The sequence below is a fragment of the Suncus etruscus genome, chromosome X (genome assembly GCF_024139225.1).
Source record: "Suncus etruscus isolate mSunEtr1 chromosome X, mSunEtr1.pri.cur, whole genome shotgun sequence".
Classification (NCBI taxonomy): Eukaryota; Metazoa; Chordata; class Mammalia; order Eulipotyphla; family Soricidae; genus Suncus; species Suncus etruscus.
In genome coordinates, this window is record NC_064868.1 from 62,996,817 (window position 1) to 63,250,372 (window position 253,556).

General features: G+C 39.3%; 2 protein-coding genes, 2 non-coding genes and 1 pseudogene across 4 annotated transcripts; 1 reads left to right on the forward strand and 4 right to left on the reverse strand.

Annotated features, from left to right (window-relative positions):
* Positions 1-223: 223 nt before the first annotated feature.
* Positions 224-355, reverse strand: LOC125999696 (small nucleolar RNA SNORA9). The gene has a single exon (XR_007492176.1). It is a non-coding gene; the product is annotated as a small nucleolar RNA SNORA9 (small nucleolar RNA).
* Positions 356-31,081: 30,726 nt separating this feature from the next.
* On the reverse strand, positions 31,082-36,424 carry CITED1 (Cbp/p300 interacting transactivator with Glu/Asp rich carboxy-terminal domain 1). Its single transcript, XM_049767363.1, has 3 exons — positions 36,268-36,424; positions 32,444-32,537; positions 31,082-31,675 (listed from the first exon to the last, which is right to left on the reverse strand). The coding sequence occupies exons 2-3, from the start codon at positions 32,501-32,503 to the stop codon at positions 31,169-31,171; spliced, it is 567 nt and encodes a 188-aa protein (XP_049623320.1). The 5' UTR covers positions 32,504-32,537; positions 36,268-36,424; the 3' UTR covers positions 31,082-31,168.
* Positions 36,425-71,391: 34,967 nt separating this feature from the next.
* On the reverse strand, positions 71,392-243,183 carry HDAC8 (histone deacetylase 8). Its single transcript, XM_049767414.1, has 11 exons — positions 243,011-243,183; positions 242,459-242,511; positions 237,883-238,013; positions 236,394-236,535; positions 202,113-202,225; positions 192,116-192,193; positions 191,123-191,231; positions 162,941-163,113; positions 160,112-160,206; positions 96,326-96,431; positions 71,392-71,785 (listed from the first exon to the last, which is right to left on the reverse strand). The coding sequence occupies exons 1-11, from the start codon at positions 243,119-243,121 to the stop codon at positions 71,763-71,765; spliced, it is 1,134 nt and encodes a 377-aa protein (XP_049623371.1). The 5' UTR covers positions 243,122-243,183; the 3' UTR covers positions 71,392-71,762.
* Positions 98,904-99,010, forward strand: LOC126000271 (U6 spliceosomal RNA). The gene has a single exon (XR_007492625.1). It is a non-coding gene; the product is annotated as a U6 spliceosomal RNA (small nuclear RNA).
* On the reverse strand, positions 130,402-136,488 carry LOC125999369 (kinesin-like protein KIF2C; annotated as a pseudogene).
* Positions 243,184-253,556: the final 10,373 nt, after the last annotated feature.

A 253,556-nucleotide genomic window follows, 5' to 3' on the forward strand; every position in this document is an offset into this window, starting at 1 on the left:
TATTTTTTTTATTTTTATTTTGACCATATTGGCTTACATATCTTTCATGGTAGAATAGTTTTTAAACCTAAGTCTTTTATGCTAAAGTATGTACTTTATTTCATATAAAATAAGTAAAATATATGTAATTAATGTGTATATTGACACTTTCAGTAAGCAAGAAAGTATAGTTCTATGTCTTTTAAGATCAGAATCTACTTTTATATCTTGGTTCATTTAAAAAATTTATCTAAAATTTCTATAATCTTGCTCTGAATGGAATAGGAAAAGGCTGCAAACTGTTTCATAATGTTCTTGCAAGCACTGAAGAAATGCACAGTGTCATCTTAGACTCAAGCATGCAGGAAGCTTGTAGATAGGTAATTTATTTTTAACCACTTACGTCATCGATAAATAAGTTCTCTATGTTAAATAAAAATCACTTAACCACTTTTATATTGAATTCCTTCAACATTCCTCATCAGGCAACATTGTATAAATATGAATTTGAAGTTGTGAAAGTATAATATATATAGCAGTATAATCATAAATATAATAGCATTATGTCTTAATTTATTTAGATAGGATCACTTTATGTGTCTAGCTTATTTGTTTGTTTGGGGGATACTTCTAATGGAACTTGGGGGCTACTTCCAGCTCTATGCTCACATATTGCTCCTGATGTTTCCTGGGGAGACCATGTGGTACCAGGCATGGGGACTCCAATCTCCTGCATGTAAAGCAGTGCTGAGCCCATTGAACTCTCTTTGGGCCCAATGGGTCAGATTTTATCCTTGTGTAACAAATAAAAAACAAAGACACAAAGAAGTTAAAAAAAAGTTAAAAATATCACAAAGTTGTTCAATAACTGGGCCAAGATTTAAACTCAATTTGAGTCAGAGTTGAGTATCTTAGGTTATAAAGCTTTGGCACTAAAAGTTTTCTTTAAGGGGCCGAAGAGAGAGCATGGAGGTAAAGCGTTTGCCTTGTATGCAGAAGGTCAGTGGTTCAAATCCCAGCATTCTATATGGTCCCCTGAGCCTGCCAGGAGCGATTTCTGAGCCTAGAGCCAGGAGGAACCCCTGAGCGCTGCCGGGTGTGACCCAAAAACAAAACCCAAAACAAATAAAAGGTTTTTTTTACACTAAAAATTAGCTTCCCCATTCTACTGTTGTGGTGATTAGTTTCACAAACTTGATCTTGTACTCATGCACTTGATTCTGGTTTTAGATTTTGAATTTTTTGATGACATCTAGTGATGCTGGGAAGGAAGTTACTCTTACCCCCTACAGGGAACCATGTGGTGCAAGGGAGTCAACTGAGACCTCCTGACATGGAAAATATTTGCTATATCCCTTTGATATATCTCCACAATGTCAAATACTCATATAATTGGCTGTGCTTTTAAACATTTGGTTGCAATGTATAACCGATCTTGAATTTTTTTTTTTGTTTTTTTGGGTCACACCTGGTGACGCTCAGGGGTTACTCCTGGCTATGCGCTCAGAAGTCCCTCCTGGCTTGGGGGACCATATGGGACACCGGGGGATCGAACCGCGGTCGGTCCAAGGCTAGCACAGGCAAGGCAGGCACCTTACCTCTAGCACCACCGCCCGGCCCCGAATTTTTTTAAGATTATATCTTGAGTCACATCTGGTGGTGCTCAGGGCTTGATCTTGCCTCTGCTCAGACATCACTCCTGGTGGAACTTAGGGAAATATATGTCATGCTGGAATTGAACCTTTGTTGACAAGATGTAAGGCTGATAAGTATTACCCCTGTACCTACAGATTCAGAGATTTTAAGGCTTTTGGTGGCACTTTGGCATATGGGATGATGCTAGGGATCAAACTTCTTACCTCACAGTTGCAAAGCAGTTACATCATCACTGAGCTATCGCTGGCCCAGATACACATTGACATAGAAATCAGTGTGTTCCTATAGGAATGGCAGTATTTAAAAAATAGGTTTTCCCGGAGAGATAGCACAGTGGCGTTTGCCTTGCAAGGACCAAAGGTGGTTGGTTCGAATCCCGGTGTCCCATATGGTCCCCCGTGCCTGCCAGGAGCTATTTCTGAGCAGACAGCCAGGAGTAACCCCTGAGCACCGCCGGGTGTGGCCCCCCCCCAAAAAAAATAGGTTTTGTAGAGTGGCTGAAAATTTGGCTATGTGGTCCAGGAATCCCATGCATTGTTGCTGATATAGGGGCTTTTGTGGAGTGTGTTTTTGGCTGCCAAGCCTTCTAGAAGTATAAGAAAAGTGAGGGAAAGTGACTACACTCAGTTTAACAAAGTCCTGGTGATGTCAGCCCAAATACTGGTATATCCAAAATTTTGGTCAGATTGGTGTCTTTGCTGAGAGCTGTAGATGATTGGTGAAGCTGAGTTATTGTCAATACAGTAGTTTGGGTGATGGGTGCAGCTGGCTTGGCTCTGGCAGGGCAGCTACTTGGCTCACATTCTCCTCTCGAGATTGCCTATTTTCAGCTGTGAGGCCAATGCATCCTTGATTTTTCATGGCTTCTTCGAGAAGAGTGAGTCTATGAAGCTGGCCAAATACAGATTGTGACTACATTTTGTGTAACTGATATATTTTTAAAAAGAAAGGAAATACAAGAGTAGTGGGAATGTCACACCATAGAAATTGAAGTCAATCAAAAGTTACAAACATGGATACTAATGAAAAGCACAATGGATAAAATGAGAATGTAAATTTAAAGCATAAAATAGTTTTAATCTTTAAAGAATAAGTGAATTCAAAGATAAATTTCCACCACCTCTTAAAGGAAACAAGAGAGAGCAAAGGATTTAGGAAAAATGAAGACAACATTTGACAAATATCAGACTCCCTTAGAAGAAATATTATTAGAATGCAGGGAATACCAAAGGTAAAATGGGGTGGAGAACAAAATTCTTTGTCAAAGAAATAATAGCTTAGACCTTCCTGTTTTGAGGAAAAAGATAATCATAGTTCAGGGAACTGTAAGTAAATCCAAATGTATAAATGCAAAAAGTTATACACTAAGACACATCATTTCTAAATGATCAAAAACCAACAATAAAGAAACATATTTGCGATTGCTTAGCTTAGCAAAAATAGTAGAAAAATAGTACAGTGGGTAGGGTACTTGCCCTGAACAAGGACAACCCAGGTTCCATGCCCAGTACAACATATGGTCCAACAGTCTTCCCTGAGTGACCCATAAACACAGTTCCAGTGTGGTACAAAGACAAACAAACAAAAAACAAGGAAAGAAAAACAAAAGGCGTCAAATCAAGCTGTCATCAGAATTCATAACAGAAATTTGCAGCTCAAGAATCACATTGTGGGGGCCGGGCGGTGGCGCTAGAGGTAAGGTGCCTGCCTTGCCTGCGCTAGCCTAGGACGGACCGCGGTTCGATCCCCCGGTGTCCCATATGGTCCCCCAAGCCAGGAGTGACTTCTGAGCGCATAGCCAGGAGTAACCGCTGAGCGTCAAATGGGTGTGGCCCAAAAACAAAAACAAAAACAAAAAAAAGAATCACATTGTGGGGCCGGAGAGATAGCATGGAGGTAACGTGTTTGCCTTTCATGCAGAAGGTCAGTGGTTCGAATCCCAGTGTCCCATATGGTCCCCTGAGCCTGCCAGGAGCTATTTCTGAGTGTGGAGCCAGGAGTAACCCCTGAGCACTGCCGGGTGTGACCCAAAACCAAACAAACAAAAAAGAATCACATTGTTTTTCAAAAAGATTGAACCAGTTAACTTTCCCAACAGCAGTGAAAGAGGATTTCTTTTATACCCACATTCACACACTGATTGTTTCATTTGTTGTGATGTGTACCTGTCTCACTAGTGTTAAGTGATAGCTCCTGATTGTTTTGATTTGCACTTCCCTAATGCTAATTGATGCACAACATCTTTTACTTTTCTCTTGGCCATATATATGTCTTCTTTAAGAAATTTTTGTAGGGGCCGGAGAGATAGCATGGAGGTAAGGCAATTGCCTTTCATGCAGAAGGACGGTGGTTCGAATTCTGGCATCCTATATGGTTCCCTGTGCCTGCCAGGAGCGATTTCTGAGAGTGGAGCCAGGAGGAACCCCTGAGCACTGCCAGGTGTGACCAAAAACCAAAAAAAAATTTTTTTTGTTTTTGTTCATCTCTTCGCCACATCTGGTGGCCCTAAAACTAACTGTAACCATGCCCATGAACATCTTCAATTTGGGCCTTCTTCCAGGAGGCCCTGCAGCTGCATATATGCCCCTAAAATTTGTACTATCATAGCTTTCAATTTGTGGATAACTTCATAAATGTAGTCTGAGGCCTTGACTTGGAGATCTACTATGGTTGGTGTGGGGATCTGATGGTGGGAGCTGTTTCCCATTCCAACAGCAATTTCTGCCAAAGTGTGCCTCCTTCAGAATCCAGACACAGCCTCAAATATAGGAAGACTGAGTGGGTCTTTTCTTCTTTTAGGGTTCCACTGTTGCCCTGGAGTTCTGTGTGCCTTCCATATTACTGTCTCTGCTTCCCTTTTGCTCTGCAATTATTACTGGGCACTGAGATAGTTTCCCCTTACTGTCATATTTTACTGCTATTGAGCTCATATAGTTATAATAGTGTTGATGCTTATGGTTTTCGGGCTTTTTCTACACTCAGCAATGTTCAGGGATCACTCCTGGGTCTATATTCAGTGATCACTCCTGCTGGTGATTTGAGCACCTTATGGGATACTGGTGAATAAACCCTCACCTAGATTGGATGTGTGCAAGGCAAGCTCTCTATCTGCTTCAGCCCCAGATGTTTATAATTTCTATGTTCATAGTTACTGAACCTTCACCTCCACTGAAGTGCCCAAAACCGTTCACCATTGTTCTGATGCATTATATGGGAGTTCTGTTCTTAAGTTATTTTAGTCATTGTGTTGTTACAAAGTTATTAATAATTAGATTTGAGGCATAAAATGCTTCAACACCAATCATTCACCAGTGTTCACTTCTCCTCTGCTAATGTCCACTCCCATCTATTATTTTTTATTATAATTTTTTATTTTGACCAAAGTGGCTTACATATCTTTCACAATAATATTTTAGGTACATATTAACATTGAATCAGAGGAATTCCCATCCCCAAAGTAGTACTCCCTCCACCCCCATTTCCATCCTGCATCCCATATCCCCAATTCTCTTCCCCCGGGCTGCCAGTACAAGTGGTCCCCTCTGTGTTTAGCTTACTACTTAGTGATCATACAACTGTTTGGGCCTGGTACGCTCCACCATCTCCCCCTCTATTTGAGAGGCAGGACTAGATAGTTAAAGTTATGTGGCTTTGTTTGAAGAAAAGAAAAGCAATAAAATGCACTCCCATCTATCCTTAAAATTACTCGGGGCCGGGCGGTGGCGCTGGAGGTAAGGTGCCTGCCTTGCCTGCGCTAGCCTAGGACGAACTGCGGTTCGATCCCCCGGCGTCCCATATGGTCCCCTAAGAAGCCAGGAGCAACTTCTGAGCGCATAGCCAGGAGTAACCCCTGAGCATCACAGGGTGTGGCCCAAAAACCAAAAAAAAAAAAAATTTACTATTTATTATTTATTGTCATGCATATTTGTTTTTATTTTTATTTTTATTTTATTGGTTTTTGGGCCACAGCCGCTGGTGCTCAGGGGTTACTCCTGGCTGTCTGCTCAGAAATAGCTCCTGGCAGGCACGGGGGACCATATGGGACACCGGGATTTGAACCAACCACCTTTGGTCCTGGATCGGCTGCTTGCAAGGCAAACGCCACTGTGCTATCTCTCTGGGTCCTATTTGTTTTTATAATATCTTTATTTATTTTTTTTTTTTTGGTTTTTGGGCCACACCCATTTGACGCTCAGGGGTTAATCCTGGCTATGCGCTCAGAAGTCGCTCCTGGCTTGGGGGACCATATGGGATGCTGGGGGATTGAACCGCGGTCCATCCTAGGCTAGCGCAGGCAAGGCAGGCACCTTACCTCTAGCGCCACCGCCTGGCCCCTATAATATCTTTATTAAAGTATCATGTTTACAAACATTTTGTAGTTGGATAACATTTATAGAAAAAACACCTCTTCACCAATGCAACCTTTCCATCACCAATGCCCCCATGTCTTTCGTCCCCCACCCCCTGCCTGTGTTAGAGATAGGCACTCTATCTCTCTCACAAAATATCATTGTCATGATAGTTGTTAGTGTTGGTATTTCTTTAACCGAACTCACCACTCTTTGTGGTAAGGTTTCTATCGTGGGCTCGTCCTTCCAGCCCTCATCAATATTGTCTCTGGGTGTTATTAAAATAATGTCTTTTCTTTTTCTTTCTTTTTCTTTTTGTTTTTTTTTGGCCACACCCGGCAGTGCTCAGGGGTTACTCCTGGCTGTCTGCTCAGAAATAGCTCCTGGAAGGCACGGGGGACCATATGGGACACCGGGATTCGAACCAACCACCTTTGGTCCTGCATCGGCTGCTTGCAAGGCAAACGCCGCTGTGCTATCTCTCCGGGACCTCTTTTATTTTTCTTAAATCCCACAGATGAGTGAAACTTATTTTGTGTCTATCACTCTCCCTCTTACTTATTTCACTCACCATAATAGTTTTCATGTCTGCCCATACAGAGGAAAATTTCATGACCACATTTTTCCTGAAAGCAGCATAGTACTCCATTGTGTACCACTGTTTCTTTATATTTCTTCTATTGCCTGGCATCTGGATTGTTTCCAGATTCACGGTATTGTAAATAGTGCTGCAATGAATATAGGTGTTCAGAGCCATTTTTGTACTGTGTCTTTGTGTTCTTAGGCTTTATCCCTAGGAGCGGTATAGTTTGATATATGGGAGCTAAGTTTTTTTGAGGAATCTACATATTGTTTTGCATAAAGACTGGAGTAGATGTCACTCTTACTAGCAGTGAATGAGAGCTCCTTTCTCTCCATATCCCTGCAAGCACTGATTTTACTTTTTTTTAATATATTTTATATATATTACATACATGATTGTGTTTGATTACATACATAATTGTGTTTGGGTTTCAGTCATGTAAAGAACACCACCCATCACCAGTGCAACATTCCCATCACCAATGTCCCAAATCTCCCTCCTCCCACCCAACCCCCGCCTGTACTCTAGACAGGCTTTCTATAACCCTCATAAGTTCTCATTATTAGGATAGTTCAAAATGTAGTTATTTCTCTAACTAAATTCATCCCTGTTTGTGGTGAGCCTCATGAGGTGAGTTGTAAATTCCAGCCCTTCTCTCTTTTGTGTATAAAAATTATTATTGCAAGAATGTCTTTCCTTTTTCTTAAAACCCATAGATGAGTGAGACCATTCTGCGTTTTTCTCTCTTTCTGACTTATTTCACTCAGCATAATAGATTCCATGTACATCCATGTATAGGAAAATTTCATGACTTCTTCTCTCCTGACAGCTGCATAATATTCTATTGTGTATATGTACCACAGTTTCTTTAGCCATTCGTCTGTGGAAGAGTATCTTGGTTGTTTCCAGAGTCTTGCTATAGTAAATAGTGCTGCAATGAATATAGGTGTAAGGAAGGGGTTTTTGTATTGTATTTTTGTGTTCCTAGGGTATATTCCTAGGAGTGGTATAGCTGGATCATATGAGAGCTTGATTTCCAGTTTTTGGAGGAATCTCCATATAGCTTTTCATAAAGGTTGAACTAGACGGCATTCCCACCAGCAGTGGATAAGAGTTCCTTTCTCTCCACATCCCCGCCAACACTGTTTGTTCTCATTCTTTGTGATGTGTGCCATTCTCTATGGTGTGAGGTGGTACCTCATAGTTGTTTTGATTTACATCTCCCTGATGATTAGTAATGTGGAGCATTCTTTCATGTGTCTTTTGGCCATTTGTATTTCTTCTTTGTCAAAGTGTCTGTCCATTTCTTCTCCCCATTTTTTGATGGGATTAGATGTTTTTTTCTTGTGAAGTTCTGTTAGTGCCTGTGCATTTTGGAGATTAGCTCCTTATCTGATGGGTATTGGATGAATAGTTTCTCCCACTCAGTGGGTGGCTCTTGTATCCTGGGCACTATTTCCTTTGAGGTGCAGAAGCTTCTCAGCTTAATAAATTCCCATCTGTTAATCTCTGCTTTCACTTGGTTGGAGAGTGCAGTTTCCTCCTTGAATATGCCCATAGTCTCAATGTCCTGGAGTGTTTTGCCTACGTGCTGTTTTATATATCTCTTGGTTTCAGGTCTGATATCGAGGTATTTAATCCATTTGGATTTTACCTTTGTACATGATGTTAACTGGGTGTCTAAGTTCAATATTTTGCAAGTGGCTAGCCAGTTGTGCCAACACAACTTGTTGAAGAGGCTTTCTTTGCTCCATTTAGGGTTTCTTGCTCCTTTATCAAAAATTGGGTGCTTGTATGTCTGGGGAACATTCTCTGAGTATTCAAGTCTATTCCACTGATTTGAGGGCCTGTCTTTATTCCAATGCCATGCTATTTTGATAACTATTGCTTTGTAGTAAAGTTTAAAGTTGGGGAAAGTAATTTCTCCCATATTCTTTTTCCCAATGATTGCTTTAGCTATTCTAGGGTTTTTATTATTCCAAATGAATTTCGAAAGTGCCTGATCCACTTCTTTGAAGAATGTCACGGGTATCTTTAGAGGGATTGCATTAAATCTGTATAATGCCTTGGGGAGCATTGCCATTTTGATTATGTTAATCCTGCCAATCCATGAGCAGGGTATGTGTTTCCATTTCCAGGTGTCATCTCTTATTTCTTGGAGCAGAGATTTATAGTTTTCTTTGTATAGGTCCTTCACATTATTAGTCAAGATGATTCCAAGATATTTGAGTTTGTGTGGCAATATTGCGAATGGGGTTGTTTTCTTTTTTTTTTTTTTTTGGTTTTTGGGCCACACCCGGTAATGCTCAGGTGTTACTCCTGGCTATGTGCTCAGAAGTTGCTCCTGGCTTGGGGGACCATATGGGACACCGGGGGATCGAACCGCGGTCCGTCCAAGGCTAGCGCAGGCAAGGCAGGCACCTTACCTTTAGCGCCACTGCCCAGCCCCGGGTTGTTTTCTTAATGTCCATTTTTTTCTTATTACTATTGGTGTATAGAAAAGCCATTGATTTTTGTGTGTTAATTTTGTAGCCTGCCACCTTGCTATATGAGTCTATTGTTTCTAGAAGCTTTTTGGTAGAATATTTAGGGTTTTCTAAGGAGAGTATGATGTCATCTGCAAACAGCGGGAGCTTGACTTCTTCCTTTCCTATCTGGATTCCCTTAATATCTTTTTCTTGCCTAATTGCTATAGAAAGTACTTCCAGTGCTATGTTGAATAGGAGTGTGGAGAGAGGACAGCCTTGTATTGTGCCAGAATTTAGAGGGAAGGCTTTGAGTTTTTCTCCATTGAGGATAATATTTGCCACTGGTTTGTGGTAGATGGCCTTAACTATATTGAGAAAGGTTCTTTTCATTCCCATCTTGCTGAGAGTTTTTATTAAGAATGGGTGTTGGACCTTATCAAATGCTTTCTCTGCATCTATTAATATTATCATGTGATTTTATTTTTCTTGTTGTTGATGTTGTGTATTATGTTGATAGATTTACGGATGTTAAGCCATCCTTGCATTCCTGGATGAAACCTACTTGATCGTAGTAGATGATCTTCTTAATGAGGCATTGAATCCTATTTGCCAGGATTTTGTTGAGGATTTTTGCATCTGCATTCATCAGCAATATTTATTTTGTAGCATCTCTGTCTGATTTAGGTATCAAGGTGATGTTGGCTTCATAGAAGGTATTTGGAAGTGTTCCCATTTTTTCAATTTTATGAAAGAGTCTTGCCAGGATTGGTAGTAGTTCCTCTTGGAAATTTTGAAAGAATTCATTAGTGAATCCATCTGGGCCTGGGCTTTTGTTCTTGGGCAGATATTTGATTACCGTTTTAATTTCATCAGTAGTGATGGGGGTGTTTAGATATGCTACTTCCTCTTCATTCAACCGTGGAAGACTATAAGAGTCCAAGAATTTATCCATTTCTTCCAGGTTCTCATTTTTAGTGGCATAGAGTTTCTCAAAGTAGTTTCTGATTACCCTTTGTGTCTCTGCCATATCAGTATTGATCTCTCCTTTTTCATTCCTAATAAGAGTTATCAAGTTTCTTTCTCTCTCATTCTTTGTGAGTTTTGCCAGTGGTCTATGAATCTTGTTTATTTTTTCGAAGAATCAACTTCTGCTTTTGTTGATCTTTCAGATTGTTATTTTAGTTTCCACTTCGTTGATTTCTGCTATCAGTTTTGTTATATCCTTCTGTCTCCCTATTTTTGGCTCCTTTTGTTGAGCACTTTCTAATTATATGAGCTGCGTCATTAAGCTAAGCCCCTTCTTCCTTCCTGATGTGTGCTTGCAAAGCTATCGATTTTCCTCTCAGTACTGCTTTTGCTGTGTTCCATAAGTTCTGATAGTTTGTTTCTTTATTATCATTTGTTTCCAGGAAGGTTTTTTTTTTTTTGGTATTTTTTGGTTTTTGGGTCACACCCAGCAGCACTCGGGTTACTCCTGGCTCTACGCTCAGAAATTGCTCCTGGCAGGCTTGGGGGACCATATGGGTGCCGGGATTCAAACCAATGACCTTCTGCATGAAAGGCAAACGCCTTACCTCCATGCTATCTCTCCGGCCCCATGATTCCAGGAAAGTTTTTATTTTCTCTTTGATTTCATCTGTGACCCACTGGTTATTCAGTATGAGGCTGTATAACTTCCAGGTGTTAAAGTTTTTCGTCTGCGTCCCTTTGGAATTCACAAATAATTTCAGAGCCTTGTGGTCATGAAAGTAGCCTGCAAAATTTCTATCTTCTTGATATTATGGAGGTATGTTTTATGTACCAGCATGTATTCTATCCTGGAGAAAGTCCCATGTACATTGGAGAAAATTGTGTATCCAGGTTTCTGGGGATGGAGTGTCCTATATATATCTACTAGGCCTCTTTCATTTCTCTTCTCAGGTCTAGTATATTCTTATTGGGTTTCAGTCTGGTTGATCTCTCCAGTATTGACAAAGCCATGTTGAGGTCCCTCATAGTTATTGTATTGCTATTGATATTATTTTTCAGATTTGTCAACAATTGTATTAAATATTTTGCTAGCCCCTCATTCGATGCATATATGCTTAGAAGAGTGATTTCTTTCAGCTCTACATACCCCTTGATTAATACAAAATTTCCATCTTTTTTTCCTTTACAACTTTCCTGAATAAAAAGCTTGTATCATATGATATTAGTATGGCCACTTCAGCTTTTTTATGGGTGTTGTTTGCTTGGATAATTTTCCTCCAGCCTTTTATTTTGAATTGATGTTTGTTCTGACTATTCAGGTGCGTTTCTTGTAGGCAGCAGAAGGTTGGATTGAGTTTTTTGATCCATTTAGCCACTCTGTGTTTCTTAACTGGTGCATTTAGTCCATTTACATTGACAGAAAGAATTGTTTTGGGATTTAATGTTATCTTTATATCAAAATTTGGTGTGTCTTTTGGGTAGTCTTGTCTTAAATTAGGTTTTTCAGTTTTTCTCTTAAGACTGGTTTTGAGTCTGTAAAGTTTCTGAGCTGTTGTTTTTCTGTGAAACCATGTATTTTTCCGTCAAACCTGAAAGTGAGTTTTGCTGGGTACAGTATTCTAGGCAAAGTATTTATTTCATTGAGTTTTGTCACTATGTCCCACCAATTCTTTCTTGTCTTCAGTGTTTCTGGTGACAGGTCTGCTGTAAATCTCAAGCATGTTCCCTTGAATGTAATTTCCCTTTTTGATCTTGCTGCTTTTAGAATTCTGTCTCTATCTGTAGAATTCGTCATTGTGACTAGGATGTGTCTTGGGGTATTTTTTCTGGGGTCTCTTTTGGTTGGTACTCTTCGGGAATGCAGGATTTGATCACATATATTCTTTAGCTCTGGAAGTTTCTCATTAATGATGTTCTTGACCATTGATTTTTCCTGGAAATTTTCTTCCTGGGTCTCTGGGACTCCAATGATTCTTAAGTTGTTTCTGTTGAGCTTATCATATACTTCTATTTTCATCTGTTCCCACTCTTTGACTAATTTTTCCATTGTCTGTTCATTTGCTTTAAGTTTTTTTTCCCAATCTCTCCGCTGTTTGGAGTTGTTGTATCATCTTCCACAGCACCAATTCTATTCTCAGCTTCTTTTAGCCTTTTGGAGAGCGCATCCATTTTGCCATTCAATTCGTTTACTGAGTTTTTCAGGCCTGTTATTTGACTTGTTATTTCAGTGTGGAGTTTTGTGATTTCTATCTTTATATTTTCTTAGTTCTTATTAGTGTTCTGTTCAACTCGATCCATGGTTTCTTTGAGTTCTTTGAGCATCTTTCATAATTCTTGTCTAAACTCCTTATCTGAGAGATTGATTAGTTGGTTGGCCATTTTCTGGTCATCAGAATTGTCATCTTCATTCTCTATGTCTGATGCTGGCCTGCATTGTTTCCCCATTGTCACACTTGTATTGTGGGTTTTTCTATGTGTTGTGGTGGTATTCATTGGCTAAATGATATGCACGGCCATGCTTCTCTGGCTCTGCCCTTTCTGGGTGGGTGGACTTGCCTCCAAGGAAGGGAAGCCCTCCGTGGATGAAGTCTCACACAGGATCAAATCTTAGGCCTGAGCACACAGCAGAGAAGACAGTCCGGGGATAGATGCTGAACTTCAGTGATCCAGCTCAGTTCTTAGTGTGGTTTTTTCTTCTTTTTGCGGTGGCGTTCTTTCCTTAGAAAGAGTGCACGGCCGTGTAGTGAAGTAGAGCTAAGTGCTCTTCTGGAGCCTCTGGGAGAGCGAATTTTCTGGGCCCTTTTTGGCCCACTCCCAAAAGGTTTAGGAGACAGGACAGGAGACAAACATACACAGGCAGCACTCACAGTTTCTCACAGTCGGGCCCCACTGGGCTGGTGTAGATTTTCCCAGGCTGATGTCACAAACAGGAGACCTGCCTTCTGTGAATTACTGTTTATAGCCGGTTTTCAATTTAGGAAGCAGTCCCTTGGCGTTCGGCCCATTGAATGAGCCTCTGGGAGAGCAAATTTTCTGGGCCCTTTTCGGCCCACTCCCAAGAGGTTTAGGAGACAGGACAGGAGACAAACATACACAGGCAGCACTCACAGTTTCTCACAGTTGGGCCCCACTGGGCCGGCGTAAATTTTCCCAGGCTGATATCACAAATAGGGGACCTGCTTTCTATGAAGTACTGCTTATAGCCTTTTTTTGTGATGTGTACCAGTTTCTTTGACATGAGATGGTACCTCATTATTATTTTTTGGGGGGGGTTTGGTTTTTGGGTCACACCCGGTGGCACTCAGGGTTACTTCCAGCTCTGCACTAAGAAATCGCTTGTGGCAGGATTGGGGGACCATATGGGATGCTGGGAATTGAACTGGTGTCCATCCTGTATTGGCCACATGCCAGGCAAACACCCTACTGCTGTGCTAATGCTCCAGCCCCATTACCTCATTATTGTTTTGATTTGCATCTCCCTGATTATTAGTGATGTGGCATTTTTCATGTGTCTCTTAGCTATCTATATTTTTTGAGGAAGTTTTTGTTCATTTCTTCTCCCCACTTTTTTTCCATGGCAAGTTTTATTCACTAGAGGGTTGAGTTCAGACAGCAAAGTTTTCTGGGAACATCAGCAGACAGTAGTGGTTTCACAAGACATTTTATAGGGCATTTCCGCAATTAATTCATGCTCAGTATTATGTGTTAGCATTATAGGGGTGCACGTCCATGATGGCATCGAGTACAGAAGGACATTGGCTATAGTAATGCAAAGATATCTTAGATAAGGAGTATATTATGGCTTTGTCAAGGGAAGTTGAGTGTTGCAAGGACATTACGGGGTAAATGCACATATCTTATCAGTATGACTGGTGGGAGTTCCCTAAAATCAATCATTTTTTACTTGGAAACTCATCCTATGTGCAGACAGTGTGGGTATTTTTTGGGGGGCTCTGCATTTAGGAATCACTACTGGTGGGCTTGGGGGACCTTGTGGGATGCTGGGGATGCTGCATCAGCTGTGTGCAAGACACGTGGGAATCACTTCTTTACAGCACATGTTGTAAATCATTATAAAATCAAGATACATATAATAAATTTCCATCATAACAATACAACAATTTTTAGGATTGTTTTTACCCATTTTTTTGTATAGTCCCATTAACTATTTTGTTGTAATGAGCAAAGTAGGAACCTCAGAGTAAGGTGGAACTGAAGCATCAGGGCCATGTGTAGTTTTAGATAAGTTACAGACTTCCTCCTCCCCCATGCCCTCCCACCCCTGCCTGCTCTTAGAATCCTAGGAAGTAAAAGACTGGAAAACAGTGATTGGGATTGAAATAGCTAAAGGTTTTCCTTCTGTAACTCAGAAAGGGAGAATTAGAAGGCGAAGCCAGAGCTGGAATGGTGGCGCAAGCAGTAAGGCATCTCTGCCTTGCCTGTGCTAGCCTAGGATGTACTGTGGTTAGATGCCCTGGCATCTCATATGGTTCCCCAAGCCAGCAGCAATTTCTGAGCATATAGCCCTGAGAGTCATTGGGTGTGGCCCAAAAATGGAAAAAAAAAAAGAAAGAAAAAAGGAGAAGCCAAGCAGGATTTTGAAGCTTCGGTGGTGGTCTGCCAGTTTTGTAACAAAACCCACTTGATCTGCATAACATGGAAACTAGTGCCTGTTACCAGACTTTTGTCCTCAAGATAAGGTGAAGTAAATCTCTTCAGTGGAAAGGAAAAGTCAGCACAAACACCACCAAGTTCTTCCTCATTTGAATTGTAGTTTAGGTGACCTGGCTACAATAGTGTTGATATTTATGTACAAAGTTACTGTGCCTTAACCACAACTAAAATGCACAAGACCCTCTACCATTGCCCTTATCTTATGTCATTTCTAATTCTCCCCATTTTTGATGCGGTTAGATGATTTTTTTCTTATTGATTCTGTCAGTACCTTGTATATCTTAGATATTAGACCCTTATTTGATGGGTCTTGGGTGAATAATTTCTTCCATTCTGTGGGTGGCCTTTGTATCCTAGTCACTATGTCCTTTGAGGTGTAGGCACTTTTCAGTTTAATGTAGTCCCATTTTTTGTCCCATTTTTAATCTCTGCTTCCACTTGTTTGGCCAGTGATGTTTCCTCCTTGAAGAAGCCTTTAGTCTCAATGACATGGAGTGTTTTACCTATGTGTTCTTCTATATACTTTATGATTCCAGGTCTGATATCAGGGTCTTTAATCCATTTGAATTTGACTATTTTGCAAGATGTTAGATGGAGGTAAGTTTTCTTTTTTGCATGTGGCTGACTGGTTGTTCCAACACCACTTGTTGAAGATGCTTTCCTTGCCTCATTTTGCATTTCTTGCTTTTTATCAAAGATTAGTTGATTGTATGTATGTAGAGCATTCTCTGAATACTCAAGTCTATTGCATTGATCTGAAGGCCTGTCTTTATTCCAATACCATGCTGCTTTAATGACTATTAATCCTGTCTTCAATCCTTTGTAATCCTGTATAAGTGGAAGAATGGGGCATTAGTGATGGGAATGTTGCACTGGTGAAGGGTGTGTTCTTTTTATGACTGAAACCCAACTACAATTATGTTTGTAAACATGGTGTTTAAATAAATATATTATTTATTAAAAAATAAATAAAATGGCAATTGCTTTGTAATAACATTTAAATTTGGCGAAAATGATGTCTCTCATCTTCTTTTTCCTAACTGTTGCTTTAGTTATTCATAGGTGAGTATTTTTCCAAATAAATTTCAGGAGTGTTTGAACCACTTCTTTGAAGCATGTCATGGGTATCCTTAGAGGAATTTCAATAAATCTCGGGCCCAGAGAGATAGCACAGCGGTGTTTGCCTTGCAAGCAGCTGATCCAGGACCAAAGGTGGTTGGTTCGAGTACTGGTATCCCATATGGCCCCCCATGCCAGGAGCTATTTCTGAGCACACAGCCAGGAGTAACCCCTGAGCACCACCAGGTGTGGCCCAAAAACAAAAACAAAAAAATAAATCTGTACAATGCATTGGGTAGTACTGCCATTTGAATAATGTTGATCCTCCCAATCTATGAAAAGGGAATGTTTCTCCATTTCCATGTGTCCTCTTTTTTTCTTTTTTCTTTTTTTGAATTTTGGGCCATATCTGGTGGCACTCAGGGGGTAACTCTTTGCTTTGTGCTCAGAAATCACTCCTTGTAGGCCCAGGGTACCATATGGGATACAGGGAATCCAATTCAGGTCTGTCCCTGGTTGGCCATGTACAAGGCAAATGCCCCAACACTGTGTTATTTCTCTGGCCTTTCTTTTATTTTTTGAAGCAGTGTTTTGTAGTTTTCTTTATAAAGGTCCTTCACCTCTTTAGTTAAGTTGGCTCCAATGTATTTAAATTTGTGTGGCACTAATATAAATGAGATTATTTTTTTAGCATGCATTTATACACTATCATTTCTGTATAAGAAAGCCATTGAGTTTTACATATTAATTTTGTAGCCTGTCACTTTGCTATAAAAATCTATTGGTCCAGGCCCGGAGAGATAGCACAGCGGCATTTGCCTTGCAAGCAGTCGATCCAGGACCAAAGGTGGTTGGTTCGAATCCCGGTGTCCCATATGGCCCCCCGTGCCTGCCAGGAGCTATTTCTGAGCAGACAGCCAGGAGTAACCCCTGAGCACCAGCGGCTGTGGCCCAAAAACCAAAAAAAAATCTATTGGTCCTAGAAGCTTTTTGGTAGAGTCTTTAGGGTTATTTTTTAAAATATAGTAACATGTCATCTGCAAACAGTGAGAGGTTGTCGTCTTCCTTTCCTATCTGAATACCCTTTATTTCTTTTTCTTGCCTAATTCCTATGGCAAGTACTTCCAATAGAATGGTAAGTAGGAGTGGTGAGAGGGGCAACATTGTCTTGTACCAGATTTACCAGGAAAGCCTTTTAGTTTATTTGCCATTGGCTTGTGGTAAATGGCCTTAACTATATTGAGAAATTTTTATTTCATTCCCATCTTGTTGAGCATTTTTATTATGAATGGATGTTGAAATTTATTGAATACTTTCTTTGCATCTATTGATATTTTCATATAGTTTTTATCTTTTCTTTTGTTGATATGGTGTATTGTTTTGAATTATTTACATATGTATGTATGTATGTATATATATATACATACATATATATATATTGGTTTTTGGGTCACACCCGGTGGTGCTCAGGGGTTACTCCTGGCTGTCTGCTCAAAAATAGCTCCTGGCAGGCACAGGGGACCAGATGGGACACCGGGATTTGAACCAACTACCTTAGGTTCTGTATCGGCTGCTTGCAAGGCAAATACCGCTGTGCTATCTCTCCGGGCCCTATTTACATATATTACCATCCTTGCATTAGTGGAATGAAACTTATTTGGTAATGATGTTTGACCTTCTTGATGAGGCATTGGATTCTATTTGCTAGGATTTTGTTGAGGATCTTTGCATCTGTTTTCATCAGGGATATTGGTCTTTAGTTTTCTTTCTTTTTTTTTTTAGCATTTATGTCAGGTTTTGGTATCAGGGTGATGTTGCTTCATGAAAACTATTTGGGAGATTTCTGTTTCTTCAATTACTTGAAATAGTCTGAAAAGATTTAGTAATAATTTCTCTTGAAAGATTGAAAGAATTTTTTTAGTGAATCCTTCTGGTCCTGGTATTTGGGAAGACTTTTGATTACCATTTTAATTTTCTCAAAAGTTGTGGGTCTTTTTAGATAGGCTAGCTCATCCTGATAAATGTGGAAGATTAGATAAAATTAGATTAGATAAGAGTCCAAGAATGTATCCATTTCTTACAGGTTCTCATGTTTTGTGGCATAGAGTTTCTCAAAGTAGTCTCTGATTACCCTTACAGATACTGTAGTATCTGTAGTGATTCCTCTGTTTTCATTTATAATCCAATTTATTAAGTTTCTCTTTCCCCCATTCTTGGTGAGTTTTGCTAGTGGTTTATCAATCTTGTTTATTTTTTTCAAAGAACCAACTTTTGCTTTCATTGGTATTCCGGTATGTTTATTAAATTTATACTTCATTGATTTATGCTGTAAGGTTTATTAATTTTTTCTGTCTACCTATTTTTGGTTCTTTTTGTTGAGCACTTTCCAATTTTAACAGCTGTGTCATAAATTTATTTTTATTGTGGTGCCTTCTTATTCCTGAAGTGTGCTTGCAAAGCTATAATTTTTTCTCTTAGTACTGCTTTTGTTGTGTTCCAAAAATTCTGATAATTTATGTCCTCATTTGCATTTGTTTACAGGAATATTTTGATTTCATCTTTGACTCACTGGTTGTTCAATAGTGAGCTGTTTAATTTCCAGGAGTTAATGTTTTTCTTCTGTGTCCTTTGTATTTTACTTCTAATTTCAGTACTGGTGATCTGAGAGTATAATCTGTACAATTTCTATCCTCTTTATTTTATGGAGGTATTTTTTTATGGGCCATCATGTGGTCTATTCTGGAGAATTACCCATGTGTATTGGAGATGAACATGTATCTAGTTTTCTGGGGTGGCATGCCCTATGTAAATCTATTAGGCCATTTTCTTCCATTTCTTCTTTCAGAGATAGTATATTCTTTTTTTTTTTTTTTTTTTGATTTTTGGGCTACACCCGGTGACGCTCAGGGGTTACTCCTGGCTATGTGCTCAGAAATCGCTCCTGGCTTGGGGAACCATATGGGACGTTGGGGAATCTAACTGCAGTCCCTCCTAAGCTAGCATGGGTAAGGCAAGTAAGGCATCTGCCTTACTACTTGCGCCACTGCTTTGGCCCCCAGAAAGAGTATATTCTTGTTGGTTTTCAGACTTATCAATGGGGGACAGGGCAGTATTGAGTTCTCCCATGTTTTTTATGTTATTGATGTCTTCTTTCAGATTTATCAACAATTGTATTAAATATTTCGCTGGAACCTCATTGGGTGTGATTTCGTCCTGTAATACATATCCCTTGATTATTACAAAATGTTCATCTTTGTCCCTTGTAACTTTTTATAAGTCTAAAAGTCTGTGCCATCTGATATTAATATGGCCACTCCAGTTTTTTTGTTGTTGTTTGTTTTTTTGGGTCACACCCTGTAGCGCTCAGGGGTTACTCCTTGCTCTACACTCAGAAATCACTCCTGACAGGCTCAGGGGACCATATGGGATGCCGGGATTCAAACCATGTTCTGCATGCAAGGCAAATGCCTTACCTCTATGCTATCTCTCCAACCCCACTCCAGCTTATTTTTTTGTTTTTTTGTTTTTTTTTTGTTTTTTTTTTTTTGGGCCACACCTGTTTGATGCTCAGGGGTTACTCCTGGCTAAGCACTCAGAAATTGCCCCTGGCTTGGGGGGACCATATGGGATGCCGGTAGATTGAACCGCGGTCCTTCCTTGGCTAGCATTTGCAAGGCTACCTTACCTCTAGTGCCACCTCACCGGCCCCCCACTCCAGCTTTATTAAGGGACTTGTTTGCTTGGATAACTGTCCTCCAACCTTTAATTTTGAGTCTATGTTATGACTATTTAGACGTGTTTCTTATAGGCAGCAGAATGTTGGATTCAGCGTTTTGATCCATTTTGCCTCTCTGTGTCTCTTAACTGGTGCATTTAGTCCATTGATGTTGAGAGAGATAATTGTCATTAGATTTAGTGTCATTTTTATTAAAGACTTTGGTGTGTCTCTTGGTCTGTCTTGTTTTAAAGTAGACCTTTCAGTTTTTATTATAAGGCTAGTTTTGTGTCTGTATAGTTTCCAAGCTTTTCTTTATCCATGAGGCTATCAATGCTTTCTTAAACGTGAACGTGAGTCTGGCTGGGTGCAGCATTCTAAGCAAAGCATTTATTTCTTTTTTTTTTTTTTTTTTGGTTTTTGGGCCACACCCTGTGACGCTCAGGGGTTACTTCTGGCTATGCGCTCAGAAGTTGCTCCTGGCTTCTTGGGGGACCATATGGGACTCCGGGGGATCGAACTGTGGTCCGTCCTAGGCTAGCGCAGGCAAGGCAGGTACCTTACCTCCAGCGCCACCGCCCGGCCCCGCAAAGCATTCATTTCACTGAGCTTTGTCACTGTATCCCACCACTGTCTTCAGGCCTTCAAGGTTACTTGTGATTGGTGTGCTGTAAATCTTCAGGATGTGGGGCCAGAGAGATAGCACAGTGGCGTATGCCTTGCAAGCAGCTAATCCAGGACCTAAGGTGGTTGGTTCAAATCCTGGAGTCCCATATGGCCCCCCGTGCCTGCCAGGAGCTATTTCTAAGCATATATCCAGGAGTAACCCCTGAGCGCCACTGGGTGTGGCCCAAAAACCAAAAAAAAATCTTCAGGATGTTCTGTTGAATGTAATTTCCCTTTTTGATCTTGCATCTTTCAGTATCATTGGGATTTGTCATTTTGACTAGGATGTGTCTTGGGGTGCTTCTCTTCAGGTCTCTTTAACCTGGTACTCTGGCCTTGCAAGATTTGTTTGCATGCAATCTTTTGATCTGGTAGTTTCTCTGCAATGATGTCCTTGACTGTTGATTCTTCCTAGGTCTCTGGGACTCTATTGATTCTTATATTGTTTTTGTTGAGTTTATCAAAGACTTCTATTTTCATCTGTTCACATTTGAGAATTATTTTCATTGATCGTTTACTTTAAGGCTCTTTTTCAATCTCTTCTGTTTATGGAGTTGTTTTGTATGTCATCTTCCAGATCACTGATTTGGTCCTAAGCTGGTGTTGCTCTGTTGAAGAGGCTTTCTAGTGATGTTTTCATTTTCCCTACTAAGTTTTTCAGTCTGGTCCTTTCATATTTGTGTTTTATTACTTATATTTTTATATCTCCTTGATTCTTATTTGTTGTTTGTTCAGCTTAATCCATGCTTTCTTTGAGTTCTATGAACATCCTCCATGTTCCTTCTCTAAACTCTTTATCTGAGAGGCTACATAATTGGTTGGGACTTTTTAGGCCATCAGAGTTGCCATCTTAATTCTCTATGCGTGGTGTTGGCCTGTATTATTCCTCCATTGTCACACTTTTTTTTGTGGTGTTTTCTGCATGTTTTGCTGTGGTACATTTGCTAGGAGATATGCACAGCTGTGAAATGAAGTGGAGTGGTCACATTCCTTAGCTCTGCTCTTCATTGGCTGGGATAGCTCACTTCTTATGACAAGTCCTCAGGTAATGTCCTGGGTGGGGTGGTTCATGGCCCAGTGCACAGCAGAGCAGAGGCAGTTCACAATGTCTCCCATGTGCCAAAGTACATGGCAGGAATCAGGCTCTACATTTCTTGGGCTGGATCAGCTCACCTCCAATGATGCTCCCTCAAGGAAAGTTCTGGTTTGGGTGGTTCATGGCCTAGAACACAGCAGAGCAGAGCTACTTCACAATGTTTCCTGTGTGTCAAAGCACACAGCAGAAATTTCACACAGAATATTTTAATTTGGTGTAATCCTATTTGTTTTTGTTTCTGTTGTCTTTGTCAATGGAGTCTTATTGTGAAAACTAGTTTGAGAGGGCTCCATCAAATATGTTTGAAAATTATCAATACTGGGGGTGCGGGACTTGGGTAACCCCAGCACCCCTCTACCGCCTTGCTCCAGATCTCCAGGGCTTCCCCAGGTCACATGCCTGGGCAAGCCCGTGAGTTGGGCCCCTTGGCGGAGCTTGAAGGTACCCTAGGCTTTCCCCCATTATCCATTCAACACCTTAGGGAGGGTCTGGGTGGGGCTCCCAACTTCTGGCCTTCCAGCTTCTTGACGCAGTCACTGGTTATCTCTTTCCAGTCTATATTTTCAAAATCGCGTGGGGACTAGCGCCCCCGCGCACACAAGATACATTAATAATACTCACTATCATTGAATTATGTTTTTATGTATGCAGAATATCCATTTTATACTCTGCCCTTTTGCACACCTCTACAAAAGATCATTTTTCTCTTTAACTTCCTAAACACCTACCATCAGTACTCCTCATTTACCCTTTTCAACTTATGTACTGTAGATTCCTAAGTCACAGAGCAAAGTGGAGTTAACACCCACCCAGTTATTCCAAAAGGCATAAAAAGGACACTTATGTCTTTTCAACATTTTATGGATGTTTTCTTTGACGGCTATAAATTTGCTGAATATTTTCTTATACAGTGACGATTCCCCCTCCCTTTTTTATCTTCTCTTTGTGAACTGCTCAATATGGAATTTGGTGTGAAAGAATCCCTCAGTTTAATGCTTATGTTTGAACCCAGTCATGGGCATTGTTAGACGTTTTCTTACGTCCCCATATACTCAGATAACATCACGTGGCTTTATTTCTTGTTTGCTTAGGCACACTAAAACGGGAAAATACTATACATAGTGATAATTTCTTATCTAATAGAGATGGGAACACACAAATCTTGTATTACAATGGGACCTTACACCCTGAACATTGACATAAAGACCTGGCACAGGCCTCAGAAGAATGGGCTTTCTCCATTCACCCCTGATCTAGAGAAGACATCTACAAAACATCCAAGGATGTCTATAACATCACCTGGAGTCAATCCTCTACCATGGAAGACCCCACAGCTGCTCTGACATCGATCTACTCAAAAGAGACTTCCCTTAACACTGAGAAGACTTAACAAGAACAATTACCTGCTTACTGGACAGGGCTTGCTGTATTGCCCCTTAATTGTGAGGTGAAACTAGAGGATACTTCACACCAGCCTGACTTCAATGTAGGATGTGCAGATTCCAGGATCTTTAATACAGAAACCTGATGAGAACAATAGAGACTGCGTGAAAAATAAAACAGTATTGGCACTACAGACAATGACTTGGATTGAATAAACTAGTTTGCCTGGAGCCTAGAGTTGGTCTTATGCCAGGAAACTTCAGGGGTAGTGCTCTCCTTGTATTTAGACCAAGGCTATTCCTTTCTATGACCCCCATATTTTGGTGGGCCTATGCAAACAATATTTGCCACTCTAACACTGTTTTTACTGTGCCCTTTTGACTAACCCTTAAAAAACCTCTTAAACTTTTGATGTTAACTTAAACTAATATGTATGTGCATGAATATATAAAAAATACAATGCCTTCAATGTTAAGGAGTCACATAAATTTCATGGCTTTAGGTTGCTTTGTGTACTGCTAAGAAATGTTATAATGTACTACAATCTGGGGGCTTATGGACAAAGTAATTGTACATGGGTTCTGCCCTTATTTTTCTTTTTGTTTTATTTAAACACCTTGATTACATACATGATTGTGTTTGGGTTTCAGTCATGTAAAGAACACCACCCATCACCAATGCAACATTCCCATCACCAATGTCCCAAGTCTCCCTCCTCCCCATCCGACCCCCGCCTGTACTCTAAACAGGCTCTCCATTTCCCTCATACATTCTCATTATTAGGACAGTTCAAAATGTAATTATTTCTCTAACTAAACTCATCACTCTTTGTGGTGAGCTTCCTGAGGTGAGCTGGAACTTCCAGCTCTTTTCTCTTTTGTGTCTGAAAATTATTATTGCCAGAATGTCTTTCATTTTTCTTAAAACCCATAGATGAGTGAGACTATTCTGTGTTTTTTTCTCTCTCTCTCTGACTTATTTCATTCAGCATAATAGATTCCGTGTACATCCATGTATAGGAAAATTTCATGACTTCATCTCTCCTGACAGCTGCATAATATTCCATTGTTTATATGTACCACAGTTTCTTTAGCCATTCGTCTGTGGAAGGGCATCTTGGTTGTTTCCAGAGTCTTGCTATGGTAAATAGTGCTGCAATGAATATAGGTGTAAGGAAGGGGTTTTTGTATTGTATTTTTGTGTTCCTAGGGTATATTCCTAGGAGTGGTATAGCTGGATCGTATGGAGCCCTTATTTTTCATAATGTTTTTTTTTACTGTAAGTTCAATATTTAGGCATCAGCAAGGGGATTTCTTCTGAGAACTCTGTTTATGGGCAATTGTTCTTTCACTGTAACTTTACCTTGTCCTCTTTGCATCATTGTTCTCATAATTAAAAATAAAAAATTAAAAAAAAAGGGTATTATCAATACTGTAAATTAGCAGGTTGCAAAATTAATGCAAAAATACATGGCATTCACATTAAAAAAACAATGAAATAAAAAGAAATTAAAAGGCGGGCCCGGAGAGATAGCACAGCAGTGTTTGCCTTGCAAGCAGCCGATACAGGACCAAAGGTGGTTGGTTCGAATCCCGGTGTCCCATATGGTCCCCCGTGCCTGCCAGGAGCTATTTCTGAGCAGACAGCCAGGAGTAACCCCTGAGCACTGCCGGGTGTGACCCAAAAACTAAAAAAAAAAAAAAAAAAAAAAAAAAAAAAGAAATTAAAAGGCACATCAAAATAGTGCCTGAAAACATTAAATACCCAGAAATTAACAAGAGAGATGAAAGACTTATGCAGTGAAAACTATAAATCACCGCTAAGAGAAATAAAAGAAACCAGAAAGTGGTAAGATTCCCTATTCCTGGATTGGAAGAATCAAAACTGTTAAAATGATAGTCCTACCCAAGTACTATACAGATTAAATGCAATATCTATTAAAATTCCAATGAGTTATTTTTTCAAAGACATAGGGCAAATTCTACTAATATTTGGTGAAACCATAACACTCTCAGTATAGCTAAATCAGGGGTCCTCAAACTTTTTAAACAGGGGGCCAGTTCACTGTCTCTCAGACCATTGGAGGGTCTGACTATAGTAAAAACAAAACTTATGAACGAATTCTTATGCACACTGCATATATCTTATTTTGCAATGAAGAAACAAAACAGGTACAAATACAATGTGTGGCCCGCGGGCCATAGTTTGAGGACCACTGATGCTAAATCATTAGGGGAAGAACAAGAAGATGGAAAGCATTGCATTTCCTTACTTTGAACTATAGTGCAAAGCTATCATAATAAAAGGTGCATGTTACTGGCTTAAAGACAAACCTGCAGAACTAAGAATCCTGAGTTAAACATTCAGATTTATTAACAGCTAATCTATGAGAAAATATCTAAGTACAGAAAGTGGGGTAAAGAAAATATATTTTCCTTTTTATTTTTTTATTGAGTTTCAGTCATGCAATGTCACAATACCCATCCCTTCACCTGTGTACACAATCCACTTCCAACGTCCCGATTTCCCTCTCTACCACCAGCCTTGCCTCTATGGCAGACAATTATTTCTTTCTCAAAAACAAACAAACAAAAAACAAATGAAAAAGAATTAGAACCTGAAGAAAATCTTTTCAACAAATGAAATGGTCTTGTGAAAACTGGATAGCCACATGTAAAAAAGTGAAATTAGCACACTACCTTACACTATTCACAAAAGTAAACTCAAAGTGGATTAAAGATCTCAAGATTAGTTCAGAATATATAAAATATACTGAAAAAAAAACATTAGCAGAACTCCAGGATATTGATAGCAGAAGAGCCTTCAATAAAATGACAGTGGCAAAGACAACAAAAACAAAAATAAAACAAATGGAACTACACCAAATTAAAAATAAAATTCACAGCAAAATAAACTCAACCTAAAAATGACACTCAACTGAATTAAAAATATTTGTGGGGCCTGGAGAGATAGCACAGTGGCGTTTGCCTTGCAAGCAGCCGATCCAGGACCAAAGGTGGTTGGGTTCGAATCCCGGTGTCCCATATGGTCCCCCGTGCCTGCCAGGAGCTATTTCTGAGCAGACAGCCAGGAGTAACCCCTGAGCAACACTGGGTGTGGCCCAAAAACAAAGCAAAATTTGTGTACAATCTATCAGATAAAATGTTTATATCAAAGATCTATAAAGCAGGGACTGGAGAGACAGCACAGCGGTAAGGTGTTTGCTTTGCATGCAGAAGGATGGTGGTTCAAATCCCAGTATCCCATATGGTCCCCCGAGCCTGCCGGGGGCGATTTCTCAGTGTAGCGCTAGGAGTAGTCCCTGAGTGCTGCCGGGTGTGACCCCCCCCCCCAAAAAAAAAAGATCTATAAAGCACTCACACACCTAACAATACAAAATTCTACATCCCAACAACTGGGATTAGAAGATAAAACAGGGGGCCAGAGAGATAGCATGGAGGTAGGGTGTTAGCCTTGCATGCAGAAGAAAGGTGGTTCGAATTCTGGCATCCCATATTGTCCCCCGAGCCTGCCAGAAGTGATTCCTGAGCTTAGAGCCAGGAGTAATCCCTGAGCGCTGCCGGGTGTGACCCAAAAAACAAAAACAAAAAAATAACAAAAAAAGATGAAATAGGAACTTCCCCAAACATAATACATTGGTGGCCAACAGGAATATTAAAATGTGCCCTTAATCACTCATTATTAGAGCAATTCAAATCCAAACAACATTCAAATAGCGTATCCTGTCATTGAGAGTGACATACATCAAAAAGCTTTGAAGCAGCCAGTGTTGAAAGATTGTGGTGAGAACTCATCCACTGTTAGTGGGAATGTCATCTGTTTCAGACTTTATAGAAAGATATATGGTGATATCTAAAAAATAGGACTAGGACTCATATGAAATCCAGCAATATCATTTCCTGGCATCTATTCCTAAAACACTATTAACTGTTACTTCTTGCCTAGAGCATTGTAGCAGTTTTCTAGCATCACCACCATTCCAATCTGCAGTGCATGCATCTATGGTCCATTATCCATCGTTGGGTGTTAGGATTGTACTAAGTGTTGCAATGAGCATAATTAAACACATATCCTTTTTGATTACTCCTGGCTGGCTCTTTGGGGATTAAACCAACTTTGTCAAGTTCTTTAACTCTGTAGCAGCTCTCTGGCTCTATTTAAATAGTTTTTTGAGCCCTACATTGGTGATAAGGTATAAATCTTGGCTTTGTGCTCAGGGATTATGCTGGGAGTGGCTAGGCTGACCATATGGGATTCTGGGAGTCAAATCTACATGAAAGAAAAACTTCCTACTCACTAAATTACCTCTCAGCCCCTCTCTAGCTCTATTTTTTGTTTTGTTTTGTTTTTTGGGTCACGCCCGGCAGCGCTCAGGGATTATTCTTGGCTCTATGCTCAGAAATCACTCCTGGCAGGCTCGGGGACCATATGGGATGTCGGGTTTCAAACCACCATCCTTCTGCATGCAAGGCAAACACTTTACCTCCATGCTATCTCTCTGGCCCATCTAGCTCTATTTTTTAAATATGGGGGGAAAGGGCACATCTGGCAGTGCTCATGCAAACAATATGTGGTGATGGAGATTTGAACCATGGTAGTGCATCTTGCATTATATAGAAGGATCCTCCTATATTATCCTTTGGTCCTCCTTGTCAAATTTTAAGCTTGTTGAGAATAAGGAAAAGGTGATCATATTCCTAGTACCTAACATATAACCTGGTACTTAGTAGGTACTCAATCCATGTTTGAGTAATAATAGGTTCCCCATCACTTGTGTCATAAAGTAGGTACATTTTTGAATGTATTTTTACAAATAAAGTTTGATTCCAACTGTCCACTAGGAAGTGGAACTACTGGGCTTCTCATCTTTCCCTGAAAATGGCCTGAGAAGATGAGCACAGCCATGTGTAGCCCTGGTAGCTCCCAGAAATTCCTGGGAGGTTTCTATAAAAGAAAAGATAAATATTAGAAGAAAGAAAAGAAATGAAAAGGAAAAAAGAGAAAATAAAAAGAAAGAGGGCTGGAGAAAGAGTACAACAGGTAGAGTGCTTGCCTTATATGAGGCCAATCTGTGTTTGACACTTGGCATCTCATATGGTGCAATTCTTGAATGCACAGCCAGGAGTAACTCCTGAGCATTGTTGGATGTCCCTTCAAAAAAGGAATACAAGACAAGTCTAAGACTCAGATTGACTTCCTAATGCATGATTCTAGCTTATACACCAATTGCTTTTAAAAAATTGATCTGTGTTTCAGTTGTTCCCTGTACCCTTCCTCCTTCAGCTGATGACATTGCTGCTTCATGGAATTCCAATGTATCTTCGGGACTATGATGATTTTCATTATCGAATTGTGAGCATCTTTAGAACATGAACAGGGTCCTTCTAATTTTTCTCCAGCAAGCAAATCCTGGTGTTTTGATTTTAGGCTACACCAGGTTGAGAAGCAAGTATCTGACTCCCTGGACCTGGTGATCCATTTTTGTTTTGTTTTGTTTGGGGGCCATTCCCAGAGGTACTCAAGGTTACTCCTGGTTCTGAACTCTGGAACCACTCCTGGCAGGCTAGAGGGAACTTATGGGTTTCCTGGGATCAATCCAGATAGGATGCATGCAAGGCAAGTACTTGCTGTACTATCTCTACCCACAGCATTGTTTCTTATCTGCATGTACCTGTGCACCTTTCCTCTTTGCCCTCAGAGCTTTGCCTGGGGCACACACTTGTTGCTTCAACAGTCACTTAATAACTTCACAGAGAAGCTTGGTTATGAAATAGCAGAGCATGGACCTCAACTGTTCTATGTAAAGTCTCCACACTCCTCTCCTCTGTGAATAATTTTCCACCTTATAGGAACCAGATAAATAGCACAGCAGGTTGTATCTGAACAACCTGGATTTGATTCCTGACATCTCATATGGTTCTCAGAGCAACACCCAGAGTGATCTCTGAGCTCATAGTGAGGAGTAAACAACTATGAACACTATGTGCGATGGCCCCAAAATGTAAATAAATAAATGAATAAATAAATGACTGCCTTATACTCTCTAATTCCTCACTTGATAAAAAGCCTTGGGTCTCCTTGTATACTGCTTCTGCTGCATTGTCCATCTGGTGAGGAGGATGTTCCTTGATACTTAGGCTTACAGGCACCATCATGCATAGTTCTTGTCTTTCCTCCTGATTCAGAAGCATGTTCCTGCTGGATGACCAGACCATACCCTGAAGCACTTGCTTCATGGGTGCACCTGATTGTCTAACTGGATCCACCCCCGTATATACATTGGACCCTGGATCAAGCATCTCCTCATGCCAAGTGACTCGTATTCTGAAGCTCCAGAATTCAGTGAATTCAGAGAAAACAAGTTGAGGACCCAATTTAAGTCAGATAAAAAGTCCTTTGTAAAAGTCCCAGGAGGGAAAGGATTCTGGAGCTCTCCAGTTTTTAGGATATAAGCACTTTCCAAACCAATGCTGTGTTTTTAGACCCTGAGCCCACACTATGCCCCATGTTTCTAGAGCTATGCAGATTTTGGCACAGCTTTTCTCTTCCCCTTCACTTTCTGACTCCCCAATTTGGTTCTGTTCTTTTCACATAGACCTTGAGGTATTGGAACTGGTCCTCTCAGATTCTGTTGTATTCATCTGATTTTCTTACTTTCCTTGCAAATTCAAGACTTTGTTCCCAGCTTTAGGTGGATTTACTTGTTTACCTTCTGTAGGCTCATTTTATAAACTGAAGTTTCTGAATTCTTTGTTTTCCCCACATACTTCCAGAGATTCTCCATAAATCACAGGACTAGTGGCACTAAGGATTAAAGGTTAATCTTCCACATGGCTTCCAAGGTCCCAGGCCCCTGTATCTTGCTAACCTCTTGACACCACATCTCCTACCACCCCTCTTTCTCCACTAGCCCTGTGATCCTGTCTGTAGAAATTTGGCATTTTTGTTTCTTGTCATTTCAGCCCTTTTCATGAGCCTGAACCTGCAAAACAGCTTTTTCCTTCTTTCATTCTTTCCTTGGCTGACAAATACAGTTTTAAAAATCCAGTTGATACTCTTGTGTAGATGTATGTTTGTATCATGGCACCAAGATATCACTTCAAACAAAAGCCCCCAAATATTGCGACTTTTGTGGCAGGTAAGAAATGACTGGTATTTGAGGTTGGTCAAAAAAGGAGGAGCTGTAAAATTTTAACTTTTCTCCAGGAGATTGAATAAGAACTTAGAACTGTGAGATAGAAAAGCAAAGAGCTCAACGAGTTCCATACTACAAAACCTTTCCTCATCTTTCCAGGCAGAAAGTCATTCCCTTTCCTCCTCCATGCAATGTTTCCTTGAGATTTGTCTCTTGATAGATTGAGAGCTCCATCATAGGTACACATTTCTTTTCTTTATTTTAAGGACTTTTGGGCCACTTCTATGTTCAGATTTTATTCTTTGGGATCTATGCTCAAGGATCACTTCTGGAGGTTTTGGAGGATCATATGTGGCACTGGGGATTGTCCTAGGGTTGACTGCATGCAAAACAAGAGGCTTACTCTTTGTGTTATCTTACTCATCCCACTCGGCATTATTTGGAGTGAGAACAGGTCTTATTTAGAGGTTTTGAGGAAGCAAAGGGAGAGGATAAGAAAAAGAGACAGTAACACCACCAAGAGACAATGTACCCCTACTACATAAATTCAGAGGGCATAAATAGCCTAAAATATATTATATATTATTTTTAAAAGAATAGAATAGTAGGGCCGGAGAGATAGCATGGAGATAAGGTGTTTGCCTTGCATGCAGAAGGTCGTGGTTTGAATCCCAGCATCCCATATGGTTCCCTGAGCCTGCCAGGAGCAATTTCTGAGCATAGAGCCAGGAGTAACCCCTGAGCGCTGCAGGGTGTGACCCAAAACAAACAAACAAACAAACAAAAAGAACAGAATAGTAGGTATAATGGGCCATTTGGATTGGAGCTGGAGAGTAAGAGGGTGTGTTTAGAGTCGAAAGATTAACCACATTGACAAGGGAACACTTTAGACTTAGATGTGTAAATGGTATGGAGATACAGATGTGTCTATCAGTTTTTCTTTCTGTAATGCTCCAAATTAACAAACACACACACCTACACACACCCTTCATCGCAATAGCACAGTATTCTGAGGTTTTAAGTGATGAGACTAACTTGGGATGAATTTTATTGACTTTATTAAAACATTTAAATTGGATGGACCATAATTTGTACTGTTAAGGGTGGAGTTTTGTGCATATGATATTCCAAACACCACATCTTACACCAATGCCCCCAAACCCTAAAATTGCTGAGCAGTTAATGTCAATGTCAGAGTCAGCAATAATTCACCACACAGCTTCCTATACTTGTTTCTCTGTCTCCCCCAAATCCACTATACTTGGAATAGCAGGAAGGAAATCAGCCCACACCACACACCTTTTAACTTCAAGGAAGAATACTACTACTTGGCCCATTTATTTGCATAACTTTTATTTTTATTTACATCATCAGTATGGATGATTTTATTCCTCTCTACTTAGGAGCAATTGTCATTAGCAGCAGGATGGAAAGTCTGTAGTAAAGTCAAACTCATTTTGACCCAGCCACAGCTCTGGAAGCTCATTGGCTTGGTCCAGTCCCAGTTCCACCACCAGTGACATCAGCACCTCCTCATCCACTGGGTCTGAATCAATGATGGCAGTGCTTGGGGCATCATCAGGAAGGAGTGATCCTGCTCCATCAGCTTGATCCCCAATGCCCCTCAGGGACTCTTCCTCCTCAGGTTGATCTGGAGTGGTGATAGTCACTCCATGATATTGATTATTAAACTTCTGCAGTTGCATACTGGCCAGCAAGTGAGGGGAAGGGAGCAGGTTGAAGGGTTGGTTTTTATTGGGAAAGTTGGTGCCAGAACTTATCAGTGATGGAGATGGAGAACCTGAAGAAGTGACAGGACCTCCACTGGTGGCTATCCCTGGGTAGTGCAGGATGGCCAATGCTCTGCGATCTTTTGCCTCCAAGTTAGAGTAGGCCAAAAAGTTCTTCTCTGGCTTGGCATCCTGGAAGACAGAGAAAGTCTGAGTTCAAGGACCCTAGTTCCTGGCTGTTTTTTCACCATTCACTGGACTCCAGAAAGTATTTATACTATGTCTTTTTCTTTTTGGTTTTTGGGCCACACCCAGCAGTGCTCAGGGGTTACTCCTGGCTATCTGCTCAGAAATAGCTCCTGGCAGGCATGGGGGATCATATGGGACACCGGGATTTGAACCAACCACCCTAGGTCCTGGATCGGCTGTTTGCAAGGCAAACACCGCTGTGCTATCTCTCCGGGCCCTATACTATGTCTTATTTGTGGAAGTGGTAAGGAGGTAACAAGAGGCCCCTGGAAAGTTACTCTGTAGGTTCTGCACTCAAAAGTTACTCTTGCTGATGCTCAGAGGACCATATGAGATGGTAAAGATCAAACCCATGTTAGCTGCAAGCAAGGCAAACACCCTTCCTTCTGTAAGGTATCTCCAGCTCAACCATGTCTTTCTTAAACACAGCATTCCACAGTATTTCTTCTCAAACTCAGACTAACCATTTCAATGGCATGCTTCCACTCCATTGTCCTTCCTTGTTTGCTGGAGTGGCATTTTTCAATACCCCAAAAGGGTTTGATGGGACTCCATGTAGAGAAAATCTATTCTCATTCTCCCCAAATAAAGCCCTGAGGATGCTTTTCTGCCAAAGGGGAGTAAATCCTATATCTGGGAAGAACTACACCATGACTCTAGGTTAGTTTATCTTGCCACGCCTCAGGATATATATGTAAGAGCCAACATTACCTCCTTGGCCGTTGAGGAGCTACCTTTGACATCATGCACAATTCTTGACATAGCTGGCATTTCAGAGGTTAAATAAACTGCTGCAGATGCTGACCTGTATGTGAGATAGAAGAGAGAACATAGAATAAGAGCAGAGGCTTTACTGAATAAAAAATATATATCAGGGCTGGAGAGATAGCACAGCAGTAGAGTGTTTGCCTTACACGTGACTGACCCAGGATGAACCCAGGTTCGATCCCTGGCATCCCATATGGTCCCCCGAGCCTGCCAGGAGCTATTTTGAGTGCAGAGCCAGGAGTAATCCATGAGCACCGGTGGGTGTGGTCCCCAAACCAAATATATATATAAACAGACTAGGTCCAAAGCAAGGCAAGTTACAAGGCAAGGATGCTGACCGATGGAAGACCAGAAACAGTCTGATCTAAGTAAGGCTGTCTATCATTTGGAAACTTTGGCATGAGTTAGAGAGATGCTAAATTCAGCCAGATACCACCTAGACACCTCACTATGATCTACCACTTAAGAAGCACTATTACAGTGATTCCCCATCATCCAGCTAGAAAGCTGGGATTTTTACTGAAACTATAAGACAGTGGAAAAAGAGTCAGAGCACCAAGGACCAAAGAAGCTGAAGGCACCAGCCCAGGGAAAGCAAATGGCATGAGCTTAGATGTAAGCTGAGCAAAGTAGTCTGGGGGTTCTGAGACAGTCAAAGGGAAATTGAGGAGTGTCTCAAGTTCTTCCTAGGCACATTCCCACTCTTTTGCAGTGCTCTCAAGACACTGCAAGTCTGCAGTGATAGGTAGGTATAATTTTACCTAGAGGAAAACTGAAGCACAATAGCTTTTTAATTAGGTGTCTGTGGTTCTGGAAGCAGCATCTAGCGGTCCTTTACCCACCTCTTTCTGCTGACCATTGGCCAAAAGTGGGGGTGATCAAATCTGCTCACCAAGATATATTTCTCTGGCTCAAGTGTCAAAGAAGTAAAGTATGAGAACCAAAGAATCTTTAAAGTAGAAGAAATGTTAGAAAAATAATTTGATAACTCTATTAATTTCTTTGCAAATTTGTTGTCAGTCTTTGTATAGGCTGGCCTATGGGATGAATTAGAGCTGTATCATTTTGTATTTATGGATAGTTCTTGGTTCTAAGAATCCCCAGGACCTTACCAAGGGTCTATCTAGGATCAGGGATGTGACACACTGGTAAAGCAGCCCTGGATTGTAATTCACACACACACACACACACACACACACACAGTCCTGGATTGTAATTCACACACACACAGCCCTGGATTGTAATTCACACACACACACACACACACACACACACACCCCTCTCAAAGTAAGAATTCTCCATGATAGCAACTGCTTTCCCAGCCTCCCTTTCCACACACACACACACACACACACACACACACACACACACACACACACACACACACACCCCTCTCTAATCTTTCTAACAAAGTAAGAATTCTCCATGATACCAACTGCTTTCCCAGCCTCCCTTTCCACAAGTGGTTATTAGGAATCTGCTCAATCACTTTTAGAAAGTGGCCACTTGCTGCCTCTTTTTATCTTCTTTGCACTACTTGCCCGGGAAGAGGCAAAAAAGAGAGAAATACAAGAGAGTGAAAAAAATCAGTTGCCACTCTGCTTAATTCTAAACTCTGTCCCTTGCTTCTAAACTCTGTCCCTTGCTTTTAGAGATTGAAAAAAATATTTCAAGGCACTGACCAATCCATGTGGTCTTCTAAGAGCCCAAACACCTCTGGTCCAAGGTAATTTTCATGTCCTCCCCAAATTAGGAGAAATTAGGGAGGTAGGGCGGCACAATCTCTTTCAGTTAACTATCCAGCCTCTCCTCTCCTTTATGCCACTTGCAACCCAAACGTTAAAAAAGAAAAAAAAAACATTTGATAGGGAAACAAAACAAAATTTGCAAAAATACAGAGTGAAGTGGGGTGAAAAAAAACAAAAACAAAAAAAGGAATAAATGGCGAGAATAAAAAAAAGTCTCGGGCCTGGAGAGATAGCGCAGCGGCGTTTGCCTTGCAAGCAGCCGATCCAGGACCTAAAGTGGTTGGTTCGAATCCCGGTGTCCCATATGGTCCCCCGTGCCTGCCAGGAGCTATTTCTGAGCAGACAGCCAGGAGTAACCCCTGAGCACCGCCGGGTGTGGCCCAAAAACCAAAAAAAAAAAAAAAAAAAAGTCTCAGTATCTCGGTTCCAATGTTTGTTCTTGGGGAAGATGATTTTTATATCTCCCTTTCAGACTTGCAGCTCCCATAATCAGTACCCTATTTCCTTTCAGCAACTCAATCCGCGTCCCAACACCCCTCTCAGAGTCTGAGCTCGGTAGGCGCTCAGGAAGTGAGATTTCTCTCAAAACGCAATCGCATTTCGACCGGAATCCTTGCCTTGCTTTCTGGATTTTCTCCCTTTCTCCCCTCGGCCATCAAGCCTGTTTGAACTCTTTTACTTGACAGCGAGGAAATCTCGCCCATTTCACAATTCAAGCTTCAGGAGGCGAGGCAGCTCTGGAGCAACAAGTGCCGCTTTGCCGCCACCGGTGCCTGGCGGCTCAGCTCCATCAACAGTTCCCGGTCGGAGAAGTAGGAAAATGGGAGCGGCAGGTTCAGAGGGGAGCGTCTTTGGCCAGTTGTGGGAAAAAAGAGTTACGATGGCATCAAATCTACCTGGATTGCCATTTTCTCACTCAGAAAGAAAAATGCTTAAAAAATGCAGCGAGTGAGTGACCGTGGCTTGGTTAGGACGCGCTTTAGCCAGGCGGGCCCGTTTTGCTACCTGAAAATGATAAAGACCCGTTGTTTCGGGACTGCCTTTCTCGCCGCATCCCAGGTGGAGCCACGGGAGCTGAGGGGGGCCCAAAGCATCCCAGCGCAGTGCGTTGCAAGCCCCGGACCTCCAGGGCCCTAACCATCTTTTCGCTCACGGAGAGATAAGAGAGATTCGAAACCCAGGAGCAGAGGGGGTGCTGAGTTTAGGCCGCCATGGCGAGTCTGCGGCCGGGTGGGATTTCAGTGCCCCGGGGCCGCATTCCTGGACCGCCCGCCGCCACTCTAGCAACACCCCAGAATCGACTGAACGCGCCCTCGGAGCACCGACACGACTACCGGCTGAGTTTCCCAGCCAGCCAAGCAGCCGATTGCCGGTCAGTATTAACGCACCTCTAAGAAAAAGAGAGAGAAGTTCGGTAACTTGCCCAAGGTCACAGTGCTAGAAAGTGGCGGAGCCGGGATTTGAAGCAGCGCCTGCCTGATTCCCAAGCATATGGCGTTCCTCGAAGCTGGGACTCTGCGCCGCCTGGCCGCGCCGCCTGTATTTATAGAGAGAGGGGTGTGGGCGTGTGTGTGGGCGTGCGTACAGAGTGGGGAGCCGAGGTCGATTGGATAGTAAATGCAACTTGGCCAAATTTGCTAATTTGCTCAACTCGGTTGAAAAACCCCGCTCACTTTCAGTCCCCGAAGGAAATCTGAGCTTTGCAACCCCCAGAGCCGAGCCAGATGCGGTTCCAGCGTTGAGAGAAGTCGATGGAAGCCAAACTTACGGTAAGAGCGCGAGCGCGGCGAGAATAGGTGCTCTGGTCTCCCCAGATGCAGCGGGAGCCCGGCACCTTTGGCCTGCTGGCGGGCGCCTGATGAGCTGAATGGATCGCTGACAAGCTAGCGGGCCATGGCACCTCCGCTTTCCAGAAGGACAGTTTTCAAATAGAAAACAAGTACCTCAGAGTGTCCCGGGCCCCCGATAATTCCTGGTGCCATCACCCAGCCCAGAGCCCTATCCGGCGGCGCGACTCACCTCTGCAAACCGCCTGCCCTGGAGAGAGAAGCTCCAAACTCACAGAACTGGGGACGAAGTGGAGGAGCCCCAGCCCTTGGCAGTACGTCGTTGACTAGAGCCTATTGCGCTCAGTGCTACACGATCCCGGGGCGCCAGAGCAAACAAACCCCACACAGCTGTGCGCCGCCGCCGCACCGAACCTTACGGAACTAGGCAGGATTGGGTCTCCTTGGTGCCCGCCTGCCAGGCAGCTTCAGCGCCTGACTCCTGGGCGGTGCGGTGACGACCACAGCGTTCTCCCCGGCTCTTAAACCCTCACTGTCGCCAGGAGAGTCTTGACGCACACACGGCAGATATGTGATAGGAATCCTACGAAGGACAGGTCCTCACCCTTTCACTTACCCTCTCTCCCCATTTCGACGTCTTTAGAACCCGTTTAGTGCATTTTTAGCATAGGTCCTGGATCGCGGGCGAGTTGATGGCAAAATATGAACTGGATGCTCACCGAGGGCCAGAGATGGTGCTGTTTTTTTTTTTTTTTCCCTTTTCCTTCGGCTCTCTCCCTCCTCTCTAATGATCCCTTGCGGGTTAACTGCGGGTGGTTGGCCGGGTCGATGGAGACTCCTCTTGGTGGCTCAATGGTCCCCTTCTGCAGCTGTGCCCCTGGGAACATTTTATAGCGGTGGGTGGCGTGTGTGGCCCTTTAAAACCGCTCAAGCTGGTGCAGTCATCGCGGGTTGTGAGAAAGCAAAGGGCCTGGTGGGGAACGGAGTCCGAATGGTCCCCTGGGCCCTGTGGCACCAGAGATGGGCTGCGGTTTTTTGGGCAGGACGGGCAGGCCCAGGCCATGGGCATCCCATGCTTACTTGGATCACTGGTCCTCGCTGCGCTTTTAATGCTGACACGGGGCTGGGGTGGGGGCTGGAGTCCTGGACACGGTTTCTCCCTACGGACCTGCATGGACTTGCCCAATAAATTCCACTTAGTGGGCCCGGAGAGATAGCACAGCGGCGTTTGCCTTGCAAGCAGCCGATCCAGGACCAAAGGTGGTTGGTTCGAATCCCGGTGTCCCATATGGTCCCCCGTGCCTGCCAGGAGCTATTTCTGAGCAGACAGCCAGGAGTAACCCCTGAGCACCGCCGGGTGTGACCCCCCAAAAAAAAACAAAAAAAAATCCACTTAGTAATTTTTCGGAGGAGAGCTGTTAGTGTCTGTTTTCTGAATTAAATCTAGCGGGTGGCCAAAGGGAGCTTCAGGTGTAGGGGAAAGAGTTAAAGGCTCAGTGAATGACCCTCAGGAGAGGGACGTTTGTTCGCTGGGCCACTCGGGGCATGATCGGTTAGGTTGTTTATTTTTGGTTTTGCGGGGCTTTCTGAGAGCTTGTCTGCCCCTTGAGGTTGCACCATCATCCTTGTTGAAGGACTGAGGCGGGGATTTCCTCTTTATCCCCTTAAAGTCTTCAGAGTCAGAACAGAAACTATCAGTCAGACAGCGCTGGGGTTGGGGGGAGGAATGAAAACGTTCTTAAGTGGTCATCAGGGCGGAAGGAGGCTGGTGGGATGCGACTAGAATTGTTGCATTCCAGGATTGTGCTGCCAGGTGCAGTTCACTAGGCTTGCTGAAAAGCCAGGAACAGAGGCAGCTGGGTTTCGGAGAACTTGCGCCGGTGCTTCAGGGGATTAGTCCTGCCTTTCCATGATGCCAGGTTATTTTATTATGGTTGTGTAATCATTTTCCATCTAGCAAGAATAATGTTTTGCATATGGAACACATCTTTCTTGAGCCAGTATTAGCTTAACTGGAAAGAGCTCATTGTCTCCTCCAACTCAAGTGTTTCTTGTGGCTAACAAGCTTCACCTCTTATGGAAGGTGATCAAGATTACCTCTTCATTAACCTTCCTTTTTATAACACGCCCCTCAGCAACAACTCACTTCATAAACACTTTGTATAAAGTCTTCTCTTTTATGGAGCTAGAGCAGTGGCTCAAGAGGTAGGGCATTTGCCTTGCCTGTGCTAACCTAGGAGGGACTGCAGTTCAATCCCTGGGCGTCCCATATGGTTCCCCCAAGCCTGGAGCGATATCTGAGCGCATAGCCAGGAATAACCCCTGAGCGTTACCGAGTGTGGCCCCAAAACCAAATAAAATAAAGTCTTCTCTTTTAGCAAAGTCTTGAGATAAGAAAAAGTTTGTGTGTGTACGTAGTGTGCAATGGAGGTGTGTGTTTGTCATGAAGTTATTTTCTTTTTTTTTTCATGAAGTCATTTTCACATGTTGTCTTAATTGGATTTGATGATCCAGAGGTCTGTTTCTTTCTTTCTTTTTTTTTTTTTTGTTTTTTTTTTGTTTTTTTTTGTTTTTTGGGCCACACCCGGCGGTGCTCAGGGGTTACTCCTGGCTGTCTGCTCAGAAATAGCTCCTGGCAGGCACGGGGGACCATATGGGACACCGGGATTCGAACCAACCACCTTTGGTCCTGGATCGGCTGCTTGCAAGGCAAACGCCGCTGTGCTATCTCTCTGGGCCCCAAAGGTCTGTTTCTTTCTTTACTTTTTAAGTATCCCCAGGGACCCTACATTTGATCTTCGGACAAAGTTCTGTTTGTTGATGTACTAAACTGATAAAAAGACAAATAACAAATAAAGGATAATCAAGGTCTACAACCTGAGGAAAGCTGGGCCCAAGACTCTGGACTCCAGGTTAACCAATTCCATAGCCCTCTAAGCTTCTTTGCACATCTCCATTTCTTTCCTTCACATTGCCTCATCACAAACCCTAATACCTAGCACATACCACATATCATGGAGTAACAAAGATTCTGTTTCTTCTGTGGTTACCTTTAAGAAAAGGCAGAATCTGTTGGGATCCCAAAGCTTGACTACTTTTGTTTGGAAACCTTACTTCAAGCTATTTTGGTTGCTTGAGGTGAGCTGCTTTAGGCTTTCAAGTTGTGTAGTCCTAATTTGGATTTATCTCTACCCTCCCTCTCAACTCTTTAGCTCCATCCCACCTCACCCTCTCTGCTCCCTGAGCTGTTTTGGATACCAGGACAGCAATCTGACAGCAGGCTCCAGATCCGAGAGGTGGTGGATCCACTCTCCATTTATTGGATGGCTCCCAGGTCAATTGTTAGAAAGGCATAAATTCATCTGGAATTCTGGAGTACCCCGCAGCAATTGCTTAACAGCCAGCATCTTCCTCTACCTGGACCTTTCATGGGCAGGAAAAGAAGCATATTCCATTCAAGTTAAGTTCTATGATGGTCAAGTTCTATGCTCAGGTTCTAGAAGGGTCTCCCTACTGGAGATTTCCTATCATCATTTTCTTTGTCCAGCTGCTGGGGAGAACAGAAAAGAAAGGGCCAGGGACCTGAGAGATAGCATGGTGGTAAGGTGTTTGCCTTGCATGCAGAAGGTCAGTGGTTGGAATCCCGGCATCCCATATGGTCCCCTGAGACTGCCTGGAGTGATTTCTGAGCATAGAGTCAGGAGTAACCCCTGATCGCTGCAGGGTGTGACCCAAAAACAAACAAACAAAAACCAAAACAAAACAGAAAGAAAGGGCCTTGGAGCACTCAGCGTTTGCATATGCACACCATTCTTTTAAAAAGGGAGATGGGAGAGGTGAGTTGCCAAGGCTATGAGAGAACAAAGGAGACATTTCCATTTCTGTGCAAATATGTCTGGATCACTGACTTCCCAGTGGCTCCCACAGAGATCAGGGCTTAACTCTTATCTTCAACTTGTCAACTAGATCATGTGGTCTGGCAGCCAGGAGAGGACAGGAATGCCCTTCTCACCCTCTCCTGTGTGCAGCAGTAGCCTGATGTGGCCCCATTATCCCCATCTCTCTCTTTTTGGTGGGTTGGGCCACACCTAGAGGTGGTCAGAGGTTACTCTTGGCTCTGCACTCAGGAATTACTACCAGCGGTACTGGGGACCATACAGATGCCGGAGATCAAACCCTGGTTGGCCTGCATGCAAGGCAAATGCCCTACCCACTGTACTATAACTCCAGCCCCAATTCCACATCTCTTTATTTTCTCTTTTTTTTTGGGGGGTCACACCCAGCAGCGCTCAGGGGTTATTCCTAGCTCAATACTCAGAAATCACTCCTGGCAAGCTCGGGGGGGGGGGGGGGGAAACCATATAGGCTGCCAGGATTCGAACCACCATCCTTCTGCATGCAAGGCAGACACCCTACCTCCATGCTATCTCTCCGGCCCCTCTTTATTTTCTTGATAGTCTTGTGAGGTAGAGTTTACTAAAGGTGAATGGAGTCCAGGAAATTTGCCCAACTGGCCTTAGCTGGGAGACCTGGTTTTTGAATCCTAGTCAGGCTGACATTCATTCCCTTGCCATGCCCCTCCCTCTGGTACCTTGGAGGGCCAGAAGGTCATAGAGCTGGTGATCAAGAATTCAGGTTCAGAAGTTAGTTCTATTGGCTTTAAATTTCTGCTCTGCCATCTATGTGTGATCTTATGTCAAATGATTGCTCTTGGTCTTTGTTTTCTCATCTGCTAAATGGCAATAATAATGGTTCCAATTCTGATGTTGCTGCAAGGAAACTGGCTGTTGCCTACTGTGTAAGTGGCCAGTATATGCTGTTAATTGTGTCTTCTCATTATTTTCCTGTTACCTAGCCTTTCCTCTCTTCACATACCTCTGTTTCAATAAAACTTGCTGACTAATTAATTTAAAAATCATGTCCCCCCAATAAAAACCATGTTCTAGGAGCTGTGAGACAGTTCAAATGCTCATCGTGTGCTAGGACTACAGTTCTATCCTGTACCCCTGAATGCTCCCAACCCATTCCAAAGAATTCAGAACAGTCAGGCACACAAGGCTTTGAAAATCCCTGGGAGTACCCTTATGTGAGAGTAGATGAAGATCTATAAACCTAGGAAGAATAGGGAGAAGATGCAATTTTATTCTCCAAGTATACTTTCCAGAACTAAAGACTATGTAAGTACTGTACATACTCGTGTATAAGCCAACTCGAGTATAAACTGACCCCCTTAATTTTACCCTAAAACTGGGAAAACTTAGTGACTCGAGTATAAGCCGAGGTGGAAAATGCAGCAGCCACTGGTAAATTTCAAAAATAAAAATATATACCCAAAATGATTACAAGAATTGAGGAATTAGTAAATAAATAAGTAAATAAATAAATACATGATTACATTTACAGTACATTATTGTTTGATATACTGTATACCATTAACATAGCACATTAACCCGTAGTATTCAATGGCAACTTTAATCAAGTGAATAAACCATTTAGGACAGTAAAACATTGTTAATAAATGGTTAAAAATCCTGATTTCTTATACTCCAAAACCCCTGATTATAAGGATTCAGGATTTATAAACATTTATTTATATGACTTTACTACCTTAAATGTGTTTTTCACTTAATTAAATGTGCCATTGAATATTGTGAGTTAAATAGTTCAGTGGCATACAGTTCAGTTCAGCCACCTACCTCTTCAGCTCAGCTGCAACCTGTGGACTGAGCTCAAGCACTGCCCCCTCCAGCAGATGGCAGAAAACAACTGGAGACATACAACTGTATGACCTGAGTATAAGCCGAGTTTGTTTTTTTTTTGGCACAAATTTTATGCCGGCTTATACTCGAGTATATACGGTATATTAGGGAGTGATAAAAATGATTACTTTTTACAGGGCATCTTGTAAACTTAGAGTGGTCTTTAGAAATGTACTCAATATGCATGTAGCAAAATTAAAAAAACCTAAGTACTCACTATGGTTAAAACTGTAAAAAAATCTAAATATTTATGGTAAGGGAATGTTCTTTGGTACCCAGATATGAAAACAAAATCCTTGATTTCAAACACTCATTTATTCATAGACATACACTCGAATCTTAGGTTACACCTTCTTTTACCTAAAACAAAGATCATTCATAGTTCCTTTGTATGTTTGTTTACAACTTGGATTTACCCCAAAGCAGAAATTGTCTTACTTATAAATCTGGGGGGGACTGGCTGAGGATTGCCTGAGCTGTTTGTTCTTTTTTTTTTTTTTTTGGTTTTTGGGCCACACCCGTTGACGCTCAGGGGTTACTCCTGGCTATGGGCTCAGAAGTTGCTCCTGGCTTGGGGGACCATATGGGACACCGGGGGATCGAACCGCGGTCCGTCCAAGGCTAGCGCAGGCAAGGCAGGCACCTTACCTCTTGCGCCACCGCCCTGCCCCGAGCTGTTTGTTCTTACTGCCCCACACAGAGGTGATCTCTATAGTCAATAAAGACAGCAGTTCTGTCAGGCAGCAGGGATAGATATGAGATAGAAAACTGCCAGACTATATGTTTTTCATCTTCAGCCTGGGCTGGATTATTTATTGCATGACCCTGATTTAGATTCATTCACTTAGGGTTGGAAATACAGCAAGTGGGGTGATTTTACATTTAAACAAAATACCAAATAAAATGATGGGCACAAAATTTTTATGTATGATGTTAAGTTGCAAATAACACAAAGAATAGAACATTTAATACTATGTTTTCTTTTTTTTTTTTTTTGGTTTTTGGGCCACACCCGGTAACGCTCAGGGGTTACTCCTGGCTATGCGCTCAGAAGTCGCTCCTGGCTTGGGGGACCATATGGGACGCCGGGGGATCGAACCATGGTCCGTCTCCTAGGCTAGCGCAGGTAAGGCAGGCACCTTACCTCCAGCGCCACCGCCCGGCCCCTAATAATACTATGTTTTCAACCATGAATGAATATGGGTAATGAAGCAATGGTCTGGAAAACATAATGGTGTCAGTAGGGTGGTAGCATCATAAATGACTTTTTTCTCTTTATTTTATGTTATGAGATATGATTATGTTATTCCTATTTAAGTTTTTAGTTAATAGATGGCATAAACAGCATGCTTGCACTTATGTTATAATTATATTATTATAGAAAAATATTAGAAGTAATGACACCAGAATGTTAACAGTGATTATAATTAAATAGAGGAATAATGAGTGATACTTTGTTTTCTTTTTATTATTTTTCTGCATTATGATTGTTTAAGAGTTTATAATGTTTGGAAATTTTTATAGTAAATATTTTGGGGTCCTCTCAAGCCATGTTCAGGGTGCCTGGAAATCACTCCTGGTTATTCTTGTAGCCAATGCAATGTCAAGGATCAAACCTGGAGACAGTACACAAGTCTTTTGCACCAGTTTATTGAACCATCTTTTGGCCCTCATAGGAATTTCTGTTTATGTATTTATTTTGGCTTTGGGGATGCATTGCATTCAGCTGTGTTCAGGGACTGCTCCTCATTCCATGCTTGGGGGTTATTTTGGATCCTCAGGGAACCAGGTCACTTTTGGCATAGAATCTGGGCCTCCCAAGTGTAAAGCATGCAAACGGGCCTTTTGTGCTATCTCTCCATTCTTCTGTAATGATATTTTAAAAGGGGTTTGCACACATTCTCTCTTTTAATCTTTTACCCATTTAGTAACTGTTGATTTTCTTCAGTTAACATGAAAGATACTCATTTCATTACTAATTTCATTTCTTGGTTACATAGCTAGGATGTGAAGAAGCTAGGATGTGAATGAAGTGGAGGAACCACTTCCTAAGGAGTTCAGTAAGTTCCTAAGTAGAGATCCTCACTACATCTCAGTTGCTTTATTCAGATCATAACTGGTAGTGCTCAGGGTGTATTACTGGTTCTCTGCTCAGGAATCACTCTTGGAATGCTTAGGGGATCATTTGAGGTGCTGGAAATCGATCGTGGGTTGGCCACATGCAAGACAAACACCCTACTCACTGTACTATCTCTTTGTTCTTCCAGTTTCATCCTTTTAATAATTAAAAATAATCACAGTGTGGGTATCTAAATAGCTACTATTCAGAATTTAGGAATAATCCAAAAAGTAGCAGAAGGAAAACATAATCCAACAGGATCACAGTTAACTTTTTGGTGATTGACATTAAGAATTTATCTCTGCTCATACTCCAGAGTAATGTGCTGCAGGAAAACATTTCCTTTTTTTTTTTTTTTTTTTTTTTTTTTTTTGTTTTTTGGGGCCACACCCGGCAGTGCTCAGGGGTTACTCCTGGCTGTCTGCTCAGAAATAGCTCCTGGAAGGCACGGGGGACCATATGGGACACCGGGATTTGAACCAACCACCTTAGGTCCTGGATCGGCTGCTTGCAAGGCAAACACCGCTGTGCTATCTCTCCGGGCCCAACATTTTCTTTCTTTTTTTTGGTTTTTGGGCCACACCCGGCGGCGCTCAGGGGTTACTCCTGGCTATCTGCTCAGAAATAGCTCCTGGCAGGCACAGGGAACCATATGGAACGCCCGGATTCAAACCAACCAAGGAAAACATTTTCTTAGTGAGAATGGTGAGTCATTCCTAGACTGCAGCTCTAGGGCATGGTGGAAATTGTAATCATCATTCCATTATTCCCCAGTGCCATACTGTAGTCTGTTTGGCTTTTGTTTAAGGACCATATTCAGCAGTGCTCAGGGCTTACCCCTGGCTCTGTGTTCAGTGAACACTCCTGAGAAGACTTGGAGGTTGACTGGGTTGGCTATGTGCAAGGCAATAACCTGTCCACTGTACTATCTCTCTAGCCTACAAATACTGCAGTCTGAATCACAGTTCTTTTTTTTTTATTTTGATTATATTGGCTTACATATCTTTCACATTAGTATTTTAGGTACATATCAACATTGATTTTTTTTTGGGCCACAACCGGTGATGCTCAGGGGTTACTCCTGGCTGTCTGCTCAGAAATAGCTCCTGGCAGGCACGGGGGACCATATGGGACACTGGGGTTCGAAACAACCACCTTTGGTCCTGGATCGACTGCTTGCAAGGCAAACACTGCTGTGCTATCTCTCTGGGCCTACATATCAACATTGAATCAGGGGAATACCCACCACCAAATTTGTCCTCCCCCATCCCCATTCCCTTCATGCAACCCATATCCCCTACTATCACCCCCTGGGCTGCTAGAGTAGGTGGTCCCCTCTTTGTCTAGCTTACTATTAGTGATCATATATCTGTTTGGTCCTGGTACCCTCCCTTGTTTCCCCTTCTATTTAAGAGGCGCAGCTAGATAAATCGAGTTATGTGGTTTTGTTTGAACGAAAGAAAAGAAATAGAATGGGGTAAAGTAAATAAATAAATAAAATAAATAAAAATCAAATAAGCTGAAAATGGGCGGAGTCCTTCTAGAGGCTTTCAACCTCAGTTTGAGAGAGGACACAAAAAAGGTAATTGAAACACTACAATAATACAGAAAGAAATATCAAATTAAATATCCAGTGAGCACGACAGCAATAAAGACAAGCACCACACAATAGTCTCGGTCCTGAAATCAAACCATGCTAGAGTGCAAAAAGAAAGAGAAAGAGAAAATAAAATAAAATAAAATAAAATTGGAGACATCAACTTCAATATCTACACCAAAATAAAGAAGTCAAAAAAATCAATCAATCAATATATATGTGGATAAAATGATTATTTTGTGCTTTTTATCTTTTCCCTCCTGCATAGGCACAGTAACTATTGGGGATATTATAGAGGAGATTATATAGGAGATTCAGGGTTTCTCCACCCCTAAAGTATACTGTCATGGGATTAACTATAGACTCCTTGCATGATCATTTACTCTCTTCTCAGTACTTTTATGGTGTATGGAAGACTTCTGCTTCATCATGGTAAAATCAGACCTCTGTTTCTAGAGATCTTGATGTCTGTACAGCTCAAGGAATGGAGCTTGGGGCTGGAGAGATAGCACAGTGGCATTTGCCTTGCAAGCAGCCGATCCAGGACCTAAGGTGGTTGGTTCGAGTCCCGGCATCCCATATGGTCCCCCGTGCCTGCCAGGAGCTATTTCTGAGCAGATAGCCAGGAGTAACCCCTGAGCACAGCCGGGTGTGGCCCAAAAACCAAAAAAAAAAAAAAGGAATGGAGCTTATTGAATCACAGTTCTTTTTAACGCTCTTCTTGTACGTACTCGATCCTGTTCCAATCTTTTTTTTTTTTTTTTTTTTTTTTGGTTTTTGGGTCACTCCCGGCAGCGCTCAGGGGTTACTCCTGGCTCTATGCTCAGAAATCACTCCTGGCAGGCTCAGGGGACCATGGGGAATGCCGGGATTTGAACCACCAACCTTCTGCATGCAAGGCAAATGCCTTACCAACATGCTATCTCTCCGGCCCCTATCCGGTTCCAATCTTAAGGAATGGTACTCATTGTGAAGAAATCCTTTTGGCTCTGGTTCCTTTATTATATGAAATTTCTCTTTAGAAGATCCCTTGCAAGCCTGTGAGTTTTCTACCATACCAAATGAAGCTATGCCTCCATTTTCACATGCGGAAGAAGCTGGTGAAACTAAAAGACAGGTTGGCCCTTACCAGAAAGTGATGAGATAATGTCTGTAGAGCTTTCCAGCCCCATGGAGCAAGGTACCCGAGCCTCCTGTGCTGATTGCTGCCAGCCTGGTCTGGCTGGCCTGCTTTGAGGGAGAGACACATTCTTCTGTTTCAGGCCAGCTTCTACTACTGTGCTAAAAATAGGACAGGGGAGTAGGAAAAGGAGAAAGGGAAAGAAGATGAAGAGGAGACCACAGATAATATCCAGGGCCACTTCAATCAGCTTGGAGATTGTAGTTTTTGTTTCCAGTTTACACAAATAGGTGGGAGAGTTTAAAAAGGGCCCCAAATTGAATGGATTCCTTACTTGGTTTCCTTTTGTTTATACATAATGGGGAAAACACAAATAAACAAAAACAGTTCTGGCCACTCAGCCAGTCTCTCACATATCTGAAAGGTGCTTTCATGGCTCTGCCATGGTGTATGGTGCTTTTTGATGTTCCCTTATAGCACTCAACTTCACAAGAACCCTAGGAAGTCAACACTATCAGCCTCACTTTAAAGAGGCCATTTGGGCAGAGAGAGGTGAAGTAATAAGCCCAAAATAATACCCCTAATAAGTTGTGACTTATAGCCAGGACTGAGGCTGGGATTCATGCCTAAAGCCTGTGTATCACAAAGTACCCTGAGCTCCATCAAGAGTGCTCCCTGTGCCTGAAGTGCTATGTGGATGCCCACATAGCCATCAATAAACCTTGAAAACTGCTTGGTGTGGCCCCAAAACTCCAAGACCCCCTCATACAAAACAGCATTTCTCTGAGAGGAACAAGTAGCAACATATAATACACCTTTGGGCTTTTTTTTTTTTTTTTTTTTTTTTTGTGGTTTTTGGGTCACACCCGGCAGTGCTCAGGGGTTATTCCTGGCTCCAGGCTCAGAAATTGCTCCTGGCAGGCACGGGAGGACCATATATGGGACGCCGGGATTCGAACCGATGACCTCCTGCATGAGAGGCAAACGCCTTACCTCCATGCTATCTCTCCGGCCCACCTTTGGGCTTTATTCAGCCTTTTCCTCAGGACACACAGTTTTTCTAGAGGAATGAAGTCTGAGTCATAGATATCCTAGTGTAGAGTGTAACTTGCACCTGTAAACCTGGAAGGCCTGCAAAGAGATGGGGCTGAGTCATCACATGTTTTCTGCCCTGTCCCAGATATTTAGGAATACCACACATAGAAATTTTATTCCTGCTAACTTTGCTTAATAAAATCAGTGGCAACATTTCCTGAGCATGTCTGAGTTGAAAGTCCCTCATTATTTTTAGCATGCCATCCTTATAGTCTCATCTAATATGCAGAGCAATTAGAGGGGTTGAACCAAAGCTTGGATGTCCTCATCACTATCTTACTGATAATGAAATTGACAAGTTGGCATGTCAACTGCTTAATATGTTTCTGTAACCTCTATGGTTTTTGTTTTGTTTTGGTGTGGTTTTGGGTGTTTAGATGCTGTACCCAGCTGTGCTCAGGGCTTATTCTTGGCTCTGCATTCAGGGATCACTCCTGGTAGGTTCAGGGGACCATATGAGATGCTAGAGATAGAACCCAGAAAGGAGACTTGCAAGGCAATCATCCTATTTGCTGTAGTATTACTACTGTTCTCTAGACCCTATGCTTTGGGCTGAAGATTTGAATAAGGCAGACTGGCACTAGAGATTCTCAGCTAGTGAATTCTAGGGATGCACTGACTTCTAAGTCATGCTCCTGGGACTAAACCTTAGAATTAATAACTGTCTTTCTATTAGTTCCCAACTCTCCTAACTACCCATACTAGGTGTGATTGCTGCTGTGTTGTCAGTCTCATTTTATAGATGAAAAAGAGGCTCATAAAGGTGAGTCAACCATGTTGACGTCACACAGCCAGCAAATGGAGATGTTGGACTTTGTATTAAGTTCTGTCATATTTCGTGTCCTTTCCCCATCTCTAAATATCTCGAGAGCCTTGCCTCTTCTAAAAACAATATCAGAGCTGGTGGGGCTGGAGAGACCATCTCATCTGAACTATTAGAAAGGAGCAAGTGAGTGCGGTATGAGAGCTAATTAGAGAGTGGTTCAAATTGGCTCCCTCAAAATTAAGAGAAGAGATACAGACTGAGCAGAAAGCAAAGTATTCAATGGAGAGAGAGAGAGAAAGAGAGAAGGAGAGAAAGCAATGGAAATGAGAGAAGGAGCAAAACAGTGAGAAAGCTTGAATGCCTGGGAAGAAAACAAGGCCAGGAAATCAATTGAAAGAAAAGGCACATAGTGGGGTGAAAGTAAAAGTGAATAGCCATGTGGAAGCAGTGGAAAACTCCACAGGGGCTATGTTTGTAAGGCAGTGGGGACTAGTACAACAGGCGCCTAGCTGCTACCAGCCAAGAACTGTCTGAGCCCAGGGCCAAACCAGAAAGAAGGCATGCCTCCCTCCATGAGCTCCCCTAAGAGACCTCTAGGAAGCTTTCAGCTGGGTAGGGGGTGACTGTCTTATCTCAACTCTGGAGGATTTTGCCTCTTAAGCACTCCAACAAGGATACTCTATTTGCATGCTTATATTTTCCTCTCTCAAGTGATATCTTTGAAGTCTTGTATATGAATGATTACCTGCCATGTTTAAATCCCAGGTTGCCTCACCCCAGCCTTGCCTGGTCTGAGAGCCCTAATAAGTGTCAGGCTGTGTTGTCATCAATTGACACACAGTAGGATTGTCTATGAGAGAAAATACCCAAATGTGCCCTCTATTCCCAGAGATATGACCCAATATGATAGAGTAGGGGATCCACCATCACATCAACATTTGCCCCAGCCCCAAGGCATCCCCTTCCTTGCTCTGTGAGTTGGAGGCAAGTGTCTTTGGCTCTTTTGACTTTAGTTTCCTAAATGTGAAGTGAGGAGGGTGGTAAAAAGACCCAACTCAGGATACTGTGCCAGGACTGAGGTAATGTTTGTGGTTACAAATGCAAATTCTGTATAGGTGTACTTGCTCTTCCCTGATCCCTGTTCCACATTGCTTGGAGAATCTTTGTGGACAATTCCAATCTGTGGCCAGTTCCAAGCCTGACTTCACCTCCTTGGCCCTGTTTTTCCTCACTGTCACACATGACTGTGGGAACTTGTGTCTCCAGTCCTACCACGGTGGGCTTTGGACTGGATGTTATTCCTCTGCAGTCTTCCCTTCAGTTCTGCATATCAACTATGCCCCTGCTCAGTCCTTAAGGCCTCAGAGGGGACCAAATTGCCCCTTGATTGTTCAAAACATTCCCACTGTATCAGAGAGAAATGTATCAGAATGTAATAGAGAGAAAAATACATATTCACCCAATCAAGTGTGACATAGGAGGAGGCGATGTTCATGTTTGAAGGTCAGCTTTGTCAGGTGCTTGGAATAGTGTGAACAAAGGCATTGATGGGAACTGAGAGAATAGTACAGAATGAGGTTGGTTAGGTTACTGTGGTCAGATTTGGATGCTGCATGAAGAATTAGCCTTGATATTTTATTCACTGAAGGTTGTGTGGGCAGATACACACACAGTCTGGTACAGCTTGTTACTCACCAAAGCATGCTCATTGCCTTGACGTTCTCCATGTACCCTCTGTCCCCACTAGCAAGCAATCAAGTAATCAAGCAATCAAAGCAAGCTCTCAGCTCTTAGGAGATAGCTCAAAATTCTCTCTCTTGAGCTGAGCCAAATAAAGTACTTGATCATCTGTTCCTCCCCCTAATCCCTATGATGAGAGGGGCACACTATGATGATAGTGTGTTATCCCCCACACTATCTCCTCTACTTACTACAGCTTCTCAAGTTTTATTAATGGCACCTTCTCTTTCTCAGGTCCAAATCTCTCCACCATACTATATGTAACTGATTTGGAAATTCCGTCAGCTCTCTCTAAAGTTTGCCTAGGATGCAAACTTCCATAGCTAACATTCTTGTCTAAGCCACTGTCATTGCAACAGTCCCATTAACTTTTTTTTTTTTTTTGGTTTTTGGGCCACACCCTGTGACGCTCAGGGGTTACTCCTGGCTATACGCTCAGAGGTTGCTCCTGGCTTCTTGGGGGACCATATGGGACGCCGGGGGATCGAACCTCGGTCTGTCCTAGGCTAGCGCAGGCAAGGCAGGCACCTTACCGCCAGCGCCACCGCCTGGCCCCTCATTAACTTTTTTTTTTTATGTTCCTCTATGCTTTGTCCTCAAAAGGTTCAGAAACCTACCGTATTTTCCAGTGTATAAGACGACTTTTGAAACAAAAAAGTCAACTGAAAATCGGGGGTCGTCTTATACGCCGAGTATATCCTGAAAAATGTTTCAATATGCTGCTAAACGAAAATTGTCTGAATATTGCCACAAAACGGATTTTCCAATTCGATCCTGCACAAATCACTGCCAGGCTGCTCGGACCGCCTCTCTAACTCAGCCAATCCAAGCAGGCTTTTTATGCATGCAAATTATACAGTGTTCTGTACCCAAATCTACACTGTAAAAAGCCTGCTCAGATTGGCCAGAGTCAGAGAGGACGTCTTTTACAGTAGAACCTTTGGACCTTTGCTTGTGATTAGCTGACTGTGGAAGATACAGTTGTAGCACAGGAATATTCTGTCTTATACAGCAAATATAGGCCTAAACCTATGTTTTAACTGTAAAATTAGGGGGTCGTCTTATATGCCAGAAAATATGGTATACTCTCCATACAATTCAGGGCAATTGCCAATGTCCTTACAGTGGCCTATACCAGCAGGGAGCCGCCCCATGATACTTTTTTTTTGGGGGGGGGCCACACCTGGCGGTGCTCAGGGGTTACTCCTGGCTGTGTGCTCAGAAATAGCTCCTGGCAGGCACAGGGGACCATATGGGACACCAGGATTCGAACCAACCACCTTTGGTCCTGGATCGGCTGCTTGCAAGGCAAACACCGCTGTGCTATCCCCATGATACTTTGAAGGTGACACTGGTGAAAATCACATAATTGAAGGTGCCATGGCATAAATCTAGGGGCCCAACAGGAAGGAGAGGGAAACTCTTCATTTTTTATTTTATTCTTTTCTCTTCTTTTTCTTTCTTTCTGCCTCTTTCCTCTTCTTTCTTCTTTTTCAATTCAACCTATGCTACTATTACATCATAATATATATAATATGGGCCCGGAGAGATAGCACAGCGGCATTTGCCTTGCAAACAGCTGATCCAGGACCAAAGGTGGTTGGTTCGAATCCTGGTGTCCCATATGGTCCCCCGTGCCTGCCAGGAGCTATTTCTGAGCAGACAGCCAGGAGTAACCCCTGAGTACTGCCGGGTGTAGCCCAAAAACCAAAAAAAATTATATATAATATATAATAAATGCTGTCAGTTTCTTTTTAGGAAAGGAACCTTGATGCACAAGACATGGCGGATGATACTACATACACCTCTTATAATGCTCACTACCATATTGTTTTGTTCTCTAGAAGTGAAAATCATGCTTATCCTAAAATCATAATATAACTCTGAAAGATTCATTTAGCAGAGTTTACCCTGCCATTGATAAAGTGCCTAGAAATTGGAAAACCTTCCAACTCTGAGGTGCCAGACACATTTTTAACTTATTTTTCTCTTTTTTCCCTCTTCTCCCTCTTTTTCTTTTGCCTTTCTCTCCTAACCTAGATTTTTGCTAATTATCTTTTCTTAAATAAATTATTTCTTTTTCTTTTTTTTTCCTTTGGGTAACACCCAGTGGTGCTCTGGGGTTACTCCTGGCTGTCTGCTCAGAAATAGCTCCTGGCAGGCACAGGGGATCATATGTGACACCGGGATTCAAACCAACCACCTTTGGTCCTGGATCGGCTGCTTGCAAGGCAAACACCACTGTGCTATCTCTCCGGGCCCAAATCAATTATTTCTTAAGTGCTCAGACCCATCCTTTGGGGGTCAGACCTCCAACAACTTATGAATAGATCTCTAATGTATGTCTATAAGTGGGCATAAGTTTGAATACAGTTGACTCCTCTATGTCTGCCCAATCTATAATGTAAACAATCGATGCCTATATTGTATATCGTCCCTCTTATATATTATCTCTCCTCACCCCCTGTCAGAACTCATTTTATTCTCTAGTCCCCTCAATCCTGATCCATTATTCCTCCCTATTTAACCATCTTTACCCTCAATTCTTAATACAGTGGGTACTAAGACCGACCTCCTGCCCAATAAGATACCACCTAGCTTCCAAAGTGAAAGGAAACACTCTCACCACCACATCTCCTGCCCTGGCAAGAAGTTTCAACCACCATTACTGCTGACTCATCCTATGTGGCCCTTCTTCTCACACTTGCCCCTAAATGTGGAGTGCTGCATGCTACTGGATTTAACTCCAGAAGTACCCCCATCTCAAGGACACTACCTGATCCCTTACTGTGCCAAACCATTTCTCAAACTCAATAAAACCACGATGTGGGATGAAAAGGTGCCCTGGACCTCATCGCCCAAGAATATATCAAAAGATTTAATGGGATATCTATATTTTCTCTGTATGTTTAACACCTCAATAGTTATACCTCTTAGTGTGTTTTTCCAAATGTAAAGGTAGCCTCCTCCTTCCATTTTTGAAAATTTTTAATTATTGTTTTATTGCTATTATCTATTTATTTTTCATTATTATTTTTTAATAATTTTTATTGTGACCAAAGTGGATTACAAATCTTTCACAGTAATATTTTAGGTACATAGCAGCATTGAACCCAGGGCATTCCCACCACCAGTGTTGTCCTCCCTCCACTCCTGTTCCCAGCATGCATCCCATATCCCCCTCCTTTGCCCTCTGGGCTGCTAGTATAAGTGGTTCCCTCTGTGTCTAGTTTGTTGTAGAATGAATATCGATTCTGTTATCCTTGGCTTTGGATTTAGTGTTTAAGACTGATCTTTTTTCCTACTCAATGTTCACACAACTGTTTGATTTTGGTACCATTCATTTTCCCCCTCAATTTATGAGGCAGAACAAGATGATTCAAGTTATGTGGTTCTGTTTGAAGGGAAAGGAAAATAAAAACAAAAACAAAAAACAAACAAACAAGAAACCCCCCAAAAGCAACAAACAAATCCAGGAAGGGTCCATCTAGAGGGTTATAAATATCAATTTAAGAGAAGAGAGGGGATAAGGAAGAAAAACATCACAAAAAGACCAAAAAAATTAAAAAGAAAAAGAACAGACAAAAAGTAAACAAAACAACAACAAAACAAAAACTACAATGACAAAAAAATCCAAAAAACACCACCGCAATACAGACAACAACCAAGCAATAATCATGAGCCTGAAATAAAACGCTAAAATAAAAATAAAAATATGTGCTTCCCTTTTTTCCCCTCTTTTGCAAAGGCACAGTAAATATTGGGGAGATTAGAAAGGGAATTCCTTTGGCCTAAGAGATACAGGTTTTCTCTGCCCTTGAAGCATACTATCATGGGAATAACTACAGGCTCCGTACATGATCTTTTTCACTTCCCTAGGTCATTTTTGTGGTGCCAGGAAACTTTCCACTCAGTCGTAGATGATAAAATCAGGCCTCTGAAATTCTTGGTATTTGCACAGGTCATAGGATAAAGCCTAGGATAGAATCTTTCTTTACGGTTCTTGCAATTCTGTTCCACCACTGTTGTTTTAATCAGTCTTCTGTAATTGGTGGTCTTGGTTTTTGCATCTATCCTAGGATGAAGCCTAGGATAGAGTTTTTCATTATGTTTCTAGAAGTTCTGCTTAGTTGCAGTTGTCTCAGTCAGACCTCTGGAATTAGAGATCTTAGTTGTTGTACAGATTGTACGCCAAAGCCGAGGCTAGGGTCTTTCTTATTGGTCCCAGGATAAATTCTGCCCAGTCATGGTTGTCATAGTCAGTCTTCTGTAATTAGTGATCTTGGTTTTTGCACAGATCAAAGGATGACGTGTCCTCTGATTTCATCTTATCGTTAGGTGATGAGATAAGAAAACCTGCTCTTAGATCAAGTTGTTGCCATTTCTTCATTGCCAGGATGTCATATCAAAACTGGCGCATGTTGGTGTCAGAGCAGTACTAAGAATGTCCCAGAGGGAGTTTGGTTTCTGGAGCTTTTGTGGAGAATTGTGTTGGTTCTATGTCTGAGATCTAAGATTTGGGACAATCCCAGACTTTTTACAGATCATTTTCTTATTCAATTATTCCATTATTCAAATGGGTAATAATAAATGTTTTTTTACATGCTGAAGGAGTTAAAGTTTGCCTAAATTTTATGTTTGTTTGCTCTTGTTTGCTTGCAATCCCCACTGTTAATATGTGACCCAAGATTAGCCTAAGAGTAATCTGCTCCTAGCCTATTGACTAAATTTAGATGTCCTGTCCTTCCCCATGTGCCATAACACTCAATATATACGGCATTATTTTGTCTTTTACTATTGTTTTGATATGTGTGGAGAATTCTGGGTAACAGGAATTTACCAATCACTGGGAATATAGCAGTGATACTGCTGAAACTCCACCTTTCTTGTGTGTATGTGTGTATGTTTGTGTAAATAGAAGAAATTAAAAATGAATATATCTTATTTAGTTATTTTATTAAAATTTAAAAATTATGTAGTCATTGAATTACAAGGTTACAAAGATATTTGTGATTGAATTTCAGACTTACAAATTTATTTTTTTTGTTGTTTTGTTTTGTTTTTTGGGCCGCAGACTTACAAATTTCTAACCCTAATCCTTACTTCACATATCCTCTACCCTCCACTAATAACCCTAGTTTCTCTCCCAGCCCCCAGCCTGCCTTGGTGGTAGGCATCATTGTCCTAGTGTTCTGTTCTCTAGTTTCTTCCCTCTCAACCTCCACTCTGGGGCAAAACTTCCTACTAAATATTTGATAGTTCCCTAGGAAGTTTCTTTATTTTTTTATTAATTTTTTATTTTTAATTATGAGAACAAAGATGCAAAGAAAGAGGACAAGGTAAAGTTACAGTGGAAGGACAATCACCCATAAACAGAATTCTCAGTAATCCCATTGCTGACATCTTAACTTTGAACTTCCAGCCAAAGAACATTAAGAAAAATACAACAGAACTCATGTACAATTACTTTGTCCCTCAAGTCCTCAGATTGTAGTACATAATATTTCTTAGCAGCACACAAAGCAATTTAAAGCCATAAAACTTATGTAACTCCTTAAACATTGAAGGAAAAGTACTTTTTTACATTTCTATGCACATGCATATTAGTTTAAGTTAACCTCAAAAGTTTAAGTGGGTTGTTTTTCTTTAGAACTGGAGTCAAAGGAGCACAGTAAAAACAGTGTTAGAGTGGCATTTATTGTTTGCATAGGCCCACCAAAATATGAGGGACATGGAAAGGAAAAGCCTTGGCCTAAATGCAAGGAGACCCTACCCCTGAAGTTTCCTGGGATAAGACCAACTCTAGGCTCCAGGCAAACTAGTTTGTCCTATCCAGGTCATTGTCTGTAGTGGGAAGTTTCTTTATATTCCATATATGAGGGAGATCATTCTAAATCTGTTCCTTTCCTTCTGGTTACACTCCACATGATACTCTCCAGATCAATCCACGTAGCAGCATGACTGGTTGACTGGACCAGCATTTTTAATTTATTTTCGTTATTAACTTATTCATTCATTAATAATACATCAAAGTAAATTATATTTTGGCAGATAGAGTGCCAACTTTTGGTAGGATCGCCAGGTAATTTTACTATATTAGTGACATTGTGAGTGAGAACTGAATAAGGAGACATTCTGGAGAAGTTCTTGTGCATTCCTGCAAAAGGAAGATTTCTTGCATAGAAGACATTAGACAGGAACACTATCTAATATTGATACAAAATATGTATTTTTTCCTTTTTTTATTTAAACACCTTGATTACATACATGATTGTGTTTGGGTTTCAGTAAAATATGTATTTTATAATACATTTATAATTTATTGAACTGTGGTCCATCTTAGGTTAGTGTGTGCAAGGCAAACTCCCTACTGCTTGTGACACCACTCCAGTCAGTCTCTTCTTTCTCCTTTTTTTTTCTTTTTTTCTCTCTTTTTTCTTTCTTTTCTCTCTCTCGTTTTTTTCTTCCTCCTTTTTAATGACAATATTTGATTTTATTCTAAATAATTCATTGTTTTAGAAAGCATCTCTTAAATATAGAATTGGAAATATAACACTGTGGCAGCTCATTGCGAATGCTACAGATCTATATACAACCCATGTGAAAGAGAAACTGGTTTGAAATTCTTTCCCAGTAACTTTAAACATTTTGTTTATATTTCTTGATTATTTTTATTTTTTTGGGTTTGGGGTTATCTTTGGTAGTGTTCAGGTATTATTCCTGTACTGTGATCTAGAATTACTCCTGGTGAAGCTAAGGGAACTATAGTTTCAAAATGGTGCCTTACATGTTGCACTCTCTTTCTGCCCCCACTTTTAAAAATATAATTTCTTTATTTAAGTACCATCACTACAGAAATGTTCATAGTTGGGTGTCAGTCATAGAATTTATACCACCCTTCACCAGTGCATCTGTCCTGTTACCAATTTCCTATGTCCCTCCCACCCTACTTTTGCCTGTCTCTGGGGCAGGCATGTTGATTCTCTCTCTCTTTCCTTTTGGACACTGTGGTTTGCACTATCATTACTGAGGGGGTGCCATGCATATTACATTATCCCTTTTCAGCACCCAGTTCTTGTCCAGAACAAACAGTTCTGACTATCATTGTCTTGGTTTGTTGTTACTGTTAGGAGGATTTATGTTATTCTGGTGCTTTCACATACATTGTGCATTATGGAATGTACAGGCCAGCACCTAGGTCCTAGAACAATATGGAATATCTTCCATATTGGAAAGTAAAAGCGCCTTCCCAGTGGTGGTGCTTCTCAAACTAAAAGCTGCACTAAAGCCAGTAATTAACCACTCATCACTGGCATTATACCAGAGAAATCATGATCAATGACCAATATATCAGAAGAAGGGGATGTTGATTTTTAGTTTTGTTTTTGGGCCACACCTGATGATGCTGAGGGGTTACTTCTGGCTCTGTGCTCAGAAATCGCTCCTGGCTTGGGGACCATCTGGGATACTGGGGATCAAATCCAGGTCTGCCCTGGGTCAGCTGCGTGCAAGGCAAATGTCTTACCATTGTGCTATTGCTCTGGCCCCCTGAAGGAGCTGTTGAAAATGAGCTGGCTCTAGTCTCTTCAGACTCATGATCTGAAATCAGCTCTGTAGAAATGTACCCCACTCTTCCCCCACTAAAGCCTGGGAGAGAGCATTGTATATGCAGCTCCTCCACCCCCACCCATTAGGAGGATAATCAACCATGAACATGGCCTCACTCAATCGGTTTAAAAAGGCCTGCACTTCATGCGGACCAACATTGATGTTCTGTATTGATTTGCTTACTAACTGGAGTGAAGGTAGACTTTTGACTCTTCAAGATTTTCACATAATCATTAAAAAGACCTGCCTGAACCCTTCAATATATATGCAGTGGAGAATGTGGCTTAATGATGAGGCTGACTAAACTCCACCCCCTAGCTTGTTCTGTAAGAATAATTACAGGTGAGCCGGATATATAGCATGGAGGTAGGGCATTTGCCTTGCATGCAGAAGGACGGTGGTTCGAATCCTGGCATCCCATATGGCCCCCCGAGCCTGCCAGGAGTGATTTCTGAATGTAGAGCTAGGAATAACCCTTGAGTGCTGTCGGGTGTGACCCAAAAACCAAAAAAAATTTATTTTCATTTGAATAACTACAGGGATTCAGTTGGATTATGAATTATTAATTGGGGAAGGTTCTTTTGTGGAAATGAAAAAACAAGCTGCCCTACATTGTGCTAACTTAGAGCAGGTATGGGAAGTGGTGCTGTGGGCTTGAGAAAAGATTAATGCTGATGCTCTATTTAAAGGTGATGTTAGCTTCAAAAAAACCATTTTGCAGTGTTCCTGATTCTTTAATTGCATGAAAAAGCCTGAAAAGGACTGGTAGTAGTTCCTCTTGAAAGGTTTGAAAGAATTCATTAATGAATCCATCTGGGCCTGGGCTTTTGTTTTGGGGAAGACTTTTGATTACCGTTTTAATTTCCTGGATAGTGATGGGCCTTTTTATATATGCTATAGCATCCTGGTTTAACCATGGAAGATTATAAGAGTCCAAGAATATATCCATTTCTTCCAGGTTCTCATGTATTGTGGCATAGAGTTTCTCAAAATAGTCTCTGATTACTCTTTGAATCTCTGTAGTATTGGTAGTGATCTCTCCTTTTCATTTCTAATCTGGTTTCTTAAGTATCTCTCTCCATTTCTTTGTGAGTTTTGCTAGTGTTTTATTAATCTTTTTTATTTTTTTTCAAAGAACCAACATTTGAATTTGTTGATCTTTCATATCATTTTATTGATTTCCACTTCACTGACTTTTTTGTTATTTCCTTCAGCCTACTTATATTTGGTTCCTTTTTTTGATAATTTTCTACTTTTATAAGCTGTGTAATTAAGGTTTTTTAAATAGGCCCCTTCTTTCTTTATGATGTGTGCTTACAAAGCTATAAAATTTCCTCTTAATACTGGCTTTGCTGTGTCCAATAAATTCTGTTAATTTCATTGTCATTTGTTTCCAGGAATGTTTTGATTTCCTCTTTGATTTCATCTCTGACCCACTGGTTGTTCAGTAGTGAGTTGTTTAATTTACAAGAGTTAAAGTTTTTCTTTTGTGTCCCCTTGTAGTTCACTTCTAATTTCAGTTTCTTGTGATCTGAGATGGTAGTCTGTACAATTTCTATACTCTTGACTTTGTGAAGATGAGTTTTATGGGCCAGTATGTAGTCTATCCTGCAAAGTGACCATGAGCATTGGAGAAGAATTACTATCCAGTTTTCTGGGATGGAATATATATATATATATATACTTTTTTCTATTTCTCTTTTCAGAGTTAGTATATTCTTGTTGGGTTTCAGCCTGGTTGATCTATCAAAGAGTGACAGGGCACTGTTGAGTTCTCCTACTATTATTGTGTTGCTATTGATATCTTCTTTCAGATTTGTCAACAATTGTATTAAACATTTTGCTGGTTCCTCATTGAGTGCATATATGTTTAGGAGTGTGATTTCTTTTTTCTTTCTTTTTTTGGGGGTGCCACACCCGGCAGTGTTCAAGGGTTACTCCTGGCTATCTGCTCAGAAATAACTCCTGGCAGGCACGGGGGACCAAATGGGACGCTGGAATTCGAACCAACCACCTTAGGTTCTGGATTGGCTGCTTGCAAGGCAAACACCGCTGTGCTATCTCTCCAGCCCCAGGAGTGTGATTTCTTTATTTTCTCTTTATTTAAACATCTTGATTACACATATGATTGTGATTAGGTTTCAGTCATGTAAAGAACACCCCCTTCACCAGTGCAACATTCCCACCACCACTGTCCCAAATCTCCCTCCATCCCACCCCACCCCCACCTGTACTCCAGACAGGCTGTGTGATTTCTTAAGGGAGTTGTTTGCTTGGATGATTTTTCTCCAGCATTTGATTTTGAGTCTATGTTTGTTCTGACTATTCAGATGTGTTTCTTGTAGAAAGTAAAATGCTGGATTCAACAATTTTTTTTTTTGGTTTTTGGGCCACACCCTGTGACGCTCAGGGGTTACTCCTGGCTATGCGCTCAGAAGTTGCTCCTGGCTTCTTGGGGGACCATATGGGACGCCGGGGGATCGAACCGCGGTCCGTCCTAGGCTAGCGCAGGCAAGGCAGGCACCTTACCTCCAGCGCCACCGCCCGGCCCCGGATTCAACATTTTGATCCATTTTGACACTCTCTGTCTCTTAATAGTTGCATTTAGTCCATTCACGCTGAGAGAGATAATTGTCATGAGACTTAGTGTCATCTTTGTGTAGAAGTTTGGTGTGTCTGTTGTTCTGTCTTGTTTTAAAGACCTTTCAGATTTTCTTTTAATGCTGGTTTTGAGTCTGTATAGTTTCTGAGCTGCTGTTTGTCCATGAAGCTATTTATACTTATTAAACCTGAAAGTGAGTCTGGCTGGGAGTAGTATTCTGGGTGAAGCATTCATTTCGTTGAGTTTTGTCACTATACCTTCTGGTCTTGAGGGTTTTTTTTTTACTTTGAATATAATTTCCCTCTTGCTGCTTTCAGTATTCTATTTCTATCTGTGGGATTCGTCTTTGTAACTAGGTTATATCTTGGGTGCTTTTCTTCGGATCTTTTTCAGCTGGTACTCTTCGGGCATGCAGGATTTGATTACATGCAATCTTTAGCTCTGGGGGTTTCTTTGTAATGATGCCCTGGACTGTTGCTTCTTCCTGGAGATTATTTTCCTGGGTCTCTGGGACTCCAATGATTATGTTGTTTCTGTTGAGTTTATTAAAGTCTTCTATTTTCTTCTGCTCACATTCTTTGAGTAATTTTTCTATTGTCTAATCATTTGCTTTAACATTCTTTTCCAATCTCTTCTGCTGTATGGAGTTGCTTTCCTTTCTTTCTTTCTTTTCTTTTTTTTTGTTTTTTTGGGCCACACCTGGCGGTGCTCAGGCATTACTCCTGGCTGTCTGCTCAGAAATAGCTCCTGGCAGGCACAAGGGACCATATGGGACACCGGGATTCGAACCAACCACCTTAAGTCCTGGATCGGCTGTTTGCAAGGCAAACACCGCTGTGCTATCTCTCCGGGCCCTGGAGTTGTTTTTCATTTCATCTTCCAGCTCACTGATTCTTTCCTCAGCTCTTGTTACTTTGTTGGAAAGGCTATCTGTTGAAGTTTTCATTTGAGGTACCGAGTTTTTCAGTCCTGTTATTTCAATTTGGAGTTTTTTTATTTCTATCTTTGTGGTCTGTTTAGCTCGATCATTGCTTTTATTTTGAGTTCTATGAACATCCTCCATATTTCTACTCTAAAATCCTTATCTGAGAGGCTACTTACGTTGTTGGTACTTTTTGCGTCATCTGAGCTGCTATCTTCATTATTTGTGCATAATATTGGCCTGCGTTGTTTCCCCATTGACACACTTGTAGCCTGGATTTTACTAAGTGTTGTGGTGAGTTTGTGGGCTAGAGGATGCATGCTGCAGCAAGTGAAACAGAGTGGCTGTTCTCCTCTGGCTACACCCTTTGTGGGCAGAATTAGTTTACTTGTGCAAAGTCCTGAAGAGATTATGCCCACTGGGGTCTTTCTTTGTTTGTGCTGGGTCCTGATTATGCCTGCTGGTGTCTTTCTGGCTGTCTCACTCAGAAAGCAGGAAACCAAGCAGGGAGCATAGCAGGAAACCAGGTAGGAAGCAAATCAGGAAACTAGATGCTCATATTATTGTTTTCCCATACCCCAAAAGAAATTTAATCTATCCTGCCCATTAGTGAGGTTCTTCAAAGAGCCTTAGATTTTTCTGGATAATTTTTCTTTCATTACTTGGCTCTAAAATCCTGGCATTATTTCAGGATGCCTCTTGTAAGTTCTTCAATTTTCTGTTCTTTCTCCCCTCTCTAAGTCTCCAGTGTTTTACGAAGATGACTCATTATCAAGGAATGATGGTATGACTGGCCCTTCACTGACCGCAACACTTCCTACAAATTTTATGTGTTAACAACAAGTGGAAATCGCTATCTTGACTTACCTACTTTCTCATGTGTCAGGCCCATGCAATGTGGTGAGTGACTCAACATATGTTGTCGGCCTCTTCCCTGGAATTGTCACAGCCTCCCTAAATGCTCATAACTATGTGTTTCAGGATTTGCTTCAGCAATTATATGATATTTTGTAAATGTGCTCTGAATCTATTTTCCATACTTATATTCTCATTCTTGTCTCCCAGGGCCAATGGCTCAAGGAAATAAAAATGCTGATGGACTGGTGGTGCCTGCTTTTACATTACCCATGGAAGGGTATCATGCTCTACATACAAATGCCCACAGCCTTTATGTCCATTATTACAATCGATGAATGCAAGTCAGAATAATAGTCAGGGCATATCAGGTTTGTACACCCTTACACTGTATTTCACACGCAGCCATAGCTAATCCCAAGATCTGCAGACAAATTAATTATGACAGGTGGATATTATGCATGTTAAACTTTTTCCAAACAAATCCTACCTTCATGTAGTGGTTTATACTTTTTCTTGTTTTATATGGGCTGTCCCTATGACCTATGGTTTCTGAAAGAGCTAAAGCTGTGTGTTCATTTTTACTACAGTGTTTCTGTTATAGGTGTTTCCCATACCATCAAGAGTGATAATGGTCCAGCCAACACTAGTAAAACTTTTCATTCTGCAAAGAACACCAATTCAAACACGTTGCTAGCATCCCTTACAATCATCAGGGACAAAACATCATTGAATGTGATTACAGAACCTCAAAATTCAGTTATTAATTGCCACTGCTTGACTTTTTATCATACACACTATTTCCAGTAAAATTCTTGAACATACCCGAAAGAGCTCCTCACAGCTGCCAAAAGACACTTTCAATAAGATGTACAGGCTGAAAAAAAACCAGTTAATTCACCTATTTGAAAAAAATTGACAAAGAGTGGATAGCATGTTACCTCCTCATTCGAGGAAAAGGATAGGCTTATATTTCTACAGATGGTAACTATTCCAAGAAATTCTGGGTCTCATTATGCTTCATCAGAAGCAGAATTCTTTTTTTTTTTTTTTTGGTGTGGATTTTGGGTCACACCTGGCAGTGCTCAGGGGTTATTCCTGGCTCCAGGCTCAGAAATTGCTCCTGGCAGGCACGGGGGACCATATGGGACTCGGGGATTCAAACCAATGACCTCCTGCATGAAAGGCAAATGCCTTAACTTCATGCTATCTCTCCGGCCCCAGAAGCAGAATTCTTACAGATGATGAAAACAAGGGACAGGTTCCTGCTTAACAGGATAAGAAAACCTGAAGCTGAAATATTCATACTCCTCAAATCTAACACAGGCTATTCAAGAGGTCAAGTGAAATGAAAACTAGCAGCAACTCCAACAGGTAATAATGACAACAAGGCAACATTTCACCTGAAAGCAGAGATAATAGGGATAAGGAGTAATCAGATTCAAAATTTCCATCCTGTTTCTGGCAATTGGTTTAGCTCTCAATGGACTTTGTAACATAGGGAACTCGTTTTTTTTTTTAGTTTATTAATATCTTTATATAAACACCGTGATTACAAACATGTTGATAGTTGGGTTTCAGTTATAAAAAAGAACACCGCCCTTCACCAGTGCAACCTTTCACAACCAATGTCCCCCATCTCCCTCCTCCCTCACCAGTACAAACTTTCCACCACCAAAACCCCCTGTCTCCCTCCTTCCCCAACCCCTGCCTGTCTTCAAAACAGGCATTCTATTTATCTCATTCAATGTCATTGTCATGATAGTTGTTGGTGTAATTATTTCTCTAACTACACTCACTAATCTTTTTGGTAAGCTTTATATCATGGGCTCGTCCTTTCAAACCTCATCTCTATTGTCTCTGGGTATTATGTCTTTCTTCCATTTGTATCTGACATTTGTTTCTTTCCCCTTAATCAAATATTAATTGATCATATACTTGAAGGTCAGTCTCAGAATACTCAAGTCTATTCCCATGATCTGAGGGTATGTCTTTATTCCAAAACCATGCTATTTTAATGACTATTGCTTTTTTTGTTTGTTTGTTTTTGGGCCACACCCGTTTGACGCTCAGGGGTTACTCCTGGCTATGTGCTCAGAAATCACCCCTGGCTTGGGGGAACCATATGGGACGCTGGGGGATCGAACCGCGGTCCTTCCTTGGCTAGCACTTGCAAGGCAGACACCTTACCTCTAGCGCCACCTTCCCGGCCCCGACTATTGCTTTTTAATACAGTTTAATTTTGGGGCAAGTGATGCCCCACATTTTCTTTTCCACAAGGATTTTTTTTTAGCTATTTGTGGATGTTTTGATTTATTAGAAATTTCAGGAGAGTTTGATCCACTTCTTTGAAAAGTGTCACGGGTAGCCTTATAGGGATTGCATTAAATCTGTACTTTGGGAAATATTGTCATTTTAATTATGTTAATCCTCCCAATCCATGAGCTGGGTATATGCCTCTATTTCCTTGTTTCTTCTTTTATTTCATCAAGCACTGGTTTGTAGTTTTCTTTGTATAGGATTTTTACCTTATTATTTGACTCTGAGGTACTTGATTTTCTGAGGTGTACTTGTGAATGGGATTTTTAAAAAAAATCTGTCTTTTCTTTTATTATTTGTATATAAAAAGCCATTAATTTTGAGTGTTAATTTTGTAGCTTGCCATTTTACTACAGACATTTATTGTTCCGGGGCCAGAGAGATAGCATGGAGGTAAGGCATTTACCTTTAGAAGGTCATTGGTTCGAATCCCGGCATCCCATATGGTCCCCTGAGCCTGCCAGGAGCGATTTCTGAGCGTCGAGCCAGGAGTATCCCCTGAGCACTGCTGGGTGTGATCCAAAAACCAAAACAAAAAAAGAAAGCAAAAGAAATTTATTGTTCCTAGGAGCTTTTTGGTAGTCTTTAGGATTTTTCTAAATATAGTATCATGTCATCTGCAAACAATGAAAGCTTTACTTTTTCCTTTCTTTTTGATTTTTTGGGCCACACCCATTTGATGCTCAGGGGTTACTCCTGGCTAAGCGCTCAGAAATTGCCCCTGGCTTGGGGGGACCATATGGGACGCTGGGGGATCAAACCCTGGTCCTTCCTTGGCTAGCGCTTGCAAGGCAGACACCTTACCTCTTGCGTCACCTCGCTGGTCCCTAATTTTTCCTTTCTTATCTGGATGCCCTGGATATCTTTGTCTTTCCTGATTGCTGTGGCAAGCACTTTTGGTACTATAGTGAACAGAAATAGTGAAATGGAGGAACCTTGGGTTTTGCCTGATTTTAGAGGAAAGGCTTTTTATTTTTTTCCATGGAGTATAATGTTCCCAGGGGCTTGTGGTTGCCCCCCTTTAAAATTATTTTATTATTTTAATGTTTAAGAAACTTATATTTTATTGTAATCTTTTATTTTAACACAAAACAATATATTATATTTTGTTTCCAGGTTAGTGGTAGTGAAAATATTAAAAAAAATTAGAGCAAGAAGAAAATTTGTGAAAATGTATGTCACAATGAGGTCATTAAGTCATTGCTAAGTAAGTTGTTGCTAGTTGATTTTCTGTGATTTGCTTTCTTCCTGAGCATTTCTGGACCATTTTAAAATGTTTATTTTCTTTTGCTTTACCTCTTCTGTTTGTTGTTGCTGACATTGGGCTTTTTTCTTTGTTTGAATGGGCATACCTAGTGGTGCTGAGAGCTTACTCCTGGGTCATGTTTAGGGATCTCACCTGGTAGGTTTGGGGAACCTTATGTAGTGCCAGGTATTAAACTGGCTTATGTAATGTCTCTGCCCCAGATATTGTTGTTGATATTACAATGACCATGTGTGCACTTATGCTTGGTTGTTCTGCTTACACTTGTTTTTAGCTGAGATGCGTTTGGCTTACAACAGGTTGTGGTGCTATCATGCTCAGCCACAATAATTAACAAGCTTTGCACTCCTTTATTTGTGGTGTTTGCATACATGCACAATTGATCACTAGGGCTTTTACTCTTGGACGGGGCACATAAGTTGTAGTTGGGATATGCACTGGGCATTGCTCACTCCCTTGCTAGAAGTTGTACTTTATGGCTGTGGTGATGACATATTTAGTTTACTATGCTTGCTATCAGTGACGCCCTTTTTTGTGTTACTTACACATACATGACTGTGGTACTGCTAAAGTTGCTTTTTAGTGCCAGAGATCACAGAGAGCAGAGCTTCCAAGCTCAAACAGCAGAGCTGCCAGGATTGCCTTGGCACATGTAGGACACTGGGGATTTGAATTGTGATTACATACTTGCAAGGCAGGTGTTCTAAGTTGCTGTATTATTCCTCCAAGCCCTGCCATTGGCTCTAAAACTTTTTGCTTGCTTCCCTTTGAGCCAAACTTGGCTGTGTCCAGAGGCTATTCCTAATTCAGTGCTTATGGGTTGCTCTGGGAATCATGCTTTCCTGAGACGCAAACCCGAAGACTCACACATCTGCGCTAAATGTTCTGTCACTGAGCCACACTCTCAGCCCTTGCTTAAAATTAAAAAAAAAATAGGGAGTAGGGATATAGATTAGTGGAAAACTACATGTCTTACATGTGTGAAGCTCTGAGTCTGAGAATCCCTGGATTCTTTGAACAAGGTAAATAAATTCACGGAGTCCCCAAATCAAAAAGTATAGAGAGGAGCATATTGCAAATATTTTTTGCTCATGTGCTTCCTACTTGTAGGTCACTGAGATGCCCTAGTTTCTTGTGTATCTTTCCAAGTTCTTCTATGTAAATATAAGGATTCCTGAAATATTTCTTCTCCTTCTTCTGTTTATGGACCATATCTGGCCGTGATCATACTTACACCTCTTGGCTCAGGAATTACTCCTGGCAGTGCTCAGGGAAACATAGGGCATGCCAGGGATCAAACCTGAGTTGGCTTTATGCAAGGGAAGTGTGTTGCCCTCTGTAGTCTCTCTGGCCTCTTAGTGGTTGTTTCATTAACCCTTAGGTTGCAAGCACAATGTACGCTTTTTTCTCAATATCTCACTTTTGTGAGTGTCCTTTAAGGTTGGAGATCTGTAGTGCTTTGGAGAACACTGGTTTTCTTCAGAGGTCAGCCATTTTGAGTTCATTTTTCTGGCAGATGCTCTTACCTTCTATTGTTTTCAAACTCACTCCTTTCATTTGTTATAATTGGTCAAGCATTCAAAATAGCTCAGTAAGCATAAACATGTTTTGCACCATTTTACAGGTAAAGAAACTGCCAGAAAGGTTGAATAACTTGCTAAAAAGAGCAAGGACCTGGGCAACTTGGACTAGCATGGACTTTGGAAGTAGTAAGAAAGCTGTTTACTTCAAAGTCACAGTTCAAAAATATTTTAATGGCACTAGGTAGAGGACAGTGGAAAAAGGAAGGAATTTTGCAGTTTCCACTGGAATTGTACTTTGGCCCTGCCATTTAAGGCTGGGCAAATTTCTTTTTTTTTTTTTTTTTTTTGGTTTTTGGGCCACACCCTGTGACGCTCAGGGGTTACTTCTGGCTATGCACTCAGAAGTTGCTCCTGGCTTCTTGGGGGACTATATGGGACGCCGGGGGATCGAACCGCGGTCCGTCCTAGGCTAGCACAGGCAAGGCAGGCACCTTACCTCCAGCGCCACCGCCCGGCCCCTCTTTTTTTTTTTTTTTTGGGCAAATTTCTTAGAAGTGGGTAGGACTCTTGCCTTCTATGCAGAGACCCAGTTCAAAGTGGACCAAAAGTGGGTAGGACCAAAGTGGTTAGGACTCTTGCTTTGTATGCAGAGACCCAGTTCAATCCTCAGCATCTCATACATTGCCAGTTGTGATCCAAACACCAAAAATCGCATTTAATCACTAAGCTATATCCCTAGACACAAAAAGGAAGAGTAAGGTCCAAGGATAACTCACTGGCAAAAGCACCTACTTTGCAAGCATGAGATCACAAGTTTGATCTGCAATATCACTCACATTTGCCAAGTATGATCCTAGAAAATATGCTGTTAGGGACCAATGGTACTGCAACAGAAAACACAATCTCCAGCACAGCATAGCTGGATAAGCACAAGTATTATAACCAAGTGTTGCCTGATTCCCCCTTCTTACTGTCATTACAACAGTGACTAAAATTTTAAATGCTAACAAAATATTTATTTAATTAACATATCTAAATGTGGGCACAGCTTACACAAAACAAGCAAGACATAATTGCCCTGATGAATCAAAGCCATCGAATTATATAAGTTCTAAAACAAAGTTGTGAAGACGTTATTTTGTTAAGAATTATATGCAAGGCCAGAGAGATAATACAGCAAGTAAGGCATTTGCCTTCCACATGACCAATTCAGATTCAATCACCAGCACCCTATGTGGTCTTGTTAAGTGATCCTTGAGCACAGAGCCAAATGAGGTCTGATCATAGCCAGGTATAAACTGAAAACCAAAAACATAAAGCAAGCACACAAAAATAAGTACAGGAGGGTAGAGAAAGAAAGGCCAAATTAACTGAAGTAAGGCTTGTGTGAAGGAGGAAGCTACAATGTTGGTTTTTTTTTAGTTCTTTTTTTTTTTTGAATTTTGGGCCACACCCAGTAACGCTCAGGGGTTACTCCTGGCTATGTGCTCAGAAGTTGCTCCTGGCTTGGGGGACCATATGGGACACCGGGGGATCGAACCGCGGTCCGTCCAAGGCTAGTGCAGGCAAGGCAGGCACCTTACCTTTAGCGCCACCGCCAGGCCCCTAGTTCTTTTTTTTTTTTTTTGGTTGTTGGGACATACACAGTGGAACTTGGGCATTTAGGGCTTACTTTTGGCTCTATACCCAGGGTTCACTCCTGTCAGGGTTCTCAGGATCATATGGAGTACTAGAGATTGATCCAGGGTCATTCATGTGCAATTTAAGCACCTTACCTGCTGTACTATCTTTCCAGTCCCTGTTTCTACCTTTCAAAAATGTTCTAAATTTTCTCCAGTGAGAATGTTCTAGTTTTAGAATAGGAAAAATTATCTTCAAAAATGATCTGAAATTTACCGATTGAAGGAACTGAGCAATGACAGTTCAAAGGGTATTGTGCTTGCCCTGCATGTGGCTGACACAGGTCTGATCCCCAGCATCCCATATCCCTCAAGAAGTGTACCGGGAACACAGTTGGGTGTGGCTCCAAAACAAAACAAAAGTTTAAGATATCCAATGAGGAATACTCTGGGTGTTCTTTGTGGCTGATCTACTTCCCAAGAGATCTCAAACAAACCCTAAAGACCAGTCTTGCAATATGGTTCTTTATAATTCTATAGATTATAGAGGGTCTAAATAGGTTGGCTGAAAGCAGGGTAACTGTACCCTGTGTAAGCCTGCCTGTCCCTCAGCAGATCTTGAGGCTAAAATGCTCACCCAGAATCATAATGCATTGTAAAAAAGATTGTGGGGCCAGAAGAGATGCTATAATGGATAAAACACTTGAGATATATATATATATATATATATATATATATATATATATATATATATATATATATATATAATTTTGTGTTTAATTCCCAATACCACAAAAAAGCATGAAGAATTAGTGAGTTCCAATTATGAACATATTTAAGGCTATATTTTGGTGTCCAACCTGATAGCACTTCAGTTATACTGGCTTAGGGCTAGGGTATCATGTGGTATTGGGAATCAACCTAAGCTCCTACATGCAAAGCCTGAGGCCTGGCCCATGGAGCTACTTCCTTGGCTCTGTGAATATTTTGGGGGGCTTGGGCCACACCCAGGGGTGTTTAGTATTGGACTCTGTGCTCAAAGATCACACTCTGTGGAGCTGAAAGGAGCATAAGTGTTGCTGGGGATAGACCATACATATAAGGCAAGCACGTTAACCTTGTACTAGCTCTTTGGACCCCAGGCAAATATTTTTAACGAGAAGCAAAGGCAAAGAATCCTGATGACCCTTGAGAGGAAAATGGAGTGTTTGTTTGTAATTTAGTTAATCACTTGCTTAATCAGGTGGCTGTCTCTAGGTGCTGAGGTGCTCACCTCCATTTAGTTGACAAACTTTGGGGGCAGGGGAGCAGAACATGGGTGAAGCAAATTTTTGTGGCCACAAATCTCTTGCAGGCCAGAAATTCAGAAGTCCTGTTTGCCAGCATTGGTCTTCCCTCAACCTCAAGGTACTCATTCAGTGTATACTTGTGTTTTTTTTCATTTCTTTCCCCTCTTTGGGATGTAGTTAAAATATATAAATGTATATAAATATATTATGTATATTATATAAAAATAGAGTGTAGAATTAGAATAGGGAGTATTTAAACTGGCTTTTTTTTTCTAGGTATACAGGTGCTGGTATGTTATTTAATAAAAGGTTGGCAAGTCCCATTCAAAGACTTGTTCAAGGCCTTTCCTATGCCCTTCTGAAAAATGCCTAACCCCTGTTCATAGGCCTGGAGCAGCATAACTCACTTATAAAAGCCCACTCAAATTTATTCCCCTAGTGCTGAGGAAATATACGTTAAGACACATGTCCCACACCTCACAGATCCCAGTTCAAATTCCTGGAATCACATGGTTCCCCAAACAATGCCAGTCCTGCCCAGGTTTACATGTAAGACAATTTCTGTTTTGGGTAAAACCAAGTTGTAAACAGATAGCTACAAAGGAACCAGGGATGATCTTTGTTTTGGGTAAAATAAGGTGTAATCTAACAAACTGGATCTCATTTTCTTAGGTATGCTAATGGTGTTACCCTCTAGTTCCATTCAACTGTCTCTTCCATCTGACCATCTGTCCTTACCTCTCTCAATCTGCATCCAGGCAGGAAAAATTTCTCCTGGAGGAGTGCCTTTGTTTCCATGAGACAGACCTCTGTGTAGGACAGAGTTTAGAGTTGGTCTTTAACATTTAGGTTGGGAACATGTGAGCACCCAGAGTTGGTCTCTCAGATTCAGCCTGAGAAGAACATAGAAGCAGCAGATTTATTCCTGACAATTTAATGAGTAAAAATGTTCAGATCGGTGTGCACTACCAATGTGGCACTATATAATGAAGACAATGGGACAAAGATGTAGGTTTTCAAAGATTTTAGTATAAAACAAAACATCCATAATTCTAAAAACAGCACAAGTGGGATTTTCTGTATTTCTCCCTATTTACCAGTGCCTTACCCCTCATGATTCCCCCCGTGTTGTCCTGAATTCCAAACCTTGCCTCTCAGATACCCCAATCTTCATAATCTGGTGACCCCAATTCATAATTGCTCCTTCTGGCTTCTGATTTGTTTCCTTTAGGAAAATAAAAATACCCCTCCCAAACTTGCTTAAAAATAATTTTCAAAGGTTAAAAATGTGTGTGTGTGTGTTTTAAAAATAAGTACTTTAAAATGTTGGAAATCTTCATCTTCTCCTAGGTGGAATTGAGGTTTTGGGGTGCCTGCTTGCCTCCCCTTAGGAGGTCAGTCGCCACTTGATGCCAGATTTCTTCCAAATTTCCCATGGAGTCAGAAATTCCACACACTGCTCACATAAACACTCTGTCTTCATTACAGGCACTGCTCCTTGAAGCTAGAAACCTGATCTCTTTTTGTCAACTAGATCACATGCTTCAGATTCCCTGCAAACAGAAGAGAAAACAAAATTCAAATTTAGGTAACATGTGCATTATACCCCAATAACGTTGTTAAAGGAAAGACCTGAATTTGGGAACTAGTTCTTTTGCTGCTTTTAGGAATCCTGAGATCACAACATATGTATTCTTTTGTAGGATGGTTAGAGGCATAGAGCTTAGTTTCTCCAGCAACCACCAGCCACACAGCTGACCTCTCTTTGACAGCCAGCTGACTTCAATGCTGGGTGAATCAGCCAAAACTATCTGAATTGGCCAGCTTGACCCAGTCAGAGTCATGAGCTAAATAAGTAGTTATTTTAAGTCCCCTTACACACACACATACCCTCAGGTAAGACTTTAGGATCCACATTTCACTAATTGCAATTAAATCAAATCTCCCCCCACCAAATGAACCACTATTAGTAGGATATAAAGCGTCGTAACATTTTCTCTCATGAGCACTTAGGAAGTATGAAATTGGGACTTTCTCCTGACTTGAGGCCTAGAATTTCTGAAGGAAAAGTAATTTCTTGAAATCCTATAGAACTGGAGTCTAGAAATAAAAAGTTTTTCCATTTGGTTTCTCATAGTTTACCCTTCCCCACTCCTCCAAGCAGAAGGCACTAGGTTCCAAACCCTACTGACCTACTGAAGCAGAAGACAGTACAAAAGCCAAGGATTTTGGCTGTCTCTGATTCATTTGATCTAAAGTTTAGCACAGTGTCTCATACATAGTCAGTGCTCAACATTGACTATGAATGACTAAGTGGAAGAAAGGAAAGAATGAAAGCAAAATACTACCAAATTTGGGAGCTGAAGAGATAGTACAGCAGGTAGAGCATTTGCCCTGCACAGAGCTGACCTGGGTTGGATCCCTTGCATACCATATGTTTCCCCTAAGGCTGCTGGGATTAATTACTGAGCATCAAGCCAGGAGTTACCCCTGAGCACCTCTGGGTGTGGCCCAATGACAAAAAACTAAAACAAACAAAATACAAATACATACTAAATAAAAAGCAAATCACATCAAAATGAGGAAACTGACAGTACACATTGATACATTAATTTACTCACATTTCATCAGTTTCATAAGCTGTCATTTGTGTATTTGATTGTATAATTATTTTTTATTTTCTAGTTTTAAAATTTTGGGTCACGTTTGGCAGTGCTCATGGCCCACCCTTGGAAAAGCTGGGGGACCATATGTTGTGCTTGGGATCAAACCCATGTGTTGGCCACGTGCAAGGCAAGTATCAGCTGTACTATTGCTCCAGCATCTGTGATTGTATAGGTCTAGTAGTTTTATGTTTGTGTACCTCCCATCACAGTATCCAGAACTATTTAAGATTTTCCTCATATTATCTTATTACACACTCCACCCCCTTGTCCCCCAATCCCCAAATGATGACAGTCATTAATTCATTTTTCATCTCTATAATTTTGTCATATTAAAAATGTTAGGAATTCTCAGTGTCATATAGAGAATGTAAATAGAACATAACAGTGAATAACCTTTTGAATAACTTTTTCACCATTTAGCATACTGTCTTAAATTCTATCCAAGTTGCTGCATACATTCACTTAATTCCTGTTTATCTCAGAATATCATTCCCTGATATGTATGGAGCACTTTGTTTAAACATTTATCCACTGAAGGATACCTGAATTGTTTTTGATTTCTGGCTACCATGAATAAAACATTCAGATCAGCTTCTCATGTCTCTGCGACAACTGGCGTTTGTTGTTTCCTTTCTTTTATTAATTTTTGGACAATAGCTATAGTTGACAATAGCTCGGGGCTGACTTCTGTGTCTGCGCCAAGGAATTACTCCTGGCATGGCCCAGAGAATGATATGGGATGCTGAGGATTGAATCCAGCTAGGCTGTGGAAGACAAGAATTCTACTCACTGTACTTTGCTTGGGCCCTATCATTTCCTTTCTATTACACTGTCTCCATCTCATTTTTATTTCTTATTACTCAGGACACTGCTAAAACTTCTTAACTTTTGTTCCAGCTTCTAAAGCTGCTTCCAACAGAATTGTTACATGTGTCTCCTGATTAAAAAAAATACAGCCGTATGTATAATAACACCAAAACCATAACCCAAGTAGCTGTCAGTTACCAAGGCAGAGCAACATCTCAGCTTAAATTGACCCATTCAGGGCCTGGAAAGGGAGTGAACATGTAAGACCGCAGCGCCACGTACTCCTCCCATATCACTTAAATCTTCTGTTTGCCCACCTGTCATAATATTGATGGAAGTGCCATATGCTACTTCCAGGCTCTGCTGGGGAGCCCTGATAAAGTAAAAAAAAAATTGGGGGCCACACCCGAAGTGCTTGGAGTTTACTCTCAGCTATATGTGCAGGTGTAGCTCCTGGCATTACTTAAGGGACCACGTGTTGTTCAAGATCAAATCTGGGTCAGACTCATGCAAGACATGAGCTCAACTCATTTAGCTCTTTAGCCCTATTTTTTCCCAATTGTGATCAGGAAGCATGCCCTATTTTTATTCATCAAATTTGTGAAAAACACAGAAGATCAATTTAAAGAGCCACATGTGAGGAACAAAACAGAAAGGAAGTACAATGTTTTGGAGACATCATGAAAAGGTTCAAACACAGGATACTGCTCAAGACCTCGTTAAAAGATGGCGATAAATGCCATGCTCATTCTTGCATTTTCTCGAGCAGTTCTTCTTTGTATTTGCATTCAATAATTTTTTTGATCTTTGTCCAGTTTTAGCCCACTTGCTAGGGTGAATGATCACATGGACAGTTGTGCCACTGGCTTTCTCCTGCTGTGCCAGCTCAGCATAGATGTTGTATTTCTTTCTGTACACCTGGACTACCTTTTCGATTTGCTGACCTTTGTAGTGCCTATAAATCACCTGGACCTCTTTGTCCTTGTGGATGGCCATGGATCTGACATTATATTTCTGCCTCAGCTTCTTTTTTTTTTTAGGGGAGGAATACCTGGTGGCGCTCAGGTGTTACTCCTGGCTCTGTGCTCAGAAATCGTTCCTGGCAGGCTCAGGGGACCATATGGGATGCCAGGAATTGAACTTGGGTCTAACCTGGTTAGCCAAGTGCTAGGCAAACGCCCTGCCATTGTGCTATTGCTCTGGTCCCAACTGCAGCTTCTTGACAGCAGTGACAACATGATCTTTCAGCATATGTGTGGTTCTTGCTGCGATAGGAGGTGACGATTGGGTGAACTTCAAGGTGGCTATTTGGCATGATACTGACCCAGGCATTGCATGCACAGGACCAGAAAGGAGCCCTATTTTTGAATGTTTATCTGTATTACCCAACATTCACATGATTTCTTATGTTGCCTTCTCTTGAGGGGGTTGCTTGCAAGTGGTGCTCAGGTGGTGAGGTGGCTCCAGTGAAAATTCTCTGTCAACTGTGCTGTCAGTTCAATGCAAGTGTTCAAGGATATGATGCTGCTCTGTCCCTACAGTGCTTGGGATACCTGGGACACCCTGTTGGTGCTCATGGGACCATGTTGTGCTGAGAATCAAGCCAAGGTAGGATACTTGCCAAGTATAAAATTACTGTTTTATGTCCTGGATCCTTATGTTGTTGTCCTTATTGAGGGAATGCTATTGAAAAATCAGGATGCTGAAGCTGAAATACAACTATCAGTATAGCCAGTGCTGAAGTGTGTCTGGATGACTAAAAATCCAAGTCTAAGTGCTCCAACAATACCTGATCATAGAAAGAAAGATGGGCTGGTATGCTTTGCTGCTCTGCCTTCAGTAACGTTTGGAAGAAATTAAGAATAAAAGTTTTCTACTAAAATTTTTCTACTAAAAATTGATGATGCACAATGATGAGATAATGCTCACAAAGAAATAGCTGTTATATTTTGGTGGAGGTGTGTTTTGGGGCCACACTGACCTGTGCTCAGGACTTAATTCTTGCTATGTTCACACAGATCATACCTGGCTGGGCTTGGGGGATACTGGGAATTGAATCTGAATTGGCTGCATGCAATGCAATCACCCTAATCTTTGGACTATATCTTCAGCCCAAGAACAATATTTTTTTGCTTTTAGGGCCACATCCAGTGGTGCTCAGGTGTTACTCCTGGCAGGCTTGGGGGCCATAGAGATGCTGGTGATTATATCCAGGTTGGCCACATGCAAGGCAAACTCCCTACCTGTTGTGCTTTTGCTCCAGCCCTGAGGACAATTGTTCTATTTATTATTTATTTATTTATTGTTTTTTTGGGGGGGCACACCCAGTGACGCTCAGGGGTTACTCCTGGCTATTCGCTCAGAAATCGCTCCTGGCTTGGGGACCATATGGGACGCAGGGTTATCGAACCATGGTCTGTCCTAGGCTATCGTGGGCAAGGCAGACACCTTACTGCTTGCACCACTGCTCCGGCTCCTATGGACAACTGTTTTTTTTTTTTTGGCCACACCCGGCATTGCTCAGGGGTTACTCCTGGCTGTCTGCTCAGAAATAGCTCCTGGCAGACACAGGGGACCATATGGGACACCAGGATTCAAACCAACCACCTTTGGTCCTGGATCGGCTGCTTGCAAGGCAAACGCCACTGTGCTATCTCTCCGGGCCCATGGACAACTGTTTTTAAATGCAACCGTGCACTACTCTGCAGTGCATGGATCTAGTGTGACCAGATCTTTTCCTAAGAGTAGTCATGAAGCCTCATCCCTCCATTCTCCCTAGGTAACTTAACCTTACCTGCAAGACCCCACCCATTCCTGGGAGGTGTCTTGGAAAAGGTAGATAAGGCCTTTGACCCAGAGGATTAGGGCCCTTTTGGTCTTTGGCCAGCATGGAGGTCAAATGGAAGATGGCTGACAGGAGTTAAGATGCAGGGCAAGCTAAGAATAGCAAATGCTGGGCCCGGAGAGATAGCACAGCGGTGTTTGCCTTGCAAGAGCCGATCCAGAACCAAAGGTGGTTGGTTCGTATCCTGGTGTTCCATATGGTTCTCCGTGCCTGCCAGGAGCTATTTCTGAGCAGACAGCCAGGAGTAACCCCTGAGCACTGCCGGATGTGGCCCCCCAAAAAAAAGATATAAAAAAAAAGAATAGCAAATGCTTAAAAGGTTATGATATAGGCCACACATGTGGTGGATAGGGCATGAATAAAGCTGATGCTTCCTGATGCCTGTCTCTGGATGAGTCTGATTCTGCCGTTCACCTAAACCTGGGACGCGCCAGCTGAATGGGGATTGCGGAGCCATGTGGCCTGGGATGGCAGAGAAAAATCCATCCATCCTTCACTATCCAGCACCATCTTTAATTATTTAATGCAACATGGTCAGAAAGTCACAATTAAATTTTTATTTAAATTTATTTTGGGGGGATTTGGATCACACCTGGCCATATTAAGGAGTTATTCCTGGCTCTGAGCTCAGGGTCACTCCTGGTTGTGCTCAGGGGACCATCATATGCAATGCCAGGGATTGAAATAGGGCAATCACAAGCAATTGCTTTTACCACTTCTGGACCAGAAGTTTATATTCTATCTATCTATATATCTATGTTTTGGGGCCACACCGAGTAGTGCTCAGGACGTACTCCAGCATTTGCCTTCAGGGATTATTTCTGGTGGGACTCTGGGAACTATATTGGGTGCTAGGAATCAAAAACAGTTGTCTGTTTTCCTCATGCAAAGCAAGGACCTCACCTGCTGTGTTGTTCTACCTCCACTAGAAGTTCACATTTTGGGGCCGGCGAGGTGGCGCTAGAGGTAAGGTGTCTGCCTTACAAGCGCTAGCCAAGGAAAGGACCACGGTTCGATCCCCCAGCATCCCATATGGTTCCCCCAAGCCAGGGGCAATTTCTGAGTGCCTAGACAGGAGTAACCCCTGAGCACCTAACGGGTGTGGCCCGAAAAACAAAAACAAAAACAAACAAAAAAAAGTTCACATTTTATTTTATTTTATTTTATTTTATTATTTTATTTTTTTGGAGGGTCACAACTGGCAGCGCTCAGGGGTTACTCCTGGCTCTACACTCAGAAATCGCTCCTGGCAGACTCGGGGGACCATATGGGATGCCGGGATTTGAATCACCGTCCTTCTGCATGCAAGGCAAACGTGCTACTTCCATGCTATCTTTCCGGCCCCAGAAGTTCCCATTTTAATGCAAAAATTTTATACTGTTAAGTTTGAATAACTGGTTTAAAGTTTAAGAGTATTGTGTGCACCAATGATATGACTCTGTGACTGGTTGAGTACAGGCCTGTCATGCATGAAAGTTTTGGTTTGAGCCTCAGCACCACAAAAAAAGAAAATAAAGGTATGACTGTAGTGTGGGGTATTACAATATATGACTAAAGAAAATAATTTGGTAGGCCTAATTGTAGGTTATAATTTTCCAGCTTGTGATCTCTCAGATTTTTCCCGGGAAAGTCCTACCTTACGTTTCTAGCATATTTAATTACATATACTGATTTGGACAGGAAATTATCCTCATACATCATAAGTACATACATATTTAAGTAGGATTTATAAGGCCTGGGTTCTATTGACTAATCTGCTGACCAACTCATTGCTTTATCCATTTCCCAAGAAACATCAAGGAGCAATTATTCTGTGCTAGGTTGCTGGTGAAGTTGCCTTTTTCTTGTTGGTCACACCTGATGGCAGTCAGGGGTTACTCCTGGCTCTGCACTCAGAAATCGCTCCTGGCAGGCATCAGAGATCATATGGGATGCCAGCATTCGAATCACTGTGTCCTGGATCAGCTGTGTGCAAGGCAAACGCCCTACCACTGTGCTATCTCTCTGGTCCCGAAGTTGCTATTTAGTTTTTTTTTAATGAACAAATTTAAGTTTTCAGTAGTTTTAGGTTCATAGAAAACCTGAACAAAAAGCTCTCTTATTTCCTCTATCTGGGTAAGCAGATTTTTTTCCTTCCTTCCTTCCTTCCTTCCTTCCTTCCTTCCTTCCTTCCTTCCTTCCTTCCTTCCTTCCTTCCTTCCTTCCTTCCTTCCTTCCTTCCTTCCTTCCTTCCTTCCTTCCTCCCTCCCTCCCTCCCTCCCTCCCTCCCTCCCCCCTCCCTCCCTCCCTCCCCCCCCCCCCCCCTCCCTCCCTCCCTCCCTCCCTCCCCCCTCCCTCCCTCCCTCCCTCCCTCCCTCCCTCCCTCCCTCCCTCCCTCCCTCCCTCCCTCCCTTCCTTCCTTCCTTCCTTCCTTCCTTCCTTCCTTCCTTCCTTCCTTCCTTCCTTCCTTCCTTCCTTCCCAGGGGTTACTCTTGGCGCCATGCTCAGAAATTGCCTCTGGCAGGCACAGGGAACCATATGGGATGCCGGGATTTGAACCACCGTCCTTCTGCATGAAAGGCAAATGCCTTACCTCCATGCTATCTCTCCTGCCCCTGATTTTCTTATCTTTCATTTGCAAATGTTACATTTGTTAATTAGCTGATCAATGAATATTGATACATTGTTATTAAGTAAAAACCACAGTTTATATTAGGATTTCTTTTCGGTTGAGAACAATTCTGAATGTCGATCAGGGTATGATTCTTTGTATATACTATCTTAATATAATTTGTAATCATTTCACAGACTCATCTATTCATCCCTCTTTTCTCTCCCAAAGTCCTAGCAGTTACTGATATTTTTACTATTTTTATCATTTTGCTTTTTATAGAATGTATGGTTGGAAGCATTTGGCAGGCATCTTTTCAGAGTGACTTGTTTTACTTAAGATATATGTTTACGTTTCCCCGTGTTTTAAAATAGTTTGTTATTGGATCTTATCTAGAAGTACTCAAAGATTATTCCTTGCTCTGTGCTTAGAGATCACTCCTCACAGTGCTCAGAAACCCATATGCAGTGCTGGAGATCCAAGGTAAATACTTTAAACTGTTGTACTAGTTTTTTAGCCCCTCTATGTATTTTTCTTAAACCTTGAGAGTGCATTTTTTTTTATCTTCTTCCTTTTATTTCATTTTGTTGTTAGGATGAGGTGGAGAGGGTCAAAAACACCTTACTGTGTTATATGTGTTATATGTATTATCTGTATTTGTGGTGCTCTCTGTGGGTTTCCACAATACTCACATATGTGCTCACCAGAGGCCACATTCCTGGTTGTGGTGCTTGCACATGTTTTTTAATTTTAGTACTCACCTGAAGTGTACCCCTTTGAGTTGTCTCTCTGTGGACTTGGAGCACTGTGACCTGGCTGGAAGTCACTTGTGGTGTCAGATATCACAGAGAGTAGAGCTGCTATATATAATTGCACTATACTCAGTGCCTCTAGTGGCACCAGGGTCTTATGTCTACAAGGTATGTATTCTAAGTCACTGAACTTGCCCCGAGTCTAGCTCATTTCTTTTCTGTGCTGAAAAATATTCAACTTGCTAGATGTATCACAGTTTGTTTATTCACTCACTCCCTGAAGTAAAACTGGGCTGCTTCCAAGTTTTTGCTATAAATATTCATGCACAGGTTTTATGTGCTCAATAAGCAATGGAAGGTATAGAGGAAGAATCAATGAACTAAAAGATAAAATGAAGAAAGTATATGACCAATTTGAACAAATCTTGAAAAGAGATAAAAATGGTTCAGGACTATTATTAAAAAAGTAACATTATTTATACTGGTGAATGGATGAGTGTTGAAACACTGTATAACTGAAGCTCAACCATCAAAAAATGTTTAACTCTGTTATCTTGATAATTCAATAAAAAATAGAATTTTGTCTCTGAAGTTACAGAGGGAGAAGAGAAAAGGCGGGACTGAAAAGATATTTGAAAAAATAATGACTAAAGATTTTCCAAATTTATCAAGTCATAAGCCTGAAGACTCTACATTAAGATTTATCATATAAATGTTAGGTACTAAAAAAAGGAAAACCTAGAAAGTAGCAAAATGAAAATCAAATCTTACCTATAAAGAAGATAAACTTCAAATTATGTGGGCTTATCATAAAAATTCATGGAGAGGGCCGGAGCAGTGGCGCAAGTGATAAGGCATTTTCCTTTCACACCCTAACCTAGGATGGACCACGGTATGATTCTCCCGACATCTCATATGGTCCACCAAGCTAGGAGAGATTTCAGAGTGCATAGCCAGGAGTAACCCCTAACCATCACTGGGTGTGGCCTCAAAACAAACAAAAATTCATGGAGGCCAGAATAGGGATGTAGTTCAATGGTAGAGTTGTAATATTGCACCATAAACACATTAACCCTCCCAATACACATAGAGAGTACAAGTTGGAGGCTTATTTTTAAGAGATGAAAGAAAATAATCCACAATTCCATGATAGTTGGAAATGATTACTCTGGACAAAAACTTTTTTGTGCTGAAAGAAAGTAAAATGATATGCATGATAGCCTTTAAGTAACAGTATTGCAAACCACAACAGTTCCTAAAAGAAAAAGACAGAAGACAGGAAGAAGGAAGAAGAAAGAAGAAAGAAGAGAAGAAGAAGAAGGAGGAGGAGGAGGAGGAGGAGGAGGAGGAGGAGGAGGAGGAGGAGGAGGAGGAGGAGGAGGAGGAAGAAGAAGAAGAAGAAGAAGAAGAAGAAGAAGAAGAAGAAGAAGAAGAAGGAAGCAGCAGCAACAGAAGTCTGTCTAGGTGAGAAAATGTTTAAGATTAGATTATGTAAATAAATATATACTACAGAGGTAAGGGTAAAGGGAGTTAACAGTAGGTAAGGTTTATACACTTTACTTTTACAGTTAAAATTTGACACAAGTAGACTATGATAAGTTATGCCTGTATAGTATATACAAAGAGCAACCACTGTAAAGTTTGTACAAAGAGATGCAAAACACTACAGAAAAATAAGAGATTTAAAGGTATAAGATATCAATATTTATGGAAAAAAAGGAAAGATAATGGCAAAGAAAGGAAACAAACAAAAACAGTAGAAATTTAATTTCTAACATTTCAAAATCACACAGAATGTACATGACCCATGTATACCAATTAAAAGACAAAGATGGGAAAAATAGCAAATGAAATGATCCAACTATCTGCAATAAAATAGTTTAAAATACATTATAAATAATTTAGATAGAATATTCAAAAATAAAATATTATACACAAAGAATAGTTAAAAGAAAGTAGGAATTGGGGCCAGAGTGATCACACAGTGGGCAGGGCATTTGCCTGGCACATGGCAGACCCAGGTTCAATCCCCAGCATCTCATGTGGTCCCCCGAGCCTACCAGGAGTGATCTCTGAGCACAGAGTCAGGAGTAACCCAGAGTGCTACCGGGTATGGTCCCCAAACAAAACCAAAACCAAAAAGAAACTAGGGATATGTTAATACAGAAAAAAGTAGAAACAGAGCAAAGTAAATGACTATAAACTGAGAAGATGTCGCATGGTGCTTGGTCAACAAAGAAGTAGAGATTCTGGGGAATGAGCAATAGCACAGTGGGTAGGGCATTTGACTTGCATGTGGCCAACACGGGACTGACCTGGGCTTAGTTCCCTGCATCCCATATGGTGCCCTGAACCTGTCAGGAGGGATTTCTGAGTGAGGAGCCAGGAGTAATCCCTGATGGCAACCTGGATTGTTCCTACTCCAGAAAACAAAACAATAAAGAAGTAGAGATTCTAATAATGGAGTTTTAGAATACTGAAGAAAAAAATGATAGTTTTAAAAAGTGTATCCAGAGTTAGGCTTGGAGATGTCAACATACCTAAAACAACTATAAAAAAAAAGTAAGGATATAGAAGTCAACAATATTCTTGAACAATAAGATACAACAGACATTGGCAGAACACACTATCAAATAGCAGAATACAAACCAATAATGTATATTTTATATATGTAATATATAATTTATAAAGATATATTTTCTCAAAGCATTCATGGACTATATATCAAGACAGAGCATTTACTTGGCCAGAATCCAAATCTCAACAAATAAAAAAAACTGAAGTTATATTATTCTAACCATCAAAATAATAATGAAAACACCCTGAAAAAGAAATCTCCAGGTCCAGATGTTCTCATTGGAAAATTTTGCTCTAAAGGAAAATAATAAATTATGCTATCTCTTATAGAAAATTGAAAAGGAGAAAACACTTTTGAATCAATCCTGTAAGGCAGTAGTACTTGAATAATGAAAACAGTACAAAAGGGAAACTACAGAGTATAGCCCTCATGAGTATATTAGAAAACAGAATTCAATGGTACATATAAAATCTATAAACCATGACTAAGTGGGATTTATTCTATGTATACAAATCCAGTTCATTATTTGATTTTGTTTTTTATTTTGGAGGGCATATTGTATAGTGCTAAGGGCTTAATCCATACTCTGTTCTCAGGCAGGACATATGTAGTTCTGAGGACCAAAGCTGGGTTAGCTGCATGCAAGGCAGATTTATTCTCTGGAATATCTTTCCTATTTTTTTTGAAAACATTCTTTTTTTCCCCGGCCACACCCAGCAGCGATCAGGGGTTACTCCTGGCTATCTGCTCAGAAATAGCTCCTGGCAGGTGTGGGGGACCAAATGGGACACCGGGATTCGAACCAACCACCTTTGCACCTCCCTGACGATTAGTGATGTTGAGCATTTTTTCATGTGCCTTTTGGCCATTTGCATTTCTTCTTTTAAAAAGTGTCTGTTCATTTCTTCTCCCCATTTTTGATGGGGTTAGATGGTTTTTTCTTATATAATTCTGTCAGTACCTTGTATATTTTGGATATTAGTCCTTTACCTGATGAGTATTGGGTGAATAATTTCTTCCACTCAGTGGGTGGCTTTTGTATTCTGGGTACTATCTCCTTTGAGATGCAGAAGCTTCTCATATTAATATAGTTCCATCTGTTTATCTCTTCTTACACTTGTTTGAAGAGTGCTGTTTCCTCCTTAAAGAAGCCTTTAGTCTCAATGTCATGGAGTCTTTTACCTACATTTTGTTCTATATACCTTATAGTTTCTGATCTGATATCAAGATCTTTAATCCATTTGGATTTTACCTTTGTACATGGTGTTACCTGAGGGTCTGAGTTCGCCTTTTTGCAAGTGGTTAACAGTTGTGCCAACACCACTTGTTGAATAGGCTTTCCTTGCTCCATTTATGATTTCTTGCTCCTTTATAAAAAAACTAGGTGATTATATGTCTGGGGAACATTCTCTGAGTACTCAAGCCTATTCCACTGATCTGCAGCAGAAGGTTGGGTTCAGTTTTTTGACCCATTTCACCAGTCTCTGCCCCTTAACCAGTTCATTTAGTCCATTGACGTTGAGAGAGATAATTGTCATGCGATTTATTGCCATCTTTGTGTAGAAGTTTGGTGCATTTGTTGGTCTGTCTTGTCTTTAGAGAAGATCTTTCAATTTTTCTTTTAGGGCTGGTTTTGAGTCTGTAAAGTTTTTGAGCTGTTGTTTACTTGTGAAGCCATGTATACTTTCTTCAAACCTGAAAGTGAGTTTTGCTGGGTGCAGTATTCTTGGTGAAACATTTATTTCATTGAGTTTTGTCACTATATCCCACCACTGCCTTCTGGCCTTGAGTGTTTCTGGTGACAGGTCTGCTGTAAATTTCAAGGATGCTCCCTTGAATGTAATTTCTCTTTTTGATCTTGCTGCTTTCAGTATTCTATCTCTATCTGTGGGATTCATTATTGCGACAAGGATGTGTCTTGGGGTGTTTTTCCTGGGGTCTCTTTTAGCTGGTACTCTTCGGGCATGCAGTATTTGGTCACATGTTTTCTTTAGCTCTGGCAGTTTCTCTGTGATGATGTTCTTGACTGTTGATTCTTCCTGAGATTTTCTTCTTGGGTCTCTGGGACTCCAATTATTCTTAGGTTGTTTCTGTTGAGCTTATCAAAGACTTCTATTTTCATCTGTTCATATTTTTTAAGTAATTTTTCCATTGTCTGATCATTTGATTTAAGGCTTTTTTTCGATCTCTTCTGCTGTGTGGAATTGTTATGTATCGCATCTTCCAGAGGACTAGTTCTATCCTCAGCTGCTGTTAACCTGTGGGAAAGCTCATCCATTTTGTTCTTCAATTCATCTACTGAGTTTTTCAGACCTGTTATTTGACCTGATATTTCAGTTTGGAGTTTTCTGATTTCTATCTTCATATTCTCTTGATTCTTATTAGTGTTCTGAACCTATACTTTCTTTTTTTTTCGGGCCACACCTGTTTGATGCTCAGGGGTTACTCCTGCTAAGCGCTCTGAAAGTGTCCCTCGCTTGGGGGGACCATATGGGACACCGGGGGATCCAACCACGGTCCTTCCTTGGCTAGCGCTTGCAAGGCAGACACTTTACCTCTAGCGCCACCTCACCGGCCCCTATACTTTCTTTGTGTTCTGTGAGCATCCTCCATATTTCTACTTTAAACTCCATATCTGAAAGACTACCTAGGTTTTTGGCTATTGTTGGGTCATCAGAGTTTCCATCTTCATTCTCTATGCCTGATGTTGGTCTGCATAGTTTCCCCATTGTCATGCTTGTGTTGTGGTTTTTTCTATGTGTGGTGGTATTCACTGGCTAGGGAGTGCGTGGCCGGAAGCAAAGCGAGCGGTCATGCTCTGTGTTGACTCCTTAAGAGGTGTGCTTAAGGGGCCCAGCAGAGTCAGTTTTATCTGCAACTCTGGTCTGGAAAGACACACCTCAGACAAGGCACACCCTTAGGGGATTAATGCCAGAGAATATCAAAGTTCCCAGGTTGAAGCAACCGGGGGAAGCCTCAAAATGTCGGCTGAGCTTAAGGGGCCCAGCAGAGTCAGCTTTACTTGCAACTCTGGCCCGGAAAGACACACCTCAGCCAAGGAACGCCCTCACGGGATTAATGCCAGAGAAGATCAAAGTTTCTAGGTTGAAGCAAGCGGAGGAAGCCTCAAAATGTCTGCCAAGCCTAAGGGGCTCATCAGAGTCAGCTTTATCTGCAACTCTGGCCCGTAAAGACTCACCTCAGCCAAGGCAAGCCATCAGGGGATGAATGCCAGAGAAGACCAAAGTTCCCAGGTTGAAGAAAGCCGGGGGAAGCCTCAAAATGTCTGCTGAGCTTATGGGGCCCAGTATAGTCAGCTTTATCTGCAACTCAGGGCCGGAAAGACACACCTCAGCTGAGGCTCATTCTCAGGGGATTAATGCCAGAGAAGATCAGAGTTCCCAGGTTGAAGCAAGCCAGAAGAAGCCTCAAAATGTCTGCCCTTAACTGGATACTCTTGATATCTTTATCTTGCCTAATTGCTTTTGCAAGTACATCCAGCACTTTATTGAATAGAAATGGCGAGAGAGTCAAACTTGTCTTGTGCCAGATATTAGAGAAATGGCTATTATTTCTTCTCCATTAAGTATAATGTTTGCCACAGGCTTGTGGTAAATGGCAATGATTATTTTTAGGAAAGGTTCTGAATACCCACCTTATTGAAAATCTTTATCATGAACCTTGTCAAATGCTTTCTTTTTCTTAAAAAAATATCTTAATTTAATCACCATGATTACAAACATGTTTGTACTTGGGTTTCAGTCATAAAAAGGACACCCCTTCACCAATGAAACATTCCTACCACCAATGCCCCGCAACTTCATCCTCCTCCACTCCTTGTCTGTATTCCAGACAGGCATTCTATTTTTCTCAATTATTAACATTGTCTTGATAGTTGTTAGTAGAGTTATTTCTTTAACCACACTCACCACTCTTTGTGGTGAACTTCATATTGTAAGCCAGTCTTTCCAGCCCTCATCTCTGTTGTTTCTGGATATTATTATAATAATGTCTTTTATTTTTTTTAAAACCCATAAATGAGACTATTCTGTATCTATCTCTCTATCTCTGACTTATTTCACTCAGCATAATAGTCCATGCATGTACAGAAAAATTTCATGACTTCATTTTTCCTGATGGCTGCATAATATTCCATTGTGTGTATATATCACAGTTTCTTTAGCCATTCATCTGTTGAAGGGCCTCTTGGTTGTTTCCAGAATCTGGCTATTGTAAATAGCACTGCAATAAATAAAGGTATGAGGAAAGCATTTTTGTATTGCTTTTTTTTGTCCCTAGGATATACCCTAGGAGTGGTATATCTGGATCATATGGGAACTCAAAAGGATGAATTAAACAGCATTCCCACCAGCAGTGAATGAGAGTTCCTTTCTCCCCACATCCCCGCCAGCACTGATTATTCTTTTTTTTTCTTCTTTGTGATGTGTGCCAGTCTCTGTGGCATGAGATAGCACCTCATTGTTGTTTGATTTGCACCTCCCTGCTGATTAGTGATGTGAAGCATTTTTTCATGTCATTTGTATTTTTGGTCATTTGTATTTCTTTTTTGAGAAAGTGTTTATTTATTCTTCCCATTTTTTTGATGGTGTTAGATATTTTTTCTTTTTTTTTTTTTTGGTTTTTGGGCCACACCCGGTAACGCTCAGGGGTTACTCCTGGCTATGCGCTCAGAAGTTGCTCCTGGCTTGGGGGACCATATGGGACACCGGGGGATCGAACCGCGGTCCGTCCAAGGCTACCGCAGGCAAGGCAGGCGCACCTTACCTTTAGCGCCACTGCCCGGCCCCAGATATTTTTTCTTAAGTTCTGTCAGTACTTTCTGTATCTTCGATTCTGTAAAAGTATCTTCCTGTTTCTTTTTTATCTTTCTGTTTCTTAATAGCACTCCATTCACTTGGCATTTAGGAAGAACACTTTAGTCATCTTTATTGGTTCATTTCTCCTGACTCTCTATTAATGAAATGTTTCCAAGTGCTATAGATATACCCTTCCTAAAAATCTCTCAGCTTTTCTTCTCTATCATGGTACTGTTCAACTCCATATTTCTATAGGCTCACTTTCTTAATATCACATTGATCTATCTCAATACCACTTCACATGCTATATTTAAATCTATAAATTAGAATGGCTCCCATTTTTATGTATTTTATTTTATTTTTGTTTGTTTTTGTTTTTGGGTCATAACCGGTGGCGCTCAGGAATTACCCCTGGCTCTGTGCTCAGAAATTGCTCCTGGCAGGCTCAGGGTACCATATGGGATGCCAGGATTCAAACTGAGGTCTATACTGTGTTGGCCGTGTGCAAGGCAAATGCCTTACTGCTGTGCTATCCCTCCAGCCCCTTTTTACATACTTTATATGCCAATAAGGATCATACATGTCTTTCATCAGTCAAGGCTAAACCACATATATTGTTCATGGGTTTATTCCTCAGCCATGGCTTTTATGGAAGAAGCTGGGTGCAGTGCAGTATGAGAAAGGTTTTCCAAGGGGAAATGGAAAAGCAGATGGGGATTGATTGAGAGATTCAACAGAGTAACACTATGGAAAAGAGGGGCACCAGAAAGGCCAAACAGCTTGACTCCAAAGCCCCAGTTCAGACAGGCCTGTGTTCAAAGTTCTGTTCCATCATTCATTAGCCAGAGGGCACTTTGTAATTAATTGATGAATGAATGAATAAGGATGTTCTTGGTCAAATCAGTTATCCTCTCTGACTGTTTTTCTCATCTTTTAGATAAGTAGTAGTTACCATTTTTTATAATTTTTGGTTTGTGACCATTATCAGGGATTACTGCTGGCTCTGTAGTAAGGTTTCACTCCTGGTGAGGCTTGGGGGAAATATACGTGGTGCTGGGAATGAACATGGGTTGGTTGTGTCCAAGGCAAGCATGTTATCTGCTACACTATCACATGCAGAAATGGTCAATTTATGTTATTTTATTTTATGATGTTACTGGTGTTTATTTTATGATTTATTATATTTGTTATTATTATTATGGTTTATTTTATGAAGTTATCATTGCATTTTATGATGAAGTGGTCAATTTATGTTATTTTATTTATGTTGTCACTGGCATAGTCTTTCCCCACATATACATCAGGTTGTTGGCTAACTCTAGTTCCAACCACCACAAAAGCTGCTACACTTCACTTCCTTCATTAAGGGGTTAGAGAAGGCATATATGCAAAAGGTTTTTCTCCTTGTCTCTTGTTCCTTCTCCCTCATTCCCAAAGAGTTTCACTGTCTTATTTTCCTATTTAAGACAAGACTGGGGTACAGGCTGTGAACTCAGAGCAAGTGTGGAAATCTCCAGTTACAACTTCAACATTGACTCATTTAGGCATGTCTCACCCCAACACATCCCAAAATTGTGTCTGAGTTGCAATATGAAGCTCTGTCCTGCCTCTCATTTGCCCCAACCATTACTTAATTCAACTTGTTATCAGTACCAAGGACTAGAAACCAATCTCAGTACATGTTCTATTAATGAGTACTGATTTATAGTACAGTTTGAATTTTGGGAAAGTTATGCCTCCCATCTTCTTTTTCACAAGGACTGCATGAGCTATCTATTGTTCCATATGAATTTCAGGAGTGTTTGATCTATTTCTTTAAAAAATGTCATTTAGGAATTGCATTAGTTCTATAAAATACTTTGGGAAGTATTGCCATTTTAATGGTGTTAATCCTCCTAATCCATTAGTATGTGTATATATATATATATATATATATATATACATATATATCCATTTCCTTCTGCCTTCTTTTATTCTTAAAGCAGCGCTTTGTAGTTTTATTTGTATAGGTCTTTCATCTCCTTGATTAAGTTGATTCCAAAGTACTTGATTTTCTGAGGCAAAATTGTGAATGGAAATTTATATACCTCTTTCATTATTTGTATATAAGAACCTCATGGATTATTGTGTTTTTGCTTTGTAGCCTGCCACTTTACTATAAAGATTCTTAGATCATTTAAGTAGAATTGAATATTTTGAGACCAACCCTCAGATGGGTAACCCTCAAATGGGCAATTAACCTTTGATAAATAGCAAGAGATACAAAGTGGAGCAAGGAAAGCCTCTTCAACAAGTGATGTTGGGAAAACTGGTCAACTATAAGCAAAACAGTGAACTCGGACTTTTCTTTAATGCTGTGCATGAAAGAAATCAAACTGGATTAAAGACCTTGATATCAGACTTGATACTATACGGTACCTAGAGGAAAATATAGGCAGAATATTCTATGATACTGAAACTAAAGGTATCTCTAAAGATGAAATACCACTGGCCAAACAAAAAAAAACAAAACAAAACAACAACAACAAACCAAATGGGGATACATTAAACTAAGAAGCTTCTGCACCTCAAAGGAAACTGTGACTAGGATATAAAGACCATCCATGGAATAAAAGAAACTATTCCCCCAATTTCAGTCTCATACGAGGTTAATATCTAAGATATACCAGGTACTTATAGAGCTTAGCAAGAAAAATAATCTAAGCCCATCAAAAAAAGGGGAAAATGAACAAAAATTTCCTCAAAGAATGAATACAGATGGCCAAAAAGGAACATATAAATGATCTACATAACTAATAATCAGGGATACATAAATAAAAACAACAATGAGATATCATCTAACACCACAGAGACTGGAACAGATCAAAAAGGAGAACAACCAATGCTGGCATGGATTTGGGGAAAAAGAAACTCTCACTCACTGCTGGTGGGTATATTAAATGGTTCAGCCTTTTTGGAAACAATATGTATATTCCTCAAAAGAAACTAGAAATTGAGCTTTCATATCCAGCAGTACTATTCCTAGGAATATATTATAGGAGCTGAAAAGCACAGTGAGAATAGGCCTTTACATTCATATGCTCATTGCATTATTATTATTATTATTATTATTATTATTATTATTATTATTAGTTTTTGGGCCACACCCGGCATTGCTCAGGGGTCACTCCTGGCTGTCTGCTCAGAAATAGCTCCTGGCAGGCACGGTGGACCATATGGGATGCCGGGATTTGAACCAACCACCTTAGGTCCTGGATCGGCAGTTTGCAAGGCAAACACCGTTGTCCTATCTCTCCGGCCCCCATTGCAGCATTATTTACAATAGCCAGAAACTGAAACAACCCAAGTGCCAGAGAATAGATGAGTGTCTAAAGAAACTGTAGTACATCTACACAATGAAATACCACACAGCTGTTAGGAAGAAAGTCATGAAATTTGATTATACGTGGATGGATGTGGAGAATATTATGCTGAATGAAATGAGTCAGAGGGAGAAGGATAAATATAGAACAATCACACTTATTTGTGGGATATAAAAATGAGATAGCATGTTAATGATATCCATAGATAAGAGTTGAGGGCCAGTATGATCAGTCCATGGTAGGAATCTTGCCACAAATAGTGAGGGAATGCAGTTAGAGCAGAGAAGGAACCAAGATGACAACAATAGTTCAAAATCATCACTCTGGGGGCCGGTGAGAGAGCATGGAGGTAAGGCATTTGCCTTTCAAGCAGAAGGTCATCGGTTCAAATCCCGGCATCCCATATGGTCCCCCGAGCCTGCCAGGAGTGATTTCTGAGTGTGAAGCCAGGCGTAACCCCTGAGCACTGACGGGTGTGACCCAAAAACCAAAATCATCACTCTGGACAAGAACTGGGTACTGAAAAAAGAAAATGTGATAGGCAGTAACAATACTGCATACCAGTGTCTAAAAGAAAAAAAGGAGAGAAAGAATGAGAGAGGGGGGGCCGGGCGGTGGCGCTAAAGGTAAGGTGCCTGCCTTGCCTGCGCTAACCTTGGACGGACCGCGGTTCGATCCCCCGGTGTCCCATATGGTCCCCCAAGCCAGGAGCAACTTCTGAGCACATAGCCAGGAGTAACCCCTGAGCATTCCCGGGTGTGGCCCAAAAACCAAAAAAAAAAAAAAAAAAAAAAAAAAAAAGAATGAGAGAGGAGAAAATGCTTTAAAAGCATTTAAAAGCAGGGAGAGGGCAGGAAGGAATCAGGGAACATTGGTGCATTGGTTGCGGGAAATATACACTGCAGAAGAGTCTTGTACATAGTTTGACTAAGGCTCCATTGTGAATATCTTTGTAAATGTGAAAAAAATCAACTCTTTTCTGTACAACCTTGTAAGTACACTGTTTAAATAGAGTAATTTAGAAAAAAGTTGATCACCTAGATGTACAACAAGAGATGAGTCAATCATAAGATGTGTGTGTATATATAGGTATATATATACATCAATGTGTGTGTATATATATATCAATGTGTGTATTTATATATATATATATATACACACACAATGGAATACTACATAACTGTAAGAAGTGATGCAGTAATGCAACTTGCTGCAACATGGATGGAACTGGAATATACTGTGTTAAATGAAGTGAGCCAGAAGGAGGATAAACACAGGGTGATATAACTTATATGTAATATTTAGAATAACTGCATGAAGAAATGAAATGATTTAAATGGGGGCTATCAAGAACACTAGAGATCCTAGAGTATAGTGAGGAGAAGGAAAGATACTAAGTGGAGGAGAAATACAAATATGAAATAATAGGGGACAGGGGCCAAGGGGCATCAAGTGCATTGGTGGTATTGTGAAAGGATAGAAATAAATATCTAAGCCAGAGTCAAATGAAATCTAATGAATGAAGTCTAATGAAATCATTAGACCCAAACTTTAATGATCAAAATTAAAAATGAGACTATTAGGCTGGCAGGTTGACATAGGATGCTTTCTGGGAACATTGGTGGAGGGAGGTTGACACTGGTGATGGTCTTGCAACATTTTATGTCAAAACCCAACTATAATAAGTTTGTAAATCACAGTGGTTTAAATAAAGTTTTTTTAAGTTGATCATTAAAAAAACAAAAATAAACCAATCTCGCTTTCCCTATTCAGAGAGAACCAGAGAACTTGGGAAGTTAGCCATGACTGGGGCTGTGCCCTTTAGCACTATTTCAACTCAGAACTGCAAGCTTGTTCTACTAGAGCATGTCAAGCAGAGAGAGGAAAGACAAATGAGTTTGAGCTTAGGAGGCTGGGGAGGGGATGCTTTTTACTGTTGTGATCAAGAACTCAGCTGAGCTACCTTCTCTCTAACCTATAATTCCTAGTAAACAACACCATATACTTTCAGATTCACTGACATGACAAGAATAAATTATGAGAGTAAAACATAACTTTTCTCTGGGTACCGTGAACATTTTGAATAAACTCTCCATGGGCTTGGTTTATTTTGTCTTTTTCCCATACTGGAGAGCCAAGAGGCAGTAAAGAGGGGGTAAGTGGAGCCTACATTTGCATGTCCCTCAGGCAGCCTGTGGCACAGAGAATGTAGTTCTGTAAGAGGAACCTCTTCAAGATTGTTTTACAATAGACTCAAAATTCCATCCTTTTTGCTTCTAAGTAATGTGGTAAAACAAAGGAAAAAAAAAAGACTCCAATAGCTCCAAGATCAAAGGCTGAACAAACTGAAGAAGTCTTGCTGGCTAAACTTCACTCTTAAGTTAGGAGCTGATTACATCCACACCCTTATTGCCCTGTTGTCATCCCACTTCCCCAAATAAATTTGTGCCTTTCCCTGTCCATGCTTTTAATGGACTGGAAAAGGGAGAAGAGAGGAAGACCTGGTGAGAAATGGCCACCATATCTGAGGTTTTATATGTGAGAACAAATATCAGTCTTATAGGCTGGCTCAGGAAAACCTTCAGAACGCCTACAATTCAGCAGTCTTTCCACACTGACCATTGTCATGGCAACAGTATCTGATGGCAGCATGTGTCACAAGGCTGGAGGGACATGATCTCAGTATGGCAGGTTAGCCTGGCCCTTTATAGCAAATTTGGCCTTCTTTCTAACCCCATTTCCATCTCAGTTTAGCTGCATTTCTCTTTTGTGTCTAGACCTGTGCATCCAGCTTATCCATATGACTAGCACACAAAACTCTCAATAAGAAAGGGATTGCTAAATCTGAACATTCCCTGTATTTTATAATTACCTTATTTTGTGTTGCCCTCTGGGTTCTCTCCACCCACTCTTAGTTTCTTTTTCTCCTTCATCAATTTTCTCCCATAGAAAGACTTACCGCGCTGCTCCCCTCTGCCATATATGACTCATGTACCAACCCCTGTACTCTATCATATTATTCTCATCATTTATCTATTTTTTTCAATTTAACATACAGCATATTAGAACAGCATGGATGAGAAGGTATTTTAACAACAGACTGATCCAATGCAGGGGCTTATCTCTAGTATGACAAAAAAGTTGTCTACTTATATATATCCAGCAACAAAGACCCATTTCTTTCTAAGCATACTAATCATTCTCTGAACATTCTTTCTTGAACATACTTTGAATAGCTCCAGTTGCTAGAAAATTCTTTCTAATGAAAAGCTCGCTTTAGAAGTATATAAACATGGGTCTATCTGTGCTGTATATATGACTACATATATATTGCCTATGTAGGTTCTCCTGTCTTTGACAACCTCAAATAGAAATGAAGTAAAGACTGCATTATTCTGGGCCTTCTCTTTAGGTTTTATAACTCTTCTAATCAGGTTCATGGAGTGTCGGATCCAGCCTTCTCTCCATCCCAATTAATCTCCCAGAGCACTATGCTATTTATCTAGAGTTCTTTGAAAATGAAGTTGATATTGAATCAGCATCTCTAGGGCTATCTTGCCCCAGTGACTCATACTGAGCTTTATGATGACTAAAATTCCTGATTCTCTTGTAGATAAAATGTTAGTTTTCCTTCTTGTATATATCATATTTCTGAGGATCTAGATTCTGAGGCATACATTTTATATCAGTTTCATTTCTTTGTGTTGATTTAAGATTTCTTTAACAATTTAGGATTTTGTAAAAAACCATGAATTCTATATAACTTAGGTATCCTTGAAGATTTTTTCTTTTTTTTTAAACAACCTTCATCTAATTATTTTAGTCTCAAGTCTCTGTATGATTAATTATATTTGGAGGTGAGTGGGTTTTTTGTTTGCTTAGCTCTCTACCTTCCTTATGTCTTCTCAGGAGTGCCATTTTTTACTTCCTTAATAATAAGATGCCGCATTCTCTGAAGATATGCATATAGGCATGGTAAGGAAAGCATGAAAACAGGCAGATATCTGTACATATGGAGGTGCCCATATATAAGAAAGAAGTTTTACAGGCTTGCTTGGTTTCTCTGTTTTTATTGCTTTGTTTAGGTTTTATCAGAATTTAGAGACTGGGTTGTGGAAATGGCAGGGCTAAAGAAGAGAAGTTGGTCCAGGAACAATCTCCAAGGAAAAAGGAAAAACATTCTGGGTGTGAAATGGGGGAGGAGTCATTGTTAAATGGGTATGAAATACCAGAAAAGGACCAGGAACAATATTTTTAAAGGCCTTTAAGAGTTGGGCAGGGAGAAAAATTTGGTTAGGCAGTGAGGACATTTAGGTTATTAATCATTGAGAGGCCAGATAGAAATGTTTGAAATGACAGGGTAAAGATAAGACTGAGGGCTAGGTGATAATTCAGAGAGGAAATAATCATTGCTCTGCATAACTATAGCCATATGATTTAAAAGTTTTAAAAATTGGGCTGGAGCAATACCACAGTGGGTAGGATTTTTGCCTTGCATGCAGCCAACCTGGTTAAATATTCAGTATCCCATTTTGTTCTCTGAGCTGAACAGAGCCAGGTGTGTAGCAACAACAACAACAACAACAACAACAGCAACAACAACAAAAGCTTAAAACATTAACTTTGGTCAAAGATGCCTTGGATGTAGACTCTGTTGTTGGCATCAGCTGGGTTCTGCTTGAAAATAGTGCTGAATCCAATCCTTGTTGAGACTACCCCTTACCCCAGCCCAGGACATACGGGTTTCTTCCAATTGACTCTGTCACAGAATAAGCCTCCCTTTCATGGTGCATTATATTTTCAGGAGTGAATAAAAGGTAAAAATCATCTTAGTGTGGTCATTACACAAATAAACAGAGATTTCACTTTCTAGGGTGAGCAATGATACCCTGATCTCTTAGGTGCAAATAATTACAATGCCCCCAACTATGTACACATACAAAGACATTCAATTAAACAGGAAAATGGTTGCCAAAACCACTTTTTTGGGTGCAGGGGTAGACAAAATGAGGTGAGTTATAAAGCTAAGATTGGGAGGGCACTACTAGTGAGCCATAGATAACATTGCAAATAGAGTCAGTAGTGTTTCAAGTAAGAAGGAAGCTGATGGGTGGCGTTTTGCTCTCTAGAGGCAAGAATATTCTAGGCCTGCTCTTGGGAAGAAAAGGATATGGCAGCAGCCTTATCTTAGTAGCTGACATTAGTGTGATAATGGAAAACTGCTTCCAGGACCTCATAATTTGTTGTTGGTTTATACTCTCTGGGATATTCTAGTACAAAAAGCCACACAGGAACTGATAGTTCTCTGCCACCAAGCCCTTGCCAACTTTGAAATGATGTGATATTTCCTCCTCCTCCTGGGGCTTTTACTATCATCCTTTGTAAAGGAAAAGAATTCCAGAGTATGCTTTAGGTCTTGTTTCTCAGTGGAGGTGCCAAAATGGAAACTTTTGTCCTCCTGAAGGTGACATTAGTTGGCCAAATGACAACTCCAATCCAGTCAATAGCCACTGTGGAATTCCAATGATAATTTTTGAGTCTAAGAAGATATGTCTCTTTTAAGTGAGTGAAATCATGAACCTCCCCAAGACAAATGGCATGTAGCAAAGTCTCCAGTGATGGGCCACTACATGCTAGGTGGAATGAAGAGGGCAGGACTTGAGAAGGAATGCTCACCTTTGATGTAATTAAGGATTTGCTGGATTTGGTGGGGCTCATTGCGGTCTGGCCGACAGCTTGGTGTGATTTCTAGCACATAATCAGGACCATATGCTGTGAAAAACTGTAAGTAAAGGGAAAGGTCAAAAAACAAATGAGACAACAAAAATCTTCTAAATTAAACAACATAAAACAGATCAAAAGAAACCTGCCGGGGCTGGAGAGATAGCATGGAGGTAAGGCATTTGCCTTTCATGCAGAAGGATAGTGGTTCAAATCCTGGCATCCCATATGGTCCCCATGTGCCTGCTAGGGGCGATTTCTGAGCACAGAGCCCTGAGTGCTGCTGGGTGTGACCCCCCCAAAAAAAAGAAACCTGCCATAAGTGATAAGTTAAGGGGGTTTCTGGTGGTAGGGCAGAATGATGCAGCAGAAGCATGGCCCCTTATCTGGAACCTACAGTGACAGTTCACTGTGAAATTATTTTACTTTCTCCTCACTTACCTGCCTCACTTAATCCTGCCTCAGCAAATCCCGTTCTCAAGCCTATTTTGTGCTTTTCTAAATCATATGTACTTTGTCCTCCTCTTTAGATCTTTACCATAGCTCTTTTTGGGACCCTTCCCAAATCTCTGGTGCTTGTGAAAAACAAAACAAAACAAAATATAACTTCCGCCCCCAGGAACTCACATCCTTCACAAAGCTGTCTCTAATTCTCTACCAACCCCTTTACTATTCTGTGGAACCTCTTTAATGGCGCTTTTTTAACAAATACATAGGGCTCACAAGTATATCATTTATAGGTTATTGTGTCTGCTGCTGTAGGGCTCTATAGATAGGAAAGACCTCCTCTGGTCCTCAGAGGAACTAATGCACATTCAGCATATAATAGAAATTTTCAAACAAGGATTGGATCTCTCATACTAGATGATAAGCTCTTCAAAGGCAACACACATTAACCTTCAACTCTTCATTATTCATCAACAAGAGGACACCTGTTACTTTTCTTGCCTTGAATTCCTTGAGCCAGGAATGTCTAATTAACTTAATTTCTCCATTTTTGCTTTTATATTTCTGTAGTAGGATTTATTTGTTTTTAATTCAGGGATTCAAAATAAAATTTTTGGAATTCAATTTCTAGGCCACTAGAGGACTCCTTGTGATCTTTGGAAATTCTCAAGGGACAAGGGCCCACAGGATGAAAACAAATTTGGAAGGGATCCATAATGAGAAGTCTATTAAGTACTGGCTACACTACAATAAAAATTTCTTCTCATATGTGGGGCACTGAACAAGTGGAATACATTGCTTATAATAACATTGCTAAAGTAGCAAAAGTGAAATTAAACAAGTGTTTTTAGTCCAGTGAGCTTTATATTATGCTATGAAGCAATAAACATTGTGATTGAAGAGAGATTTCCAGAGTCATATGTGTTAAGTGCTAGGTCTTTGCCATTTATCAATTTTATGACCTTGTGCAAGCTACTGAACTGTTCTCTGCCTTGGTATTTTTATTTATATAACAGGTATCATATAGAGAACATAATTTATGGTGTTGTGACATTAGGTGAGTTAATTTGTGTCAAGCACTTGGAAGAGTGCTCTGGTGTACAGTTTCTGATCACTAAATACTATTAAGTGCTGAGTATTAAAAACAATGATGAAAATAATAATATTGTGGCTATGATTTATCATCTGCATAAAATAGGTGTTGTATGTGTAATATAGATAATTAAAATTGGATTTTCTTAAAAATGTCCATCTTGAATGAGGATGAATTTTGAGTTTTCCATGTACTCAAAAGCCCTGAAGTAAACAAAAAAGATTTCAAAAAAGGAGGGAGTTTGCTTAATCTCAACCACAACAATTTTTTTGGTTTCTAATATTGATCTTTGGGAAAATTTCAGATGAGCAGTTAACAGGATTCAAATGGTGTATAAGTATAGAATAGAAGAAAAAGTTCTTCAACATTTTCATGAATGAAAATACTGAGTAGTAAAGATGCACAGACAAAGTTGGAAAATGGAGAAGCTATTGGAAAGGGCTTAACTGAGTTTGATTCCTGATACCCTATCAGGGGTCTTCAAACTACGGCCCGCGGGCCACATATTGTATTTATTCCCATTTTGTTTCTTCACTTCTAAATAAGATATATGCAGTGTGCATAGAAATTTGTTCATAATTTTTGTTTTTACTATAATCTGGCCCTCCAACAGTCTGAAAGACAGTGAACTGGCCCGCTGTTTTAAAAAGTTTGAGGACCCCTGTGCCTATATGGTCACATGGGCCTACCAGAAGCAAACAGTGATAATAGATAAGTGAAAACAAAGTTACTGTAAAAAATGGAAAGAAAAAAGAAAGAAAACAGAAAGAAAAAGAAATAAAAGACCAGCAGGAGCAGCTGTAGGCAGTGGCCAGAGTTTGCATTTTAAAAATTGCCAGTTGAAATTGAGGTGCATGAACGCAGACTCAACTGTCAGTTGTGAGTGGAGTTGGGGAAAAAAGTGCCCCAGTTTAAATGCAGCTGCGGTGTGTGTGACAAGTGGGAGCAGCCATAGGTGGTAGCCAGAGTTTGTATTTAAAACATGTTAGTTGGGTGCTCGCCTCGGCAGCACATATACTAAGATTGGAATGATACAGAGAAGATTAGCATGGCCCCTCCGCAAGAATGACATGCAAATTCATGAAGTGTTCCATATTTAAAAAAAAACATGTCAGTTGTAATTGAACCCAAGGTACATGAAAAGAAATATAGCTGCTTGTCTTTTGTGTACATTTCTTCAAGTCAAGGAGCTGTACTACAACACATAATAACAGTACCATAAAATAAAGTTCACAATGTGATAACTATTCAGAAACTCACACCTTGTGACTAAAGATGCTAGTTATGGAGACGCAATCAACAGCACCCACTTATATCACATCGTTGATCAGGACTTTAGAGAGGAAATGTTAAGGATGTTCAAAATGTTCAAAATTTAAAGAAATGATGGAATGGACAGCCCAAGACTCAAGAGGCTATGAGAGTAGAAATGAGAAAACTTCAAATGGAAATATCAGGGCTGACGAACATGGTAGGTGAAATGAAAACTTTATCAGAAAGCCTTACTGGAAAGCCTTACTGTTACTTGGTAGAGTAACAGTCACTGAGAACAAAATTAGTGAAGTAAAAGATGAGATGCATATTATCTCCATATAACAGAAAAAGCTGGAAAAACATCCTCAAAGAAAGCAAGCAGACAAACATAGAAATCTGGAATAAACTCAGTAGACATAACATAAGAATCTTTGAGGTCCCAAAGACCCAGGAACAACTCTGATGAAAAATCAAGGACATCGTTGTTAAGATATTCCAAAACTACAGACTGCATGCAACCACATCTTGGATTCCCAAAGCATATCAAATAAAAGAGCTCAAAAGCACCCAAGACACATACTAGTCACAATGATGAAAACTATAGAAAAAGGGGGGGGTGCGGAGAGAGAGCGTGAAGGTAAGGCATTTGCCTTTCATGCAGAGGGTTGGTGGTTCGAATCCTAGCATCCCATATGATCCCCTGAGCCTGCCAGGAGTGATTTCTGAGCGTAGAGCCAGGAGTAACCCCTGAGCATGCCGGGTGTGACCCAAAAACCAAAAAAAAGAAAAAAAAAAAAGAAAAAAGAAAAAGAAAACTATAGAAAAAAACCCAAAGATCGCTACCCCCCTTCAAGGCACAAAAAGAAAAGTGACAGAAACTTAACATACCGAATTAGAAATGTTAAATGTGGGTTACTTCAGATACTGCAGATATTGAAAGGGTAATCAGAAATTACTTTGAGTCATTATGCCACAAAACAAGAGAACCTGGAAGAATGCAAAATTCTTGGACTCTTATAACCTCTCAAGTTTGAACCAAGATGATCTGGAATACATGAACAGACTTATTAAAAAGCTTCTTAAAATCAAAAGTCCAGACCCAGATAGATTAACTAATTTCAAACATTTAGAGGACCTATTGGCCATCTCTTTCAGGCTCTTCCAGACAACTGAAGAAAGAGAAAAACTCCCAAAGAGTTTCTATGAAGTTATCATCACCATGATACCGTATAAAGCAGAGATGTCACAAAAAAGGGAAATCTAGGCCAATATCTTTGATGAACACAGATGCAAATATCATAAACAAAACACTAGCAAACAGAATCCAAAAATTCATCATGAAGATCATACACTATGATAAGTTGGATTCATTCCACAGATACAAGGATGGTTTAATAAAACTAGGTCAGTTAATGTAATACACCATATCAACAAAAAGAAAATAAAAACCGTATGATCACATAAATAGATGCAGACAAAGCATTTTATAAGGTCTAGTGCTTGTTTATGATAAAAACTCTCAACATTACGGGAATGAAAGGACATTTCTTCAATATAGTCAAGGCCATTTACCTCAAAACCATGGCAAATATTGTACTAAATGGGAAAAACTGTTTTTTTTTAAATTTTTTTATTTTTAATTATGAGAACAAAGATGCAAAGAAAGAGGACAAGGTAAAGTTACAGTGGAAAGACAATCACCCATAACATAATTCTCAGAAGAAGTCCCCTTGCTGATATCTTAACTTTGAACTTTCAGCCAAAGAACATTAAGATAAATAAAACAGAATCCATGTACAATTACTTTGTCCCGCAAGTCCCCGATTGTAACACATTATAATATTTCTTAACAGCACACAAGGCAATCTAAAGTCATAAAACTTATGTGCTCCTTAAACATTAGAGGCATAGTATTTTTTACATTTCCATGTACATGCATATTAGCTTAAGTTAACCTCAAATTTTAAGTGGATTTTTTAAGGATTAGAGTCAAAGGAGCACAGTAAAAACGGTGTTAGAGTGGCAATTGTTGTTTGCATAGGCACACCAAAATATGAGGGGCATGGAAAGGAATAACCTTGGCCTAAATACAAAGAGACCCTACCCCTGAAGTTTCCTGGCATAAGATCAACTCTAGGCTCCAAGCAAGTTAGATCATCCAATCCAAGACATTGTCTGTAGTACCATCACACTTTTATTTTTCACACTGTCTGTTGTTGGTATCATGTTTCTGTATTAAAGATCCTGGAATCTGCATATCCTACATTGAAGTCAGGATGTGGAGCGTCCTCTTGTTTCACCTCATCATTAAAGGGCAATGCAGGGAGCCCTGTCCTGTAAGCAGGTCGTTGTTGTTAAGTTTTCTCAGTGTTAAGGGAAGTCTCTTTTGAGCAGGTCGATGTCTGAGCAGTGGTAGGGTCTTCCATGGTAGAGGATTGCTTCCAGGTGATGCCATAGACAATCCTGGATGTTTCGTGGATGGCTTCCCTGGTTCAGGGTTGAATGGAAAATGCCCTTTTTTCTGAGGCCTGTGCCAGGTCGTTCTGTCAATGTTCAGGGTGTAAGGTCCCTTTGCACTACAAGATTTGTGTGTTCCAATCTTTATTAGATAGGATCTTATTTGTATGTATAGTATGGGAAAAACTTTCTTAAATCTTTTCTTCAAACTTTTCTTAAATCTGGAACAAGACAAGGTTATATACCTTCTCACCATTTCTATTCAACAAAGTACTGGATAGCAATCAGGCAAGAAAAAGATATCAATGGCACCCAGACAAAGATGAAGAAGTCAAGCTCTCCCTGTTTGCAGATGACATACTATATTTAGAAAATCCTAAAGATTCTACCAAAAAGCTTCTAGAAACAATGTATTTGTATAATAAAGTGCCAGGCTACAAAATTAAAACACAATAATCATGGTGAGTTTTTTTTTGTTTGTTTTTGGGACACTCCTGGTCATGCTTAGGGGTTACTCCTAGCTCTACACTCAGAAATCACTCCTGGCTGGCTCGGGGGACCATATGGAATGCCGGGATTCAAACCAACATCCTTCTGCATGCAAGGCAAATGCTATCTCTCCAGCCCAACCATGGTGTTTTTTATACAAATAATGAAAGAGAAAGAGACATTAAAAAACAATGCTATTCATAATTGCGCCTCAGAAAATAAAGAATCCAAAGAGGTAAAAGACCTATACAAAGAAAAATACAAAGCACTGATTTAAAAAAAAGGTGACACAAGGAAATGGAAACATATACCTTGCTCATAGATAGGGAGGACTAACATCATTAAAATGGCAATATTCCTCAAAGCATTGTTCAGATTTAAAGCAGCTCCTCTAAGGATACCCATGACATTTTCCAAAGAAGTGGATTAAATACTCCTAAAATTCATTTGGAACAATAAATGCTCACAAACAGGTTAGGCAATACCTGTGGATTAAAAGATGGAGACATAATTTTTCCCAACAGCATAGTCATTAAATAGCATGGTACTGGAACTAAGATAGACCCTCAGATCAGTGGAATTACTTGAGTATTCTAAGACTGACCTATCGGTATACAATCAATTAATCTTTGATACAAGGGTAAACAATACAATGTGGAGCAAGGAAAGCATTTTCATCAACTTGTGTTGCAAAAAAGGGAAGTTAGACTTCTCTTAATACCATGCAGAAAAGTCAAATTAAAAACATATTAGGGCCCGGAGAGATAGCACAGCGGTGTTTGTCTTGCAAGCAGCCGATCCAGGACCAAAGGTGGTTGGTTCAAATCCCGGTGTCCCATATGGTCCCCCGTGCCTGCCAGGAGCTATTTCTGAGCAGACAGCCAGGAGTAACCCCTGAGCACTGCCGGGTGTGGCCCAAAAACCAAACCAAACCAAACCAAAACAAACCAAACCAAAACAAAACAAAAAAAACATATTAAAGCAAAGGAAACCAAACACAAGCAAAAGAAAAAAAATAAAAATCAGAAGAAATCAACAATATAGAAACAAAGAAAACAATACAAGATATTGGTGAAGTGAGGAGCTAGTTTTCTGAAAAACAAACAAACAAACAAACAAGATAGACAAACCACTGGCAGGAATCACAAAAAATAAAGAGGGAAAATACTAAAATAAATTGAATCTGAAATGAAAGGGGAAAGATTATAACAGAACTGCCAAGAAATCCAAAACATCATGAGACATTATGGTACTCAAACTAGAGAACCTAGAAGAAATGGACAGATTTTGGGAAAAATATCATTTCCCAATACTGAATGATGAGGAAGTAGAAGGTCTAAGTAGGCCAATCACAAGTAAGGAAATTGAAATAGTAACTAAGAAACTTCCCAAGAATAAATGTCCAGGACCAGAGGGGTTTACAGGTGAATTTTATCAAACATTCAGAGAAGAGTTACAATCACTAATTTGTAGATTCTTCCAAAACATGAAAAAGCCGGAAATTCTCCCTAATACCTTCTAAGAAGCTAATATTATGCTCATTCCCAAAGCTGACCTAGAAACTACCAAGAAAGAAAACTATAGACCAATCTCACTAATGAACATGGATGTAAAAAATTGTTTTTAAAAAAATAAAATACGGGCCCGGAGAGATAGCACAGCAGCGTTTGCCTTGCAAGCAGCCGATCCAGGACCAAAGGTGGTTGGTTCAAATCCCGGTGTCCCATATGGTCCCCCGTGCCTGCCAGGAGCTATTTCTGAGCAGACAGCCAGGAGTAACCCCTGAGCATCGCCGAGTGTGGCCCAAAAACCAAAAAAAAAATACATGTATTACAATCATGATTGTAGTTGAGTTTCAGTCACAAACAGAATACCCCCCTTCACCAGTGCAACCTTCCCACCACCAATGCCCCTCTCTCCTCACCCACCCCTGCAGGTATTCGAGACAAGCATTCTACTTCTCTCATTAATTAACATTGTCATGCTAGTGGTTAGTGTAGTTATTTGCCTAATAGCATTCACCACCCTATGGTGAGCTTCATATTGTGAGCTGGTCCTCTGGCATTAACTTTATCATCTCTGGGCCTTATTACAATAATGTCTTTAATTTTTATTAAAACTCATAGATTAGTGAGATTATTTTGTGTCTATCTTCCCCACTGACTTATTTCACTCAGCATAATAGATTCCATGTACAGGAAAATTCCATGTATAGGAAATTTTCATGACGTCATCTCTCCTGATAGCTGCATAATATTCCGCTGTGTATATGTACCAGTTTTTTTAGCCATTGATCTATTGAAGGGCATCTTGGTTGTTTCCAGAGCTGGGCTATTGTAAATAGTGTTGCAATAAATATAGGCACGAGGAAGGGATTTTTGAATTGTACTTTTTGTGTTCCTAGGGTATATCCCTAGGAGTGGTATAGCTGGATCGATGGGAGCTCAATTTCCAGTTTTTTGAAGAATCTCCATATTGTTTTCCATAAAGGCTGGACTAGATGGCATTCCCACCAGCAGTGAATAAGAGTTACTTTCACATCCCTGCCAGAACTGATTGTTCTAGTTTTTTGTGATGTGCACCAGTCTTTGTAGCATGATATGGTAACTCATATTGATATGGTAACTCATAGTTGTTTTGATCTCCCTGATGATTACTGATGTGGAGCATTTTTTCATGTGCCTTTTTGGTCATTTGTACCTCTTTTTTGAGGAAGTATCTATTCATTTCTTATCTACATTTTTTGATGGGGTTAAATTTCTTTTGTTAAATTCTGTCAGTGCCTTGTATATTTTGGATATTATCCCCTTATCTGATGGGTATTGGGTGAATAGTTTCTCCCATTATGTGGGTGGCACTTGTATCCTAGGCACTATTTCCTTTGATGTGCAGAAGCCTCTCAGCTTAATATATTCCCATCTGTTTATCTCTGCTTCCACTTGTTTGGAGAGTGCTGTTTCCGCCTTGAATATGACTTTAGTCGCAATGTCACAAAGTGTTTGACTTATGTGTTGTTCTGTACACCTTATGGTTTCAGACCTAATATCAAGGCTTTTAATCCATTTGGATCTGACCTTTGTGCATGGTGTTAGCTGGGGATCTGAGTTCACTTTTTTGCAAGTGACTAACCTAGTTGTGCCAACACCACTTGCTGAAGAGGTTTCCTTGCTCCACTTTGGATTTCTTGCCCCTTTATCAAAATTAATTGATTGTATGTCTGAATACTCAAGTCTATTCCACTGATCTTAGGATATATCTGTCTTTATTCAAATATGCTGTTTTAATAACTATTGCTTTGTAATACAATTTAAAATCGGGAAAAGTTATGCCTCCTATATTGTTTTTCCCAAGAATTGCTTTAGCTATTTGTGGGTGTTTATTTTTCAAAATGAATTTCAAGAGTGTTTGATACACATCTTTGAAGAATGTCATGAGTATCTTTAGAGGCATTGCATTAAATCTGTACAATGCTTTCTGGAGTATTGCCATTTTAATGATGTTAATCCTGCCAATCCATGTCCAGGGTATGTGTCTCCATTTCCTTATGTTCTCTTTTATTTCTTGAAGAAGTATTTTGTAGTTTTCTTTGTACAGGTCCTTCACCTCTTTAGTTAACTCCAAGATATTTGAATTTATGTGATACTAATGTGAATGGGATTGCTTTTTTAATGTTCAGATCTTCTCTATCATTATTGGTGTATAAGAAGGCCATTGATTTATACATGTTAATTATGTAGCCTGCCTCTTCGCTATATGAATATTTTGTTTCTACAAGCTTTTTGGGAGAGTTTTTAGGGTTTCTAAATATATTTTTCTGTCATCTCCAAACAGTGAGAGCTTGACTTTTCCCTTTCCTATATGGATGCCCTTTATATCTTTTTCTTGCCTAATTGCTATAGCAAATAATTATAGTACTATGTTGAATAGGAGTGGTGAGAGAGGGAAGCCTTGTCTTGTACCAGATTTTAGAGGAAAGGCTTTTCTTTTATCTCCATTGAGGATAATATTTGCCTTTGGCTTGAGGTAGATGGCCCTGACTATATTGTGAAAATTTCCTTTCATTCCCATCTTGATGAGAGTTTTTTTTTATCGAGAATGGGTGTTGGACATTAACAAATGCTTTCTCTGCATCTATTGATATGATCCTGTGATTTTCTTTTTCTTTTTGTTGATATACTGTATTATGTTGATTGACTTATGGATCTTAATTCATTCTTGCATTCCTAGGATGAAACCTACTTGATTGTTATGAATGACCTTCTTGATGAGGTATTGGATCCTCATTGTCAGAATTTTGTTGAGGATCTTTGCATTTGTGTTCATCAGGGATACTGGACTGTAATTTTTTTGCAGCATTTCTGTCTGGTTTTGGCATCAAGGTGATGTTGGCTTCATAAAAACTATTTGGAAGTGTTCTTGTTTCTTCAATTTAATGAAAGAGCCTGACAGGATTGGTAGTTGTTTTTGTTGAAAGGTTTGAAATAATTAATTAGTGAATCCATCGGAAATGGGCTTTTGTTTTTGGGAAGACATTTGATTACCATTTTAATTTCCACAATAGTGATGGGGGTGTTTAGATATGCTAGCTACATCATACTGATTCAAATGTGGAAGGTTATGAGTCGAAGAATTTATTCCTTGCATGTTCTCATGTTTTGTGGCACAGTGTTCCTCAAAGTAGTCTATCTTCATATCCTTTTGATTCTTGTACATGTTCCATTCAACTCGATCTATGCTTTCTTTGAGTTCTTTTTAACATCCTCTATATTTCTTCTCTAAACTCCTTATCTGAAAATTAACTAGGTGCTTGGCCGTTTTTGGGTCATCAGAGCAGTCATCTTCATTCTATATGCCTGTGTTGGCCTATGTTGTTTCCCCATTGTCACACTTGTAGTGTGGATTTTTTCCCCTGGGTTTTTGGGTCACACCCAGTGGTGCTCAGGGGTTACTCCAGCTCTATGCTCAGAAATCACTCCTAGCAGGCTCAGGGGACCATAGGGGATGCCAGGATTCGAACCACTAACCTTCTGCATGAAAGGCAAATGCCTTACCTTCATGCTATCTCTCCGGCCCCAAGGATTTTTTTAAGTGTGATTGTAGTGTTCATTGGCTAGAAGGTGCAAACGGCTGCAAAAGTTCCCCTGGCTCCACTGTTTGTGGACAGGACAGCTCACTTCTGAAGAAGAGCTCTCAGGGAAAGATAGGCGGAGAACATAAAATCCCAGGCCACAGGACGGTTGTCCAGGAGGTCTAGGAGGTCCGCGGAGGTGCGGGGCATTGTCGCAACTGGCCATAGGTCTCTTTGTTGTTTGTGTGGTCTAGGCGTTCAGTGGAGGGGTGGAATGTTGCCTCATATGGCCGGAATGTGCAGTCTAGATGGTCGACAGCGGGGGTGAGGCGTTACTGCAGCTGGCTGGAGGTTGCGTGATTGTCTGTAGTGGTCTAGGTGGTTGGCCCTTCTTCAATTATTAAAGCTACCTAATTTAAGAGTTCTCATCATACTTAGGAGGTACATGCTGATCATAGTCTCAGTCTGCATAAAGAAAAATTTATTGTTGAAATTGGGATATGTGGACCAGGGATCTGGCTCAAAAAAGTGGGGATACAAAACTCCTTAACAAGATCTTAGCAAACCCAATCCAACAACACATCAAAAAGATTATACATCATGACCAAGTGAGTTTTATTATAGGGACAAAAGAATAGTTCAATTTATACAAATCAATCAACACCATGCAACACATCAATGAAAGGAAGGATAAAACCACATGATCATAACAATGAATGCAGAGAAAGAATTTAACAAAGTCCAACACACATTTAAGATGAAAATCCTCAGCAAATAGGTGGGAAAGGAATCTTCCTCAAGAAAGTAATAGCTATCTAAAAAAAAACCTGCACTCTTATTCATCATAGTATTAGACATCCTAGCAATAGGAATAGACAAGAAGGAAATCTGTTTGGAAAAGAGGAAGTCAAACTATATTTGCAGATGACATGATGATATACATCAAAGACCATAAAGAGTCCATGGAAAATTTCCTAGAAACAATAACCAATACAGCAAAGTAGCCAGCTACAAAGTCAATACACAAATAACAACTCAAAGGAAAAAGAGATCAAAGAGTCTATCCCATGTAAAATAGTGTCCAAAACTATCAAGTACCTAGGAATCGACCTAACAAGAAATATGAGAGACCTATATCATGAAAACTTTAAAACACTTAAGAAAGAAAGTGAATTAGACCTAAGGAAATGGTAGAACATTCCATATTCATGGATTGGAAGAATCCATGAATCTACTATATAGATTCAATTCAATCCCTACTCAGATTCAAAAAACATTGTTCAAGGACTTAGAACAAGCACTTATAAAGTTTATGTGGAACCATAAAAGGCCTAGGATAGCCAAGTCAATACTGAAAAACAAGAAACTGGGAGGCATCTCATTACCTAACTTGAAGCTCTAATACAAAGTCATCAGGATCAAAACAGCATGGTACTGGAACGAAGACAGATTTTCAGATGTGTCAGAACAGAATATCCAGTGACAAGCCCCTAAGTATATGATCAACTAATCTTTGACAAAGGAGCCAATAATTTGAAATGGAATAGTCTCTTCAAAAATGGAATTAGAACAATTGGATAACCAGGTGTAAAATATTAATTATTAATCCATATCTCACACTTTACACAAACATCAATTCAAAGTGGATTAAAGACTTTGAGATTAGATCCGAATCCATAGTTAATTGAGAAAAACGTAGGCAACACTCTCCAATACTTAGACCCCAAAGAACTCTTCAATGATAGGATGCCAATGGCAAAAGATATAGCATCACACCTGAATGAATGGGACTACATCAAACTAAAAATTTCTGTATGGAAAATAAAACACAGGCTAAAATTAGATGACAGATAACTGAATTCGAAAAATATTTGCACTCAACACATCAGTTAAAGCTTTGATGTCTAGGATATACTAAGTGTACCCACGGAATAGAAGAAATTATCCACCCAATACCCATATGAAAAAGGGCACTAAGATATATAAAGTACTGGCAGAACTTAACAAGAAAAAATCTAACCCCATCAAAAATGGGGAGAAGAAATAAGCAGACCTTTCCTCAAGGAAATACAGATGGCCAAAAGGCACATGAAAAATGTTCCACATCACTAATCATCAGTTATATGGAAATCAAAACAACTGTGAGATATTATCTCACACTACAGATAATAGGCACACCACAAAGAACAAGACTAACCAGTGTTGTTGATGTGGGGAGAAAGGGACTCTTTCACTGCTGGTGGGAATGTTGTCTAGTCCAAATTTTTATGAAAACAATATAGGTATTCTTCCAAAAACTGGAAAATGAGCTTCCTCATGATCCAGCAATACTACTCCTAGTAATATATTCTAGGAAAACAAAAATACAATACAAAAAAAATGTCCTCTGCACCCCTATGTTCATTGCAGCACTATTTACAATAGCAATAATCTGGAAGCAATCTAGGTGCCCAACAACAGATGAGTGGCTAAAGAAACTGCAGTACATTTACACAATGGAATGCAATGCATCCACTAGGAAAATGAAGTCAAGAAATTTGCTTATATATGAATGGTCATGAAGATTATTATGCTGAGTGAAATAAGTCAGAAGAAAAGGGATAAACATAGAACAGTCTCACTCACCTGTGCGATATAAAGAAAACATAAGACTGTGGGGGATGATATCCAGAGAAAAAGAGATGAGGATTTGGAGGAACAGTCCATGGAGGGAAGTTTATCACAAAGAATGTTGCGTGCAGTTAGAGTAGAGAACTGTTTACCATGAAAGAAACGTGGCTGGCACACCTACTAATAGTAGGGTAAAACACAGTATGAAAAAGAAAAAGAAAATAATGAAGTAAAATGCCTGCCCCAGGAGGCAGGGGAGGGTGGGTGGGAGGAAAGAGGGCACTGGAGAGGGTGAGAGGGTAACTGTTGACATTGATGGTCGGAAATACACACTGGTGAAAGTCATTTACATTGTATAACTGTAACTCAATAATGCACAAATTTTTTCGAAAAACTGTAGTTATGGTGTTTAAATAAAAGAAATTAAAAAGAAAGAATAAAGTACAGCAACAAGCTCATTTGTGAAAATTATTGTATCACCAATGAAGTCATAATACAATGGCAAAAGTTTTAGTAAGAAATAGGAGGATCCAAGTAAAATAAAAACAGAAGAGGGGGATATGAGAAATTTGAGGTAAAGGGAGCTAGAAAAGGCCATGAGCCAGAGGTTACAGAAATGAGAGGAGTCAAAATGAATGTGAGTAGACTGGTAAAAGCAGAAAAGAGGAGGGGCCTGGAGAGATGGGGAAGAGTGACCACTTGGTCCTGAAAATCAAGGATTTCCTTTAGGGTATGATTTCAGAGGTTTGGAGAAAGGCCCTTGATAAGACTTTTTCCACATCACTACTGATTCTCAAATTTCCACCATAGAAAGAAATTCTATATAAATATGTGCAGGACCATATGGCTCTTAATATAATGAATATTTTGGAAACAAGTTTATAATGAAGACATTTTAAAATCAAGTTTTCCTTAAGTTCAGGGTGGGGCAAGAAGAAGGGAGCCTTCTAAAAATATTGCTTTGAGGCTGGGGTAATATCACAGCAATAGGACTTTTGCCTTACATGAGGCAGACCCAGGACAGACCCAGGTTTGATTTTCAGCATCCCATTTGGTCCTCCGAGCTTGGTAGGGGCAATTTCTATGTGCAGAGGCAGGAGTAACCTCTGATGCTGCCTGTTATGCTCCCCCCAAATAAATATTGCTTTACCTAGCTTGCAGCTGAATAAGTACTAAAATGCTCTTGAAAATGGATTTTATTAGAGGAGGAATGCTGTTTGTATTTTTATTATAATAACTTCCCTCTACTTCTTCACGGCTAAACTTATGAGCTCTTTTATTTTATTTAATTTATTTTGTTTTTTGGGCCACACCTGGCTCTGTGCTCAAGGGTTACTCCTGGCTTTGTGCTAAAAAATTGCTCCTGGCAGACTCGGTGTGGGGGGAGGACCATATTGGATACTGAGAATCGAACCCAGGTCTGTCCTAGGTCAGCCATGTGCAAAGCAAATGCCCTACCACTGAGCTATCTCTTTGGACCCTATGAGTTTTCTTTTTTTTATCACTAACTTGACCTATCATTTCTTAGATACCGTATTTGTTGGCGTATAAGATGACCCCCTAATTTTGCAGTTAAAACATAGGTTTAGGCCTATATTCACTGTATCAGACAGAACCTTCCTGTGCTGCAACTGTATGTACCACAGTGAGCCAATCACAACAAGCAAAGGTTCAAAGGTTATACTGTAATAGACTTCCACTTTGGCCAATCTGAGCAGGCTTTTTACAGTGTAGATTTGGGTCCAGAACATTGTCTAATTTGCATGCATCGAAAGCCTGCTTGGATTGGCTGAGTGAGAGAGGTGGTCTGAGCAGCCTTGCAGTGATTGGTGCAGGATTGAGTTAGAAAATTCGTTTTGGGGCCGGGCGGTGGCGCTGGAGGTAAGGTGCCTGCCTTGCCTGCGCTAACCTAGGACGGACCGCGGTTCGATCCCCCGGCGTCCCATATGGTCCCCCAAGAAGCCAGGAGCAACTTCTGAGCGCATAGCCAGGAGTAACCCCTGAGCCTCACAGGGTGTGGCCCAAAAACCAAAAAAAAAAAAAAAAAAAAAAAAAAAGAAAATTCGTTTTGTGGCAATTTTCAGACAATTTTCGTTTAGCGACATATTGAAACATTTTTCGGGATATACTCGGCATATAAGACGACCCCTGATTTTCGGTTGACTTTTTTTTGTTTCAAAAGTCGTCTTATACACCGGAAAATACGGTACTTCAACGCCCTGCTCTTTGAGTTCTTCTCACATCTCCACTGTTAAGAGATTTAAGCTTGTTCACTATTCTGGTAGGAATACTGTGTTCACAAAAATTGGAGCTTGTGCCTTAGATTCTGCAGGATAATCTACCAAAACAAAATTTTAATATATTTTTTATTTAAGTAACATGATCATAGTTGGGTTACAGTCATAACCAGAACACCCCCTTCACCAGTGTAACATTACCCCTTCCCCCCCTTCCCATCCCCTGCCTGTATTCGAGACAGGCATTCTACTACAATTATTTGTTTTTAAGTTCACTGTTATATTTTTTTCCTTAAAGGATAAGAGTAAAAATATAGTAAAGGTGTGATAGTGGCAATCGTCATTGTTTGCATAGGGAAAATGGAAAAAATCCTTGACCTGATTACAAAAAGGCCCCATCCCAGAAGTTTATTGGCCTAAGACCGACTCTGGGTTCCAGGCATACCAGTCCTTCCAACTCGAGTCATTCTCAAGGTCCCAGTGAAACTTTTTCGCACTTTAGCTATTGTTGGTATCAGATTCTTATATTAAGGACTCTGGATTCTGTGCATTTTTTTCATACCATTAAATGTGGAGCGATCTGCCCTGCATGCAGACTGCTGCTGAGTCGTCTGGATGTTGGGAGCATTCTTTGGAGTAAGTCAATGCCAAAGCAGTGGTAGGTCTTCCCTGGTAGAGGCTTGGATCCTGGTAATGTAATAGACAATTGTGGTTGTTTCTATAGATGGTATCCATTGTTCAGGTGTGTGTGGGTGATGCCCATTCTTCTGAGGCCTAAGCCAAATCATTATGCCAATGTTCAGGGTAAAAGGCTTAATTACATTACCAAATTTGTGTTCCCATCTCTATTAGATAAGAACTTGTTTGCATATGTATTATTTTCCCATTTTAATGTGCCTATGCAAAAGAGAAGCAATGCCACAAGATATTGTTGGTGCATCTGGGGGTCGACGAATAAAGTCCAACATTCCCCATAACTTGGTTCAAACATGAAATCTATACAGAGATACTCTTCTACCAGTATTGCTTATAAAACAGATCTCAGAGGGGGAAAATCAAACAATCAAATAACAAATCCAGTGGGTAAAATTGTCACTATATGAGAATGTTTGAAAAGAGTTATAGATGTTAAGGGAATCAATCTGAGATATACAAAGGAGATACACGTGTCCCTTATATGTTTTAGAAATAGTCAAGAGGGAGGGGGTTGTTTCTGAGACACCACTTTGGTCTGCGATTTGGACAAGCGAAGAGAACATGGAGCCATGTCTTCCCCTTGTTGCTTGCTGAAGCTTCCGACTCCCCGAGAGGCGTTTGCTTCCTAATCGCTGGAAGTTGAAAGTTCACCAGTCCCCTCCCAGCCCATTGCAGGAACAAGGAAGCCTGGGGTCTCTTTTAAATTGCACCTCACCTGAACCCACTTGCTGGGACCCTGAGCAGGTGTCCAGAAATAACCCTGGGGATGGGGAGGAAGGATAGAGAAGGCTGTGGGGGGGGCAGCCGAAGCTGCATCTTCACCTTATCTTGGCCAAAAAGCCTACAACATGGAACCCTGCTGTGGCGCGTTGCCTGCTGAAGCTTCAGACTCCACCCAAAAAATTACTGTGAAAGATATGTAATCCACTTTGGCCAAAACAAAAATCATTAGTACAGAAAAATGGTTAAATGTAGGGTAACGAGATGGGAGTGAGGGAGTAAAGGAATAAAATGAGCTCCTGGATGGCGTTCAGATAATGACAAGCAGATGAAACACAATGATATCAATATATTTTCATAATGTTTCACAATGGACAGGTTTAATAAGGAAACTTCCCTGGTAAGTCCTAATGCCAGAACCTATTGTGGCCAGGAAAAGCCCTGGAGTACTGGAGTAAGGAGGTAGAGGGGTGCTGGGGTGACCCATGTTCCGTACCCCTTCCTAGGCCTGGTTAAAGAGGCCTTTGGCATGGCGGAGGGCTGCCAAACGCCATGCTGGCAGAACCTCCTGGCTCCCAGGAAGGAAGGAGATCCTTCTCGACCTAGAAGGTTTAGCCACTCTGTGTCTCTTAATTGTTGCATTTAGTCTATTGACGTTGAGAGAAAGAATTGTCCTGGGATTTAATGCCATATTTATATAGAAATTTTGTGTGTCTTTTGGTCAGTCTTGTCTTAAATTAGGTCTTTCAGTTTTTATCTTAAGACTGGTTTTGTGTCTGTGAAGTTTCTGAGCTGTTGTTTGTCTGTAGAAACCATGTATTCTTCCGTCAAACCAGAAAGTGAGTTTTGCTGGGTACCGTATTCTAGGTGAAGCATTCATTTCATTCAGTCTTGTCACAATACCCCACCACTGCTTTCTGGCCTTGAGTGTTTCTGGTGACAGGTCTGCTGTAAATCTCAAAGATGTTCCCTTGAATGTAATTTCCCTTTTTGATCTTGCTGCTTTCAGAATTCTGTCTCTATCTGTGGGATTCATCATGACTAGGATTTGTCTTGGGGTATTTTTTCTGGGGTCTCTTGGTTGGTACTTTATGGGCATGCAGGATTTGATCGCATATATTCTTTAGCTCTGGAAGTTTCTCTTTAATGATTTCTTGAACATTGATTCTTCCTGGAAATTTTCTTCCTGGGTCTCTGGGACTCCAATGATTCTTAAGTTGTTTCTGTTGAGCTTATCATAGACTTCTATTTTCATCTGTTCCCATTCTTTGACTAATTTTTCCATTGTTTGTACATTTGCTTTAAGTTTTTTTTCCAATCTCTCCTGCTGTTTGGAATTGTTATTTATCTCATCTTCCACAGCACCAATTCTATCCTCAGCTTCTGTTAGCCTGTTAGAGAGCGTATCCATTTTGCCATTCAATTCATTTACTGAGTTTTTCAGGCCTGTTATTTGACCTGTTATTTCAGTTTGGAGTTTTGTGATTTTTGTGTTCATATTTTCTTGGTTCTTATTAGTGTTCTGTTCAACTCGATCCATGGTTTCTTTGAGTTCTTTGAGCATCTTCCATATTTCTTGTCTAAACTCTTTATCTGAGAGATTCATTAGTTGATTGGCCTTTTTCTGGTCATCAGAATTGTCATCTTCATTCTCTATGTCTGATGCTGGCCTGCATTGTTTCCCCATTGTCACACTTGTATTGTGGGTTTTTCTACGTGTTGTGGTGGTATGCTCGGCCGCACTACCCATACTTTCTACCATAGTTATATGGTAGAAGCCTGGTATAATCTTTCATTCTTAACTTTTCTGGTAACCTTAGTTTTGAAATCAGAATCTAACAATTTGTTCTGGATTGACTTATTATGATCTTTTGCCTAGTTTCATTACAGCACACACAAATTAAATTATTTGGTATTTGTCTTTATCTCTCTGACTTACTTGATATAACCAACTTTCTTTCTTCTCTAAGTAGTGCATCTTTTTGATATAATAGACAATGATAGACAGACCAGTTTGCATGGTAAAGGAAAGCATGGATGAACTTGATATTTCATCATAATAGGAATTATTGCTGATCTATCCATCAAATATACTACTTGGGAGGAATGGGATTCTATTTGCTTAGAACCTAACAATTCATTAGTTCTTTTATTTACTTAGTAACAATGCCTCCTGAACACCCTTTGCCACTAGTCCTGGGTATGTAGCAGTGAATGAGGTTTAGTACTGCCCTCAGAGTGGATGGAAGAGAGTTGTAAAAACCAGGGGATATTAGTGTTCCATGGCAAGTAAAAGAATCAACATGCATGAAAGGGGGCACTTAGAGTCCAGGAAGGGTTCTCAAAATCGCGGCTTGCGGGCCACAAATGGCCCTCCATACAACGTTTTGTGACCCTGCCTTAGAGGAATTATTTTTTGTTTTGTTTCGTTTTAATTGTTTGGGTCATACCCCCCAATGTTCAAGGCTTTCTACTGATTTTGCACTCAAAAATCACCCTGACTTTGCCTCCTGAAGCCCCAGGTAAATTGAGTTTGAGACCCCTGGTCCAGAGGGAAGAAAAAACAGTTTGTGCTCTTTGAATCATTATATCACTGAGTTTTCTGTCTACTCACCCTGAGTTTAGTCAGATTTTAAGATCTAATCATAACAATACACCTGCTTAGAAATAATGGTTGATTCTTTATGAGCTAAGCTTGAACTCTAAAGCAGGACATATAGAGGACTTCACAATCTGGTATGACCTTCTCTAGTCCTCTCTCATACCCCAACCTGGGCTACAGACCCCTATTTTTTGCCAACTGAGCTGTAGTATCTTCTCTGTTCCTCTTTATCTAGTCACACTGTTGTCTCCCTTGTGCTCCTTAGTAAATGCTGCTTTAGCATTTAGCCTTAGATGGAGCAAGTTCCTCTTCTGTGTTCCCACAGCTTGCTGTCAACCACTCTAATCTAATTTTTATCACATTATATTGAAACTGTTTATGTGCCTTTCTCCTCCAGCAGGCAGTGTTTTCAAGGCTAGGGTTATTCTTTTCCCTTTACTTCAGGATTTGCAATGTGCCCAGTAAATAGTAGGTGTTCCAAATATCTTTGCAGAGTGAAGAAATAACTACAACCTATGGCTGCTTGGACATTGGTATTGTCAGCAGCTAGCATTACTTAACAAGAGAGGTGTATTAAAAATGAAGTGCAGCCAGAGTAGCTGCAAAATAGACAGCTTTAGCAGCATCATGAAAAAGGACAAAAACAAAATTAGAAGAGGCCTACAATGCTCCCACTCATCTTTATCTAATGACTTTCACTTCTGAGCAGCCCCTTTTGTCTACTCACCCATATGCTTTAGAAAATCCAGTCACTGGAATGATTTTAATTATACTTTGTCAATGGCATATTCTGGAAACACTTCTTTTTACAAGCAATTAAAACACACTAAAATTGATTTATTAAATTTGAACCTGATCCTGCTGGTAAGGAGAAAAGAATGTTGACACCTAGGAGACCTATTTATTAGCTTTCAGAGGCTGCTCTTTATTGCTGTACAAGTTTGGTGCTAACGTAGCAAACATCCAGAGGTCTTCCTCAAAGAGAGTTATGTTGTCAACTATGCAAGAAGCCTATAGACCATGTGCTTAACCACAGTCAGGTGTCCTATAAATATGCTGAATACCACCTTTGCCTACATTGTCCCACTATGGGGATATGTTTGGCTCAGCAGCAGGCAGCTTGGAGTGGCAGAAAAGCTCCTAGCACTGTGATGAAAGGCTTGGGATTCTGATCATGTTGAAATCAAGTGTAATCATTTAATTGCTTGAACGTAAGTATCTATGTTTGGTCAAAACAGAGACACTAATTTCTACCTGACCAATTTGAAAGGATCTTTTATGAAAGTTCATCAAAAGAAATTTTGTGAAAACCCTAGAGGATAGAAAGTTGGAGGAAATTTTACATTAATGATAAATCCTCTTGGAGGCTATTGAGTTCCAGCAATGACCTAGATTTGGGTAACATTCATCAGCAAATTAGTAGTTACACATAGGATTGTCCCGTAACAGTTAATAATAGACAATATAAGGACATTTCACATACCAATAGTCTTTTTTTGTTGTTGTTGGTTTTTTTTTTATCACATCTGGTGGCACTCAGGAGTTACTCCTGGCTCTGTGTTCAGAAGTTGCTAATGGCAGGCTCAGGGACCATATGGGATGCCGGGATTCAGTCCTGTGTTGGCCTCATGCAAGGCAAACACCTTATTGCTGTACTATTGCTTCGGACCCCACCAACAGTATTTTTATGCCCCTCTAGATTAGACAACAGTCAGCAGATAAAAATAGGACTTCTGCTGAAAAGAGAAATGGAACAACAAAAACTTATCACATAGAGTCCAGGAGTTCTCAGAGCATCTGATGCCTCTCCCTAACACCAAATACACAAACTAGACTATTAGCTTTGACTATAAGTGGAAAAATATCTCATTTGGAAGTTTTGTGAAGCTAAGATGAATATAACATAACTAACCCACTCAGCAGACCACTATGATCAGTGTGCAACACGGAGAGTGAGCACACATCATATTTCGGCATCACTTTTTGAGTCTAGTGCAGAGGAACTGCAAAAGCCAAAAGCATACTGGACAAACAAACAACATGGAAAGTTGATAAACTGCATGAAAGTCTACCTTGAAATTTGACCTTAAATTAAGGTCAGAGTAGGTCTTGAGATGTGAACTACAAAGGGACACAGAAGAAAACTTTAACAACTGCAAACTAAATAGCTTGCTACTGAACAACCAATGAGTTCGAGATGAAATCAAAGAGGAAATCAAAACTTTCTTGGAAACAAATGACAATGAAGACACAAACTATCAGAATCTAGGTGACACAGCAAAAGTGGTACTGAGAGGAAAATTTATAGCTTTGCAAGCACACATCAAGAAGGAAGAAGGGGCATACCTCAATAGTCTAATGATGTAGCTTATAAAATTAGAAAATGATCAACAAAAGGAACCAAAAATATGGAGACAGAAGGAAGTAACAAAACTTAGAGCAGAAATCAATGAAGTGGAAACCCCCCCAAAAAATCCGAAAGCAGAAGTTGGTTCTTTGAAAAAATAAACACGATTGATTGAACACTGGCAAAACTCACAAAGAGAACTAGAAAGTGCTCAACAAAAGGACCCAAAAATAGGAAGACAGAAGGAAATAACAAAGCTCAGAGCAGAAATCAACGATGTGGAAACCAAAAAACAATCCGAAAGATCAATGAAAGCAGTTGGTTCTTTGAAAAAATGAACAAGATTGATAGACCACTGGCAAACTGAACAAAGAAAGAGAGAGAGAAACTTGATAACTCGTATTAGGAATGAAAAAGGAGAGATCACTACTGATATGACAGAGATTCAAAGGGTACTCAGAAACTACTTTGAGAAACTCTACGCCACTAAAAACGAGAACCTGGAAGAAATGGATAAATTCTTGGACTCTTATAATCTTCCACAGTTGAAGGAAGAAGATGTAACATATCTAAACACCCCCATCACCATGATGAAATTAAAACGGTAATCAAATGTCTGCCCAAAAACAAAAGCCCAGGCCCAGATGGATTCACTAATGAATTCTTTCAAACTTTCCAGGAGGAACTACTACCAATCCTGGCAAGAGTCTTTCATGAAATTGAACAAACGGAAACACTTCCAAATAGCTTTTTTGAAGCCAACATCACCTTGATACCTAAACCAGACAGAGATGCTACAAAAAAAGAAAATTACAGACCAATATTGCTGATGAATGCAGATGCAAAGATCCTCAACAAAATCCTGGCAAATAGGATTCAATGTCTCATTAAGAAGATCATCCACTACGATCAAGTAGGTTTCATCCCAGGAATGCAAGGATGGTTTAACATCCATAAATCTATCAACATAATACACAACATCAATAACAAGAAAAATAAAAACCACATGATCATATCAATAGATGCAGACAAAGCATTTGATAAGGTCCAACACCCATTCTTGATCAAAACTCTCAGCAAGATGGGAATGGAAGGAACCTTTCTCAATATAGTTAAGGCCATCTACCACAAGCCAGTGGCAAATATTATCCTCAATGGAGAAAAACTAAAAGCCTTTCCTCTAAATTCTGGCACAAGACAAGGCTGTCCTCTCTCACCACTCCTATTCAACATAGCACTGGATTATAGTGATTAGGCAAGAAAAAGACATCAAGGGAATCCAGATAGGAAAGGAAGAAGTCAAGCTCTCACTGTTTGCAGATGACATGATACTCTACTTAGAAAACCCTAAAGACTCTACCAAAAAGCTTCTAGAAACAATAGACTCATATAGCAAGGTGGCAGGCTACAAAATTAACACACAAAAATCAATGGCCTTTCTATACACCAATAGTAATAAGGAAGAAATGGACATTAAGAAAACAACCCCATTCACAATAGTGCCACACAAACTCAAATATCTTGGAATCAACTTGACTAAAAATGTGAAGGACCTATACAAAGAAAACTATAAAACTCTGCTCCAAGAAAGAAAAGAGGACACGCGGAAATGGAAACGCATACCCTGCTCATGGATTGGCAGGATTAACATAATCAAAATGGCAATACTCCCCAAGGCATTATATAGATTTAATGCTATCCCTCTAAAGATACCCATGACATTCTTCAAATAAGTGGATCAGGCACTTTTCAAATTCATTTGGAACAATAAACACCCTAGAATAGCTAAAGCAATCATTGGGAAAAAGAATATGGGAGGAATTACTTTCCCCAACTTTAAACTTTACTACAAAGCAATAGTTATCAAAACAGCATGGTATTGGAATAAGGACAGGCCCTCAGATCAGTGGAATAGGCTTGAATACTCAGAAAATGTTCCCCAGACATACAATCACCTAATTTTTGATAAAGGAGCAAGAAATACTAAATGGAGCAGGGAAAGCCTCTTCAACAAGTGGTGTTGGCACAACTGGATAGCCACTTGCAAAAAATTGAACTTACACCCCCAGCTAACATCATGTACGAAGGTAAAATCCAAGTGGATTAAAGACCTCGATATCAGACCCAAAACCATAAGATATATAGAACAACACATAGGCAAAACAGTCCAGGACATTACAGGCATCTTCAAGGAGGAAACTGCACTCTCCAAGCAAGTGAAAGCAGAGATTAACAGATGGGAATATATTAAGCTGAGAAGCTTCTGCACCTCAAAGGAAATAATGCCCAGGAAACAAGAGCCACCAACTGAGTGGGAGAAACTATTCACCCAATACCCATCAGATAAGGGGCTAATCTCCAAAATATACAAGGTACTGACAGAACTTTACAAGAAAAAAACATCTAATCCCATCAAAAAATGGGGAGAAGAAATGAATAGACACTTTGACAAAGAAGAAATACAGGGGCCGGGTGGTGGCGCTAAAGGTAAGGTGCCTGCCTTGCCTGCGCTAGCCTTGGACGGACCGCAGTTCGATCCCCCGGTGTCCGATATGGTCCCCCAAGCCAGGAGCAACTTCTGAGCACATAGCCAGGAGTAACCCCTGAGCGTTACTGGGTGTGGCCCAAAAACCAAAAAAAAAAAAAAAAAAAAAAGAAGAAATACAAATGGCCAAAAAGACACATGAAAAAATGCTCCACATCACTAATCATCAAGGAGATGCAAATCAAAACAACGATGAGATACCACCTCACTCCACAGAGAATGGCACACATCACAAAGAATGAGAATAAACAGTGTTGGCAGGGATGTGGAGAGAAAGGAACTCTTATCCACTGCTTGTGGGAATGCTGTCTAGTTCAACCTTTATGGAAAGCAATATGGAGATTCCTCCAAAAACTGGAAATCGAGCTCCCATATGATCCAGCTATACCACTCCTAGGAATATACCCTAGGAACACAAAAATACAGTACAAAAACCCCTTCCTTACACCTATATTCATTGCAGCACTATTTACCATAGCAAGACTCTGGAAACAACCAAGATGCCCTTCAACAGACGAATGGCTAAAGAAACTGTGGTACATATACACAATGGAATATTATGCAGCTGTCAGGAGAGATGAAGTCATGAAATTTTCCTATATATGGATGTATATATATATTCATATATATATTCCTATATATGAATCTATTATGCTGAGTGAAATAAGTCAGAGAGAGAGAGAGAGAGAGAGAGAGAGAGAGAAAAAACGCAGAATGGTCTCACTCATCTATGGGTTTTAAGAAAAATGAAAGACATTCTTGCAATAATAATTTTCAGACACAAAAGAGAAAAGAGCTGGAAGTTCCAGCTCACCTCAAGAAGCTCACAACAAAGAATGATGAGTTTAGTTAGAGAAATAACTACATTTTGAACTGTCCTAATAATGAGAATGTATGAGGGAAATGGAGAGCCTGTTTAGAGTACAGGCGGGGGTCGGGTGGGGAGGAGGGAGACTTGAGACATTGGTAATGGGAATGTTGCACTGGTGATGGGTGGTGTTCTTTACATGAATGAAACCCAAACACAATCATGTATGTAATCAAGGTGTTTAAATAAAAAAAAGAAAGAAAAAAAATAACAGTGCTAAAGAGAAATTTTACTCCAAGAGAAACTGTTTCTCCATAATTTTTAGATAGCAACCTGGAGATTTTACTGACTAAGGCTAGTTGTATTATCTGTTAATCTTGGGCTTCAGATGTCTCCATTCATATGCATGTTTTTATTTGGTGAAGTTCTTTTTTTTTTTTTTTTTTTGGTTTTTGGGCCACACCCGGTGACGCTCAGGGGTTACTCCTGGCTATGCGCTCAGAAGTCGCTCCTGGCTTGGGGGACCATATGGGACGCCGGGGGATCGAACCGCGGTCCGTCCGAGGCTAGCGCAGGCAAGGCAAGCACCTTACCTTTAGCGCCACCGCCCAGCCCCTATTTGGTGAAGTTCTAAGTAGTGAGTTACTTACATGCAATAGTCAAAGTCAATTATTTGTGCTGATTAAAAAAGTGGTGGACTAATTTTAAAAATATTTAAATCTCTATATTTTTCATTTTCAAACTGTACTCATCATTTTTTTTTTGTTTTTGGGCCACACCCGTTTGACGCTCAGGGGTTACTCCTGGCTATGTGCTCAGAAATCGCCCCTGGCTTGGGGGGACCATATGGGACACCGGGGGATCGATCCGCGGTCCGTTCCTTGGTAGCGCTTACAAGGCAGACACCTTATCTCTAGCGCCACCTTCCCGGCCCCTGTACTCATCATTTTATTCAGTAATTTTATTCAATAAATATAACTAAATTGACACATTTCATATTTCTAAAAAGCTGTAACTAATTGGATTTTTAAAGTTGAGTAGTATTGTCTTCCATCCAGAGGTTTACTTTCATTATTACTGTCCTCTAACCAGAGATATATCTGAGATGCTGTTACCAACTTTTGAATTTATTTCCTTATAATTTTATACTAATTTTATAATTGCTATTCCCCTCCCCCAACTTTCTGTTTTGTTCTCCTTGTGAGGCAGACCTGTCCACACCTGGGAGGGGTCTTTGGCTTCCTGTTTTGCTCAACTGGAGAGGAATTCTGGGGGAGGTTAGAGGGAGGATTCAGCAGGAGAGGTGGCTGGCAGAAACGGAGATGTTAGGGCAGCTGATGAGAACTTGTTTAAAAGGTTAAAAGCTTAGGAGCCACACATGGTGGCTATGGCCTTAATAAAGTTGATGTCTCCTGAAAAAAAAAAGACAAGGGTGTCTGCTCTCACAACTCCTCTTCAACATAGTACTGGAAGTACTTGCTATAGCGATCAGGCAAGAAAAAATATCAAGGGAATCCAGATAGGAAAGGAAGAAGTCAAGCTCTCACTATTTGCAGATGACATAATACTCTACTTAGAAAATTCTTAGGACTCTACCAAAAAGCTTCTAGAAGCAATAGATTCATATAGCAATGTGGCAGGCTACAAAATTAACACAAAAAATCAATGGCCTTTTTATACACCAATAATGATAGGAAAGAAATGTATGTTTGGAAAACAACCCTATTCACATTAGTGTCAGACAATTCAATTATCCTGGAGTCAACTTGACTGAAGACGTGTAGGAGCTATACAAAGAAAACTATAAAACCCTGATCTAAGAAATAAGAGAGGACACGCAGAAATGCAAACACGTACCCTACTCATGGATTGGCATGATTAACATAATTAAAATGGCAATACTCCCCAAAGCATTGTACAGATTTAATAAGTTCCCTATAGAGATCCCCATGACATTCCTTAAAGAAGTGGATCTTTTTTTTTTTTTTTTTTTGGTTTTTGGGCTACACCCGGTAACGCTCAGGGGTTACTTCTGGCTATGTGCTCAGAAGTTGCTCCTGGCTTGGGGGACCATATGGGACACCAGGGGATCGAACCGAGGTCCGTCCAAGGCTAGCGCAGGCAAGGCAGGCACCTTACCTTTAGCGCCACCGCCCAGCCCTCAAAGAAGTGGATCTTAGACTTCTGAAATTCATTTGGAACAATAAACACCCTCGAATAGCTTAAGCAATCCTTGAGAAAAGGAATATGAGAGGCATTACCTTCCCCAATTTTAAACAGTATTACAAAGCAATAGTTATCAAAATAGCATGGTATTGGAATAAGGACAGAACCTCAGATCAGTGGAATAGGTTTGAGTATTCAGAGAATGTTTCCCAGATATAGAACCCCCTAATTTTTCATAAAGGAGCAAGAAATCCTAAATGGAGCAAAGAAAGCCTCTTTAACAAGTGGTGTTGGCAGAACTGGTTAGCCACTTGCAAAAAATTGAACTCAGGCCCCCAGCTAACACCATCATGTATGTAGGTAAAATACAATCGGATTAAAGACCTTGATATCAAACCTGCAACCATAATGTAGATAGAACAACATATAGGTAAAACAGTCTATGACATTGAGACTAAAGGCATCTTTAAGGAGGAAACAACACTCTCCAATCAAGTGGAAGCAGAGATAAATAGATGGAAACATATTAAGCTGAGAAGCTTCTGCACCTCAAAGGAAATAGTGCCCAAAATACAAGAGCCACTGAGTGGGAGAAACTATTCACCCAGTACCCATCTTATAAGGGACAAATATCCAAAATGTACAAGGCACTGACATAACTCTACAAGAAAAAACATCTAATCTCATCAAAAAATGGGGAGAAGAAATGAACAGATACTTTGTCAAAGAAGAAATACAAATGGCCAAAAGGCACATAAAAAATGCTCCACATCACTAATCATCAGGGAGATGCAAATCAAAACAACTATGAGGTAACACCTCACGCCACACAGATTGGTGCCCATCACAAAGAATGAGAATAAGCAGTGCTGGTGGGGATGTGGAGAGAAAGGAACTCTTATTCACTGCTGGTGGGAATGCCATCTAGTCCAACCCTTATGGAAAGCAGTATGGAGATTCCTCCAAAACCTGGAAATTGAGCTCCCATATAATCCAGCTATACTACTCCTAGGGATGTACTCTAGGAACACAAAAATACAAAGAAAAATCCCTTCCTCACACCTATATTCATTGCTGCGCTATTTACAATAGTCAAACTCTGGAAACAAACAAGATACACTTCAACAGATGAATGGCTAAAGAAACTGTGGTACATATACAATGGAATATTATGCAGCGGTCAGGAGAGATGAAGTCATGAAATTTTCCTATACATGGATGTACATGGAATCTATCATGCTGAGTGAAATAAGTCAGAGGGAGAAAGAGACGCAGTATATTCTCACTCATCTATGGGTTTTAAGGAAAATAAAAGTCATTTTTGAAAAATCTTCAGAGACAATGAGAGGAGGGCTGGAACTTCCAGCTCACTTCATGAAGCTCATCACAAAGAGTGGTGAGTGCAGTTAGAGAAATAACTACACTGAGAACTACCATAATCAAGTAAATGAATGAGGGAACTGGAAAGCCTGTCTAGAGTACAGGTAAGGGTGGGGTTGGATGGAGGGAGATTTGGGACATTGGTGGTGGAAATATTGCACTGGTGAAGGGGGGTGTTCATTACATGACTGAAACCTAATCACAATCCTATTTGTAATTAAAATGTTTAAATAAAGAAAAAGTATTTAAAAATATAGATGGCTAAAAGGCAAATGAAAAATTTCTCTACATCATGAATTTTGAGGGAGATGGAAGTCGAAACAATGATATATCACCGAACACCACAGAGACTGGCACACATCACAAAGAACAAGAACAATCAGTGCTGGCATGGATATAGAGAGAATGGGATTTTCATTCACTACTAGTGGGAATGTGGAATGGTCCTGTTTCTATTCCATATGTCTCAGCAATACCACTCCTAGGAATATATCTTTGGGTCCAAAAACACTATGTAAAAAGCCCTATGCATTCCTATGTTCATTGCAGCACTATTCACAGTAACCAAAATCTGGAAACAACACAAGTTCCAGAGAATAGATAAGTGGCTAAAGAAACTGGCACAATGATATATTATGCAGCTGTTAAGAAAAATGAAGTCATGAAATTTGCTTCTACACAGATGGATATGGAGAGTATTATTCTGAGTCAGAGGGAGAGGGATAGAGATAGAATGATTACTCACTTGCAGGATATAAAAAAACGATAGTATGGGGGCCCAGAGAGATAGCACAGCGGCATTTGACTTGCAAGCAGCCAATCCAGGACCAAAGGTGGTTGGTTCGAATCCCGGTGTCCCATATGTTCCCCCGTGCACGCTAGGAGCTATTTCTGAGCAGATAGCCATGAGTAACCCCTGAGCACCGCTGGGTGTGACCCAAAAACAACAACAAAACCCCCCCCCCCAAAAAAAACCCCGATAGTATGTTAATAATATCCAGAGATAATAGACGCAAGGGCCAGAGAATCAGTCCATGGTAGGAAAATTGCCACAAATAGTGGAAGTTAGGGCAGAGAAAGGACCACTATGACAATTATAGTTAGGAATGATCACTCTGGACAAGAATTGGTGCTGAAAGGTTATAAAGTGATAGGATTGATACTCCTTCAATAACAGTATTTTAAACCACAGTTTCTGAAATGGAAGAAAAAAAACAAAGAAAGAAATAGAGATATGGAGAGGGAAGCAAACTGTCTGTCCCAGAGGCAGACAGAGTGGAGGACTGGGAGTAAAACTGGGGATATTGCTGGTTGGAAATGTACACTGGTTGAAGGGTGTTGTACACTGTGAAATTGAAACTCATTCATGAACAACTTTGTATCTGTTAAAATAAATAATGGAATTATTAACAACCTTGTAACCCTGGTGTTTAAATAAATTGTTAGAATATTTTTTTTTATCAAGGTCAGGAAAGATAGTACAGGGCTAATGTACTTGTCTTGCATGGGACTATACTCAGTTTGACATACTGGATATGATCTCAAAACAAAAACAAACAAAATTTGTTACATCCATTGTTGCTCAAAACACTCCTACTGGAGCTCAGGTAAATCATATTGGATGCTGGAATCTAAACCCAGTTAGCTGTGTGCAAGTCATATGTTCTACCTTCTTTACTATAGGTGAGTCTCCAAATGTGCGTGTGTATATATATTTGCCTTTTGGGCCACACCGTGTGATGCTCAGGGGTTACTCCTGGCTATGTGCTCAGAAATTGCTCCTGGCTTGGGGGATCATTTGGGATGTGGGGATATTGAACCAAGGCCTGTACTAGATTAGCCGTGTGCAAGGCAAACGCCCTACCACTGTGCTACTTCTCTGACCCTCCAAAACTGTTTTTAAGTTATCAGAAAGTTTTTTGTAACTATGTACAGTGTACATATAATGTTACCATATATGTATAGTGCTAATGCTGAAACTTATTGTAGTGATTGTTTCATAATATATGAAAATGTTAAATTTTATGTAATATGCCTGACTTGATTTACAATACGGTCATGTTTTTTTTTTTTGTGGTGATGCATTTCCTTATGTTTCATATGTCTGGAATGCTACTCTTTTCTTATTAATATCTTTATTTAAACATCTTGATTACAAATTTGATTGTAGTTGGATTTCAGTCATGAAAAGAACACCCCCCCTTCACCAGTGCAACAGTCCCACCACCAATGTCTCAAATCTCCCTCCTCTGCACCGCACACTCACCTGTACTCTAGACAGGCTTTCCACTTCCCTCATTCATTCACATGGTTATGATAGTTCTCAGTGTAGTTATTTCTCTAACTGCACTCACCACTCTTTGTGGTGAGCTTCTTGTTGTGAGCTGAACTGTCCAGTCCTCTCTTTGTCTCTGAGGATTATTGCAAAATTGTCTTTTATTTCTCTTAAAACCCATAGAAGAGCGAGACTATTCTGCGACTATCTCTCTCCCTCTGACTTATTTCACTCAGCATAATAGATTCCATGTACATCCATGTATAGAAAAATCGCATGACTTTATCTTTCCTGAAGGCTGCATTCCATTGTATATATGTATCACAGTTTCTTTAGCCATTCATCTGTTGAAGGACATCTTGTTTGTTTCCAGAGTCTAGCTATTGTAAATAGCGCGGCAATGAATATAGGTGTGAGGAAGGGAATTTTTTGTATTGTATTTTTGTGTTCCTAGGGTATATCCCTAGGAGTGGTATAGTTAGATCATATGGGAGCTCAGTTTTTAGGTTTTGGAGGAATCTCCATATTGCTTTCCATAAAGGTTCGACTAGACGGCATTTCCACCAGGAATGAAAAAGAGTTCCTTTCTCTCCACATCCCCACCAGCACTGCTTGTTCTCATTCTTTGTGATGTGCACCAATCTCAGTGGTGTGAGATGGTATCTCATAGTTGTTTTGATTTGCATCTTCCTGATGATTAGTGATGTGGAGCATTTTTTCATGTGCCTTTTGGCCATTTATGTTTCTTCTTTGACAAATATCTGTTCATTTCTTTTCCCCATATTTTGATGAGATTAGATGTTTTTTCTTGTAAAGTTCTGTCAGTGCCTTGTATATTTTGGAGATTAGCCCATTATCTGATGGGTATTGGGTGAATAATTTCTCCCACTCAGTGGGGGGCTCTTGTATCCTGGGCGCTATTTCCTTTGAAGTGCAGAAGCTTCTCAGGTTAATATATTCCCATCTGTTTATCTCCGCTTCCACTTGTTTGGAGAGTGCTGTTTCTTTCTTTCTTTTTTTCTTTTTTTTTAATTTAAACACCTTGATTACATACATGATTGTGTTTGGGTTTCAGTCATGTAAAGAACACCACCCATCACCAGTGCAACATTCCCATCACCAATGTCCCAAGTCTCCCTCCTTCCCACCCGACCCCCACCTGTACTGTAAACAGGCTCTCCATTTCCCTCATACATTCTCATTATTAGGACAGTTCAAAATGTAGTTATTTATCCAACTAAACTCATCACTCTTTGTGGTGAGCTTCCTGTGGTGAGCTGGAACTTCCAGCTCTTTTCTCTTTTGTGTCTGAAAATTATTATTGCCAGAATGTCTTTCATTTTTCTTAAAACCCATAGATGAGTGAGACATTCTGCGTTTTTCTCTCTCTCTCTGACTTATTTCATCAGCATAATAGATTTCGTGTACATCCATGTATAGGAAAATTTCATGACTTCATCTCTCCTGACAGCTGCATAATATTCCATTGTGTATATGTACCACAGTTTCTTTAGCCATTCGTCTGTTGAAGGGCATCTTGGTTGTTTCCAGAGTCTTGCTATGGTAAATAGTGCTGCAATGAATATAGGTGTAAGGAAGGGGTTTTTGTACTGTATTTTTGTGTTCCTAGGGTATATTCCTAGGAGTGGTATAGCTGGATCATATGGGAGCTCGATTTCCAGTTTTTGGAGGAATCTCCATATTGCTTTCCATAAAGGTTGAACTAGACGGCATTCCCACCAGCAGTGGATAAGAGTTCCTTTCTCTCCACATCTCAATGTCATGGAGTATTTTACCTACATGTTTTTTTTTTTTTTTGGTTTTTGGGCCACAGCCGGCGTTGCTCAGAGGTTATTCCTGGCTGTCTACTCAGAAATAGCTCCTGGCAGGCACGGGGGACCCATATGGGACACCGGGATTCAAACCAATCACCTTTGGTCCTGGATCAGCTGCTTGCAAGGCAAACGCCACTGTGCTATTTCTTTGGGCCCACCTATATGTTTTTTTATATACCTTATGGTTTCAGATCTGATATCAAGGTCTTTAATTTATTTGGATTTTATCTTCATACATGGTGTTAGCTGGGGGCCTAAGTTCACTTTTTTGCAAGTGGCTAACCAGCTGTGTCAACATCACTTGTTGAAGAGACTTGCCTTGCTCCATTTAGGATTTCTTGCTTCTTCATCAAAAATTAGGTGATTGTATGTCTGCGGAACATTCTCTGGGTACTCAAGCGTATTCCACTGATCTAAGAGTCTGTGTTCGAGGGTGTTTATTGTTCCAAATGAATTTCAAGATACTCCCCAAAGCATTGTATGAGTTATGTCTTTTTGTCATAGACTGACTTATTTCCTTATTATTGGAGATAATGTGCAAACACACAAAACAGAGAAAACTGCACGGATCCTCTTGGATCTCAAAAGACACAAGGAAGGCATAGGTGTCAGAAATGCTTCTAAAAGTATAAGTCATTATAAGTTTGAGGCCTTGCATGGAAGGAGGAACTGAGCCCACGTGCTGCACTAGAGGTTCTTCCTTCCTTCCCCTGTCCCTAGAGCTGCCCAGGGCACAGTCCACTGGCAGAATGCCACCAGGGCACTCCCTCAGAGCCTTCCCTTGTGGACATGGGTAACATACAGAATAACTAAAAGCTCTGCCATTATTCTTGCTCCCAAAAGCACAATGAAGATAATAGAAAGTGTCCCATGCCACTTGGAGCCCCTCTCCCGCTCTCCTGGGCTCAGATCCCCCAGTCAGACCCAATGTATCCAAAGCTTGCTGGGGAGGGAAGAAGCAGAAGAGGCTGGGCATGAAACCAAAACTCTTTATTTGAGTCATCACTGATGCCATTTCTTGCAGCATAATTGCCCACTGGTCTGTTCCTCCAGCTGCATGGCCAAAGCATGAGGCTTTGATGGTATCTTACAGGGAATAGATATGCTTGACTTGCTGAACCACAATTGACTGCTTTGTTCACTGAGGTCTCCAGGTCAACCAAAGAGTTCAAGCCAACGTGGGCCTTGCTGGATAATTTCCTTGAGCTCTTCCGCGGTCAGCTCCTTCAGCTATCTGATCTGATTATGGCCTCATTGAAGCTGTACATCTGAGAAGACAGATCCTCCTTTTCCGTTGAAAGAATGCTGCTCATCTCCTCATAGAGCTTTTTTTTTTTTTTTTTTTTTGCGCTGTTCCTATCTGAGTTGTCTGCTTCCCAATGAACTCACTGTGGGGCTCAGTTTCTTGACCTTGTATGCATATCTCAGTGTGTTTATAGTATGCTGATGCTTTGGGACATCATGGCAATCATCTAGGTATGAGAGTTCTCCCTGATGAAGGAATCCCTAAGCACCTACATCAGCTTGCTCTCTCAATATGGGGTATGAGCCTTGTTCTGTCCTGGGGCCCTGATGCACTCCTTCAGGGTCAGGGACTCTTGTTAATTTTTGTGCCCTAATCGTGGGTCTGCCTATCAGTGCTGGATCTGTACCCTGATATTACCTGCCATATCTACCAAAGAAAACTTGCCATAAACTCTCTTTGGTTCAAATAAGAATCTGGAAGCAGGTGTGGGAGCAGGAAGAGTTGTAGTTGGCAAAAGTCTGCCCAGAGATCCTGAAAGCATTGCTCATGTTGATCTTGATGACGCTTCTGCAGCGCCACTATCTGTACCTACTCCTTTCTGTCCTCCAGAATCCACAGATTGGCCTTCTAGTGAAGAGGGTTGAAGAGTTTTCCACTATAGGTCTAGAAAAAGTCACATACACTTCCAGGCCCATGTCTCAGTAGAGGGGCTGATTCTTCAGAAAGAATACATCCTGAAAAGCTACCGTTTTAGATCCCTTTGGATGTATCCTGAGCTTTTCAGTGAGGTCTTTACCCATTGTATGTCTTCCCACTTCCAGTCTGGCAATACATGAAACACATTGCTTTCCCCTCATTTGAACATTGTACCAGTGAGTGGTCTTGCTGTAGACAACAACCTGTAGACAACTTTATTTGAAGCCATTTCATCAAATAAAAAGTCAAAGCAGAAAGCTTGATGCTCCATATACTGTTTTTTGGCTTTTGGGCCACATCTAGTGGCACTCAGTTGTTACTTCTGGCTCTTCACTCAGAAACAGTTCCTGGCAAGGTCAGGGGACCACATGGGATGCTGGTAATCAAAACTGGGTTCGTCCTGGGTTGGCAACATGAAAGGCAAGTGCTTTATAGCTGTGCTATCTCTCTGGCTCCTCCAGATATCCTTTTTTTAAAGTGATAAATTTTTAATTGTTTTTACTTTCCAGTATTTGATACATAGATTCTTGCCTGAAATTATAAACTTTAGGATTTGTGAGAAATGGATTTTTCTCTTGAGTTTTTAGAAATCATTTAGAGCTTCGTAAGAAATCATTTGTTTCCTCCTTTCTTAAGATTTTAAGTCTGAGAAACCTACCACAAGAATTTTAAAAAGTGCAGGAGTCAAACAAAGTACAGTTTAAATATGAATAAACACATGTTCCATAACCCCAAAAACATCTAACACAAATACTATTTCTTCCCTACAATACAGCCTTTAGAGAACAGTGGTTCTCACCTGAGAGGCACTGGTGACAATGTAACTATGATGAAGAGGTGCTACTCGTAGCCAATGAGCAGAACCAGGGATCTGTCAAACATCCTATAATCTACAGGCTGAGTCCCACAACAAAGCATCCAGTCTGAATGTCAACAGTGCCAGCTTAAGATCCCATGTTTCAGAGTTAACTCAGTTTTTACTCCTCCAGATATCTTTTAAAGTTTACTTTTAACTTGGCTTTCCATACTAGTAGGAGGCATTGTTAGGAATCTAAATCACATCAATTTCCTTCTTTGCCAATTTATTTTTATTTACTGGCCATTTCCTTACATAGATACATATTCTGTGCTCTTCAATAGGATGAATCCCAGTTAGGGGATGATATTCCAAAGTAGTCTGCAATTCTTTAATCCTGGCAACTTCCCAGTTTGAAAACATGTCATATTTTGGAGCGTGTTTTATTTTCATTTCAGAATTGTGGGCTTTCTTTTCTTCTTGATTGCTCTTCATTCTTTTGATTTCCTTCACAACATATAATTTCCTTCAAACTGAGTTCACAGGTTTTGCAAAATAGGAGCCACAGATGGAATGGACTTGCTCTTCTACCTCCTCACTGAATATCTTCAATGGAATTTCTGCCACTACAGAATAGGAGGTCCTGGGGGGGGCAGTGGAAGCAGAAAATGGTTTGCTCAGGTATGCAGGCAGCTATTCCTGCCCAAAATGTTCCTGAGTGTTTACTGAAACTTCCAGAAAAGTGGATATTTGAGTGGAGAGGCTTGGGAGCAGGAATCTTGGAGTTGACTGATTTGTGTTTTTATTTCTGGAAAGTTACATTTTCCAGCAAGGGCAGATTGTCCTTTAGGTGTAAGGGAAGAAGCTGTAAGAACTAAGATTTAGGTATTCTCCGCCTGTAGTTGTTGGGCTAAAGTCCAGAACCTGCCTGGCCACTGGAGTTGTGCAATCCATAGCCGCAGAAGCACTATGTGAAGACCTGATTAACTAGGATGCCAGACTTCAGAGCTGGGCAACTAGAAGGCAAAATTCTGGAGCTGGACAATGGCAAGGTCTCCACTTTGCATTATCTGATGTCTCTTCAACATGAAGAAGCATAGACATATAGGAAGTACCTGTGAAACTGGTTAAGTATGTTTTCAGTTAATCCTTTCTAAGACAAGGTTTTTATTTACACTCTGCATTAATTAAGAAGCAATACTGGACCCAGTATTAGAAATCACTGTTCCAATAAAAGGCTGCTGCCTCACTCCCTGTCTGCTTTCCTGCTTTCCTGAGTGAAGCAGCCAAGAAGATGACAGCAAACATAATCTCTTCAGGGGCCAGCACAGGGTGAGCAGTCTCCACCTAGTAAGGGTGGATGCTGATTTCTGCCTTGTGTTTGGGCAGAGAGAGCCATTAGAAAAGGCTGCTGTCTTGCTCCCTGCCTGCTTTCCTACTTTCCTACATGAAGTAGCCAAGAATATGAGAGTGAACATATCTTCAGTGCCCAGCACATGGTAAGCTGTCTACACCCCAATAAGGGTGGATCCAGAGGAGCTTGGACATGCACATCTTCTAGCCCATGAACTCCAACCCCACCTCAAAATGTAGTAAAAACCACACTACAGAGTGGCAATGGGGAAACAATGCAAGACAACACCATGCACAGAGAATGAAGATGCCAGCTCTGATGACCCCAAAAATACCAACCAGTTAGCCCCTCAGATAAGAAGTTTAGAGTAGAAATATGGAGGAATGTTCAGAGAACACAAAGAAAGCATAGATCAAGCTGAACAGACCACAAAGATAGAAATAAGAAAACTCCAAACTGAAATAATAGGACTGAAAAACCTGGTAGATGAAATGAAAAACTCAATGGAAAGCCTCTCCAACAGAGTAATAACAACTGAGGAGAGAAATAGTAAGCTGGAAGACGAAATGCAGACCAATTCCATACAACAGTGTTGAATCAAATAATTAAGGATGCGGCTGGATGGTGGTGGATGCCATCCCAGGCCACGTGGCTCTGCAACCCCCATCCAGCCGGCAGGTCCCAGGCCCAGGAAAGCGACGGGTATTGAACTCACTCACAGGCAGGCATCAGGAAGCATCAACTTTATTCATGCCCTATTCACCACATGTGTGTGGCCTACTCATAACCTTTCAAGCACTAGTTATTCTTGGCCCTGCATCTTAACTCCTTTCAGCCATCTTCCCTTTGGGCTCCATGCTGGTCAAAGACCAGAACGCAGAGACCCAAAAGCCAGAGTGCAGAGACCCTAATCTTCTGGGTCAAAGGCTTTATATAACCTTCCAAGACCACTCCCCGGAATGGGAGGGGTCTTGCAGGTAAGGTTACACCTAATATCTGGTTCCCAAGACCCCTCCCAGAAATGGGTGGGTCTTAGGTAGCTACACCTAAATCCAGAGTCTCAGATAGGTACACCAACACAACAGAAGAGATTGGAAAAGCACATTAAAGCAAATGATCAGACAATGGAAAAAATCCTCAAGGAATGTGAACAGATGAAAATAGAAGTCTTTGACAAACTCAACAGAAACAACATAAGAATCATTGAAGTCCCAGAGACCCAGGAAGAAATTACCCAGGCAGAATCTACAGTTTAGGACATCACTAAAGAGAAACTTCCAGAGCTAAAGACTGCATGCAACCAAATCCTGAAGAGTACCAGCTAAAAGAGACCCAAAGAAAAACACCCCAAGACACATCCTAGTCAGAATGACGAACCCAACAGATAAGGATAAAATACTGAAAGCAGCAAGATCAAAAAGGAAAATTACATTCAGAGGAGCATCCTTAAGATTTACAAAAGACCAGGGGCCGGTGAGGTGGCGCTAGAGGTAAGGTGTCTGCCTTGCAAGCGCTAGCCAAGGAAGGACCACAATTCTATCCCCTGGCATCCCATATGGTCCCCCAAGCCAGGTGCAATTTCTAAGCGCTTAGCCAGGAGTAACCCCTGAGCATCAAATGGTTGTGGCCCAAAAGACCAAAAAAAAAAAAAAAAAGATTTACAAAAGATCTGTCACAAGAAACCTTCAAGGCTAGAAGGCAACGGTGGGATATAGTGACAAAACTCAACGAATTGAATGCTTTGCCTAGAATACTGCACCCAGCCAGACTCACTTTCAGGTTTGAAGGAAGGATACACAGTTTCACGGATAAACAACAGCTCAGTAACTTTACAGACTTAAAACCAGCCTTAAAAGATAAACTGAAAAATCTACTTTAAGATAAGACAGGCCTAAAGACACATCAAATTTCTATACAAAGATGGGTCTAAATCTTATGACAATTATCTCTCAACGTCAATGGGCCAAATGCACCAGTTAAGAGACACAGAGTGGCAAAATAAATGAAAAAGCTGAATCCAACATTCTGCTGCCTACAAGAAACACATCAGAATAGTCAGAAACAATACAGACTTAAAATCAAAGTTGCAAGCACATATCAGGAAGGAAGAAGGGGTCTCCATAAATGGCTTATAAAATTAGAAACCAAGCAACAAAATGAACCCAAAATAAGTAGGCAGATGAAAATAACAAAGCTTTGAGATAAAATTAATGAAGTGGAAACCCCAAAAAACAATCTGAAAGATCATTGAAAGCAAAAGTTGGTTCTTTGAAAAACAAACAAGACTGATAAACCAGTAGCAAAACTCACAAAGAAATGGAGAGAAAGGAAATTAAAAAAACACGATTAGAAATGAAAAGGAGAGATCATTACAGATAATATAGAAATCTAAACAGTAATCAGAGACTACGTTGAGAAAATCTATGCCATGAAACATGAGGTCCTGGAAGAAATCAGAAGAAAAAAAAAGAAAGGAAGGAAAATTAAAAGACATTATTGTAATAATGTCCAGAGACAATAGAGATGAGTTTCAGAAGAACAGGCTCAGGATATGAAGCTCACCACAAAGAGCTGTAATGCAGTTAAGAGAAATGACTAAACTAAGAACTACCATGACAATGTTGATGAGTAAGAGAAGTAGAATACATGTGTCAAATACAGGCAGGGGGTGGGGAAAGTGAAAGAAGGGGGCATTGGTGGTGGGAATTTGAACTGGTAAATGGGGGTGTTCTTTCTATGACTGAGGCCCAACTATAAACATGTTTGTAATCATGGTGCTTAAAGATATAAAAAAAGAAAAAGAACTAGGATTTATTACAGCTACATCATCAAAATCAATCATTTTGGTACTTTTCTTGGTACCTCCTTCTGTCTACTTCACTGGAACATAGGAATTTTCCATGTTTACAGTCCTTATATTGGCACTGGGAATGATTTCATTACTGTGTTGGATCTTCATGGAGACCAGAAAATGATGAGTTTGAGTGATGACTCCATGTAAAATGTGCATTGGGAACAGAAACAGGAACTGGCATAAATGCACAGCACTTAAAGCCATATAAATAGCCAGTTTAAATCCCGTGTACCTAATGTTATGTCTTGATAAAGTCATAATATGTTGAAAATATAAGTTGAAATGCACTTAATTCATCTAACTTGACTTTAGTTAAAGCTAATTTTTTTCTGAATAGATATTACTTTCACATTATCACGTCAAAAGTCCCAAAGTCAAATCCTAATGAATGGAGAACCTTCTGTAAGGTTAGATGCCAATTATGCCTCCTTTTTTTTTGCAATGCCAGAAATAGAATCCAGGGTCTCAGACAGGTAAGGTACATGTTCACCTCCCTGGACCTCAATCTAATAAATTTGTATTTTTAAAAATCTATCTTCAGGAGAAATGGAGATTAGAAGTAAGAATGGCAGAATGCTGCTAATTGATGAAATGGGATGATGAGTATCTGGTTGTACATTATTCCATTCTCTTTGCTATAGATTAATTTGAATACAAACTCAAATATCATAGGCCACTTTAGTAGTAATTTATAAATTACTGATAATTAAAACAGTACTTACTAGGTATAGGCAGCTGCCAGGCATGGAATTTTGAATGGCAGTGTCAGAAGAAAGAGTAGGTGTGTGTTGGCACATGAACCGCTATCAGGGAATGAGAATTCCAGGATGAAATGGATAAATGTGTCTGACAGCAGAATGAATTTAGTCAGAGGACAGTCTGAAATTACTGGTAGATTAGGAAGAGAAGAAAAAAGGAAACAGTATAGTAGGTATTCTTATCTATGTGGGAGGATCCCATTACCTTGTAAATGGGGAGTTAGGGAATATATTTCCCCTCATTTCCCCTTTTGGTTCCTGCAATGAAACTCAGCCTTACCCATGGAGAATAATGTGCATTAAAGTCAAGTTGCATCCCTTGCCCCCAAGACCTGTATCTTATTGCTGTATTCCCTAGAGTGTGCAGGACCTTTGGCTATTCATTTATTTTACTTCTTCATTTATTTAGCATTACTTATTGAATACATAAGTCAAATATAAGCTCTATAAAAGCACTGTATCTGCAAGGCCTACAATTGTCAGGTACTCCATATAAGTGGATGAATAAAGCATCATAATTGGCTCACATCAATAAATAAGCACAAAAATTATTATATACCCTGTAGCATATCATTGACTAGATTATAATAAATGACAGTACCTAAACTATAACCCTGATTATTGAGTGTCAGACAATACAAAGATGTGTATGTGGGTACCCAAATGAAATAGTGTGGTAAGCAAATCAATGTCATTCTCCAGAGAGATAATTCAGCAAAACAAAACAAAAAACAAAAACACACACAAAACAACATACAAAAAAACCCCAAACCCAAAACAAACCATAATAAACCAGGCTGTTAGAAATGCTACAAAAAGGAAACTATGCCTGCCCAGTGGGGCCCGACTGTGAAAAACTGTGAGTGCTGCCTGTGTGTGTCTGTCTACTGTCCTCTTGCATGAACCTCTTGGGAGTGGGCCGAAAAGAGGCTCCAGAAAACTCGCTTTCCCAGAGGCCAATTCCAGGGCGGGACTCCAAATCATAAAAACCAGGTAGGCTTTGCAGAAGCCGGGTCCCCTGTTTGTGACGTCAGGCTGGGAAAATCCACGAAACTATGCCTGCCCAGTGGGGCCCGACTGTAAAAAACTGTGAGTGCTGCTTGTGTGTCTGTCTACTGTCCTCTTGCATGAACCTCTTGGGAGTGGGCCGAAAAGAGGCTCCAGAAAACTCGCTCTCCCAGAGGCCAATTCCAAGGCGGGACTCCAAATCATGAAAACCAGGTAGGCTTTGCAGAAGCCGGGTCCCCTGTTTGTGATGTCAGGCTGGGAAAATCCACGAACTACGCCTGCCCAGTGGGGCCCGACTGTGAAAAACTGTGAGTGATGCCTGTGTGTGTCTGTCTACTGTCCTCTTGAATGAACCTCTTGGGAGTGGGCCGAAAAGAGGCTCCAGCAGAGCACATTGGCTCCGCTTCGCTATGCGGCCGTGCGCTCTTCCTAAGAAAAGAACACCATCACAACAAGAAGAAAAAATCACACTAAGAACTGTGCTGGATCACAGAAGCAATCATTTCTCTCCGGACTGTATTCTCTGCTGCCTGCTCAGGCCTAAGATTTGATCCTGTGTGAGGCTTCATCCACGGAGGACTCCCCTCCCTTAGAGGCAAGTCGGCCCATCCAGAAAGGGAGGAGCCAGAGGAGTGTGCTGCCTGCATCATATAGCCAATGAATACCACCACAACACGTAGAAAAACCCACAATACAAGTGTGACAATGGGGAAACAACGCAGGCCAGCATCAGACATAGAGAATGAAGATGACAATTCTGATGACCAGATAATGACCAACCAACTAATCAACCTCACAGATGAGGACTTTAGACTAGCAATATGGAAGATCCTCAATAAACTCAAAGAAACCATGGATCGAGTTGAACAGAACACTAATAAGAATCAAGAAAATATGAAGACAGAAATCACAAGACTCCAAACTGAAATAACATGTCAACTAACAGGCCTGAAAAAGTCAGTAAATGAAGTAAATGACAAAATGGATAAGCTCTGGGACAGGGTATCAGAAGCTGAGAATAGACTTGGTGCCGTGGAAGATGAGATACATAACAATTCCATACAGCAGGAGAGATTGGAAAAAAACTTAAAGCAAATGAACAGACAATGGAAAAATTAGTCAAAGAATGGGATCAGATGAAAATAGAAGTCTATGATATGATCAACAGAAACAACTTAAGAATCATTGGAGTCCCAGAAACCCAGGAAGAAAATTTCCAGGAAGAATCAGTGGTCAAGAACATCATTACAGAGAAACTTCCAGAGCTAAAGAATATATGTGATCAAATCCTACATGCTCAAAGAGAACTAACCAAAAGAGACCCCAAAAAAACCACCCCAAGACACATCCTAGTCACAATGGCAAATCCCACAGATAGAGACAGAATTCTGAAAACAGCAAGATCAAAAGGGGAAATTACGTTCAAGCAAGCATCCTTGAGATTTACAACAGACCTGTCACCAGAAACACTCAAGGCCAGAAAGCAGTGGTGGGATATTGTGACAAGACTGAATGAAATGAATGCTTCACCTAGAATACTGTACCCAGCAAAACCTAGAATACTGTACCCAGCAAAACTCACTTTCTGGTTTGACGGAAGAATACATGGTTTCACAGACAAAAAACAGCTCAGAAACTTTACAGACTCAAAATCAGTTTTAAGACCTAATTTAAGACAAGACTAACCAAAAGACACACCAAATTTCGATATAAAGATGGCATTAAATCCCAGGACATTTCTTTCTCTCAACGTCAATGGACTAAATGCACGAGTGAAGAGACACAGAGTGGCTAAATGGATCAAAAAACTCAATCCAACCTTCTGCTGCCTACAAGAAACACACCTGAATAGTCAGAACAAACATAGACTCAAAATAAAAGGCTGGAGAAAAATTATCTAAGCAAACAACACCCATAAAAAAGCTGGAGTGGCCATACTAATATCAGATAATGCAAACTTTATACTCAGGAAGGTTGTAAGGGACAAAAATGGACATTTTATATTAATCAAGGGGTATGTAGAGCAGGAAGAAATAACTCTCCTAGACATATATGCACCGAATGAGGGGCCAGCAAAATATTTAATACAACTGTTGACAAATCTGAAAAATAATATCAATAACAACACAATAATTGTGGGGGACCTCAATACGGCTTTGTCAACACTGGATAAGTCAACCAGACTGAAACCCAACAAGAATATACTAGACCTGAGGAGAGAAATGGAAGAAAGAGGCCTAGTGGATATATATAGGACACTCCATCCCCAGAAACATGGATACACATTCTTCTCCAATGTACATGGGTCATTCCCCAGGATAGACTACATGCTGGCACATAAAACATACCTCCATAATATCAAGAGAATAGAAATTTTGCCGACTACCTTCGCTGACCACAATGATCTGAAATTATTTGTGAATTCCAAAGGGACACAGAAGAAACACTTTAACACCTGGAAGTTAAACAGCCTCATACTCAATAACCAGTGGGTCTGAGATGAAATCAAGGAGGAAATCAAAAGGTTCCTGGAAACAAATGACAATAAAGACACAAACTATCAGAACTTATGGGACACAGCAAAAGCAGTACTGAGAGGAAAATTTATAGCTTTGCAAGCACACATCAGGAAGGAAGAAGGAGCTTACCTTAGCAGCTTAATGACACAGCTAATAGAACTAGAAAGTGCTCAAGAAAAGGACCCAAAAATAGGGAGACAGAAGGAAATAACAAAGCTGACAGCAGAAATCAACGAAGTGGAAACCCAAAAAACAATCCGAAAGATCAACGAAAGCAGAAGTTGGTTCTTTGAAAAAACTAACAAGATTGATAGACCACAGGCAAAACTAACAAAGAAAGAGAGAGAGAAACTTGATAACTCGTATTAGGAATGAAAAAGGAGAGATCACTACTGATATGACAGAGATTCAAAGGGTACTCAGAAACTACTTTGAGAAACTCTATGCCACTAAAAATGAGAACCTGAAGAAATGGATAAATTATTGGACTCTTATAATCTTCCATGGTTGAAGGAATAGGATGTAGCATATCTAAACACCCCCATCACCATTGATGAAATTAAAACGGTAATCAAATATCTGCCCCAAAACAAAAACCCAGGCCCAGAAGGATTCACTAATGAATTCTTTCAAACTTTCCAAGAGGAACTACTACCAATACTGGCAAGACTCTTTCATGAAATTGAACAAACGGAAACACTTCCAAACAGCTTTTTTGAAGCCAACATCACCTTGATACCTAAACCAGACAGAGATGCTATGAAAAAAGAAAATTACAGACCAATATTGCTGATGAATGCAGATGCAAAGATCCTCAACAAAATCCTGGCAAATAGGATTCAATGCCTCATTAAGAAGATCATCCGGGGCCGGGCGGTGGCGCAAGAGGTAAGGTGCCTGCCTTACCTGCGCTAGCCTTGAACGGACCGCGGTTCAATCCCCGGCGTCCCATATGGTCCCCCAAGCCAGGAGCAACTTCTGAGCTCATAGCCAGGAGTAACCCCTGAGCGTTACCGGGTGTGGCCCCCCAAAAAAAAAAAGAAGATCATCCACTATGATCAAGTATGTTTTATCCCAGGAATGCAAGGATGGTTTAACATCCGTAAATCTGTCAACATAATACACAACATCAACAACAAGAAAAATAAAAATCACATGATCATGTCAATAGATGCAGAGAAAGCATTTGATAAGGTCCAACACCCATTCTTGATCAAAACTCTCAGCAAGATGGGAATGGAAGGAACCTTTCTCAATATAGTTAAGGCCATCTACCACAAGCCAGTGGCAAATATTATCCTCAATGGAGAAAAACTAAAAGCCTTCCCTCTAAATTCTGGCACAAGACAAGGCTGTCCTCTCTCACCACTCCTATTCAACATAGCACTGGATTATAGTGATTAGGCAAGAAAAAGACATCAAGGGAATCCAGATAGGAAAGGAAGAAGTCAAGCTCTCACTGTTTGCAGATGACATGATACTCTACTTAGAAAACCCTAAAGACTCTACCAAAAAGCTTTTAGAAACAATAGACTCATATAGCAAGGTGGCAGGCTACAAAATTAACACACAAAAATCAATGGCCTTTCTATACACCAATAGTAATAAGGAAGAAATGGACATTAAGAAAACAACCCCATTCACAATAGTGCCACACAAACTCAAATATCTTGGAATCAACCTGACTAAAAATGTGAAGGACCTATACAAAGAAAACTATAAAACTCTGCTCCAAGAAAGAAGAGAGGACACGCGGAAATGGAAACGCATACCCTGCTCATGGATTGGCAGGATTAACATAATCAAAATGGCAATACTCTCCAAAGCATTATACAGATTTAATGCTATCCCTCTAAAGATACCCATGATATTCTTCAAAAAAGTGGATCAGGCATTTTTGAAATTCTTTTGTAATAATAAACACCCTAGAATAGCTAAAGCAATCATTGGGAAAAAGAATATGGGAGGAATTACTTTCCGCAGCTTTAAACTTTACTATAAAGCAATAGTTATCAAAACAGCATGGTATTGGAATAAGGACAGGCCCTCAGATCAGTGGAATAGGCTACATTTTGAACTGTCCTAATAATGCGAATGTTGAGGGAAATGGAGAGCCTGTTTAGAGTACAGGCGGGGGTTGGGTGGGGAGGAGGGAGACTTGGGACATTGGTGATGGGAATGTTGCACTGGTGATGGGTGGTGTTCTTTATATGAATGAAACCCACACACAATCATGTATGTAATCAAGGTGTTTAAATAAAATAAAAAAAGAAATGCCACAAAAAGAAAACTAATATAGTGTAAAGTGGATTCGGTATTTGTTCAGATCCAAATTTGTATGGTCCTCAAGAACTTTTACTGGTCTATCCCAGACATACTGGACTGCATGCTTAGGGTTTTGAGCCTCTATTTTTGCCTTGTTAATTTATTATTTATTTTACACCTGACTAATACACAATTCTCTCTAGATACCAGGAATTCTCATAGGTATTTCTGTCTTACTCCACACTTCCCTGAGTTGCTTCGAATGTATTCTTTGTTCTTCTGCTGCTGCTACTACTACTGCTGCTACTACTACTGCATTCACCATAAACTTCTCTTCTCAACTAGACTGTTAGCTTTTTAAAATTTTTTATTTTTATTTTTTGACTTTTTGACTTTCAGCTTTTTGATGATGCTCATGTATTTATATATGGAATTATTTAATGTGGAACTGGAGATTAAATGAAGGGCCTCATATATGTGAACCATGAAGATATTACTAAAATAATTCTCTGGCCCCAAAGTATATCTTTTTATATCTAAATACTATAGGGTCTAAAAAACAGTGGGATCTCTTTATATCCTCAATGAATACATAAATAATTCGGTGATGGATGAAGAAATATGCTCGCTAACAAAACACCGGATACTTGGGAAGGAACCTTACCAGAATTCAAATGTAGGGAAGCTGAGGTGCTAATGTATGTTTAGATAGTAAAAGAAGAAATGATAGAAACAGTATACCAAACACCGGATACTTGGGAAGGAACCTTACCAGAATTCAAATGTAGGGAAGCTGAGGTGCTAATGTATGTTTAGATAGTAAAAGGAGAAATGATAGAAACAGTATACCTGGAACTATACTGAATGATGATCAATATGATGATGCTGTTCATCCTCTACATTGATTGTATGGATCCTAGTGTCTTTCTCAACTTCTTTTTACCTGGTTAACTTTTTAGCTTTTAAATCCTGAACCACCTATATTTTAATATGGGGTCTAGCATTTGTAATTCCTTTTTGGTGCCAGAAGCCAAACCTTAAGCTTTATACATGTAAAGTATGTGCTCATCCTTGCTGTGTGTGGTTTAAGAGGTTTCTTACATTTTCTCTGTCTCATTTTTCTCATTTAAAAATGGGGATAGTTCTGCCAAGCTCTTAGAATAGCACTAGACATAGTAAATGTTATATAAGAGTATGCTATTATTATTACTGTGAGTCAGCTGCCATATAATATGCTTTATTTATTCATTAATACACATGAGATCTTGCCAATTATTGGCTCTGGGGACTACCATACTTTCATGCAGTTTATATCTGTCCTAAATTTATCCTCATGCAGTACAAGGGAAGAACTCTACATTTCCCAATAGAAAGAAAAAATATGTTTCAATCAATTATATAATTTGTCCAAGATCATACAGTTCATCATAGAGTTAAAAATGAGGATTCTATCCCTGGGTTCTGTGACTCTCAACCAAGGACAAAACTTTCCCTTTTTCTATTTTCTGCCCTTCAGGAGAATATATTGCAACTTCAGAATGTAAACTTTGTATACTAGCATAGTTTACCAGTTTATTCATCTATCACAAATTTCTAATTCTAGATCATTATAATTTCATAAAAAAACTTCCATATACATTAAACATTCATTTCTCTTTCTCAGAGCCTCTGGCAACCACTAATCTATTTTTGGTCTCTATGAATTTGTTTCTATGTAATTTGTGGATTACAAGTTAAATACATTCATTCACATTGGTATGATAGTTTTCAATGTAGTTATTTCTCTAACTGCACTCATCAGTCTTTGTGGTGAGCTTCATGTCGTGAGCTGGACCTTCTAGCCATTCTCTTTTCTGTCTCCGATAATTATTGCAAAAATGTCTTTTATTTTTCTTAAAACCCATAGATGAGTGAGAATATTCTGCATCTATTACTCTCCTCTGACTTATTTCACTCAGCATAATAGAATCCATGTACATACATGTATAGGAAAATTTCATGACTTCATCTATCCTGATGGCTGCATAATATTCCATTGTGAATATGTACCCTGGTTTCTTTAGCCATTCATCTGTTGAAGGGCATCCTGGTTGTTTCCAGAGTCTGGCTGTTGTAAATAGCACTGCAATGAATATAGATGTGAGGAAGGGATTTTTGTATTCTATTTTTGTGTTCCTAGAGTATATCCCTATGAGTGGTATAGCTCGATCGTATGGGAGCTCAATTTTCAGGTTTTGGAGGAATCTCCATATCACTTTCCATAAAGGTTGGACTAGACGGCATTTCCACCAGCAATGAAAAAGAGTTCCTTTCTCTCCACATTCTTGCCAGCACTACTTCTTATTCTTTGTGATGGGCACCAATCAGTGTGGTGTAAAATGGTACCTCATAGTTGTTTGATTTGTATCTCCCTGATGATTAGTGATGTGGAGTATTTTTTCATGTGCCTTTTGGCCATTTGTATTTTTTCTTTGACAAAGTTTCTGTTCATTTCTTCTCCCCAATTTTGATGGGATTAGATGTATTTTCTTATAAAGTTCTGTCAGTACCTTGTATATTTTGGATATTAGTCCCTTATCTGATGGGTATTGGGAGAATAGTTTCTCCCACTCAGTGGGTGGCTCTTCTATCCTAGGCACTATTTAATTTGAGGTGCAGAAGCTTAATATATTCCCATCTGTTTATCTCTACTTCCACTTGTTTGGGAAGTGCGTTTTCCTCCTTAAAGATGCCTTTAGTCAGGCCCAGAGAGAAAGCACAGCGGCGTTTGCCTTGCAAGCAGCCAATCCAGGACCAAAGGTGGTTGGTTTGAATCCCGGTGTCCCATATGGTCCCCTGTGCCTGCCAGGAGCTATGTCTGAGCAGACAGCCAGGAGTAACCCTTGAGCAATGCCAGGTGTGGCCCAAAAACCAAAAAAAAAATGCCTTTAGTCTCAATGTCATGGAGTATTTTACCTACGTGTTGTTCTATATACCTTATGTTTTTAGGTCTGATATCAAGGTCTTTAATCCATTTGTATTTTACCTTTATAAATGGTGTTAGCTGAGGGTCTGAGTTCACATTTTTGCAAGTGGCCAACCAGTTGTGTCAACACCACTTATTGAAGAGGCTTTCCTTGTTCCATTTAGGATTTCTGCTCCTTTATCAAAAAGTAGGTGATTGTATGTCTGCGGAACATTCTCTGAGTATTAAAGCCTATTCCACTGATCTGAGGGTCTGTGTTTATTCCAATACCATGCTTTTTTTTGGATAAGTATTGCTTTATAATACAGTTTTAAAATGGGGAAGGTAATGCCTCCTATATAAAATAAAATTAAATAAAATTTTTATATAAAATTTTAAATTAAATTTATATAAAATAAAATAAAAATTTATATAAAATAAAATTCCCAAGGATTGCTCTAGCTATTCTTGGGCGTTTATTGTTCCAAATGAATGTCAGGAGTGTTTGATCCACTTCTTTGAAGAATGTCATGGGTATCTTTAGAGGGATTGCATTAAATCTATACAATGGTTTGCCAATTTAATTGCCATTTTAATTATGTTAATCCTGCCAATGCATGAGCGGATTATGCAATTCCATTTACGCCTGTACTCTCCTATTTTTTGGAGCAGAGTTTTATAATTTTCTTTGAATAGGTCGTTCATGTCTTTAGTCAATTTGACTCCAACATATTTGAGTTTGTGTGACATTAATGTGAATGGGGTTGTTTTCTTTTTTTTTTTTTTTTTTGGTTTTTGGGCCACACCCGTTTGACGCTCAGGGGTTACTCCTGGCTATGTGCTCAGAAATCGCCCCTGGCTTGGGGGGACCATATGGGACGCCGGGGGATCGAACCGCAGTCCTTCCTTGGCTAGCGCTTGCAAGGCAGACACCTTACCTCCAGCACCACCTACCCGGCCCGGGTTGTTTTCTTAATGTCCGTTTCCCCTATCATTATTAGTGTAGAAAAAGGCAACTGATTTTTGTGTTAATTTTGTAGCCTGCCACATTGCTACATGAATCTATTGTTTCTAGAAGATTTTTGGTAGAGTCTTGAGGATTTTCTAAGTAGAGTATCATGTCATCTGCAAACAGTGAGAGCTAGACTTCTTCCTTTCCTATCTGGATGCCCTTGATGTGTTTTTCTTGCCTAATCGCTATAGCAAGTACTTCTAGTACTATGTTGAATAGCAGTGGTGAGAGAGGACAGCTTTGTCTTGTACCAGAATTTAGAGGAAAGGCTTTTAGTCGTTCTCCATTGGGATAATATTTGCCACTGGCTTATGGTAGATGGCCTTAACTATATTGAGAAAGATTCCTTTCATTCCCATCTTGCTGAGAGTTTTCATAAAGAATGGGTATTGGACCTTATCGAATGCTTTCTTTGTGTCTATTGATATGATCATGTGAGTTTTAGTTTTCTTGTTGTTGTTGTGTATTATGCTGTTAGATTTATGGATATTAAACCATCCTTGCATTCCGACAATGAAACATACTTGATCGTAGTGAATGTTGTTCTTGATGAGGCATTGGATCCTATTTGCCAGGACTTTGTTAAGGATCTTTGCATTTGTGTTCATCAGGGATATTGGTCTGTAATTTTTATTTTCGGCAACATCTGTCTTGTTTTTGTATCAAGGTGATGTTAGCTTCATAAAAGCTATTTGGAAATATTTCCATTTATTAAATTTCATGAAAGAGCTTGGCCAGGATTGGTAGTAGTTCCTCTTGAAAAGTTTGAAAGAATTAATGAATCCATCTGGGCCTGGGCTTTTGTTTTTGGGCAGACATTTGACTATCATTTTAATTTCCTCAAAAGTGATGGGGGTATTTAGATATGCTACATCCTCCTTATTCAACTATGGACGGTTATAAGAGTCCAAGAATTTATCCGTTTCTTCCAGGTTCTCATGTTTACTGGCATAGTTTCTTGAAGTAGTCTCTGATTACCCTTTGAATCTCTGCAATATCTGTAGTGATTTCCCCCTTTTCATTTCTAATACTGGTTATTAAGTTTCTCTCTTTCTTTGTGAGTTTTGCCAATTGTCTATCAATATTGTTTATTTCTTTTTAAAGAACAAACTTCTGCTTTCGTCGATCTTTCAGATTGTTTTTGGGGTTTCCACTTCATAGATTTCTACTTTAAGCTCTGTTATTTCCTTTGATCTTCCTAATTTTGGTTCCTTTTGTTGATCATTTTCTAATTTTATAAGCTGTGTGATTAAGCTATTCGGGTATGCCCCTTTTTCCTTCCTGATGTGTGCTTGCAAAGCTATAAATTTTCCTCTTAGTTCGCTTGCTGGGTCCCATAGGTTCTGATAGTTTGTGTCTTCATTGTCATTTGTTTCCAGGAAAGTTTTGATTTCCTCTTTGATTTCATCTCGGACCCACTGTTCACCTAGTAGGGTCCAAACACCTCAGACTCTGATATTCTAACAGGGAGGCAGTTCCCAGGCTGGAGCGATTAGTTACCCCTCAATGGTGGAGGTGGTGGAGGATCACAGTCACCTGGTTCAGATATTTAATACAATACTAAACTCCCAATAAAATAGTGAAAGTGTATTTTTGTGGTACTTTGGAATGCATTTAAGATTAATTTACTAAGTGAATTAAGTAAAGATCAGGTGATTTTTATTAATGTGGAATATAGTAACTAAAGATAATGAATCACCAAGAAATAAGCAACACTAACTTCTAGGTGCTGTGAAAATACGGTTCTGATTAACAGGGAAAGGGGAGAGAATGAGTAGATGTTTATTTCTACTAAAGTAAAAAGAGTAGCTGAAGATTAGTACCGGTTTTGACTCCAAACAGCACAAGTAACTCTCTTGACTAGAGAGCTAGGAATAGCCCTTCACTAATACCCCTCCAAATTAAATTTAAAAATTATTTAAAAACATACATTTCCTCTCCCCTCGGTGTATGTGTATGTGTTGTATGGAAGACTTCTGCTTCGTCTTGGATGATCGAATCAGACCGCTGTATCTAGAGATCTTGGTGACTGTGCAGCTCAAGGAATGGAGCTTATGATGGAGTCTTTCTTTGTGGTTCTAGGAGTTCTGTCGTTTTATTCCATCTTCTGTAATTGGTGGTCTTGGTCATTATGTTGCTCCTAGGATCGAGCCTTGGATAAAGTATTTCGTTATGTTTCTGGAAGACCCGTTCAGTTGCAGTTGTCTCAGTCAGACTGCTGGAGATCTTGTTTGTTGAACAGATCATAGACCAAAAGCTAGGTTAGAGTTTTTCATTGCTGTTGTTGTTGTTGGTCCCAGTGATGCCTGGGTCATATGCACATGTAGTTCACTTTTGGGGTGAGGGATTACAGAAATGTGGCTCCATGATTGAGTGCTTGCCTTGCATATGAAAGATCTGGATTTTACCCTTAGACAAAAAAGTCTAAGTACTGTTTTATTTGTCACTAAATTCTCTAAATACTTCTCCATCTTAAATGTGACAACTAGGCATTGGATTTCTCACACAGCCATTCAACGCAAGTGGTTTATGGGATAGAATCAAAACCGTTTCAGACCATTTGAAATTGGCTCTTGGCAACAGTCTGAAGCAAACACTTGGGCTTTAAGACATGAACCCAGTGGGATCTTCTGAAAGGGTAGCAAATGCATGTTTGTCTAACAGGAAAATTATAACATTCATCATACTTAGATTCAGGAACTGTGTACTCAAGTCAAGATTACACTTTAACAGTCTGATTTTCAGGTTCCAGTGACTTAGAATAGGAATTTCTATTTCAAGCAAAGAAAATAAGAAATGAAAAGTGCTTGTCCTTATTTCTCTGTGTAGCTGTTGACAAGCTATTAAATCTTGCCAGAAGCAGCAGAATAAATCTTGGAAGTTGACAAATGGTCAGTAGTTCTGTCTGTGCCTGCACACTCAGAAGCACACACAAAGGGAACACTGTTTCCCTTGGATTATCCCTTGGCTGTGTAAATATTTCATATGACACTTAGATCGGCTTTGAGCTAGTTTCCCACCAAGCTGATGGCTTTTTAATGTACTTTCATCAGCCTACAATAAACCGTCGAAACTTTCTGCACAGCATAGTATACTCTGACCACTGGAAAACAACAAATGGAACAAATAAAGATTCTCAATATCCTTTTATTAGATGTCTAGAGACAAGGAATTGTACCTAAACTCAGCCCAAATCAGAAACACAAACTATAAGGTACTTGCTTTATTTCACTATTCTAGTAGCAATGAGCCCTTTCCATACATGCCAGAAGGAAGTCAAAACACATAACTTTGACTTGCCTTCCTAGTAAGACAGATCTTTGGCTCAACATGAGAATGCTATTCCCAAAGATAAGGATGGCAGTAATCTCATTCATTCTGGGCTCTATGTGTGCTGGCTTCTCTTCAGTTTCAGTGAATTCTTTTAGTTTTCTGCAACCTGGGAAATGCTGTGACAACCTACACCACAAATTAATGGCTCAAAAAGCTCCTGTATGGTAATATAAAAATAGGAAGCATGATATATGCTGTAATATAGATAATTCTAGAAATTAATGTAACATATCAAATGCTAAATACAAAAAAGCACATATTGTGGAATTACATTAATGTGAATACACACAACTATAGTAGATAGATTAGTTGTTACCAGAATTAGTGGGGAGAATAAAATTGCCTATTATTGGGTATGAAATATCTTGGAAAGGGGACATTGAAATGTCCCAAAAGTGAATAATGGTATAAACATGCACAATTGCTGTTAGTATACTCAAGTTGTAACTAAAGTTACACTGAGTTGCATACTTTAAGTGGATGAATTATATGGATTAGAATTATCTCAGTGAAGCTGATTTCTTCTCTCTTCAAACTCAAAAGATCCTACAGATAATACTTTTTAGCCTTGCTAATTTGTGTTCTACTTACATAAGAAGCAAAATAAAAGGAGGCACATTGACACTAGGAAAGCTATAGTATCTTTAGAACTATAAAACATATTGGTACAACCTTCATTCATTTATGCTTAAAAGTCCCAATGTGGTAGACATTGGGAATCTATAAAATATAAATAAATCCTGCATCTTCTACTGAGGTATACAATAATGATTCTCTTGACATTGACCCTTGTCTTGACATTTACATACCTAAGATTGAGAATTGCTTTTAATTAAAACAAGATTAAATATGCAAATTACAATGTTAGTACAATTCATATTCCAAATATTTTTGGAAATTGGAAATTTATGGATAATGTCCTTTTAAAGTTGCAAAATCTGACACTGTGTAATTAATTTTAATATTAATATTAGAAAACTAGCAAAGCAAAATATTTAAAGTTCGAACAAGGAAAGATGCAAGCTTACTATTTCTCAAAAATGCTATTATAAAGTATTCAATTCAATACTCATACCATGCAACTGATAAAGCCAAATATTTAATTTAAAAGAAAGGATGCAACTTGCTCTTTCTCAAAAATGCTGTAAGCAAAATAATTAATTGATGAAAATAATCAAGAAAGGACCCAATAAATTAGTGACAAGAGTACTTGCCTTGGGGCCGGAGAGATAGCACAGCGGCATTTGCCTTGCAAGCAGCCGACCCAGGACCTAAGGTGGTTGGTTCGAATCCCCGGCGTCCCACATGGTTCCCCATGCCTGCCAGGAGCTATTTCTGAGCAGAAAGCCAGGAGTAACCTCTGAGCACCGCCGGGTATGGCCCGAAAACCAAAAAGAAAAAAAAAAAGAGTACTTGTCTTGAACTCCTGTGGTTATGAGTTCAAATCTCTGGTGTTCTACATGTGCAAAGTATAAGCCTAGCAACTATACAGTTTACTATCCCTGACAAAGCAAGTGATTTTTGGTTGTACCACAGCCAGGTGAGTGTGAGCACAACAAAATAAAATGTGGCCCCTGATGAACATCAGAATGATGTATGAGCACCACAGCTATAATCTCTGGCAAGCATTGTGTCAGCCCTTTAGTGACACTCTCTTGCAAACACCACAAAACAGCTTGTGTTCTTCCAGTAAGACTTTTTTTTTGATTTTTGGGCCACACCCAGCGGTGCTCAGGGATTACTCCTGGCTATCCATTCAGAAATAGCTCCTGGCAGGCACGGGGGACCATACGGGACACCGGGATTCGAACCAACCACCTTAGGTCCTGGATCGGCTGCTTGCAAGGCAAACATGGTTGTGCCATCTCACCAGCCCCAAGACTTTGAGTCCTCTTAAGCACATGTGAAAGTACTAACCAAAGGAGTTTGAAACTTAGTAATTACTGTACTTGATTGTACAAGTGTTACCACCTGATGTGGAAGCCCCAGCAAAATCACACAGCTAAAATACATGAATATCACATGGCCTTTCAATAACCACCAGCAGTGTCCCTAGTCACTCCCAGTACTCCTAGTCCTGTGTTGCAACGACAACCAGGCCTACCTAAGCTTTTAACTTTTCAAACCAATTAGCCAAATATTTCTGTAGGTGTCCCCACCCAGTTATCTTCCATTGCTTGGAAGCTCTTCAAAAATAAATTAGATAATGTAATATTTTTTTAATATAAATTTTTATTTTGATCATAGTGGCTTACATATTGTTGACAATAATATTTTAGGTACATATTTACATAAAATCAGGGGGGATTCCCATCGCCAAATTGTCATCCCTACGCCTCCGTTTCTATCCTACCTCCCTTTTCCTTTTCCCTCACCCCAGGGCGGCTAGAATATGTGGTCCCCTCTGTATCTAACCCACTACTTAGTAGTCTTGCACCTGTTTGGTCCTGATGCCTCCCTTATTTCCCCCTCTATCTGGAGTCAGGACTAGCTAGTTCAAGTTGCGTGGTTTTGTTTGAAGGAGAAAAAAGCAATAAACTGGGGTAAGAGTCTAATACCCCGAAAATGGGCGGAGTCCTTCTAAAGGCTCTCATCATCAATCTGGGAGATGGAGAAAAAGTAGGTGACACACTCCACTAGTACCAAAAGAAGTGTCAAATATCCAGTGAGGGCTCCAGCTATATCGATAAGCACCACACAGAGCAGACAAAACAAACAAACAAACAAACAAGTAGAAAAAAAATAAAACAAAAACAGACACACAAAAATCACGCCATGGTCTTGAATTAAGAAACATGGCATAGCACATAACGAAAGAGAAGAAAGGAAGAGAAAAAAAAATAAATAAAAAAAATAAGTATAATTGGGGACTACACTTTCAATAATCACACCCAAACAGAGAAATCGACCAAAATAGATTGGTAAATCAAAAATAATAATAACAATAATAAATGAAGGTAATATATATATTTATATCAAAAAAATAACCAAGGTTTTGTGCTTTTTGTATTTTTGTTTTTTTCCCTCCTGCACTGGCACAGTAAATATTGGGGTCATTCGAAAAAGAATTCACTTGGCCTAAGAGATATGGGATTTCTCCGTCCTTGGAGCATACTGTCATGGGATCAACTCTAGACATTGCTCAGGATCCTTTACTTTCCCGGTGGTGTTTTTTTTTTTTTTTCTTTCTTTTTTTTTTTCCTTTGGTGTGTGGAAGACTTCTGCTCTGTGTTTAGAGGTCTCAGTATCTGTACAGATCCTGAGGTGGGACTTATGATGAAGTCAGTCTTTGTGGTTCTAGAGGTTCTGTTACCTCAGTGTCATTTTAACCCATCTTCTGTGGTTGATGATCTTGGTCTTTGCACTGAGCCTAGGATGGCACCTAGGATAGCGTCTTTCTTTGTGCTCCCAAAAGCCCCATTCCGTTACAATTGTCTCTGCCGGATCTTTGGGGCTGGGGATCATGATTCTTGTGCAGGTCATAGTTCAAACCCTAAACTAGGGCTTATTTATTGGTCCCAAGATGTATACAGTTTGGTCGTGGATCAAGCAGCCAGTCATCTGTAAATCCCGATCTTGGGTTTTTGTCCTACCAAAGGGAGCCAAGACTTCTGGTTTTGTCTTGTCGTTAGTTGGTAAGGTAGGCTAATCTGCTCTAAGGTCAAGATGTTCGCATTTTCCCCGTTGTCAGGATATCATGTTAGAGCTGGGCCTTGTTGTTGGTCTCGTCGTATTAAGGCCGTCCTGGATGGAGTTTGTTTCCTGCAGCTGTTGTGGAGAGCTGTGCCGTTTCTATGTCGGAGATCCAGGGTTCAAGGCTGGATGAATGGTATCTAATCACCTGAGGTCTAATTTGATTCCACATGACATATTTTCAAGGCAGGAGATATCCCTATATTTTAAATAACTATGAGTTCCTATCTCTAGTAGATAAGAGCTCTCTTTTATTTTTTTTTTAAATGTAAAATTTCCCCTTTACTTAGTGTGCCTTTGTAGGGGGAAGTGGTGCTACATTATAATGTCTGTGTATTCGTGGGTGGACTGATGGGATAACAGTCACAGGTCACCTACCGAAAAACGAAGAAAGAAAAAAAAAAGGGGGGGGGATTGAAACTGTATGTGCTCACAAATATATATGAAGGACAAACATTTAAAAAAAAAAAGATAAATAAATAAATTAAAAAAAAAAAAAAAGAAATAAAATGAGTTAGCGAAATTTTTATGGGACCAAAGTGGTGCAAAAGACTACCTTACATTTGGGGGAGGGCAGGTAAAGAGGTGGTGTATTACAGGTCTTATGCCTATGTTGGAAGTACAGTTTTTCCCATTGTCTTTTGGGTTTTTCTTGTGGTGTGTGGGTTCCCAGGCATCTTCCTAACCCACCCCCTGACCTTCTTCAGATTGGTAAATATTTGCGGCAGGGGGGTCGATAATGTAATATTTTTATGAAAAGAAGTAACTATAAAAATTTAGGGGGCCAGCGAGGTGGCGCTAGGGTAAGGTGTCTGCCTTGCAAGTGCCAGCCAAGGAAGGACCGCGTTTCGTTCCCCTGGCATCCCATATGGTCCTCCCAAGCCAGGGGCAATTTCTGAGTGCTTAGCTACGAGTAACCCCTGAGCATCAAACGGGTGTGGCCCGAAAAACCAAAAAAAAAAATTAGAAGTAATTTAAAATCTCAGTCGAGAATTGGTTAAACATAGTACATTGTTGTTTTTTGTTTGTTTGTTTGTTTGGCCACATCCAGCGGTGCTCAGGGATTAATCCTGGCTTTGATCTCAGAAATCGCCCCTCGTAGGCTCAGGGATGTCAGGAATCGACCCGGTTCTGTCCTGGGTCGGCAAACACCCTACTGCTGTGTTATTGCTCTGGCCCCCAAACACAGTACATAGCAAAAGAACTCCAAGATTTTCTATTTCACACACTAACAGAACAAATGAATGACTGGATCCATCTCTATCAGCTTTCCCCATAGCAACACAAAGGGGTATGTCTTCATTTGCACTGACACAAAAAGTAAAATACCATATCTTACTATAGCCCTTGGATTCACACAATTCCTTATATAAAAGAAAGAATCCTCAGTACTAATACTGCTGCCACAGTTCTGGTCCTTCATTCGTTCGTTCGTTCGTTTGTTCATTCCCTCCCTCCCCCTCTCTTTCCCTTCCTTCTTTCCTCCCCTTCACACCCAGTGACATTCAGGGGTTACTCCTGGCTCTGAGTTCAGAAATCACTCCTGGCAGACTTGGGAAGGCATATGAGAAGTCAAATCTGGGTCGGCTGCATGCAAGGCAAATGCTCTGCCTGCTGTGCTATTACTCTGGCCCCCTCCTTATTTTTCTTAACAATCTTTTTTATTATTTCCTCTCCCTTCAATGATGTTGATACTGTCAATACAATGACAGGGGTTGTACACATACCTGGCTGTGGTACTCACTGTACATTGCACCACAGGTCATATCACTCACACACTTAGCAGAGCCTATAAAGGTTGCACTCCTAGAGCTCAGTGCTTATACACATGTTTGCCAGGACTCACAGTCTTAGTTGAGGCATATAAGTTATGCTTATGGTGTTCACTAGGAATTGCTTCGGTGCTCATATGCATGTGCACCAAAGCTCACATATTCTGGTTTTGGTGTCCCCATATCTTTTTAGTTATAAAAGTAACTCACTGGGGTCACTCTTTTTGGGGGTTACTATACACATCTGGCTGCTTTATAGCTGAATACCACATGTGGCTCTGGAATCACAGAGAACATATTGCCATATTCAAACAACAGAGCTCTTTCTCTCATACTTGGTACATATAGGACACTGGAAATTTGACCTTGTTACTTGCCAGTTCTCTAAGACGTTGTGCTATTCCTCTTGGCCTAAAGTAACTGGGGGGAGTTATTGAGCCATATCTGGTAGTGCTCAAAGTTGACTCCTGGCTCTGTGCTTAGGGATCACTTCTGGTGGTGATTAATGAACTGTATGCAGCACAAGTAAAGTAGTCAAACCTAAATCAGCTGTGTGCAAAGCAAGTTCCATGACCACTCTGGCTACCTAAAATTATGTTTTTTTGGAGGGGTGACCTATAAATAATTAAAAAAGTTAATTAAAGCATCATGAGGGATTGATGTATTTCTAAAATAGATTTTAGGCCCAAATCTAGGCTTAGAAAGACATTAAAAAGGTGTTGAAAGGTTATGCATAGGAGAGAGGTTTTTATCGTAGGACAAAAAAGGAACAAAATCCAAGACTAAGAGCAAAAACTACTATGCGTCTGTCATTTGCCTTGCATGTGGATGACGCAGTTTGATTCCCAGCATCCCATCTGATATCCTGAGCACTAGCTGGAGTGATCCCTGAGAAAAAAGGCAAAAGTAATTCCTGAGCACTGCTGGGTATGCCCCTCCAAAATAACTAACTCTATGTAAGAGTGAAGATAGTGAGGGGATGAGCTAGATTATGGTAGGCACAGTTTTGATTCTTCTTACCAACTAGATTTCAATTGCATTTTCAGATATTAGAGATTTTTTTGCATACTTCATAGTGTCCCCTTTGTATTTGGGATATCACATAATATCACAATAAGTAAGATATACTATCCCCATAGCTATTGTTCTAAATGTCTGGTGTTTTTTCTTCTGGTCTGCAATATAAAAATTTGTGTATTTCAAGAGCCACGCACCGAATGGGAGAAAATATTCACCCATTACCCAACAGATAAGGGGCTAATATCCAAAATATACAAGGCACTGACAGAACTTTACAAGAAAAAACCATCTAATCCCATAAAAAAATGGAGAGAAGAAATGAACAGACACTTCTTCAAAGAAGAAATATGAATATCCAAAAGACACATGAAAAACTGCTTTACATCTCTAATCATCAGAGAGATACAAATCAAAACAACAATGAGGTACCATCTCACACCACAGAGACTGGCACATATCACAGAACAAGAACAATTGGTGCTGGAGGGGATGTAGAGCGAAAGGAACTCTCATTTACTGCTGGTGGGAATGCTGTCTAGTCCAGCCTTTATGGAAAGCGATATGGAGATTTCTCCAAAAACTGGAAATTGAGCTCCCATATGATCCAGCTATACCACTCCTAGGGATATACCCTAGGAACACAAAAATACAATACAAAAATCCCTTCCTCACACCTATATTTACTGCCACACTATTTATAACAGCCAGACTCTAGAAACAACCAAGATGCTCTTCAACAGATGAATGGCTAAAGAAACTGTGGTACATATACACAATGGAATATTATACAGCCGTCAGGAGAGATGAAGTTATGAAATTTTCCTATACATGGATACACATGGAATCTACTATGATGAGTGAAATAAGTCAGGAGAGAGCTAGACACTAAATAGTCTCACTCATCTATGGGTTTTTAGAAAAATTAAAGACATTAAAATAATTTCCAGAGATGAGGACTGGAAGGAGCAGCTCAAGATATGAAGCTCACCACAAAGAGTGGTGAGTGCAGTTAGAGAAATAACTACACTGACAACTAACATGACAATGTGAATGAATGAGGGAAGTAGAAAGCTTGTCTCAAATACAGATGAGAGGGGGGTAGGGAGGTGGGAGATTGGGGCATTTGTGATGGGAATGTTGTACTGGTGAAGGGAGGTGTTCTTTTTATGACTGAAACCCAACTACAATCATGTTTGCAATCAAAGTGTTTAAATAAAGATATTAAAAAAAGAATTTGTGTATCCACATATCTCCCTAGCATTTATGCTACTCTTTGCTGTAGGCTATCTGAGTAGTAGATGTAGTCTTAGTGTTTCTAATCATCTAAAACACCTAACATTTGTGCCTGTTGCTCACAATTGGTGCTCAGCAAATATATTTTGATTTGCCAGCTGCTGATCAGATTACAGAGGATCACGGGTATTTATTTGTGCATAGCTATTTATTGTGACATAAAGATTACATGTTCTTTTACACTGTGTGGTTTATTATGAGCAGATTTTAGTAAAATATTATCTTATTATACCTTGAAACCTGTCATTTCAAATTTCTTCTTTATTTCTTCTTGGACAACTTATAGCTAACAATATGACATAAGGGATTCAAAAGGATTTGGAAAAATTTATAATGAAACAATAATAAATGTTTGGGTAAAAATAGTAGAATAAAAAGGGAAAGGAGATAATAAGCATTTTCAAAATGCCTGTTATACACCAAGAAATGCTTGTAAAGAAACTGACAAACATCCCATCTAATTTAATCTGGAAAAACAAAAATAGAAAAATTCTACTTTAAAAAGTCCAAACCTATAACTAATTAAGAGTACATAGCTTCATCAGGTATCAGATACAATATCAAAAACTTATTAATCTCTTAAGAGAGATGAATATATGGATTTGCATTGTTTCTTAGGAATAGAACACTCAATTCTCAATTTAGGTTTCTGTAGTTTAGAATTCACTTTTCACCTCCCCTGATCCAGTCTTAGAGTCTCAGTGCTATAATTTATAATAAAATCTAGATATTCCCATAGAAATAGCAGTGTCTATATTAATTTATAAATGCGATTCATTCATGTACCTTTATAAGTCATAGTTTCCAAATATTAAATAAAAACAAGACAAGTCAAGAAAGATTTTATTAACACAACACCAGCAAACTAAAATTATAGCAAGCCCTCCAGCTTTATTTTGACATATAATGGTTTTGTCTACCTTACATATTGTTTTTAAGAAAATTATTTTAAGTTGTTTTTAAAATCATAACAGAGGCCAGAGCAGTAGGCTGTGGTAGGGCATTCATGGCTAACAGAGGACAGACCACGGTTTGATACCCTGATGTTCCATATGGTCCCCAAAGACAGGAGCGATTTCTGAGCACATAGCAAGGAGTAACCCCTGAGAATCACTGGGTGTGGCCCAAAATTAAAAATTTTTAATAGCATTTTTAAAAATCATAATGCTCCCAAGTTCACAATTTTAGCATATGGTAGGACTCAAAGATTATAATCAAAATACCACCTATCTTCCTGGGAGTCAGCTTAAGATTATGGGACTACATGTACTGGTTCACTGTTTCACAAAGTGTAAGGTCCGTGGCTATATATAGTAATCTGTGATATTATACTCCCTGCTAGGTATGGGGATAGGTGAGAAGAGATGAGTATACATTCAGATAGATTATCAATACATTCACAGATCTCAGACAGCTTTCTTTAAAAATGTTTCTTTTTGCTTATATAATAAATATAATATAATATATATAATATAACATAACATAATAATATAATATAATAAAATATAATATAGTATAATATAATATAAAATAATAAATATACATAATAAATATAATATAATATAAAATATAAATTAAAGACAGCTTTGCATTAACTTGTTTTGGAAAAACTAGCACATATATCTTTACCTGGAATAGATTCCAGGCAACTAAAAAAGGGAAATGGCTGAAATATTTCATGTTTGGGATAATCCTGTCCCAACTTCTATGTGCCACTTCAATGTGCGGGGAAAACACCAGACCTGTCTCTTCAATTTTATATCAACAGACATTGAGACGTAGACTATCACTAAACAATATAGGTGCAAGATAACACCTACAAACCTTTTTCAAATTAGGTAAGAATCCAGGTTATACATTTAAAAACTTCTTTTTTTCGAGAACAGGGGATGAAAATGTGTGCATATTCCATAGAGTTATTTTTGTGATTGGGTGAATCCTTCCCAACTCTTTGTAATGAATTGAGAAATTGAAGTTGGTTTGCCTTTGAGATGACTTTTTTAAGCAGAAGGTCTTTGGATATATTGTAACAAAAGTCTGCTTATACATTCTATTATTGGAGTGTCTCTTAACCAAATGGTATTGAATGAAGACATTGTGAGGACGTCTTCCCCCTAAAGAAGGAGGACTTGTCATAGCCTTAACTTACCTCATGATCTGGGATCTCAGAAGAGAGTGTTTTCCCTAGGATGACCCCGGTCAAGTATGTCCAGCATCGAGCTGTATTGGCAAGGTTATAGCCTCCTGCCTCCATCAAGAATTGTGAAGTGAAGTTAGGAAAGAATAGTCACAAACAGCAGGAGAGGAAATGAGGGTAGGTAAAGAAGAGGAGAAAAAATACTTTATTAAAAGAGCTAACAGAATCATTTTAGTTTGCAGAATTGTATTTAAACATCATCCTTTTTTGATATTTTAAACCTCCTAGTAATCAGCTTTTAGAGGACCAGTCAGACACTGTCAAACTGGGAAGTTCACAGCCTATAAATACTTATAAACTAACATGAACCTAAGAACTATAAACTCAATTCCATTGAAAGACACAGGTTAAGTTTGAGATCCCTGAAGCCTTGATCTCTTGAGGTGCTCTATATAAAGTGAAGGTCTGTGAGATGAATTTTGCAACAATTCTATAAAATGAAATTATTGCTATATGTATATGTATATTGTATATGAAAGATATTGAGCAGATACAGCTCTTAATTCCTACTGAAAAGAGAAAGGAAAAATTCTAATATAAGCAGACTTCCTTATTTTAATATCAGAATTCCATTTCTTACAAAACACAAATATAGTGGCATAGGAAAAAGAATGTGAGATGAGGAGGGGATTATTGATTGATGCTCTGATACATACTATCATAACCTGTCATAGCCATTCAGCAGACAAATTATAGTGACTAGTATTTAGTTTATTTTGCAAAATAGGTATGTTCTGCCATACAAGGCTTTTAGCTAAATTCCCAGATGGAATTATTTCTTAATCTTAAAAATTTTACTTATTTTATGGGTGAAAGTTGGACAACACCCAGCAGTGCTCAAGGGTTATTCCTGGTTCTTCATTCAGGAATCATTCTTTGCAGGCTTGGGAAACAAATAGGATGCCAGACACTGAACCCACATCAGCCACATGCAAGGTCAGCTCCAGCACATAGAATGATTTCTTGACCTCACTGCAGCCTAAAGAAAATGAGACTCTAGTTTAATTCAGAGAGGGTTGTTATGTATATTATCATCCACAATGATATAGTTTACTAGTAAAATGGGAGACTGAATAATTAAACAAAATAATTTGGTAATAAAGAGGCCCTTTTCTTTAGCCTTTCTAAATATGAAAGATCATGGATACAAGAGCTTCGGGAATATATTTTAGGTTCCAATGGGTCCATTGATATTTGAGGAAACAGTTATCTTCATTAATTATCAATATGATATTGAGAGTTAAGAATTTTGGAGAAGGGGAATAGAGAAATAGTAAAGTGGGTAGGACGCACAGACCTTGTACATGCTTAATATGAGTCTAATTCCCAGCACTCCTCAACAGGAGAGATCCCTGAGTGCAGAGACAGGTGTAAACCTGAGCATTACTGGGTGTGGCCCATCCTTTTCCCCTTTCCCCAACCACAAAAAATTTTAATAAAATTGTATATATATTATTCTATACAATGCTATGTGGAAAATCCAAAGTTATAAACTCAACTTACTTGATATAATTATTTATTTTCAAAGAACCAGTATAGATTCTTTGTAGTAAGTTATCTCTGGTGCACATATGACTTATCAAATTCTACATATACATGGCTATTTTTGATAATGCACATATCACACAAGAAAAAATGTTTTTAAAAAGCCAACCAATACTTTGGATTGAAAAAAAGGAAAGAGGCCTTGAGAATACTAAGTAAAAGTGGCAGCCTTGCATCAGTTGAATTCACATAGATGTCAGTTATGGAACAGGTTTTTTCTCCCTGCTATGTCACAAAGCCCATATCATTTTATCTTTTGCTTGAGTTGAAGTAGATGTAGATGTACTTCTTGCCATTTTTACATAAGAGTTTTTCTTTTATATGTGCCTTTAATTTTACTTTCTCTATTATTTGAGGCTTTCTTAAACTCAGGCTTGTGTTTATGCTGTAATTGCACTCATTTCCCAAGGCTTTCAACTATGTCCTCTACTATAGTTTTATAACAGATCGACAAAGCAAAAAGCTATTAGTATTTTCTTAATATATTCATTTTAAACTCAATCTGTTTGACCATGTTATTTTTAAACAATCAATATATTAATTCCATAAGGTATTTTTCCTGGTAGACAAAAGACTGCGGGCATTCAAAGGTATAGTCAAACATAGTTGAGCTTGTAAAAGGTTCCTTTCACAAATATGTAAATACCTCTATGACTTATTATAGCTTTCTGATCCTTAAGTAATATAAAACATCAGTACACCCTTATGGCAAAAATGCCCAAGAGATTCTACATTTCTTAATTTCCTTTCATTATAACAGGTACATGCTCTTTTGGGGGGTGGTGGTGGTGGAGAATTGAATTGAATTCAGCTTAATATTTCATTAATAAGTAATTACCACTTATATATGATAGAATTTTAGTTATATGTTTACAAAAATGATTACTAGACCTGAGAATCTGAGAAGATTGAAAGGAGATAGAGAAATTTCCCTGGTGACTTTTCTCTATTCCTTTTTGATTAATGAGATCTGATATCACATATAACTATTGCACCTTTGCTTTAGGATTTCATTAGATTTCAGAATTTTAAAGCATCAATGTGCATGCTATGCTGAGGGGAAGTCCATTAGAGTACTTTTTTATGCTGAATCGTGAAAGTGACAACTTTCACTGAGATAGAATTTGGACAGGGTGGTTTAATTTCACCTAATAAAGACAAGGTTTTCTCAATATCAATGGACAAAATGTGAAGGAAGGTCAACAAATTCCCCTGTTGATATTCTCTTTTACTCACCTCCTCCCAAAATGAGTGTTGCTAATTGCCACTGAAGGATGTACTTAAGACATTTGCCAATTCCCACTGGAGTCATATTAAAGGAGCACATAGGATCCCCGGCTATTGTATCAGCACCCAGTTGTAAGACCACTGCTTTGGGATTAAAAGCTACATATACCTCCTTGAGTACACTGTAGAAAAGAGAAAGGATACAAAATGTTAGAAAAATAAGGGTAAATTTGGTTTAGGATTAGGTAGTAGCATTGTTTGTCAGTTGGAGAATTAGTTTAATCAGCAATTAATGAAGGAAAAAACTCCAACATTTCAGGCTCATCAAAGTTTCTATTTATAAAGGGTAATCTACTTCAAAATTATACTCTAATAAGCCTAATTTACAAAGAGAAAATATCCCTCTACTTCCATGCTCAATGAGGTCTGAATTTGTCCTTATCTTTTAAAACATAGACTTCCTGTAAACATTCAAATTAATTTGACTTCCATAACTATAGGCTAAGTGATTCTATTTACTGTATTTTATACTCCAGAGAAATAATGCATATACACTGAATACTTATTAAGAATTATTTCTGATAATCTAAGATTGCAAATATAGTTGAAGTTTATCACCTAGCTATCAATGAGAGAATTATTTACTTGGATTTGGCGGGGGTGGGGGTTGGGTCACACCCAGCAGCGCTCAGGGGCCACTCCTGGCTCTAAGCCCAGAAATCGCCCCCAGCAGGCTCGGGGGACCACATGGGATGCTGGGATTCGAACCACCGTCCTTCTGCATGTAAGGCAAACACCTTATTTCCATGCTATCTCTCCAGCCCCTGGATTATTTTTAACTACGCTAAAGTACTTTTGGGATATGCAATGCAACCTTGAGTTCACGGGTAACTGGTATTAAATGAAGGGATTCACGATATCTGGTAGAAATAAGAAATATGACAGTATCCTAAAAGTTATGGTGGGTAAGAATGAACATATTTTGGATAAAATCTTTTGGTGCTATCAAATCAACATAACAACTTTTGCAACATATAGATCGCATTAGAGAAAAAAATAGTGTGGTATATGATTTTAGTCAGGCTTTCAGTAGTATATACATTGAGCTCTGACAGTGTCCAGATACATTCCTTAGAATTATAATGCCCCTGATCTCCAGGGGAATACAATCTAGTTCCCAGACAAAAACATACCAGTCCTCAAGGACCCGAGTTACTGTTATAGGGACATATACACAAGTGCAAATGAACATACTTTAGAGTTTAGAAAATGTAGAGTTAACTTGTGTTAATGCCCCCTTAATAATCAACATGTCAAATTATAACATTGTAGCAAAGCCAGAGAAACTGAGTTTTTCTTGAAATACAAAAAAAGAATTTCAAGATAATTGTGATACTCCAAATGCATATGAAACAAGTCTACTGAAACTACTGAAATGAGCTCAGCTGCAGACAAATTTGGTGACTCAAAAGATTTTGGGGGCCAGAGCGATAGTGCAGTGGTAGGGCATTTGCCTTTCACGTGGCTGATCCAGGATGAACCTTTGTTCCATCCCCGGCGTTCATATGGTTCCCCAAGCCAGGAGCGATTTCTGTCCACTTAGACGGGAGTAAGCCCTGAGCATCACGGGTGTGGCCCATAAACCAAAGAGAAAAAAAAAATGTTGGTCTGATTTTTATGCATATGCAAATATTGTTTGTGGAGGTAAAAAAGTCATTTAATGATCATTAATATAGGATTATTTAAGCCTATTCTCTTCCATGTGTTTTTTTTTCTGGGTATAGAGAAAAGACATGCTAGGTAAATAGTTAACATTTCTTGAGTATCTGCACACATAGAAACCCCTATCAACTGCTGTCAGGAGACACAACGGGAAAGTATGATTTCTGATCTAAAAAGTTTTCCAGCTTATTGTGGATAAGAACAAGCAAGATCTTTCCCTACATTTTAAAATTCTATTCCTTCATGTCCATTTATCGTCTTCTGTGTGTCCAGTATAAAATGATAACAAATATTGCAAGGACACAGAGCTATAAAGCAGTTCTTATTTCCATGAAGTTCAGAACAGAAGGGAAAACAGACTTTATCAATATAATAAACAAAATACAACAACAAATAATATATCTGTGATAGTATAGAGGAAAAAGTAATCAGCGTTTCCAAAAAATGTAGGAAAAGTTCCACAGAGGTAGCTCTTCTTTTAGATTGCATCCTAAAGAGACACACATACATACTCCTGAATTTTTACTTCAGGTATGGTGACATATGGATAAAAATGGGTTATAACATGTAGCAAAACCTAGGCAATTGATTTAAAAAAGCCACCAGTTTTACCATTCATGGATATAATTTTAATCATACAAAGAAAGGCAATTATAAATGGCTGCATTAAAAACTGAGTGTTTAAGTCAATACAGGCTTAACATTTGACTTAAATAAAAAGATGAGGAAGTTAAATTATCAAAATGGTTAACATGAAAAATAACAAAATTTTTGAAAAAGATAATTCAAATATCACAGGTCTGAAGAATATATTAGCTCAAACAAAGTATACAATAAAAGAGCCAAACAAAAGGATGGAGGCAGCCAAAAACTTACCACTGATCTTAAAGATACAGTAACAGTGGTAGCCAACCAACAGGATCAGCAAAAATAAGAAAGAAAATTAAGGAATATAACTTGAGTTCTAGATAGGATAGCATCACAGGAACAACTTTTGTGTCATATAGAGAAAGATTAACCGTGAATATCACCAAACTGAGAAAAGATTTAAATACCAGATCCAGGAAACTCAAAGATTTTTAAACAAAACAAACCCTAAATAGATGCACACTAAGATACATTATAATAAAGACAGGGGAAACAAGAGAGAGTGAGAGAGAAAGACAGTATACTTTCAAGGGAACTATGACTTATTCATAGAAACTATAGGACATAAGGGAGAGGCAAGATATGTATTCAAAGTGCTCACTGGAAAAGATGTCATTTAAATTGTTTAAAATTAATATCTTTATTTAAACACCTTAATTACAAATATGATTGTAGATGGGTTTCAGTCATGCAAAGAACACCCCCCTTCACCGGTGCAACATTCCCACCACCAATGTCCCAAATCTCCCTCCTCCCCAAGCCGCCCCCACCTGTAATCTAGACAGGCCTTCCACTTCTCTCATTCATTTGCATTGTTATGATAGTTCTCAGTGTAGTTATTTCTCAAACTGCACTCACCACTCTTTGTGGTGAGCTTCATGTCTTGAGCTGGACATTCCAGCCCTCCTCTCTTTGTCTCTGAGGATTACTGCAAAAATGTCTTTTATTTTACTAAAAAAACCATAGATGAGTGAGACTATACTATGTCTATCTCTCTCCCTCTGACTTATTTCACTCAGCACAATAGATTCCATGTACATCCATGTATAGGAAAATTTCATGACTTCATCTCACCTGATGGCTGCACAATATTCCATTGTATACATGTACCACGTTTCTTTAGCCATTCATTTGTTGAAGGGCATTTGGCTGTTTCCAGAGTCTGGCTATTGTAAATAGCACAGCAGTGAATATGTATGTGAGGAAGGGATTTTTGTATTGTGTTTTAGCATTCCTAGGGTATATACCCAGGAGTGGTATAGCTGGATCGCATGGGAGCTCAATTTCCAGATTTTGAATTTCCAGGATTTGGAGGAATCTCCATATAGCTTTCCATAAAGGTTGGACTAGACGGCATTCCCACCAGGAGTGAATGAGAGTTCCTTTCTCTCCACATCCCTGCCATCATAGCTTGTTCTCATTCTTTGTGATGGGTGCCAATGTCTATGGTGTGAGATAGTACCTCATAGTTGTTTTGATCTGCATCTCCCTGATGATTAGTGATGTGGAATATTTTTTATGGGCCTTTTCGCCATCTGTATTTCTTCTTTATTAAAGTGTATATTCATTTCTTCTTCCCATTTCTTTGTTTTTGGGCCACACCCATTTGACGCTCAGGGGTTACTCCTGGCTATGCGCTCAGAGTCGCTCCTGGCTTGGGGGACCATATGGGACACCGGGGGATCGAACCGCGGTCCGTCCTAGGCTAGTGCTGGCAAGGCAGACACCTTACCTTTAGCGCCACCACCCGGCCCCTTCTTCCCATTTCTTGATGAGATTAGATGTTTTTTTCTTGTAAAGTTCTGTCAGTGCCTTGTATATTTTGGAGATTAGCCCCTTGTCTGATAGGTATTGGGTGAATAGTTTTTCCCAGTCAGTGAGTGGCTCTTGTATCCTGGGCGAGCTTCTCAACTTAATATATTCCCATCTATTTTTGTTTTCATTTGTTTGGAGAGTGCACTTTCCTCCTTGAAGATGCCTTTAGTCTCAATGTTATGGAGTGTTTTACCTATGTGTTGTTCTATATACCTTATGGTTTCAGGTCTGATATCAAGGTCTTTAATCCATTTGGATATAATCTTTGTGCATGGTGTTAGATGGGGGTCTGAGTTTTTTTTTTATTGCAAGTGGCTAACAAATTGCTCCAACACCACTTGTTGAAGAGGCTTTGCTTTCTCCATTTTGCATTTCCTGCCCCTTTATCAAAGATGAGTTCTCTGTACGTCTGGGGAACATTTTCTTTTTTTCTTTCTTTCTTTATTCTTTTTTTTCTTTTTAATTATGAGAACAAATGTGCAAAGAAAGAGGACAAGGTAAAGTTACAGTGGAAGGAAAGTTACCCATAAACAGAATTCTCAGAAGAGATCCCTTTGCTGGTACATTAATTTTGAAACTTCAGTCAAAGGACATTAAGAAAAATAAAACAGAGCCCATGTACAATTACTTTGTCCCTCAAGTACCCAGATTGTAGTACATTAAAACATTTCTTAGCAGTACACAAAGCAATATAAGGCCATAAAATTCATGTAACTCCTTAGACATTGAAGGCATAGTATTTTTTTACATTTCCATGCACATGCATATTAGTTTAAGTTAACCTCAAAAGTTTAAGGTTTTTTAAGGATTAGAGTCAAAGGAGCACTGTAAAAACGGTGTTAGAGTGGCAGTTATTGTTTGCATAGGCCCACCAAAACATGAGGGACATGGAAAGGAAAAGCCTTGGTCTAAAGACAAGGAGACCCTACCCCTGAAGTTTCCTGGCATAAGACCATCTCTAGGTTCCAGGCCAACTAGTTTGTCCAATCCAAGTCATTGACTGTGGTGCCAATACACTTTTATTTTTCACATAGTCTCCGTTTGTTGGTATCATGTTTCTGTATTAAAGATCCTAGAATCTGCATATCTTACATTGAAGTCAGGATGGTGTGGAGCGTCCTCTAGTTTCACCCGGGGAACATTTTCTGAATAATCAAGTATATTTCATTGATCTGATGATCTGTTTTTATTCCAAAACCATGCTATTTTAATAACTATTGCTTTGTAGTACAGTTTAAAGTTGAGGAAAGTAATGCCTCCCATATTTCTTTTCCCAAAGAGTGCTTTAGCTATTCGAGGGTGTTTATTGTTTCAAATGAATTTCAGAAGTGTTTGATCCACTTCTTTGAAGAATGTCATGGGTATATTTAGAGGAACTGCATTAAATTTGTACAATGCTTTGGGGAGTATTGCCATTTTAATGATGTTAATTCTGCCAATCCCTGAGCAGGGTATGTTTTCCCATTTACTAGTGTCCTCTCTTATTTCTTGAAGCAGAGTTTTATAGTTTTCTTTGTATAGGTCCTCCATGTCTTTAGTCAAGTTGACTCCAAGATATCTGAGTTTTTGTGGCACTAATGTGAATGGGGTTGTTTTCTTAATGTCCACTTCTTCCCTATCATCATTGGTATATAAAAAGGCCATTGATTTTTGCGTGTTAATTTTGTAGCCTGCCACCTGGCAATATGAATCTATTTTTTTCTAGAAGCTTTTTGGTAGAGTCTTTCGGGTTTTTTATGTAGAGTATTGTGTCATCTGCAAATAGTGAGAGTTTGACTTCTTCCTTTCCTATCTGGATTCCCTTGATATCTTTTTCTTGCTTAATGGCTATAGCAAGTACTTCCAGTACTATGTTGAATAGCAGTGGTGAGAGAGGACAGCCCTGTCTTATATCAGAATTTGGAGTAACAGCTTTTAGTTTTTCTCTGTTGAGGATGATATTTGCCATTGGCTTGTGGAAGATGGCATTGACTATATTGAGAAATGTTCCTTTCATTCCCATCTTACTGAGAGATTTTGGCAAGAATGGGTGTTGGACCTTATCAAATGCTTTCTCTGCGTCTATTGATATGATCATGTGATTTTTAATTTTCTTGTTGTTAATGCTGTGTATTATGTTGATAGATATCTGGATGTTAAACCATCCTTGAATTCCTGGGATGAAGCCTACTTGATCGTAGTGAACGATCTTCTTGATGAGGCATTGGATCCTATTTGCCAGGATTTTATTGAGGATCTTTGCTTATGTGTTTATCAAGGATACTGGTCTGTAACTTTCCTTTCTGGCAGCATCTCTATCAAGGTGATGTTGGCTTCATAAATGCTATTCAGAAGTGTACCCATTTTTTCAATTTCATGAAAGAGGCTGGCCAGGATTGGTAGTAGTTCCTCTTGAAAGTTTTGAAAGCATTCATTAGTGAATCTATCTGGGCCCGGGCTTTTGTTTTTGGGCAGACATTTGATTACCATTTTAATTTCCTCAATGGTGATGGGGGTGTTTAGATATAAATTTTTTATGGATATAATACATTTCACAATAGTGTTAATGTTTCTGATATTGGCATACAAGGTATACCTCTGGGGATGGAGAGATAGCATGGAGGTAAGGCGTTTGCCTTTCATGCATAAGGTTGGTTGTTCGAATCCCGACATCACATATGGTCTTCTGAGCCTGCCAGGATTGATTTCTGAGCATAGAGCCAGGAGTAATACCTGAGCGCTGCCAGGTGTGACCCCCCCATATAAAACATACACCTCTGCTACCATAAAAGTGCTGAAGACCCTCCATCTTGTCCTTATGAATCTTTCTCTTTCTTTCCTTGGTAAATTCAGTTCTATTGTCAGAGTCGAAGAATTTGTTTGCATTGGCTGCTGTTCATTCTATTTCTTTGTTTCTTTATATAATGCATGTGACTCCATTAAGTATTTTCCATTCTCTCACATGACACTTTTTAATCCCCTAGAAGCTCTAGCAAAAGACAAGATTTTATATTTTCTTATAGCTGAGTAGTATTCCATAGTGTTTCATTTATCCACTCATCTCTCACTGGACATTTGGATGTTTCCAGAAATGGTTAAAAGCCCTAATGTGTTTTTGTGTTCTTGGGAAAAATTCCAAGGTGTAGAATCACCGGGTTATATGGAGTTTTCTTTAGATTTTTTGAGATGTCTAGATATTGTTTAAAGAAGACCTCTAACTAAGGTTACTTTGATCTGTTAGGTTATCACGCAGATTTGAAGGAGAATGTTTCAAATAAATAACAATTAAAAGAATTCAACACCACTAAATTGGGCCTTCAAGAAATACCTAAGGGCTTCTATCTAAGGAGAAAATAAACTTCATTTAGAAGCACAGAATTACCATTAAAATGTGGCAAAAAAGAAGAATAAGATGAATACTATTATTAGTTTTGTGAATTATTTTTGATACCTCAGATCTGTTAAGATAGAAATTTTAAACAAATAGATACTTCATTTAAAATATTTATTTTATTTTTTTAAGGTAAGGAATGGGCCACACTGAGCAATTGTTAGTACTTATTTCTAGTTTGTGGTCAGTGAAGACAGGGCTTAGAGACCACGTGTCATGTTGAAGATTAAATTGGGGTTAGCACATAAAAAATAAGAGTTTTAAACCTATACTATCTCTCAGGCCTCATATTCAAATTTTAAAACTAGATCTTATTTTTTATTGATTTCTATGTATTTTCATTTATTTTTAGCACATTTTTCATTCTATCAGACTTTAGTTATAATATTAAAATTACTGTAATCATTTTAGCACATGGCTCAAGTAAGGCTTGGATGTATATTTTGTTTTCATTTAAGAACAAGACTGTTGTCTTAATTCTTGACTGAATAATGGTGTAATGAATTTCAGATATTTACAGATTCTATTCTGAATCTCTGATTCATCCTCTGAAAAAGTGTTGTCTTTTATTTCATTGTTTTCAGGTTGAAGAATATCATGGGAATCCTTAAAGGGATTGCATTAAATCTGTACAATGCTTTGGGGAGTATTGCCATTTCACTGATGTTAATCCTCCCAATCCATTAGCAGGGTATGTGTCTCCATTTCCTTGTGTTCTCTTTTATTTCGTGAAGCAGGGTATATTTAAGTTTAATCTGTATAGGTCTTTCACCTCTTTAGTTAAGTTGACTCTAAGTTATTTGAGTTTGTGTAAAACTAGTGTGAATGGGATGGTTTTTTTGACATCCATTTCTTCTATATCATTATTAGTGTGCGAGAAAGCCATCGATTTTTCCATTTTAATTTCATAGCCTGTCACTTTGCTATATGAATCGATTGTTTCTAGAAACTTTTTTTGTAGAGTTTTTAGGGTTTTCTATATATAGTATCATGTCATCTGCAAATAGTGAGAGCTTGACTTTTCCTTTCCCATCTGGATGACTTTGATATCATTTTCTTGCCTAATTGTTATGGCTAAATTCCAACACTGCTGGACCATGAGATGCATAACAACGTCATATATCAAAAATGGTTGGAAAAGAACCTTAACACAAATGATCAGGGAATGGAAAAATTCTCAAATAATGTAAACAGGTGAAAATAGAAGTCAACAGAAAGTCAACTCAACAGAAACAACATAAGAATCATTGGAATCTCAGAGCCCAGGAAGAAAATCCCCAGGAAGAATCAACATTCAAGGATATTATTGCAGGGAAATTCCTAGAGCTAAATATTGCAAGCAACCAAATTCTGCATGCTAGAAGAGTACTAGCCAAGAGGAGATCCAAAGAAAGGCACCCCAAAACACATCCTAGTTACACTGATTAATCCCACTGATAGGGGCAGAATACTGAAAGCAGCAAGATCAAATAGGGAGATTATTCAAAGGAGCATACTTACATTTACAGCAGACCTGTCACAAGAAACCTTCTAACCAGAAGGTAGTAGTGGGGTTTAGTGACAAAACTCAATGAAATGAATGCTTTGCCTAGAATACTGCATCCAGCCAGATTCACTTTTAGGTTTGAAGGAAGTATACATAGCTTTACAGATAAAGAACAGCTCAGAAAGTTACAGACACAAAACCAACCTTAAAAGAAAAATTGAAAGGTCTAAGTTAAGACAAGACAGACCAACAAAAAACTCATATATAAAGATGACAATAAATCCTATAACAATTATATCTCTCAATGTCAATGGAATAAATGCACCAATTAAGAGACACAGAATGGTAAAAATGGATCTAAGAGCTCAATCAACAATTCTGCTGCCTACAAGAAACACATCTGAATAGTCAGAACAAATATAGACTCAAAATCAAAGGTCGAAGTAAAATCACCCGAGTCAACTCCCTTAAAAAAAGCTGGACTAGGGGCCAGAGTGATGGCGCAAGTGGTAGGTCATCTACTTGCACACGCTAACCTAGAATGGACTACAGTTCAATCCCCTGGTGTCCCATATGGTCCCCCAAAGAAGGAGCAATTTCTGAGCACACAGCCAGGAGTAAACCCTGAGCAACACCGGATGTGGTCCAAAAACTAAAAAATAAAAAGCTGAAGTGGCCATATTGGTATCTGATGACACAAACTTTAGACTCAGAGAAGTTATAAGGTACAAAGATAGACATTTAGTACTTATCAAAGAATATGTACAACAGGAAGAAATCACACTGATCCTTAACATATATGCAGCCAATGAGGGACCAGAAAAATATTTAATACAATTCTTGACAAATCTGAAAGAAAACATCAATAGCAACACAATTAACAGTGGGAGACCGCAACATTGCCCTGTCATTCCTTGATAGATCTACCAGGCTTAAATGCAATAAAAATATACTAGACCTGAAAAGAAAAATCTAAGAAAGTAGACTAGTAGATATATATAGGCACTCCATCCTCAGAAAACTGGATATACATTCTTCTCTAATGCACATGGGACATTCTCCAGGATAAATCACATGCTACCCCATGAAATGTATCTTCATTAAATCAAGAAGATAGAAATTGTAAATACAACCCTCTTAAATCACAAGACACTAAAATTAGAAGTGAACTACAAAGGAACAGAGAAGAATAACTTCAATACCTGAAAATTAAACAGCTCATTACTGAATAACCAGTGGGTCAGGGATAAAATCAAAGAGGAAATCAAAAAATTCCTGGAAACAAATGCCAATGGAGACACAAATGATCAGAATTTATGAGACACAGCAAAAGCGGTATTAAGAGAAATATTTATAGCTTTGCAAGCACACATCAGGAAGGAAGAAGGGGCCTATATTTATAGCTTAATGACACAACTTATAAAATTATAAAATGATCAACAAAGAGAACCAGACATAGGTAAACAGAAGGAAATAACAGAGTTTAGAGCAGAAGTCAATGAAGTAGAAATCTAAATAACCCATATGATCAACAAAAGCAAAAGTCATTTTTTTGGGAAAAATATTTAATTGATAATCTACTAGCAATACTCACAAAGAAAAGGAGAGAAACTTAATCGAATTAGAAATGAGCAGGGGGATCTTCTGCGTGAGTGAGGGGTGGTCGAACCAAGCCAGCCTGTGGAGCTAGTCTCTGCAGCTGGACTTGAACCATGCCATCTTCAGGGTGGGGGAGGGGCGATTGAGCCAAGCCAATCTGTGGGACTCAGTCCCTGTCTACAGCTGGGGGCTGAACCATGCCATCTGCCAGGTAGGGGAGTGGCAGTTGATCCAAGCTGGCCTGTGGAGCTAGTCTCTGCAGCTGGGCTTGAACCATGCAATCTGCTGGGTAGGAGAGGGGTGGTTGATCCAAGCTGGCCTGTGGAGCTAGTCTCTGCAGCTGGGGCTGAGCCGTGCTGTCTACCAGCTAAGGTGAGGGGCAATTGAGATGGACACACCTGTGGAGCTCAGTCACTCCAACCCAAACCATCAAATGCAAAGAAATATGGGCAAACTAAGGAAGACACTAACTACCGGGAATATGGAGAGAAATCCTAGCAAGTTCCCAAGTCCACCAAAATACATGAGCCCAACAGATAAAGACCTAAAAGCAACACTGCAAACTATGGCAAAAAAAAAAAAACATGGAATCACTAGTAAGTTCAAGAAATTCATAGATGAACATATCAACAAACTCAAAGAAGAACTTCTACAGAACATGAAAGAATTCATACAAGTAGAATTAAAGGAAATAAAAAAAGGTCTTAGCAAGACATGTTAGCAGAATTACACAGTTGGAGAATCACATAAAAGAAATGGAAGACAAATTACAAACCAAAGTGACAAAGAAGCCAATAAGGAAATAAAAGGTACAGTACTGGAAGAAAAACTTAGGCATTTAATGAACAAAGACAAAAGAAATAATCTACAGATTGTAGGAATACCAGAAGGGGAGGAAATAAGAGAAACGGGAAAAAAAGTGGTTAGGGAAATAATAGCAGAAAACTTTCCCACTCTCTGGAAAGAGGCTTCCGTGCAAATACAGGAGGTGAAAAAAGTCCCTGATAAAATAGACCCTAGTAAACCAACACCAAGACATATAGTAATCCAAATGGCAAACAAAACAAAACAAAACAAAACAAAACCAAAGAGAAGAATGAACTCCTTAAAGCAATGAGGAAGAGAAAAAACCTCAAGTACAAAGGAAGGAACATAAGAATCAAACCAGATCTCTCATTTGAAATAACTTAAGCAAGAAGACAGTGGAATGACATATTTAAACAACTAAATGAAAGAAACTTCTAATCTAGAATCCAGTATCCAGCAAAACTCTCATTCATATGGGAAGGAGAACTAAAAACATTCTCAGACAAAAAAGAACTTGCATTATTTGCACAAACAAAATCGATTCTAAACTCAGAGATGAATTACACAATCTAAACCCCCGATTGTAACAACAAATACAACTGCACAACAGCCCTCCCTAGTAATATTCTCCTTAAATGTCAATAAACTAAACACTTTCATTAAAAGACACCTAGTAAAGTCTTATATAGAAATGAAGAGGGGGAGATCACTATAGATACAGCAGAAATACAAATGGTAAGCAGAGACTACTTTGAGAAACTTTATGCCACGATACATGAGTACCTGGAAGAAATGGGTAAATTCTTGGATGCGTATAAACTTCCAGGGTTAAACAAGGATGATCTAGCATATCTAAACAGACCCATCACTATGAGGAAATTAAGATGATAATCAAACATTTACCCAAAAACAAAAGCCCAGGCCCAGATTGTTTCACTAACTAATTTTTTTCAAACTTTTCAAGAGGAACTATTACCAATCCTTTTCAGGCTCTTTCATGAAATTGAAGAAACACAAACATTACAATAATTTTTATGAAGCTAACATCACCTTGATACCAAAACCAGACAGAGATGCTGAAAAAGAAAACTACAGACGAATATCCCTGATCAACACAGATGCAAAGATTCTGAAAAAAGCAAAATGAGAACAAATAGGATCCAAGGCCTCATCAAGAAGGTCATACATCATGACCAAGTACGTTTCATTCCAGAAATGCCAGGATGGTTTAACATCCATAAATCAATCAACATAGTACAACATATCAACAAAAAGAAAAATAAAAACTGTATGATCATATCAATAGATACAGAGAAAACATTTAATAAGTTCCAACACCCATTCATGATAAAAACTCATCAAGATAAGAATGGAAGGAACTTTTCTCAATAGAGTCAAGGTCATCTACCACAAGCCATTGGCAAATATTATTCTCAATGGAGATAAACTAAAAGCCTTTCCTCCAAAATCTGGTATAAGACAAGACTTCCCTCTCGCACCTCTCCTATTCAACATAGTGCTGGTATTTCTTACCATAGCTTTTAGGCAAGAAAAATATATCAAGGGCATCCATGGTGTTTAGATAAAGCCGTTAATTTAAAAAGAAACCTGTAAAAAGGATATAATTATAAGAAAATTAAAAAATACAGAAGAAAATCAAGTAACAGAAATTACCAGCAAGTTTTAAGAAAATATAAAGATGGCTAAACAGTAAGTGATAAAGACAAATTGTAAAATGTTAATATGTACCTAAAATATTACTGTGTTGGGGCCCGGAGAGATAGCACAGCGGTGTTTGCCTTGCAAGCAGCCGATCCAGGACCAAAGGTGGTTGGTTCGAATCCCGGTGTCCCATATGGTCCCCCGTGCCTGCCAGGAGCTATTTCTGAGCAGACAGCCAGGAGTAACCCCTGAGCACCGCCGGGTGTGACCCAAAAACAAAAAAAATTACTGTGAAAGACATGTAATCCACTTTGATCAAAATAAAAAATTACAATAAAAAACAAATTGTAATGTAAATTGGAAACAATGGCACAAGATGTAAGTTTTAGGCTAAGTATTTAGACATACATGACCATGCTCTGGGGCTTTTTCTAGGTTATAACTCAGGAGTTGATCCCAATGGAATTTAGGAAACTGTGGTGTCAAGGATTAAACACTGGCCTCTCCATGCAAAATATGTGCCCCAATGCTTTATGCTATCTTCCTGATTTATATCTTTAAAATTGAGAAAACAGGATAGAGCAATAGTACAATGGGTAGGGCATTTGCCTTGCATGTGGCTGATCTGTGTTCTATCCCCAGCATCACATAAGGTCCCCTGAGACTGTTAGGCACACAGCCAGGAGTATCTCCCAACCATTACCAGGTGTGGCCCCAAAACCAAAAAATAAATAACAATGAGAAAACAGAAGCCAATCGTACAGAAATTAGGGTTCTTGCTTTGCATATACTGACAGAGGTTTGATCCCTAGAATCCTGTATCATCAGACAGTGCCCTTCAAGAAGTGTTCTTTGAGGACAGATTCAGTGGTAATTTCTGGGCAATGCTATGTTTGACCCACATACCCGCAAATGAGAAAACATTATCTATATTCAGCAATCAGGTTTTTTATACAGACTATCTAATGAAGAACAGTGATGGCAATTGTTTCTAGATGGATTTGAGGCATGCAGTTGGTGCAGAGAATAAGAAATGTCAGTGGTGATGACATTAACGACATTTTAAAATAAAATGAAGGCCAAAGAACAAAAAAGAATAGTGAATCCATCTTTTCCATTTAAACATATTGTTGGTGATTTAATATGGTTAGGATCATGTTAATGTTTGTTCACTGGGTCTACAAAGTTATTGTTTCCCTTTAGGCTGGAGTTATAGTATGGCAGGTAGAGCATTTGCCTTGCAAGCAACTGACCTAGATTTATCTCTAGCACTAAATTCCATTTTCTGAAGCCTTGGGAGTGATCCTTGAGTGCAGCAGAGCCAGGAATAAGCCATGAACACTGGTGGGTGTGACCCATAAACCAAAATAAAAGTAAAAATTATGTTATTGCACCTCCATCACCATCAAAATACTAAAATCCTAAGAACACTGTTCTTATTTCACTTACAGTCTGTCTCTCTATCAGCCCTTTCATCTTTGAAATTTGGTAGCCTCCTCCATCACTTGTTCTTCTTTGACTTATTCTGCTTAATCTTACCTCTAGTTCAGTTCTAGAAACATGTTTCAGCAGCAATCACACCACCAGTATCAACCTCCTTCCACCAATATTCTTTTTTTTTATATTTTATTTAAACACCTTGATTACATACATGATTATGTTTGGGTTTCAGTCATGTAAAGAACACCACCCATCACCAGTGCAACATTACCATCACCAATGTCCCAAATCTCCCTCCTCCCCACCCTACCCCGCCTGTACTCTAAACAGGCTTTCCATTTCCCTCATACATTCTCATTATTAGGACAGTTCAAAATGTAGTTATTTTTCTAACTAAACTCATCACTCTTTGTGGTGAACTTCCTGAGGTGAGCTGGAACTTCCAGCTCTTTTCTCTTTTGTGTCTGAAAATTATTATTGCAAGAATGTCTTTCATTTTTCTTAAAACCCATAGAGGAGTGAGACCATTCTGCGTTTTTCTCTCTCTCTCTCTGACTTATTTCACTCAGCATCATAATAGATTCCATGTACATCCATGTATAGGAAAATTTCATGACTTCATCTCTCCTGACAGCTGCACAATATTCCAGTGTGTATATGTACCACTGTTTCTTTAGCCATTCGTCTGTTGAAGGGCATCTTGGTTGTTTCCAGAGTCTTGCTATGGTAAATAGTGCTGCAATGAATATAGATGTAAGGAAGGGGTTTTTGTATTGTATTTTTGTGTTCCTAGGGTATATTCCTAGGAGTGGTATAGCTGGATTGAATGGGAGCTCGATTTCCAGTTTTTGGAGGAATCTCCATATCGCTTTCCATAAAGGTTGAAGTAGACGGCATTCCCACCAGCAGTGGATAAGAGTTCCTTTCTCTCCACATCCCCGCCAACACTGTTTGTTTTCATTCTTTGTGATGTGTGCCATTCTCTGTGGTGTGAGGTGGTATCTCATCGTTGTTTTGATTTGCATCTCCCTGATGATTAGTGATGTGGAGCATTTTCTCATGCGTCATTTGTTTCCAGGAATCTTTTGATTTCCTCCTTGATTTCATCAAGGATACACTGGTTATTCAGTATGAGGCTGTTTAACTTCCAGCTGTTAAAGTTTTTCTTCTGAGTCCCTTTGGAATTCACAAATAATTTCAGAGCCTTGTGATCAGTGAAGGTAGTCTGCAAAATTTCTATCCTCTTGATATTATGGAGGTATGTTTTATGTGCCAGCATGTAGTCTATCCTGGAGAATGTCCCATGTACATTGGAGAAGAATGTGTATCCAGGTTTCTGGGGATGGAGTGTCCTATATATATCCACTAGGCCTCTTTCTTCCATTTCTCTCCTCAGGTCTAGTATATTCTTGTTGGGTTTCAGTCTGGTTGACCTATCTAGTGTTGACAAAGCCGTGTTGAGGTCCCCCACAATTATTGTGTTGTTACTGATATTATTTTTCAGATCTGTCAACAATTGTATTAAATATTTTGCTGTCCCCTCATTTGGTGCATATATGTTTAGGAGAGTTATTTTTTCCTGCTTTACATACCCCTTGATTAATATAAAATGTCCATCTTTGTCCCTTAAAACCTCCCTGAGTATAAAGTTTGCATTATCTGATATTAGTATGGCTACTCCAGCTTTTTTATGGGTGTTGTTTGCTTGGATAATTTTTCTCCAGCCTTTTATTTTGAATCTATGTTTGTTCTGACTATTCAGGTGCGTTTCTTGTAGGCAGCAGAAGGTTGGATTGAGTTTTTTGATCCATTTAGCCATTCTGTGTCTCTTAACTGGTGCATTTAGTCCATTGACGTTGAGAGAAAGAATTGTCCTGGGATTTAATGCCATCTTTATATCGAAATTTGGTGTGTCTTTTAGTTAGTCTTGTCTTAAATTAGGTCTTTCAATTTTTCTCTTAAGACTGGTTTTGTGTCTGTAAAGTTTCTGAGCTGTTTTTTGTCTGTGAAACAATGTATTCTTTTGTCAAACCGGAAAGTGAGTTTTGCTGGGTACAGTATTCTAGGTGAAGCATTCATTTCATTCAGTCTTGTCACAATATCCCACCACTGCTTTCTGGCACTGAGTGTTTCTGGTGACAGGTCTTCTGTAAATCTCAAGGATGCTCGCTTGAACGTAATTTCCCTTTTTGATCTTGCATTTTCTGAATTCTGTCTCTATCTGTGGGATTCGTCATTGTGACTAGGATTTGTCTTGGGGTGGTTTTTCTGGGGTCTCTTTTGGTTGGTACTCTTCGAGCATGCAGGATTTGATCACATATATTCTTTAGCTCTGGAAGTTTCTCTTTAATGATGTTCTTGACCATTGATTCTTCCTGAAAATTTTCTTCCTGGGTCTCTGGGACTCCAATGATTCTTAAGTTGTTTCTGTTGAGCTTATCATAGACTTCTATTTTCATCTGTTACCATTCTTTGACTATTTTTTCCATTGTCTGTTCATTTGCTTTAAGTTTTTTTCTCAATCTCTCCTGCTGTATGGAATTGTTATGTATCTCATCTTCCACAGCACCAAGTCTATTCTTACCTTCTGATACCCTGTCCCATTGCTTATCCATTTTGTCATTCACTTCGTTTACTGAGTTGTTCAGGCCTGTTAGTTGACATGTTATTTCAGTTTGGAGTTTTGTGATTTCTGTCTTCATATTTTCTTGGTTCTTATTAGTGTTCTGTTCAACTCAATCCGTGGTTTCTTTGAGTTCGTTGAGCATCTTCCATATTGCTAGTCTAAAGTCCTTATCTGAGAGGTTGATTAGTTGGTTGGTCATTATCTGGTCATCAGAATTGTCATCTTCATTCTCTATGTCTGATGCTGGCCTGCGTTGTTTTCCCATTGTCACACTTGTATTGTGTTTTTTTCTACGTGCTGTGGTGGTATTCATTGGCTAAATGATGCAGGCAGCACACTCCTCTGGCTCCGCCCTTTCTGGATGGGCTGACTTGCCTCCAAGGAAGGGGAGTCCTCCGTGGATGAATCCTCACACAGGATCAAATCTTAGGTCTGAGCACGCAGCAGAGAAGACAGTCCGGAGAGAAATGCTTACTTCAGTGATCCAGCACAGTTCTTAGTGTGATATTTTCCTTCTTGTTGCGATGGTGTTCTTTTCTTAGAAAGAGCACGTGGCCACGTAGCGAAGCGGAGCCAAAGTGCTCTGCTGGAGCCTCTTTTCGGCCCACTCCCAAGAGGTTCATGCAACAGGATAGTAGACAGACACACACAGGCAGCAGTCAGTTTTTCACAGTCGGGCCCCACTGGGCAGGCGTAGTTTCGTGGATTTTCCCAGCCTGACGTCACAAAGCATAGCCGGTTTTCACGTTATGGAGTCCCGCCCTGTAACTGGCCTCTGGGAGAGCAAGTTTTCTGGAGCCTCTTTTTGGCCCACTCCCAAGAGTTTCATGCAGCAGGATAGTAGACAGACACACACAGGCAGCACTCACAGTTTTTCACAGTCCTCCTTCCACCATATATCCCTGCATGTCATCGTTGACAGGCACACTTTTAAATTTTGTCACAAATGTTTGGGTCTCATAATTTCTGTGTTATTATCTCCTGGTTTATCTATTTAGTTATGTCCTTTAACACCACCAATGCACCTGAGTCCCCTTGACCTCTATCCCCCACTATTTACCATCTATATTTTTCCTTTTCTGCTCTATTTTTTCTTCTCAATATGCTCTGGGGCCAAAGTGTTCTGGACAACCTCCATATAAACCATTGCATTCCCTCATGCAGTTATTCTAAATATCATATGTAAGTGATATCATCATGTATCTTGGCCTATTTCATTTAACTTGTTATCTTTCAGTTTCATTACAGCAAATTGCACAATTGCACAATTCCTTAAAGCTATGGAGAATTTCACTGTATATATGTGCCATATCTTCATGATCCACTCATAAGTTGTTGAATACCTAGGTTCATGCCAACTCTTAGCTACTGTACTGAGTGTTGTGATAAATAGTGGTGTATATAGGTCTTTCTGAATGTTTTTTTGTCCTGGGGTTGATACCCTAAAGTAGAATTTCTGGCTGTTACTGTTACTTTTACTAAATGCTGATTATCATCTAATAAACCAAACTTTTTTACTCTTGACACTGCTCATGGCTCTCTCTTGACACTGTTTGCCAACAAGGACTTCTGACACTCTAGGGATTTCCTTCATAGAGATGAAAGAAACCAAAGAGTTCATAGTTAAAAATCCAAAAAGGCATACATAGTGAAGACATATTTGTTGTTAAAGCTGTCAACTCCCAAGGTTAGTCCAAGAAGTGTTACTTTCATCAAAGTCTCCATAAGAAATAAAATTTAACCATATTATGTTGAAAAGGGTCCTGAGGAAATTTTATAAAGACAAATGTTATCACTGATCATTCCCAATTGGCAGCTCTTCAACTTTTTTTTTTTTTTTTTTTTTTTTTTTTGGTTTTTGGGCCACACCCGTTGACACTCAGGGGTTACTCCTGGCTATGCGCTCAGAAGTTGCTCCTGGCTTGGGGGACCATATGGGACACCAGGGGATCGAACCGCGGTCCATCCAAGGCTAGCGCAGGCAAGGCAGGCACCTTACCTCTTGCGCCACCGCCCGGCCCCGCTCTTCAACTTTTATAATTATTTATTCTCTAATTACAATTCTATTTCAAATTAGGCACTACTAAGCTATTTTACAAAAATTCAACCTGCAAACTACTGTAGAAAGATCAGAGATATGGGGGAAAGTGTGTGTGTTTGTGCACGTGTGTGTGCATGTGAGCATATTTAATTGTGCACATATATTTTCCCTGTGTTGAGAATATGCCATTTTGTTTGGGGTTACTGTTATCTGTTGGACATATACAAAAGGCATTTAATTTCCTATAAGTGCTTATTTCTGCTTTTAGCACTAGACCAGATGTACTATTCTCTTGAACATCTTCAGTAAAAACAAAACAAAAGTCCTAAAGCCAGTTTTTTAAAAAAACACCTTAATTCTTAAACCCCCATCCTCACATCTTTTTTGCTGTTTTTTTTTTTTTTTGGTTTTTGGGCCACACCTGGTGACGCACAGGGGTTACTCCTGGCTATGTGCTCAGAAGTCCCTCCTGGCTTAGGGGACTATATGGGACACCGGGGGATTGAACCGTGGTCCATCCAAGACTAGCGCAGGCAAGGCAGGCACCTTACCTCTAGCGCCACCGCCTGGCCCGTTTTTTGCTGTTTTAATTTTCAAAATCTTGTTTAATATATTACAGAGATGTATTTTCTCTCAGAACTGATTCTATGGTATTAAAAACATGTAATTGGCATCTGTCTAACATGCCTTATACTAATTCTACTCATTAATAATATCACGTTGAAAACAAAATGACTGCACATTACTTTGATTTATTATTACTATCACTTTACTTCTTTAGAGCAAACCAGTCTCATTCACATAGGAGAAAGTGATTCATTAGAATTAAAGTACCTTATGGCAGTGGCTCAACAATTAAGTGAGTCAACAGAGTTAGAATTAGAACATTAATTCTAATTTAAATTCAGTGGTCTTTTTAATGAACCCTAATCCTGTTTGGTTTTCTCTGAAAGACTAGAAACTCCAAAAACCACAGTGAATATTATTCTGACAGGGTTTGAAAAAAATTGGTTTAGAGACCTAAATTTTAAAAAAGCAACACATTAAAGAAGACCTCAAGAATATGAATCTTAAGACTAGCTTGTACTAATATCTCTAATTTGAGATAGGTCACTTCAATGCTCTATAGCCACCAGGATCATTCACATAGGTAATATTGAATTATACTGTCATATTTTAGGGGAATATGTCTCATCCATACCCTCTGTCTCCTCCATAATATGAAATGAAATACAACACTGCACCTGGGGTCAGACAAATTCAAATATTTGCATAGAAAATTGGACAAATCACATTAGTTTTCTAAACCTTGATTTCCTTCTCTGTAAAACACACACACATACAAAAACTTCCCTTGTAGTCATTGTTAGGATTAAATGATAAAACATTTGCAAATATTTTCCCAGCACAATGCATATAAACTACTTTAGGAAACTCTAAAAATCACTAGACGAGTGGCCTTAAGTTAGTGTCATGTTAATTCTTTCACCCTACCAGGAAGTATACTGTTGAGTTCAGCACAGTAGTCCATAGCAATGACTTCTTAAATTGTACTCTAATGGTCCCTAAAGGCAGAGGAAATTTCATAGTGTTACTGTCCAGTTACACCTGTTTTGGGAATACAGTACTCCCTTTTCAAGTACCGTTAATATACTATCTTTTACCAAACACAAATTCTCTTTAAGAAACAAACACAAACGCCTTTCTGTTAGGTAGAGGTTGGGAGAATTGTAACAGACTTTTCTGAGTTCTCTAGCAAAAATTAAATAAAAAGCATAATTGGTATTTGGCCATTGTAGATCCTGGATAGTGATATGCACTTGGGGAAAAGAGGACATTTGGATTCATTCGAACTGTAGTTACAACATTTTGTTTGTTTATATTTATGGCTTGTGTTTATGTTCTCTGCACTTAGTTTTACTCTCTAAGCCTTGAAGGACTCACAATGTACCTAGCACAATTTAATACATACATGTAGGCTTTCTCATTTCCTAGTCATTTAGTATTCCCCATGTATTAATACTTACACCTATACTTTTTCAGCTCAGTTGCCCTGCTATTTCCAAATTTAGGTAGACAATAAGGACTTTTTAACAACAAATATGTTCTTAGCCCTTCCTTCACCCATGTGATTCAAAGCTGAAACCTTGCCATCTAGTTAACACCTGGTGCTGCTCATCAAAATATAATATCCTTTCCAAGATGACTGGAACTCTTTACAATGCTGTCATATAATGAAGAGTGCAAGAGAGAGTTTGGAGGTTGATTTTCATCTATAGATTGACACTGCATTCTCTATGCTTAAAGAAAATTCAGTTATATTACTTTTAAATACTATACATAGAGTAACTCCAATTCATCATATTTAATTTTTATGGTACAAAATGTAGTTTAAGTATGCCAATGTTTGAGTGTCTGGTAGATCATTTGTGATAAGTGTCTGTTGCTTGAAGAAATCCAGATCTCTTTAATAAAATCCAGATGGGGAAACTGGGTCTCTGGCAACTATTGCCATATCTTTGCCATTTGAATTTTCTCTAGCCTGTAAGCAAATCCAATCCTCTATATCCTGGAAATCCCAATCCAATCAAGTGGTGCTCTGCTTTTTAGTTACTGGACTAAACACAGGGAAAAGATTCATTCTTCCCAGAGGAAATATGCATTTCTCACAAGCATCTATCTTGGCACCAAAACAGCTAGCTAAGCAAATTAATAGTGTAGGCAAGATTGCATTGGGGAATGTTTGTCCTACTTAAGATAATAAACTTTTTAAATACTTTGTGCACATCCACTTACATACAAATAATTGATATGCTAATTAAAATGATTCATAAAGTCCCTTTCCTGAGGTGCTATACAATGGTGCTTAGTCTACTAGTGTGCTTAGCACTTGAAAGTAATAAAAATGCATGAAAAAATAATTCATGATTCAGACAGGCTTTCCTCTCTTTGGTCTGAATTAGTAAAGCTTGCCTCTATTTAAAAAAGGACAGATATACTTTTATTTCATTCTGAAATTATTTGAGATAGTCCCAATCTTCTAGCCTTAATTTCTCACCTAAATGATCTCCTATCTAGAGGAACACACAAACTTCTTCACCTAAAGTTCATTTCTCAGTTATACTTGCATAGTCTCTAGTACTAGCATTTACATATAACTTTCACTTTTTAACTTGTTAGCTGGATACTTGCTATATCTTTTTTTAAAGATTCCTTTTTTTTCCTTTAGTATCAATGGGTATATCAGTTTCTCTATATAGTGCAGTGGTTAGAAGTGTGTCAGAATCAAAACATGATATAATTCATAACTACAGTTGCAAAAATACTGAACTAAAAACATTTAGCAATTGTGACCTCAAAAAGAAAACTATTAAGTGATATGTAATACCATTCACTTTCTAAAGCAAAAGGTAATGATTTTTTTCCATTTAAAATCAAGGATCAAAAACAATTTCAGGTTTCCAAACTTCAATAAGAAATTTAAAAATCTAAGTTATTAAATGTGATCATTATTTTGTTACTTATCAACAAAATTATAAATAAAATCCATTAAGAATGAAATTATTTTTAATTTTTAGCAATCACTTAAGTTCTATTTAACAGACAGAATTGTGTATACAAGTCATGTGGGTCACTACAGAAAATTTAATACATTCTTTTTTAATTTTTTTCTACAATTTCTTGAGATAATAATTTTCTAAGAAGTCTTATAATCACAATTGTAATTTGTGAAAACTTGATACCATACCATGTGATACATGGGTATAACATAGTTAGTGTTCAGAGATAGGCAAATATAGATTCAATTTCTGTCTTCCTCACTTCTTGTGTGGTTTTAAGCAAAAAGAATATTTTTCTTATTTATAAGAAGAGGAAAAATTACCCACCTTGGTAGGTATTGTAGATTGCACACTGCTATAAGACTCAAAATTTTTAAGCAAAAAGAATATTTTTCTTATTTATAAGAAGAGGAAAAATTACCCACCTTGGTAGGTATTGTAGATTGCACACTGCTATAAGACTCAAATAAAAGGGATCAATAAAAATGTAGTAAAGTTTGATAAAGGCAAATGATCTATAGAGCTAAGGTGGAGCTGTATTTGTCTTTCTAGTTATTAGTATGGTGCCTGGCCTAGAGTAAATGTTCAAATACATGTGCTAAATTAATGAATTAGTATGATTATATAAAAAGATACCAATTTATCTATGTAATACAGTAGCATCACCCATTATTCTTTTAATTAATATATTAAAAATCTGATATGCTGAATCACATTATTCATTTGTAGGATGGTGAGAATGATTTCAGAGAGGTGAATTTAATGAATCCTGTACTGAAAATATCACTAACTTGTATATCAGAGACCATGGTAAAGTCAAAGGATTATTCTCTTTCATTGAACAAACTACAGAAGCACTATTTTAAGTATCAGAAATATGTTTTTAATTTGTGTGTGTATGTGTGTGTGTGTGTGTGTGTGTGTGGTTTTTGGGTCACACCCAGCAGTGCTCAGGGGTTATTCCTGGCTCCATGCTCAGAAATTGCTCCTGGCAGGCATGGGGGACCATATGGGATGCCGGGATTCGAACCGATGACCTTCTGCATGAAAGGCAAACACCTTACCTCCATGCTATCTCTCCGGCCCCTAGAAATATGTTTTATATGGAATTAATAGCAATAGAGATCTGTATATAGAGAGAAAATAATTCCTCATAATAAAGAAAATTTGAGCTTAAGCAAAATATTCTATTGATAACCCTGATATTCTAGAGTGCTTTCTGGGAAGGATATTCATGATTAGTCTTATGTAGTCTTATCCTTGCACTGTAACAACATACATTTGTAAAAAAAAATTGATTGAGGGGCGCAGAATTGCAGTGAGGAGGAAGCTGAGACCCTAGTGTGCAGCCCATATGTGGAGTACCTGACATGCTTGAATAAACAGAATTGCAGTTCACCAACATATGTAAGAGGCCAATTCCTGGCTATCATGTACACAGCCTAAAGGTATCACTCACCCACATAAGCTCCCCTGAGATTTCCAGAGCAGGAAAGAAGATTGACAGTGACATAGAAATGAAGCACTGTGAGATTACAAAAAGAAACATGGTATAGCAGCACAAATCTTCACCACTCATGTGTGTGAGGATTGCAATTCTTTAGACACAAACAGTAGTAACCCTCTATATAGCCTCCTGAAATGGAGTTTAGATCGAAAATGCTTAGGAACTAAAAGAAACAATGGAGCATACTGCCAATGAAACACAAGTTGATATGAGAACAGAAATGGGGAAAACATATCAGAACTGAAAACCCTGGAAGGACAATTAAAAATTCATTGGAAGGCCTCACCAGCAGAGTAAAAGTGTCAGTGCATTGAATTGGTGAATACAAAGATGATGTACAAAAAAAATTTCCAGAAAACAACAGAAGAGGAAAAAAAGGTCAGAAAATTAATGAATAGATGTCAAGAGATCTCTGGGATCAATTCAAGAGAAACAGCATAAGAATCACTGAGATCCCAGACAACCAGGGAAAATTCTCCTATAAGAAAGCAAGAATCAAAGATATTATTGCTGAAAAGTTTCTAGAGCTGGAGAAAGCATGCAGTCACATTCTGGATGCCCAAAGAGTACCAACTAAAAGAAACCCAAATAAAAACACTCCAAGGTACATCCTAGACACATTGATGAAAACCACAGGTAGAGATAAAATACTGAAAGTAGTAAGATCACAAAAGGATATTACATACAAATGTGCATCCTTAAGATTTATGGCAGATGCATTACAAGCAGCCTTTGAGGGCCAGAGGCAGTGGTGAAATATAGTAAATCAAACAAACAAAAAACAATACAACAAATTCAATGCTTCACCAGGGACACTTCACCCAGCTAGACTGTCATTCAGGTTTAAAGGAAGGGTACACAGTTTCATGGATAAAAAACAGTTCAGGAATTTTACAGAGTCAAAACCAATTTTCAAAGAACTAAAGGCAAGACAACCCCCACAAACACACCAAATTTGTACTAATAGATGGCACAAATTTCCATGACAATCTCTCTCAATATTGATGGACAAAATGTACAAATTAAGATAGACAGCATGGCAAATGGATCAGAATATAGAATCTAATATTCTAATGCCCACTAGAAACATAGAGACTCAAAGTCAAAGGCTGAAAGGTAATTTTTCAACCAGACAACCCACTCATAAAGGCTGGATGGCCATACTAGAATCAGACAATGTAGACTTCAGGCTGAGCATGATTATAATGGACAGAGAAAGTCATTTCTAATGATTTATGGGCATGTACACCAAGAAGAACTCACAATCTTAACATGTACCGACCTAATAAGGACCAGCAAAATATTAAAACAACTGCATTTAGACTTGAAGAAAATAGTAGGAGACTTCAGTACTGCTGTCTCCTACATCGCCACAAATGAACCAGCTCAGTAAGGAATGACATGCTTTGAAAAAAAATAAAAGGAAAGGAAATTAATATAATATAACTTTGCAATATCAAAAGTCAAATACACATTCTTCTCTACTTTACATGAGACATTCTCCAGAACAGACCACGTGCTAAGACAAAAAAAGCCTAACATACTTCTATAAACTCAATAGGATAAAGATCATAGTGACTACCTTCTTAGACCATGAAGCACTGAAAATTAGATGTTATTCACAAACAGAAATGGAGAAACAACACAAATTCCAGGAAACTAAATAGATCACTACTGAACAAAGAGGTCAAGGAGAAAATTGAAATTACAGAAAACTAATGAGAACATGAGCTACCGGAATTTGTGGACATAGCAAAAACAGTGTTAAGAGGCAAATTCATAGGTATGAAAGCATTCATCAGAAAGGAAGAAACAGCCAAATAAACAACTTGAATGCACAACTTATAAAACTGGATAAAGACAGACAAAAAAAGCTCAGAGCAGGTAGGGGAAGGAAATAAAAATCAGAGCAGAAATTAATGAACTGGAATCCAGAAAAACAAAACAATCCAAAAGGATCAGTGAAACCAAGAGTTTATTCCTTAAAAAATAATAGTTTTGGAAAACAACTCAGAAGATTCATAAAGAGAGAGAGAACTCAAATAAACCAAATCTAAAAGAAAAGGGGGGAATTAAAAGAGACACAAAATTTCATAGGAATATAGGGCCGGAGTGGTGGTGCAAGTGGTAGGGTGTCTGCCTTGTACACACTAACTAGGATGGACTGCAGTTTGATTCTCCAGCAACCCACAAGGTCCCCCAAGCCAGGAGCAATTTCTGAGTGCATAGCCAGGAGTAACCCCTGAGCTTCACTGGGTGTGGCACAAAACACCCAAAAAAATCCAGGGGACCATTACAGATTACTTTGAGAAATTATGTACCACAAAATGAGAGAATGAGAAGAAATATACAACTTGTTGGGCTCCTAAAACAACCCAATAGTGAACCAGATGATTTGGAATATACCTGAACAAACATAACTATTGAGGAAATTAAAATGGTAATTAAAGACTTGTTCAAAACAAATGTTCAGGCTGAGATGGATTGACTAGTAAATTATTTCAAGCCTTTAAAAATGATTTAGGGGCCGGAGAGATAGCATAAAGGTAAGGCATTTGCCTTTCATGCAGAAGGTCATCAGTTTGAATCCTGGCATCCCATATGGTCCCCCGAGCTTGCCAGGAGCTATTTCTGAGCATGAAGCCAGGAGTAACCCCTGAGTGCTGCCGGGTATGACCCAAAAAACAAAACACAAAACAAAACAAAACAAAACCTCCCCCCCAGAAATTGATCTCTGGTAAAAATGATTTAATGATAATTCTTTTCAGGCTTTTCCAGGTTTTCTTTTTTGGTTAAAGAAACAAATACTCCCAAAGAGTTTATATGAAACAAATATCACTATAGTTACCAAAAGCAGATAGAGGCACCACAAAAAAATAAACAGAATTAGAGGCTGATAACCTTGATAAACACATAATCTGAGTTTTTTTTCCTTAACAAAATAACAAAATACTAGGTAATAAAACTCAGCAATGCATCAAAATGGTCATACACCATGACCAACGATTCATTCCAGGGATGCAAGGAAGATTTAACCTATTCAAGTCAATCTACATAATATGCCATATAAACAAAAGAAAGCATATAAGTCTTATGGTCATAGCAGTAGATACTAAAAAAGTACATTTGATAAGATCCAGCATCTGTTCATGATAAACATTTAATAAAAAGGAAATTGAAGAAAATTTCTTGAACATAAAGCCATTTACGACAACCCTATAGCAAATATTATACTCAATGTGAATAAAAATAAAAGTCTTTCTTCTAAGATCAGTCATACATACCAGACAAGGGTACCCATTTTTATCACTTTTATTCAATATAATATTGAAAGTGCTTGCCATAGTAAATAGTCCAGAAAAAGATATCAAGCATATCCAGATAGGATGGAAAGATGTGAAGCTCTCAATATTTAGATGACATGCTACTATAATGAGAAAATTCTATAGAATCAACAAAATGTTTCTAGACACAATATATTGTTATAGTAAAGAGGTAGGTCATAAAATTATAAAAAGTTTATGGCTTTCCTATATAATGGTAATGAAAGAGAAGAAATATTACATATATAAAGAAGGAAAAGAAAAAGGCTTGTGAATACCACACTGAGAAGTAATTAAGGAGCAAACTAGAAATTTGGTGGCATACAAAAATTAGAGCACCTTGTAAGTGAATATGATGGTTTTGATTATATACAATATCAAACTATTAGTGTGGCTTTGGTCGAGCCACTTGTCTCTCCTACACAGTGACTGGTTATCTGACTAAGCATCATGAATAGTGTACAAAAGCATTATAGCTATACAGAGGAATTCTTTTAAAGCTGTTCCTTAAAATGAAGAATTTTGTGAAAATGGAGGCAATTTCATCCTTTAGAAATGTAATGCATTTGTTATTGGCTACCATACCTTTCAAAGATATGGTAATACTTCTCATCCTGTATGCCATCCTGAATGGGCACGTTTACACTGTAGTATCGTCCCTTTCCTAGGCCAACATCTGACACATCACCAGTTCCTATAAGAGAAAAACAGAGTAAATGATTTCAAAACACAAGTACTAGAAAAGAAGAAGGATTCAGGCCCGAATCCTGTCTGCTATTTCTGAGCAGACAGCCAAGAGTAACCCCTGAGCACTGCCGGGTGTGGCCCAAAAACAAAAAAACCAAAACCAAAACCAAAACCAAAACGAAAAAAAAAAAAAAAAAAAGGATTCAATAGGGATTCAAAAGACCAAAAGGCTGATTAAGAGAACAATGAGAGGAGCCAGAGTAGATAGGGTATTTGCCTTGCATGTAGCTGATACCGATTTGATCCCTGGTATCTCATATGGTCCCCTGAGCACTAACAGGAGTAATTCCTGTGTGCAGAGCCAGGAGTAACAACCAAGCATCACTAGGTATAGGCCAAAAACCACACATACATTGATACACACATGCACATAGTGATGGCATCTAAGGGAACACAACTAAGAAAAATAATATAGAAAAGTAGTTGCTATCAAATTTGGATGTCATAAGAAAAGAAAAAAACCTTATTGCCCATCTTGTATCAAAATATCCTTTGCTTAATTTTTCTAGGGCCTTAGACTGACATAATATTAATACATCATTTTAATGATCAGAATGTTAGTACAGTATATAAAACTACAAATGAGTTTTCTACTGATAGCCCATAAAATCATCTGCAGAAAGAAATAGCATTACATTCGTAATTGTCATGGTTACCTAAAATAACTTTTTAAAATTATGTATTGAATGAAATACCAAAAAGATATTCAAATATAAAGTTCAAATTCATACAATCATGAACAGTTCTGTAACCATGGTGCTTAAATAAAATAGTTATAAGAACTCCAGTGTTTATTCTTCAAATGTAATTCAGAGCACACTGATAACTTGCCTGGAAAAAATCCTGGAGAAAATTTATGTAGAGACACTGTCATGACTTTGGAGGTAAAACTGAAGGCATCTTCTACACCTATCAAAGAAAGAAACAGGAGAATAATCATCTTATGCAAAAATATCACCCATTTACAACAATGGAATTTCTAGATAGCAGCTGTGGAATAGAAAAGTTAAAAATAATAAGGTGTACAAGTCTAGCAAAGGTATAAAATTAACATATTCCTCTGAGGTTTGATCTGTCAGTAAAGGATTAAGTAGAACTTTAGTTACAAGTTTTGGGGCTCCTTTTGAAAATTCACATAAAATTATAACTTGATTCCTACTTTACAATCAAAAGGATGATAAAGCTTTTTAAAATTTCAACTATATCTTATTAAAAATTAAAAGTTGGATATAATATTATATATTTAGTCCTATATTTCCAGTGGAAGTTTATTTTTCTGGTTTGTTTTTGTAGCACACCTTGATGGTGCTCAGGGATCACATCTGATGATATTCATATAGATGCCAGAGAATGAACCCAATTCAACAATGTGCAAGGCAAGTGCTCTCTACTTTGTACTACTGCTCTGGCTTTTAGTTGTTGTTTTTTGTTTGTTTGCTTTTGGATCACACCCAGGAGCACTCAGAAATCACTCCTAGCAGGCTTGGGGGACCATATGGGATTCTGGGAGTTGAACAACTGTGCTTCTGCATGAAAGGCAAACACCCTACCTCCAGGCTATTTCTCCAGCTCCTGTTCTGGCTTTTTTTTTTTCTTTTTTTGGTTTTTGGGTCACACCTGGCAGCTCTCAGGGGCTACTCCTGGATCTATGCTCAGAAATCGCTCCTGGCAGGCTCAGGGGACCATATGGGATGCCAGGATTTGAACCACCATCTGTCTGCATGTAAGGAAAATGCCTTACCTCAGTGCTAATCTCCGGCCCCTGCTCTGGCTTTTTTAATGTCAGTTTGTTTTTTAATTTTCTGTTCAATTTTTATTGAGACCATTGTGAATTACAACTCTTTCAAGGAAATCTAAAGCAAGAATAAATAAATGGTACTACAATAGACTAAAATGTTTCTTCACAAAGATAAACACTTCTATTAAACTAAAATAATATTAAATAGAAAAAGGTATTTGATAATGTCCATCAGGGGATTGATATCTAAAATATAATATTAAAAATACTTATAAATTCCAACAAAGAATAGATTTCACAGGCAATTATCCAAAGAAGATGTATCCATGGCCAGTATGCACAATAAAAGATGATTATAATCAATTTCTTACTTTATTTTATATTTTATTTAAACACCTTGATTACATACATGATTGTGTTTCGGTTTCAGTCATGTAAAGAACACCCATCACCAGTGCAACATTACCATCACCAATGTCCCAAATCTCCCTCCTCCCCACCCACCCCCGCCTGTACTCTAGACAGGCTTTCCATTTCCCTCATACATTCTCATTATTAGGACAGTTCAAAATGTAGTTATTTCTCTAACTAAACTCATCACTCTTTGTGGTGAGCTTCCTGAGGTGAGCTGGAACTTCCAGCTCTTTTCTCTTTTGTGTCTGAAAATTATTATTGCAAGAATGTCTTTCATTTTTCTTAAAACCCATAGATGAGTGAGACATTCTGCGTTTTTCTCTGACTTATTTCACTCAGCATAATAGATTCCGTGTACATCCATGTATAGGAAAATTTCATGACTTCATCTCTCCTGACAGCTGCATAATATTCCATTGTGTATATGTACCACAGTTTCTTTAGCCATTCATCTGTTGAAGGGCATCTTGGTTGTTTCCAGAGTCTGGCTATGGTAAATAGTGCTGCAATGAATATAGGTGTAAGGAAGGGGTTTTTGTATTGTATTTTTGTGTTCCTAGAGTATATTCCTAGGAGTGGTATAGCTGGATCGAATGGGAGCTCAATTTCCAGTTTTTGGAGGAATCTCCATATCGCTTTCCATAAAGGTTGAACTAGACGGCATTCCCACCAGCAGTGGATAAGAGTTCCTTTCTCTCCACATCCCAGCCAACACTGTTTATTCTCATTCTTTGTGATGTGTGCCATTCTCTGTGGTGTGAGGTGGTTGTTTTGATTTGCATCTCCCTGATGATTAGTGATGTGGAGCAATTTTTCATGTGTCTTTTGGCCATTTGTATTTCTTCTTTGTCAAAGTGTCTGTCCATTTCTTCTCCCCATTTTTGATGGGATTAGATGTTTTTTTCTTGTAAATTTCTGTCAGTGCATTGTGCATCTTGGAGATTAGCCCCTTATCTGATGGGTATTGAGTGAATAGTTTCTCCCACTCAAGGGGGGCTCTTGTATCCTGGGCACTATTTCCTTTGAGGTGCAGAAGCTTCTCAGCTTAATATATTCCCATCTGTTAATCTCTGCTTTCACTTGCTTGGAGAGTGCAGTTTCCTCCTTGAATATGCCTGTAGACTCAATGTGCTGGAGTGTTTTGCCTATGTTTTGTTCTATATATCTTATGGTTTCGGGTCTGATATCGAGGTCTTTCATCCATTTGGATTTTACCTTCGTACATGATGTTAGCTGGGGGTCTAAGTTAAATTTTTTGCAAGTGGCTAGCCAGTCTTTTCACAATGTCCCACCACTGCTTTCTGGCCTTGAGTGTTTCTGGTGACAGGTCTGCTGTAAATCTCAAGGATGCTCCCTTGAATGTAATTTCCCTTTTTGATCTTGCTGTTTTCAGAATTCTGTGTCTATCTGTGGGATTCGTGATTGTGACTAGGATGTGTCTTGGGGTATTTCTTCTGGGGTCTCTTTTGGTTGGTACTCTTTGAGCATGCAGGATTTGATCACATATATTCTTTAGCTCTGAAAGTTTCTTTTTTTTTTTTGGTTTTTGGGCCACACCCGGTGGTGCTCAGGGGTTACTCCTTGCTGTCTGCTCAGAAATAGCTCCTGGCAGGCACGGGGGACCATATGGGACACCGGGATTCGAAGCAACCACCTTTGGTCCTGGATTGGCTGCTTGCAAGGCAAACACCGCTGTGCTATCTCTCTGGGCCCAGCTCTGGAAGTTTCTCTTTAATGATGTTCTTGGCTGTTGATTCTTCCTGGAAATTTTCTTCCTGGGTCTCTGGGACTCCAATGATTCTTAAGTTGTTTCTGTTGAGCTTATCATAGACTTCTATTTTCATCTGTTCCCATTCTTTGACTAATTTTTCCACTGTCTGTTCATTTGTTTTAAGTTTTTTTCTAATCTCTCCCGCTGTATGGAATTGTTATTTATCTCATCTTCCACAGCATCAAGTCTATTCTCAGCTTCTGATACCCTGTCCCAGAGTTTATTCATTTTGTCATTCACTTCATTTACTGAGTTTTTCAGTCCTGTTAGTTGACATGTTATTTCAGTTTGGAGTTTTGTGATTTCTGTCTTCATATTTTCTTGGTTCTTATTAGTGTTCTGTTCAACTCAATCCGTGGTTTCTTTGAGTTCTTTGACCATCTTCCATATTGCTTGTCTGAAGTCCTTATCTGAGAGGTTGATTAGTTGGTTGGTCATTATCTGGTTATCAGAATTGTCATCTTCATTCTCTATGTCTGATGCTGGCCTGCGTTGTTTCCCCATTGTCACACGTGTATGGTGGGTTTTTCTACGTGTTGTGGTGGTGTACATTGGCTAAATGATGTAGGTAGCCACTCCTCTGGCTCCGCCCTTTCTGGATAAGTAGACTTGCCTCCAAGGGAGGGGAGTCCTCCGTGGATGAAACCTCACACAGGATCAAATCGTAGGCCCGAGTACGCAGCAGAGAAGACAGTCCGAAGAGAAATGCTGGGCTTCAGTGATCCAGCACAGTTCTTAGTGTGATTTTTTTCTTCTTGTTGCGATGGTGTTCTTTCCTTAGAAAGAGTGCACGGCCGCATAGCAATGTGGAGTGGCCGTGCTCTGCTGAAGCCTCTTTTCGGCCCACTCCCAAGAGGTTCACGCAACAGGACAGTAGACAGACACACACAGGCAGCACTCACAATTTTTCAGTCGGGCCCCACTGGGCTGGCGTACTTTCGTGGATTTTCCCAGCCTGACGTCACAAACAGGGGACCTGGCTTTTGCAAAGTACTGTTTATAGCCCAATTTCTTACTTTCAAGGAGATGCAAATACAGACAAAGAAAATATTGCCTCACATATTAAAGTAGGTATTATTCCAGAGAAAAGATATAGCAGGTTTTAGAGATTATGTTGAGAGAAGTTTACATTGTCTTTGTGAAAGTGTAAATTAGTGCAATCATTATAGCAATCCATTTGGAGATTCAACAAAACTTAAAACTGAAATTTCATATGGGCCCCGTGGAAAAGCATTCTAGATTAGAGTGCCTGCCTTGAAAGCATATAGTCATGGTATCATGTTCCCAAGTGTCACCACATCTACAAGTGACATTTGTGGCAGATCTGCTATCATTACCCTGGTTGTTTCTGGACTCATAGCAACCAGTATCATGACAGTACCACAAAGTAGTAAGCACCATAACTAAAAACAAATGTGCAAACAACACGTTCAAGGAATTATGAACCTTAGTGAGTACATAAGTAAGCAGTATAGCAACCCCTGGTGCACCTCAATAATGGAACTCTTATCCTCCTACTGAGGGGGCTATCAACTGATTCAGCCTCTATGGAAAAGCAATATGGAGAGTTATCTAAAGGATTGGAATAAAATTCCAGATCCAATGTAATAGACCCAGTGACACAATTGTTGGCTTCTGTCCCCAAAGCACAAAAATATTCATTTAAAAGGATGATCACATCTATCTTCATCACAATATTTAGTACAATAGCCAAGATATAGAAACAACTTAAATGCCCAACTATGGATAAATAGATCTAGAAATCGTGGTATCTGCAAGAAAGAGCAGAGACCATTTCTGTCACCATGTTAACCACGAGAAAAGTCCAGCCACTGTGACACATGTAGTGAGACAGATGTTGGCACAAATATAAAACAGACGTAAAACTCAAAAAAAATATTTACAAACATTAATGTCGACATATAATCACCCTAAAGTTGACAAGTATAAAATTACATAGTGGGGCAGGAGCGATAACACACCAGTAGGGTGTCAGCCTTGCATGTGGCTGACCCAAGACAGACCTGGGATAGATCCCCAGCAACCCATACCGTCCCCAGAGCCAGAAGCAATTTCTGAGTGCATAGCCAGAGTAACCCCTGAGTGTCACCAGGTGTGGCCCAAAAGCCAAAAACTAGAAGCCAAAAAAAATTGCAGAGTAAGATCTTACATAGTAAGGTCTCTTCAGTGACTAGAGTACTTGTTTTGCATGCAGCTGATATAGATCCAATCCCCAGCATCCCATTGGATCACCTGAACACCACCAGAAATTGTTTCTTATTGCAGAGCTAAGAGTAAGGTTTGAGCTTCACTTGGTGTAGTCCCCCCCCAAATAAAGAAAGAAAAAATTCCAAATCACCGAGTGACTATCAGTGGTCCTCAAACTATGGCCCGCGGGCCACATATTGTATTTGTATCTTTTGTTTCTTCATTGCAAAATAAGATATATGCAGTGTGCATAAGAATTCGTTCATAAGTTTTGTTTTTACTATAGTCAGACCCTCCTATGGTCTGAGGGACAGTGAACTCGCCCCCTGTTTAAAAAGTTTGAGGACCCCTGGACTAGAGGGATAAAATAACTTGATCTATACCATGAATAAGGGAAAATATATCATATGTAATGACATCATAGATCAGAGTAAAAGCCAAGTGTATGCTATTTCAAGCCAGTCCAGAGAAAAAGGGTTTGCATGCTTACATTTAATGAGATTTTCAACCAAAAATATAGTAAGAGACACAGTATCAAGAATATAATCCACCTATTCCTAATAAAAGTTGAAACAGAGCTTCCACATGAACCACAAATTCCATTCCTAACAATATACCCTAGGGATCCAAAAATACCATGCAGAAAAGCCCTCTGCATTCCTATGTTCATTGAAACACTATTGATAGAAGCCAGAATCTGGAAACAACTCAAGTACCTAAGAACTGATAAATAGAGAAAAACTGTGGTACACCTATACAGTAGAATACTACTATTAGTTAAAAGAAAGTCACAAAATTTGCTTATACATGAATGAATATGGAGGGTATTATGCTGAGTGAAATGAATTAGAGGGAGAAGGCTAGATATGCAATGGTCCCACTCATTTGTGGGATATATATAAAAAAGATAGTATGATATTAATATAAATGGATGAGGGCCAGTAGAATCAGTCCATGGTAGGAAGCTTGCCATAACAGGAGGGAAGTGTAGTTAGAGTAGTGAAGGGACCTTTACGACAATAATAGTCGGAATGATCAGTCTAGACATGTACTGGGTGCTGAAAGGAGGTAAAGTGATATGCATGATAGCCTTTCATTACCAATATTGCAAATCAGTGTCTATAAGGAAGAAAAGGAAGAAAGAGAGAAAAAATGTCTACTATAGGGAGCCAGATTCTCTTTCACAGTCTTAGCATAAGCACAGCCATCTTATAGCAAATTGCCATTTTCTAACAGGCCTGTCCTTTATTTGAGCTATACATTGTGTATGTGCCAACTGGCCATGAGTTGACACATATCAAAAGAACCAGGGGGTCACACTCTTCTGGCTCAGGAAACTCAGATCTATAGATAGAGCATTTGGTGTGATAATAGGATGTTCCTCAAGAAACTTGTATCAAATTAACAGGCACATGCCAAACCTTTTGAACTGCATGCTTGACAAATGTATGCTTGACAAATGTTTGCACTGTCCCCTCTTCCCTTTGTGTAAAAACTATATAAGTCATGGCATTTCAAAAATAAATTGACGCCATAATCAGAATCCTTGGTGGTCCCCTTTTTTCCACCCACTTTTTTGTACGTGCAGACCCTTTCCATGACCATGAATAAACTGAAACTGCAGGCTGGCACAGTCTACCAGAGAGGCAGGCAGGGGAAAGGTGAGCAAACTGGGTATATAGGTATCAAGAAATGTGCACTGTTCAAGGGTATTGTATATTAGATGACTGAAACTCACTCATGAACAAGCTTGTGTGGAAAATGTCCATTAAATATTACTTTTTATCACTGAAAATATATAATCATGAAAGGAGATTAACTGTCACTCATATATTTATACCAAACACAGGAAATCTATTTATTATTAGGCTCATTTATCAATGTGACTTAACTGTCATATACAGAAATTCCCACTACAAGAAAAAAAAACTGAATATAAACAGGAAAACTATATTCAAGATTCAATGAGAACTATGACGATTACCAGAAGAAAAGAGAGGGTTTGTGTGAATACTAAGGAGTTTTTGTTGGTGATATGGCAGTGGAACTTTGATGAAGTAGTATTACATATGATCACACACCAATGTATACACTTGAAATTACATAAAATTGCAAACCAATAAGTCAGTAAAAAAACTTTAAAAAAGGAAAGATAGGAGTTAGTACAACAGATAGGGCACCTTGCAAGTGACTAACTTTAAGTTTCACTCTTGGCCACCCATAGGATCGCCAGAGCTCTGTTAGGTAATATTCCTGTGTGTGTAGAGCAAGGAGTGAGCCATGAGCATGGCAGAGTGTGTAACCAAAACAAACAAACACAAGTCAAAACAAAATAAAAATAAAAGTTACATACATGGTCACAGAGCTAGATAGTGGAAAAGCATTTCAGTAGCACAATACTCACTTATAATAAAAAATCTTTTTTGAGGATGCCACATCTGATCATCTCAAAGGACAATATAGAATGCCTGAGATTGAATTTGAGTCAGAAGCATGAAAGGCTTTATTTGCTGTGTTATCTCCTTAGCTCTTTGTAAACATATTAAAATTAGTGCTCTTTAACATTTTTATACCTGTAGACAAGGACTGGCACCAGTTTGTGGATTGGTGAAATAATAGTTAAACAGTTGAAATAGTAGTTGAAGACTACTAATATAAAAATACATGATACAATAAAATGACAGAATTTAAAAACAATGTACAAAAGTCTATTATGCTTCTATACATGAGCAATGGACTACAGGAAAGAGATATGAAGAAAACTATTTTATTTATAATTTCTTCAAAAAGGATAAAATACCCAAGAATAAAAAATGATAGAAAGGCATATATGTTAAAATCTGTAAGATACTACTTTGAAAATAAAAAAAAACACACAAGAAATAGAAAGATTTACCATCTTTACAATTTAGAGGAATAAAAACTATTAAAAAGGCCATACACCTAAATCAATTTTATATTTAAGACAATTCCTATTTAAATGTTCATGGAAGTTTTTAAGGATAAAGAAGAAAAACTCTGAAATTTATGTGAAAGTATAAAAAAGGAAGTATAAAAGAAAGTACAAAAGAACCTAGCCAAAGCAATCTTGAGGAAAAAAGAGAAATGGAACAATTTTACTCATATTTTACATTAATAAAGTGATAATAATAAAAACAGCATGATATTGGAACAAAACCAGAATCACAAACCAATAGAATAGAACTGGGAGTTTAGAAATTAACAGACAAATATGGACAGTTAATTTATGAGCAAGGTGTCAAGACTGCATTATGTTTTGAAAAGGCAAGCCTCTTGAACAAATAGTATTAGGAAATCTGGCAAGTGACATGCAAAAAAAGTTATTATCTAATTATCTAATGCCACATACTGAAACAAACTGAAAATTTATTAAAGACTTGGACATAGGAACTGAATCTAGCTACAGAGATAGGCCAAAGGGCAACAACCCATGTCCCTCAGATAGGAGCCCTGGGTTCCATCCCTGGTACTATATCATGCCCAAGAGCAAACACTGAGCAGAGCCAGGAGTAGCCAAGGAACATTGCCCAACATAGTTCCAAAACCAAGAACAAGAAAAAAATGAAAGACATTCTATTTCTTTTGCTCATTATCATTGTCATGATAGTTGTTAGTATAATTATTTTCGTATGTATATGTATTCTATAAATAGTATGGCTGTCTCAAAGACAGGCAGGGGGTAGGGAGATGGGGGGCATTGGTGGTGGAAAGGTTTTACTAGTAAAGGGGAGATGTACTTTTTCTGATTAAAACCCAATTATAAACATGTTTGTAACCATGGTGCTTAAATAAATATATTATTACCAAAAAAAAAGTAAGAAAAAGAACCAAACTATAGAAATGGAAATAAATCCAAATGAGAAGTTACCTTATACCTACAAGAACAGCCTTTAAAAATGACTGGAAATAATCAATGTTGGTGTAAGTGCAGAGGTAAAGTAACTCATATGAAAATGTTTTAGGGGTTTACAAAATTATCAATGGTAGGGTTTCATACATAAAGCACTCCAGCAACACACCCTCCATCAGAGTGTCTGCTTCCCTCCACCATTATTCCAGTGTATACCCCTAGACTGTGGTAAGCTTTCTACTTAAGATCAGTTTTCAATTTCTGTTGCATTTGAGAATTTGTTATCCCCTACTATCTTTCTTTATCTCTTGCATATGAAAGATCATTCTGTATACGTCTCTCTTTGACTAACTTCACTCAGCATGACACTCCTCAGACTCATCCACATAGCAGCAAATTGCATGATTTCATCTTAAAGATGAATCGTATTCCTTTAAGTTGAGTAGTATTCAGTAAAAAAAAGTAAATTGGTGAAGCCACTATAAAAAATTACTTACAAAAGAACATTATGTGAAAATTCATTAACAGGTACAAAAGGAAATGCTATATTCAATAGGCATTCAATGCCATATTCAACGAGGAAATGCAATATTTCCTAGTCATATATATATGTATATACATACAAACAAACCTACTTAAAGGGCTATTTACACCTATATGTTCACAGCATTATTACTTATAATAGCAAAATCATAGAATCTACCTTATTTTTTCTACATGGAAAACTGTAGATGGTGTTTCTCTTTTAATTAATTGTTAGAAGCAGATTTATTGATTAAAAAAATCTCTTGTGGCAGCAAAGTATAATTGAAAGTGAAGGACTTACCATCTCCATGGTGCAGATCCAAATCCACGTAGAGAATACGGTCAAATTTCCTTCGCAATCGTAATATTCCTAAGACAGCATCATTGAGATAACAAAAACCAGATGCTTCATCTCTGCAATGAAACAAACTGCTAAAGCTAGTAATGAAAAACAATCCAAGGCATTCTTTACAGCCAATAACATAACCCCTGAGACACTACTCCCTTGCAATTGTCCCTTTTCTAAGAAAAACAAAATTCTATCCAAAATATTATATAGTAACTTGTCCAGAATGAGAGAATTTAGTATTTTAGCAAAAGTAAATATTGAGACTGATTGGAAATATTTCCATTCAATATACCAAAGCCTTTCTCTAATGATTCAATAATCATTTAGGCCCCTGGCCTCCAGGCCTTCTGGGGTGGTAGCCCAGGCAGCCAGACAAGGTGGGTGTCGGGGGGGGGGGTCCCTCCTGGATGGGGTCCCAAGCTTTCCCCACCCTTCCCCCAGCTCCAGGGTGGGAAGGGCATAGGTGGAGGGCGGGCAGATCCTGGCTTCCAGCTCTCTATCCATCCTCTCTTGAGCTGGAGGCTAGCTCTAGCCACATGAGGCTTGGGGAGACCCCATGTGGAAGGCCTTCACCCTAACTTGGGTGCGCTGGGAGCCTTGATAGGCCCCCAGCCTTCCCCTCTTCTGTCCCCGGCCTCCAGGCCTTCTGGGGTGGCAGCCCAGGCGGCCAGACAAGGTGGGTGTCGGGGGTTTCCTCCTGGATGGGGTCCCAAGCTTTCCCCGCCCTTCCCCCAGCTCCAGGGTGGGAAGAGCACAGGGTGGAGGGCGGGCAGATCTTGGCTTCCTGCTCTTTATCCATCCTCTCTTGAGCTGGAGGCTAGCTCTAGCCACATGGGGCTTGGGGAGACCCCATGTGGAAGGACTTCTCCCTAACTTGGGTGCGCTGGGAGCCTTGATAGGCCCCAAGCCTTCCCTCTTCTGCCCCAGGCATTCTGGGGTGGCAGCCCAGGCGGCCAGAAATGGTGGGTCTTAACTTGGGGTTTGCTAAGATTTGCTCGGTTCCGCTAAGTTTGTCATGGGCAATTTCTGACTAGTCCACATATGAAAAACCGCGCTGGGGCTAGTGCCCCTGCGCGCACTGTATGTATTAAGAGTATTCCTATCTCTATGTTATGTTTTGCATATCCAGAATGTCCATTTTGTATTCTGCCCTTTCCCACACCCCTACAAAGCTCATTTTTACTACTTAACTCTCTCACCCTCCCAAACATCACTAACTGACATTACTCTTTAACTTCAGTACTGCACAATCCTTATCACAGACCAAAGCTGTGCATTGTGACAACCCCAAACTGTTTCAAAAGACATAAAATGGACATGTATTTCTTTAGAATATTTTGTGTTTTTTCTCTGACGTCTGTAAGTTTTACTAAATATTCTCTTCTACCGTGACGATTCTAACCACTTTTTATCTTCTCTTTATGAGCTGTTCAACAAGGAATTTTGGTGAAAGAGTCCCCCAGTTTAATGCTTATGATTGAACCATGTCATGGGGATTATTGGACTTGTTCTTATGGCCCCCATATGCGCCAATAACGCCACGTGGCATTGCTCCTTTTTTGCATAGGCACATTAAAATGGGAAAATACTATACATACAAATAAGATCCTATCTAATAGAAATTGGAATACACAAATCTTGTAGTGCAAAGGGACCTTACACCCTGAACATTGACATAACAACCTAGCACAGGCCTCAGAAGGGCATTTTCCATTCACCCCTGAACCAGGGAAGCCATCCACGAAACATCCAGGTTTGTCTATAATATCACCTGGAAGCAATCCTCTACCACGAAGACCCTACCACTGCTCAGACATTGACCTGCTCAACAGAGACTTCCCATAACACTGAGAAGACTTAACAACAACAATGACCTGCTTACAGGACAGGGCTCTCTGCATTGCCCTTTAATGGTGAGGTGAAACGAGAAGACACCCCACATCCTGACTTCCATGTAGGATATGCAGATTCCAGGATATTTAATAAAGAAACATGATACCAAAAACAGAGACTGTGTGAAAAATAAAAGTGTGTTGGTACTACAGACAGTGTCTTGGATTGAACGATCTAGCTTGCCTGAAGCCTAGAGTTGGTCTTATGCCAGGAAACTTCAGGGGTCAGGTCTCTTTTTATTTAGGCCAAGGTTATTCCTTTCCATTCCCTTCATATTTTGGTGGGCCTATGCAAACAACAATTGCCACTCTAACACTGTTTTTACTGTGCTCCTTTGACTCTAATCCTTAAAAAAAAAGACTTAAAATTTGAGGTTAACTTAAGCTAATATGCATGTTCATGAAAACATAAAAAATACTATGCCTCTAATGTTTAAGGAGTTACGTAAGTTTTATGGCTTTAGATTGCCTTGTGTGCTGTTAAGAAATATTATAATGTGTTACAATCTGGGAACTTGAGGGACAAAGTAATTGTATATGGATTCTGTTTTATTTACCTTAATGCTCTTTGGCTGAAAGTTCAAAGTTAAGATATCAGTAAGGGGACTTCTTCTGAGAATTATGTTATGGGTGATTGTCCTTCCACTGTAACTTTACCTTGTCCTCCTTCTTTGCATCTTTGTTCTCATAATTAAAAATAAATAATTAAAAAAAAGTTTAGAAGCCAAAAAAAGAATCATTTAATAAATTATTGCTACTTATGGCAAAATTAATGACAACTTTAAGGAAAAAAATCTAGAAGATTTCAAAGACAATCTGCTCAACCAGATACAAATGTTGGATGTTGGATTCTTTGGACTGACCCTGGGGTATAAGCTAGAAATTGTTTTTAGGCATGTGTTTAAGGGTGTATGCTTGGTAACTTTTAGAACTTGTTCAAAAAATCAGGAACAGAATGTATATGTGTAAAATATGGCTGCCTTTTTTAAATAATTATTTAAGCATAGTGATTCCAAATTGTTCATAGTTGGGTTTCAGTCATAGAATGTACACTAGTGCAACTTTCTCACCACTTGTGTTTCCATTTCTCTCCCACACTCTCTGGGACAGGCATTCTGCTTTTCTGTCTCTCTCCTCTACCACTGTAGTTTGCAATATTGTCAATGGGGATGCTATGCATAACACTTTATTCCCTTTCAGCACCCAGTTCTTGTCCAGAGTGATCAGTTCCAATTGTCATTGTTATTGAATTTGTCAGTGCAGTTAGTGCTCCACTCTCTCAGCCCTCATCTCTATTTTCTCTGGATATTATTATCATACTGTCTTCTATTTTTCTGATATCCTACAGATGAGTGAGACTTTTCTATGTCTATCCCTCACCCTCTGACTCATTTCACTCAGCATAATAATCTCCATGTCCATCTATGTATAGGCATATTCCATCATTTCATTTTTACTAACAGCTGTTTAGTATTCCATTGTGTATATGTACCAGTTTCTTTAGCCACTCATCTGTTGTCGGGCACCTGAGTTTGTTCCAGATACTGGCTATTTTAAATAGTGCTATGATGAACATAAGACTTCAGAGGGCTACTCCTGGTTCTGCACTCAAGAATCACTCTTCACAGGCTCAGGGGATCATATAAGATGCTACCAGTCAAACATGGATTAGTTGCATGCAAATCAAGAGGCCAATTTGATAGACAATCGATTAAGCCCATAATTTTCTATTTTTCCTGTTTGGTCACCATGAAAATAGAGGTATTCATGGTTTGGATTCAGGCATACCTATGTATTCAACACCAATTCCTTTCAGTGTCCACCTCCTTCTACCAAAAACCACCATTCTGACTTTAAAAGGTACATTTTTTGTAAGTATCTTCACTGTGGTTTAGAGTATTGTTGTTGACAGGATTTCATACATAACCCTTTACTACCACTTTAATACCACTCCTCCTCCTTGTAGAATGCTTCCCTCCACTAGAGTCGGCCCTTCCCCATCCAATCTACCAGTTCCTCAAATGGTAAATCCAATTGAATATCAGTTCTCATGTTCATTTTTTCCACTATTTGGCTATTCATTATTCAACCATTATGTTTCTTAATATGTCACATAACAGAGAGCTCCTTCTTAGTTGGTCTCCTTCCCTCTGACTAAATTCACACAGCATGATAGTCTCTAGGTCCATCTATATAGCAACAAATTGTATGACTTTATTTTTTCTTTCTTTTCTTTTTTTTGTTTTTGTTTTTTTGGGTCACACCAGGCACAGCTCAGGGGTTACTCCTGGACCCATGCTCGGAAATCTCTCCTGGCAGGCTCAGGGGACCATATGGGATGCCAGGATTTGAACCAATGACCTTCTGCCTTACCTCATTCTATCTCTCTGGCCCCAATTTTTCTTATGGCTGAGAAATATTCTATTGTGTACCATAGCTTTTTAAAATTTTTTAATTTATTTTTAATTATGTGAACAATGATGCAAAGGAAGAGGATAAGGTAAAGCTACAGTGAAAGGGCAATCACCCAAAAACAGAGTTCTCAGAAGAAATCACCCTGCTGACACCTTAATTTTGATTTTACAGTCAAAGAACATTAAGAAAAATAAAACCAAACCCATGTACAATTACTTTGTCCCTCAAATCCCCAGATTTTAGTACATTATAAGATTTCTTAGAGGTACATCAAGCAATCTAAAGCCATACAATTTATGTAACTCCTTAAACTTGAAGGCATAGTAGTTTTTTACATTTCCATGCACATGCGTATTAGTTTAAGTTAACCTCAAAAGTTTAAGTGTTTTTTTTAAGGTTTAGAGTCAAAGGAGCACAGTAAAAATGGTGTTAGAGTGGCAATTATCATTTGCATAGGCCCACCAAAATATGGGGGACATGTACCATAGCTTTTTTAACCTGTGATCTATTCTTGGACATTTGGGTTATGTCCAAATTTTGACTATTGTGGGTAGTGATGCAAGGAATTTAGGGGTCAACTGTCTTTTTTTCCATTTTATTTTTGAACCCTTGGAGTATATTCCAAGAAGCGGAGTTTCTAGATCAAATAGAAGCTTGATTACTAGATTTTTTAGGAATGCCCTTATAGTGTTCCAGAAGAGCTGGAACAATAGACATTTATATCAGCAATGAACCAGAGTTCACTTATCTCCATATCCACCCCAACAATGATTTTACTTTATCTTTTCATTTTGTTAATTTTTGGTTTTTGGAACCAAGTTGCAATGCTCAGAGGTTACTCCTATCTCTGCAGTAAGGTACCACTCATGGTAATGTATGGTAGCAGGAAACAAACCTGGGTCAGCCTCATGCAAGGCAAATGTTATACATGTCATACAGTCTTGGCCCTTAGTTGTTCTTGTTATTATTCTTGACTTGTGCCAATCTCTGTGGGATGACATGACGTGATGTATCATTGATGTTTTGATTTGCATTTCTCTGGTAATTAGTGCCATAAAGAATTTTTTCATGTGCCCTTTGGCCAGTTGTAGTTTTTAGCTATCTCTAACTCCCTATTGTTTGAGGGGTTACTTTTTCAGATAAATTCTATCTGTGCCTTATATGTCTTTGATAAAAACCCCTATCAGATAAGTGGTGGGCAAATAACTTCTATTCTATGGACTGTCTTTCTATCATGGCTATTTATTGCTTTGAGGTACAGAAGGTTCTTTTTTTTTTTTTTTTTTTTTTTGGTTTTTGGGTCACACCCAAAAAACTCCTGGCTTGGGGGACCATATTGGACATCGGGGGATGGAACCACGGTCTGTCCTAGGCTAGCGCTGGCAAGGCAGACACCTTACCTCTAGTGCCATCGTGCGGGCCCCGAGGTAAAGAAGGTTCTTAATGTAGTTTCATTTGTTTATCTTTGCTTCCAATTGTTTGCTCAATGGTGGTTCTTTCTTGAAGACACCATTAGCTTCAGTATCATGTAGAATTCTGCCTACATTTCCCTCAATGTACCTTCTGGATTTAGGTTTGATATAATCTTTAATCTATGTTAATTAGACTTTTGTACATGGTACTAGAATGAGGTCGAGGTCTGAGTTTATTTTCTTGCATGTTGCTGAGCAGTTTTTCCATACCACTTGTTGAAGAGGCTTTCTTTGTTCCACTTCATATTTTTACTCTCTTATCTAAGATTAAGTGATCATATACTGAGATCTATCTCAGAATATTCAATTCTATTACACTGATATGGGGGTCTGTCTTTATTCTAACACCATACAGTTTAATTTACTAACATTTTGTATTATAGTTTGAAGTTGGGAAGAGTGAAATCCACCATCTTCTTTTCCCCAAGAATTGCTTTAACTATTCTTGGAGGTTATTGTTCCATATGAGTTTTAGAAAGTGTTTGATATATTTCTTTTAAATATACCATGGGAAAAAAAAACAAAAAGGGGCCGGAGAGATAGCACAGCAGTAAGGCGCTTGCCTTAGATGCAGAAGGACGGTGGTTTGAATCCTCGCGGTTCGAATCCAGGCATCCCATATGGTCCCCCCCGAGCCTGCCAGGAGTTATTTCTGAGCATGGAGCCAGGAGTGACCCCTGAGCACTGCCGGGTGTGACCCAAAAAAACAAAAAAAAAAAAAAACAAAAAAATATACCATGGATATGTTATGGGGACTGCACTGAATCGATTTAATACTTTGCGGGAATATTTCCATTTTAATAATTTATTCCCCTCAATGCATGAACAGGGGATGTATTTCCATTTCCTAGTGGCCTTTTTTTTATTTCTTAACGTAGTATTTTGTAGTTTCCTTTGTATTGGTCTTTCACCTCTTTAGTTTGGTTGACTAGGGGAAGCAAGAATAGTTTACCATAAAGTTGATTATGTTCAACCAACCTAATAACCGTATCGGTAAAAGGAAAAAGCCTCAGGATTACATCAATAGATGCAGAGAAAGCATTGGACAAGATCATCACACATTCATGATAAAAATCAACAAAATGGAAATTAAAAAAACTTCTCTCAACATAGTAAAAGGCATTACCAAAAGCACAACAAACATTATACTGAAGGAGAGAAAACTAAAAGTCTTCCCTCTAACAGCAGGCACAAGACAAGGTTTCCAAATATCGCTACTTCCATTTGATATAATATTGTTTGTACTTGTCACAGCAATCATATTAATATATTCAGAAATAAAAAGATATTAAGGGCATCCAGCTGGGAAAAGAAAAAAATCTCTCATTATTTGCCATTGACATACTAAAGACTTATAAAAAAACTCCTAGAAACAGATTTCTATAGCAAAGGGGCAGGCACAAAATACACAAAAGTCTATGGTTTTTAATATTCAAATAATAAAAAATTAAGAAACATACTAACAAAGTATATCATTCAAATTTATGCCTCAGAAAAATCAAGATATATTTTAGGTTATTTTTTTCCTTTGTTCCAGACTTAGCAGTGTTCAGGAGCCACATCTCACTAAATACTATACTTAGAAGTCATTCCCAAAGATGCTTAGGGAACCAACCAATGGCAAGAATTGATTCTGGGCCTCTTACTTGCCAAGAATGTATTTTAACACTCTACCAGGGGTCCTCAAACTTTTTAAACAGGGGACCAGTTCACTGTCCTTCAGAATGTTGGAGGGACAGATTATAGTAAAAGCAAAAATTATGAACAAATTTCTATACACACTGTATATCTCTTATTTAGAAGTAAAGAAACAAAATGAGAATAAATACATTATGTGGCCTGCGGGCCGTAGTTTGAGGACCATTGCTCTAAGCTATCTCTCTGGTCCTGAAGAGAAATGTTAAGGCCTTGTTTTAAATGTTTATTTCTTTAATTTCAGCAGATACCTCAAATATCTAGAATGTGCTGGAAAGGTGCCCAAACGTACTCCAAAAATGTCTTGATGATTTGTACCCAAATACCAGAATACCTGGCATTTTGCCAGTTTGGTGAATGCAGAGAGCCATAGAGGAGTGGTGAAGCAGGGCCACTGGCAAAGCAACGATGTGCATGAAAGGTGCAACAAGCAGTTTGGACACGGAAAGGACTTGGCTTGCCCTCTCCTCCCAAGATTGTGAGCTTTCAGTTGCATAGTTAGTGTACCCAAATTTTTTCATGACTTGGTGGTGTAAATATATATCTTTCGAGAACAGTATCACTTGTCTATGGGTTTTAAGAAAAATAAAAGACATTTTGGTAATAATTCTAAGAGACAATAGAGATGAGGGCTGAAAGGTCCAGCTCACGATATCAAGCTCACTACAAAGAGTGGTGAGTGCAGTTACAGAAATAACTACACTGACAACTAACATAACAATGTGAATGAATGAGGGAAGTAGAAAGCCTGTCTCAAATAGACAGGGTAGGGAGGTGGGAGATTTGGGTCATTGGTGATGGGAATGTTGCACTGGTGAAGGGGGTGTTCTTTATTTGACTGAAACCCAACTACAATCATGTTTTTAATCAAATTGTATAAAGATATTAATAAAAAAGAAATATGCATAGAAGCCCAACAAGTTCCATAAAAAAACACAGAAGGCTCAACCAATTACAGTCAGCTCTATAAATCCACAGAGAATGACTTTAGTGACATCATGGTGAGCTCAAATGATGGCATCAAATAAACTCAAAGAAATGATGGTAAGGTAGTCGGCAAAGCATAAAGCAGTAAAATAGCTGAAGAAAACTAAAGTCATAAATCACAGAATTGAGGAAGGGACTAGAGTGATAAAACAGCAGATAGGGCATTTTTGCATGCAATCTGGATTCAACCCAGGGCACCCCATATGGTCCCCTGAGCACTATTAGGAGTGATCTCAGAGCACAGGGCCAAGAGAAAACCCTGAGTACTTCAAGTGTGGCTCCCAAACAATCAAAAATTTAGAAGATCTAAATAGCAGGAAAAACAGCAACTGAGAAGATCAATGAGCTTCGTGATGAGCTGCAGGAAATTTCCATAAAATAACAGAAGTTGAAAACTGTCTAAAAAGAAATGAACTCCAAACCATAGAACTATCGAATGAGTTCAAGGGTCAGTATGAGTCAATGGAGTTCTTTGGAACAGGAAAGAGAATTTGATTACCCAAGGAAATCATTAAAGAAATTATAGATAAGACCTCCCCAGAGTTGATGAATGCAGGCAACCAAATACAAGAGACCAAAGTGAAAATAAAGTCATATAAGAAAACTCTGAGACTCAGAATGACAAAAACCAAAGCTATTGAAAACAAGACTATACAAAATCCAAATACTAAAGCAGCAAAATTAAAAAAGAAAACTTACATACAAAGAATACTCTAGAACTTCAGTGACAGGCAAACAATAGTCTAGGGAAATCATATTCTTAAAATCAGTTTTACAAGTTTTTCTTATAACCAGTTTTACAAGTTATACAGTTTTTCTTTATGAAGTAAGACAAAATTCCCAGCATGTGGCATTGAGTATGGCACATTCCATTTATAGACTGCCCTCTATGGATTAAGATATACAATTATTTGTATCTTACTAAAGAATTTTATACATTTTAAATGAAATTAACATTTTATTTGTACACATTTTATATTTGATCATATTTTATCCTTATCTAGATATTTTGTTATAGTATTTTTTATGAATTCAGACAATTAAGCAGTACTTATAATATTTTCTAATATAAATTCAATAATTAATTTTTTGGATAAAGCATACTTTTATATCTTTTTCAGATTCGCCATTAAAGTTTTCTTAATTTTTTGTAGCATGAAAATACAAAACAAGAGTACATTATGAATATTATGAAGTGCTAAGAAAGAACAAAAAATCATACTACTTGTAGCAACTGAGATGAATCTAGAGGATATTGTGTATGATGTCAGTAAAAGAAAAGGAATAGATACAGTAATGGATACATACAGTCCCAATCATACTAGAAACTTAAAGATACACAGCAAGGTGACAACAGAGAATCAAAGGCAACACAATGGGAGAAGTGATCCATATATTTGAGTTAGGGGTACTGAAAGTGAGAGGCTTTGGGATCCTTGGGGAAGGGAGGTACACTGGTGATGGGTTGTGGTACTGGAATTATATGCACGAGAAACTATTATTAATAGTATTATATGTCATAGAATCTCAATCAAGAAAAGTTAAAAAAGCAAATTTTCATAATATTTTTTACTCTCACTAAAATTTACAATTTATAGGATTTACTTATTTTACAATAATTTTAAAATGCATGAGCATGTAATTATTTCTAATATTAATTTGTAAAATGTATATAAATTCAAACGAGAAAAATAGAAGCACTTTCTGCTTTGGGGTGCCCAGGGATTGCTCCTGACTGTGTTCAGAGATCACTCCTGAAATGCCTGGGGAACATTATGGTATGGAAGAAATACATTCAGGTCAGCAAGTATGCAAGGAAAACACACTACCCACTGTACTATCATTTTGACTCAGCAAGAGTTTTTAAAAAAAGAAAATTTCTTCATCAACTTATCATTGACTTAAAATTTTGTACAATATCATGAGATTAGCTCTAGTCGTCTATATGTGTATAGGTATCTCTACCTCACAATAAAAATAGATCTTTCCATGTGTGGCTTTTAAAAGAAACATAGTAAGAGGATAACAAATAGCCAATTAAGATTTTTTTCAAATGTGAATCAAAAGTCAAGTATATATATATATATATATATATATATATATATATATATATATATATATACATATATAACTATGCTTACATGGTGGGGGAAATTGGTGTTTGGAGGTTTTCTGGGAACACTAGTGGGGGAAAGTGGGCTCTCTGGTGAAAGGTTGGAATGTTGGAATGACAGATGCATTAAAAGTATGGTTAACAGTATTGTCAAATGTGGCACCATCTCATGATTAAACCTAGCACCTATGATTAAAAAATAAATGAAAAACAAAAACCAGTGCGGTAAGAGCAATAAATAAGCTATATTTCTCAGGCTATTACAATTATTGCAATAGTTAGAAAAAAACTTTAAAATACAAAAATTAACTGAAAATTTGTAATACTGAGTTATCATGACTAGTACTTTTCAGAACTATCAGGTCATCAAAATACAAGGAAAGTCCAAGTCCAAGTCAAAGTCTAAGGATATATGGAAAACAAGGTAACATGGTATTCTGAATGAGGACATTAGACAAAAATTAAAGCAAACAGAATATAAGCCATAGTTGATACATAATGTATTAACATTGGCTCACCAATCGTAAATAAACATATAATATCCATAACATGTTAAGAGTAGGAAAAAGTTGAGGATAAAAGAACTTGGTAATACATATCCAGCTTTTTTACTCACCCAATCAATCCTATCCAGTTTTTTGGTGAATCTAACACTGATGTAAAAAAAATTAAAAGTTTATTGCAAAGTAGGTTATACAGATACACCTCGCTTAACGACCTACCTGTTTAGCGACTGCTCACACTACGGCCATCTCTTCACCATTATTTTATTTTAAATATCCTTTTACCATCTTGTACACTCCACAGTACAGTACAATGGTTTTTGGTGCTTTAATGTACCTACTTTACTAACTTTATGTTCTGTAATACATTGCAGTACTGTGTGTAAATTACACAACCTATGCAAATTAAAACAAATGGAAGTTTTCAATTTGATCTTTCTCATTATTTTACTTATTCAGAATATTGTATTGTCAAGTACTATGCATATACTGTACTACTGTATACAGTACATGGAGTTCCTCACTTAACGACCAATTCGCTTAACGACCAAATGGAACTTGGTCATTAAGTGAGGAGTATCTGTATTCCTTAGATAATATTTTCTTAAACAAAAATACCTGCACTGTGAGTCCAAGTGAAAGGTATTCAGAAATTTCAGCTATCAGATGACAAAAGACAAGAACTTCAAATGTACATAGTAAACTAGTTCAGAAAGTCCCTAAAATGCAGACATCCAAAACTCTTCAGAAAATTTCAATGGAAAAAATGATTTTTAAGAGAATTTTTTTTTACTTTATTATATAAAACAATGCTATTGCTCCTAAATAGATACATTTTGGAAAACGGGCTTTGAAAACAGTGTTTCCACTTATTGAAGTTAATTAATAATTAGAGCAGGAGCAAGTCTGCACAAGTGAGCCACTTGTATCAATGAGGATGACGAACCACATCAAGCAGAGAATATTCTTTAATTAATTGTGCACACTCTCTAGTGGTCTGTTATTTAAGCATAAAGCTAATACAGTTTGCTAATGTTCAACATTCTGTCCCTCTATTTTCCTCTATCTTGGTTCTGATAATATAATCTATTAAAATGTAATTCATTTAGCACATTAGAGGTCACCTTGATAGTAACTCATTTTTCTTAATAACTATAATCTTAATTTTCCAAACATTTTCATGTTCAATAACAAATAAAAGTACTAGGACGGAAACTCCACCAGAGGAACGAAATCATATATTTCATATATTATATATACACACACATATATATATACATTATATATACATATATATATATGAGTTTTATTGAGACCAATGTGAATTACAAGTCTTTCACAGTTAATTTTTTTTGTTTTTGTTTTTTTTTTTTTTTTGGGTCACACCTGGCAGCACTCAGGGGATTACTTCTGGCTCTAAGCTCAGAAATCGCTCCTGGCAGGCTCGGGGACCATATAAAATGCCTGGATTCAAACCACTGACCTTCTGCATGCAAGGTAAACACCTTACCTCCATGCTATCTCTCTGGCCCTTTCACAGTTAAATTTAAGGTACGTAGTGACAGTAAATTAGGGCAATTCAAACCATCAATGTTGACTTCCCTCTGTTCCCTTCCCAGAATGCCTTCCATACCTCCATACACTTGAACCCTCTGGGCTAGTACTAATGTAACAGGTCCCTTTTGTGTGTACTTGTTGTAGTTTGAGTCTCTTGATTCTATTGCAGTTGACTTTGGTTTGGGTTTTTAGGTATGACCATATTTTATTTCCTCTCAATTGCTCCTGAGACTGCTTGGTCCCTGAGTCCCATACAGTTTATCTCAGTTTGTAGAAAGACATTGATATATAAGGCAGAACAAGATATTCATGTTCTACAATTCTGTAAAAAAAAAAGTGAGTGGGAACCCCTGTCTAGAAATTATGAACATAAAATAAAATTAAAAGAAGAAAGAAAAGAAAATGAAATAAATAGGATTCTGCTGTGTGACCTGAAACACGGCAGATGTCTTGGGCCTCTTCTCTACTGTTCTGCAGCCTGGGATTTAGGTCCTCTCCACCATTGATCCCTGAGGGCTTGTTTTCTTTAGAGATGAGCGGCACCACTGACAGATTATGAGGCTGGTTTCTGCTGTGTGACTTGGGCCTCCTCTCTTCTGTTCTGTGGCCTGGGATTTAGATCCTCTCCACCATTGTTCCCTGAGAGCTCTTCTACTTCAGAAGTGAGCGTCATACCCACAATGGGTGGGGCCAGAGTGAAGCCTCACCCCACCCTTTCTCCTTAGGTAACTTGACCTTACCTGCAAGACCCCGCCCATTCCTGGGAGGGGTCTTGGAAAAGGTAGATAAGGCCTTTGACCCAGGGGATTAGGGCGCTCTGGCCTTTTGGGTCTGCCCTTTTGGTCTTTGGCAAGCTAGGAGGTGAAAGGGAAGATGGCTGAAAGGAGTTAAGACGCAGGGCTAGCTAAGAATGGCTGAATGCTTGAAAGGTTATGATATAGGCCACATACATGTGGTGAATAGGGTATAAATAAAGTTGATGCTTCCTGATGCCTGCCTGTGAGTGAGTTCAATACCCGTCGCTTCCCTGAACCCCAGAAACGCCGGTTGATGGGGGATGAAGCCACGTGGCCGGGGCCTAAGGACAAAGGCCTCCATCCTTCTCCATCCAGATCCATTGTTAATTATTTAATTCTACAACTGGCGCTTGAACTGTGATTTGAATCCTGGACCCAAGAAAACAGCGAATATGGTGAGATTTCTGCTACTCTGTTTGATTTTGGCTCTTTTCAGATGGAGTCAGCCCAAAGGGTTTGGCCACGTGAAGCCATGTTCAAAGATGGCCGTGACCCCTTCTAGGGGCAAAAATATCAGTAAAACAGGGGAGTTGAAAACTTGTATCACTCCCATCCAAGACTCAGGACTGAAACTTTGTTGCCGAAAATCCTTTTTCCAAAAACCTCGGCCTCCTCAGATACTGATGGAGGGCCTTAATTGGAAAAGGTTCAGAAAGAAAAAGCTTCTACAAGCGGACTGATTTTCTGAGAACAACCTTCGGCTTGAATTTGAATTTCGACTTTGGAAATTTCGGACTGGACTTTTAGAACTCTGAACGTCCAAAAGCCCCCTGCAAAAAGCTGTGGCCTCGGAACCTGCTTGCAAAGTGCCGCCCAGAGGGGAGAAAAGGCAGCTGCAATCAGCCAAGAACTCCTGGCCCTATGGCAGAAAAACGGCGAAAAGCTTCTAAGCAGCCCAGAAGCGGCAACGCCTGCGGCTCGGCTCGGCTAAGCCATCCGGAGGGGAGAAAAGGCAGCTGTAATCAACCAAGAACTCCGGCCCTGTAGTAGAAAAGCGGTGAAAAGTGCCTAATCCACCCAAAGCGGTGAGCCTGGGATCCACCCTCAGATCACAAAGGTGAAATGGCGCGAGCGAACCGGCTGCAGAACCTGAAACCACATGGTCAACAACAGCGCAAGCAAACCGTCTGCGGGGCCTGGAACTATGGAAATAAACCACGTGGTGAGAACAGCGTGGGACAAATTAATCATCTGGACTTATGATTTTAGGTGTAGGGACTAAGTGGGTAGTCATATATTTTACTCATAGTTGGTGATGGGATAAGTTTTAGTTAGTTAGTGGTTTAAAAAAAGGGAGTAATAACAGTTTAGCCCATTTAAAGATCTGATTTCTAACCACCTGCATCTTTGTCTTAATTAGTCATTTTCTTTATAATTCAAATGTGTTTTGTTTTCCATAGCTAATATTTTCAATTGCAAAATGTTTTACTGTGTGTATTTTAATGTACTTAGTCTGTTTTTCAAATGTATGTTATGCATTTATGCTGTAGTACTTGTGTGTAGGGAAGGTTAATAGGAACAGAAAGTTCCCCCAATATAGTTTAAAAGTATAGAACATGAAAGTTCCGGAATAGTGCTTGGTAGAAAAGCATTAAGAAAATTTTAAGTTACAGGTGTATAGTATATTTTGCAGAAATGTTATGTTTTTGAAAAGGGCTGGTATGTTAATTTTTACTTTATTACGTTGCTGCATGAAAATATTAACCCACCTTTGGCTAAAGGTGGAGTTAGGATTACATAAGGTTCTTTTATATTTCAGAGAAGGGGGAGATGAAGCCTCACCCCACCCTTTCTCCCTAGGTAACTTGACCTTACCTGCAAGACCCCGCCCATTCCTGGGAGGGGTCTTGGAAAAGGTAGATAAAGCCTTTGACCCAGGGGATTAGGGTGCTCTGGCCTTTTGGGTCTGCCCTTTTGGTTTTTGGTAAGCTAGGAGGTGAAAGGGAAAATGGCTAAAAGGAGTTAAGACGCAGGGCTAGCTAAGAATGGCTGAATGCTTGAAAGGTTATGATATAGGCCACAAACATGTGGTGAATAGGGCATGAATAAAGTTGATGCTTCCTGATGCCTGTCTCTGGATGAGTCTGATTCCACCGTTCACCTAAACCTGGGACCCGCCAGCTGAGTGGGGGTTGCGGAGCCACGTGGCCTGGGATGGCATCCACTTCCATCCACCACCATCGTTAATTATTTAATTCTACACCAGAGGAGTATGGCCATAAAGCAAAGCTGCTGTGTGCATCTTTTAATCAATGAACACCACTACAACATGTAGAAAAATCCACAATACAAGCTTGACAATGAAGAAACAACACACCAACACCAGGCATAAAGACTAGAATGGCAACTATGATGACCCAAAAATGCCAACTACCTCTTAGTCTCTCAGATATAGAGTTTATAGAAGAAATATGGAGAATGTTCATAGAACTCAAAGAAAACACAGATCGAGTTGAACAGAACACAAATAAGAATCAAGAGGATATGAAGATAGAAATTAGAAAATTCCAAACTGAAATAACAGGTCTTAAATACTCAGCAGACTAATTGAAAATCTCAATGGGAAGCTTCTCAAAAAGGTAACAGTAGCTGAGGATAGAGTCAGTGAGCTGGAAGATGAGATGCATAATAATTCCATACATCAGAAGAGATTGGAAAAAAGACTTAAAGCAAATGATTGGACAATGGAAAACTACACAAAGAATATGAACAGATGAAAATAGAGTCCTTGATAAATTCAACAGAAAGAACATAAGAATCATTGGAGTCCCAGAGAGCCAGGAAGAAACTCCCCAGGAAGACTCAGCAATCAAGAATATCATTGAAGGGCCGGGCGGTGGCGCTAAAGGTAAGGTGCCTGCCTTGCCTGCGCTAGCCTTGGACGGACCGCGGTTCGATCCCCCGGTGTCCCATATGGTCCCCCAAGCCAGGAGCAACTTCTGAGCGCATAGCCAGGAGTAACCCCTAAGCGTTACCGGGTGTGGCCCAAAAACCAAAAAAAAAAAAAAAAAAAAAAAAAAAAAGAATATCATTGAAGAGAAACTCCCAGAAATAAAGACTTCATGCAACCAAATTCTGCATGCCAGAAGAGTATCACCTAAAAGAGATCTGAAGAAAAGCACTGCAAGACACATCCTAGTCACAATGAAGAAACTCACAGATAGGGATAGAATACTGAAAGTAGCAAGATAAAAAGGGGAAATTGCATTCAAAGGAGCACCCTTAATATTTACAAGGAATCTGTCACAAGAAACCCTCAAGGCCAGAAGGCAGTGATGGAGCATTGTGACAAAATTCAATTAAATGAATGATTTGCCTAGAATACTGCCCCCAGTCAGACTCACTTTCAGGTTTGAAGGAAGTATATATAGCTTCACAGATAAACAACAGCTCAGAAACTTTATAGACTCAAAAAAAGCCTTAAAAGAAAAATGGAAAGGTCTACTTTAAAACAAGAAAAACTAACAGACACAGAAAAAAAAACTTCTACATAAAGATGGCATTAAATCCCATGGCAATTATTTCTCTCAAGATCAATGGACTAAATGCACCAGTAAAGAGACACAGAGTGGCTAAATGGATCAAAAACTGAATCCAATAAATAGTCAGAATAAACATAGATTCAAAATCAAAGATTGGAGGAAAATCGTCCTCCAAAAAACACCTAAAATAGCTGGAGTGGCCATACTAATTTATATGACACAAACTTTAGACTCAGAAAAGTTGTAAGGGACAAAGACTGAAATTTTGTACTATTTAAGGGATATGTACAACAGGAGAAATCATAAACATATACTCACCCAATGAGGGTAGAGCAAAATATTTAATACAATTGTGGTGGGAAACCTCAACACTGCCCTGTCACCCCTTGATAGATCAAGCAAATTGAAACCCAACAGAAATATACTAGCTCTGAAAGGAAAAATGGGAAAAAGTGGACAAGTGTATTATATATATACACACACACATATACATATACATATAGCACTCATTCCTAGAAAACTGGATACATATACTATTCCAATGTACATGGGTCATTCTCCAAGATAGAACACATGTTGGTCCATAAAACATACCTCCATAAGATAAAGAGGAAGAAATCATGCATTTATCTTCGCTGATACAAGGCACTGGAATTAGACGTGAATTACAAAGGGACACAGAAAAAAACCTTAACACCTGAAAAGTAAACAGCTTACTACTGAACAACTAATGGGTAAAGATGAAATTAAAGAGGAAATCAAAACATTCCTGAAAATTGACAATGAAGAAACAAATTATCAGAATGTATGGAATAACAAAAGCGTTACTGAGAGGGAATTTTATAGTGTCGCAAGCACACATAAGGAAGGAAGAATGGGGTCTACATGAATAACTTAATGGCACAGCTTATAAAAATAGAAAATGATCAACAAAAGGAACCAAAAATAGGTAAGCAGAAGGAAATAACAAAGCTTAGAGCAAAACTCAATGAAGTGGAAATCAATAAAACGACCCATAGAATCAACAAAAGCAAATGTTGGCTCTTTGAAAGAATAAACAAGATTGATAAAAACACTGGCAAATCTCATAAAGAAAGGGAGAGAGAGAAACTTGGTAAACCAACTTAGAAATGAAAAGGGGGAGATCACTGCAGATACTGCAGAGAATCAAAGGGTAATCAGAGACTATTTTGAAAAACTATGCCACGAAACATGAGAACCTGGAAGAAATGGATAAATTCTTCGAATCTTATAACATTCCACAGTTGAATAAGGATGAGTTAGCATATCCAAACAGCCCCTCACTGTGAGGATATTAAAATGGTAATCAAAAGTCTTCCGGAAAAACAAAAGCCCAGGCCCAGATGGGTTCACTAATTAATTATTTCAAACCGTTCAAAGGAACTACTATCATTCATTGTCAGGCTCTTTCATGGAATTGAAGAAACAGAAACACTTCCAAATAGTTTTTAGGAAGCTAACATCTCCTTGATACCAAAACCAGAGAGAGATGCTGCCAAAAAAGAAAATTACAAACCAGTATCCCTGATGAACACAGATGCAAAGATCCTCAACAATATTCTGGCAAATAGAACCCAATGCTTCATCAAGTAGGTCATTCACCACAACCAAGTAGGGTTTATTCCAGGAACGCAAGGATATTTTAACATCCACAAATCAATCAACAAAATATACCATATCAATAAAAAGAAAAAGAAAAACAAAAATCATAATATCAACACCTATTCTTGATAAAAAAAAACCCTTATCAAGATGGTAATGAAAGGAACTTTTCTCAATATAGTCAAGGCCATCGACGACAAGTCAAGATAAATATTCTCAATAGAGATAAATTAAAAGACTTTCCTCAAAAATCTGGTACAAGACAAGGCTGCCCTCTCTTACCACTCCCATTCAACATAGTACTAGAAGTACTTGCTCTAGCGATTAGGCAAGAAAAAGATATCAAGGGCATTTAGATAGGTAAGGAAGAAGTCAAGCTCTCACTGCATATGGCATGATATAATATTTAGAAATTGCTAAAGACCCTGCCAAAAAGCTTCTAGAAATAATAGATTCACATAACAAAGTGGCAGGCTACAAAATTAACATGCAAAAATCAATGGTCTTCTTATACACCAATAATGATAGAGAAGAAATGGACATTAAAAAATCCCATTCACATTAGTGCCACATAAACTCAAATATCTTGGAGTGAACTTAAAGAGGTGAAGAACCTATACAAAGAACACTACAAAAGTCTGCTTCAAGAAATAAGAGAGGACACAAGAAAATGAAGACACATAAACTGCTCATGAACTGGCAGGATTAATATTAAAATGGCAATATTCCCCAAAGCATTGTACAGATTGAATGCAATCCCTCTAAAGATACCCATGACATTCTTCAAAGAAGTGAATCACACACTCCTGAAATTCACTAGGAAAAATAAACACCCACAAATAGCTAAAGCAACCCTTGTGAAAAGGAATATGGGAGGCATTACTTTACCAAACTTTAAATTGTATTACAAAACAATAGTTATTAAAATAGCACAGTTTTGGAATAAAGACAGATCATCAGATCAGTGAAATAGTCTTGAGTATTCAAAAAATGTTCCCCAGGTGTACAGACAACTCATCTTTGATAAAGGGACAGGAAATGCAAAATAGAGAAAGGAAAGTCTCTTCAACAAGTGGTGTTGGAAAAACTGGTTAGTCACTTGCAAAAAAAACAAAAAACAAAAAACTCAGACCCCCATCTAACACCATGCACAAAGATCAAATCCAAATGGATTAAAAACCTTGATATCAGGCCTGAAACCATAAGGTATATAGAACAACACGTAGGCAAAACAATACATGACATTGAGACTAAAGGCATCTTCAAGGAGGAAAAAGCACTTTTCAAATAAGTGGAAGCAGAGATAAATAGATGGGACTATATTAAATTGAGAAGCTTCTGTACCTCAAAGGAAATAGTGCCTAGGATACAAAAGCCACCCACAGAATGGGAGATACTATTCACCCTATACCTTTCAAACAAGGGGCTAATATCGAAAGTATACAAGGTACTGACAGAACTTAACAAGAAAAAAATCTAACCCCATCAAATAATGAGGAGAAGAAATGAATAGACACTTCCTCAAAGAAGAATGAACAGACACTTTGTCAAAGAAGAAATAAAAATTGTCAAAAGACACATGAAAAAATGCTCCCCAACATTAATCATCAGGGAGATGCAAATCAAAACAACTATGAGGTATCATCTCACACCACAGAAACTGGCACACATCACAAAGAACAAGAACAAGAACAATCAGTTTGGCGGGGATGTGGAGAGAAAGAAACTCTCATTCACTGCTGGTGGAAATGCCATCTAGTCCAGCCTTTATGGAAAACAATATGGAGAGTCTTCAAAAAACTGGAAATTAAGCTCCCATATGATCCAGCTATACCACTCCTAGGGATATACCCTAGGAATACAAAAATACAATTCAAAAATCTCTTCCTCCACCTATATACATTGCAGAGCTGTTTATAATAGCCAGACTCTGGAAACAACCAAGATGCCCTTTAACAGATGATTGGCTTAAGAAACTATGGTACATATTCACAATGGAACATTATGCAACCATCAGGAGAGATGAAATCATAAAATTTTCCTGTAAGTGGAGGTACAAGGACTCTATTATGCTGAGTGAAATAGGTCAGAGGGAGAGCGATAGACACAAATATTATCACTCATCTATGAGTTTTAAGAAAAATTAAAGACATTATTGTAATAAGGCCCAGAGACAATAGATTTACGGGAAGGAAGGACCAGCTCACAATCTGAAGCTCACCATGAAGAGTGGTGAATGCGCTTAGGATAATAGTTACACTAACAACTATCATGACAATGTTAAAGATGAGAGAAGTAGAATGCTTGTCTTGAATACAGATAGGGGTGGGGGAGGAGGGTGGCATTGGTGGTGGGAATGTTGCACTGGTGAAGGGGGTATTCTGTTTATGACTGAAACCCAACTACAATCATGTCTGTAATCATGGTGCTTAAAGATTTAAAAAAAATAAAAAATAAATTAAAAAAAGAATGAATAAGGGTTTATGTTGGGTTTTAACATGTGAAAATGAATTTTTATTTTTTAGATTTATTTCGCAAGTGTAGGAAAGAAGAATTTGTTGCTATAGTCAATACACTAAAGGTATTTCCAGCCAAAGTAAGGCTATACTTTGTTAAAAAGTTAAACAAATTTTGTTTTAAATAGATTATTTATAATAACTCAGGGTAATAATATGATTAAATAAGCAATGCCAAAAATCAAGTAAAAATTTAATAACCAAAGCACTCCATATTGAGACGTATTCATTATATCATGTTTTTATCTATTTGAACACTTCAGCACTGTTTAAATGATGAAATAAATGCAATTACAGGCATAAGTAATATCAGGTTTAAGCATATGGTTAGCTGTTGAGTATTAAATCCAGGTTAGCATTTTGTTTCTCAATGTTTTGAGTGATAAATTTATTGTATTTTACCCCCCCGCCACTAAATTAATTGTGTTCTTATTGGAATATATCACAACCTGATTTTAAAGGAATATAACATTTTGCGAAGAAAAATCTGAATTCATTGTGAAGTCATCTATAGTATTCTGTTCATACAAAGATGGTTGTGCATATATTTATATAAGTTTTGTATTCTCATTTTAACCATGTCATAGATTTTAATATGAACTTAAAATGTAAATAAATTTTCCAAAAAAGTTATACCAAGTACCCTATCAGATCACAATGCAGCAGAGATCAAGATTAAAGATAAAAAGAAACTGTTGAGAAAATCTAACATCTGGAGATTAAATAACAGGCTACTTAACAGCACCTGGATCAAAGAGGAAATCACAGAACAAGTAAAAAGATTCCTTAAGACAAATGACAATGATGAAACAAATTATCAACATCTATGGGACAGAGCAAAAGGAGAGATGGGGGAAACTCAAAGCACTACAGGCCTACATTAGGAAAAATGAAAATGTCAAAATCAACAGCCTAAAGGGACACCTTAAGAGTCTGGATTAACAGTAGCAAAGAAACACAACACAGGTAGATGTAAAAGAAATAATAAAAACTAGATCAGAAATAAACAACATAGAAACAGAGAAAACAATACAGAGAATCAATGAGACCAGGAGCTGTTTTTTCAAAAGAATAAATAAGACAGACAACACTCTGGCAAGACTCACAAAGAAAAAAGGTATAATAAATAAATCAGATCACAAATGAAATGGGAGAGACTACAACAGAACCTCAAGAAATCCAAGACATCATGAAAGCTGTTATGAACAACTGTACTCAGTTAAGTTAGGGAACCCACATGAAATTGACAGATTCCTGGAAAAATATCCTCTACTCAGACTTAAAAGGAGAAAGTAGAAAGCCTAACCAGTCCAAATCAAATTGAATAAAATTGAAACAGTAATTAAGAAACTCCTCAAGAATAAAAATCCAGGATCAGATGGTTTTACAGGTGAATTTTATCAAACATTCAGAGAATTACCACTACTGATTTTCATGCTCTTCTTAAACATTGAAAAGACAGGAATCTTCCCTAATTTCTTAAAGGAGGCTAATATCACACTCATTCCCAAAGCATTGACCTGTGCAGATACAAGATCTCTAGATACAGATACATCCTTTAGATGTCATAGCTATCACTCAGTCACCTTTGACAAGTAGAGATTGTACCTCTATTCCTTACTGTGGAATATCTTCATTTGCCTATGGGTATGGGTCAGACTTAGTAGTAAGTTTGGGTTTGACATGAATTATCAAAACAATCTGAGCTAATGTCTACCTACATCACCTGAGTGTCTATCTGTTCTGCAAATGCCAGCATGCAATGAGTGAGAGAAGCAAGTGATATAGATATGCCCTCTATAGGTGAAGGCAGGGTTCTGCTTTGCAGTTGATATAATGTAGCTGGCACAGAATCCAGGGCTCCTATTTTCATACAGTTATCTATTTGGGAATGAAGGTTTAAACCACAAATGGCTACTCCAGGTGGTGCTCAAGAAACCATATTGGTTCTGGGGATCAAACCTGGGTTCACCACATACAAGGTGAGAGCCTAATTCCCCTAATACCTCTCTAGCCCCACAGTTACCTATTTATTTGTAAAGGCTGGGGCAGAGTCATAGTGGAAGGAGGATGGGCCAAGGCTGTTTGGTTAACAGTTATCACGTACCGAGCACTTTGGTGAAACTGAACTGTAGGACAATCCTGTCCTTGTATAAGGAAACAGAACTCTTGTCAATACAGAGCTAGTACATTTGAACCTAATAGCAAGGTCACTAAGAGCTGGAGCTCTAGTTCTGTGTTCTTGGCAACTTGGCTTTAAAATGCTTTTATATACTGCCCCCAGGTGGAAGTCCAAGGAACCAACAAGCATTCTAGGAAAAGTTTCTCCCTTTGTAGGGGGGAAGCCTGACGCAGGGAACACATCTGCACTGAGCCCATGCTTCTAGGGGAGAGGCTGAAATATCAAGAGACAATAGGGCAGAAAGAGTTGTGGGAGGAATATGAGCATAACTGAGCTTGACATATAAGTCTAAAATGGAACATCATGCAGATAAAGGAAAATATTGGGAAGCTGAGCTGCAAAGTGAACAGTGAACGGGTTAAGAAACAGTAAGAGGCAGGGATGTGAAACAGCTGCTCAAAGTATTTAAACAAGATGTAATCTGGATAAATTCCAGGTGTTTTGTTGTTCTGTTTCTTTGGGGGGGGTTATACACCATAGTAGTGCTCAGGTACTCCTGATAAGCTTGAGGTACTGGGGAACAAGATAAGCAATCTACTTGCTATACTATCCCTCTGGCCAACCTTAAAAAACTCTGGAAGGTAGAAAAGTCACTTCCTGTGCTGGGTTTTAATATCTCCCAGTACATTTCTACATGGATAGAGTGAGTCCTGTTTATGGAAATTTAGGTGGGGCATGATGATGTCCTGAGACTGGTTATAAAAGCAAGATCTAGGGCCAGATAGTGAGTATGGTGATTGCTTCACATATGGTTGGCCTGGATTCAATCCTTAGGACCTCCTACAGTTCCTCAGCCCTGCCAGGAGTAATCCCTGAGCATTGCTAGGCATGCTCCCACACTTCCCCAAAATAAGGAAAAGTAGAAAAATACACTGCAAAGACTCAGAGGCTTGTGAGCAAGCAGTGAAAGATGGCATGAGTTATTTCACTGAGAAAGCAGAACCCAGCAGGTAGAGAATCTTAACAGTTCACCAGTACTCAAACCAGGTATATTTGCTGTTCTATACTGCTGAATTATTTAGGTCTGGCTTTAAAAGGCATGGTTCTCTGTGGGGTCCCGTTTACTCCTTTATTTGTTATTTGTGTATCCTCAAAGAGCTCCCAGAATGACAAGTTGATTCCCATCCCCTTCTCCCCTTTTGTGAGGAGATCTTGGTAATATTTATCTGCAGCAAATAATCCACACAGACAAGAGGGTTAAGGGGGTAAATGGTTGGGCGGAGTCCTTTGTCAGCCTGCTGCTAGCTCCAAAAAAAGACCTCAAGCCAGCCAGCAAACTCTCCAAAAGACCCCCGAACACCTCGCTCCCAAACTCTTTATTTCGCTTTCAACAGCGCCCCCACCTGGAAGGTCAAGGTGGGACAAAAGGCAAAGTATAATCTTATGGAAATGTTTTCATATACAACAGTTCTCCTCTTCCAGAATAAGTTATCTAATTCTCTTATGCCTCTGAGACTTTCCTCCATTTCACATCTTTCTATTTCCTATCTAGGAGAAATGCATCTAATATTTCTCTGCTCTAAATTTTTAAAAACTCTTAAACAGAACTAATTTTGTAGAGAAGGATCTTCAGTGGACAGGGTGCTTGCCTTGCATTAGGCCAACCTAGGTCCAATCCCCAGTACTACATATGGGTACTACTACCCATAAACCCACAAGGTTTATGATACCTAGAAGAGTTAGGAGTAAGTGCTGAGCACTGCAGGGTATGCCCACCCTCCCTCTCATCCTCAACACCTCCCTCCCACAAATAAATGAAACAAATTCAACAAGGCACTTTTTAATTCTTACTTTCCTTTCACTCTCCTTTTCTTTTTTCCTCATCCAGACCTTTGATGGGATTCAGATTCCTTTTCCATTCTTTATCTTAGTTCCTACACACCCCTCATAAGAAATCCCATCTCTCTCCAGAAAGCTTTTATGGCAAGCTTGAATGACACTTCGAAACCTGTCAGGATTGACTCATCCACAGCATGTGACCCCCATGAGAGCACTTTTCTAAACTCTCCTACTAGCTGGGCCCTAGAGAGACACTATAGTGGGTAGGGTTCCTGTCATAAAAACAGCCCAGCAATGTACCCTCAGCAGAGTCAGGAATAAGTCCTAAGCAAAGCCATGTATGGCACAAAGTAAATAGATAAGCTGTTCTACTCTCTTAAGATTCTCTGGTCCCTTTCTCTTTTGATTATCTACTTATCTAAATTCACTGTAACATTTCTTCTACTTGCCCATCAGAAATTGCTGTTCCCTGAGGTTCTCAGCTCTTTCTTTTTCTCCTCCTTCTCTGCCATATGTAATTCCATACATATTCATGCTTTGCAGTATCAGTTTACTTGCTGGCAACATATTTTTGCCTGCAGTTTCAGATCACACCATCATTTCTAAATCTGGGTATTCACTTTCCCTGGAAATTGTCTTTACATTGTCTTTACACTTTACATTGTGTATGGGGTTAAATACACATATTGAAGGGTCAGGTTGCTTGCATCTACATCTCAAGTAGGGCTGAGCAAGTTAAGTCTCTTTATTTCCATGTATAAAAGAGACTAAAAATATTATCCACTTTTGGTGTAAAAGGGTTCTGGGCTATACCTGGCTGTGCTTAGGACTTACACCTGGTTCTATGAGCGCAAGGATCACTCATAGTGAGGAATAGGGGACAACATATGATTCAGGGTATTAAATCCAGGTCAGCTGCATCTCAGTATCCACTTCTTACTATGAGGGTATATACTAAAAATGTATGAGGTAGTATCTAGTAAGTGTTCAACATAAGTAAGTTCAACATTTTAGCAACTGCAATTAATTCTTGCTTGGGATGTCAGTCAAGTAAGCTAGAATCTAGAATTATTTGCCTCATCCTTCGTTTCCTCTTACATCTGCTCATTTATTAATACTTGAGTTTCTATCTTAAACTGTTTCAAATGAGCCTTTACTATTCTCTGTTCTCCAATGTTACTGCTTTAATTTTGGGTACTTATCAGTGAGTTTGGCTGTTGATATCCTATTATATACCACCTTAACTCCCAGTTCACCACAATGGCAGTAATTTTCCTAAACCACAAATTTAAATCATATTATTTTATAATATAACTTTTCACTGTTGTCCAATTTCCCATAGCATTTTCTTAAAGTGTGCCCCAGAATCCCTTCTAGAGTTTAAGGGTGTATGTTCAAGGCACTACTATGTACCTTCTGTATAAGATCTCTGAGATCTAGAAATCTGCATTATTACATTGGTTGATTCTGATATAAAAGGAGTACTTTAAGACTCTTGCTAATTTTTTCTAACTCATTCTATCATTATACATTCCCTCCCCTCCCTCCCTCCCTCCCTCTCCCCGTCCCTCCCTCTATCCGCCCCTCCCTCCCTTCCTTCCTCCCTCCCTTCCTCCCTCCCTCCCTCCCTCCCTCCCTCCATCTCTTCCTTCCTTCCTTCCTTCCTTCCTTCCTTCCTTCCTTCCTTCCTTCCTTCCTTCCTTCCTTCCTTCCTTCCTTCCTTCCTTCCTTCCTTCCTTCCTTCCTTCCTTCTCCCTCCCTCCCTTTTGTTTTTGGGTTACATCCAGTGGTACCTAGAAGTCACTTCCAGTGGTGGCCTGAAAATAGAGTCGTGTCCAGGATTAAACTAAAGGGTCATGCATGTGCTTCAGGACTTTACACTATCTCCTGCTCTTAGTTTTTTCCTCTCTTTTTCTCCTTATGTTCGTCTTTACTTTTTATCTTCCATCCTTTCTTCCTCTTTTCCTCTGTACTTTCTCCTTCCCTCCTTGCCTTCCATACTCAATGGCATTGGGGAGTGAGTTTAGGGCAAGTAACAGAATAGTTGTCCCAGTTGTGCACACCTGATGACTTGTCTAGGCCAGTGGTCTGGTACTTATAAGCCATGAGAGTTTCACTCAGGATTCTCAGGACATGCTCAGGACTTGTGGTAGTCACATGTGCTCTGCCTCACCATGCGAGTTATCACTTCAGCCTCTCATTATCCTCAATTTGCAAACACAAGCATTTGCCCTTGTAAAATGCCCTTCACCCTCTTGTCTCACCAGCATACTCATTTTTGTCCTTTTAAGTCTTCCTCATGATCTCTTACTTGAATATCTTACTTTACTTCTCTATAACATTATTTAGCAACCATTTTCTCATTATTGCTCCCTCAACCAAGAATATTTATAGATTTTTTTCCATTTTTTTTGGAGGACCACAAGCCCTTATAATATCTAGATTATTTTTTTCTCTTTCCCCTAAAATAACCTTTTTGCTACTTTGCAGAGAGGTAAAGGCTTTTGTTGCAAATGCAAGCTCTACAACTGAATTAGCCAAACTTATTTTGCCTGATGACCCCTTTTCAGAAAAAAGTTACTCAGTACCCACCCTCAAATCTGCATTTTTTTTGGTTTTGGGGCCACACACTGTGATGTTCAGGAGTTACTCCTGGCTAATCGTTCAGAAATCACTCCTGGCTAGGGGGATCATATGGGACGCCGGGGATTGAACCAGGTCCATCCTGGATCTGCTGTGTGCAAGGCACCCTACCACTGTGCTTTCATGCTGGCCCCCTCAAATCTGCATTTTCAAGGGAAGAAATGGAAATCTAATTTTTTTTTGGGGGGGGGGTTTGGGCCACACTCGGCGGTGCTCAGGGGTTACTCCTGGCTGTCTGCTCAGAAATAGCTCCTGGCAGGCACGGGGGACCATATGGGACACCGGGATTCGAACCAACCACCTTTGGTCCTGGATCGGCTGCTTGCAAGGCAAACACCGCTGTGCTATCTTCCCGGGCCCCAGAAATCTAATATTTAAGGGAACAGATCTATCTTTTATATTTTAATTAAAAAATCTGGAGGGTCACATTCAGCAGCGCTCAGGGCTTACTCCTGGCTATATACTAAACTAAAGGATCAATCATGGTGGTGCTCAGAAAATTATATGGATGCAAGGAATCCAACCCAGGTTGGCTGGATGCAAGGTAAATGGCCTAACCATAATATCCCTTTAGTCCATGTCTGAAATTATAAGGGAACAACCCAGTTGCATCTCTGGTTCTTACTATACACTTCATATCATGCATAAACCCTAGCAAGGCAATATCTCCCTCCCACTTTGGTAAAACAATTAGATTGATTTTTTGTGATAATTATTTTCTGATTCTTTTCCAATCTCTCTGATCATTTCTTTTCAAGACTCCTTTCTTACACTGAACCTGAAAACAATGACCTTCCACAAGGTTCAGCTCTTGTTTTTTTCTTATATTATTCTACAATACTTTCTTTGTGGTTCTATCTACATTTTTGCTTAAATTAGTCACCATGTTTGAACCAGGTCAGCTTCATAGATTCACTCTTTTCTTGAATGAGATGTAAACCTAGCTGTGAATATGGCTACACTGGCCCAGGTAGGAGAAAGCTGGCTATCTCCAGAAGATGGTAGGCCACACCCCCATTCTGCCAAAGCCACACTTGCTGTCTCCATCATCCACAATCACCATTTCCCTGATGGCCCTTTGTTATCACTGATCTGCTAAGATTCCATGTGGTGAGATCAATCTGACCACACTTCAGGTATGCCAGCTTTAGGGCTGATATCACCAAGGCTTTTTGGAGCTAGTGTGGGCACCCTCCCCCCTCCCCCCCCCCCCCCCCGCTATCTTCCTTCTTTTAGGAAGTCTGGCAGTTGAGTGCATAACCCTAAAAGTCATAGTCTCAGTAATAGCACTTTGAATTTCTGGACAACTTCATTTGTTTGATACTGTCATCCCTAAAGAAACACCCTAATTTAATAGAATGGGCAGCTAACAACACGACCTTATCAAACCTTCTCCCATTTTACTAATGACTTACTGGAGATACAATAATTTTCACAAATGTGCTTGCTACTGTGCTTTTTTCCTTCCTTCCTTCCTTCCTTCCTTCCTTCCTTCCTTCCTTCCTTCCTTCCTTCCTTCCTTCCTTCCTTCCTTCCTTCCTTCCTTCCTTCTCTCCCTCCCTCCCTCCCTCCCTCCCTCCCTCCCTCCCTCCCTCCCTCCCTCCCTCTCTCTCTTTCTTTCTTTCCTATTTTATTTTTTTCCTTTTTTCATTAACTTTGCTTTCACTTATCTGGACTTATCTGGAAACAAATGATTAAGATCAACTATGTCAACTATGTAATGTACTTTCCTTAAATAAATAAATTTTTAAAATTTATCACCCATTATGGTGTTGACTCTTAAATCTACATCTTCCATGTAGATGATTTGACTGAACTGTAGACAAATACAGTCCACAGACTGACAGTGTTGCATATCTTCGAGTTTGTTAGATATGCAGGTCCTGATATTTAATACCACATCTCCTCTTCATTTTAACAGATATCCTAGTTATTTCAAAAGCATATCAAAGTTTAAAAATCCTGAATTTATTACTAGCTCTCTAACAGGTATATTTTTGTTTTGGTTTTGGGACAAACCTACCTGTGCTTACTCTTAGCTTTGTGCTCAGAGATCACTCTTAGCAGAATTTGAGTAACTTAAAGTGTACCAGGGATCAAATTTAGGTCTCCTGCATGCAAGGCCAGCATCCTATCAACTGTACTATCACTCCAGATCCAGGCCTTTAATCTTTAATAACAGAAAAGCTAACAAAAGGCAATTTGTTTTTCTCTACTTTTTTTTTTTTTTTGGTTTTTGGGCCACACCCGGCGGTGCTCAGGGGTTACTCCTGGCTGTCTGCTCAGAAATAGCTCCTGGCAGGCACGAGAGACCATATGGGACACCGGGATTCGAACCAACCACCTTAGGTCCTGGATCGGCTGCTTGCAAAGCAACTACCACTGTGCTATCTCTCCGGGCCCGTTTTTCTCTACTTTTTAAGGCCACATAAATCTGATTACTAAATTCTGGAACTTCGCTCATTGCTTAACAAGTAGATTCTAATAGTTTGCCTTCTGTCAATTAGATGAAAATAAGTCCATGTTATGACCTCAACTTGCATAAACTGATATTGTGCTCAAAGGTTTTGTTTTTTAAAATTATTTTTTTATTTTGGGGCCACACCTGCCGGTACTCAGGAGTTATTCCTGGCTCTGCACTCAGAAATTGCTCCTGGCAGGCTCAGGGGGCATATGAGATGCCGGGGATCAAACCTGGGTCTGTCCTGGGTCGGGGGCATGCAAGGCAAACTCCCTATTGCTGTGCTATCACTTCGACCCCTTTTTAAAATAAATTTTTACTTGAAACACCATGAGATAGTTATAAAGTTGTCGATGATTGTCAGTTATTCAATGTCCAACAAACATCCCTTCTTTAGATATGCTCAAGGTTTTTTTTGTTTGTTTGTTTTGTTTGTTTTTTTTGTTTTTGGGTCACACCCAGCAGTGCTCAGGGGGTTACTCCTGGTTCTACGCTCAGAAATCGCTCCCAGCAGGATCAGAGGACCATATGGGATGCCGGGATTCAAACCACTGACCTTATGCATGCAAGGCAAACACCTGACCTCCATGCTATCTCTCCTCAAGGATTTTTTCTTTTTTTTTTTGGTCTTTTTTCTCCTCAAGGTTTTTAATATGGAAAATAATGCACTATTTTCTCTTGACTCAGAGCAGAGAAGAATAGTTAGGTCATGGATAATGGTATAAATAATTGGTTAGTGCCTTCAATTGGCAACTGTCTTCATTTTACTCGTATGTCACAGATAAATTTAGAGATTAAAGGGGCCAGAGAGATAGCACAGTGGTAGTGTTTGCCTTGCACACAGCCAATCCAGGACAGACAGTGGTACGAATCCCGGCATTCCATCTGGTCCCCAGAGCCTGCCAGGAGCAATTTCTGAGTGCGGAGGCAGAAATAACCCTGAGCACCACCGGGTGTGACCCAAAAACAGAAAAAAAACTAGAGATTGAAAACTCCTTCTTCTGGGGCCGAAGCTATTACAAAATGAATTTGCCTTGCACACAGCCAACCTAGATTTAATCCTCTGCATCCCATATGATCTCCTAAGTACTGCCAGAAATGACTCTTGAACACAGAACCAGGAGTAATCCCAGAGCACCACCAGGTGTGGCTATTTGAACCATTAACGTAAAATACAAAAAGAACTTTTATTCCAATTCCAAGGATCACCAAAGTATAGCGGTTTCCAAGTTCTATCATCATTAAATGATACATTACTCTCAATTGCTACTTTCCTTAGAAACTGCATAAATTAACCTTTCTTGATTCTTCAAATCCATTCTCATCAATTCTCCATTTGTTTGAAATCCGTCACTTATTTCAAGAACTATCTCTAAAATTTACCTCTTTCAAGATTCCCCAAATTAATTTTTCCTTACTAAATTTCTTTACTGCAAATATATGTATATAAGTATATAATCAGTGATGTGGTCCTCCAATTATTCTATTTTTAATAATGTTTCTAGACTAAGTATATGACTCCCTGGAATTTAAAAAAGCTAAAAAGCAGTCCAAAAATCATCAAGTTTTATCTTAAACTTAATCTATTTTCCTGATTAAGAAAGGCCTAGACCTTCGCCCTAGCTTGGGGGGTGCTGGGAACCTTGGTAGGCCCCCAGCCATCCCTTCTTCTGCCCCTGCCTCCAGGCCTTCCCTGGGTGCCAACCCAGGTGGCCAGAAAAGGTGGGTGTCAGGTGGTCCCTCCTGGAGGGGCTCCCAAACTTTCCCCGCCCTTCCCCCAGCACTAGGGTAGGAAGAGCACAGGTAGGAGGGCAGGCAGATTCTGGCTTCCGGTTCTCTACCGAATCCTTTCGAGGCTAGCTCTAGCCGGCATGGGGTTTGGGGAGACCCCAGGTCGAAGGCCTTCTCCTTAGCTTGGGGGTGCTGGGAGCCTTGGTAGGCCCCGCAGCCATCCCCTCTTCTGCCCCTGGCCTCCAGGCCTTCCCTGGGTGCCAGCCCAGGCGGCCAGAAATGGTGGGTCCTAACTTGGGGTGTGCTGAGATTTGCTCGGTTGCCCTAAGGTAGTCACTGACAATTTCTTACCAGCCTACATGTTCAAAATTGCATGGGGGCTAGTGTCCTTGTGCGCACAGTATATATTAATAGTATTCCCTATCCTTAAGGTATATTTTGTGTATGCAGAATGTCCATTTTGTATTCTGCCCTTTCACATACTCCTACAAAAGCTCATTTTTACTCCTTAACTCTCTTACCCCCAACCATCAGTACCACACATTTACCCTTTTTAACTTCAGTACTGCACAGTCCTAATCACAGACCAAAGTGGTGCACTGGATTTAACACCCCCCCCAACTATTTCAAAAGACATAAAATGGACACGTATATCTTTTGAACATTTTATGTGTATTTTCTGACAGCTATAACTCTTACTAAATATTCTCTTATACAGTGATGAATTTCCCCACTTTTTATCTTTTCTTCTCTTTGTGAGCTGTTCAATAAGGAATTTTGGTGAAAGAGTCCCTCAGTTTAATGCTTATCTTTAAACCACGTCATGGGGATTGTTGGACTTGTTCTTGCGGCCCCCATATGCGCCGATAACATCACGTGGCATTGTTCCTTGATTGCATAAGCACCTTAAAATGGAAAAATGCTATACATACAAATAAGTTCTTATCTAATAGAGATAGGAACACACAAATCTTGTAGTGCAATGGGAGCTTACACCCTGAACATTGACATAATGATCTGGCACAGGCCTCAGAAGAATGGGCATTCTCCATTCACCCCTGAACCAGGAAAGCTATCTACGAAATATCCAAGGTTGTTTATAACATCATCTGGAAGCAATCCTCTACCAGGGAAGACCCTACCGCTGCTCTGAGATAGACCTTCTCAAAAGAGACTTTCCTTAACACTAAGAAGACTTGACAACAACTACGACCTGCTTACAGGACAGGGCTCTCTGCATTACCCTTTGATTGTGAGGTGAAACTAGAGGATGCCCCACACTGTCCTGACTTCAGTGTAGGATATGCAGATTCCAGGATCTTTAATACAGAAACATGATACAACAACAGAGACTGTGTGAAAAATAAAAGTGCATTGATACTACAGACAATGACTTAGATTGGACAAACTAGTTTGCCTGGAACCTAGAGTTGGTCTTATGCCAGGAAACTTCAGGGTTAGGGTCTCCTTGTATTTAGGCCAAGGCTTTTCCTTTCCATGTCCCTCATATTTGGTGGGCCTATGAAAACAATAATTGCCACTCTAACACTGTTTTTACTGTGCTTCTTTGACTCCAATTCTTAAAAAAAAACCACTTAAACTTTTGAGGTTAACTTAAACTAATATGCATGTGCATGGAAATGTAAAAAAATACTATGCCTTCAATGCTTAAGGTGTTACATAAATTTTATGGCTTTAGATTGCTTTGTGTACTGCTAAGAAATATTATAATGTACTACAATCTGGGGACTTGAGGGACAAAGTAATTTTACATGGGTTCTGTTTTCTTTTTCTTTTTTTTTTTTTGTTTTTTGGTTTTTCGGCGGTGCTCAGGGATTACTCCTGGCTGTCTGCTCAGAAATAGCTCCTGGCAGGCATGGGAAACCATATGGGACACTGGGATTTGAACCAACCACCTTTGGTCCTGGATTGGCCGCTTGCAAGGCAAACACTGCTGTGCTATCTTTCCGGGCCCTGTTTTATTTTTCTTAATGTTCTTTGGCTGAAAGTTCAAAATTAAGGGACTTCTGAGAAATTCTGTTTATGGGTGATTGTCCTTCCACTGTAACTATACCTTATCCTCTTTCTTTGCATCTTTGTTCTCATAATTAAAAAAAAGAAAGGCCTAGAGATATTAATTTGTCCATGTCAGTTAGTTAAATTAACAAAATTAGGCATAGAGCTCAGGTGTCTTGACTTTTAATATTGAAATTTACACTGTATTCTGCCACCTTCTATTTCATTTTTGTGTCTTCACAATACCAAGAAAGTATACCTATATACACAAGTCTCTCAATAAATGACCGTACAATAAGCCTAAGAAAGTAAATAAGGAAGAAACCAACTCAAGGAAAGATATGGGAAGCATGAAAGGCATTTTCTTACTTCTTTGCATGATGCCACCCTCCAGACCAGTTGATGGCGACTTGACACATTCCATCAATCAGGCATTGGGCAGCTGTGACTGTAGCCCCTGCTACAGCTGCTGCATAGTCAAAAATTCCTTCAGTGGCTGGACAATCATAACCTTAAGGAAAATATCAGATGATCTTGTTAAAAAATTAACCGTAGAAAGAGGAAGAGTGATATAATTTATAAAAACCAACTGGTCTCTCATCAACAAAGGTTTGAACTGCATGGCCCACACATTAGTGGATTTTCTTGTAAATAAACATTGGAAATTATAGTATACAGCATAATATAGCACTGTAAATGTTTTCCTTATGGTTTTCATCATAATTTTTTTTTGGTTTTTTGGGCCACACCCGTTTGATGCTCAGGGGTTACTCCTGGCTAAGAGCTCAGAAATCACCCCTGGCTTGGTGGGACCATATGGGACGCCAGGGGATCGAACCGTGGTCTGTTCCTTGGCTAGCACTTGCAAGGCAGACACTTTACCTCTAGCGCCACCTCGCCGGCCCCACATCATTACATTTTCTTTGCTCTACCATACTTTATTAAAAGACCATAGAAAATAACATATGTATCAGGAAATAATTATTTATTGACTGGTTTTGTTATGGGTAAGTCTAGTCAAAAGCAGGTTATTAGAAATTAGGTTTGGGGAAAGTCAAAAGTTATGCATAGATTTTCTATTGAATGAGGTTTGGAGGGATTTGATAAACATTAATTCTGAGTTTTTCAAGAATCAAGTTCAAGAGACATTTGTTTTCTTAGTCACCATCTTTCTGCTTACAGTCCTTAAATTTTTTGGTATTTTCTAATTAAGAAAAGCCATGGAGGTGCCTTTTGTCATGCTAATGAGGTGACTTTAAATAAAAAGTACCACCTAAGTAAGGAGGATAGTTGTCAGGGAAGCCACCCAGAGGTGGCAACTCTCAGACATTCCTTGAGACCTCCAGAGAAGGAAAAATGGTTGGAGAGAGAGTTCAGTTGTTAAAAATAGGCAATGATTTAATTAATGAAGCTAATATAAAGAAACTTCCAAAAACAAAACAAAAAGCAAAAAGGAGGTTTTAGCAAACTTCCAAGTTGGAGAGGGCAAGATGAGGTTAGAAGAGTGGTGCATGTACATGGTCTCCACTCCTTTTCCTTAAGCCTTGCCTTGTCTATCTCTTCCATCAGCTGTTCATGAATTATGTACATATACTTTCATACCAATCCAATCATCTGCAATTTGGATTTTCATGACTAGAAGATTTTCCTCCAAATAATCATTTAGTTTTGCACAATTCATATATTTGGTTTGATTACTGAGTGAGAGATCTGTGCCTAAACCATGATATTAAAATCGTGCTTACCAAATTTGGAAACAGTATTGAACACCAATAGGATTGTTATTTTAAAAATAAAGTGACTGCAATGTATAAATAAAGGGGATCCAACTCTCATCTTTGCATGGTAATGACTTTACCTAGCCCATATTCTATGGAGTCTGGATGATCGTCGTCTCCTTCTTGGCTGACTTTCTGGAGATGCTGCAAATAGGCATCAGTATGGAAGGTGGCCATGTCCTCCATGGAGGCCACTTTGGGTTTAACTATTCTAATAACAGAGAACAGAGAGAAATAAATGAGTCAAACCCACAGAATACTGGGAGGTACAGCCAGTCATATGAGTAGAAAATATAACTCTCCACTTCAGATTTCAGTAGACTTTAGTAATAAATACATCCAATTCCAAAATTTTTATAGTATGAAATTCTTTATTTTCTTTATGGGATCTCCTCATATTTTCTAAATAATAGTATTTTTATTTAAAAAACACATTTTTTCCATCAGTAGTCAAATATAGACTTGTTTACATTTATGGTAATATACCAAAAAGAAAAAGAAGGAATGAGAGGATAGATTTTTTCCTTAAGTTTATAAAGAGATCAAAATTAGTATATTTAATTTAAATAATCAGGTACTGAGCAAATTTTACTTAGTAAGTTACAATTTTTATGACAAACCAGTAGATAGATGTATTTTAATTTGAATCAGCTCCTAGTTGAACCATATAAACATTTTCAACTGTACTTATATTTTAATAGCCATAATAGCTATGTTATACCCATTTTAATAAAATAGCTTTATTTTATTTTTATTTTTTGGGGGGAATCACACCGAGCAGCACTCAGGGGATACTCCTAGCTCTATGATCAGAAATTGCTTCTGGCAGGCTCAGGGGACCATATGAGATGCTGGAATTCAAACCACTGACTTTCTGCATGCAAGGCAAACGCCTTACCTCCATGCTATCTCTCCAGCCCCAAATAGCTTTATTTTAAGAGTAATGAATGGGGGATACAGCAGAGATGCTTAGTGTTTACTTCCTCAGATAACTCACTCCTGGCATTGTTGGGGAACTGTATGTGGAACCAGAGATCAATACAGGGTTGGCTGCATAAAAAGCCTTAATCCCTGAGCTATTTCACAGTCTCAGTCATGAAGTTTGAATTAGGAGCCAGAGGACTATATTCTTTTTCAAGTTTGCATTGCCAGCTCTACCTTGGGTGTTCTGATTGTTATGTATCCACATCTATGATGTTGCAAAATTTTTTAAGCTTGTATGAAGCTTAAATAGTAATATGTATGAAATGTTTCATGCTATCATCATTTTTGATATTAAAGTTAAAAATGTTTTATGGGGCCGGAGAGATAGCATGGAGGTAAGGCATTTGCCTTTCATGCAGAAGGGGTGATTTCTGAGCATAGAGCCAGGAGTAACCCCTGAGCGCTGCCGGGTGTGACTCAAAAACTAAAAAAAAAAAGTTTACAGTTAGTCCTTCATGTCTATTATTGAGAGGAAGAGGAGAAAGGCAAAAAGTTAGCTCTTAATCAACTCCCCACAAGAGGCACACAATAAGAATGATTTGTAAAATACAAAGCACTAAACTAACAACAAAATTTACCACCTATAACGTTTAGATGCCTATTTACCATTTCCTCTTCCTTTGCCTCTACTATTCTGTAAGGCACCAATGGGTTGTCTGTGGACTTTCTAATAGTCCACCTAAAAGCCTATCAAAAAGGCAGAAGTCAGCCTCACCTCACAGCTACAGAATTTGTATTTGTTTGTCTATTTGTGTGACACACTCAATTATATTCAAGGAATACTCCTTCTCTGTGCTCGGGAATCAGTCCTGGTGGTGCTCAGGGGAACATATGCCATGCTGGGGATTAAATATTGATGGGTCATATAAAAAAGAAAGCACTTTACCTGATTTTTCCTCCAGATTTTGTAATTTAACAAAATAATTAATAGGCTTATTCCAGTTAAAGGAGGAGTTACTTAGGTGACAAGAAGACAGTAGTGGACTGTTATATTCCTGAATGGAAAAATGGCCATGCATTTGCTATGAACTAATACAACTATAGAGCCTCAAAAATCAATGTTAAATTCAAGGCTCCTTGCTTCTTCAAGATAATTTGTGTACACCCTCAGATGTGATAAATCTGCCTGTTAAAATAAAAAGCTTTCGATTTTCTTCAGAACCATGTTTCAAAGGTCTAGCATCCTTCTTGAATTCATGTAACTACAGAAAGACTCCATACTTAACAGAAAGTGCACTAGATAGTTTTTCTTTGCTTTGATTTCTAACTAATTGCAAAGCTACTTTTTGAAATATTTACTAGCTTTAACAAGAGGCATGCCATTTTTTATTAAATATATTTTTTATTTAAGTAACATGATCATATTTGGGTTACAGTCATAACCAGAACACCCCCCTTCACCAGTGCAACATTACCCCCCCTCCCCTTCCCATCCCCTGCCTGTATTCGAGACAGGCATTCTACTTCAGTAATTTGTTTTTAAGTTCAGTAAGTTGTATTTTTTTCCTTAAAGGATAAGAGTAAAAAAATATAGTAAAGGTGTGATAGTGGCAATCGCCATTGTTTGCATAGGTCCAGAAAAATGGAGAAAATGGAAAAAAAATCCTTGACCCAATTACAAAAAGGCCTCACCCCAGAAGTTTATTGGCATAAGACAGCCATTTTTATATTTACCAGAATACGGGTCAAAATAGTTGAAAAATATTTCCTAAAAGAGTTATTCAACTGGAGACCAAAGGTAGCATAGGTTTAAGGCACGCACTTGTCTTGCACATAGCTGATCCCAGGTTTAATCCCCAGCACAAAACATGGTCCCCTAGCATCTCCAGGAATGATCCGTAAGCAAAAAGGCAGGAATAAGCCCTGAACACTACTGGGTATGGTCCATCTCTCTCCAAAAGAAAGTAATTTCAGCAAAGAACTTTATTAATTAATAATTTATTTTATTCATAACATAAAAATTGAAAACTATTACACTATCTGCACTACCTGAAAGATTAGCAAAGTAGGAAACACTAGCTGGTACAGACACCTATTTGTCTTGTACAAAATGAAAATGTTATAAATAATCATACAAGTGTCAACTATTTATTTACAGTAACAAACTCATTAAAAGGGGGTGCGGAGCAGTGGTGCAAGCAGTAAGGTGTCTGCCTTGCCCTCGCTAGCCTAGGGCTGAACTCGGTTCAATCTCCTGGCGTCCCACATGGTCCCCCAAGCCAGGAGCGATTTCTGAGCACATAGCTGGGAGTAACCCCTGAGTGTCACCATGTGTGGCTCAAAAGCAAAACAAAACAAAACAAAAAACAAACAAACAACAACTGTTGTGTATGTAAATATTTTGGGGGATTACTATGTTGCTCACCCTAAACTGATTAGGTGATTGTGCCCTACCCTAGGGTGTGACCTGGCATTCTGCCCCCACCATAGGGTAGGACCTGATTCTGCTTCCACCATTGGTTGGTATCTGATCCCACCATTGGGTGGGACCTGATTCTGGAGTATAAAAACAGGAGTCTGTGGAAGGCCGGGAGCTTTTGGCTGGCTGGAACTGAATCTGAGTCTTTGGACTTCAGTTTTGTCCATCCGAATAAAGCAAATATTTCCACGAGCCTGATTGTCTGCGAGCTGTTTACCCGCCGTTTCACCTCAGAACCGTGGGCTAGACAGGGTGGCAGACGCGTGCTCCGAGCTGGAAGAAAAGGGCCTCATTCTCCATCCCACCATCAGTCAACCTCTTCAGGGGCTGACCTGCTACAAACAACAACAAAAAGAACAAGCACTTGGCTTTCTTTGAGTGCTGACCCGGTTGTGAAAGTTTTCTTTGGTCTTAATCATCTCCAGTGTAGAGAAGGTAGTGGTGGTGGTTTTTGAGGTGATAACTTAAAGAGCTTTGTACTAATATGCCTTAAACTTTTTTTTTTTATTTTGAACCACTCCTGGTGACGCTCAGGGGTTACTCCTGGCTATGCGCTCCTGGCTTGGGGACCATGTGGAACGCTGAGGATCGAACTCAGGTCCGTCCTTGGTCGGCTGCGAGCAAGGCAAATGCAATACCGCTGCGCTATGACTCCTGCCCCTGCCTTAAACTCTTGACTTCTGTCTCTGGCACCACATTCTTCCCTCCATCATTGCTGGGCCGGAGCACTTAACCATTAATAAAGGAAAGTAAGTTTTGAAATGAATACTTTACACTTACAGTAGCCCTTTAGCTTTTAAGCATGTTCTGCCAAATCCTTCAAAGTTTGGAGATAGCAAAGTGTTTTAAAGTCTTAAAACCAAACCCACAGACCACACCCTCAGATCAAATTTGAGGGTAAGAGAGGGACAACCTTCAGAACCCCCAGATGAAAAGATTTAATCCCCTTTCCTGATTTTAGTATTTTCAAACTACTCAGCGCAAAATCTCCACAAAGCACTGACCCACCACCACTTTCCCCTTGACAATAAAGTCCCATTTTTCTTGGTTCTTAACTGCTTCAAACACTTCTTTCAAATGTTCCTAATTCAAGCCGGCTTTTCATTGTTTTAGGAGTAGATTACAATGTAACAAATGGCTAAATAATAAAGGGCCATTATCCCCCAGATTAGATTAGATTCACAGTGAAGCAGGATATTAAAAACAGGAATGCCTGTGTTCTGTAATATTTGTGGGAGGAGCAAGCAACTTACCTCATTTGCTTATGCAGCGCATATGCTTCAATCAAAGAATGTACCATACTGGCCTGAAAACATCAGCAAAAGAAAAAAAAAGCCATAAATAGTCTTTAAGTCAGCGAGCACCATCCTCAATAAAAGTTACTTTTAGTGGTCCCTCTTCAGTGTATTGTAACAGCTACTAACCACTCTAGATACAATATACAAAGTATCCACATCGCTAAAAAGTCCCTGGCTTTAGGAAGTGATGGAACTCTTCTGCAGTTTCTTCTCCACGACTTCCGAGATTTATAGTAGAAAATCCTAAGAGTGGATTCCTCGTAAAGAAATTCTTCTCCGTGCCATCCCCTCCCCCGCACCTCCACCCCCACCACTTTTTGTTTTGGATCCCGGGAGATAAAAGCCGCGCTCTCCAGACCAGAAGGAAACACTTCCTCCCTCACCAGGTACAGCTGCCCAAATCTGTCATGAAGATTTCCCCAGTCCAGTGACCGTTAGGCTTCCGAATGCCCTTAAATCGACCGTCCCCCTTTCCTCCCACCACGATCTTTCATCCCAACCTCTTACCCTTTTAGGGACTTTGGCCAGGGAGTCGCACATGCAGATATACTCAGGACTGTAGATGTAAACAGGGGTTAGGAAATGCCCACGATCCGCGGGTTCCTCTGTCTCTTCCATCTTCTCTGGCAAATGTTCCGAAGCCACCACCGTCAGGATCCGGCTTTTTTCCGACTCAGCCTGGGCTCCGGTTCCTGCGGTTCCTCCTGTTCGGCTGCAGGTGTGCTCCCTGATCAACATTCCCTCTGACTCTTGCTTTGAGATTAAAGAGAGACGCTCCAATTGGAAGCGTGCAAGATGTTCCTAGCCTAGAAACCCTTCATTTAGTGACCATAGCTCAAAACACAGGAGGCCGTAAAATATTAAAACCCCCACATACTAGACCATTAGAATAGATTTTTTTTTAAAGGCAGAAATGAGCTAAGTTAAATCTAACCCTCCTTGTTGCCCTACGGCGCCATTTGAAATGAGGTCAGACCAGCTTCAGAGCATGCTGGGAGTTGTAGTTTTGAGGGGCCTGGAACAGCGGAAGAGCCACAGTTAATTACAAAAATAGCCTCGGCTTTTAATTTTAGCGCTCAAAGACAAAAAAGCACACTCAGCTTTTTATAAATTGCATCAAACACCCATATACACATGTAAAGATAGACCAAAGTTATTCACCATGAGCCCACCAACAACCAGCTCTGTCAGTCAGGCTCTTTTGGTGGGGGGAACTAATTGTACAAAAGGTTTGAAAACTTTGCATAGTTAATTCCATGCCAAACTTTAGATAATTGTTTTTCATCGTTAACTATTCATGCTCATGTAAGAGTAAATAATATCAATAATTTACTCTGAAAAAGTGGCTGTTGTACTAAGGAGAGTACTTGGTAGAATCCAAAAAGAAAATAAGAATGGGAAATTACTCATTGAAAAATGTGGAGTAGCCATTTTTCTGGACCTATGCAAACATTGGCGATTGCCACTATCACACCTTTACTATATATATATATATATATATATATATATATATATATATATATATTTTTTTTTTTAACTCTTATCCTTTAAGGAAAAAAATACAACAACACAAATTACTGTAGTAGAGTGCCTGTCTCGAATGCAGGTAGGGGATGGGAAGGGGGGAGGGGGTAATGTTGCACTGAAAAATAACAAGTTGCACTGAAAAATAACAATGTTGCACTGAAAAATAACAAGTATAAAAAAAAGAAAAATGTGGAGTAGAACAGAAACGTAAAATCACAACAAACGAAAAATAACAAGTTGCACTGAAAATAACAATGTTGCACTGAAAAATAAACGTAAAATCACAACAAACGAAAAATAACAAGTTGCACTGAAAATAACAATGTTGCACTGAAAAATAACAAGTATAAAAAAAAAAAGAAAATGTGGAGTAGAACAGAAACGTAAAATCATTCCTGGAAGCTTCAATTCTTCTTGCTTTCCTCTTATTTCTTCTAAGCCATAAAAGAGTGAAGGAAATATTGCAGGTTTTATGTGAGGGGCCACATTACAATATCCTAAAGCAGTTTTTCAGTTCTCATTATTATTTCTATAATTCTGAGGGCCCCTAGGATCTGACATATAAACATACGATAATACAGGGGTTAAGACACTAGCCTTACACATGGAAATCCCAAGAAAGACTTAGCCATCAAAGACAGTTCAATATTGAAGTCCAGTGTTGTAGGAGCCCATCAGGGCCACACCCACTGGTGCTAGAGGCAGGGTGGAGGTAGGTGGTACTAGGGGATTTAACTGGAGCCTCGTAAAAGTGAGCAAGAACCCCAGTCTTTGAACTCTTTTCCTGGACTCTGTTTCAGTACTGACAACCTATATTTGTTTTATTTTATTTTATTTTTCCTGCTGCCAACAGAGTGAGCATACCCCAAAAGTCAATGAGATCATGCCATGTTTCAAAACCTTCCCCTCACTATCCAGGAAGTCCTTTTTAGGGAATGACTGTTTGTTGAAGATAAGAGTAGCAAAAGATGTAAGAAAGAAGGCAAAATATATCAGTTTCAGGGAATTGTAAGAAGGAGGCTAGTGTAACCATAGCAACATTACAAAATGTTCAAACTCCCTGGACCATTAGAATCTTTTTGTTGCTCCATACAATAAAATGGTAAGGTACAAAAGGAAGCCAAATTTTAAGGAATGAGGTCAAGACTATTAAGTATACACTCCTTTTTAAAAAAAAGTTACTGTGAATCTTTTTCACAAGGAGGAGTTAGGATATTAGCTTGAAGAGATGCCACAGCCAGAAATGACTTTTAGGATAACAGAGACGTGCATAAGATTATAAACAGCAGGGACAGAGTTTCTAAATCAAATAATTTGACTGAAAGAAGAAATCACAACAGTACGTCAATATGAGAAGGAACTGGAACTTGTCCTACTATGCCTTTACAGATGGGCAGATAAAAAAATAGCTCAGGATACAGACTGATACTGACACCCTAAAATCTGAACTACAATAGTTGACATGAAAACTGATTGTTCTGAGTTCTTTCAAATCTAGCAGCAGGTAGTTAAATATTGCAACACATGAACAACACTTCTAAAGTTAAACAGAATCCTGGTTTAGCGTGCAATGGGGAAAATAAGATAGTTAAACTACAGAGAAAAATAAATTGGTAGAGTATTTCTACAGCACAACTCCCAGAGATGCAGTCCTGCTCCTGATTACTAAGAGGACATATATACCATACCACCGGCTCCTAACTTCAATTTCCCACAAGCTTGAAACCTATATGGTCTATAAGATGGGAAGAAAACCCTTCTCAGAACACCTGATTTCCAGTCAGAGACTTGTACTTGTTGGGGTTATTTGGGGGGGCAGTGTAAAGGACGGGTATTGGTATTACATTTGGTGGGGCTTTCAGGGCTTATTCCTGGCTCTGTGCTCATGTATCACTCCTGGCAGAGTTCAAAGGAGTCTATTGGGCACCAGTGATCAAACCCTCGTCACCTATATGCAAGGCAAGCACTCTGCACTATGTATTCTCTCCAGCCCACAGTCAGAGGGATTAAAGTAAAAGGAAATATGTTTTTTAAAATATCTTTATGTAATCACCTTGATTACACATGATTGTATGTAATGTGAGGTTCTTTGGGATTTGGGTTGAGGTTTGGTTATTCCAAAGTTTCCAAAAGGGAAAGGGATATCCTATACCGCCTATCCAGGGAGTCCAGGATAAGATGGTTCATTAACAATTCACTGCAATAACTAATCCACACAGATTATTGAGGAAGTAGCAGGCAAGAAAATTTACACTGCAAGCTGTTCACCCACAAGAAAGTCACTCCAACAAATGAAACCACAAGCCTAGATGACAGACCCATGCCATCTCCTGCTTTCAATTTATTGAAATCTAAATTCAAGTCACTCCTCAAGGGGAGGGGAAAATACCAACAGAAAATGATTGAGATGCAAATGAGAAACAAATGGGAATCATTTCAAAAGGCCTCAATTTACTTAATATTCCCCCCTTTCAGTTGTCTAAAAAGTAATAGAAAGTAAGCAATAAGTGCCCAAAAAAGGGGGGGAGTAGTAAATGAGGGGCCGGAGCGGTGGTGCAAGTGGTAGGGCATTTGCCTTGCAACTAACTAGGACGGACTGTGGTTCAATCCCCTGTGTCCCATATGGTCCCCCAAGCTAGGGACGATTTCTGAGCGCATAGCCAGGAGTAACCTCTGAGCGTCATCGGATGTGACCCCCAAAAAAAAAAAAAAAAAGAGAGAGTAGCAAACAAATAGCAGTAATTGCATAGGCGCATCTAAAAAGAAAAATGTAAAGAAAAAACCTTAGGCATAATAACAGGGTGTTCTTACCCTAAAACCTGAGCCAAGGAACCAACTACAAGTTCCAGACTAATTCATAATCCCCAAAGTACATATGTAAAGTTCTCATAAAGTCTTCCTTTGTAGACCAGACAACGTCAGAGTTTATGGATATGGAAGAAAATGAAGATGCATGAAGCAATTGGAGAATTACATGGAAATCAACAATTAGAGAACTCAAGAAGAAAGGAGGTCTTTACATCCTTAGATGTCAGGAAGTCACCCAGCAGGCAAGATGAAGTTTATTATTAGGTCATATTTAGGGTGGCATGAGAGTCAAATGTAAGGGCACAATTTGAGCCTGATCCTGGAAGATGGAATCCACTTGAGCTTTTTGGCACTGAAGAAAAAAGATTTCTCAAGCTCTTCTTTCTTAGCCAGAATCCATGCAGAATTCCATAATAAACCAGAAAATGAGGTACAAGGTATAGGGGGGTTCGACGAATTATTGATTGATGGGAGTTCAAGTAATTAACCAAGACTAAATGTTTCAGATGAAGAACCTTCCTGTTTCAAGAAAATGTGTGAGGTTCCATCTTTAATAGATAGAAACTCCTATACTGTACCACATATTTTTCCAATTTAATGCACCCATGCAAAAATCTTGTCACAAAATATAAAGGAGACTAAACGGGATAATGATGATGAACCAACAAAAACCAATAACACATTTTCAGCAGAAAATGTTTAAAAATGTTATCTGAAGTAGATTCCTACAAGAAAAATAAGAATAGGGAGAGAACTATTTACATAAAAATAAATAGAAAGAAGAGAAAATACAAATAAAAATACAACAAAATGAGATATACACAGAAGTCAATCAATATCTTCTAGAAGTCCATTTGAATAACTTCTGGAAATAAGAATCCGGAAAGCCGATTTCTGCTAACAATGTATTCTTAAGTAGTCTGAACAAATGGTTCATAACTGCCACAGGCTAGCAGAACTCTGAAAGATGTGAATCTCTTCAATAGGCCAAAACCAGAAGCTTAAAGCTGAGTAAGGAAGAGATGACTGGAGGTAATGGAAGGGGGGTTCTGTATGGAGAAAGGTAAGGGCTGAGAGGAGACAGGATTAGTTCTGGCAAAAAATACATCAATCAGTTATGAGACAAGTGAGAAAAAAGTCTTCCATATATATTATACACTATATACAGGACAGACAAAAAACAATACAAATTATGAACGACATAAAGGTGGCCAGCACATGCACACACTTTCACACACACACACACACACACACACACATTAAACAAAGATTTCAATTGCAATGGATCCAAAGGTAACAACTGAAAAAAACAGTTGGAACGATTTAAAGTGCTTCAAAAATATATACGCAGCAAAAAGAATATATGTGGTAAAAGAATCACTTTAATTCAATATATTTTTATATACAGTCAATCAAGGCACGTTCAAAAGAAAATTTCATGAATAAAACAGGCCTGAAAAATATTACTCAAAATACCATACAATAAATTTACAATACATTAAGAATAGTTAAAGAGCTCTGAAAAAGGAGTCTACGTGAAAAAATATTGTTTCATCAGAATTACAAGTCTAGCTTCTATCTTGCAAATCAAACTTAGAATAAATATCCAAAGAGTATAAAACATATATTTGAATGTACGAATATACCATAATATTATGATATGGACCAACATGAATAAATATAGAAGTCCTTTTTCAGGTGATACATGTAAATAAAAAAATGCTTATTATAGAAGTCATAAATAAATGCTATCAAGAAAAACATGACAAAATTTTACTAGGAAGATCACTGGAAAGAATATTCAGGGCCTGGAGAGATAGCACAGCGGCGTTTGCCTTGCAAGCAGCCAATCCAGGACCAAAGGTGGTTGGTTCGAAATTCAGTGTCACCATGTGGTTCCCTGTGCCTGCCAGGAGCTATTTCTGAGCAGACAGCCAGGAGTAACCCCTGAGCAACGCCGGGTGTGGCCAAAAACCAAAAACCAAAAAAAAAAAAAAAAAAAAAAAAAAAAAGAACATTCAATTATATAAAATATTTTCTGCAAATATATCTGTGGAAAAAGTCATAGAGTATTTATGGAAACTGCAAAGGAAGGGAAATCATTAGCTGAAAAAGTCAAATCATTCTTAGTAAGTTTCTGTGAAATATAAAAAAAAGAATGTAAGCTGCAGAAGGTTTTATTGAAGAATTGGAGACACTTTTAATCTTCCTGTCATCAAAGTTAATCCAATGTTGCCTTGAAGCATATTTACACTATGATGTACAATGTCCAAAAAATGTTAGCATAATGGTTTGAAATTTATGATAGATGGTATTTTTTAGTTCTATCTTTGACTCGGGAGTAAACTTTGATAAATTGAAATCTTCTAAAGAAAAACCCACATAAGTTTTTAATTATTTAATTCGCTTTCCATCAAAAGTAAAGCGTTTCATATGTATTATCAACAGTGGAGGTAATTTCCATATATATATTATCTTCAAAAAATCCCTTTTAGTGTTACAGAAGTTGCAGTAAACTTTATCATCCTCCCTCAACTCTTCTTTTTTTTTTTTTTAAAAAAAAAAGGTCATTAAAACAGTCTTGTAAAGTACATTTATCTGTTGATATTACAGGTAGTGATGAGTTAACAAAAATCTCAGACACTTCAGATTTTTTGGCATGCGAGGCAATGCAATATAGGTTTCAACTGCCCTTGGAAAAAAAATCATGAATAGTGAGAAACTGTAAGTGTAGCCTGTGCGTGTTTTTCCACTGTCCTGTGCTGAACCTCTTGGGAGTGGGCCGAAAAGGGCCCAGAAAAATAGCTCTCCCAGAGGCTCCAGAAGAACACGGCCGTTGTGCTTCACTTCGCGGCTGCGCACTCTTTCTAACCAATGAACCCCACCACAAAACACAGGAAAAACCACACTACAAGCGTGACAATGGGGAAACCTCTCAGGCAAACACCATGCACAGAGAATGAAGAATATAGCACGGATGAGCTAAAAAATTCCAACCATCTGATTAACGTCTTGGATAAAGAGTTTAGAATAGAAATATGGAAGATGTTTGTAGAACCCAAAGAAAGTATAGATCGATCTGAACAGAACACAAAGACAGAAATCAGAAAACTCCAAACTGAAATAACAGATCTGAAAAACATGGTAGCTCAACTGAAAACCTCAGTGGATGGCCTCGATATCAGGGTAACAGCAGCTGAGGACAGAATTGGTGTGCTGGAAGATGAGATGCAGAAAAACTCAACACAGCAGAAGAAATTGGAAAAGAACCTTAAGACAAACGATCAGGCAATGGAAAAGGAACTCAAGGAATGTGAACAGATGAAAATAGAAGTCTTTGATAAACTCAACAGAAACAACATAAGAATCATTAGCATCCCAGAGGCCAAGGTAGGAGACCTCCAGGAAGAATCAACTGTCAAAGACATCATCAAAGAGATACTCCCAGAGTTAAAGACTACATGCAATCAATCCTGCATGGCCGAAGAGTACCAGCTGAAAGAGACCCAAAGAAAAACACCCCAAGACACATCCTCATTACAATGACAAATTCCACGAATAGAGATAGAATATGAAAGCAGCAAGATCAAAAAGAGAAATTACATTCAAAGGAACATCCTTATCACTTATAGAAGACATGTCACAAGAAACTCTCAAGGTCAGAAGACAGTGGTGGGACATTGTGACAAGACTGAATGAAATGAATGCCCACCAAGAATACTGCACCCAGCCCGACTCACGTTCAGGTTTGAAGGAAGGATACATAGCTTCATGAATAAACAACAGCTCAGAAACTTCACAGATGAAAAACCAGCCTTAAAGGAAAAACTGAAAGGTCTATTTTAAGACAAGAGAGACCAATAAACACAGCAAACTTACCTACAAAGATGACATTAAATCCTATGAAAATCATCTCCCTCAATGCCAATGGACTAAATTCATCAACGAAAAGACACAGAGTGGCAAAATGGGTCAAAAAGATGAATCCAACCTTCTGCTGCCTACAAGAAACACACCTGAGTAGTCAGAACAAACAGACCCAAAATAAAAGGCTGGAGGAAATCATCCAATCAAACAACACCCTTAAAAATCTGGGGAGGCCATATTAATATCTGATGACACCAATTTTATACTCAGAAAAGTGGTAAGGGACAAAGATAGACACTATGTACTAATCAAGGGATATGTGCAACAGGAAGAAATCAGACTATTAAATATATATGCACCAAAGGAGAGACCAGCAAATTATCTAATACATTTACTGACAAATCTGAAAGAAGAAATCTATAATAACACAATAATTGTGGGAGACCTCAACACGGCCCTGTCAACAATTGAAAGGTCAACCAGACTGAAACCCAACAAAAACATACGAGCACTGAAAAGAGAAATGGAAGAAAAAGGACTAGTAGATATACAGGACATTCCACCCAAAAAACTTGTATACACATTCTTCTACAATCTACATGGGTCATTCTCCAGAATAGACTACATGCTGACACATAAAACATACCTTCATAAAATCAAGAGGATTGAAATCTTGCAGGCTACCTTTCTGACTACAAGGCTCTGAAATTAGATGTGAGCTACAAAGGGACACAGAAAAAAAACATTAACAATTTGAAATTAAACAGCCTGCTACTAAACAATCAGTGGGTCGGAGATGAAATCAAAGAGGAAATAAAAACGTTCCTAGAAACAAATGATAATGAAGACACAAACTTCCAGAATCTATTGGACACAGCAAAAGCAGTCCTGAGAGGAAAACTTATAGCTTTGCAAGCACACATCAGGAAGGAAGAAGGGGCATACCTGAATAAGTTAATGACGCAGCTCACAAAATTAGAAAATGACCAACAAAAGGAACCAAAATAGGGAGACAGAAAAATAAGAAAGCTGAAAGCACAAATCAATGAAGTGGAAACCCAAAAAGGAATCCGAAAGATCAACGAGAGCAGAAGTTGGTTCTTTGAAAAAATAAACAAGATTGATAGACCATTGGCAAAATTCACAAAGAAGGAGAGAGAGAAAACTGATAACCCATAATAGAAATGAAAAGGGAGAGATCACGACAGATATTGCAGAGATCCAAAGGGTAATCAGAGACTACTTTGAGAAACTTCATGCTACTAAACATGATAACCTAGAAGAAATGGACAAATCCCTGGACACTTATTTTATATTTTTTTTATTTAAATACCTTGATTACATACATGATTGTGTTTGGGTTTCAGTCATGTAAAGAACACAACCCATCACCAGTGCAACATTCCCATCACTAATGTCCCAAATCTCCCACCTCCCCACCCGACCCCTGCCTGTACTCTGGACAGGCTTTCCATTTCCCTCATACATTCTCATTATTAGGACAGTTCAAAATGTAGTAATTTCTCTAACTAAACTCATCACTCTTTGTGGAGAGCTTCCTGAGGTGAGCTGGAACTTCCAGCTCTTTTCTCTTTTGTGTCTGAAAATTATTATTGCAAGAATGTCTTTCATTCTTCACTCAGCATAATAGACTCCATGGACATCCATGTATAGGAAAATTTCATGACTTCATCTTTCCTGACAGCTGCATAATATTCCATTGTATGTATGTACACAATTTCTTTAGCCATTCGTCTGTTGAAGGGCATCTTGGTTGTTTCTAGAGTCTTGCAATGGTGAATAGTGCTGCAATGAATATAGGTGTAAGGAAGGGGTTTTTGTATTGTATTTTTGTGTTCCTAGGGTATATTCCTAGGAGTGGTATAGCTGGATCGTATGGGAGCTCGATTTCCAGTTTTTGGAGGAATCTGCATATCGCTTTCCATAAAGGTTGAACTAGACGGCATTCCCACCAGCAGTGGATAAGAGTTCCTTTCTCTCCACATCCCCGCCAACACTGTTTATTCTCATTCTTTGTGATGTGTGCCATTCTCTGCGGTGTGAGGTGGTACCTCATAGTTGTTTTGATTTGCATCTCCCTGATGATTAGTGATGTGGAGCATTTTTTCATGTGTCTTTTGGCCATTTGTATTTCTTCTTTGTCAAAGTGTCTGTCCATTCTTCTCCCCATTTTTTGATGGGACTAGATGTTTTTTTCTTGTAAAGTTCTGTCAGTGCCTTGTATATTTTGGAGACTAGCCCTTTATCTGATGGATATTGGGTGAATAGTTTCTCCCCCTCAGTGGGTGGCTCTTGTATCCTGGGCACTATTTACTTTGAGGTGCAGAAGTTTCTCAGATTAATATATTCCCATCTGTTAATCTCTGCTTTCACTTGCTTGGAGAGTGCAGTTTCCTCCTTGAATAAGCCTGTAGTCTCAATGTACTGGAGTGTTTTACCTACGTGTTGTTCCATTTATTTTATGGTTTTGGGTCTGATATCAAGGTCTTTAATCCATTTGGATTTTACCTTCGTACATGATGTTAAGTGGGGGTATAAATTCAAATTTTTGCAAGTGGCGTTGCTCAGGGGTTACTCTTGGCTGTCTGCTCAGAAATAGCTCCTGGCAGGCACGGGGGACCATATGGGACACCGGGATTCAAACCAACCACCTTTGGTCCTGGATCGGCTGCTTGCAAGGCAAACACCGCTGTGCTATCTCTCCGGGTCCGGGTAGAACTAATTTAATCCCCATGGGGTTCCTCAAAAGGCCCGCTGTGGACACCATTATCCCCTGCGTGGATAGTTGAGGAATTTCCAAAGAGAGCCTGGCATTACATTTTCAGCCAGT

Coding starts and splice junctions, on each gene's coding strand:
- CITED1 (XM_049767363.1), bottom strand. CDS start 32,503: ATGCCAGCTATGTCAAGAATTGTGCATGATGTCAAAGGTAGCTCCTCA. Junction 31,676..32,443: donor GCTCCTCAACGGCCAAGGAG/GTAATGTTGGCT, acceptor TCTGTCTTCCAG/GATGCCAAGCCAGAGAAGAA.
- HDAC8 (XM_049767414.1), bottom strand. CDS start 243,121: ATGGAAGAGACAGAGGAACCCGCGGATCGTGGGCATTTCCTAACCCCT. Junction 163,114..191,122: donor TATTACCATATCTTTGAAAG/GTATGGTAGCCA, acceptor TCTTTTCTACAG/TGTACTCAAGGAGGTATATG. Junction 160,207..162,940: donor AACACTCATTTTGGGAGGAG/GTGAGTAAAAGA, acceptor TGATGGAGGCAG/GAGGCTATAACCTTGCCAAT.